This window comes from Podarcis bocagei (genome assembly GCF_964188305.1).
Source record: "Podarcis bocagei genome assembly, chromosome: 14".
Taxonomy (NCBI): Eukaryota; Metazoa; Chordata; class Lepidosauria; order Squamata; family Lacertidae; genus Podarcis; species Podarcis bocagei.
Genome location: NC_138139.1, coordinates 28628130 through 28900428, shown reverse-complemented (window position 1 = coordinate 28900428; position 272299 = coordinate 28628130). Strand labels below are relative to the sequence as shown.

Genomic DNA, 272299 nt, shown 5'->3' with positions numbered 1-272299 from the left:
ACCATGATTCTTCTTTGCAAATTGCAGATTGCTGCAATTTCAAGGGGGCTTCGCTGCTCTGCACAAACACACACACATACAGCTGGTTAACTCCAAGGCGTGCAGAGCCCAGCGCATGCCTGCCATTCCCTCCTTGCTCCGATGGGGTTTGCCCAGGCCAGCTTGGGACCAGGAGTTAATTGCATCTTCCAAACGAGGGGTGGGAGGAATGGAAAGGAGGTCCCGTAAGCAGCCTGGCCTCTAGTGACAATCCTGGCTGATTATGAAAGCAGCCCAAGTGGATGCTGGTGGAATAAGAGGGGGGAGTGGAGAGAGAAGGAAACTAATGAAGAAATTTCCATATAATTAGCTCAGACTGGAGTTTTAATCAGACAGCCGTTTGCTCAGTGAAACCTGTTTACATGTTTGCTGTCATTCAAGAAATGTGTTAATTAGGCAAACAGTATTAATGATGAGCTGCTTGTCAGAGAATTTAAATGCACTGGGGGGTGGTGAGTGAATGACAGCTCTTTTTTATGCTGCCTTTTCAGATCCAGGCCAATTTATTTATTTTATTTATTGCATCCATATCCCACCTTTTTCTCTAAGGAGCTGAAGGTGGCATGCACAGTGGTGGCCCCCCTCCTCATTGAATCCGCACAACAACCCTCTGAGGTAGGCTCAGCTGAGAGTCAGTGACTGGCCCAAGGGCACCCAGTGAGCTTCATAGCTGAGGAGGGGATTTGAACCCTGGTCTTCCGGGCCCTAGTTGGACCCTCTAACCACTATACCACATTAGTCTTCCAACAGACCTTCTTGCCCGTTTTTTGCAAAGTGGCCCCATATGGGCAGGTGAGGCGTGGGGAAGCATCTGTGTTTGGGGACCACTTAGTCCATCCCAGCAGGGGTCAAACACCCAATGATGACTATGGTAATATGACAGCCATCCTCAAACACCTTACTTGGAGGGCTGTCACATGGAGCAAGCTGGTTTTCTGCTGCTCCAGAGTGGAGGACCCAAACTGATGGATTCAAATATCAAGAAAGCAGATTCCAACTAAACAGTGGAACGGACTACCTCAGAAGGTAGTGGACTGTCCTTGGTTGGAGGTTTTTAAGCAGGTTGGGTGCACACTGTCAGAGAGTCTTCTCTTCTCCAGGCTAACCACCCTGAACTCCCTCAACTGGCATGGTTTCCAGACCCTTGATCATCTTGGCCTTCCTCCTCTGCACACATTCCAGCTTGTCAACATCCTCATTAAACTCTGGTGCCCAGAACTGGTCACAGGACTCCAGGTTGGGAGGGGCGGGCTGACCAAGGCAGAATAGAGTGGTACTATGACTTCCCTGGGACGTGGGTGGCGCTGTGGTCTAAACCACTGAGCCTAGGACTTGCCAATCAGAATCCCTCGAGGGTTCGAATCCCTCGACGGGGTGAGCTCCCATTGTTCGGTCCCTGCTCCTGCCAACCTAGCAGTTCAAAAGCACATCAAAGTGCACGTAGATAATGTTCAGTTTCGGTTTCAGTTTCTGTTAATTGGTTCTCGTGAGAAACTTGCAGATTCTAGCTTCACCAATTAACTCAAGCTGGTGTCAATTTACTCTTGGCAGAAAGCCCAGGTCTGCTTGACCTAGAAACTACTCACTCTGATTGGTTAACGAGCAGCACTCAACTCTGTTATCTAGGGATTGCTAGCACAGTTTGGTGTGAGGTGTGTTAGGAGTTAGAAGTGCTGTGTATGGTTATGAGAGAGAGAGAAAGAGAAAGAAAGATAGGGTTTATTTTGCTTTTATTTGTATGCAGAAACTCTGCTGGTTTTATTTTTTCCTTTTAATAAATCCTGTAAATAGTTCTTCTGAGTCTAGCTGACTAGTCATTACTGCCGCAACTAGCTTCCTCGCTGTGCAGGAAAACTCTGCTACGTTTGGGCTAAAGCCAGTTGGGCTATGCCTGACACTTCAAAGTTCCATGAGGTTATGGGCATTGTGCTGCCAGCCTGAGTTGTGGTGGTGTCAGCAGCAACGGCGTTGGTTCCAGTAGTTCCAGAAGTTGTTGTTCTCTGGCTGGTTCCTGACCGTGGTGAGCTGGTGACGCAGCGGACACAAGGACAACAGCTGCAGCGTGTGAGTGCTGGGTGCTGTGGTTCCTGTTCTCTCTCTCGGTGGTCGTGAGCAGCTGGTTCCGGGTTCCAGGGACATCGCTCTCAAGATGGCCTCACAACCAGTTCAGATGGCTTTTGAGCGTCTGAATGACTCCAATTACTTGCTGTGGTCGGAACGCATGCAGGCAGTGCTGCAGAGGGATCGTCTCTGGCAAGTGGTGAGTAAGTTTCCTACGAAGCCTGATGATGAAGACCTTGATAAAGACCAAAGAGCAAGGGCCACAATTGTCTTGGGGCTGGAAGATTCCCAGTTGCCGTATGTGAGGGGAATCAAGACAGCTAGAGGTGTGTGGCAAGCACTTAAAGAACTCCATGTGCGTGAGACAGCGGTTTCCAAGCTGTTCATTCGCAAGGCATTGTACAAGGCAATGTTACAGCCTGGGGTTACAATGCAAGAACACCTACACAGTTTACAGTTAAAGTTTTCTGCGCTACAGGAAAGAGACTGTGCATTAGACCAGCAGGAGAAGGTGGCTATTATTTTGAGTTCTCTCCCGGAAAGCTGGGATAATTTAGTTTTGTCTCTAGAAGGCATGCAGGAGCATGATTTATCAGTCAGTTACGTTACTGGGCGTTTGATTGAAGAATGGCAGAAGAGGCAAGAAAGGTTGTTGGCTGCAGAGGCTTCTACAGGTGGACGGTTTGGAAGGAGTTCTCATGCCGTGCCAGAGGTGAAGCAAAAGCAGCGTACTGGTGAGGAGTCAGCGTTTGCTGTTAGGCGTTGTTTCCGATGTGGGTCTTCAGCGCATCTAAAACGACAATGTCCGGAGTTGGTCAAGTCTCAGTTGCCGGTGCAGGAGCAGAGACGAGATCAGCAGCAGCAGCAGCAGCGTAAAAGGAAATTCTTCAAACGAAAACAGTCGGCTCAGCTGGTGACCGGCGAGGTCAAGATTGCTGATGTGAAACAAGCGGTCTGGGTGGTCGATTCGGGAGCGTCTCGCCACATCGTGAATTCAGATGAATTGTTTGTTTCCAAGAACTCAGCACAGCGCAGCCAGGTGGCTCTAGCAGACGGAAGTACTTCCGAAGTGATTTCGGGGGGTGCAGTTTTTGTTCCTTGTCTTCGTGAATGCCTGCAAAATGTACTTTGTGTGCCGTCATTAAGGAGCAATCTGATGTCTGTAGATTGTTTGCTAAAAGCTGAGTTTAAAGTGCATTTTGAAGAAGACAGTTGCATTATTAAGAAGGCTGGTGAGATTTTAGGCACTGCTAAGTCAGAGGGAGGCTTGTTTTGGCTTAAAGCAGGATCTCAAGTTGCAGCAGTAGTCAGTAAATCTCAGCCTGCAGTGAATAACAAAGCTATACATGACAACTGTGTGCACTTATTGCATAGGAAAATGGGGCATGCTTGCTGGAAAAGTGTACTAAAAATGTCTGAATTGGCTGATGGGGGTAATTTAAAGAGTTGTAACAAGTACCTTGATTGTAATGTTTGTAAAAAGGTTAAAACCCACAGAGTCTCTTACCCCAGAAGTGACAGAGTTAGTGAGTCACCGCTACAGCTGGTTCACATGGACGTAATTGGTCCATTTGCTGTAAGCAGGGGTGGATCGCGCTTTTCACTAACAATTGTGGATGACGCCACGCGTTACTCTTGGGTTTTTCCCATGAAGAATAAGGGTGACGTGTTCACTAAGTTTAAAGGCTGGGTGGCATCTGTGGAAAGATTTCTGTCCATTAAACTCAGAAGGATTCAGACGGACAGAGGTGGCGAATTTATGTCAAATGCCTTTAAAGATTGGTTACAAAAGCGGGGCATTGGGCATAGAAAAACGAACGTTTTTTCCCCAGAGGAGAATGGCGTTGCAGAGCGAAAAAACAGATCTTTACAAGATATGATGTTTGCCATGCTTGAGGATGCTGATTTACCCATGTCTTATTGGGGGGAGAGCATGCTCACCGCGTGTTATCTCCAAAATAGGCTCTTTCATCAAACAATAGGTACAACCCCGTACTTTAAATTGTTTCAGAAAAAACCTAAAATTGACCATTTGCATGTGTTTGGATCAAAAGCCTGGGTATTAATTCCGAAACAAATGAGAAAGAAGGGAGATCCTAAGACCAAACAGTTAGTGTTTGTGGGTTACCAGGAGCTGGGAAAAGGTTTCCGTTTTGCTGAAGGGTCAAATGGCATTGTGATCTCCAGGAATGCCAGTTTTTGTGAACATAGTGGCTGGGAGAGACTACATGCCAATACTGAGGTTTGGTTTGAACCTTCCCAGGAGCTTCATGACTCTGAAGGTAGACACAGAGAATCAGAGTCTGAGGGGGAGGAAAGTTCAGATAAGAGCTCTCAAGAAAGTGGAAGACCAGTTGCTAAGCAACAAAAGAGAGGTCGTAGTTCTGAGGAGGAAAGTGGGTCAGAAGAAAAATTTTCTCCCAGAAGATCTAAAAGACAAAACAAAGGAGTGCCTCCGGTGCGTTTTTCCCCAGATACTGCAAATGTGTTTAGTGTAAGTGCAGAACCCAAGAGTTTTCAGGAGGTGTTAAAGTTACCAAAAGAGGAGGCAGAGCGCTGGAAACAGGCAATGGAGGAAGAGATGTCCTCTCTGAATGAGCACAAGGTTTTTACACCAGTAGCAGCGCCTGAGGGGGCAAAGATTGTAGGCTGCAGGTGGGTGTACAAAAGACTCAGGCCCGGTTAGGACATATCTAGGGTTGGAAGTGTGCTGGGCCCAAGATGGCAGCTGCCTAATTAGTCAGCAGAACAAAGTTAAACAACTACTGACTACATACAGGATGCAGGATTGCAAAGGGGCAGCGGTGCCTATGGATCCAGGTTTCATAAAAACACTTCATACAGATGAGAGTCCTGAATTTGAACATCCTGATGTATATCACTCTGTAATTGGAAGTTTATTGTATATAGCACAGTGGTCCAGACCTGATATTAGCTATGCAGTAGGCATATTAAGTAGATTGGTCTCAAAACCCACACTAAATGCCTGGAAAGGGGTAAAACAAGTTCTGAGGTATCTCAAACAGACAATTGGCTATATGTTACAATTAAATTCTTCAGAGGATGAAATGTTGAGTTGCTACTGTGATAGTGACTGGGGAAATTTGCCAGATAGAAAATCTGTCACAGGACTAGTCATAATGGTCGGTGGAGCTTTAATCAGCTGGCGGTCACGCAAGCAAGACGTTGTAAGTGTGTCATCAACGGAATCAGAGTACGCCGCATTGAGTGAATTGTGCAACGAGGTGATTTATTTCAAGCATTTGTTGGCAGATTTAAATGTAAATTGTGGAGAACCAGTACAAGTTTACATTGATAATCAAGCTTGTATAACCTTAAGTAAAACAGAGGGTTTCAAATCGCGTTCAAAACATATCTCTGTAAAATACCAAAATGTACGTTGCTGTGTACAAGACAATGTAATCACCTGTGCTTATGTGTCAAGTGAAGAAAATGTAGCAGATGTGTTAACTAAACCATTGGCAAAGGTAAAGAACAAGCGAATGTGCAAGGGTTTAGGTTTGCTGGAAAAATAATCTCCTACATAGGTGTATTTGGTGTTAATTGTTCAGCAGAATCTGTGAGGGGGTGTTCAGTTTCGGTTTCAGTTTCTGTTAATTGGTTCTCGTGAGAAACTTGCAGATTCTAGCTTCACCAATTAACTCAAGCTGGTGTCAATTTACTCTTGGCAGAAAGCCCAGGTCTGCTTGACCTAGAAACTACTCACTCTGATTGGTTAACGAGCAGCACTCAACTCTGTTATCTAGGGATTGCTAGCACAGTTTGGTGTGAGGTGTGTTAGGAGTTAGAAGTGCTGTGTATGGTTATGAGAGAGAGAGAAAGAGAAAGAAAGATAGGGTTTATTTTGCTTTTATTTGTATGCAGAAACTCTGCTGGTTTTATTTTTTCCTTTTAATAAATCCTGTAAATAGTTCTTCTGAGTCTAGCTGACTAGTCATTACTGCCGCAACTAGCTTCCTCGCTGTGCAGGAAAACTCTGCTACGTTTGGGCTAAAGCCAGTTGGGCTATGCCTGACACTTCAAAGTTCCATGAGATAAATAGGTACTGCTCCGGTGGGAAGGTAAACGGCGTTTCCGTGCGCTGCTCTGGTTCGCCAGAAGCGGCTTAGTCATGCTGGCCACATGACCCGGAAGCTGTACGCCGGCTCCCTCGGTCAGTAAAGCAAGATGAGCACTGCAACCCCAGAGTTGTCCGCGACTGGACCTAACGGTCAGGAGTCCCTTTACTTTATGACTTCCCTTGATCTGGATGCTATACTTCTGCCAATGCAGCCTAGAACAGCATTAGCCTTTTTTGCTGTTGCATCAATATGTTGGATGTCTGAATCCAGTTCCTGGAGGATATGAGAACAGGGAAAGCACTTCTTCCAGTGCTTTGAAAGCCCCTCCTACTCCTCTCCCTCCCTTCCCCCTCACCCCCTCTGCCTGCTCTCTCCTCTCCAGGGGCAAAGGGGCCGTGCCCCTGGGTCAAAAGGCCTTCCCAGGGCTCGCACTGGATAGCAGCTCTCTCCCTGCTAACAAGGCTAATGGACGCCCTCTCTCTATTCTGTGGGCTGGCGTTCCATGACGATGGGCCTGGGCCTCTCCATCATTATCTGCAGATTCTAATTAGGTTTTATAGCGCTGAGCTCTGGATATGAGCCTTGCAAGGCTATTTGTTATTTCTTAACGATATTCTCTCGCTTCCACAATTACCGCTAGGAGGGACGGCTGTGTGCAGACATAAAAGGGCAGCTCATTTTGTTAAACGCAACCCTTGATCTTCCCCTCCTTTCGCAGAGAGCGGGGGGGGCAGGGGGGGAGCTCTCACACAGGAATCATTCTTCCCCGGCTGTGTTTGTCACCAACAAACTCCTCAACAAGGAATTTAATCGGTTTGTATATGACTTACGGAGAAATTGGCAGGCTCTTTCAATTAAAAAAAAATGAAAGTCACCTCACCCAGCCATCTTGTCAAATAGACAGCCTGGGTATCTGTGTGATCTCTGTGGTAGGAAAAAAGAATAAACACTTTTAAACTATTAAATATGCAGTGCGTATTCTTTGGCATCAAGCCGACACATGATGTATATTTAGGCATTTAAAAATTAAAGTGGATTCAACATGTGCACATCTATTTTAAAAACCTGCCAAAGACTTGCCTTTCTCTTTCTTCGCTTGACGCCATGTGCAGACATCTTGCCGGGTTTCAATATGGTGTTGGATGTATGTTTATGGAGAAGGCTTCTCATTTTTCTGCTCTGCAGCAGCCTTCATTTTGACCTACTGGGTTGAGTGGAGTTTGCAAACAGGGAATTTGCCTTCCAGATGAACTGTGGCTTCTCTCTGTTCTTTAGTTACCACAAGAGCTACGGGCAGAATGTTGGGTAGAGTCATAGAATTTTAGAGTTGGAAGGGAACCCAGGGGTCATCTAGTCCAACCCCTGCAATGCAGGAATCACAGCTGAAGAATTCCTGACAGATGGTCATCCAACCTCTTCTTAAAGACCTCCGATGAAGGAGAGTCCAGCACTTTCAAGGCCGCTCCACTGTTGAATGGCTGTTGTCCTAATTGCTTAGTCATAATCTACTTTCTTGTCATTTGAATCCAGTGGTTTGGATCCTGCCCTCCGGAGCAGCAGAAAACAAGCTTGCTCCATCTTCCATGTGACACCATTCAGATATCTGAAGATGGCTATCATGTCACTTCTCAGTCTTCTCTTCTCCAGGCTAACTAGTTTGGAGTTGTGTTCTCTCTCTCTCTCTCTCTCTCTCTCTCTCTCTCTCTCTCTCACACACACACACACACACACACACACACACACCACAAAAAGAATCCTCGGGGGAACCTTAGAAAATGGCCTTTGACATTTCCAGGGCCAAGCCTCCCCCATCCTAATGCGCTACAGATAGGGATGAAAGACGGCATCAAATCTACCACCTGCAGCACCGTTTCCATTCCACTGCAGTTCAGTTTCCACCAAAAACTGCATCATTCATCCTACTTTCCAGGGTGACAAAATTCCACACTGTAAGTTGCATTGCCGATATATTATTGCACCCCTTTCATTTCAATGCAAAAGAAACACCGTGCAAATGGTAGGGGAGGGAGATGTAACCAATTACATATCATTCTGCAGACTGAAAGAACACCGCTTGCATTTGCTGGATTAATTTTTATTCTGCGTCCAAACAGTGTTGCCTGGAAAACTCACTGTTTAGTGGTACAGTGGTACCTTGGGTTAAGAACTTAATTCGTTCCAGAGGTCCGTTCTTAACCTGAGGTACCACTTTAGCTAATGGGGCCTCCTGCTGCTGCCACACGATTTCTGTTCTCATCCTGAAGCAAAGTTCTTAACCCAAGGTACTATTTCTGGGTTAGCGGAGTCTGTGACCTGAAGCGTCTGTAACCCGAGGTACCACTGTACTCCATCTGCAAGGAAACCCCATTGCAATTTGGTCTGATTCATCACTTAAGGTTGGATTTCTCGGGGTGGGGGGAGAAGCAATGGGGCAAACAGGTGTGGATAAGCCCCAAGTAAGGTTAGAACAAACAGACATCACCTCTTCCTGCCCTTCAGAATCTACAAAGGTCATCTATGGTCCTGAAGGGATGCTGTCCATGGTATCTCTTCTGCAAGAGACGGGCTCTTAGGCTGCAGGACTTCACAGCGATAATGAGCATGAATTAAATTCCAGAGCAATATTTTAGGTGTTGGGGTTACTCTTCAGAGGCACGTTGCCTTCAGAGCTGTCTTTGGCTGTTCAGGGTTTGGACAAATTATATGCCAGCATTTGTTGAGTTTTATATTATATTCACTGGGGGGGGGGAGACATGCAGATTTTTAGAAAATTACAGAAGAAAAACTCCTTTGCTCCAGGCAGAACAAAGTCTTTCCAAAGCTCTGAACTGAAGCAAGCAGACTAGTATCCAAAGCACTGAAGCTGATCTCAGCTCAAAGTGGTTTTTCTTCTGAGGGGCTGTGGAGGTGGGGGTGGAGAGGTGATTCTCACCCCAAATACTGCTCTGTCATGCTAAAGTATTCTGCCTGAGGCAGCAACCATTTGAAAAGCAAAGGTTGACGTTGTTAGAAATTCACAATGCATGAACATTTCGCCTTTGTACGACATGCAGTTTCTATATAATGTTGATGTTCGTGGAGACCAGCTTGAAATGGGGTTGGCCTTTGTTTTGGATGTGTTTGTGTTTGTTTGCTTTTAAATGCATTTATATACAACCATCTGGTTAGGGACTACCACAGGATAATTCAAGCAATACAAACCAGAATAAAACAGACAATAAGCAATATAGACCAGTATACAGACCAGCGTGGTTGCTCCCACCTCTCTGGCATAGCTCTCTTCTGAATCACAGATGTGTGTAGATAGTCACTGGCATAACAATACTGGATTACACCAAATATCCTGCTTGTTTGGTCTTCTCTGACCCTTGGCCATGCCGGCTGGGACTGATGGAAGCTGGAATGAAAAATATCTGGGGGCAGACCCAGGTTGGAGAAGCCTGTGCTGGCATAACATAAAAGGGCATACTTGTTTATGCTGCATGTAGTTAACCTATGGGATTCCCTTCCACAGGAGGCAGTGATGGCCAGCTTGGAGGGCTTTAAAAGAGTATTAGACCGATTCATAGAGGAGAGGACTATCAATGGCTACTAGCCAGGATGGCTGTGCTCAGCCTCCACATTGGAGGCAGCAATGCTTCTGAATGCCAGTAGCTGGAAACCATGGGGGTTGGGGCTGGTGCTCTTGTGTTTGGGTCCTGTTTGCAGGCTTCCCACCTGGTTGCACACTGTGAGAGCAGGATGCTGGGCTACATGTGCCGCTGGCCGGATCCTGCAGGGCTCTTCTTGCATTCTTAACCCTCAGTTTCTGATAGCCAAGCACAGGGGTCAGCAAACCTTTTCAGCAGGGGGCCGGCCCACTGTCCCTCAGACCTTGTGGGGGGCCAGACTATATTTTGTGGGGGGGGGTGAACGAATTCCTATGCCCCACAAATAACCCAGAGATGCATTTTAAATAAAAGGACACATTCTACTCATGTAAAAACACATTGATTCCTGGACCGTCCACAGGCTGGATTTAGAAGGCGATTGGGCCGGATCCGGCCCCCGGGCCTTAGTTTGCCTACCCATGGCCAAGCAGATGTCCCCCAGCAGCCTCCGTAGGGTGGCTCTATCCCTCCCCCAGCCATCACTGGAAGCATACTACCTTCTAAGACCGAGGCTCCTTCCCTTCCTTTGATAGCACAAAGCTGCTGATAGACCCATATGAAGCAATCCTTCTTGAAAAGCCACTTAAGGCTGACAAGTAATCAAAACAGCCATCTGTGAAATGCTTTTGCATTTATAGCCATGAGAGTAAAGTGTGTTGGAGGCGGGGGGTGGTGGGGTGGGCCGGGGGGGGGGGGTGGACACATCCCAGGTAGGCAACTCTCTGCTTATCCAGAGCATCTGGGCAGCGAAGGTTGTTGGAAGCGAGAAAAAGCACCCAGAGCATCTTCCAGCCTCCCAAATTAACGAGGCATCCAGATGTTTTTCTCTTGCTCCGATTCATTTACAACTTCATCACCGTGCCTTGGCTGGCACCCTGGCTGGCTGGCTTTCTCTCGGAAACACTTCAAAGCCAATGGCCCCAGAGATGACGAGAAGCTGCCATCGCTCCCCCCCCCCGAAAAAAGGGACAGCAATTGCACAGACTCCCCATTCTGCTTTTCCGAGGCTGCCAGACGCCCTCCAGAAACGGCAGAGGGATGGCGGAATCTAATAACCCGACCAGCTTAAAAACGTACTAAAAACAGAAAATTTATGTAGCATGACCAAACTTGAATTATACATTACAGCACTATAATTGATTTTTTAGAAGAGAGATTAAATTTATTTTATGCCTCACTAACTAACAGCTAGATTTACCTAATTGCTTGGAGTGCACAGTTAGTATGATTCATTAAACCCCACACTTGCTCGGGTACATTACACAGTGACTAACGTCGCTCGCTTGGAGCAATTAAACTGAGGAAAGGAGGCGAGGCCTCCAAAGCAATTGTCTGCAGCCATGTGGCCAGATTTCAAGGGGGAAACGTCCAACCAAGGAGAGTCCACCACCTTCTAAGGTTGTCTATTCCACTGGCTGACAGTAGGAGCTGTTCAACAGTGGAATGGACTCCCTTGGAAGGTGGTGGATGATTGGAGGTTTCCAGGCAGTGGCTGGATGGCCACCTCTCAGGGATTCTTTAGCTGTGATTCCTGCATTGTGGTGCATTGAGCTAGATAACCCTCACAGTCCTTTCCATCTCTACAATTCCAAAAAGTGAGCTCTCCTGCTACCGTATGGATGTGAATCAATCCAGGAATATCTTCCCAGAGTTTTTTCTTGGTGTGTGTGTGTGTGTGTGTGTGTGTGTGTGTTTGGGGTTTCTTTTAGCAAGAAGCAGAACATACAAGCTGCTTGCTACCTTAATGTTGTTCACTCATAACTCTCTCTCTCTCTCTCTCTCCAGTCTGTGTGCGTGTGTGTTTAAAATACTGTTTGTATCAAAATGCTGACAGTAACTGAGTGGAAATCAATGCCGAGAAAAGCAGAGGTTTGCCAGGCACAGGGTTCTGGAAACAGTGAATAATTATATACACACTGCAAAAGTAAAGGTAGCAATTTAGGAAAGCAAGAGGTGGGAAGCAATAATCATATTGGTTGGCATTGAGGAACAAAAAAATTATCATCTTGAGTTTGTGTTCCCTACAAGTAAAGGAACTGTGGTCTCTAAGCCACATGATCTTGAAAGGAAGAGAGGGAGAAGTAACCATGGGAAAACCTGGTCGTTATTATTTGTTGTTTCTTCTTATTGAAATCTATATGCTGCTCTGCATCTGAAGATGACAGTTGATGTTTCTCATCCCTCCCTCCCTCCCTCCTGCATTTGCTGGAAATGTGGCTCTCCCAATAGTACTGAGAATGGGTTCTTCTCCTGGTTCTGGTTCTGGTTCTGGTTCTGGTTCTGGTTCTGGTTCTGGTTCTTCTTCACCACCTCCACCTCGCATTGCTTCCCAGAGGGACTAACAGCAATGATAGCCATCTTCCCATATCTGCAGGGCTGTCACATAGAAGATGGAGCAAGCTTGTTTTCTGATGCTCCCAAGGGGAGGAAACCAAGGGATTGAAGTGCCACGAATGGAGAATCCAGCTAAACATCAGGAAGAACTTTCCAAGGGTAAGAGCCATTCCACCATGGAACAGACTCCCTTGGAAAGTGGTAGGCTTTCCTTTGTCGGAGGTTTTGAAACAGGGGTTGGGTGATCATGTGTCAGGAATTGTTCAGCTGTGATTCTTGCATTGCAAGGGATTGGACTAGAATCTCAGGGGTCAGCAACCTTTTTAAGCCGTGGGCCGGTCCACCAGCCCTCAGACCTTGTGTGGGGGGGAGACTATATTTGGGGGGGGTAACAAATTCCTATGCCCCACAAATAACCCAGAGATGCATTTTAAATAAAAGGACACATTCTACTCATGTAAAAACACGCTGCTTCCCAGACCATCCACAGGCTGGATTTAGAAGGCGATTGTGCCGCATCCGGCCCCCGGCCTTAGGTTGCCTACTCCTGGATTAGATGGTCCTTTCCAGCTCTACAATTCTGTGATCCCATGATACATATAAAAGAACACATTAAAATACATTCATTAAATATATATATATATACTCAAAGTTCATGATCTACCCAAAGGCCCATCTCCTCTAATGTCCTGCTCTCACCATGGCTAAGCACATTCCTATGAGAAGTCTCCCAACTTACAAAAGCCTAGCTGCGATCCCAGCCAACTAGTGTTTGGAAGTCTACTGCCTCAGACAGTGGATGTAGAACATAGCCATTGTGGGTAGGAGCTTCTCCACAAATCTGCCTCATCCTTTGTTAAAGCCATCCAAATTGGTGGCATTCACTGCCTCTTGTGGGAGTGAGTTCCACAGTTTACCTATGTACTGCATTGTCAGTCCTGAATCTTCCATCTTCCAGCTTAGTTGGATGGCCTCACTGGGTTCTAGTGTTATTAGAGAGAGAGGAGGATTCCCATCTTCTTGGACCCTCCTACCCAAGAAGATGACTCAGCTGCTCCCAAAAAGCCAAAGGCAGCCTGATCTTGGTGGCTCCATATCAGTGACCAAGCGCTTGGAAGAAGGAACACGACTGAGTCTGATCCAGCAGGTCTCTTCTTGCATTCCCGCATTCAACTGCCTTACACCAGCGAGACCAAGGCAATTTCTGTGCTAGAACCAGGCGTGGAGCAAGATTGAAATTGATTCAGATGCTCAGTGTGTCTGGAGTTCCGCAGCCACCTTCCGCTACAGCTGCATTGCAGGGGGTTGTATGAAATGATCCTTTCAGTCCCTTCCAACTCTAGAATTCTGATTCTATAGAGCACTTTGCCACAAAGGGCAGAGTCACGAGACAGCATGCCTGCTTATTGCAGTGGCACTCTGTAGCATTTAAAGAGCTGCAGAGGTGGCTCGATAGCTGGGTTTCAGTTTTTTGGCTGTCAGTTACTGGGAATGCTCAATTTGGGAATCTCCGCCCATTTGTCCACTAAAAAAAGCAAAAGGCGTGATTTCGTTTTGCAGCATTAAGAACGTCAGAAGAGCCCGCTGGATCAGACCAATGGCCCATCTTGTCCAGCATCATGTTTTCACAGTGGAAGACCAGGTGCTTATTATGGGAAACCCACCAGCGGGATTTGAGCATTGTACAGACTGTATTTGTTGGATTCCCAGGAGTTTGGCAGGTGCTTTGTGATTGGCACACATCATCCTAGTGCAAGATCTGGTGGGGCAAAGACCCAGGACATCCTTGCCCAGGGAAATAGGCAGGACACCTGTGGAGCAGAACACATATCTAGGGCATCACCTGCAGAGGTAAAGAAGCATCACTTGGAACCCCAGCAACGCAGATTAGCTGACTGTACACACAAGTCTTATTCAACGTTTTGAACTCTCAGCACTCAGCCTGGTCGTAGGATGCTGAAGAGCAGCTGGGGTTTGTAGTTCAAGGCTTCAGGAGAGCACCAGGTTAGCAAAGGCTACTGTTCATGCCCTCGCAATGCTCTCCAGCAGAAATGTAAAAGCGAAACAATGCACATTTTCTTTCTTTAAAAATCTCAGGCCTGGTGCACTCTGCCCTCTCATTTGCCTTGCTTCTCCCAAAAATCTCTCTCTCTCTCTCTCTCTCTCTCTCTCTTTTTTGGCGCTCTGTTTCCCAGAACTTTATACAAAGTGACTCACGGCAGAAGCAAAGAGCTGCTGCTGAATCTACGCAGGAAATCAGGGCGGCTGTGTTGGCAGGCACAGTCAGAACACACACATTGAACACTTACTAATGAATGCATTTAGTATGGAAATGGAGTGGGGTGTCAATACAAGGTAATTATAATTTCATCTGTCTGGACAGAATCCCCTGCCTTGATAACTGCAAATAGATCAGTACATAGATTCCGAAAGCATTACTCACCAGGCTTAGTAATTCACTGCCTGCTCTGAAATACAACAGCAGATGAACTGCAATGGGGGTGGAGAGGGTGTCTTGGCAGCTGGAGGGAGGCCAGGGAGCATCACTAGCCCATGAGCACATCGACACTGGCAGAGGCGCTGAGCTGTGGCCTAGGCCAGCCTTTGCCTTCAGGGGTGGCAGGATGACTCATTTCACGCCAGGAGCCCCCTGGGAGTCAGGCACCAGCTTCTTCCTCTCCAGGACAGCTTGTTAGAGCAGAAATGATGCCATCATCCCATAGGGAGCCGTGGAACTCACTCCCACAAGAGGAACTGATGGTCACTGACTTGCATGGCTTTCAAAGAGTACTGGACAAATTCATAGAGGAGAAGGCTACTATGTATTGCTACTAGCCGCATGGGCTGTGTTCTACCTCCACTGTCAGATGCAATGTACCTGTTGCTGGAATTGCAAGCTGCGATTCCTGCGTTGCCCGGGGTTGGACTAGATGACCCGTGGGTGTCCCTCCAGCTTCTATGATCCTGCCTTTTCTGCTTGCAGGGTTCCCATGGACATCTGGTGGAGCCCTTTGAGGATAGAGCGCTGAGCTGCATGGGTCCTTGACTTCATCCAGTAGCATAGCCAGGCTCTTATGCACTTTTCTTTAATCCAACAGACAGGAATGTCTTGTGAGAGTGCCAGGAGGAACCAACCATTTCCAGCTACTTCTGCTTACTTTATAAACCACTGGGTGTGTTTGGGCTTTTTGGCTGGAGCAACAAATAAGGGAAGTTCCTTTCCTGTTCTTCAGGGCCTGCTGGATGCCCCTCCCTCGCTTGCTCGACTATTACCTGATCCACCCGACCAAACCGCCCCCCCCCGCCCCATTTTTGCTGCAATGCACTGGTTGCACTGCCCGTCTGTGCTGTGGTTAGAGCAATAAGGCCTGACATTGTAGGGGGTTGGAATGGATGTCCTTTGGGGGCCCTTCCAACTCTGCAATTCTTCTTTCCTCGCCTGCTGGCTGCTATTTACAAACACATTCGTCCCCTTTCAAAGTCACCTCTTTTTTGCATCTGCCGGTAAAGCGTTCAGCAAAGGCTTTCTCCAGTGGAACGAGTCAAGTATCCATTGTAAGGTTAGCTTCCAGAAACAAGACACCTGTCTTGTGTTTTCCTGCTAAAGGGACCCACTTGCCTCTAGTCTTGGCCACTTTGAAAGGAATTTGGCTGTTCAAGAGAAACGATTCGGTCACAATTTTCTAAAACGGAGCGAGTGGGGAAGAATTATTATTCTTCCTTACCAAAAAACAAAGCAAAACCCTGTTCTCAGCACGGATCACAGAGTGATGCCTGGTGTCTAGGCTGATTCATGAGATAAGTGTGACTTACAGCCCTTCAGCCAACTACAGATTTTACTAAGCATGACCTCGGTCTGCAAACCAGAAGAATTGCAATAAGGAATCTCTTGGCTGTCCAAGTCCTGAGCCATTTGTCACTCTTCGCGGGTCTCAAATGGGAGCTGCCCAGGACTGAGCCGGTCTCTGTCTGCACAACCTTATCCTGCATTATTTTTCCTGAGCATGCTGGAACAGCCATTCCCAACCTGATGCCCTCCACATATTTTGGACTACAACTTCCCTCATCCCCAGCCAGCTCAGCAATCACAGGACACTTTTTGTTTTATGCATACGTAGCTGCTTTATATCGAGTCAGATCACTGGTCCGCCTAGCTCAGTACTGTCAACACTGGCAGACAGCTGCTCTCCAGGGTTTCAGCCAGGATTGTCTCCGTGGAGATGCTGCCAGGTTGGCGGCCATCACTGGCCTTCTGTGGGAGCAAGTTACATAGTTTAACTCTGCACTGTGTGAAGATGTTAAGAACATCAGAAGAGCTGTGCTGGATCAGGCCATCTAATCCAGCATCCTGCTCTCACAGTGGCCAGCCAGGTGCCTGTGGGAAACCAGCAAGCAGGCCCTGAGCAAGAGAGCCTTCTCTCCCACTGCATTGCAGGGGGTTGGACTAGATGACCCTTAGGGAACCCTCCCAACTTGACAGTTGTTTAAACGAAATAGCAGGAAGACTTTTTTTTTCCTGACAGTGGAGCAGACTCCCTTGGAAGACGGTGGCCTCTCCTTCATTTGAGTTTTTTCAACAGAGGTTGGGTGGCCATCTGTCATGGATTCTTCACCTGTGATTCCCGCGTTGCAGGGGGTTGGGCTAGATGACCCTTAGGGGACTCCTTCCAACTGCACAAATCCAGGATTCCGTGGCTTCCAGCAACCGGCATTCAGAAGCACTGCTGCCTCCAATCGGGGAGGCAGAGCAAGTGGTTCCTCCTTTTCGCCAGTCCTTCTCACATGCGTCTTTTAAGGAGGGAGGGGATGACGAGGCTCCTTTAATGAGCAGCCCCCCCCCCCCCGCAGCTGATCCGCGGCTGAGTAATGTGGCGCGTCCTGAGAAGGTATTTCCCCACCAGCAACCATGACCTTTGTAGCTGCCTGCCAGCTGCTCCCAGTTTTGATGGAGGCAGCACATTTCTGAGAAGTGGCGATGCTCAGTCAGCTGCCACAGATCAACAGGCAGGGCCCGGGGCGTTCAGACCGGCTCAGGCAAATCCCATTTGCTGCCTTCCCAGGTTTACAGCCGCGAGGCGTTAATGTCTGTTGATACCAGCGATCTAAATCTGCCAGTCCGTGACTCGCGTCAGCATTAAAGCACGCTATATTTGTGCAAAACAGCAATTAACAGCATGCTCGGCGCGGCTCTGAGGTTCCCGGGTAAAATTGGGCGCCCTCCAAGCGGCGGAAGGCTGCAGCCTCTATTTTAATCCGTCGGAATGTAGCAGTCCGTGTTGCGCCTGGCCATTCCTTGGGATTAGCTGGATTTATTACTGCTGATGCTTCAAATAGCAGGCTTAGGTTGAGAATACCCGGCCGGGAAAACAGGATCGCAGGCTCACTCCGGAAACAATTGGGGGGGGGGGCGCCACAAACTCACCAGATTCCCTATTCAAAACACTCAGCAGAAAGAGAATCCACAACAGCTATCCTAGCATAATTTGCAGTGTAGCCTGCTGATCGTCACAACAACCCTGCGAGGTATATAATATATTATTATTATTATTATTATTATTATTATTATTATTATTATTATTATTATTATTATATTTATTTATTCCACACCCGCCACTCTGGGCGTCTTCCAACACATAAAAACGTACTAAAACATCGAACATGAATAGTAACAATCTGATCCAATGTAAAAGTCATAATAACTTCAAAATGAACAACTTACTGTATATCAAACAAAGCAGCATTCAACATTGCACCAGAATCTAATAGTAAACAGTAAAATTATACATCAAAAAATAATAATTAAACAGTTCACACTTATCAACCACAATAAAGAATTGCCAACCTACAATCAATAAAAATAACAGCAAATCACGATGCATAAAATACCATAAAACATGCAAAACCATGGGAAAGGATGAAATTGAGAAACAAAGACTCACAACTTATAAAACCAGTGATTTTTCCCCCTGGGGGGACATAGGGGTGTGCATACCCCTAAACATTTTGTCTATCTCAAGTTTGGCTTCATTGAGGGGCAGTACAGTGGTACCTCAGGTTAAGTACCATATTTTTCGCCCTATAGGACACACTTTCCCCCCTCCAAAAACGAAGGGGAAATGTGTGTGCATCCTATGGGGCGAATGCAGGCTTTTGCTGAAGCCTCGAGAGCGAGAGGGGTCGGTGCACACCGACCCCTCTCGCTCTCCAGGCTTCAGGAAGCTATCCGCAAGCCTTGCAAGCCTGGCGGGAGTTCCCGCGGGCTCGCAAGGCTTGCGGGCAGCAGCCTGCAGCCCGAAGCACGGGGTGCCCTCCGGAGGGCGCCCCGTGCTTCGCGCAGGTGTCGCAAGCCTTGCGAGCCCAGCGATAGCAGCCTGTTCTGAGGGCTGGGGAGGGGATTTTTTATTATTATTCATCCCCCCCCCCAAAAAAAACGAGGTGCGTCCTATGGGCCGGTGCGCCCTACAGGGCGAAAAATACTTAATTCGTTCTGGAGGTCTGTTCTTAATCTGTTCTTAAGCTGAAGCACCACTTTAGTTAATGGGGCCTCCGGCTGCTGCCGCTGCACTGGAGCATGATTTCTGTTCTCATCCTGAAGCAAAGTTCTTAACCCGAGGTGCTATTTCTGGATTAGCAGAGTCTGTAACCTGAAGCATTTGTAACCTGAAGGGTATGTAACCTGAGGTAACACTGTATTTCAATATGAGTAGGAAAATGAGAGTACCCCTAAAGATTTTTTAAAAACAAAAACAAAAAAAGCACTGTATAAAACTATTTTTTTCAAAAATCCCTGAACTCCTCTTCCCTGCTTCTTCTGCTGCTGTTCTCAAAGTCACAGCCTGGGAAAGACTGGGTGGGGCAAGGCAGATGGAAATGACATTGCCTGATGAGGAACACAAAGTAGACTTCCTTGGCTTGGCAGCAGGACCCCTCCAGCGCCAAACTTCCATTTTCCATGCTGGTCTGCTGCAACGGGAGAGGCAAAGGGGACAAATTTTGGCCCACCTTTGCCAACTCCTTTGGGCTGCCGCTGGACACATCAAGTGCTCTGGGCAAATTCTTAGGACAGGCGGGACTTTCTTAACTCTCCTTGACAGCTTGCCAGCCGACCAAACGCCATAATCATCTCAGATTCCCTTTGAGCAGTTTGGCACCCGACCAGCAGCCTCTTATCTCAAGCTCCTTGCTAATCACCTGGCGCTGAGCACTTAATGGATACCAGGTGAAACGTCTGGCCAGAGCCTCTTTATACTGGGGCCAAATCCTCCTATCAGGCAGGGATTCTTCTTTTTTCATGGTTGCACCCATTTTCCAGATAGGGAAAACTGAGCCTGAGAGACCCGACGGTCAACAAGGAGACCGCACAACAAATGCACCAACGTACAATGGCTATATAGAACAACCAGGTTTAAAGGCAATCTATGGTACCTCAATCATGAGGACTAATGGCAGAGCCTTGTGGACTTCCCAAAAGCAGGTGGCCAGACCAGAGGCCTGCTCCAGCAGCGCTCTGTCTGCTGCCTTCTCATTCCAGACAGCTTTGCAAAGGGCACCTTGTGTCACTTATCGCTGGCTCTTGGCAGACTCTCCCAGTCCAAGCTGTAACTTTAGAAGATCCAATTATCCGACCTGTGTCTTAGCAAGGAACTGTGAAAAGGAGCTTGAAACCTTTGGCTCAGCAAGAAGGAGGCGGCAGTTTCAGGGTAGGCGTGGGGAGTTAAAGAGGCACCAGGAGCAATGAAAGGCAAGAGACTGTCTTTGGTGGAAAATGCAACTTGCTCCTGGTCAGTTTGAAAGAGAATTTGGAGGTGTGCTTTGGGCACAGATGTGCAAGCATGGTGCTGGAATAAAGAAAGTTAGAAGCAGAAATACAATCCGGGAAAAGATGCTCAAGCAAAGGCCTCTAACTCCCAAATCTGCACAGCTCAGGATGCTACCAAATGACCCATTTCTTGAGCAATTTGTTTGCAAGGAGGTTAAATGAAGTGGCAGCAAAACAGGTTTTATTATCCCACACTTTCCCGTCAATTTTTCTGTGCCATATTTTCTTCCAAGAAGCTCAAGGTGACGTGGGTGATTCTCCCCCTCCTCATTAAATCCCCACAACAACCCTGTGAGGTATGCTAGGCTGAGAGCTAGTGACTAGTCCAGTGTCGCCCAGTGAGCTTTTTCATGGCAGGGGGGGGGGGGCTTCTAGCCTAGTGCTTCAACCACTGTGCCACACTGGCTCTCACTGTCCTCATCAGCAAAAGTTTAGGAGGCTTTTTGGCCGGAGCGACAAATAAGGGAAGTTCCTTTCCTGTTCCTCACCTTACCCCAGTGGGTGGCATTGCCGCAGGGCATCCAGGCCTCGCAGTGACCTGGCGGAAGGGAAGGGGATGCCTCCTGTGTCACCGGGACTCCCGGCAGCATCACACCCTTGGCTGTCCAATCGGAACAGCCAGGGGCATGGCCAGTGGCCATTTAAACTGTGCCACAGCCAGGGGTGCCCCCTCCTTTTCACCTCCTTGCCAGATCTCCCAGCCCACCCGCCCTCTTTTTAAAGCTCTGGTATGACTCAACATAAGGGACGCAGGTGGCGTGTGGGTTAAACCACAGAGCCTAGGACTTGCCGATCGGAAGGTTGGCGGTTCAAATCCCCGCGACGGGATGAGCTCCCGTTGCTCGGTCCCTGCTCCTGCCCACCTAGCAGTTTGAAAGCACATCAAAGTGCAAGTAGATAAATAGGTACCGCTCTGGCGGGAAGGTAAACGGCGTTTCCATGCGCTGCTCTGGTTCGCCAGAAGCGGCTTAGTCATGCTGGCCACATGACCCGGAAGCTGTACGCCGGCTCCCTCGGCCAATAAAGTGAGATGAGCACCGCAACCCCAGAGTCAGCCACAACTGGACCTAACGGTCAGGGGTCCCTTTACCTTTACTTTATGACTTGACATTGCTATGGACATATGTCGACTGCCATATTGATGGGGCCGGGTAGGAATTTTTCCCATTTGGCAAATTGGCACCAGCTGTTTGGTTTTTGCCTACCTTGTAACAATCAACACAACTTTGTGAGGCTAGGCATTGGGTAAGCCTTGTTTTTGGGAGGGGAGGTTGTAGCCTAAGCCTGCCCCTCCTCGTTAAGGGTGTCCCGTTAAAGGGATCCGGGGGCGTGGATTCTGTCCAAAGCCTGGGAGTGGGCTAGGGCCATGCCACAACCCCATCAGGGACCTTGGGGGTGCCCTGATTTGATGTAGATCATAGGGCTCCCCCTACCAGTGGTTTACCTTTAGGGCAGTGTTTCTCAACCTGTGGGTCCCCAGATGCTGTTGGACTACAACTCCCATCATTCCTAGCCATAGGCGCCGACTCCATGGGGCTTGAGGGGGCCCGAGCCCCCTCAAAAATTCGTTCGGGGGGGCTCCGCCCCCCCCAATAATCTCCGGCGCCCCTCCAGCAGAGCGCCATCGCCGCCCCTCCCCCAGCCCAAAATGCACAGGGTCGGGCTGCATGCCTCCTGCCCTCCCTCCCGAGCAAAAGCTCCACCCAATTTCCTTCGGAGCTGATTAATAGGCGCAGCACGCTCTCCCCTATTTGCTCACGAGGAGGCGGCGCCACTTTATTTGCATATTCATGAGCTTATTTATTATTCATGAGCTTTCCCGCCCCCCCCCTCAATATTTTTTATAAGTCCGCATCCCTGTTCCTAGCCAGCATGATCAGTGGTCAGGGATGATGGGAGTTGTAGTCCAAGAACATCTGGGGACCCACAGGTTGAGAACCGCTGCCTTAGGGTGTGGGACTAGGGAGATCAGGCTTCAAATCTGCCCTCAGCCATCATACTTGGGCCAGTCACTTCTTCTCTGCCTAACCTACCTTACAGAGTTGTTGTGGGTGGGTGGGAATCGCATATGCTACCTTAAGCTCCTTGGAGAAAGAGGAGGGACTATAAATGCAATAAATAAGGAAGGAGGGAGAGAATTATCCAACCACACAGCTCCCAGACTTATCCGCAAGAGGCCTGATATTCTTATTAGCCAATCTGGAACCCAGAGGCATTCCAGGTGGAAGATGAAGCCATAAATCCTGCGTCATCCATCTGCTCTGCACCCTGACCTCAATGTGCGCCTGTTCCCCTCTCACCACTGACAGGACTACTGGCAGACAGGAGCAGCTGCCTGGCGCTGACAAGCTGCAAATACAGGAGAGGGAGGAAGAGAGAGACATCTGCCTTTGCTCACTCCCTCTGCTCTGGGGCCAAGGGGATTTGCTGCTGCTGCTGCTGTTGTCTTGGCTTCAGCTGGTCAATAAAGCGCAGGGAGCTCTGGCAATTGTCAGGGTCTGCGGCAGACCCCCCTCCCCAGCCCTTGTCAGCTCCCAAGAGGTGCAAAGTGTGTGTGTCATGTCTTGTCTCCGTTTTAAGGCCAGAGGAGATGAAACAAGATAAGGACCTCATATTTGAGCTTCAAAAGTGACAGGCGAACACGGCAAAAATGTTGGTATGCAAAGGTTATAGGAGGGCGGAGAAATGTTGTTGGTCTGAAGAGAGCAAGGAGCTCATCTTGCCTGGGGAATGAAAATGCTCCCAGCGCTTTTCTCCCCGGCATAAAGGGTGGAGGCAAAAATTCATTTGGTTTGCATTAAAATGCCAATTCGCCCTCCCCGAAACAATGCACAAACTGAGACACAACTTTGCTGTCTATTATTCTTGATTTATATCTCACCTTTCCTCCTAGAAGCTCCATATTTATGAAAAACAATGGAACCTTGGTTCTCAAACAGCTTAGTTGACGAACAAATTGGCTCCCGAATGCTGAAAACCCAGAAGTAAGTGTTCCGGTTATTGAACATTTTTCAGAAGCCGAACGTCCGATGCGGCTGTTGGCTATTGTTTCCGGGGAGCCTGCGCCAATCAGAAGTCGCACCTTGGTTTTCGAATGGTTTCGGGAGTCAAATGGACTTCTGGAACAGATTAAGTTCAAGAACCAAGGTTTCACTGTATTTGAACAAAAGCATTTGTATACCACTTGATATTTCAAACATCTTGAAGCATTGAATATCCAGTGACTTGGAGTTTCATGAAGCCTGAGGAAGAGCAAACGGGAAGTTGGTGCGCCTATATTCAAGTTGGGCTGAGCCAAGGGCAGAGCTGTGATCTGGATGCTTCCCCATGCCAAAGAATGAGTGCAAGAGAAACCTTCGGGTTTTGATAGAAGTTTATAAAAGGATACATGGCATGGAGAAGGTGGATATCTTACTCCAGTTAAATTAGCAAAAATGTATAAAACTAAGGAAAGCAAGTGTTGGAAATGTAAAACAACAGAAGGGACATTTTTTCACATGTGGATGGATTGTAACATTATAAAGAAATATTGGGAAATGATTTATAATGAAATAGAAAAGATGTTTAAGATAACCTTTGTAAAGAACAACCAGAAGCTTTCCTATTAGGTAGTACAGGAAAATCACAAAAGAATTTATTTACAGTATGTACGCAACTATGGCTGCACAGACATTATTAGCACAACATTGGAAAGAAGAAGGTGTCCCAGCTATAGAAGATTGGCAAGCTAAATTAATGGAATATGCTGAAATGGCAAAACTGACAATGAAACTAAGAGGAAGAGACTGCAATGAATTTAAGGAAGAATGGAAGATGTTTATTGCATATATACAGAAGCATTGTACACAGGTCAATATATTAGCAGGGTTTTTAAATTACTTGTGAATTAGTTATGAACAGATAATAGGTAATTTAAATGGGTTTCAAAATTTAACAATGGACATGCGGTATGTTGATAAATAATGGAACCAAGGAAGGGACTAGAGGGAAGTCAATTTGTTTTGTTTTTGTATTGTTGTTGTTATTTTTGGAAAACTAATAAAATGTTATCAAAGAGAGAGAGAGAGGATAGAGAAAACTTTCTCTTCTCTCGTAACACTAGAACGCATAGACATCCAATGAAGATGAATGTTGGAGAATTCCAGACAGATAAGAGAAAGCCCCTTTTCATGCAGTGCCTAGTTAAACTATGGAACTCGCTCCTGAAGGAGGTAGAGATCTCCACCAACCTAGATGGCTTTAAAAGAGGATTAGGTGAATTCAAGGAGGAGAGGGCTATTGATGGCTACTAGCTGTGATGGGTTTGCTCTATCTCTGTACTCGGAGACAGCAATACATACTTCTGAATACCAGTTGCTGGAAACCACAGGAGGGGAGAGGGCTCTTGCGCTCTGATCCTGCTTGCAGGTTTCCCATAATGGCCATCTGGTTGGCGACTGTAAGGACAGGATGTTGGACTAGATGGGCCATTGGTCTGATCCGGCATCCTCTTTGCATGTTCTTATGTCTCTTCCTGACCTGATCCCCTGTAATGCCTCTGGAGGCCACTCCAGGAGTTACACAACGGCTACTCGACTATAAACAAGGGTACCCAAGCCTTGGCTGGGATATCTTGACTCCAGAGACAATCTCCAGGAGCATCTGAGTCCTTGCTCCCGGAAGATCTAGGCTTGTAACACTTTAATTAGCGGCATCCACTTTCAAGTTGCTATTAGTGCAAATCAATAAACACCTCCTCTTTCCAGTAAGTTTGCCTCCCTCCATGATGAGACGATGAGACGTTTTGTTTCCCTGATTGTCACTCTGTTCCTGCTTTCCCAATCTTGAAGGAAGCGGCATCAGCTAAGGAGCTGGTGAATCACTCAAATGAAATGGAAGCGATCAGCACAGATTGCACAGATTTAAAGGATGCCTGAATTGCACAGGAGGTCAGATTTCCCGCGCCCCCCCCCCAAAAAAAAACAACAACTGCAGCTCAGGAAAAACGTTTGACTGATGACAGGTTGGCTCAGGAGCTTCAACTGAATATCACCTTGGAGAGCAGCTATATCTTAGTTAAATGGGAATTTCAACACAACAACCTCTGTTCACATATCACCACCAGGTTCCTTTAACTGATAATTCTATAACTTGTTGAATGTAACCAGATCACCTTCCACTAGTATAGGGATAAGTGGTCTACAGGCTTGTTTCTAGGACACCAGGATTCACCAACAGGAGGCTGGTGCAAAACATGGGGAGTTAGGATTTTAAAATTCAGAGTTGCTTTGAATAGCACAACTGAATGGTCCAGGATATCTTAGGGACTGTCTGTACCCTTACATCGTAGTTCAGTCCCCTGAGATTCCCCTGCAGGAGCATCTTTGGTCGTTCCCCAAGTTGGTGAGGCTCATTTGCCAACCACAAGAAATTGAGCCTTTAATGTCATTGTCCCAGTCCTGTGGAACACTCTGCCACTAGAGATTCAGCAGGCACCTTCTGTGCCAACTTTTAAACACCTGCTAAAAACTATTCTGTTCTGCTAGGCCTGTGCAGGCAATTAAAAAAAGTATATCTTTCCACAATGGAGAATTGATGCCTGTTTTAACTTTGGTATGGCTTTTATTGTATGGTTTTATTGTTGTCAACTGCTTTGATATATATTGTAATGACACAGCAGTGTACAAGCATTTATAAATAAACAAATAAACAAATAAACAAATAAATAAATGGAACACTCCTTGTTCCCCTATGCTTTCTCAATTTCAGCAATATAATTTAGAGTGGGAGTGAGACTGATTTCATTTTGTGGCTGCTTATTGCTAAACAGTTGAGAGTCAGACAACATCCTTGCTGATCTGAAGATTACTCAGAGATCTGCCACTAGATCCCAAACCACCACCTGCCCACCCCTTCACAGGTGTGTGGTGCATAAACAAGAACTTACATTGCTGGAACTTCCTTAACAGTGTCAACATGTGAACCTCTCATTTTGGCAGTGAAATATGAGTTTTCTCTCTTTCTCTGGAGTTTCACCAACCACATTTGAGTCTCCTTTCTGTCACCAATCATCTTGATTCAATCAGGTTTTTGGACTTGGCGCTGTGGTCTAAACCACAGAGCCTAGAACTTGCCGATCAGAAGGTCGGCGGTTCAAATCCCCGCGACGGGGTGAGCTCCCGTTGCTCGGTCCCTGCTCCTGCCAACCTAGCAGTTCGAAAGCAAAGTGCAAGTAGATAAATAGATACCGCTCCAGCGGGAAGGTAAACGGCGTTTCCGTGCAGTGCTCTGCAGTGCTCTGGTTCGTCATTACTGGCCACATGACCCGGAAGCTGTACGCCGGCTCCCTCGGCCAATAAAGTGAGATGAGTACCGCAACCCCAGAGTCGGCCACGACTGGACCTAATGGACCACGACTGGACCCTTTACCTTTACTTAACCTACACCCACTCCTCGTTTGGTTTGGGGGCCCAGCCGACTTGCGACTCTGCCATCCCAGGCCTGTGCTGTGCAAACCTTAATGGGATGTTTACAGATTTGGTGCTGGGAGGAGGAAGAAGCGGGAAGTTACAAAAGAACCACAGAGATGCATCCATCAATCTTACACAAGGCTGCTTCTCAGGTATGAAGACCTGCAGGTCTTAACACACTACCTTGACTGCAGAAGAGTGTTCAGAGTTATCAGATGCATCTCACCTCGTGTAGTGCTGGGTCACTTGTAATTACAGGCTCCGGTTGTGCACAGCAAGAACACATTGCAAAAGATGAAGCTGATGAACAGATGCCTCGTGTTCTGTCTTCCCATCAATGATGCATAAAGTGCTTCCACGTAGCCGGAATGTCTCCATACTTGGCTGGAACACCATGTCCTACTGCAAACAAGTGAAGACGCTTTGTGGCACCTGAACATGACCAAATCCCTCCAGGGATTAATCTCTCCACTGGAGAGGAGCCAGGGACTCGTGCATTTCTCTGGGATCTCTGACACCCCTTGATCCCAGAAGCTTTGTGGTTGCCTAAGAGCAACACAGCAAGCTGCCTTATATGGAGTCAGAGCATTGGTCCATCTAGTTCAGTAGCTTTTGCATTGACTGGCAGCAGTTCTGGAGGGCTTCAGGCAGGCAATTTCCCCAGCCCTACCTATAGATCAGGGGTCAGCAACCTTTTTCAGCCATGGACCAGTCCACCGTCCCTCAGACCTTGTGGGGGGCCAGACTATACTTTGGGGGGGGGGAATGAATGAATTCCTGTGCCCCACAAATTGTTAGGATATTTCCATTCCACCTTAAAAGGGAGCAGTCTTTGAGAGTCACAGAGTCTGCGTATTTCCTGTTCACAGGATGTTTATGTTTCCTATTGCTTTCGTTTTCTCTCTGTCTGGAGACACTGACGCAGGCAGTCATGTCTTTCTTTGTTCTGATCAACGCTGAATAAAACTTGTAAATAATGCTCTCCTGAGTGCGACTTTTGCTGTGCATTATCTGCTGATAGAGTGTGCATGAGCTCTGGAATGTGGCAAGATATTTTCTAGAAACTCATGTCACTAATTGCTGATACTGCGTGCCTACGGGAGATCGATGGATCGTCCGGCAGACGGCTCGGGGCCATGATGGACTTTGTCTCCCTGGCAGTATCCCAACACAAATAACCCAGAGATGCATTTTAAATAAAAGGACACATTCTACTCATGTAAAAACACACTGATTCCCAGATCGTCCGTGGGCCAGATTAAGAAGGCAATTGGGCCAAATCTGGCCCACGGGCCTTAGGTCGCCTACCCCTTCTATAGATCGAAAGATCAGTAGGTAGGTAGGAAGTAAGGAAAGGCCATAGCTCAGCGGCACAGCAGCTCAAAGCAGTTTACAAAGCCAATAAAGCAACAGAATGACCACTAAGAAAAATTAGCGTAAGACTTTTGAAATGTTAACACAACAATAGACTAAAACAGATTAAAACTCGCACCAGCTTTCTAAACATCTGTGTAGGCATCTCTAAACAAATATGTTTTCAGCAAAGCAGCAAAGAGCTCAGCGAAAATGCTTGCCTGGCAGTGAGTTCCAAAGTGTAGGTGCTGCCACACTAAAAGATTGAGTTCTTACAAATGCAGAACAGGTATGGTAAAAAATTATTTTATTTGGAATTTCCAGACACTTACAGTGGTACCTTGGGTTACTTATGCTTCAGATTACATATGCTTCAGGTTACAGACTTCAGGATGAGAACAGAAATCGTGTGGCCACGGGAGGCCCCATTAGCTAAAGTGGTGCTTCAGGTTAAGAACAGTTTCAGGTTAAGAACGGACCTCCGGAACGAATTAAGTACGTAACCAGAGGTACCACTGTATTACATATTTAATTTCCAACAATATTTCTAGTACATGTGAACTTGCCCTCCGTCCCTCTGTTGTTTCCTTATTTCCCCTTACCCTGCTGCATATTGTAACTTAACATCCCACTTTCATCCTATTAATATCTGAATTATTTTCCACTGCTGTTTACAGTTCAAATCCTACAATGAGTACACAAGTAGTATGTGGCAGCTGTAATAGTGCCAGTTCCTCCAGTTGATGCGGTCGAGTGGGCATAGATGGGGCAAGGCGATCTCGCAGGTGAACTGGTCCCAAGTTGTTAAGGGCTTGAAACCTCAAGGCCTATCTGTGCCTACTCCTCTGGCAGGCATCCCATAATGCACATTCCAAAAGAGCCCTCCAGGTGATGACACCAGGGAATGGTGTTTTGCTGGGGGGGGGGGGACGACCCCAGAGGAGAATCTCCATCACTTAGGGCTGCTACATTAGCAACATGATTGTCAGACTCTACAATTTCCCAGTGACAGCTCAAAAAGAAAAAGGGAAAGGCAACAGTTGAGCGGGCGGCCGCCAGCTCCACACCCCATCAGTTCTAGCTGTCAGCTCCAAGGAGATCTTAATCATAATGGCATTTGGTGCTTCTCATTCTTTTCTAGCGCTGTAATGGGGAGTCGACGGCAGCCGCCACTTTGATTCCCCACTGATTCATAAAACCAGGGGAGGTGAAGATGCACACCCGGGCTGATCCCAAAGTCTCACCAGCCACCAGGCAGACAGATCCTTCAAAAATTGACCCGGGCTTAGTCATCATAGGTCAGCATCATTGGACAGCTGTGCACCAACACATGCAGTCATCTTCCTTGGAAGGAAAGGAGAGAAAGCGATCATCATCTGAAGTCTTTTTTCATGTGCCTCCTCCGACATGAGAACAGGCCTTTTCTGTGGTGGCTCCCCATTTGTGGAATGCTCTCCCCAGGGAGGCTCGCCTGCTGCCTTTGTTACATATATTTGAGCGCTAGGCAAAAACATGCCTCTTTTCCCAGATCTTTGGCTAACTGAACTACGGCTTTTAAACTGAGTTTGTGTTATTGTTTTTGTTTGTTACCAAGGTGTTTGTTTTTGTGTTTTTATATTGTAAGCCACCCTGTGGTCTTCAGATGAAGGACAGTACAGTGGTACCTCGGGTTAAGTACTTAATTTCTTCTGGAGGTCCGTTCTTAACCTGAAACTGTTCTTAACACCGTGCACACCCTGAACACAGTGACAGAAACCAGAGCACACGGTGGCGCTGTGGTCTAAACCACTAAGTCTCTTGGGCTTGCCAATCGGAAGGTCAGTGGTCTGAATCCCGTGACGGGGTGAGCTCCTCTGTCCCAGCTCCTGCCAACCTAGCAGTTCAAAAGCACGCCAGCGCAAGTAGATAAGTAGGTACAGCTGTGGCAGAAAGGTAAACTATGTCTTCATACAGCACATATTTAAACTATGGAACTCACTCCCACAGGAGGCAGTGATGGCCACCAACCTTTAAAAGAGGATTCAACAAATTCACAGAGGAGAGGGCTATCAACAGCTCCGTAGCCATAATGGCTGTGCTCTTGTCGCCACAATTGGAGGCAGCAATGCAGCTGAATCTCAGTTGCTGGAAACCACAGGAGGGGAGACTGTTCTTGTGCTCAAATCCTGCTTGTGAGTTCCCCACTCTAGGCATCTAGTTGGCCAGTGTGAGGACAGGATGCTGGGCTGTACGGGTCATTGGCCTGTTCCAGCCAGACTCTTCTTCTGTTCTTCTGGAGCTGATGGAAGTTATGGTCCAAAACATCTGTAGGGAATCAGGTTGGGGAAAGCTGCTCTGGACAAATCCTCACAAGACTCTAACTGCAGTGTTGAGGCCTTGTGTGGACTGAAGCACCAAAGATGATCGAGCACAAGTGTGTATCATAGTTAATGTTCTTTCCAAAGAGCCTGGCTTGTCATCAGAACATTTCTAAGAAAAAAATGGGGGGTAGCGAGAACACTTGACTCCACAGTGACATTTTCCAGCAGTGTCAGCAAGCAATTGAAATCCTTGTCTGCAGTCTCTGCAATATGATCCCTGGCATAGAGCCAGTGGACTGCCTCTTCTGAGCCAAGTTGTGTGAGGCTTCCTTCCCTCTACTCTCCTAAGGAGCTGGGCTCCCCATTCCTTGACATAAAATGGATCTTTTTAGCCAGATCCAGGCAGATCCAACAAGGCAGGCCATGTATCTCATTAGGCAACACAAAATAATCTGGGAAGGTGCATATCTCAGTGGTAGAGCATCACCTGTCTTCCATGGATAAGGTCCCTCAGCATCTCAAGCAGGTATGGGAATGGGCCTGGTCTGAAACTCTGGAAAGCTGCTGTCAGTCAGCCAGCCAGCCAGCAGAGACCAGGGTTGGGGAACTTTCAGTCCTCCAAACATCATTGGACTACAAATCCCCTCTTCCCTAACCACTGGGGCTGATGGGAAGTGGAGCCCAAGAACATCTGGAGAGCCAAAGGGAAATTTCAGGGTCATATCAGAAGCCAGGATCACTTTTATAATTCCTGGACTGTCCTTGAAAAATTGGTACACCTGGAGGGTATACTCTACCATTTGTGGTAAGTGGTGGGTGACTTTCCCCAGCAATGGGGGAAGAAGGCAGCCTGATTCTAAGCCAGTGAATCCTTAAGTGGGTGATACCACTCCCTGGAGGGGGGTTACCTAGGGGGCCCCCTGGAGACATAAATATGATCACTGCGGCAGGAAGGTAAATGGTGTTTCCATGCACTCTGGCACTCGTCACGGTGTCCCTTTGCACCAGAAGTGGTTTAGTCCTGCTGGCCACATGACCCAGAAAGCTGTCTGTGGACAAATGCCGGCTCCCTTGGCCTAAAGTGAGGTGAGTGCCACATCCCATAGTCACCTTTGACTGGACCTAACTGTCCAGAGGTCCTTTACTTTTACCTTTAGTTTACCAGACTTTGAAAAGCTGGTATCACTGGATCACGTTAATCCATTTCATTGAATTAATAGCCAAACTTGGATTTTGAATAAATGTGCAACTAATCATTCCTGGTTTGAATTTTATTGTGCTGTTATCCTCTTTAGTGGGTTGTGCCGGCCGCTATTCTGAATGATGCTTTTTATAGGGTAGGGTAGGGGGTACTGGGGATGGGTTTATGGAGGTGGGGAGGGGGGCGGCCTGAAAAGGTTTGGCCGAAGTCTACTGGGGTAGGCCAAAGTCTATCAAAGCAGCATGGAACAGCATCATCCCGCTGTCTCCCAAGACAGCCAGATAAATCTCCTTCACTTCCATTTAAACGGTGAATAACAAGGAGCAGACTCTTTGGGCCTCTTTGCCAGGGTTGGTCACAGCTGAGCGCAACAATTTAACAGTTGAAAGGAAAGTTTTTAAGACCTCTCCTGGGTCAGCTGCAGCTAGCCACATTCTTCCGATTTCTGCACGGGGTCTCCTGTTGCGTTCTGGCTTTGTTGTTCTGCGTTGCTGCGGTGGGTTTGCTGTGGGGGTGGAGAGCTCAGCCTCATCTGCCTGGAATGCTCCCAAATCGCAACGGAGGAGCAGGTTCAAAATATTTATAGGAGTGCATTTTTGCATGTTGAGCTCGCTGGAGAAAAAATGTGGGATGCACAAGTAATAAATAATTATAGAACTCCATCCCCCACCCCCGGTTCTGTTTTTTCACTGCTCTGGGCAGCATCCTAAGGCTACACTTCTCTGGGAAAACATTGTGCCATGGCTTAGTGGTGATGCAAGCCCAATTTAAGGTGCTGCTTTTATTTGTACCCCACACATCTGGCTGGGTTGCCTCAGCTACTCTGGGCGGCAGTACGCTAAAGGTGTCTGCCTAAGGTCAATGGGCAGGGAGTTCCCTAGTGCAGCTGTTTATTGCAGGAAATACATAGCCTGGAAAGAAAAGGTTTCTAGTTCTCATGTAAATAATTAGTCTAGAGAAGAGCAAGGCAGCCATGCTTGAATCCTTCATTCTCCCAGAGAATAGTTAAAGACTACCTCTCATCTTGGGGTGCAGGAGAGGTGTGAGGAGGAGATGGAGGAGGCTGTAAATGGGACACAACCTAAGATGTATCTGTCTAAATAGCAGATAGAGAAGTAAGCTGAGAGGTTAAAGGTACAAGGGCCGTCTGGGAATGCAGAGGTCCCGCCTTCTGTCTGTTGTAATCCCATAAAAACTCGTCTCACGCAAGCTGAGCTGTACCCAAACTTCCAGCCTCAATCACAATATAAACAGAAACCTTCAAGAAACAATCAAAACAATCACGTTCCCTCGGTAGGGATCCCAGGGTTGGATCCTGAGATCTGACACTGCGTGCAAAGCATGCATACTGCATGGAATGGAGGGGTTTCTTTTAAAGGTATTTGCCCCACTTCCTCTCCCTGCCCCCCACCCCGCCAAGGCCAGCAGGCCAGCAGAACGGCTGGTCCGGGATGGGGAGGCAGAAAAATAAACAGGCCCAACACGTTCCCTTTTCGTACAATGGAGGTATTCTGTATTCTGTGCTCATAGTGGCTGATTGTCGGGCTCTCTGACGTGTGTGTGGGTGCAAACGGAATGCAGACTTCGTGCACGCAAACGGCGAGAGGGCAGAGCGAGCAACAATGGCGGCATTGAAATGTTCTTCCCCTGCATATTTGTGATATTAAACGGGCCAGCCAATTTAAAGCTACCCAATGCCATTACGTTTTCTGCACGGTGGGATCGAGCAGGTTCCATTTGGAGTGTTTAATAAGTTCCTTGTTACCTTTGATCGCCATTTCCCATTGTTTCTGGCCCCTGGTCATTTTAAGGCTGTCTTGTAAGCCTGCTGTCCTGGGGTGGGAAGGGCGTGGGGGTCAGAAATATTGAAGAATGAAAGATGAACAAATAAGGTTTTCTAGGCTGCAGCACATTAATTTTTATTGCATTTATTGCACACCTTTTTCTCCAAGGAGCCCAAAGCAGTGTACATGGTTCTTCCCTTCCTTAGCTTTCGAAACTGTGTGTCACAACATGTTAGTGTATTGCCTGCAGTGTGTATGTGTGTTGCTTGAACTCTCCCTGAGCTCCTCCTTAGACAGGAAAGGAGTTAGTTTAACCCATGGGTAGGCAGCCTAAGGCCTGTGGGCTGGATCCGGCCCAAACGCCTTCTAAATCCAGCTCACAGATGGTCTGGGAATTAGTGTGTTTTTACATGAGTAAAATGTGTGCTTTTATTTAAAATGCATCTCTGGGTTATTTGTGGGGCATAGGAATTCGTTCATCCCCCCCCCCCAAAAAAAAATATAGTCGGGCCCCCCACAAGGTCTGAGGGACAGTAGACCGGCTCCCTGCTGAAAAAGCTTGCTGACCCCTGGTTTAACCTCTGGTGTGCTAGTAAAACTGAATTTCTATATTGCAAAATGATGCATGTCTAAAAAGTGTGTCACCAACATGAAAAGTTTGGAAAGCTCTCTCCTTGATCATCTTGCAGACGTTCCAGCTTGTCAACATCCTTCTTAAAGTGTGGTACCCAGAATTGGACACAGGATTCCAGGTGTGGTCTGACCGAGGCAGACTAGAGTAGTACTATTACTTCCTTTGATCTGGACACTAGACTTCTGTTGAAGCAGCCCAGGTCCTAATCCTCCTTTAATCCCCACAACAACCAGGTGAGGTAGGTTAGCTTGAGAGGCAGTGAGTGGCTCAAGGTCACTCCATTTCAGGGCTGAGTGCAGAATTTGAACCCTGGTCTACCAAGGTCCTAGTCTAACAATCTAACCACTATATCACACTGGCTATCTGTGGGAAATGATATATATTTAGACATTACTACACTCTCTTTGTCTGTAAAGCCAGCCCAGCGGCTGGTAGATGCCCAAACAGTCTTAATTTACCTCCTTGCTTTCCATAACCCTTTGATCCCTGGGATGAAAAAACACACACACCAGTCTTGGCTTTCCTCATTCACGGAACAAGCACAAGATTTCCTGTTCTTCCGCGAGCTCCAGAGTTCAAATAGCAGATCGAAAGCATGCCTGGAGACCATGTGTGAGCACTCAAGCGCCAATTAATATCCGAGGAGGGGGGCGGCCTATCGTCAAATTTAGCAGGAAGAGTTATGGCGACATTTCCGGTGCAAGAGCTGAGGTTTACTGCTATGTGTCATCGAGAAGCCTTTAAACAGGCCTGATCAAAGCTCCTTTTGTCAGCTTCTAATGAATTAATGGAGGACAGATTTTTTTGTTCATAATGGGAGCTCATGTTTTCGAGGGAGGCTACATGGGGGAAATTGGCTGCATGTACTGAAAGGGAGGGATGAACTGGGCTTGCATGTTTGCAAACTGATGGCAACGCATTCGGCGCCCCTGTAAATCTTAAGCGTATTTTTCCATTTACTGGAAACAAATAAAAGGTAATGATATTTTTGTGTTCTCTTGGGGGAAATTCAATGTGCTTAATTTGCAAAATTGAGATGTTGCAAATAGGTTTTTTTTAATAATTAAAAAAAACCTATATTGTATTAAATGGGTGGGACAGGGACCACTGCTGCCAGCAATGTCCTGTGCATGTTGTGTGCATGCAGGAGGTGCACCTATCCCATAATAAGCACCCATTGGGAAGCATTCTCAGTTAATCAGCGTCTTTCACCCAACAGACTAATTTCACGAGAAGGATTAGAAGCCTTCTTTTTTATTTTTAACTGAAACCTGTGTCTGCTTCTTCTTCTATTTTTGCTCTCACCATCACACAAAAAGAAGAAAATGGATGGAGTTTTCAAGTAGGATTGGAGGACGGTTTGGTCTGGTCTGCTTTTTGCAATGTACTAACCTGATCCAATGTTCCTGAGCCTGCCTGTGTGTCAGAACTCAACTCTCAGTTGCTTTGCACACTTCTCTGGCTGCTGGTCCACAAAAAGCACAAAAATACTACGTCACACTTTTACAAATGCATATTTCACAGGGAGAGGCATTGAAAAGTGCATGTTTTATGAGGAAGAAGAAGAAGAAGAGTTTGGATTTGATATCCTGCTTTATCACTACCCAAAGGAGTCTCAAAGCGGCTAACATTCTCCTTTCCCTTCCTCCCCCACAACAAACACTCTGTGAGGTGAGTGGGGCTGAGAGACTTCAGAGAAGTGTGACTGGCCCAAGGTCACCCAGCAGCTGCATGTGGAGGAGCGGGGACGCGAACCCGGTTCACCAGATTACGAGACTACCGCTCTTAACCACTACACCAACTGTGTACATGGTGCATTCAATTTAAATGTGGACTTTGGGGATTGTCTTTTAGAAAATCCTCCTTATGGAGGTTGGGGCAGATCTACAGAGATGCAAAAACTGGACGGAATTATCCTGCTCAGCCCATGCCTACTTTTAACCAAGCTGACAGCCACTTGCAATAGGATCTAGTAGGTGCTGTGCTTGTTGTTATTTATGAATCACTTCCCAAAGCAATTTACAAAATAATAATTACACATACAAAAACAGTTTAAAAACAACAACAGCATGTGCAGTCATACCTCAGGATAAATATGCTTCAGGATAAGTATTTTCGGGTTGTGCTCCATGGCGACCCGGAAGTAACGGAGTACGTTACTTCCAGGTTCCGTCACTCGCACATGCGCAGACGGTCAAAATGATGTCATGCGCATGCACAGAAGCTGCAAAACACGACCCGTGCATGCGTAGACACGCTGTCGTGTCTTACGTTCTATTCAGGATGCGAATGGGGCTCCGGAACAGATCCCGTCTGCATCCCAAGGTACCACTGTAATAGTAGAAGAACTCATGGGCATCCAATGAAGTTGAACATTGGAAGATTCAGGACAGATAGAAGAAAGTAATTCATGCAGCACATAGTTAAACTTTGGAACTCCCTCCCTTTGGGATGGCCACCAAGTTGGGTGGCATTTAAAGAGGGTTAGACAAATTCATGGAGGAGAGGACTACCGATGGCTACTAGCCAGAATAGCTATGTTCTAGCTCCACAGTTGGAGGAAGCAGTGCTTCTGAATTCCAGATGGTGGAGACCACAGGAGAGGAGAGGGCTTTTGTGGTCAAATCTTGCTCCCTGGTTTCTCACCATTCACATCTGTTTGGATACTGTGGGAACCAGATGCTGGACTAGATGGGCAATGGGCTGATCCAGCAGGGTCTTCTTCCATTCTTGTCCAATCACTTCAAATTCAAGGCAGGGTAAATATTTTAGAAGGTTTGTTGAAAGAGGAACATCTTTAGCAGGCAGCAGAGAAGACACGTGCCTATTATGCAGTGGGAGGGAGTTCCAAAGGCTGGGAGGTTGCTGCTGCACTAAAGGCCCACTTCCAAGATGGTGCAGAACAGACCTCAGAAGCGCTGCAGTGTGGAGGAGAGGGTTAAATTCCACCCCATTCACTGTGATCCTTGTCATTACAAGCCCCTCCCCCCTTCCCACAGTGCTATTTGCATTTGGTAGGTAATCTTGCCCCTTTTATTCAATGCAAACAGATGTGGAGGGCTGCCTTTTCATGACTCCATTCCACCATCTGGTTTGAAGGAAAAGAGAGAAAAGCTTTCCTCTACATCCCCTCCCCTCCACATTTGTCTGTCAAAAAACCCCAAAAACCTTTTTTTTAAAATAAAAAAACCCTGCTAAGGTTAGGATCTGGCAGCCTGGTTAGAAACCACCAAGTTTCCTTTGAGGTTAAGAACACAGGAAAATGTCTCCGCTTTCAGATAAACGTCAGAGGCCTCTCTGCTTCCCCATCTGGTAGCCAGCATGTTTTGGGGAAATTAAAGTTTATACATATGCAAATAGGCACTGCCTGCCTCCAAGATCTAAAGTTTTGTGTTGTTGTTTTTTAATGAGGCAGCCACAAAAAGGGTTTTTTTTTTGGGGGGGGGAGTCAGTGTTTATAAAAGACAGCAAATCCCAAAGGCGGCAGAATGCGCCGTACATGGGTAATGTAAAGTAGGAAAATGTGGTCACCCCGGAATAATGAAAAGCAGCTGGGATGGAAGGTTTGGCCTCAAAGGCTCGTTTCCCTTTGGAGCTCTTTGGCTTGTAATATCTTTAGGAAATTACATCAAATAAAATAAACCGTTAGCCCAATAACATAGGTTACCACTCTGATCTTACTGGTTTGCCGCACTGCCTGGCTAACCCATCATTTATTCCTGTATCAAAGGAAAGAAAGGAAAATCACCCTGCTCTTCAGTACGAAAGACTGCCAGAGTGGCTAAAGCATCATTTATTTTTAATTTTTATTTATTTAAAAAGTTAATCCTTGCTTTCATGCTTACAGAGCAGAGAAGGAAAAAGGGATGGGGAGGGAGGAGAAAAAGTTAAGTGCAGTTCTAACTATGTCTGTTCAGAAGTAAGTCCTCCTGAAAGCAGGATCGTTCATTAGGTCCTGGGCAGGATGCGAGCTGCTATTGGAACATAGGAAGCTGCCTTATGCCAAGTCTCATGCCTTATACCCTTGGCTCACGCTGCTTAGTATTGTCTACACTGAGTGGCAGAACCTCTCCAGGATTTTTTTTGGGGGGGGACCTGGGCGTTGCCAAGGGGGGTTGGAGGCAGCTGTCCCCCCAAATCAGTACAAATCAATACAAATCTGAGGTTCTGTCCCCCATAACAAAAGCCTGCCCCCTTAAAAAATCCTGGCTACGCCCATGGGAAAAGACCCTCTACCCTTTGCCAGGTTGATGTGTCCCTCCCCCTCCCCTGCACAGCTGCTTTGGACTACAACTCCCATCAGCCCCAGCCAGCACCCAGTTGTAGACCAAAGCAGCCGGGGGCAGAGGGCACTAGGTCGGCGATGATTGGTCTAGACCAGGGGTGGCCAGCTCCCAAGAGACTGTGATCTACTTACAGAGTTAAAAACTTGAGTTGTTGAGCTTTTTGGGGGGAGGAGGAAGGAGGAACGCCTCTTTTTTTGGGTTCAGGTCAAAGTTGTTGAGTTTTTCTTAGTAGGAGCCAAAGATGTTGAGCTTCTTGGTGGGGGGAGCCAGTGATCTACCACAAACGTCCAGTGATATACAGGTAGATCACGATCTACCTGTTGGACATGCCTGGTCTAGACCAGTGTATCTCAACCTTTTTCCGATCTTCCTTCCTTCCTGTGACCCCCCCCCCGTCCTACCGATAGTAAGGTAGCTATTTAAATTTTCTGTTTGCAAACAGAACATGTTTTATTTACAATTTTTATAATTTATAAAAAAAATACAATCACATTTTTAAAAAATGACATTGTAAGTATTTCTCGATCCATGTGACCCTTGTGCTTGATGACGCCAGCCTGGCTAGGACACCAACCACACTGGGGGGGGGGGGGTGTGTGGTAGAGCAGGGTGGCACTTCCTGTTTTGTCTCAAGTGGCAAAATGTGACCTACCACCCCTGACCTTCGGATTCCAGAACTTACAGCTGTCAGTTCCGAGGGAAGGCAGGCAAGGACCCCCAGCCCAGGTGGGGCTTGCTGGTTCGGGGAGGAGGTGTGATTCCTCAGCTGGAGTAGACTCGGGGCAGGTGAGGGTGACATGCCTCATCGAGCCCAGATGGTATAAAAGGAAAGCCGTCCTGGCCAGGCCGGCATCCTGGCCCCCCATTTATGCGATTTTTACCTGTGCTACCCTTGGAATATCCTTGGGGCCTCCAGGAGGCCATATGGCCCTCAGCTGGGAAATGCTGCTCTAGCCAAATGCCCCAGCCACTTGATGGCCCTGGTTGATAAATCTCAGCTGCCTGCCATCTCTTTGCAAGTCCTGTTTGTGCCTCCAAATGCCTCAAGTCACTATGTAAATCACCTGACAGGATGCATTTCTCTCTCTCTCTCTTTTTAAGAAGGGGGAAACATCCTTCCTGGAAAGTCTCTTCCTCTTTCATAAGCGCTTGCCCAGGTTTGAGGAGCACGAAGGCCTGGCGGGAGGCAGGGAGGGGGAGCTTGTACACTTTCATCAAGATCTCTCCAGCGGCTGCGTTGGAAAGATCCAGAGACCAAAAGGAGCTCCTCTGACAAGGACAGAGGTATGAAAAGAAGACTGGAGGCCTTTAACATCTTGACACATCAAAGGAAGACTTGAGATGAAAACAGATTCATTTGCCTCGGAGAGGATCTCTGCACTCTGTGATATTTCCCTTTCACTCTCTGAGTCTGCCTGCTGTGGACTGAAGTGGCCCGAGGCAAACAGAACCGTTTCATCTGACACAAATACACACACACACACACACACACACACACACACACACACACACGGCAGTGGGCATCTGAAGAAAGCTCTCTCTCTTTCTCTGTCAAAGAAGAACTTTACAACAGCCCATAATTGGTGGATTTTATCTCATTGTCAGGAGACAATGAACGTCTCGCACGCAACCATGGAAATCAGATTCTCCGTTCAGATAAATGCATTTATATCAATGCCAAAGAGATGAACAGGGCGGGGGGGGGGTACAAGTGGAAATATCAAAGGACTTCGAAACTGGAGGTTTTGCCAGTGTGACAGTGACATGATGCTCACGATCCCCTCAACACAATGGAACAGCGTTATGAGTGGAAATATCAGCTCAGACATCCCCAGGAATCTGCCTGAGTCAAATAGCAGGTTGGAGGCTATGTCTAGAACTGATGCAAGGAAAACCTTCTCATTGGCAGCCCTGGGCAAAATGGGCTGTTTGCAAGCAGTAGTTCAGAAGACGGTTTGGTAAAGACAGCTTCCTCTCCCACAGCACAGGAGCTTACTTCTCGTAGAACCATAGAATTGTAGAGTTGGAAAGGATCTTGAAGGGTCCTCTAGTCTAGCCCCATATCTCACTACAGGAACAAAAGTACAAAAGAAGATCCCTGTTGGATCACACCAAAGGTCCAACATCTTTTTCTCAAAGTGGCCAACCAGGTGCCTTAATGGGATGCTCGAAGGAAAGATCTGAGCACAACAGCTCTCTCCTGTAGTTTCCAGCAACAGGAATTCAGAGCATACTGCCTCCAATATCATAGCCATTGGTAGCCTTCTCCTCCACGAATTTGTCCAATCCTCTTTTCAAACCATCCAAGTTGGTGGCCATCACCTGTATGAGTGCCTGGAGGCGGTTGGAGGTTGGATGGCGGCTAACAGATTGAGGTTGAATCCTGACAAGACAGAAGTACTGTTTTGGGGGACAGGAGGCGGGCAGGTGTGGAGGATTCCCTGGTCCTGAATGGGGTAACTGTGCCCCTGAAGGACCAGGTGTGCAGCCTGGGAGTCATTCTGGACTCACAGCTGTCCATGGAGGTGCAGGTCAAATCTGTGTCCAGGGCAGCTGTTTACCAGCTCCATCTGGTACGCAGGCTGAGACCCTATCTGCCTGCGGACTGCCTCGCCAGAGTGGTGCATGCTCTGGTTATCTCCCGCTTGGATTACTGCAATGCGCTCTACGTGGGGCTACCTTTGAAGGTGACCCGGAAACTACAACTAATCCAGAACACGGCAGCTAGACTGGTGACTGGGAGCGGCCGCAGAGACCACATAACACCGGTCTTGAAAGACCTACATTGGCTCCCAGTATGTTTCCGAGCACAATTCAAAGTGTTGGTGCTGACCTTTAAAGCCCTAAACGGCCTTGGTCCAGTATATCTGAAGGAGCGTCTCCACCCCCATCGTTCTACCCGGACACTGAGGTCCAGCACCAAGGGCCTTCTGGCGGTTCCCTCACTGCGAGAAGCCAAGTTACAGGGAACCAGGCAGAGGGCCTTCTCGGTAGTGGTGCCTTCCTGTGGAACACCCTCCCACCAGATGTCAAAGAGAACAACAACTACCAGGCTTTCAGAATACATCTGAAGGCAGCCCTGTTTCAGGAAGCTTTTAATGTTTGATGTATTATAGTATTTTAATATTCTTTTGGAAGCCGCCCAGAGTGGCTGGGGAAGCCCAGCCAGATGGGCAGGGTATAAATAAATTATTATTATTATTATTATTATTATTATTATTATTATTGGGAAGTTTTATTATGTTTCTATATGTGTTGGAAGCTGCCCAGAGTGGCTGGGGCAACCCAGTCAGATGGGCGGGGTATAAATAATAAAACTATTATGAAAAATAATATATTGTTCACTACCTCCTGTGAGAGCAAAAGCCACCGTTTCATTTTGTGCTGCTGCATGAAGAAGTTCTTTCATGCGTCCCAAAAATTAAGATGTTCAGCTTCACTCATTTGATGTCTCGAAGTTCTAACATTGTGAGAAGGGGAAGAAAACCTCTTTTTGTCCACTCTCTGCATTAGTGGTCAAACAGGTCCTTCACATTTTTAAAACCTGGAAATATGGTGTAAGGATAAGTGCTCACTCCCCAACCAAGCCTGGAGTCTCCCGCATCACTACCAATGATTGTTTCTAGCCTGGAGCAGAATTATCAGCTCTGTGTTGTTATTTTTTGTAGGCCACCAACTCTCTGATCATTTGATTATCCACAGTAGACTCTATCCATTTGTAGACTCTAAATATTGACTTTCAAAAAATCGGAGCAGTTTTATCTTGAGATGTCCCATACGGGCACGTACAGCCTGTGAAATAAGTCTGCTTATTTATCGTTGCCCTTGGAGAAGAGTTTCTTTGCTCCATGTGAGGTTACAGCCAATGAGAAAAGGACAGTTCCCCAGGAGCCCATTGGGAACACCCTGATACATAAGCCTTAACCGAGAAGATGTGATGCCCGCAGAGCCCTCTTAGTTTGGGACAGGCAGTCTCTCTTTGGCCTCCCTCCCTCCTGCCATCAACCTGGACCCTTACGGGATGCTGAAAGCCTTCCGCATCTGGGAGCCATCTTGCGTCTTTTTATTCCCTTTTGAGTCGACAGAAGGTGTGATGGGAGCCAGATGTTGAGCTTAGGATACATGAGGCATCGTAAGTGGGATGGATTAGGGACAAATAAAGAAGGGAACCTGTGAAAACACACACACATCCTGGAGGCTTTTTCCTTTTCTTCTTAAAAATCCATTTCCTTGGATTCAGAAAGCGTTTTTATAGAGTAGAACAAGCAAAATGTGGAGTGCATGTTGCAAGCTCTGGTGCCACAAAGACTGGGCTCAGGGCAGAAGAAAGACCCTCCAAAGAGGAAATGTTTGCCAGCTTCTGGCTTCCTGGAGAGTAAATAAATAATGGTGCCCATCACAGGCATGCTGGGAGTGCCAAAGCAGTGGAAGAACCCGCTGACATTTCCCCCTCCACTCCCTTGGAACAAAATTATGCTTGTTCCTGATGAGATTTTGACTGGCTAGGAGAAGTCCTTGAACTCTGATGGTGCTTTTTGCTCATCTGGATGGAAGTCAGAAAGGGGTGCATTGAGTAAACCAACATTTCTTGCTCCACCTGCATCTTATGCTGATTGATTATTTACCGTATTTTTTGCTCTATAAGACTCACTTTTTCCCTCCTAAAAAGTAAGGGGAAATGTGTGTGCGTCTTATGGAGTGAATGCAGGCTGCACAGCTATCACAGAAGCCAGAACAGCAAGAGGGATTGCTGCTTTCACTGTGCAGCGATCCCTCTTGCTGTTCTGGCTTCTGAGATTCAGAATATATTTTTTCTTGTTTTCCTCCTCCAAAAACTAGGTGTGTCTTGTGGTCTGGTGCGTCTTATAGAGCGAAAATACGGTAATTTCTATATTTAAAATGTCTTTAAGTAGTGTATAGAAAAATGAAACAACAGACAATTTAAACGAAGTCTTACATACAGCTGCATACAGTGGTACCTCAGGTTACATATGCTTCAGGTTACATATGCTTCAGGTTAAAGACTCCGCCAACCCAGAAATAGTGCTTCAGGTTAAGAACTTTGCTTCAGGATGAGAACAGAAATCAGGCTCCGGTGGCGTAGCAGCAGCAGGAGGCCCCATTAGCTAAAGTGGTGCTTCAGGTTAAGAACAGTTTCAGGTTAAGTATGGACCTCCAGAATGAATTAAGTACTTAACCTGAGGTACCACTGTATAAAAAATGTCACAGTAATACAAAGTTACTAAAATATTAAAAAATTACAAATATATATAAATCAATATCCATTCATTTTCCTTATGACACACCCTCTGTTCCTTGTTGCTTCAGGCCAGAATCCCACCAACCAGGAGATACTCGGCGACCCACACTGGAAACAGGGCAGTGGTCTATGTTCATTCCTAGTGCTCTATAGAAATGAGCCAGCAATCTCTGCCTTGGTTCCTCCTATCCCTTTATTAAACGTATGTACAGACATCTATGTTCTCTCTTCGCTCTCTCTCTCTCCTCCTCTCTTCCGTTTGCTACCTTTTGAGATGGCGTGCAAGCACACTCCAGAGTGCAATTAGGCACCTGTGTGCAGCCGCCCAACTCGCTCCAAGTTTGGTTTGACTTCTTAATTATTCCGAAGGGTATTGCTCCAGCTGTAACCCCAATTAATTTGGTTTTCAGGGCCCCGCACTAGCTGCGCCGCACGGCTCGGATCATTAACGCGCCATTCCAGTCGTGTCCACCGTTGCCAAGCCTTGCCAAAATGAAACGGATACTGGGATCGTTACGTTTCCACCAGGATGACTGACATTTTCCACACAGCTTAAAAAGCCTCCTAGGCCTAGACATGAAATGATAGATAATTAGGCCTCGAGGAATGAGCAGGCTGTGATCTGGAATGCTTAGACAGGAACCGAATCACAAGTGGGCCGTGAACAGTGAAGATGGGTTGGGTTCAGCTCTGGGGAATTTAGGTCCGGAAGCATGAATGTGTGTCTCATGACCTTCTTGCTACCCAGTAATGGGGTGCAGCTTCTATGATCTCCCCCCTAGCACTTGTCCCTTTCCTCCAACCTGACAGGGACTCCAGGACTCGAATCAATCATAGAACCGTAAGGTTAGAAGAGACCACAAGGGTCACCTAGTACAACTCCCTGTAGTGAAATAATCATAGCTAAAGAATCTCTGGCAGATGGCCACCCAACCTCTGCTTAAAAATCTCTAAGGAAGGAGAGACTGCTACCTTCCAAGGGAGTCTGTTCCACGCTTGAACAGCTCTTACTGATGGGAATGTTAAGGATAGTAGGAAAGGATATATTGAATAAGTATTATCCTTCCTTCACTCACGCTAGTGAAGTGATATGGCAGAGCAAATTCCCCTCAATATAGCTGGAAGCAGTTTGCAGATTCATTTGAATCTCTTAGTTAAGATTATTTGCTGGTGTTCCCTTTGATCCCTCCTAAAAGAATAAAGACACAAGAGTCTTTCTGAGTAAAGTAACAAAGCATTTACTCACATTTCAGTTCGCAATATGATCCCTGAAAGGCAGACTTTACTTGGTAGTTACACAAAGAAACTGTGAGTTCATCTCATAGGGAGACTGAACTCATGTGCTGCTGGCTGAGAACCAGCAGACAGCAAAATTTCATTAAGATAACAAAATGCCGGCAGGGGAGCAGCATGGCAGCAAAAGAACAAGACAAGAGAGAGATCAAGACCAGGGGTCAGCAAACTTTTTCAGCAGGGGGCTGGTCCACTGTCCCTCAGACCTTGGGGGGGGGCAGACTATATTTTGAAGAAAAAAAATATGAACGAATTCCTATGCCCCACAAACAACCCAGAGATGCATTTTAAATAAAAGCACACATTCTACTCATGTAAAAACATGCTAATTCCTGGTCCGTCCACAGGCCAGATTTAGAAGGCGATTGGGCCGGATCCAGCCCCCGGGCCTTAGTTTGCCTACCCATGATCAAGACGTACTGAGAAAATGGCTGCATGACTCGACTCTTTTATGGAGTGAGCCAGGGCCACACCCATTTCCCAGGTCACATGCAGGGGGAGGAGCTCCAGACCAGTGGAACAGGAAGTTACACTGACTGGATGTCCCCCTCCCTGTGCCCACTCTCGGGAAATAAGGAATGTTGCATTTGACTGCACCCGTGGATGACATTTGTCTTATCATCCATAATGGCCAAAGCTAACACAATAACTAATTCATATACATAACATAACTATATACGGTACATAAGATAACATAACTATATACATAACATGGCTAATTCCAGTGGAAGAGAAATATCAAAAACAATGCAGAAAATAATGTGATTATTTACGTGATATTTGCAGGTTAAAAAACCAATGATAGTGAATACTGCTTGAATTCACTTGACTTCTGTTCCTGACCTTGGGCAAACATGGAAATTGTGGCAATGTCTGCTCCTGTTTGCATTCCTGATGGGATCCTTCAATGTCCCAAAAGACCTTAGGAGCCCAGATCTTACAGCCTCTTACCCCAGAAGGGCATGCAAATATTTGCCCTAAATTGTTCCTCAGTTATTGGTATGGGAACTCAAGAGTGGCTTGTAAGAGTCATGCCATCTGAGCTGCAGAACCAACTCAAACCTCATGTATTGAGCTTTTCTGGTAGGCAGGAGGGTGAACAATAGGCTTGATTGTCCATTTCCTCCCAAGGTAAGGGGAAGTGGCCACACCAAGCCTGGCAGAAAAGCTTACTCTATGGTATTAACCCCTTCATGTATTAATTAGACTTAAGCATGTTGGTTACATGAAGCTGCTTATCCCACAGTTTTCACCTTTATACTGTAGGCTACATACCAGACAGGAAAAAGTGAAAGGTTTCTCTCTACACACACACCTCCGTCTTAGCAAGCAAGAAGCAGCATCCCATTTCAAGGCCAAAGGCACTTGAGGAAACCAGCAGCAATGGTCTGGGGAGACTCGCAAGGGCTGGTTAGAGATGCACGAAGAACCACTTTTGGCCCTGGGTCTGTGTCTCTCCACCCCATCACAGACCTGGAGCTGGAGGCCCTTGCCCAGATTTGAGTTCAGCAACCCATGGACCTAGCCTCGACACACAGTCATTTCCCCATGAGCATCACACACACCCCGGCACCATTTTGAATCTCCTGCTCATGCTCTGGAATCAAAATGTCCACTATTCCTAATCAAATCAAACAAACCAGGCATTTCAGTTCAAAGGATATTTTGGGGGGAAACAGGAAACAAGTGGAATGTTTCTCCAGCCTCAGCTGCCAGGAGGAATTATGGACACCTTGACTTTGCAACACTCTTTCTGCCCTGGATAAATAACCATTCCATAATCCATCTTTTTCCAATTTAGCTGGTCTTAATTTGAGCTGGGGCTTGACTCGGGCTCGAAGAAGTTTGATCGTGCCTGGGAATAATTATGTTAGGAAAACACGCTCCAGTTCCTCCTAGGATATTTCAAATAACAGCTTTTCAGTTCAAGTTTATTTGTGTTTGTTTGTTTTTTTGGATCTCCATTTCCAGTTGATTAAAGAAAAAGGGCAACTCACTGTTGACGAAATCTCCTAAATCAGAATTTCCTTGCAATTTTACAGAGAAAGTTGACATTTATGAAGTTCAGTCAACGACTTGTAAAAATGGGAGTGTTAGATGGGGGAAATGCCGTAAAATCCAGTGCCAGACAAACATTGTTGACAGCAAGCAGATGGCTGGAAGCTCTTCCTTAATACACTAGGAAAGTGTATGATTTGGCAGTTGTTGGTTTTTTAAAAACCACCCATCATTATGAAACATCTTAAAAGTTTGCCTCATCATCTTCCACCTCAAACCTTGAAACACTTCAATCTCTTGAAAGACAGCTGCTAAGGAAAGCTTTAGGATGCCAAAAAGTCGTTGGCATGAAAAGCTTTCTAAGAAATACTAGCTAAGATTTATAGGAAACAAGCAGCTAGCATACCAAAGATGTCATATTTAAAAATCCAGCCTCTTAACCCACAAATAAATCTTTGCAACAGGCTTGTTTCTGGCCTGCTTCTTAAAGATGCAATAAAAAGTTGGTACAAAAACGCTCCATTGCTGAGTGTTTCCACCTCTGCAAGCTTTATGTGGTGGTAACCCTTAAGATAATATTTTGATCTTGGCTTAATTAGTATCAAATTGAACCTTGCATTAAAAAAACACTGAGATTTGGGTTTCTGTGGTCTGAGCTGAGGGATTCAGAGCCAGCCTAGTCATCCTTTCTGGTGCAGCCTTGAAAACCGCAACTTGGGAAGAGCTGAAGGCCTGGAATGTACTCACACAAGCCCACTTCCTCCCAGGCCTTCAGAAGATTTTTTTTCAAGACCTGCCGGATGAAATGCCGTTTTTGTGAGAGAGTCAAGGAATCAGCCTGCTGAATTTGGCTCAGGGCGAGATGCCAGCCAGCTCGTAGCGAATGTTCACAGCCTGAAGGGTCCCGGAGAGAGCTGGCTTTGGGGCAATAAGGAATTCAAGTTTAAAATGGGCCGGTGTCAGAACAGAGGGGATAGTGCCTTATGCCAGGTCCAACTAACTCAGTGTGGTCTACATGACTGGCAGCAGCCCTCTGGGGTCTTCAGCCCTAGCTGGAGCATAGCTGTCAACTTACAGATTTGAAAATAAGGGACCAGCAGCCAAAATAAAGGACCTGCAGCCTCACCTGTTCCAGGCACTCCAGTCTTCCTGTCCTCCTGCAGTCTGGTCAAACTCATGCTGGTAGCTTCGAGAACACTGTCCAACCAACTTTGTAACCAGAGGTTCAACTGAATAGAAGCTGAATCACATGCACCACAAGGCCTATGCAGCCTCAACTTAAGATGGCTCCCCGGCCTGGCTTTGCACTACAAAGTTTGCAGCAGCACGTGCAACAAAATGGCGTCCAGCATTCAAAAAACCCCTCAGCTTGCATTAACTAGCCACACACAAGGCATGCAAGCTCCACCCCCCAGTCGTTCTTAGACTTCTTATTGGGTGAGCAACACAGCCAAGCAACACAGTTGGAGCCTCCCTCCTCCCTGGCCGGCAGGGAGGGAGGGAGAGGAGCTGCTTCCATTGAAATTTAAGGGACATCATTTAAGGGACATTTAAGGGACATCCATCAATAAGGGACAGCAGCGGGACATGGCGCTGGAATAAGGGACTGTCCCTTCAAATAAGGGACACTTGACAGCTATGACCTGGAGATGCTGATGGGGGGGCGGGGGCGGATTGAACCAGGGACTTCTGCATGCCTAGCAGAAACTCTTACCTAGAGCATTGGCAATATTTCAGTCCACATGGTGCTGAATTAAGAGTTTGATAGGGAATTACAGAAAGAGGAGGAATACCAAGAAGACTGGATGAAATTTAAAGACTATTTAGCTAGATATTGTAATATAAGATAATTGAGAAGGTTCTTAAAAGTACTAAACAGGCCTAGGACAACAATAAGAATGTGGTATAGAAATATGGATTTAAGACAACAAGAAAAGAGTTGAATATAGTTAATTGAAGGAACTAATTATTTAGAAAGATGTTTGGGAGAACTGTTACAAGGTGACATAATGAAATTCAGTAAGGGGGGATTTGAGGAGGTCACTTAACAATGGAATTTAAAATGAATATAAGAAGGAATATGTGATTTTTGATTTTTTAGTATTGTAATGTGTTTTGTTTTGTGTGTTTGATATGTTATAATGGTTATAAATGTGGAAAACTAAAAAAAAAAAAAATTGGGGGGGGGGAGAGTTTGATAGGGAATTGCTTGATACCACATCAGATCACTGATCCATTTAGCTCAGTATTGTCGGCATTGACTGGCAGTGGCTCTCCAAGGTTTTCAGGTGTTTTTCCTAGCCCTACCTGGATATATCTGGGATTCAACCTGGGACCTTCTGCACACAAAGGAGATACACTATATCTGAGCTACAGCCCTAACCCCACAGCTCTTGGTGCAAACCTCAGGCTGGAAGACAGTACAGTTCCAGTGGCCAACAAGAAAGGGGTGGTTGCAAGAGTCGGACCTCGGTATCTCGTGCATCATTACCTGGGGTGGGGTAGGAATGCAGCGTGACTTTTTTATTTCTTTCACACCATTTCTGTACCACTTGGTTGTAATGAAACCTCAAAGTAGTTTACAAAAATTTCAAAGGGTGGCTTTGTTTCGGTTTGCGTATTTTTGGGGGGGAAAGTGTCAGGTAAGTGGGTTCGCCTTTCTGTGCAGACCGAATCAAATCCCCCCCCCCCAAGCCACCTTCCTTGGGGAATCATAGAATCTTAGAGTTGGAAGGGAACCCCAAGGGTCATCTAGTCCAACCCCCTGCAATGCAGGAATCTCAACTACCGCATCCATGACAGGCAGCCATCCAACTTCTGTTTAAAAAACCTCCAGTGAAAGAGAGTCCACCCGCCTTCCGAGGGAGCCTGTTCCACTCTTGAACAGCTCTTCTTGTCAGAAACTTCCTCTGAATGTTTAGTCATAAGATTCATCACACTGCTGTGTTTTATTATTTATGGATATTTAACCAAATGTTTTATTGATAGGGTTTCTCTGTTTTTACTGATGTTTTTTTTTTAATAAATTTTTATTGGTTTTACAACATTTTTAAGAAAAACAAACAAACACAAAAAATGACAAACATACACGAATAGTTTCAAAGATATTTTCATAAACCTCTTTTCTTGGACTTCCCCATACCCCCCCTCTCTGCATCCCAATGTCCATATTTGAACTAGCAACTCCCAATTGTTGCTTTCCAATCTCTGTCATCTTAGTCCTCTTTTATTGTCTAACCTTGTATCCCTGTACCCTATTGCTTCTGGCAACCACAACATTTTAACATTCATTCAGTTTATAGTAGTCCTTAAGATAGCTTTTAAATTTTTTCCATTCTTCTTCCACCGTCTCTTTTCGTTGGTCACGGATTCTGCCTGTCATCTCAGCCGATGTCATATAGTCCATCACTTTCATCTGCCATTCTTCCAGAGTAGGTAAATCTTGTGTCTTCCAATACTTTGCGATGAGTATTCTTGCTGCTGTTGTGGCATACATAAAGAAATTTCTATCTTTCTTTGTCACCAATTGGCCGACAATGCCCAAGAGAAAGGCCTCTGGTTTTTTAGGAAATGTACATTTAAGTACCTTTTTCATTTCATTATAGATCATTTCCCAGAAGGCCTTTATCTTCGGGCATGTCCACCAAAGGTGATAGAAAGTACCTTCAGTCTCTTTACACTTCCAACATTTATTATCGGGCAAATGGTAGATTTTTGCCAGTTTGACTGGGGTCATGTACCACCTGTAAACCATTTTCATAATGTTTTCCTTTAAGGCATTACATGCCGTAAATTTGATACCGGTGTTCCATAACCATTCCCAGTCATCTGACATAATGTTGTGTCCAACATCCTGCGCCCACTTAATCATAGCCGATTTAACTGTTTCATCCTGTGTGTTCCATTTCAACAGCAAGTTATACATTCTAGATAAATTCTTAGTATTGGGTTCTAACAATTCGGTCTCTAGTTTTGATTTCTCCACCTGAAAACCGATTTTCCTATCCTGTTTAAAAAATTCCATTATTTGGCGATATTGAAACCAATTTTCTACTTTGTGCTTCAATTTCTCCTGACTTTGTAGTTTAAACTTGTCTCCATCCTGTTCTAAGATTTCCCAATACTTCGGCCATCCGACCTCCATATTGAGTTTCTTCACTGCTTTAGCCTCCACTGGTGACACCCATCTAGGGTCTCTGTTTTTACTGATGAGTGGCTTTGGATACCATACAGATTTTTCTTTCCTTTTTTAAAAATGATCTTATTGTGTTTTATGTAAACCACTTAGGGATTTTGCATAATAATAATAATAATAATTTATTATTTATACCCCACCCATCTGGCTGGGTTTCCCCAGCCACTCTGGGCAGCTCCCAACAGAATATTAAAAACATGATAAAACATCAAACACTTCCCTAAACAGGGCTGCCTTCTAAAAGTAAGATACTTGTTTATTTCCCTGACCTCTGATGGGAGGGCGTTCCACAGGGTGGGCACCACTACCAAGAAGGCCCTCTGCCCGGTTCCCTGTAACCTCACTTCTTGCCCTGAGGGAACCACCAGAAGGCCCTTGGAGCTGGACCTCAGTGTTCGGGCTGAACAATGGGGGTGGAGACGCTCCTTCAGGTATATTAAGCAGTACATATTAAGCATATTAAGCAGTGCATAAATGAAATGAATGAAAGTTGCATTAAAGGTACCCTTCAGCCCAGCAGTGGCGTAGCTAGCTGGGTGCCCGGGATAGTGCGCAGAATCCCATCAGCAGGGCATGCTGCTGGAATCCCATCGTCTGAGCTGCCGCGTTCTTCTCGGATGCCCTGCAGGCCCGTGTTGCTTTTTTGAGAGCACAGAGGCTGCAGGGAGCCTGCCCCCACACACACACCCCTTAGCTGGAGGATGGCTGAGGGGGAGGTGACAGGCGGTGGCACCCCCAGGCTCCTTTTTCGGGTGGAGTGGTGCCTGCAGGCCCCAGAGCCCACCGCATCACTCCCAGAAGAGTCTTTCTCAGCTGCCCTCTTGGTGCCCTGAGAGCACGGCCCTGGGCCATGCTACTTTTAGGAGTGGCATGCCGTGCTCTGGGGCTCCTGGACTTGGGTGTCACCTTGGGCACAGCGTGTTGCCCCCAAGATGCCAGGGACTGGGCAGAGGAGGAATGGTGCAGACCACCTCTCTAGCCTGACCCTTCCAGAGAAGTTCAGAATTACAACAGGGGTTTGAGGGAGATCACAGCTCAGAGGAAGATGAGGGGAAAAGGTGGGAAATAATGGGAGAGGAGAAGGAGGCATAGCAGGAACAGCTGGCTGGCACGTTGTCACTAGAAAACATTCCAGACCCACCATCTCCCAGAACCCAGAGAGCCTTAGAAGCAGGTGGTAAGGACTTTTCCTTGTCTTATCCATTCCTGGCAACCTGCTGTGGGGGTTGGTTCCTCTGCCGCCTGACACAAGATACCCTGTGTGCCCCGTTAGGATATAGTTCCGTTCCACCTTTAGAACAGGCATGTGGAGTTGTTGTATGTCACATGTCTGTTTACTTCCGGCACAGTCTGCTGGGAACTTCCGTTGTATATAAATTTTGCCTATGCTGTTTTTGCTTGGACACGAACGGAAGCAGACATGTTTTTTCCTTTGTCCTGATGCTGAATAAATGCTTGTAAATATGCTTACATATGCCTCTGTCCGCCCTTCCGTTGCAAAGAGTTCTTATCTCTGCTGGCTTGCATGCTCAGTCTCTAAAGGTCTCTGAGGCTTGAGTCACAGTTTTTGATGCTGTTCCGAGAACCAGAGTTTGCCCAGCTGCCGGCCAGTGGGCTGGAGCCAGCTGGGGGCTGCCAATTGCCCCTGCCTCCCAGGACGCATCCCCACCCACCCCTAGCTATGCGACTGTAGCCCAGAATGCCTCATGTTCCCTCTTACCACTCATTGTCATCCTACCACCAATCCCCCAGCTCTGAGTCTTCTTCCCTTGGGGGTTCCCCAGATGGTGCCTCCCACCCCACACCCCTCTGCATCCAGCCAGTTCATGACATGGAGGCAGCATCACCACCAACTTGGATAGCTTTGAAAAAGAATTGGGCAAATTATTGGAAAAGGGCCCAACCATGGCCACTAGCCATGATAGGTATGCTCTGCGTTCATGGTCAGAGGCGGAAATACCAGGTGCTGGAAACGACAGGAAGGGAGAGTACACTGAAGGAGAGTCTCCACCCCCACCGTTCTGCCCAGACACTGAGGTCCAGCGCCGAGGGCCCTCTGGCAGTTCCCTCACTGTGAGAAGCCAAGTTACAGGGTACCAGGCAGAGGTCCTTCTTGGTAGTGGCACCCGCCCTATGAAACACCCTCCCACCAGATGTCAAAGAGAAGAACAACTACCAGACTTTTAGAAGACATCTGAAGGCAGCCCTGTTTAGGGAAGCTTTTAATGTTTAACAGACCACTGTATTTTAATACTTTGTTGGAAGCCGCCCAGGGTGGCTGGGGAGACCCAGCCAGATGGGCAGGGTATAAATAATAAATTATTATTATTATTAATTGATTTGCCACTGTGAGAACAGGATACAGGACTGGATGTGTCCCCCTTTGGCCTGTTCCAGCAGCCGGGCTCTTATATTCTAAAGAAGGAGTTGGGGCATGGGAGGGGAATACCCTGTTGGCAAAATGCCAATGCAACGAAAACAAAAACTGGTGTAAAATTCTCCGTGGAAAGGGGGTTGGTGGTGGTGGGGATATGAAAAAGGCACCAAGAGAATTGAAGGACTGAGAAAATGGGCTGAAATCCTAGAAGAAAGCATGTTGAAAAGGAAGTGTTTGTGAGGAAACACACTTTGGAAATCGGACGTGAACATTCTGTTTTGTGCCTCGCTCGCCTCTTCCTCCCTTTGAGAACCAGGCTGGAGAAGAAGCAAAGGGAATTATTAATAGGGAATTAGAGGCATCTCCTGGTAGTGCAAAGTACTCTGAAGTAGGGCACCGTCTAGCTTGGGGAAACCTTCCCCGCTCTTGATATTCTGTGCAGGGAGAGCAAACTTTCAGCAGGATTATATATCTATAACATATATAGCAAAATCTGCTAGGAGACATTAGCGTCAAACTAAACAGCAACCCTGGCATCCTGCCCATTAAACAATTTATCTTACATATAAATAGCATCATTAACCTAAGCAGCATACGTGGTGGACCAGCTTGGATGGCTTTTAGCTGGAAAGCAAATAAATCTTGGGGGCGGTGGGAGTTTGAAACCATTTATGGAATTGCTCCCCTGTAAATCACTGCAGAGCATCGAGGCCACCCTATTAAAGCCTTGGTAGCCTGTGCAGAAAGAGGGAAAAGGCAAGCAATGGGAAAGCTTTCTCTGGAATGAGAAAGACACCACAGTGTGCAAGAGCAGCCTTTGGAGCAGGTAATAATGACACAGACAACAGGCCCCTAATCAAAGAGCAAAGGCGGTTTCGTGCAGCTTGCCTCCCTGGGCATATTTTTAGCTGATTTTTCTTGCATGGTAGAGAGGAGACTTGAATGTCTGTAATGCACCCCCGAGCGGAAAAGTGGGCTTGCATGATTAGGTGCCAAGCAGGGACGATGTCACTTCAGGCTGGTAGTTTAAAAGAAAAAGAAAAGAAAACCAACTCACCACTTCCCTGCACATGGTAAGAGCATGCAAATCTGTAGGGGTGCCCTGCCACAAGTAAATGCACAGCCCAGGGCCGGATTTAGGTTTGATGAGGCCCTAAGCTATTGAAGGCAATGGGGCCCTTTATATGTGCAGCTGTCCGTTGTCAACAACAAATTGTCACTGTTTTTTGCGTTGAATATATACTATATGGTAATTTATGGACCTAATAGGTATCTAAAGCCATTTGCAGATAACAAAATATGTATTTTATCAATTAATGAGCAAACCAGTGATATTTTAGGGAGCAGGCTAGCAGGCGGGTGATATTTTAGGGAGCAGGCTAGCAAACACTGTTGCTGTATATAGGTTTTATTTTATTTGTTTTTATCTTATATTTTGGAAATGTACATCCAGGGTTTTTTCTTCAAATTTTTTTTGGGAGGGGCCCAAGAGAGTGGGGCCCTAAGCTATAGCTTGTTTAGCTTATTGTGTAAATCCAGCACAGGCACAGCCCACCTGAACTCCAGGAAGTGCCTATTCAAATTTCTGAAGGTGTTCCCTGAGCAACAGGTTCTACTCAGGGGGCAAGCAGCAGTGATGGCTAAATCTCTTTGCAACCAAAAGGGTTTGCCAGAACCACTCTTCTGTGTGCCCATCTGTTCCTCCCCACACCGCAGGCGTATGATGTGAAAGTGTGTGAACATCTGCAAACATCAAGGATATTTTTAAAATGAAGGTAATGGAAGCAATAATTGCAGCCCAGAAAGAAGACACTCAGTTGTTGTGCTTCTGAAGAAGGACCTGAAGGCAGCTTTGCTCGGGCACCTGTCAATCGCAACTTGCTCTTTGCCCCGCCCCCATTGCCACAAACCACAGCCTGGCCCTGCTGCCTCCTTATTTTTAGGTTCAGGGCTTGAGCATGTTGCTGAGCTGGCCATGAGCCGCAGTCTCAAAAAACAAAACAAAAAAACCTCTGCTGCTGACAGCTCAAGATCACCCTGTGCCACATTTTGACTTGCAAATAGCTTTCTGGGGAGAGCAAAGGGTGCATTTATCCAATGCAGCTAGAATGGCAGCTTTATTTAGCTGCTGACCCCACCCTGCCAAATCTGTCAAATTGCCTTAGACGCTGGGGAGGGAATTGGGCCACTGAGGAGCCAAGGAAGGAGCATCAAGGCTTGGGCTGTTTCTAAGGGAAATAAAGCACAGAGATAAAATCTGCACGCCTTCCTCCGAAAATAAAGGGGGGTGGCGGCTTATGCGTGCAGAAATGTTCCCCCCTTGATGGCTTGCAGAGCTGACCCCACCATTAAGGTCTGGCCATCGTTGAGTGGTACAGCCCTTGGCTTTCATGCAGAAGATCCCAGGATCCATCCCCAACAGCATTCCGGGCAGGGTTGGGAAGAGACTCTTGCCCCAAACCCCGGAGAGATGTTGCCAACCAGTGCAGACAATGCTGAGCTAGATGGACCCGTGATCTGACTCTGGGTAAGGCAGCTGCCTGAGTTCCATCAGGCAGGCCTGTTTTCAGTGCTCACCTAAAAATGCAACCAGACAAACTTATCAAACCAGAGCTCGCAAGCCAACGTCTTCCTCAACAGCCTCCCCCAACCTGGTGCTTTCCAGATGTTGCCTTTGGCTTTGTGGTCCAAAACATCTGGAAAGCACCAGGGTGGGGAAGGCTGTTCAATTGGGAGCAGCAGAGGGAACAAAGGTAGCTTGCCTTAGAAGAGAACATCTAGCTCAGAATTGTCTATGCTAGCAAGTCCCCAAAATGCATGGGGAAACCCCATGGGGGCAGTGGGATCACCTAGGGGGTGCTAAGAGGCAGCAGGAGGTGCTGGAGGAGCTTCGTTAACTGCAAGCCCCGAAATCTGGAATCCCCTCCAAACCTGTGGCAACCTTGCAGCATTTTGCAAGTTAAGGAAGCCGGCTGGAGGTGTATCGGACTTTGAAAAGCTGCTATCGCTGGATCAGGTTTGTCCATTGTGTTGAATTAAATTGGATTTTGAATAAATGTGCAATGCATTGTTGCTGTTTTGAATTTTATTGCGCTATTACCTTCCTTAATGGGTCATGGAAATTGCTATTCTGAATAATGCCTTTTATAGGGCAGGGGGCAGGGGGGATGAGTTTATGGAACCAAGGGGGCAGAGACCCAAAAAGGTTTGGGAACCACTGGTCTACATAGCAATGACTCCCTGGGGTGTCAGGAAAGGAACTGTTAGAAGAATTTAAGGTCTCAAATATATAAATTAAATGTCCATAAATTTACAAGGCAAACACATACGTAAGTATATAAACCATGTGTCTGAAACAGTACAGGAGAGCAATCCTGAAGCCATTTTGACTCTCCCAAATTGACCTCAAATATTTCTCTGCAAGGAGAAAGGAAATGGGAAAGCCTCCCCCCATTGTCTTTTGCTTACAAATCCTTCTTAAGGGCATATTTGTGTATGAATAGGGTGAGCCTGTGATCTGGTTTCAGGAACTAAACTATTAACCATCACAAAAGAATGGTCAGACTGCACAGGTAAAGCAATCAGTGACCATAGTCAGGTATCCTGGCAAAACAGGATTTCTGCTGTAGACCGCCTCCTCTGCTGTAGACGGCCTCCTTCTGTGATGTATGTATGATGTTTTGTGGGGTGGTCTTGGGCTACAGGGCGGGCAATTTCAAAAGTCTATTTAAGGGCTTGCGCAACATTGTTCTGTGTTCCTCCTTCCTCCTACATGTGATGAGTGAGGACCCTGTTGCAACAGTTTAATAAAAATCAGGCTTACTAGCTGCTTTGCTTCTCAATATTCTCTGGTTGGCTTCTGTTATTTTCTCCTCCCAATAGGGAACCCACTTAAGGATTCTATACGGGCTCTTGGGTACCCTGTAAGGGAAAAGGAGCAGTTTTTTTCTTATAACAGAACATTCCCCACCTTACCTTGAGATGCTGGGACCTCCTGCACACAAAGAAGATGTTCTCCCGCTGAGCTACAACCCTTCCCCCAAACTCCGTCAACAACACACAGCCAGGATGGGCTGCAGGCACTTGTGGCACGCACTCTTGCGGTCAACCCACCCTAGACTCTGTGTAACGTGCGAAACAGCCGTCTTATGCTGCTCTTGCAGGGATCATGGTGACACCCCACCATCCAAATTTGCTCGATGCTCTAGAAATGGACAAGAATGCCAGAGCCTGCCCTTCCCCATGGCTCTCTCCTCTGCTTCTTCAGCCTGCAATGTGCTGAGGGTGTCTCCTTCCACTCCGTTCCTCACGCTATTCCAGGCCTCCAGTCGCAGGTATTCGGGCCACCGATTCCTGGGCGTCCAAATAGGGCTGTCAAGAAGACTGCGTGACCTCAGTTTGCTTCCCGGATCTCTTTTGTTCCACTCAGCCACCATCAGCTGGCCCAGCCTCCTTCCTGCTCAGAGGTGCTAATCGCAAAAAAAGGACGCTGTCCTACATCTAGGGGAAGGAGAAAATAAAAATGCTTCCATGCTGAGGTCATTCAGCTCCCTGCTGCTGCCGCCGCCACTGTCCGCGCCATCTCACGCTATCCCTCAATGAGCAAAACAAATGCTTGTTTCAGCCTATTAATACATTAATTAATAAATCAGGGAAAGGAAAGCAGCCCTGCTTGACTCTGCTGGAGTCTAGGCTGATTTCCCATCCTCTAGAAAGTCATCTCCATCTTGCTACGTCTACTGTAGATGCTTGGCGTGTTGCAGGGTTGAGAGAGAAACCTGATTCATTCCGCATTTATAGGCACAGAGCCTAGGGCTTGCTGATCGGAAGGTCGGTGGTTCGAATCCCCACAATGGGGTGAGCTCCCATTGCTTGGTCCCTGCTCCTGCCAACCTAGCAGTTCAAAAGCATGTCAAAGTGCAAGTAGATAAATAGGTACCACTCCGGAGGGAAGGTAAATGGCGTTTCCGTGCGCTGCTCTGGTTCGCCAGAAGTGGCTTGGTCATGCTGGCCACATGACCCGGAAGCTGTACGCCGGCTCCCTCGGCCAGTAAAGCAAGATGAGCACCGCAACCCCAGAGTCGTCCACGACTGGACCTAACGGTCAGGGGTCCCTTTACCTTTACCTTACCTCATTCATAACTGTTGAAGGAATCCACAAACCAAAACACCGCCGTCCTTCAAAACCCACATAGATTTGGCAGTGCAGTTCTCGTGACCAGAAACTTTTCTTTCGCCAAGCAACATATTCACCCAAGCTTGGGGGGGGCATAAACAAGGTCTATGAAGGTAGCATCCTCATCCTTGAGGTGACTCCCAGAGTTATGCCTCCCAAAGGCTAAAAACACTTTGATGGCATCCCTTTGAGGTCAATCCACAGGAGTCGGCCCACTGTGCTAGCCGTTTCATTGCAGGGGGGCTCCAATGGAACCCAAGCCAACCTTCATCCTTTTCAGAAATCATGTTCAGTACTGTACATTGCATAAGAATTTGGGGGTCTGGCTCAAGCATAGAATGTCTTTGCCAAACCAGTTGTACTCAGCTGTGCTTTAGAATGTACTCTGCGGACAAACACTGGCTCCCTTGGCCTGAAGCGAGATGAATGCTGCATCCCATAGTCACCTTTGACTGAGCTTAACCGTCCAGGGTTCCTTTACCTTTACCTTACCCATCAAGGAATGCCCTTCCTCAACCTAGTGGCCTCCAAATGTTTTGCACTATAACTCCCATTAACCCCAGCATAGGTGTAGCCAGGATTTTTGTTGAGAGGGGCAGGCCTTTTGTTGGGGGGGCAGAACCTCAGTTTGCTATGTATTTTTATTGATTTTTACTGATTTAGGGGGCAGCTGCCCCTCCCTGCCCCCCAGGCTTTGCCTATGAACTCTAGCCAGCACAGCTGGAGGGCACTAAGTTGGGGGAAGGGTGACCTAAAAACAAATAATGCTAATGTTTCTTGTAATCCTTTCATAGGTAGCCATGGAGATACCCTTCAGAAAGGCCCCTTGCCAGCAGATCTGACCGGCAGTGCACAGCTGGGCTCGTCATAACAGAACAACTGGAATAGCAACATTCGAAATGATCAGAAAAGTTTAACATATCATTCCCAAGGAATCCCTGAAATTCTCGCTGCGGGCCTTTATCTGCCAGGAGAGGAAGGGTGCAGGAGAGGAAGGAAATTGCAGTCAAATTCCCCCCCCCCCACTAGCTTAGGGCTAGTTAATGCATGAAGGGGTTAGGACTACAGATCTGTATTCCTGGACTCAGGCAGTTCATGCCCCCTCACTTCCAGGGAAGAAGGAAGTGAAGCTTCTTACTTCATTCCCTTCCACCATGTGATGCTGACCAGGCAACATGTCTGGGCTTGACTCCTTCAAGCCCAGACCACGCGCTCAGAAATATTTTTCTGTATTTTGTAAACCCAAGATTTCTACCTGTGTTCTTCTTGCTGCTGCATGGAATAATGTACAAATCTGACCTTCGGAGTTTGTAAGTAAAGCATTTAAACTTGCTAACGGTGTGGTCTGTTCATTGTGAGAAAGGTGGAGAGGGGAAGCTCTGTAAGCAGACTAAATGGGGTGTTTAAAAGGTCTAACAGCCTGTATTCCTTTTTGCGTCACTGTGCTGCATGATTCTAGGATTTTAATACTCAGCTGGGGGCTCTGTCTTGCTGGAGAGTGTGGTTAGCCCTGTGCTTAGGATCTAGGGATCCAGCCAAGTCTTTTATTAATTCCCCCACACGGGTGAACTATGTTTATTTTTCCCGCCCCACAGGGGGAACATTGTCAGCCATGGGGCTATGCTCCCCCTGTCAGGAGCTGTGTGCGAGGGTTGACAGGGCCACATGCAAAAGTAGGTGGAGGAACAGACTTGACTTTTCCTTTTGTACAGGTTGAGCAAGACTTCTCTCTCTCTCTCTCTCTCTCTCTCTCTCTCTCTCTCTCTCTCCCACCCACAGAGTCTTAATCTGACAAGCCTGTTAGCTCTGTTAGGAAAACGATACCATATTATGAGGCTGGAAGACACAAAGCTACCCCATTGTCTTCAGACAACTTCTGTCTAGCCCTCTGTTATCACACCTACTTCATCCTTTTCAGGTATAACCAGTAATTTAACTCTGGGGGAGAAACAATCCCAAGGCAAGGAGAGGCGGGCAAGAGGGGAGCAAGACATCACCTCCGGCAAACAGAGCCGCTTTGAAAGATGTGCAAAATCAGGAGAGAGATGACACTTGAACGCTAGCATGGCATCATTAGCGAGATCTTTCCCCCACCTCCCCCCAGGGTTCATCTTCCTACCTGCCTGCCTGTTCCCCAGCTCCACAGCTCTCCCCTCAGAGCTCCTCTCCTGCAACGAACCATAAATTACAGGCTGACAGCTTTAATTTGAGCAAAGTATGCCTGCCTGCTTCTGGCACCAGCAGCCGGCTGCTATAATAAGGTCAATATATATTCATTGTCGCATTGCATGATGTGCCAGGGAACACAGCGAGGGGTGGGGGTGGCGCTGTGGAGAGAAGAGAGCAACAAATGTTGTTTCTTTGGGGTGGCAGACGATGGGAGGGGGCGGTAGGGATCCTTCCCAGCCAGCAGTTGGCCTCTAACACCTGTGGCAGGATTTGCCAAGACTGTTGTTGTTGTTTAGTCATTTAGTGGTGTCCGACTCTTCGTGACCCCATGGACCAGAGCACGCCAGGCACTCCTGTCTTCCACTGCCTCCCGCAGTTTGGTCAAACTCATGCTGGTAGCTTCGAGAACACTGTCCAACCATCTCGTCCTCTGTCGTCCCCTTCTCCTTGTGCCCTCCATCTTTCCCAGCATCAGGGTCTTTTCCAGGGAGTCTTCTCTTCTCATGAGGTGGCCAAAGTCTTGGAGTCTCAGCTTCAGGATCTGTCCTTCCAGTGAGCACTCAGGGCTGATTTCCTTAAGAATGGAGAGGTTTGATCTTCTTGCTGTCCATGGGACTCTCAAGAGTCTCCTCCAGCACCATAATTCAAAAGCATCAATTCTTCGGCGATCAGCCTTCTTTATGGTCCAGCTCTCACTTCCATACATCACTACTGGGAAAACCATAGCTTTAACTATACAGACCTTTGCTGGCAAGGTGATGTCTCTGCTTTTTAAGATGCTGTCTAGGTCTTGCCAAGACTATAAGAGCATCATCACCGGCTGCTGGATCAGGCCAGTCACCCATCTCATCCAGCACCCTGTTCCTCACACTGACTGAGCAGGTGCCTCTGGGAAAGCTGCAAGCAGGATTCAAGTGCTAGAGCCCCCTCCCCTCCTGGGTTTCCAACAGCTAGTATTCAGAAGCATTGCTGCCTCCAATTGTGGAGGTAGAGAGTAGTGTGATAAGAATTTTAAGGTCTTAGATATGTAATAAATGTTTATAAATGTACCCAGCAAACACGTACATAAATATATAAACCACATGTCTGAAAACCCCACAGGAAAAAAGTCCTGAACAAATTGACCTCAATTATTTCTCTGCAAGGTCAAAGTGGGAAACCTCCCCATTGTCTTTTTCCTTCCAAAATCCTGTCTTAAAGGTAAAGGTAAAGGGACCCCTGACCATTAGGTCCAGTTGTGACCGACTCTGGGCTTGCGGCGCTCATCTCGCTTTATTGGCCAAGGGAGCCAGCATATAGCTTCCGGGTCATGTGGCCAGCATGACTAAGCCCCTTCTGGCGAACCAGAGCAGTGCACGGAAACGCCGTTTACCTTCCCGCCGGAGCGGTACCTATGTATCTACTTGCACTTTGATGTGCTTTCGAACTGCTAGGTGGGCAGGAGCAGGGACCAAACAAGGGGAGCTCACCCCGTCGCAGGGATTCAAACTGCCGACCTTCTGATTGGCAAGTCCTAGGCTCTGTGGTTTAACCCACAGCGCCACCCGCGTCCCTAGCCATCATGGCTAGCAGCCGTCAAAAGTCCTTTTCTCCATAAATTGGTCAATCTCTTTGAAAGCCAACTTGGTGGTCATCACTGCCTCCTGTGGCAGGGAGTTCCATAGTTTAACTTTGCACATTTGCTATCCATCCCATCAAGGGGTGCTTGGGGCTGCTGTCATTTTGAGGAGCATTTTTCCAGAGTTGATTTCTTCCTCCACCCAAGCCAAAAAGAGAGAGAGAGAAACCAACCCCACAAAAGAACAACACCTTTTTGCTGTTGTTATTCTTTAAAAAGGAAAAGCCTAATGCATTTTCTTCCAAGCTCAATGCCTCTGATGGATGATGACTTTAGCTTGTAGGAGATCCTTGTTTACTGAATACAGGAAATAAACTGATGGGGAGAACTCTGCAGTGGAAGGAATTTCTCATGTTTCTTTTTGCAGCCCAGAGAAACACACTTTAGCACCAGCCGAAGGCACTTTGGGGTATCAGGTGAGAAATCCAAGTGCTCCTCTCTCCAGCCCATTTGTCCCCAGATTAATCTAAGCCCCCGCTTCCCCAAACTGGAGCCCACCAGAGTCCCAAACTCAGTGGGAGGGAGGGGCTCTGAAGATAAGGGAGACTTCCTGGTGTTCTGGAGTTCCATGGGGGTGTTAGGACATGGCAGGACAGCTGACAAATACATATTTTATCTCAACGTGTGTATTTCTAAATGTATTTTATCCTGAAACGCATACTTTGGGTTCATTTTTGAGTCAAAAAGTATATTGCAAAATTCAGCGAAGATTGAAATCTGATGGATGGTTGTGTTTTTCCCCAACAAGGTGGGAATTAGCTGAGTTTGACCTAAGAAAAGTTTCTAGATAGAAGTCTATTATATGCCCCCCCCCTTTGTACTTTGGAAGGCCCCAACCTCCTGAACTCCTAGATGTGCAGACCCTGGGACAGGAAGTGATGAGAGAAAAGAACTCTGCACATGTTCAATAGATTTTTTTCCCCCACGAGTCTTTTGCACCAGGGTAGGAAACTAGGCCTGGGAGACAAATGTCTCTCCAGACCTCAATCTGGCCCTCAGGACTCTCCCTGGGCCATGAACCCTTCCATGGCCACACCCCTCACCAGCGCTGCTCCACCCCATCATCAAGGCCTTTTGTCTTTGCTTGAATAAGTCCCTGGACTTGCTTCTTTGCATTGGGGGTGGAGAAATTCATATCTGGCTCCACCCACTTTAGGCTCTGGCTCCACCCACTGCTGGCACCTGGCTGGCTGAGATGGCTCATTTGGCAAAACATGAGACTCTTAATCTCAAGGTCATGGGTTCAAGCCCCTGTTGGGCAATAAATTCCTGCATTGCAGGGGTTGGACTAGATGACCCTCAGGGTCCCTTCCATCTCCATGATTCCATGGCTGCCAGAAGCTTGGCCACAAGGAAGTGTGGCCGCTGACCTGAAAAAAATACCATGAACATTTCAAGTGCTAGTTTTGGCACTCTAAGCACATCACACCTCCCTCCCAACAGAACAACAGAAAACTATTTCAGCGGCAAGAATGGAGTTTGGATTAAATTCTGACACCGGACGGTTTCAAGGTTTCAGTGGAATAAACTGTATAAAGCAAATATTTGCATTTAAACACGCATTGAAAACCTCTGCTGCTGCTACCCCACTCTCACTCTTGCAGACATTTTCATAAGATGCATATTAAAGAGGCAAGATTAGATAGAATTTCTCTGCAATCACCAGTGTTTAAAAAGCAATAACCATTTTTCTCCATAAAGCGCTTGGCGATGATAAATGATCTGTAATTTCATGGGCGGCATTTCAATCTCCAAAAGTATTAGCGCCGCTCCCACAGCGCCTCTTCTGAGATAGATTCCTCTTGGCAGCCCTCCGTAGCAGCTTTGCCTCACTCTCAGTCTCTGAATTTGTTTGGAGAAAATCAGGCATAAATTTATGGGCTTGGCATGAGCTCTGCAGGAGCAGAAGTGGCCAGCCTGGTGCCCTCCAAGTGTTTTTGGAGACAGGGGCTGATGGGAATTGTAGTCAAAAATGAAGGTTGCCATAGGCCCGGATTTTCCCAGACATACCCAGTATACTGCTGTTGGAAACCGTGTCCGGGTGGAAATCAGCCTCCCCAAAAATACGTCCAGGAAAACCCGGACACATGGCAACCCGTGTCGGCAATGCCGTTTTTGGTGATTTAATAATATTCATTCCCCACCCATCTGGCTGGGTTTGCCCAGCCACTCTGGGCGGCTACCAACAGAATATTAAAAACAGGATAAAACATCAAACATTAAGAACTTCCCTAAACAGAGATGCCTTCAGATGTCTTCTAAAAGTCAGATACTGTATTTTTCGCTCTATGAGACGCAGCAGACCATAAGACGCACCTAGTTTTTGGAGGAGGAAAACAAGAAAAAAAATATTCTGAATCCCAGAAGCCAGAACAGCAAGAGGGATCGTTGCGCAGCGAAAGCAACAAATCCCTCTTACTGTTCTGGCTTCTGGGATAGCTGCACAGCCTGCATTCGCTCCATAAGACACACACACATTTCCCCTTACTTTTTAGGAGGGAAAGAGTGTGTCTTATAGAGCGAAAAATACCGTAGTTGTTTATTGTCTTGACATCTGATGGGAGGGCGTTCCACAGGGCGGGTGCCAGTACCGAGAACGCCCTCTCCCTGGTTCCCTGTAACGTCACTTTTCGCAGTGAAGGAACCCTAGAAGGCCCTTGGAGCTGGACCTCAGTGTCTGGGCTGAACGATGGGGGTGGAGATGCTCCTTCAGGTATACTGGACCAAGGCCGTTTAGGGCTTTAAAGGTCAGCACCAACACTTTTAATTGAACTCATAAAGCCCCAAAACTTCCATTTCTTGCGATTTTGCCCAGAAAAGTTTGACAACTTTTGGCAAAACCCTACAAAGTCATCTCAAGGGTACCAAGCTGGCAAAGGGTGTCCAAAAGAGCTTGGAGTGTCTACTGTTATGTACTGAAGTTCTCACCCTGGGCCAGCAGGGGGATACTGTAGATAGTTCAGGTCCACATATGCAAATATGGGATCGAAAGTGACGTTCAGTGATTGGATAGTTACAGAAAGTTGTTACAGTTACGTTGTACTGGAGCTCTACATAAGCAGGCTGGCTGAACCCTTCAGTTCACTTCTGTTCTGACCTGTGAATAAACAAGAGCTGTTTGGAGAATCGCTGTGTCGTCTGATATGTTCACCCACAACTTAACATCTACACTCTACAGCAGCAGATCCCAGTCAGATAGGTCCAGTTTGAACTGGATTGCAGCAGTGACTTTGCATTTTGCCACTTTCAGGAGCAGGGGCTCCCTGGAACCTCCTTGACAGGTCCCATCAATTATGACAGCTTCCCAGGCCACGCTAGACCTTTTCAGAGAGAGACCCACAACACACAAATTATCTGTGCTTCATGTTCCAGTGGGCTGTGCCTGAAGCCTAAACATTAGGAAGAACTTTCTGGTGTAAGTGCTGCTCAGCTGTGGAAAGGGCGACTTAGGAAGGACTCTCCACTGAAGGTTGGATGGGCAAGGATTGTTTAGCTTTGATTTCTGCCATGCAGGGGGTTGGACTAGGTGTCCCCCCAAGGTCCCTTCCAACTCTACAGTTCCATAACATAGGCGCAGATACAGAAAAGGCTCTCTCTCATGTCAGCACCAACCATGCCTCTGATGGTGATGGGACCAAGAGAAGGTGCTCACCTGGGGCTCTTAACACCTGGCCAGGTTCTTATAGGGAGATACAAAATTTCAGGGAGCCTGGGTGCAAGCCATTTAGGACTTTATAGGTAATATAGGTCACAGTTGGTGCACGGGGTGGGGGCAGATAAAGAACTGGCTCCCATAGCCAAAAGGACCCCTACCCCTTTATTAAGGGGGCAAAACCACCACAAAGTCCTCTTGCACAAGTGTCTCTGAAATGAATCAGAGGAGCATTATTTTGGAGAACACTATTCGACTCTGTTCCAGGAGACTCAATTCCAGCCGCTCTCCTAGAAATTAAGCACTGTCTGTCTCTATAATGATGTATTATTGAAAATACATTAAGAGGCCATCCCGTCGGCAGCAGAGGAAGATAATACGCCAAGACGCTTCCACAATATATCAAAGTGCCTTTGTTCTGATGATGCTTTAATGCAATGCATCAAACTGCCATTGTCCCAATAATGCATCATCGCAATACATCAAAGCTTTGTTGAGTTTGCTTGCAGAGGTGCTATTACAGGACTTCAAACCTGTGGCGTCCTTATGATGCACTGCCAGTGTGCCATAACCCCCTCCAGGGAGTCAGACATCAACCCAGAGGAAGGGGCAAAATCATATCCCCCGCACAGAGAGAGATACCAATTGCACAGAATACCTTCTAGTGGATTCCCTTCCCCGATACATACCTGTGCAATCACCGAGATAATCCGAGGAGGCTCTGCCGACCTTGCTATGGCATGCAGGCTGCTCCCTACAGGCAATATGGAAGCAGGGCTTTCTCTGTGGTGGCCCCTATCTCTGGAATGTTCTCTGCTCTGGCATTTAGGAGGTTCTATCTACAGCATGTTTCAGAAACTTACTAAACACATCTCCTTCTTCGCCCAGGCATTTCCCAACTGATGATCATTGGACCAAACTGATGATTACTTTTTGAGTATTTGATAGTCTTAAATAATATCCAGTATGGTTACAGCTTATGTCAGACTTAATTTCTGTGATTTCAACCATACATGGTTGAAAGCAGGCTGGTTGAAATTGAGTAAGCTAAATCCAAGCAAGGTGGAGACAAAAGCTCTTCTTGTGCCAGGTCTGCTTGGGGTTACCCTGCATGTAAAGAGCTTTTATGCGACCCCCAAGCCAAGGAGATAAGGAACCACACAAACTTTAGAATATATATGAAGGCAGTCCTGTATAGGGAAGTTTTAAAATGTTTAATGTTTTGTTATGTTTTATATATGTTGGAAGCTGCATGTTATATATGTTGGCTGGGGCAACCTAGACAGATGGGTGGGGCATAAATAATAAAATTTAACATTATCATTATTATTAAGCAGGATGTCCCTATTTTCATCAGATAAATGTTGGAGGGTATGAGAAATTTTCAAAGTCTCTGAGAATGAGGAGAAAAAGCAGAAGCTTCTTTCTCAGGAGAGCAAAAATATCGAGAAATGAGAGGTCCTGTTTCAGCACAGCCCTGCTTGAAGGCATTTTTCCCCCAATCGACCTTTCACTTCACACACAGAAGCCGAACTGTTTGCCAACATTCAGAGCCCGGCTCCTTCCTCCATCAAACAATATTCCTTGGCATCAAAAGCGGTTTGGTCAACAGCAGGAGGTGGCTCATTGGAGGCAGGAGCTGGTTTTTAGGTGATTCCATTTGGAAACATTTGCAGAAAGCCTGCATGATTTGACATTTCACACGGCTGTGAAAGAGAGCAGATACCAGCCAGCTCTGGAGAAACTCATCTTGTTTACTTGACTGTATCTTTGGGGAAACAGCCATCGGGCAAACCCGTTTTTTTCTGAGAGATGCGCAATCAGTTTTGTGTTTACTCGTGGAGCTCCTGTGCAAACACCCAGCAATGGATGAATTAAACAAACACGCAGCCTCCAAAGTCGACATAATCAGCTTAAATTCAGAGGGTAATTACAGGAGTCAAAAAAAAGCTGCGCCGCAGCAGAAAGGCAGGTCGTCGAGGAGCAACTCTGGTGTCGACAGAAATATAAGTCAGCTCTGAAAGATGACCTCGGGAGCTGCAATTAATGCCCCCCAACGGTTAACAGTTACCGAAACCCATAGTGCAAAGCGCTCCCGAGGAAAACAAACAGAACAGTTGGCACCCGTCGAGGAATTTAAGCTTAAACCTACAAATTAAAAGCATCTCGAGAGCCAGGGCGGGACCCGAGAACATAATGTATTCCAGTCACTGGAAAGTCATTGACACAAAATTCAAAAGCGAAAAGCAAAAGCCATCTGTCAACAGCAGAGGTGATGCGAGAATCCTCAGGGGCACCTGGGGAAACCAAGCCCGTCTTGTGTCAGCTACAGGGTTGTTGTTCTTTCTCTTTTCTGTTTACTTTTTCCTCGGCTGCGACCTGACAGGAAAGAGCCTGAAGGGGAGAAAAAGGAAGATTTAGAGAGAAGTGAACAGACAAGTGAACTCCGACAAAGTTGCCAAGGGCAACCGAGGTCTATTACAACCAAACACACACACACACCCTATTAATTCTCACAAGGAAGAAAAAATAATCCTGGTTAAGATGGAGGAAAGATTAGGGTGTCAAGAGGCTTGGGTGGTCTGGTTAGAGTCATAATTTATTTACTTTTTTATTATATTTTATTGCATTTATTTCCCACCTACAGTATATTCCTCCTTTCTTCCAAGGAGCTCAAGGTGGCGGACACAGTCCTCTCCTGCCTCCTTTATCAGACTCTCCCAGTGTCCCTATTTTTCAGGAACGTCTCGGTTTCTGATTTGATTCCGGAATGTCCCGCTTTTCCTCAGGATGTCCCTATTTTCATTGGAGAAATGTTGGAGGGTATGGAGTTATCTGACCCCCGAGTCATCTGAGGGCAATCCTGTATAGGGAAGTTTCTAAATGTTTAATGTTTTATTTTGTTTTTCTATATGTTGGAAGCTGCCCAGAGTGGCTATGCTATACGTGTGGGGTATAAATAGTAAAATTATCATGATGGAAGGGGACGTCCCTCTTTTCAACGGAGAAATGTTGGAGGGTATGCTTTATTTTATCTCCACAACAGCCCTGCAAGGTAGGTTAGGCTGCAAAGGACAGTGACTTACCCAAAGTCATGCAGTGAGTTTCCTGGCCAAGTGGGGATTTGAACCCTGGTCTTTCCTAGGCCCTAGTTTGACACTTTAACTCCTACACTGCACCAGCTGTTTTATTGTTTATGTCACTTTTTTTTTTACTCTGAATTTTGTTCTAATCCCATCCCTTACTTTCCATGAGCATCTCTGGAAAACGCAGCATTGAAATTTTAAAACAAACATCTGAGAGACTCCTGGAGCCAGCCATGCCTGAGGCTCTCTTCTTCAACGTGTGAAGAGCTGCGGGAGGCCCCCAACCAGTCACGCCTGCTCGAGAGATGATCCATTTGAACTTTTCCCCAGCAAGCCCGTGATCTCAAACCCTCTCCAAACTCATATCAGTTTGAACTTTTCCCCAGCAAGCCTGTGATCTCAAACCCTCCCCAAACTCATATCAGTTCTGTTTGCAAGTGCATGGCTAAGAAGAGGAGAGAAATCTGGCTGCAGGATCTAAACAGAACCCCCTTTTAGTCAAGCATCCTAGTCTCACAGTGGCCCCATTCGCACCATACATTTAAAGGACTATTGTACCACTTTGAACAGTCATGGCTTTCCCCCAAAGGATTCTGGGAACTGTCAGGGCTAGTGTGGTGCATACTCCTCAACCATCCTGATTTCCCTGGCACACCCAGGAATTACAGAAGCCATTCTGGCTTCTGATTGGATCTCAGAATGTCCCATTCCGCCCCCCCCCCTCCAGCACCGCCTTCACCGCCAAACTTGGGGAAGAGGAGCAGCTGGCACTGGAGTTTGCTGTGGTGCCATGCTCTCACACGAGTCAATGGCCTCCTGTGAGAGTGTGGCACCGAAAGAAGTGCCTCCTGACTTTCAGACTAGGACCTGGGACAGTCAAGGGTTCAAACCCCACTCAAGCATGGAGCTCCCCTTGGGCCAGTCATTTACTCTCAGCCTAGCCTACCTCACAGGGTTGTTGAGGGGATTAAATGAGGGAAAGATTCATGTACATTACCTTCAGCTCCTTGGGGTGTGTGTGGGGAGAGAAGTGGGGTATAAATAATAAATAAAATAAAATAAAATAAAATAAAATAAAATAAAATAAAATAAAATAAAATAAAATAAAATAAAATAAAGAGTGCTGAGAGTTGTCAGGAAACCCAATTCCACAGAGTGGTTCAACATTTGATTCCTCTTCACTGGGAACTCTGGGAATTGTAGCACTGGGAGGAAGAATAGGGGGCCTCCTAATGCCTTAACGAACTGCAGTTCCCAGAATTCCTTGGTTGGAAGCCATGTCAGTTCAAAGTGATGCTTTAAGTGTGTAGTGTGAATGTAGCCACAGTGGCTGGTCAGATGCCCACAGGAAGTCTCCACATAATTTTAGACATCTTTATCATGTCCCCTCCTTACTTGTCTGGAAGCTGCCTAGACTGGCTGGGGCAACCCAATCAGATGGCCGTCATAGAAATTATTATTAATGTTGTTGTTGCTGCTGCTGCTGTTGACTTCCCCTGCCCAAGCTACAAAGGCCCAAAGGTTGTGCTCTTTCCTCATAGGGGAATTGCTTCAGCCCTTTGACCATTCTGGTGTGAAGAAGAAGGCTTCTTTCCCCACCTTATTTATGTATTTATATCCCACTTTTTCCTCCAAGGAGCTCACGGTAACCACCTGATTCTTCTCCTCCTCAGTTAATCTCCACAATGGCCCTGTGAAGTAAATTAGGTTGAGAGAAGGAGTGTCTGGTCCAAAGTCACCCTGGCTCTCCCACTTACAACACCAAGACTCTAACCACTACACCAGCCTTTCCATCCCACCCTCATATACCTTTGCAACCCTTTTACCCAAATGAGCCTCAGCTTCCTCACCACCACATCCAATTCTGGCAACCCCTGATTTCAGTCATATTTCCAGAAATCCAACATAGGCAGAAAGGAGTGATCTGCATCTTACTGCAATGCAAACATTAACATGATTGCAGTTTGTTCCGATGGCACTGATATGATAGTGATACACATCTGAAACCGGTTCGTATTTGCAGAGTAGACGTGCCCTGGATCACAGCTCTGATCCTGGGAGACAGTGTTCTGTTCCACCAAAGGCAACCACCACTGACAATATACAGCCCCCGGGGCAGCGATGGGTATGTTTGTGTGATCCCACACAGGTTACACAACAAAAGCTTCAGAGAGAAACACAATTCCCTGGGGAAGAAAACCCCAACAAATGTGAACACCCTTTCAAGCGTAAGCGGTGATGCCAGCAAACCTAGTATTTCCTCTCAGATATAAATCACGGCAGCCAAATTAAGTAATGGCTCTTTGCGATGAGAGTTCAAAGGGAAGGAAGCAACCTAATTATAAAGCAGCTGAGATTTACTGTTGGTTAATAAGAGCGTGTTCACGGATGCTCTGAGATCAATAGCTTTCACATGTTCTGCCTATCTTCCCCTCCCAAACTCCACATCTCAACAGCCAACTCTAGGCCACAATTATTGCATCTGAAGTCTTTTCCCACCATGGAATGTGAGTTGTTTGTCTTGCAAGCCAGGCTGTGACGTCAGAGAGGGCATTTCGTAAGCAAAAGCCAGCTTTCATAGAATCATAGATTTCGAAGGGACACCAATCTATCTAGTCCAACCCCCACAACAACACAGGAATCACATCTAAAGAATCCCTGACAGATGAACACCCTACCTCTGTTGAAAAACCTCCAAGGTGGCAAAGTCCACCACCTTCTGATGTAGTCTGTTCCACTGTCGAATGGCTCTTGCCACCAGAAAGTTCTTCCTGAGATTTTGCTGGAATCTCCTTACTTGTCATTTGAGAGAGACAACGGGATGCTTCCTGGCAGCCTCTGCCACTGCTGTCATCGTCACTTGGGACAAGTGTTGGCTCATCCTCCTCCCTGAGCTCAGCACTTATGGCGCTGGCAGAGGAAACAGGGACATCCCGGGATCAAATCAGAAGTTGGGATGGCTTTCGTAATTCCGGTATTGTCCCTGGAAAATTGGGACACTTGGAGGGTATGCTACCCCTGCTCCCAATACCAAGAATCATAATTCTTTCAGGAATTGTGACCAAAACAACCCAAATCTGCATTTTCTCTTCCTTCCTTCCTTCCTCCTTCCTTCCTTCCTTCCTTTCTTTTTTCATGTGTGCCATTGAAGCACATGCCCTTTCCAAAATAAATACATATTTATTTAAATTTAAATTCATATTCATACTTATATTTAAATTCATTCCCTGCCAATCTCAGAAGCCCCACCCTGCTTCCTGTGGCTGGGGCCCACATGCAGCCAGATTGCAGATGCAGATTGACAGCTGAGGTGCCTCGATGGCTGATGGCAACTTGGGCTGAGCCATAAGGAAGCTGCCAGCCTTTCGCACTCCTCCCTCCCCTTCTTTTTCTCTTTCTCTCTCCTCCCCACCCACCCACCCACCCCCCGCCTCCCGGCACCCTCACTCCTTGAATGATGCTTGTCTCTCATCATCTCCTTCTATAAATAGCTCCAGGAAAGATTGCACATTTGCCGACTTGGGGCTTCTTCACTTTCTCAGGCAGGGAGGCTAAACATACCCGAGAGACGCCACTCAGAAGGCCTCTCGCCCGCTGCCAAGTTTCTCTCTCAGCAGGCACTCGTGCTGCGCCTGCCCATCAAGTCCCAACTTGGCAGCTGTGGGGTTGGCATCATTGCTAAGCCAGTTCTGCGAGGCGAGATGATGCCAGGGTGAGCTGCGCTTGCAGCCACCATCCCTGGAGTTTAGGCAGTGGAAGATGCATAGAGATGCACAACTTCCTTCTTAAAATTCTTCTCTTCCTGGTTTCTGATTTTCCAAGTCAGTTTCGCCATTTCGGCATAGTCCATCATCTTCATCAGCCATTCCTCTCTGGGTGGAACTTTGTCTTCTTTTGCAAAAAGATTCTTACATTGCGTGAGACAGGACAAGATGACCCTAATGGACCCTAGTGATTTTATGATTCTACCCTATGAGTCTTCTCTGAGTAGAACTTAGTTGGTTGGCTACAAGCCCAAACCAGAGAACCTCCAAAATCATTCCTTAACCTCCTGAGATCACGCTGACATGAAAACAATGGCGAGGCCATCTTGTGAGCCTGGAGAATCAATATTTGTCTTTCCCTCTACCAGACCAGGCAGATTAAGAGTTTGTTGACATGTAAGCTGAGTGCAAACATCTTCACAAAAGGCTCTGACACTTCTTGATGGGGGAGAGAGAGCCCTTTGTCGATTTTTTACCCCATTTCCTTCTTCAGAAAGCAAACAGACACTGGGCAGATGGCACCTCCTAATTGGCCTAAGAGAAGGGAGGCCACAGAGGGATGTCTGGAAGTTGCAAAACCTTTGTTTGCAAGCAACAGAAGTTCCTTGCTGGTGTTTTTTTGTGTGTGTTTTTTTAAAAAAAGCATCTTCAGGAAAAGTGAAACCTCATATGCATGATTTGTTTATTAAATAACAATGATAACTTTAACCTCAAAGCAGTTTAAAAACCTCAAGGCTGATTTTATCTTGTTTTTAATTTCTGACTTTTATCTATAGGTTTCGGTTGTATTTTATGTCAACTGCTCAGAGGTTTTTACAATTAAGCAGCATGCACATTCTGTTAGATAAAATGAATGAATAAATGTGAAAGAAGCATTTCTTTTTATGACGATGAATGTGGTGAAGGAAATCCCCACCACCCCATGATGCTATTTCAGGCTTCTAGTACCCTCCCATGTTGTTGGACTCTAATTCCCATCAGCCTCAGCCAGCATGGCCAGTCTCCGTGCATGATGGGAGTTGTAGTCCAGCAACACCTGGATGGGGGAGAGATTCAATTCAGTTTGCTTGTGAAGAGGAAACGATCTAATTTGCATGTATGCAATATGAAAATGGAAACGCAGCTATCCTTTAACAGCCCCCGTGCTCTGTGTTTTGCAATGCATTTCTCTAGTCAAGTAATGTGTGCAAAAATGCATACTCTTACTTAAAGTGTGCATAAAAATACATATAATTGTGAATATACAAAAATGCATTATTTTAGGAGAAATTGGGTGATATTCAACTAAGCTTTACTTAGCATAGACTTAATTAAGGTCTTAAATAAGTTAGGTCCATTAATTTCAACGAGTCTGCTCTGAGTAAAACTGAGTTGAATTCCACCCAATATGCTTTGCAAAAATAATAATAATTAATTAATGTATCTATTAGGCAGAATAGCATGTACATTCAAATATTGCAGGGGTTGGTCTAGATTACCCCTGAGGTCCCTTCCAACTCTACAATTTTATGATTTTATGAAATTTGCACTAAAACACTGGTTTTTAATGGGGATCTCTTTTTTTTAATTGTTAACTATCTGGCAATGTGAAGACCTGAATTTAAAGTCAGAAAAATGAGAAATGGAGAAAACTCAAATTGGACAGATTCAGACATCCCTAATCCATAGGACATTTGAAGGCAGCCCTGTATTGGGAAGTTTTTGATGTTTGATGTTTTAGTATGTAACATCTGTATATTCTGTGAGCCGCCCAGAGTGGCTGGGGAAACCCAGCCAGATGGGCAGTGTATATAATAATAATAATAATAATAATAATAATAATAATAATAATAATGGAAGTGCGTCAATTGGATGCAGGGCAGTGCTTTAGCTGCCCATAGCCATCAGCCCCTCCTTCTGCTTAGGGAACCCAGAAATGGCCAGTCACTCACTGGAAGCACAGGGGGAATTCACTGGGCTTGTTGGAGCAGAGGAGGAGCAGTGTGCCAGGCCTGCCATTTGCCTTCTTCAACTGAATGAGAGGAATTAAACACTTACATGTTTTGATTAGACCACACCTGCCTGGAAAAAAGAAAAGAATCGTCATCTTCCTGGCTTGTTTTCAGGGCGTTGACGGGCGCCCTTTCTATCCGAAAAGGAAGCTACAGCCATCTTATGCATCTGAAGGTGGCAAAAGCGCCAACATTGACTCAGGCTGTTTGTTGAAAGGGTAAGAGGAGGAGAGAGCCCAAGGAGTCTTGTTTGTTTTATAGCTGCATCAAAGAAGGTTTTGGCACCCAAAGGAAGATTTTGACTTCCTTAGAAGCACAGCCACTTTTCACAGGAGCAGCTCCAGAGATAGAGAGCATCAGTCAAATGAGCACACGCTCCTTTGGAATGCTAACTGAAGAGGCGAGTGCGAATCCAGACGCAGCAACTGGCGCTGTCCTCCTCCAAGTCAAGTTGTATCGGGTCCTTGAATAGGCATGGGACTGGCTTTGGAAAATGGGAGTTTCAGTTCAGATCAATAGGGCGAGCAAACTTAATCTATGCTGCTCTGCAGAATGCCCTCTCTCCCCATGAGACTCCTCAAGGAGAAGTGCCGGAGAATTCAGTGAAAACAGAAATGGGAGCAGAAATTGTCAATATTTGCTTATTTATCCCCCATCCAGAACGGAAATCAGCCCAGTAAAGACTGGATGGTTGTTGCTTCCAACCCAGAAACAATATAAAATATATTATGTTCCCCCTGCCCACTCATTCTTTTGCATTCCGTTTCCCTTGCACTAAAAGGATTGGGGTGGGATAATGTAATTTATGCATAAATTATCATAAGATCATAGAATTGTAGAGTTAGAAGGGATCCCCAAGGGTCATCTAGTCCAACCCCCTGCAACACAGGAATCACAGTGAAAGAATCCCTGATAGAAAAACCTCCAATGAAGGAGAGTTCACCACCTTATGTTAGTGGCCTGATTTTGCTGCAGTGAACTATGAGATAAATGGCCAGTAACTCTCAGCCTAGCCTACCTTGCAGGGTGGCTGTGATGATAGAATGGGGTAAGGGAGAACCACGCAACCACCTTGAGCTACTTGAAGGAAAGGTGGGATATTAATATAGCAAATGAAATAAATGAAATGGGGAAAATGTCTGCAACCGCTCTCAATCTGGTACCTCATGGTTCTGGCCCATTGTAGACTATGCACCTAGGTATTCCTCTTTATCCCAATAGGTCACAGCAAACCAGGTGATACCCCTTGGCCCCTATCCAACAGTTCCCATGCAAGGCAATGAGCTACCACTGAACAAGTGGAAGGTGTGCACTTCCTAGCCGTAGACTCCGCCTCGCCCTGATCCTGCATCCTCCATCCCCGATGTTTGGATGGAAAGCGCAAGCCCACCGAAGCTCTGCATGGATCTCCTGACTGCCTGTCACCCCATCTGGCAGCATTATCATCATCCTTAAATTTATTACTCGCCCTTCACCAGCAGGTCCCAGGACAGGTTAAAATTTAAAATTCGGAATGAAAAGCAGTGGAAACATAGGTTACACAAACCATTTCCATCCCAGCTGCTCCTAAGAAGAACTGTAACTTTTAAGAACCAGTGCCTAAGCTTGCATTTCCCCCCTTCTCCCTCCCCATCCCTTTTCCCTTATGTGTCATGTCTGTTTGGGGCGCTGTGGGTTAAACCACGGAGCCTAGGACTTGCCAGTCAGAAGATCGGCGGTTCGAATCCCTGTGACGGGGTGAGCTACCATTGCTCGGTCCCTGCTCCTGCCAACCTAGCAGTTTGAAAGCACAAAGCGCAAGTATATAAATAGGTACCGCTCCAGCGGGAAGGTAAATGGCATTTCCGTGCGCTGCTCTGGTTCGCCAGAAGTGGCTTAGTCATGCTGGCCACATGACCCAGAAACTGTACGCCGGCTCCCTTGGCCAATAAAGCGAGATGAGCGCCACAACCCCAGAGTCAGCCACGACTGGACCTAATGGTCAGGGGTCCCTTTACCTTTAACTACACACAGCACACACAGCCGCCCTGTACCTGCCATCCTGCTGGGCTGGGGAGTGAGCCAAATTTCACAGCACATTTGCCTGTCCCTCTCCTGGAAACTGACCCCCCAATGCGCTCGCAGCCTCTCCTTCCTCTTCCCCACCCCACGACTCATTTCTGCCTCTCAAAATGGTGTTCAGAAATTCATACGGTAATTTACAATGAAGACATTGGCGCGGTGACATTTACAGCAGACCTTGCACTCATTAAGACAACCTCATTGCCTCATTAATTCCATTTTTCAGAAATTATGTTCCTATTTATGCACCGCGGCTGTGCCTCCTGCATTTCATATCGCGCTCTTCTCTGCCGGGGAAAGCAGCGCCTCCGAGATCCCTCCCGATAAGCAATCCCAGTGACCTAGAAGCAAAACAATTATTTTTCTGCCTCTGCCACTCGTTCCCACTCACCCACTCGAGATAAATAAAATTAATGCAACGGCGTCTGCCACGGGGGCTTCGTTATTCCAAACAGCCTTTGACTCCTGCCATAATTGCACTGTAAATGAGCTTCCTCAGTGACAAGGCCACCGCGCTGGAATTCTGAAGCTGAAATGTGCACATTTGTAGAGCTACTGATTCACACACATGTGTGTAAGACTGAATATCAGGAAGCCTGACAGCCCTTCTGCCACCCATATGGGGACCCAGGGAGCAATGTGTCAGACGGGCCTAGAATCATAGAACTGTGGAGTTAGAAGGGACCCCCCAAAGGACATCTAGTCTAACCCCCTGCAGTGCAGGAATCACAGCTCAAGAATCCCCATCTAAACTCTGTTTAAAAACTTCCAACGAAGAGGTGACTCCACTGTCAAACAGCTCTTCCTAATGCTTGTCATTTGTTTCTGTTGGTACTGGCCATGATGCCTAGGCTCTTCCTCTACAGCTGGAATCATGGAATCATAGATTTTTCAAGTTGGAAGGGACCACAAGGGTCATCTAGTCCAACCCCCTGAAATGCAGGAATCTTTTGCCCGATGTGGGGCTCGAACCCACAACCCTGAGATTCAGAGTCTCATGTTCTACCAGGCAAGCAATGCTCCTGATTAACAGTTGCTGGAAACCGCAGCAGGAGAGAGGGCTCTTGTGTTCGAATCCTGATTGCGGGTTTCCCACAGGCATCTGGTTGGCCACTGTCAGAACAGGACGCTGGGCAAGATGCCCATTGGCCTGATCCTGCAGGCTCTTATGAAAGCATGGGAACCAGTCTTGGTCTTAAATATACTTGCTTAACAACAACAACAAAACCCAGCCTGTTTTTAACCCTGACAGAGAGCATTTGCTGAGCAAGAGAATTCTGAGCTTTCCTTTTCACGAAATTTCCAAGTGGCCTGTTTGGTGACAAAAGCACACAGCTCCTCATAGCTACGCAAATAGCAACTCTTTGTTTGCGCTGTTTGCTCAGCTAATATTGACTCTCCAGCCCGACACGGCTGCCATTGAGTTGGGCTATTCACCATGATGTTTGACTAGCATTAGAACAGGGCTGCGATAACACAGAGCACAACAGGGAAACCAATCCATCAGGCCCATGTAGGATATGGTGCCATAATGGTACTTGGGATGGGGAGGGGGGGTGAGAGCGGTGCAGCATGGGGGTGGGACTTGCCCAAGTACAGCTGTTGGGTTTCATGCTGGCATCGACACTCCCCACTAGTTCAAACAACCACAGGTTGTGGTGGCACCCTGCGTACCCATGCAACACAAACAGCCAGAAATCGACGCACACTATTAGCCACAACCAATATCTATCCTCAGGGCCCGATGACGGGGAGGGTGTGGGTGGGGAGACAGACAGTACAGATTACTGGGAACAAGCAGTCCAGAAGGAGGCTTTGAGCCCCAAAAACTTCTACAGTGGTACCTCGGGTTACAGACACTTCAGGTTACAGACTCCGCTAACCCAGAAATAGTACCTCGGGTTAAGAACTTTGCTTCAGGATGAGAACAGAAATTGTGCAGCAGCAGCAGGAGGCCCCATTAGCTAAAGTGGTACCTCAGGCTAAGAACAGTTTCAGGTTAAGAATGAACCTCCAGAACGAATTAAGTTCTTAACCAGAGGTACCACTGTATATGTTTTCAGACCTTCCAAGTGTCCCTATTTTCCAGGGACAGTCCCAGATTTACAGAAGCCATCCCAGTTTCTGATTTGATCCCAGAATGTCCCACATTCCCTTAGTGCATCCTATTTTTATCTGAGAAATGTTAGAGGGTATGGAGTTATCTGACTCCTGATCCATCTGAAGGCAGCCCTATATAGGGAAGGTTTTTTTAACATTTAATGTTGTGTTTTTATACATGTTGGAAGCCACCCAGAGTGGCTGGGCCAATACAGTCACGTGGGGGTATAAATAGTATCATCACCATCATCTCTATTTTCATCAGAGAAATGTAATAATAAATAATAATAATAATAATAATAATAATAATAATAATAATAATAATAATACTTTATTTGTACCACGCCCATCTGCCTGGGTTTCCATCTAGAGAGTATGTTATGTAATTCTTAGCAAAATATATACAGTTCCAAAGGCTCGCTCCTCCGCTGTCTCCCTAGACAGATGGATGTCAACCAGCAATGTTGACACCAGCTGGGAGTGGCTTTCCAGGATTTCCAGTGGAAGCTTTTCCCAGCCACTTTTCCTGGAGATGCCAGGAACCAAATCTGGGACATTCTCCATGCAAAGCAGAGGCTCCATGAATGGAGAGAAGAGAATCTCCCTTCCCAAGCACTGTAGATTAGAGACCACATATTTGTAGGTTATTTAGCGGCAAAGTGGCAATCACTGCATTACTCTATTTGGATTCATTTGACGGCGCTGGGCCTGTCAATAATGTTTGTGCACTTCAATATTTCATCACTGAAAGCCCCGCTGATTTAAACAGGGTTCACTTCTGAATAAATAAGCAATACATTTGGACTGCCATAAAACCTAGTAAGATTTTGGGAGCCTCTGTGCTTCCTTATTTATTTGGATCGCCCAGCAGTGGCAACATTTCCTGGCTTCAGGGGGAATAAGGGGCATTGCTAATAAATAAGTCGAGTAAACAGATAGCCGGGATTCCTGCGTTGCAGGGGCTGGACTAAATGGCCCTTGGGGCGCCTCTCTACAATTCTAATAAATAAATGTGCTTGCCAGCATTTGGAAAGGGCAAGGCTGGAATAAATAATGGCCCACCACTCTAAGTTAGTGGATGGGGAGATGGTCACTGTACACATATTCTTCTTCCTACCACTGCAGATCCCCAACCCCCTCCACGTGAACCATTCTGATGGTATCAGAAGTACAACAATCTTTGCTTCCAATAAAGAAGGAACAGGAAGCTGGGGGTGGGGAGGGTAAAAAGCCATCATTTTTCATCTAGCGCCACCTTCTGTTTGAATTTAAGTATTGGCTTTTGGGGGACCAAGAGAATCTCCACAGTTTACCAGTGAGGTGTGAGCGCCTGCTGGTCCCCTCCTGGCCAATTTCTGGTCGCAGCGGCAACACTGAGTCCCATTCTAATAGAATATTGAACAACTATCATGTCTCGTCAACACAAGCATTTGCAAATATTCTTCCCGCCCTTCCTCCTAAATTTATTCTAGGGGTTCCCCCAAACCTCCAGAGCAAATCTGGGGAGGGCACAGGGGGAGGAGAGGGGGGAGTTCCATTGCACAAGCGGAAATCCTTGAAATGATGGGATACACTAGCTGGATACTGCCCATTGTGTTCTAAAATGGTTATAACCCCCACCCTGGGACCATTGAATGAGCTGTGAAGCTCATTGTGTGAGCTGGGGCCAGCTGCTGTCTCTTAGCCTAACCAACCTCACATGGCTGTTGTAAGGATAAAATGAGGAGGAGGGGAAGTTATGTTTGCCACCTTGGGCTCTTTGAGGAGAAGGTTGAATATAAATGTAATACAGTGGTACCCTGGGTTAAGAACTTAATTCGTTCTGGAGTTCCATTCTTAACCTGAAACTGTTCTTAACCTGAAGCACCACTTTAGCTAATAGGGCCTCCCGCTGCCGTCGTGCCGCTGCTGCGCAATTTCTGTTCTCATCCTGAAGCAAAGTTCTTAACCCGAGGTACTATTTCTGGGTTAGCGTCTGTAACCCGAGGTAAAAGGTAAAGGGACCCCTGACCATTAGGTCTAGTCATGGCCGACACTGGGGTTGCGGCGCTCATCTCGCTTTACTGGCCGAGGGAGCCAGCGTACAGCTTCTGGGTCATGTGGCCAGCATGACTAAACAGCTTCTGGCGAACCAGAGCAGCGCACGGAAACACCGTTTTCCTTCCCGCCAGCGCAGTACCTATTTATCTACTTGCACGTGCTTTCAAACTGCTAGGTTGGCAGGAGCAGGGACCGAGCAATGGGAGCTCACCCCGTCACGGGGATTCGAACCACCGACCTTCTGATCGGCAAGTCCTAGGCTCTGTGGTTTAGACCACAGCACCACTAGCTTCCCAATAAACAGGTACCACTGTATAATATAGCTATTTTGGGACTACAGTTCCCATCATCCCTGACCACTGGTCCTGTTAGCTAGGGATGATGGGAGTTGTAGTCCAAAAGTAGCTGGAGACCTAAGTTTAGGAAACACTGGACTAAATAACTTTATGATGGTAAGAGCTATTTGACAGTGCAGCGGACTCCCTCAGAAGGTGGCGGACTCTCCTTCATTGGAGGTTTTTAAGCTGGAGGTTGGATGGCTGTTCTGTCATGGATGCTTTAGTTAAAACCCCTGCATTGTGGGGCGTTAGACTAAACAACCCCTGGTGTCTCTGCAGTTCTATGATTCAACCTGTTTGCCTCCTGCTGATTTTACCTTCCCTACAAAATTTAAGAGGGTGATCACAGGGCAGTTCAAGTTCTGGCATTTAGACAAGAGGGGAAGAAAACAGCTGGCTGGGACTGATGGAAGCCACGGCCCAAAACATCTGGCGAGCACCAGCTTGGGGGAGACTGCTGTTCAGGTATCTCTTCTTTCCTCTCTCCATCCTTGTCAGACCCAATTAAGGGATCTTTTCCTTGTGAAAATGACTGTTTGATGCCCCTTTCAGCGAAAGGCTCCTTCCCTGTGAAGAAAAGCTTTTAAAATACTTCTGACATTTATCTCAAAAGGAGATTTATTTGATTACCAAAACGTGACATATTAAACACACACACACACACACCTCTTGGCAGATCATTATCTGGCCCAGTTCTTCCTGGGTTTTCCTTTTCTTGGCAAAACATCATGAATTAAACATGAACTGAGCTGCTAGAAGCACGCTCTCTCTCTCTCTCTCTCTCTCTCTCTCTCTCTCTCTCTGAACAAACCTCCAGCAAAAATAAAAAAATGATATAATAAAGAAATACCTTTACAAGACAAGCAGTATTGTCATCCTTAGGGGGGCTGTGAGATCTAATCGCTTTGACGCAAGCCGAGCTCCAGGAGGGATATTGAAAAGGCACGGAAGAAATGTTAAGAACTTAAAAGGGGGCAAGGAGGAAGAAAGCCGAAGACTGAAGCACAGCCTGTAAACAAGTCATGGAATCATAGAACTGTGGAGTTGAAAGGGACACCCAGGAGCCATCTAGTCCAACCCCCTGCAGTGCAGGAATCACAGCTCAAGAATTCCTGACAGGTGGCCACCGAACCTCAGCTTAAAACCTCCAGTGAATCGTCTTGTGATTGATTATGTAGGGAAAGGCTTACCTGGAACCCTCCCCCTGCCCCAATATTTTATTCAAGTTGGCACCCCTGGACTCCCAAGGCAGACCATGGAGCACTTTGTCCCTTGCAGGATGTGTGCATGGGTCTTGTAGTGTCGTGCTGTTCCCATTCCACAGTAATGACATCAGTGGGTTTATGGGTCTGTAGCCTGGATAAACATCACCTGAAACAAACACCAGTCAAAGGTGAGCCTGTGGGGCTGGGTGTGTACATGGCTGACTCAATGGAGTCCTTTTTCTTGCCCTTTTTCATTACTGCCTATGGTAACAGATAACAACCCCTGTATTTATGCAAATCGCCTCCCCCAGTCCTTTCATTTCCTCTTTAAAAGGTGGCAATAAAAATGCCGGTTGTTTTTTCCCCCCTTCTCCTCCCCCCCCCTTCCGTTAACTGAAATCATACATTCTGTTTGCCCAGAGTTAACCATTAAGAGAGGACAATTCTGTGTACAAAACGTCTGCTCAGATGCATCTTACGCTTTTAAAAAAAGCCAAACCCAATGACACACAAAGAGTTAGTAAAAGTTGGGCAAATATTGGCTTTGGCAGAGTTTGCTGTTTGTATCAGGAAACTGATTGGTGTTATTGATTGACAGATGGGACCCAATGTTTAGAAAGCCGGCCGCCCCGCCCCCCTCGGATTCTCTGAGGTGTTTGGGCAAACAGGGGCCTAATGCTGGGCAAACAGAGCGATTGCAAGGAGAGCTGCCTGGGGTGTTAGCAGAGCAAACTGGAGGGCTGTGCAAACAGCTCGGAAGGAATGTGGACAACCTTCACGTAACCTTTGATGTAGCCACTGATCCTTCGCAAGGTGGAGGGGGAAAAAGTTTGAACAGGGAGCGGAATTTGAGAGGGATCAGCAAGGCAGCAAACACCCAGAGCATGCAAATGTTATCCGGGTGAGCTGGCAGTGGAGGGCTTCGTGGAATTTATCTTCCTCCAAATCCTTAAATCCATGAAGCAATAAAAATTAACTGAGGCTTCCTGAGAGGCTCCCCACCGCCCTGAGTCATCTCGGTGTTAACATAGAGAAGAGCCTGCTGGATCAGGCCAGTGCCCCATCTAGTCCAGCATCATGTTCTCACGTTGGCCAACCAGGTGCCTGTTGTAAACAAAATCTGCCCTTATTCCCTTATAGGGGACACAAGAGCCCTTACAGAGTCCTTTGTAGGTTCTCCATCGGCAGGAGAAAATAACAGAGGCCAACCAGAGAGTATTGAGAAGCAAAGCAGATCGTAAGCCTGATCTTTATTGAATTGTTGCAACAGGGTGCTCCCCTCAAACGCAGGAAAGGAGGAGGACCCAGAACAAAGGTGTGCTTGCCCTTATATAGACATTTTAAATTGCCTTCTCTGGAGCTCAAGACCACCCCTCCATTCATCACAGAAGGGGTGTAAACCAAGACCACCCCCCACAAACATCATACCTACATCACAGAAAAGGTGGTCTACAACAGAAATTTGAATGTTGTTGTTTTTCCTATCTGCCAGGTTATCTGATAAGGCTTTATCTGATTGCCTTTCCTGGTAGTCTGGCCATTCCTTTGAGATGGTGATTACCCAATTCCTGAGACAACGGGAAGGTTCCCTCACCCCCTCCCTCCTTGCAGAGAAAACATTTGGTCATTTTGAGAGTCAAAATGGTTTCAGGACGGTCTTCCTGTGCTGCTCCAGACATGTGGTCCACATATCTATGTATGTCCTTGGTTGGTACATTTATGAACATTTATTATATATATAAAGTACCTTAATTCTTTATTACGTGCCTCTGGGAAACCCTCAAGCAGAACCTGACCACAAGGGCCCTCTCACTCCCTGTGCTTTCCAGCAACTGGTATTCAAAGGCATTACCGCCTCAAATTGTGGGGGAAGAGCATAGCCACTGGATGTCCATATTTTCATCGGAGAAATGTTGGCGGGTATCCCATCCCGGCTAGTTGCCATTGCTAGCCCTCTCCTCCATGAATTTGTCCAACGTTTGTTATCAAAATTTGTTATCAACGTCCATCATGTCACCTCTTACTTGCCTTTGGGACTCTTTCGAGGCCAAGCCAAGCTCTTCGCTAGGCCAAGAGAGGGCTGAATGAGGCTAAGTTGCAAGGGAATAAGGAATGCTCCTGGAAAGGGGGGCAGTGCTAGGACTTGGGACCTCTCCTTTTGAGAAGGCAGGGGTTCATCTCTAATATGGGAGTTTGGTGAAAGCAACACATGAAAGGCCTGCTGTCTCCTTGAACAATTTTGGGGGTTGCTTATAAATTCTGGGGAGGCGGGTGGTGCTGTTGTGTAAACCACTGAGCCGTGGGCTTGCCAACCAGAAGGTCGGCGGTTCGAATCCCCGCGACGGGGTGAGCTCCTGTTGTTCGGTCCCAGCTCCTGCCAACCTAGAAGTTCGAAAGCACGTCAAAGTGCAAGTAGATAAATAGGTACCGCTCCAGCGGGAAGCTAAACAGCGTTTCCGTGTGCTGCTCTGGTTTCGCCAGAAGCGGCTTAGTCCTGCTGGCCACATGATCTGGAAAAACTGTCTGCAGACAAACGTCGGCTCCCTCGGCCTGTAAAGCAAGATGAGCGTCACAACCCCAGAGTCGTTCGCAACTGGACTTAACTGTCAGGGGTCCTTTACCTTTACCCTTAATAAATTCTGGGGGTCTGGCTGAAAGGACACAGCACCCAAGCACCCCCACTCACCAAAGGAGCGACTCTTCCCCATCACTGCAAGGTGTCGTGAAATTGCTGCCATCCATGGTTGGAGGCAGGAATTCTTCTGAATACCAGTTGCTGGAAATGGCAGGAGGGGTGGTCTTGTGCCCAGGTCTGGCTTAAGGACTTCCCAGCCCAGTCTTCTGGCTGGCCACGGTGAGAACAGGAAGCTGGCCTGGCCTGACCCAGCAGGTGGTTCTTACATCCTTAAGAAAAGCAACTTTCCAAATGCCACCCACCCAAATTTGAGCAGACCCTGCAGACCTGCCCCAGTGGTCCCAACCCAAGGGAAGCGAGTCCAGCAGGGGATGCCGCACACCAGTGGTGACAGTGAGGAGGGGATGCACTACAGACATTAGGATTAGCTCAAGTGTTCAGGAAAATTGCCAGGGGCTATAAGCTTAAAGTCCCATTTTCTGGGAAGAGAATGGCTCAGGGGTAGAGCATCTATCTGCCCTGCATGCGGAAGGCTGCAGTTTCAATCGCTGGCATCTCCATTCTCAGAAGACCTCTTAAGGCATCGTACATTCTTGGTCTTCATCCTGAGCTTACAGATAGGCTGCATTTTAAATGGAAGGGTTGCGTTTTGCGCTCATTATAGCTTGCTCTTGCTAACAACCGTATTTGCAGTGCAGAGATTAGCCGGGCCTTGTTGTGTGGATAGCAAAGTTAATCATTGTGAGGGAGGAAGAGAGGAGAGCGGGCAAAGAGCAGCTTGAGGCCAGCGCCTGGATTACCTGAAATGTCAGGGTTGCGTTTAACTAGGAAAAGCTTGATGGTCCTCTTATCCTTTCAGAAATTGCAGGGGATAAACATTGCAATGCAGATAGCAAAAGAGGTCTCCAGTGAGAATGAGGCAGATTAGTCAAGAGGTTAACATTTAAATGAATAATCGTTGAAATAGTGGATAGGTGTCCTTTTTTTTCAGGGCTAGGAGCTAGTACAAAAAGAGCCTGCTGGATCAGGCCAATGGCCCATCTAGTGGGGGGGGGGGGCGTGACCAGATGCCTGTGGGAAGCCTGCAAGCAGGATCTGTGCACAAGAACCCTCTCCCCTCCTGTGATTCAGGAGCATTGCTGCCTCCTACTGTAGAGGCTGAGCATAGCCATTGTGGTGAGTAGGCATCAATAGCCCTCTCTCCCATGAATTTGTCTAATCCTCCTTTAAACCCATCTAAGTTGGTGACCATCACTGCTTCCTGTGGCAGTGAGTTCCATAGTATAACTATTTGCTTTTCACCTCTCAAAGAGTTTCTGAAATGAGGAGGGGAGGAAGGAAGGAAGGTGGTCCCTTATTGAAATCTACTAAACTAATTTCAGATTTCAGCCAAATCCCACCCTTCAAACAACAACAAGAACAACAACAGCATTACACAAACTCAACAACTTGCAGGAGCGTTGTTAGGAAAGTGGTGCAGGGTCCCTGGAGGTGGAAAATAGATCTGACCCACATGTGTGTAATTAACATAAGAAAATGTGGGTGCCTGCATTCAAAAGGCAGGGCTCTGCACACTCTCTTGAGTGAGAGAGCCTCCAGCAGAGTAAAAATCACTTTCAGAGTGGAAAATAGGTTTGCATATTCCACTTAGTCGGCTTTAAAGCTCTTGTCTCCCTCCCTTTACCCCTCTCGTAATGACCAGACCACACACTGTTAAGTAAGCTTTAAATGCTTAACTTACTAAATCCAAAGGTCTGGCTCATGAGAACACAGGTAGATTGCTCTTGTTTTGGTGCTAAAACATGGACAGATTACAACGGGTCAAGATAATGTTTGAAGAACCAAGAATGTGATGATGGCATTGGAGGATTTTAAACAAATGTTGGACAGTTATCTGCCAAGGATTCTTTAGCTGCAATTCATTGCATTGTAGAGGAGATTGGACTGGATGAGGCTTGGGGTTTCTTCCAACTCAACTACGGTTCTTGGATCTTAAAGACTGACAAATGTATTGTGCCTTGTGGTCTCATGTGCCAGCAGCCACTCCAGAGTGTTTTTTGGGGGTGGGGCAAGATCTTCCTTAACCAACCCCTCCTAAGCTGCCCCGAAGCTCCTCCTACTTAGGAGGCACAAGCCAGACAGGTTCAGGTGCCATCAAAGCCAGTCAAGATGGATGAAGGCATACAATATCATCACATGGCCCCATTGTCCAAATAGCATTCAAATCGAAATTATCTGATCGTAATTTGAGGGATCTATTTATGAAACATGCCGTGGGAGATGTGTGTGTAAGTGTAATCTGTGGAAACAGAGGCTCCATGGTAGCAGGATGCCCCCTAGACAATGAACATGGGAAAAGCACGGTCTGCATTGTCACAGTGGATTAATAAGTGACTTATATGTACGTTGAACCATTCATCAAACCCGCCGGCCAGCCATTGTGTTGACTCCAAAGCAAACAGACGGTTTACTCAACAGAACACCGTTACTCCTGTTAAGAGGGATAATGACATTTTAAGCACATTGTGTCCAGCCTTGGGCACTTTACCTCTTGACTACAGCTACTGTGCAAAGGAGCCTTTGGATTTTGCTGATATGGCTGGCAAAGACTCCCTCCCCCCTCCTGCAACGCTCTTTGGTTTGTTTGTTTGTTTATCTGCATAATATTCCTTTTTCTTTTTTTCCAATGGGAAAAAAATGGGAAACTGGTTGAAACTGAAATTCACAGATGCCAAGGACAGAAAAACAAACAAATTCAGGTACTGATTCTTAATAAGCTACATAATATATCCTATGAATCTTTTTAAGGCTGTGGTAACTGATGAAGACCCTCAGGGAACAACGGTGTAAATACTCATTCCCCAGCCCTTAAATGTCACCAGAATTCATTATAATTCCAGATTTGAGATCACTTTCACTCATTTTTAAGGAACATTTAAATCTTGGAATTCATCCCCCTGTGCCTGCAGTTTATCCCAAGATTTGGAGATTGGGTGTCTTTGAACCCTTTTTGTCCTCAGGGCTATTATGGGAGTGATGGATGGGGGAGAAACCCAAGCCCTCCTGGATCAAGAGGGCAGCCTGTGTGCTCTCTGTCAGCAGCATGTTAAAAGCCCCGGCTGCCCCGGAAGGCCCGTCTTGCTGATACGATGTTAAGCCAACATCCTGTCCACATATAGAATTACAGGGCACTTTATATCGGAGCAACAGAGTTCACCCTGTGTTCCCCGAGCTCAGTTTCCCAGCCGCCCATCTCCTTTTCAAAGGCACAGAGATAAATGCAGGATGCAACAGGGACTGGGAGTATTCACGCAAAAGAGGACGACACTTAAGAAATTTGTTATAGAAATACCTGCAAGATTACCTCGGAGTTTCATATTAATTTTCCAGGAGTTGCCAATTCATAAATATTTGCATTTGATCATTAACATATTGTCATGAATATTGTCTTTAGAAGCAGCACATTCTGAAAAATCCCTCTTGTTGGTTTTTTAAAAAAACTGTTCTCCATCAATTAATGGAAAATGAAACTGCCTTCCAAAATGATCAAAAGGGAAAGAACATTTCAATGAAATTCTCATCGGTGGGTTGCCTCATGCTTACCTTACTTTTGAGGTGGCCAAGGAAGGAGTTGTGAGGATGAGTGAGACAAAAGTTCAACGAAGTCTGCTTTTAAATGAGAGGTGATCTAATCTGCCTAATTATGCAAATCAAAACACCTTCCTTTGAAAGTAACAATTCTTTGAATTTTGCAATGCAGTTCTTCAGCCAAACAATGCGTAGGAAGATGCATCTAACAGAATAAAATGCGTATACATATTAGTGAAAATATCAATATGCACTATACCAGGAGAAATTGTTTTGCAACAATGCACGCAGTAAAGAAAATTGCATACAAATCAGGAGAAATTCGTGCTAAAATGATGAATAACTTCCATGAGAACTTATTTAAAAAATAAATAAATCACAAGCTGACGTGTAGAACCTAAGACTAGAAACAGGAGAAGTAGAAAACAGAGAGAAATCAAAATTGACATATCCCAACTTTTCTGCCAAGTTGTTTTTTCAAGGCAGGGAAGATGGGATGAAGGAGAGGCCGGTGGGGGGGGGGGTAGACTCGTTGACCTTCCAACTCTACAATTATATTATTCTAAACAGCACTTGGGACTCCTCCCCATACTGCCCTTCCTAGGGCACATCCTCCATGTTGTGGTGGAGCCCTGAATAGCCAGCGAGTCAGGCAGAATTGGCTCCTCCAGAGTCATGATCAAGGGGGTGGAATAACCCCCCTATGACTAAAGGTTTCAGCAATTGGGTGAGAAGGTGAGAAGAAGACAACATGATAGAAGTTTTAAAAATTATGCACGGCATGCGGAAAGCAGATGGAGAAAAATTTCATCTCTCATATCATCAAGATCTTTGGAAGATTCAATACAGATTTTTTTAAAAAAAAATTCTTCTTCACACAGTGCAAAATTGAACTATGCTGCCCCAGGAAGCAGTTCTGGCCACCAATCTGGATGGCTTCAAAAGAGGATGAGAGAAATTCATGGAGGAGAGGGCTATTGGCTATGCTATCCTCTGCTTCCACCATTGCTCATTTCCCACAGGCATCTCAGTGGGAACAGGATGCTGGACTAGGTGGGCCATTGGCCTGATCCAGCGGGCTATGATGTTATTATGATGGGGGAGCACCAGGCATAGGGCTTGATATGTACCACTTTCCAAATGTCCAATAATACAGAGGTAGTCTCCACCGTGATAGCAGGGCCAGGGTGGGAGAGTGTCAGTTAAAGCTTCATTCTCTGCTCAAATGCATAAACTCAAGGAATTCTGCTATAAATCTGCTTGAAGATAATGTATTCATGAGACGTGTGTTTGCGTGTGTGCATGAGAGAGAGAGGAGCTCTGAGTAGCTCTTGCCATCCCTAACCCATACAGAACAGTCCCTAACACCCAGCTGGCTGTCTGTGGACAGTGATTTCCTGATTACAGACCCTTGTCAGAGAGAGACCGGCCTTTGATCACTTTCCAAAATGGCCATCACAGCCTCAGAAGAAGGCCTGACTGTGGCCTTTCCTTGCTAATCCCCTCCATTAGGTCCTCCAATCTCCCTCGTCCTGGGTTACCCATTAGCTGCTTGTATTTCAGAGTGCTCAAGCAGGCCGGCCATTGCTCCCGGCACCTGCTGCCCAAAGAGTATTTGCAACCAATCCCTCAGGCCTCTCTTTGGTGCCATTAGCAGTGGCTTTCATGACAGCTGTGGGGAACAGGTGCTTGGCTATTATATTTAGCTGCCAAACCCAATTATGTCTGTGAAGACAGAGGCAGCACCCTGAACACCAAAGAGGTGGGGAACAAAGACTCCCACTGCCCTGCAGAGAATCCTGGAAACTGTAGTTTAAGGGTGCTGGGAATTGTAGCTCTGCGAGGGGTAAACTACACTGTTGCTCTGTTCATACATATGGCTGTTGATCAGCTGTGTTTTGAGCGCCAGGCAGCGTATTCTCACCTCTGCTTCTGAGATAATGTTGACATATGCTTTCCGAGTGGCAAGGGGCCTGAGCAAAGAAGGCCCCGCCTGTCCGCAGACGTGTACATGTTGTGACTCAATCCTCGTTGCTACTTAGCTGGAAGGGGCTCAAAGGGTCATCTACTTCGCCCCCTACAATACTTGGGGGGAGAGTGCCAGCGAGCAAGCCAACAGCGAGGGGGTGAAAAGATGATCTTCAATGAGGTCTAAGACAAGGGACTTCCTGCATTGCAGTGGGTCAGGCTAGATGACCCCTCAGAGCTCTCCCAACCCTACCTTTTTACAAGTCCATGATTTCCTTTTTCCCTTCCCATCCTGCCCTATGCCACAGTTTTCAGCAAGTGAATGCCCATCTTCTAGCATTTCCTAAGCAGCCATTCCAATACAGTGGTACCTCGGGTTACATACGCTTCAGGTTACATACGCTTCAGGTTACACACTCCGCTAACCCAGAAATAGTGCTTCAGGTTAAGAACTTTGCTTCAAGATAAGAACAGAAATCGTGCTCCAGCGGCGCAGCGGCAGCAGGAGGCCCCATTAGCTAAAGTGGTGCTTCAGGTTAAGAACAGTTTCAGGTTAAGAACGGACCTCCGGAACGAATTAAGTACTTAACCTGAGGTACCACTTTATCCATCTAGGGTTCTTCCTGCTGTTGGTATATTCACCCCACTCCCACTCTGTGCCTGACAGGCCAATTCTCTCACACATCATGCCCAAAGCATTCCGGTCGGTGCCAGCGCTTAATGGCGGTCCTAGCTCCGAGCTCCGGAGAAGGACTGCTTCGCAAGTTCGGGTCTTACCCGCTACGGCAAGCGGGGGACCCCTAAAATCCCAGGCGCTGAAGCCTGAGAACAAGGAGACTCGGTGGGCACCTTTGCGCCCCCCGGTACCGTGAAAGAGCCTTTTTAAAGGCTACGGATCGACATCGGGAGTGAGCGCGGTGCTGAGAGTCGCTACCCAGCCTGCGAAGTGAAGCCGCGTCGCCATAAGCGGAGAGCGCCGATTCCTTCCTGAAAAGAAATTCGGACTGATTCCCCGTGAGTAAGAACTGAAAAATAACTGGGACTCTTTTACTTTTAAAAATTGGGCTAAAAACGGGGGAGATTTAAACAAAGGAAGTCTGCCTCCCCCCGACTGCATGAAAGCGAAAGCAACGGAACTTTAAACCTGCATCCGTTTAAATCTGTCCTTTGATCAGCTAAACCGGACATTTAAACCTTTGATCTCCCCTCTAGCAAGCAGGGCAGAGGGGAGGCGAATCTGACCATTAACTGCATGACTTATTTGGAGGAAAAAAACATCTGCTGTCTCATTTGTTTGATTGTACGAAACGGTCTGCCTTCTTAGTACACTGAACTGACTTTTCCCTGTGAAGTGATACTTTGATACAAAGTTTTTACACTGCCTGACTATTGTATATCACAAGAAGAAACAGTATAAATTGGGCAACTGTGGCAATTTGATTTAGTAACATTGGCTTGGACTGTGTTAATTTCCCCTTTTTCTCACTTTTTGGACTGTCTCCTTTGTTTTGGTACTTGGAAATTTTGTTCTATGGCCATTTTGATTTGCTCCCTCTAGAGGATAAAGTAAAGTTCGGCACGGCTTAAGACAGTGGAATTTTCCAAGGGAGAACAAATCCCGTGGGAATTGACCTTGACATGAGTGGCCCACAAGAAGAGATAGTGACAAGAGCCAAGATCAAGCAACAACAGCAACAACAACAGCTGCAGCTGCAACAGGCAAAGAAAAGAGGTTCAATTTCAGGCGCAACAGCCGGATCAGCAGGAACAACAGGTCAAGACAAAGGAGCAGCCGTCTCTATGGAAGCTGTGACAGAGGCCTTGCTCAAGATAAACCAAACCCTGGAGTCTTTGACAAAACAGACTTCAGAGAACACACAAAAATTAACAGAAATATCAGCAAGACTGAATCAGAATACAGAATCTATAAATAGATTGGTAGAGGAGAACGCCACCACGCGCCAAATTGCCGAGGAGGCCAAAGCCACTGCCGGAGAGACACAGGAGAAGCTAGAGCCCCTTGCCAAGAAGGTCTATGAGCATGATGCAACATTGGCCTTGTGGGACTTACAGAGGAAAGAGAGAAATTTAAAATTAAGACTGATTCCGGAGAACGAAAGAGACAGCCTTGTGGAATACTTGACACGGGAGTTTGTGGATTGTTGGGACCTTGAGGAAGACGAATTTAAAATTACGACTGCCTTCAGATTGGGTAAAAAGCAAGATAGAAAGACACCGAGAGACTGTTTGATTACACTCAGATCTAAGGAGGAAAGAGACAAAATATTAGGATTACACTTCGAAAAGGCCCTGCAAATTGGAAACTCAGCTGTACAGATCTTTAAAGACATCCCAAAATACATTCTGGACTTAAGAAACTTTTACAAGGACCTGGTTCTCTTGCTAAAGAAGAACACTATTCGCTTTAGGTGGGAGTTCCCACAAGGACTGTCATTTGATTACAAGGCAAAGAAAGTGAAAATAAAGACAATTCAAGACAAAGACAAATTTTTGGCAAGATACCAGGAGGATTTACAGAAGGGGACTGTGGACGTACTTGCAGAACAGAGGAGAGCATTGGACATCTTGAATCTCTTGCCTGGACAAAAATCATTACCATCAGAAGAAGAGCAACAACTTGGAGCTGTTGGAGGAGTCTTAAGAAAATAACAAGATGGCTCTGCAATTCCTTAGTTGGAATTGTAATGGGCTCAATGGGCCTTTGAAGAGAAGACAAGTATTTCATATATTGAATAAAGAACAATTGGACTTGATATGCTTACAAGAAACTCACATAACCAGAGCCCATAGGAGATTACTTTCAAATAAAAGGCTAGGACAAGAATTTATTTCATCAGATAAAGTTAAGAAGAGAGGAGTTGTAATATATGTGAAGGAGAAATGGGCTCCAAAAATGATATTCAAAGATGAACAAGGGAGATATCTGGCTGTGGAGATACAAGTACATGGAGAAAAATTCTTAGTTGTTGGAATTTATGCACCAAATGAAGGCAAATCTGACTTCTTTAAGAGACTTCATGAAACCTTGACGGACTATTTGGATTACAATATGATAATCATGGGAGACATGAATGGCGTGGTCTCCACTAATATGGACAAGGCACAAAGATTAACAGTCACTAAAGAAGGGAGACTCCCTAAGACTTTTTTCGAAATGACAGAAAATATGGACTTGATAGACATTTGGAGAACAAGGAACCCTCTGGAGAGAGAGGGAACCTTTTTCTCCCAAGCAATGATGACCTGGACCAGAATTGACCAAATCTGGGTTACTAGTGGACTGGCTCCAAAGATTAAGAAAGTGGAAATCTGCCCAAAAACTTGCTCCGACCATAACGCCGTGAAGATGGAGATGAAACCCACAATAACTGGTCAATTTAGATGGAGAATGAATGACACCCTCTTTCGAGATAAGGAGATTCTCACGAAGGCCCAAAAGACCCTAAAAGACTATTTTGAAATAAATTTGAGGACCGACGTCGAGAAAAGAGTGATCTGGGATGCAAGTAAAGCGGTTATGAGAGGACTTTTGATTCAACAAAACTCAATAAAGAGGAAAAAACAAAATGAGAAAAAAGAGAAGATCTTGGAAATGATAAAAGAAGGAGAGAGGAAATTAAGAACAAAACCAAAGTCTCAGGACATTTTAAGAGAGATCAAGTTATATCAAACCCAATATATGGAATTGATGAACCAAGAGATTGAATGGAAGATAAAGCAAATGAAGCAAAAAACTTTTGAATCAGCAAATAAATGTGGTAAACTTTTGGCATGGCAATTGAAGAAAAGGCAGAAACTAAATACAGTTACAAGTCTAGAGGTGGATGGAAAGAACATATCTAAACCCAATGAAATTAGAAATTGCTTTTTAAGTTATTTCAAAAAACTCTATACTCAAGGCCCGCAAAATGAAGAAGATATAGACAAATTCCTTGGAAGATATGGATTACAAAACATCTCTCAGCAAAGTAAGTTGGACTTGAACCAGAGAATCTCAGAACAAGAGATAGAGGCTGCCATTCAGAATATGCAACTGGGCAAATCTCCGGGACCAGATGGATTGACTTCTAGATACTACAAATCGCTGAAGGAATGGTTGATTCAACCATTAAGAGAAGTTTGTAATGAGATCCTAGAAGGAAAAAGGGCACCTGAATCGTGGAAAGAGGCATACATTTCACTCATACCAAAGTCAGAGACTGAAAAGACCCAACTCAAGAACTACCGCCCAATATCATTGCTCAATGTGGATTACAAAATTTTTGCAGACATTTTGGCAAAAAGACTTAAAAGAGTTTTGATGGAGATGATTCATAAGGACCAAGCAGGCTTTCTCCCTAAAAGACACCTGGCGGACAATGTAAGGAATGTTATAGACATTCTGGAAAAGCTAGAGGTGAATATAAACACTAAAGCAGTATTGATATTTGTAGACGCGGAGAAAGCCTTTGACAATATTTCTTGGAGTTTTATGAAGAAGAATCTGCATAGGATGGGGGTAGGTCCGGGTTTTGAGAATGGTATGGCTGCAATATACTCTGAACAAAAGGCCAAACTGATTGTAAATAATGTGGTGACTGAGGAGCTTAAGATAGAAAAAGGAACACGACAGGGGTGCCCGATCTCCCCATTACTCTTTATTACAGTTCTGGAGGTCTTGCTGAATATGATAAGAAATGACCAGCAGGTTAAAGGTGTGCAGGTCGGAGCTAAACATTACAAATTAAGAGCGTTCGCAGATGACTTAGTATTGACTTTGCAAGAGCCAAACACTAGTACGAAAAAGGTATTAGAAATAATACAACAGTTTGGCCAGGTAGCTGGATTTAAGTTGAACAAGCTAAAAACCAAAGTTTTAGGGAAAAACCTAACAGATATGGAAAAGGAGAAATTTCAAGAGGAAACAGGTTTGACTGTGGTCAAAAAGGTCAAATATCTAGGGGTTTATCTAACATCCAAGAATCAGAATTTGTATAAGGACAACTATGAGAAATGTTGGTCAGAAATCAAAAAAGACTTAGAAATATGGTCAAATTTGAAACTGTCAATGTTAGGCCGAATTGCAGTAATTAAAATGAATGTATTGCCTAGAATGCTATTTTTGTTTCAGACCTTGCAGATTATTGACAAGATGGAATGTTTTAAGAGGTGGCATAAAGATATTTCGAAATTTGTCTGGCAGGGCAAAAAGCCCCGAATTAAATTTAAAATACTGACAGATGCTAAAGAAAGAGGGGGTTTTGCCCTGCCGGACCTAAAATTGTACTATGAGGCAGCAGCTTTTTGCTGGCTCAAAGAATGGATGCTCCTCGAGAATACAGACATCTTGGATCTGGAAGGTTTCAACAATGCTTTTGGTTGGCATGCATATCTTTGGTATGATAAAGTTAACAGTGCCTTCAAAAATCACATTGTTAGAAAAGCATTGTTTAATGTTTGGATAAGATATAAAGATCTATTGGAAAATAAAACCCCTAGATGGGTGTCACCAGTGGAGGCTAATGCTGTGAAAAAACTCAATATGGAGGTCGGATGGCCGAAGTATTGGGAAATCTTAGAACAGGATGGAGATAAGTTCAAACTACAAAGCCAGGAAAAATTGAAACATAAAGTGGAAAATTGGTTTCAATACCGTCAAATAATGGAATTTTTTAAACAGGACAGGAAAGTCGGCTTCCAGGTGGAAAAATCAAAATTAGAAACTGAATTGCTAGAACCTACCACTAAGAATCTATCTAGAATGTATAACTTGTTGCTGAAGTGGAATACAGAGGAGGAAACAGTCAAATCAGCCATGATTAAGTGGGCACAGGATGTTGGTCATAACATTATGTCAGATGACTGGGAATGGTTATGGAACACCGGTATCAAATTTACGGCATGTAATGCCTTAAAGGAAAACATTATGAAAATGGTATACAGGTGGTACATGACCCCAGTCAAGCTGGCAAAAATTTACCATTTGCCCGATAACAAATGTTGGAAATGCAAAGAGACTGAAGGTACCTTCTACCACCTTTGGTGGACATGCCCGAAGATTAAGGCTTTCTGGGAAATGATTTATAATGAAATGAAAAAGGTACTTAAATGTACTTTTCCTAAAAAACCAGAGGCCTTTCTCTTGGGCATTGTCGGCCAATTGGTGCCAAAGAAGGACAGAGCTTTTTTCATGTACGCTACAACAGCAGCAAGAATACTCATCGCAAAGTATTGGAAGACACAAGATCTACCCACTCTGGAAGAATGGCAGATGAAAGTGATGGACTATATGACATTGGCAGAGATGACAGGCAGAATCCGTGATCAAGGAAAGGAGACAGCGGAAGAAGAATGGAGAAAATTCAAAAGATATCTTAAGGACTATTATAAACTTAATGAATGTTAGAGTGTTTTGGTTCTTAGGAACAAAGGGATACAGTGACATAAGGTTAGAATATAGAGATGACTAAGATGATTAAGGTTGGAAAGTAACAATTGGGAGTTGCTATAAAATTATGGACATTGGGATGCAGAAAGGGGGGGTATGGGGAAGTCTTAGAAAAGAGGTTTATGAAAATATGTTATGAAATTATACGTGTATGTTTGTTTTCTTAAGTGTTTGTTTGTTTTTTAAAAAATTTCGTAAAACCAATAAAAATTTTATAAAAAAAAAAAAAACAAAGCATCAGGGGAAAGCTAGGTTATTTTTTTCTTTTCTTGGTGGTGCTACTCACAACAGAAGCCGTCAATTGCTCATGCCCAGATCTTCTCCCGGCTTAATCTTTTAAGTGTTTGGGTTCTGCAAAGGAGTCAGAGAATTCAGCACTTAACACCTTAAGAGGGAAAAGAACTGCAGGATGGCTTTCCGCCCCCTCATTTGGAAAGTCTATTTAAGCACTTCTGGTTCAGCATCTGTGTCGGTGTTGACACCCACAGCTGAAAGATGAGATTGAGGCTGGGAAATACATGGAAACAAGCTGGGGGGGGGGTTATTATGGGCTACCAAGCCAGACATCTTAAAAGCTACTCTCTAAGAAAACATTTGCCCGCCTGGCATCTTACAGATGTTTTGGACTTCATTTCCCATCAGCCCCCTTCTACTGACATCACCGTCATAATCATTTTTAGCATTTATATCCCACCTTCTCCAAGGAGCTCATGGTGGCCTCCTCAGTTCAACTCTCCTCATTTAATCCCCACAACAACCCTGTGAAGTAGGTCAGGCTGAGAGGCCCAAGCTCACCCAGAGAGCTTCAAGGCCCAGTGGGAAGATTTGAACCCTGGTCTCCAACACTCTAGACACACTGCCTCTCTTTTTTCAAGACCTTCCTGATGCAGCACAGCTTCGTGAGGGAGTTGAGGAAACAGTCGGCCCAATTCGGCTCAGGGTGAGACACCAGCCAGCCCACAGAACTCTATAGAAGGCACAAGGTTTTATTTATTATTATATTTATATCCCACCTTTTCTCCAAGGAGCTCAAGGCAGCATGTACACACTTCACCCATTTATCTGTACAACAACCTTGTGAGGTAAGTTAGGCACGGAATAGAATCATAGAACCGTAGAGTTATAAGGGGCCTTGAGGGTCCATCTAGTCCAACCCTCTACTATGCAGGAATGTTTCACCCAATGTGTGGCTCAAACTCACGACACCCAGGATTAAAAGTCTCATACTCTACTGACTGGGCTAGAGATAGCATGAAGCCCAGGGTGGGCTTTGTGGCTGTGTGGGGAATTTGAACCCAGGTCTCCCAGGCCCACCACATAGGTTCTCCTGCAGAGGCTGGAGGGTGCTGTATGAAGTCTAAAATAGGCATACAGTGGTACCTCAGGTTAAGTGTTTAATTCGTTCCAGAGGTCCGTACTTAACCTGAAACTGTTCTTAACCTGAAGCACCACTTTAGCTAATGGGGCCTCCTGCTGCTGCCGCGCCGCCGGAGCACAATTTCTGTTCTCATCCTGAAGCAAAGTTCTTAACCTGAGGTAATATTTCTGGGTTAGCGGAAGCTGTAACCTGAAGCGTATGTAACCTGAAGCCCATGTAACCCAAGGTGCCACTGTATATAGGAAGCTGCTGAGTCCTTCGGAGTCAGGCCTTTCTAGCTCAGTATTGCCTGCACAGACTGGCAGAGGCTCTCCAGGGTTTCAGGCGAGGGATCTCTGCCAACCCCACCTAGAAATGGCATCAGGGATTGAACCTTCTGCATACCAAGCAGATGCTCTCCCACCAAGCTGCAGCACTTCCCCCTGCTTGGTTCTCAAGGACAGGATTGTGTTGCCGATGATTTTTGTCATATTGGGGGGGGGGAGGCTTAGGAAAGGAAGAAGAATTCCTTTTGCTTTGGTTTTGTCACTGTCTGAAATGGTTCAAATATTTCTGGGACACATATTCCTGCCTTCGGGAAGAGTATTTATATAAGAATGCATATTTATGAGACTGCCATAGATCAAGAATACTTTTTTTTTTTTTAAGGGAGATGCAATTATCTTCTAAAAGTTTAGCTTTATTTTCATGCTAATGAACACGTCGGGTTTTCTTCTTTTTCTTTTTTCCCCCAAGACAGCTAATTGGCTTTGTGCTTTATCCGCCAGCCTTGGCTGCCTCATTAAGGGCGCCTCAATTTGCACGTAAGCAAATTCAAAAGGAAGCTTCTTTGCTTCAGGTGGATGTGTGTGTGCTCACTTCCAAGGGATGGACACACACACACACACCAGTAAAAATATAATGCTTCCCAAGCACTTCCCACCCCTCTGAAAAGCAAATTACGGTATTTTTGAAGGAGCTCACAGGAACCTCTCACTGCCAACCAGAAGATGTAAGTGAAGCAGACTCATTAACACACACTAGAAACCCAACCAGAGGCCATAGGAGCGCCAGTGGTGGTGTAGTGGTTAGATTGGTTAGTATGAAATGGGGGAGAGGAGGACCATTAGAGGTGGTGTCACAACACCTGGGTCCTCTGCAGTTTCAGAACCATCTTCAAAAGCAGCCCTACATATAACGCCTAGAGCCCAGGCCCACCAGTTAATCTGCCAAGACTGAATTCTGCCTAGACTGTGTGAGTCAGCTCTCTGAAATCTGCCCATCATTCACGCTGCAGCCTCCTGGCAGAATTGAGGAGAGCCAGTGTGGCGTAGTGGTTAGAGAGTCGAACGGGGACCTCAGAGACCAGGGTTCAAATTCCCACTTGGCCCTGAAGCTCATTGGGTGACCCTTGGGCCAATCACTGCCTCTCAGCCTAACCTACCTTGCTGGGTTGCTGTGGGGATTGAATGAGGAGGGGAAGAACCAAAGGTGGGATAGAAATGTGAAGAAAAAGAAGAGGAAGAGGAAGAGGAAGAGGAAGAGGAAGAAGAAGAAGAAGAAGAAGAAGAAGAAGAAGAAGAAGAAGAAGAAAGTGTCTTCATTGCCTTAGAGGATCAAGGTCACATGGAGATATTCCACTTAGCTTTCATCTCCCAGGGTCTCTACCTGTGTAGAATTTTTCAAAAAGAGACAGGCTTACTTTGCCATGAACTAGGTTTGCCATATTTCAAAAAGTAAAATTCCTGGACTTTTTTTAAAGAAGCCCCAAAAATTGTTGCGCTTCCTTGGGGAAACCTAACCCAAAAATAGTGATTTAAAGTTTTTTTATCTGTTTCCGCTGCTTTTTCCATCACGTTGCCATACATTCAGGTTTTCCCTGACATTTTGCCGATTCAGCAAAATTCCTGACGCCATTTTTTACACCCGAAACCCAGGTCACGTCAGGAAAAGCCTACATGAACATAGTTTCCTACAGACAAGAAAAACAAGTGGGTTCTCACTGGCTCTTCTGGAACAAGCTGCCGTATACCATGCCAGACCATTGGTCAGTACTGTTCCACACTGACTGGGCAGTAGCTCTCCAGTGTGTCCTCCCCAGTCCTACCTGGTGATGCCATCGGAGATTCATCCTGGGACCTTCTTATACTGGTACATGCCATCCCAATCTCTGAGTGGCGAGAGAACTCAGGGGTTCCAGGCACTTACCCAGGTTCAGTTTCCTTGGAACGAGGAGACTGTTATGTACTGAAGTTCCCACCCTGGGCCAGCAGGGGGATACTGTAGATAGTTTTCACTCAGGTTCACATATGCAAATAAGGGATTGAAAGTGACTTTCAGTGATTGGATAGTTACAGAAAGTGGTTACTGTTGCATTGTAGTGGAGCTCTATATAAGCAGGCTGGCTGAACCCCAGGGACGCGGACTTATAAAAAATATTGGGGGGGCCCGGAAAAGCTCATGAATAATAAATAAGCTCATGAATATGCAAATAAAGTGGCACCGGCCCTAAATAGGGAAAGCCACGCACCCCAGCCAGCCGATTGGCTGGCTGGGAGGTGTGGCCAGTCGGGATTCCCCTGTTCTCGCGGGGGCTGAAACCGCCAGGAGGAAGGAAATTCCCCCCGGCAGTGCCTTGGCAGTGGCGGTGGTGCTGCGAAGCAGCGAGGCAGGAGCCCCCGCCCCCGGGGATTCCCTAATCTCGCGGGGGACGGCCGGGGCTCTCCGACTAGGGCGCGCGGCTGGCTGGCTGGCTGGCGAGGGAGCAGGTGGGGAGGAGGCGGGGGACGGCGGCGGCGCTCTGCTGGAAGGGCGCCCGAGATTATTGGGGGGGCTGAGCCCCCCAAAAAATTTTTTTGAGGGGGCTCGAGCCCCCTCAGGCCCCATGGAGTCGGCGCCTATGCTGAACCCTTCAGTTCAGTTCTGTTCTGGCCTGTGAATAAACAAGAGCTTTTTGAAGAATCGCTGTGTCATCTGATATGTTCACCCAGAACTTAACAGAGACTGTGGTGTCTTTAGGATATATGGTTTTACTTACTCATATATACAACTTGAGAATAAGCTGGAAGGGCTCATAGCACTAACCCCCCCAGCAGAAGTTGCTTCTCCATTAGTTTCGGCGTAGGAGTGCAGAGCAAGCAGGTCTCTACGGCTCCAGCTTCCAAGCCGTCTTCCAGCTCATACACATCTACTCTGGCTCTTGCTCTTCTACCTAGAAGCTAGGTGAGAGGGGTAGAGGAAAGCCCACCCTTTTGCCTGAAGGGCATCATCACTCAGTTACAGCTCTCACAGCCTAGCTAATTCTTTTGGGATGTTGATGAGGACACTTATGTAGCCAGATCAGGTCACTGTCTTACAAAGAAACTGACTAGTTCAAACAATAGAATCTCCAGTTAAATTCTAACTGAAGTACAGGACCCCAAGTATAGAGTACTGGGTACAGGACCCCAAGAATTGGAAGGGGGCTTGGGGCATCATCCAGACTGAGCCCCCAAACCCACAACAGTATAAAATGAGATTTTCATCTGCTGAGCTACCTGGGCTTCCCCCCACCTCTTTGCCTCTCATTCCAAGAGCAGTGCAATTTGAAATCTGTCCTGATACTCACAGAGGCTCGGCCAGTATTCTGTAGGCAGCCCAGCTAGAATCCCTTGTTAAAAAACAAATACAAATCCCAGCAACTTCAATTACATATCAATTTGATTTTCCAGTGGGCCCGTCCGTAGGAAATGTTCTCAATCAAGGAACAAATTCAGATTGTAAGAAAATATTATACAAATATTTACCTCAGCTCTGCCTTGACTTTAAAAAGAGGTTTGATTATTATTATCCGTGGCTCTGGCTGCCAAAGTAGTTAGCTGGCAACGCTTGTGAAAACGAGAGAAAGAGAGAGAATCACATTTTCCTCTTGCCTCTATTCCTCGCTGAACAACTTGGTTGTTTATTTTTCCCAGGCCGAGCCCAGATTCCGTCATTTCCTCCTGTCTAAAAAATCCCATATGTGCCCTGATTGTTCAGACATAAAGGTGAAGGAGGCAGAGAGAGAGAGAGAGAGAGAGAGAGATCAAAATTAAATAAGATCGAGAAAGTAGGTTGGAAGCAGGGGGGTGGGGGGGAGGGAAAGAAGATTGGTTCGAAGCCACAAGGCCTCGCAAAGAATTTATTAGATGTGTTGGGTGGTAGGGCTTTGCGCCAGCTAAATTTCATATGGCTTTGCATCCAACGAAACCGTCTAGTTATACAGAATGAATATTTAATCGTGCGTGGATCAAGATGCTTTCTCCAAGGTAATTAAAGGCAGGCTTAGCTTATGCCTTGGAATTCCAGCCATACCCATGACCTGCTGGGTAAAGTTACCTCCCAGACTTCTTGCAAGCATTACCTGGTCACACCATGTTATCAGTGAGGATGGAAGCAGATGCACAAACCCTCGGCCTCATATTTTATTTTAAACTGCAAGGAGGACTGCCAGACTCTTACCATGCCTCAAACAGCATTGCCCTTTTAAGCCAGTGTGGTGTTATGGTTAGAGCACTGGACTAGATCGGTGGTTTGCAAACTTTTTTGAGCCCTGCCTTCTGCCTGGATTCCATAAGCTCATCTCCAGTGCTACTTATCCTATAAAAAGAAGAGAGGCTTTCATGAGGACATTTTGATGGTCATGTAAGATAGCAAAAGCTTTCTGGGAAATGATTTATAATGAGTTGGGGGGGGGGAATTGAAGATAACTTTTGTTTAAAAAAAACCCCCAGAAACTTTTCTTTTAGGTATAATCGGTGGAGAGGTACCCAAAGAAAAGAAAATAATAATTTGTGTACGCTACTACAGCTGCTCGTATGATTTATGCCGAGAGATGGAAAGAAGAAACAGTTCCAACGAAGGAGGAGTGGCAATTAAAACTGATGGAGTATGCAGAAATGGCGAAACTTACTGGAAGAATAAGAAACCAAGGACTCAGATACACTAGTAAGAAAAAAGCAGTGTTTTAAATGTGTTATATGCAATTTTACATAGCATTTTTTTCTTTTGTTATAACGATTTTATTTCTGACTTATTTATAGTGTTTTTCCTCTGTTTGTAGATCCACTCCAAGAAGAGATACTTTTAAAAACAGAATGGGGAAAATTTATTGACTATTTGAAGATGTACTGTAAACAACTTAAAACATTAGCAGGGTTGACATAAACATGCACAGAAAGAAATAATTAGAAGGGACTACAGAGGGGAAATTAGTAAATAGGCTTGAACTGGATATGCAGTAACAAAAAGATATAAACTAAGTAACCCCAGAAAGGAGGGGAGGGAAGTCGAGGGAAATGCAGATTGGTTATGTCAAGACTTTGCTTTTCCGTTAAAATATTTGCAAAATGAGGGGGAGGGGGAATAAAAAAAAATCATGAGGACATTTTGAAAAAAGCAAACTAATGGGCAAATGTGGCAACCGGAATGTACTATTGGAAAATGGTGTTGTGGTTGTGGCACCACTTGCCCTTCTTCTGATAGGAAATGCTCTGCGGGTGGGAGGGACCCAAAATGGGGAGTCAGTTGTGGGGAGTGAGAAATGTCCCTATTTTTGTCTGTGAAATGTTGGAGGGTATGTCCACCTCCTTTTTGCCTCTGGCCTCGCCTACCACTGGAATGCAGTCCTTGGGCTGGAAAAAGGTTCCCTGCCCCTACTCTCTACCACCAGTGGTTCCCAAAAGGGGTGGTGGGATTGCCTAGTGGGCGGGCATCAGCTATAATTAAACTTTTCATTGGGTCAGCCTTGCTACTGCATAAGCTAGCCTTCCTTGACCTGGTGATCTCCAGATGTTTTGGTCTACATCTCCTTTCTGTGTTCCAACACTGACTGGCAGCAGCTCTAGTTCTCCCGGGTTCCAGGCAAGGGGCATTCCTAGCCCCCACTTGGAAATGCCAGGGATGGAGTCAGGGACCTTCCGCACGCAAAGTGCAACTTTAATGAAGTTGCCCTGGCTCTCCTCTCGCCCATTATTCAAAAAACGAGGCTGAGAAAAACATTGCTGTTGTCAGCACCGAGGTCAAACAGATTACAGGGTGCTCAGCGGAAAGCTATGATCTGAAGGCAAAGTCTGTACAGTACCATGGACCCTGTTATCTCCTGGAAGGGTTCGTGTTAACTCCGGTCACATAGTATAATTAAGATATGAATTCTGATTTCTGAGCCATGCAGCCTTTTCAAGGTCAAAAAACAAGTCCAGACGCAAGCATTATCTCGCCTCTATACAGCTGATTGCTTCATCTACATATGAAATGAAACATAATTAATATTTGACATGCACAGTCAGTTGCTAAACATCCCCCCCACGCACTCCCCAACTCCTCTCTATTAATCTGTTAGTTGCATCAAGCATGTTTCACCTGATAATAAACTGCCAAAGTCTCAAGTCTCCGGTGAGATAAAACTCTCATCAGCAAGACCAGAAGGCAAAAAAGTTTAACTGGGTGTTGGTGCCCCACCTTGCAGCAAGTTTGGGGAAACAATAATTTTCACTTAAATTGAGTGCCGAACGAGCAGTGCTAGGATATGCCAAGGAAGAATGCTTGCCAAGTGGACTAGGGATCCAATGTGAGCTCACAGGTGCCCCAAACTGAGAAGAAAGGCTCAATATTGTTTTTAAAATGGCCAATCTTGGTGCTGGTTGGCCTGGCCTCGGAAATCCTAGCTCTGCAAAGGACTCAGGACCCGTAAAACCTCAGGCTCCAGGCCTCTGCCCTTTAGTTGGTCCCTACAATCACAGAGGGATGTGGGTAGCGCTGTGGTCTAAACCACTGAGCCTCTTGGGCTTGCCGATCAGAAGGTTGGCAGTTCGAATCCCCATGACGGGGTGAGCTCCCGTTGCTCAGTCCCAGCTCCTGCCAACCTAGCAGTTCGAAAGCACATCAAAAAGTGCAAGTAGATAAATAGGTACCGCTCCGGCGGGAAGGTAAACGGCATTTCCATGCGCTGCTCTGGTTTCAGCATTCCGTTGCGCCAGAAGCGGCTTAGTCATGCTGACCACATGACCCAGAAAAACTGTCTGCGGACAAACGCCGGCTCCCTCGGCCTGTAAAGCGAGATGAGCGCCACAACCCCAGAGTTGTCTGCCACTGGACTTAACTGTCAGGGGACCTTTACCTTTACCTTTTTTTTACAATCACAGAATGATACAATTGTAGACATGGTAGGGACCCACAGGGTCATCCAGTTCAACCCTCTGCAATGCAGGAATCACAGCTAAACAAGTCCAACATGCAGGACTGTAACTAACGGAAAAGTCACCATAAGGAGATCTTCATTACAGATTTTGGCTGGCAAGTATGCCTGAGAGAAAGCAAGGAAGAGAAGTATGTCCAAGCTCCAGAACACATTTGGTTTTCTTAAAACATTTTCCTGGCTGTGTAACACTCGCACCATGTTGGAGCTGAAAATACAAAACTTCCTTGTGTCAGATATTGTGCAGGAATGTACGGTATAAAAATTAGTTAATTGATGGATGATAAAAGAAATGACATTTCCACATCAGGAGGTGATCATGCAAATAAAGCTGGAGAAGATCTCAGTGAGATGAGAACGAGGGACAAGGAAGGAAAAGGGGAAACTGAGTAATTATTACTGTTGTCTATTACAATCAATTCTCGCCTGCCTTCCAAGATATGAAACCTTCCAATGTGGCTGGCAATTAACCTAAAGTACTATAAAAACAAACAAACCCACAACAAACTGAAACAGTGTGCGCTAGCTCCTGAGAGACCAGGGTTCAAATCCCCACTCAGTCATGAAGCTCACTGGCTGACCTTGGGCCAGTCACTGCCGCTCACAGGGCTGTTGTGAGGATTAAATGAGGAGAGGTGAACCACGTATACTAGCTTGGGCTCCTTGGAGGAAAAGGTGGAATAGACACACAATGAAATAAATAAACAATAAATATCAGCACATTGCCAGGATCCTTGCAAAGACATGCCGACTTTTGTGCTTGGCCAAATAACAGACGCTCCCTTGGTGAACTGGAGGCATCAATGCCCTCATTTACTCCTCACCTTCAAGGAAGCAGGGCCAAAAGAAACCACTGTGAGAAGTATTCGCAAATACACATTTGAAAAACCACACTGACATCTTCTGGTGCAGAAGTGTATGAACTGCATGAAGGGAGCTAAAGAGGCAAGATGTGTAAAGCCCTAGATGGCCTTGGCCCAGTTTACCTGAAGGAACATCTCCACCCCCATCATTCAGCCTGGACACTAAGGTCCAGCGCCAAGGGCCTTCTGGCAGTTCCTGCTGTTTTTAATATTCTGTTGGGAGCCACCCAGAGTGGCTGGGGAAGCCCAGCCAGATGGGTGGTGTATAAATTATAGATTATTATTAATTATTATTGTATATCATCACAGAGGGGACACCAGGTATGGATGGAACTGTTAATTCTGTTCCCTGTTTTCCAATTTTAATTTCAGGTTGGCACATTCAGTTCGCTTTCCTCCTCCCCAGAATGTCCTCATGGAAGCCTCTCTTCTCCTCACCTGCTGGCACAGACAACATTCAGGGTCCTCCGGGGCAAAGGGGAAGAGTGTGGAATTGGGGTGAGATCCAGCTGCTGGCTATGGGGTTGCTGGGTGGGTGGAGAGGCAAGCAAGGGGGGGGGTCTCTTCAACAGGGTCTGGGGTAGCTCTGCAGAATCCATCTACCTCCCCTTCAGATGATGTCCCACCAGAGCCATGGTTGAGGTTGACTGATTAATCTGGGGCTAGTGTGCACTGGAAGATGTTCTCCAAGGCTTCAGGGTTTGCTTGTCCTTTCAATGGACTGACCCCCTCCTGAAGGAGATCTGATGCCAACCAGCTTGGATGACTTAGGAAAATTGTACAAATTCACCAAGGACAAGGTTGTCAGTGGCTACTAAGCCATGGTGGTGGTGGAGGCAGCTGAAATTGCAAGTGGGGAGAGTGCTACCGCTGGTACATGTAAGAACATAAGGAGAGCCTGCTGGATCAAGCCCAAGGCCCATCTAGTCCAGCAATCTGTTCTCACAGTGGCCAACTAGAGGCCTGCAGGAAACCTGCAAGCAGGATTCAAGCACAAAAACAATCTTCCTCTCTCTGGTTTCCAACAACTGTATTCGGAAGTATTGCTACCTCTGACTGTGGAGGCAGCCTTTGATAGTCCTCTCCTCCATGGATTCGTCTAATCCTCTTGTAAAGCCATCCACGTTGGTGGTGGTCATCACTGCCTCATGTGGAAGTGAGTTCCATAGTTAATAATGTTAATAATAATAATTTTCTTGTACCCCACCAATCAGACTGGATTGCTCTGCCACTCTGGGGGGCTTCCCACAGAATATAAAGGAACTCAACAAAACATCAAACATTGAAAGCTTCCCCAAACTAAGCATTGCTTGCGATGGAAGTGCAGTTGTTTGGAATTGCAAATAATAATAAAAATAAATTTTATTTATACCTCGCCCTTCCCAGTTCAAAAACCGGGCTCAGGGTGGCTAACAACACTTTAAAACACTTAATTGTAAAAGCAGCATAAAATACAGTATAAAAACATGAATAACAATAAAATTAAAAAATCAATTAGATAATCCCCAGGGCTAGCTGGCTGAATTGGTCCTACTTGGGCCTTCGAGGAGGCCAGGGGAAAATTAGCTGTGGGGTCTCAGAGCGGATGATCTTCATAAAAGGGGAGGCGGAGGGAAGAGAAGAGAAGGGAAATAAAAGACCAGGCTGAATTCAAATTAAAGGCCAGGTGGAATAGCTCTGTCTTACAGGCCAGACAGAAGGAGGTTAAATCCTGAAGGGCCCTAGTCTCATGTGACAGAGCATTCCACCAGGTCAGAGCCATCACTGAAAAGGCCCTGGACCTGGTGGAGGATAGTCTGACTTCCTTAGGGCCCGGGACCTCTAAACTATGGTTATTCATGGACCTTGAGGTCCTCTGCGGGGCATACCAGGAGAGGCAGTCCCATAGATAGGGAGGGTGATGCCACCATAATGTCCTGCTGGTTGGCCATGGTGAAAATAAAGTACTGGACTGATCCAGAAGCCAGTGTCTTCTGATGCCCTTGTCCTCTCTGATCCAGTTGAGTTGCTGTAAACTGGACATATCCTGCCCGGCAAGGGGCTTTAGGCAAAAAGTACTTCTGGATGTGGGTTTAGGAGTCCCCTATGTTGCGGCCCCGATTCCTTCTTCTTCTCTCTGACCCTTCATGCCAGGAGACGAAGCCAACACTCTTGCCTACACTCAGGCTATTTGACAGGCCGTATAAGTAGATTATTTAATCAAACCAACGAGGCATCGTTTATTTTCACATCACAATGAGCAAAATGACTTTTTTATTCCCATTTTCCGTATCAACACAGCAGACTCGGGCAATAAAAGCTAAGCTCTAATTAACAGCTGGTGTGTCGGTTGCTGGCAGGCGTTGCAAGCAACTCGGCAACAAAGCAAACACATTTGCTATAAACGGCTCGGATTGTGGGGAGACCGAGGTGGCGGAGGAAACCCCAAGCATAGCCAAGCGGCCACCCTGCGTCCTTTTGGCACTGCTGCAGGAAAGGGAAGGTGGGGGTGGATGAGCCATTTTGACCATGGGAAGATGGGAAGAGCAGTAAGGTAAAGGTAAAGGGACCCCTGACCATTAGGTCCAGTCGTGGCCGACTCTGGGGTTGTGGCGCTCATCTCACTTTACTGGCCGAGGGAGCCAGCGTACAGCTTCCGGGTCATGTGGCTAGCATGACTAAGCCACTTCTGGCGAACCAGAGCAGCGCACGGAAACGCCGTTTACCTTCCCGCCAGAGTGGTACCTATTTATCTACTTGCACTCTGACGTGCTTTTGAACTAGGTTGGCAGGAGCAGGGACCTAGCAATGGGAGCTCACCCCATTGCGGGGATTCAAACCGACGACCTTCTGATCGGCAAGTCTGTGGTTTAACCCACAGTGCCACCCTCATAGCCTCCATCAAATAAGAGCAATGGTTCAGAACAGTCTCTATGTCTGCACTGAGCCAGAAGAACATTGGTGGATGGCAGGCTAGGGGTGAAATGTGAGCTACCAAAATTGTGTTGTGGTGTACAGGGATGGCCACCACAGAGGAGAGCCAATGGCCTGTGCAAGGGGGGGTTAGTAGTGGGCAACGGCCATAGCTCAGTGGAAAAGCATCTACCTTGCAAGCAGAAGATCCCGGGTTCAGTTCCCGGTATTTCCAGGTAGGGTTGGGAGGGAACCCAATCTGAAATGCTGGAGAGCTGCTGCCAGTCAGTGTAGACAATACTGAGCTAGATGGACCAGTGTTCCCAGATAATTTCTGGTCCCCCAGTAGGCAGGAAGGCAAGGCAAAGGACAGCTTTGGGGAAGAAGGTTGAGGTTCAAGACCATGATTAGCACTCCTGCAGCTGTAGACCAAACGTCTGAGTTGCTTGGAGAAACGGGCTGAGATTTATATGTTGCTTTAAATTATTTTTAATATTATTTTTAATGCTGTGACCTGCCCTAGGACCTTAGCGTGAAGGGTGGGAAATCAATCAACCAACCAACCAACCAATAAATGTAAGGCTAGGTGGGTGGCATGGAGACCCCATCCCTGAGTGCTGCCTCCTGACCAGTGAAAGGGCCAATGCCGCCTTCTGAAGTCAGCTGCTGGAAATTGTGAGAGGGGAGAAGGGTTTTCTGGCTCTGACTTTGCTTGAGGGTTTCTCATGAGCACCTGGCTTTATAGCCCTCCAGTACAACTCAATCAATTGATTTCTCAAGACTCTGCTGAGACAACTTGGATGTTTGGCTTCTGCTGCAGGAGTGCTATCCATGGTCTAGATGGGCCATTAGCTTGATCCAGCAGGCTGTTCTTGCGTTCTGTGTAGTAGGGTTGTCAGGTGTGTGGACTCCTCCTCGGGGCTCTTTTGAAGAGTCCGTGGACCATCCATCAGAGTCTGGTGGCAGAGGTGTCTCCTTGGGGCTCAGGGGGCATAAGGCAGATTCGTAGTGCTCACAGACCCACACAGAATGGTACGGGGTCTGGAAACCAAGCCTTATGAGGAACAGTTGAGGGAGTTGGGCATGTTGAGCCTGCAGAAGAGAAGAGTTGAGAGGATATATGGAAGCCATCTTCAAATATTTGAAGGGCTATCATCTGGAGATGGAGCAAGCTTGTGTTTTGCTGCTCCCGTGGGGAGAACTTGATCAAGTGACAAAGAAGGAGATTCCAATTAAACAAGAGGAATGTCCAGGCACAGGACCTTATCAGTAGTGGCACCCACCCTGTGGAAATAAAACATTTAGGAAACATCTGAAGGCAGCCATGTATAGGGAAGCTCTTTAAGGTTTAATGTTTTACAATGTTTTTATATATGCTGGAAGTTGCCCAGAGTGGCTGGGGCAACCCAGTCAGATGGGCAGGGTACTAATTAATAAAGAAATTATTATTATTATTATTATTATTATTATTATTATTATTATTATTATTATTATAACATAATGAATTGGAGGTTCCCATATTACCTAGACCAATGTGAGTATGTTTTCACTTCTGTAAGAAAGGTGTTAATGGATTTTAAATGCCATCTTAAACAACAAAAAATAATATTTATAATTTATTGAACTTTGTATAGAAAGGGACTATCTATGATAACATGTTATTGGATACTTCTTTGCAACATATGTTTATGCAATGTCCATCGCTTATGAAGCTTTGGGGGAAAGTACTAGATTGTATAAATATTACTTTGGGGGAAATCTAATATTGTCAGAGGATAATATTATTTTAAATTATCTACCTACAACATGGCATTTGACAACTGGTAAGCATAAATGTATTATTTGCGTCCTCACTACAGCTAAAAGACTGATATTGATCCACTGGAAAGATAAATATATGCCCCCCTTTAATCAATGGATAGAGGACATGGCAACTCTTGCAGTTTATGAATGGATAGCTTATAGACTGCGTATGGACAAATATATTTGGAAAACGTTTATAAAAGGCACTGTAAACTATAAATAATTGCATATGTATTAGAACAATAATTTCATTTACATACCATTGTATTAGATACTTATAGAATTACACTTGTTTGTTTGTTTCCAATGCACTATTTGTTCCTTTTGATTTGTTTCCCACTTTATTTTGTTTAACTGAAATCCTTTCAATAAAACATTAACAATAAAAAAGGAATAACTTTCTGACAGTAAGAGCAGTAGAACAGACTTTCTCCACTGGAGGTCTTGAAACAGTGGTTGGATAGCCATCTGTCTGGGATTCTTTAGCACTGCCAGGGGGTTGGACCAGTTGACCCTTTGGTTTAAAATTCTATAATTCCATAATTCTATGAGCTGCAGGTTCCAGAGGACCCCACTTCCAAGGAGTCCTGGTCCGGAGCCATGACAATTTACCTGCAATAATTTAACCAGGAGTGAATTTGCCCCCCCAAAAAACACCGGTGCAGAAAGAGCCTTGGAAGACAGGCGAGGAAGGCAAAGAAGGCTTTTAACAGGAAATATGGTGTTCCAATCTCCGTGACTTCCTACCACTTCCTCACTTGCGAGAACCTAATAAATCCCAAGGCAGCCAACGAACACACCCCTGGCAGGGCAAACATGAAGGACAAAGTGGAGGAGAGTTACTCTGTTATTGGAAAGTGTTTGATTTCAGGCCTTGTCCAATTCTCCCTACCGCCTCCCCGAAACATGCAATCTTTGTTTTCAAAGCACTTAGCTGCTGTCTGCATGAACAAGAGAACAAAACGGAGGTGTTAGCAGAGTCAATATTTTCACAGGCAGGGACAAAGGTCCAGGAGCTCTGGTGAATGTAAAGCCTCTTCAAGCATCAGTTTACAGAGCTCAGGCCAAGTTTAGAGTTGTTGTTTTCTGGGAAATGACACCCAGCTTTTTGGGTGCACCCAGGCATAAAAGCAAGGGTGGGTGGGGGGTGGCCCTGGCCCTCCATTAATTTATATCCTGCCCTTCCTCCCAAAGGAGCAAAGGCAGCATGTTGCTTGACTCCCAGCTGCTATCAGCTGCTCCAGCCAGCATGACCAATGGTCCATGGTAATGGGAGCTGCCCATTGAAAGAGGACCATGATGATGACTTCCAGCAATGGCCTTAGTGAAGACACCCCCATCACTTAAGGAGATGACACTTGGTTTGAGCCCTTCACCCACCAATAAAAGCAAAATTGATTGGAAAGCTCCACTCTCACCACGATGTTCTTGGGAAGCCTTTCCTGGCTGAGCAAGTTATAAGGCGGGAGGGGTGAATACCAGGTTGTGTGTAATGTATAAATTGAGGGAGGGGGGGAATAGATACAGTCCATGATTTCCAGAAGGGTTTGTCCATTGTAGCAACAACAACAACAAAGTCTTGTGCCATCTTGAGGACTACAGGCCTCAGTATACAAGAGAAAGTTCTGGGGATTTGAGGGATCCACTTTGGAATAGATGCTCATCATACTGTAAATACGGCTTTTAAAAAATTGAAGGACACAGGCCTCAAACACAGAAAGCAAAAAGAAAAGATAGTCTTGGTACATAAGCAGAGTGTCCTTCCTATTCCACTATAAAAAATAAATAAATAAATAAATAAATAAATAATAATAATAATAATAATAATAATAATAATAATAATAATAATTGTACTCCACCCACCCGGTTGCTCCAGCCACTCTGGGCAGCTTCCAACATATATAAAAGCATAATAAAACATCAAACATTAAAAACTTCCCTATACAGGGCTGCCTTTATGTGTCTTTTAAAGGTTGTAGTTACTTATCTCCTTGACATCTGACAGGAGGGTGTTCCACAGGGTGGGCACCGCTACCGAGAAGGCCCTCTGTCTGGTTCCCTGTAGCTTCATTTATCGCAGTGAGGGAGCCACCAGAAGGCCCTTAATGCTAGATCTCAGTGTCTGGGCTGAATGATGGGGGTGGAGAAGCTATGTCAGGTATACAGGGCCGAGGCCATTTAGGGCTTTAACAGCCAGCACCAACACTTTGAATTGTGCTCAGAAATGTACCGCATGCAGAAACTTCCAGTTTCAGTCCCCTGAAGAATCATTGCTGGTGGCTGCCAAACTTCCTCCTCAGGGACCACACAAATATTAATTATGTCCTCTCTCCCCCCCTCAGGCAGGCAGGGGAATCCCCTACTGAGGCAGTTAGACAGAAAAAGCATCCCAACATGCAAAAATACATGAGATCCATCAGATCAGCAGCATCAAAAAAACATAACATCCTGAAGGAATCTGCCCACCAAGAGAACTCAGTGACTCTGCAAGGCACCAGGTAAGTCGCACTGTCTGCCTGATCCATAAACCAGACCGCCGTCTCCTTCTGCCCCAGCCCCGCCTGGCTCTTGTCTCCAGCCCTCCGTTTATGTAAATAGCAACTCCGCCATGTTGGCAGAGCCAGTGTTGACATTGTGTTATAAACAGCCATGTCAACAAGATAAAGTTAATTACTTATATTATTTGGGATCCCGTTTGCTTTGGAGGTTGAAATGATTAATAAGCAGAGATTGCCTCGCCTTCAATGGCGTGCTGGGGTTTTAAAAGCAGAAGCTTTTTAACTGCCTGGGGTGTGGGTGTGTACAGAATATTATGCAAAAAAATATTCAATGCAGCAAAGTGGGGGGGGGGAGCAGTCCATGCACTTGTAGCTTTAAGGGGTTTAAGGCAGGGTGGTCCTCTCTGCAGCCCCCATATGGAAGACACCCAGAGCAATGACTTCCGTGGAGGAAAAGCATCATGTCTGAATCCGTAGTCTGGGTATCTCTTGAAGAAAGATCACACCACCACCTTGAAACAGCTTGTTGGCTTTGACCACATGGACAAAACAATGAATAGTACCTCCTACACAGCTGCTTTCGGCCATTTATGCTCTCAACTATTAATAAAAAGATCCCCCCTGCTTTTCCATTGGTTACAAGAACACCCAAGGAGTTCCCAAACTCTGCAGCCTGCCCAGGTGCCCACTTTCCAATGGGGGCAGGGAGGGAAACATCGTGCAGTAGCTCAGATCAGGATGAGGAAGTGCCAGCAGGCAGGGAGGCTGCAGCATGTTAGAGCAATGTAATCAAAGGGAATGTGATGAGCCCATGGGGGTTTGACAAAGGATTTTTGCTGCTGCTTCTAGTATCATTTGGTCAGGCATTGAACCCAAACCCTGATCTGGCCCTTCTGTCACTAGATGCCTTCCTTTACACATAAGAACCCACCTGACAGACTGCTTATGACTTAGAAACTGTCTCCCATTGAAAAGGCCCATCTGGCTCTTCTGGGCATCTAATGCAACACAGAAGGATGGTTAGAGATCAGGCTGAATCACCATCATTTCGACAAAGTCTGGTTCCCATATATCAGCTACTGCAAATAAAGGTGGTATCAACAAAATTATTAAAAAGACATTAAGGTCCCTGAGAATCAGACAGAAAAACTGGAAGCCTCTTTTGCAAAGGAAGCAAATTATGGAAAAGTGCAGATATCCACCCAGCTCCCCTCTAGCCAAGGGAGGTCAAGACATGCAGCCGCTTAGCATCACCCCTGCAACACACTACATGCAGAAAACACACACACACATGTGTTGGCTTTCATTTTCCCCACCCTCCAGTGTCAGCAGAGACAATAACAAACATCTGTTCCCATAACCGATGCGCAGCATTCTTAGCAGAGTAAATTGTGTGTCTTAAGAGGAATCTTTGTTGGGTAAACACTTTTGCTGCTGCTGTTTGCAAGGATGAACAAGACAGGCAAAGGAACAGGCACCCAGGAGGCTGCTGTGTGATGCAACCAATAGGGGCAGAGGCTGCACTCTGGCCTTTTCAGGTAGGAAGCTGAGATAACGGCTCTTACTTTATTTGCTGTTTTCTAATTGAGTGGAAGGCACCTTGGCCGGCATTCCTCAAAAAGAAAGAAGAGGAAGACAGGACATGTTGAGAGTGGGGGCAGGAGAGTTGCTAAGTACAGTGGTACCTCGGGTTATATACACTTCAGGTTACAGCCTCCGCTAACCCAGAAATAGTACCTCACGTTAAGAACTTTGCTTCAGGATGAGAACAAAAATCGTGCTCCTGCGGCGCGGCAGCAGCAGGAGGCCCCATTAGCTAAAGTGGTGCTTCATGTTAAGTACAGTTTCAGGTTAAGAATGGACCTCCAGAACGAATTAAGTACTTAACCCGAGGTACCACTGTACTGACAAGGGCACAGGGAGGTCCAAGACAAATGAGAAGAGCCTGCTGGATCAGGCCAATGACCCATCCAGTCGAGCATCCTCTTCTCAGAGACCACCCAGATGCCTGTGGGAAACCTTCAAGGAGGACCCGAGCCCAAGAGCCCTCTCCCTTCCTGTGGTTCCTTAGCAGCTGATATTCAGAAGCATTGCTGCCTCCAGCTCTGGAGGCAGAGCATAGCCAACGCTGCTAGTAGCCATCAATAGCACTCCTCTATAAATTTACCTGATCCTCTTTTAAAGCCATCCAAGCTGGTGGTCATCTATGCCTCCTGTGGGAGTGAGTTCCGTGGTTTTATGTCTTACATGAAGCACTTTCTTTTATTTGGCCTGAATCTTCCAGCATTCAAGCTTCACTGGATGTCTGCAAGCAGTGCTTTTTCACTGGGGGGGGGGGGGACGCAGGAGTACTCATACCCCTAAACATTTTGTGAATCTAAGGTTGGCCTCAATGAGTAGGAAAATGAGAGTACCTCAACATTTTTAAAGAAAAAAAGCAGCCTGTAAGTTCTAGTGTTAGGAGAGGTAGAAACGCCTTTCTCAATCCATTTTCTCCATGCCATGCTTTATTTTGTAAACTTCTATCATGTTGCCTCTTATTCGCCTTTTCGCTAAACTAACAAGCCCAAAACACTGCACTCTTTCTTCAAAGGGGACTTGATCCCTCCCCTTAATCATCTTGGTTGCCCTTTTCTGAAACTCCGCAATATCCTTTTTCAGGTGAAGAAACAGACACCAACCTGCATATGCCAATTCAGCCTTCGCCAGCTGGCACCCTCCAGATGTTTTGTCTTAAATTCTTTTATTTTCCAAAAACCAAAAAATTGCAGATGTTTTGGTGTACACTTTCCATCAGCCCAAGCCAGCTTATTTGGGCTAATGGGAGGTTTAGTCCAAAACATCTGGAGGGCACCAGGTTGGTGTAGTCTGTGTTAAGAGTAACACAGTTAAGAGAAGCCTTCAGATGCCGCGACCTGAACAGCACCTTGCCTAAACATACATGCAACATACACTACCCAAAGCATGAAACCAACCCAGCTTTGTTCAATTCATTTTTAGGTGGATGCTGTCCTCTAGTGGACTCTACTAGGCAAGCTCATACAGCCTCTTCTGCTCAATTCATTAGGTATCATCTCCAACCTACTTTAGGATATTTTTACTGTATTCAGAAGGCGGCAGAGGAACTTAAACTAGGCATGAAGTGAAATATGTTTTTTGCAATTTTTAAAAAAATGCAAATAGCACCAGCAAGGGTTGAGAGGTTAGAGGAAGCAGGAAAGGAAAATCACATCATTTCTTCCCCTGCTTTGGTCATGGGGTAAATCCCAAGAGCAGCTCTTGATGGATCAAACAAAAGCCCAGCATCCTGATGCCCCTGGGAAGCCCAAAAGTTGGACCTGAGCACAACAGCACATATTACTCTTGCATATATTACTGCCTCCAACACCATAGGAATAACCGCAAACAACACTGATAGTTTTATGCTCCATGAATTTAATGCCATCAGGGTTAGTGACTAGCACCGTATTTTATGGTAGCAAATTCGTTTTATGTAAGGGGCAGGAATGCCTGGTTAGTGCTGACTTATGACAGGGCCTTTTCAGTGGTGGCTTCCCAGTTGTGGAATGCTCTCCCCAGTGAGGTGCACCTGTCTCCATCATTATGCACTTTCAGGAGGAGTTTGGAAGCATTCCTGTTCACCCAGGATTTGGGTGGCTGAAGAAGACTGCTCCTGGCAAACCCAAGATCACTGAGTGGAAGAATGTTCTTAACTGTAACTGCTTTTAGAATGTCATAACTGTTTTTATTTTCCTTTTCAAACTGTGTATCTGTTTGCTACCATAGGCTCCTTTCCAGAGGGTGGGATATGAATTCAATGAGTAAATACAGCACAGTTGCTTCTTATGCAAAATTGAAAACCAAATGGCTAAAATTGTGTAAATTAAATGCATGCAAGGCAGAGAGCTTAAAAGCTCTTTTTGTGCTGGGTTTTCCCTATGTGGAAAGCACTTTTAAGCTGTCTGCCTTGCTTACCAGGCAAGTCCTGCTCAGCACACGGGCTCTAGGGTGCTCTCACAAGATCTTGCAGGAACTTGGGTGGCCTCAAGAGCATCCCAGAGGCCATGCACTGAGCAGGACTTACCCAGGAAGCAAGGTAGTGTTTAACAGCCCTCTGCCTTACTTGGGGAGGCATGTACCACTCAGTACACTAGCCCCAGGAGCATGCTGGTACAGTGGCAGTTACACACCATACCTGGAACAGAACTCCAGCACAAGATGAAATTGTAATGCAATACATGATGTGTGTCTGTCCCCAATCTCCCAACATTCAGCTTCGCTGGATGAGCCCATTGGGAGTCCAAGCATTATGAAAAAGGGAGAACAAAATCTCTATCTGCTCCACACCACCAGTAATTTTTATACACCTCTAGCCTTTTTAAACTAAAACACCCCAAGTATTTTAATTATTCCTCATCAGGGAATGTTAATCCCCTTGATGGTATCGGTTGTCCTTTTCTGAACCTTTTCCATTCCAGCTCTACGAGTTCCTCCAGCAGCTGGGGCCAATCCTGGATATGTTAGAGGGAGAACAAAGTCATGCCACATCAAATGCCCCTTTGTTTTATCAACAAAAACTTCACCCCAGATGACGGGCTGTGGCCAATTCCGACTCGATGACGTCAATGGGAGGGGAGAAAGCTTTTTTAAAAGTACTGCCAGATATGTTAGAAGTAGACAAGGAAGACCACAGAATGCAAGATGCTGTGAAAATTTATTGGCAAATTCAGCCCTTTAAAATATACATATATATCACACGTGAATATAGTCACCTTCCTACACAGATGTCTACTCATCGTGCCCCGTTACAATCATGCATAGCAAACAAAACAAAGAGAGAAGGTAGCCAGCGCCGAGAGCCTCATCCTTCCCACTGCTCAGAATACATTGGCAGGAGAAGGCCTTCTCCACCGGTTTGCAGGGGCACAGATGCTCCCAGTCTAAGGACAAAGCCATTCCCAGCTGAAAGCTTGGGCAGGACTGCCATTCTAAACAGGCGTCAGGATCATTCTAAAGTGCATCAGGACAGCTAAATAAATAGCAGCACATTTTTAATACAGTCTCATAAAAATACCCATAAGAAGACAAAAAAGGTAGCAAGGAACACAGCTGAGCCCTATGCAAGGGAGTCTTGTATCCAGTCAAGAGGTAACAGAACAAAACAAGGTTGTCTTCTTCAATGCCACAACAGAAGAGAGCCAAAGGGAAAAAAATGTACTTTTATTATATATTTGGCTCTTTCCTTGCCTAGCATATGTAGGCCTGCAAATAATCCCTTTGCCAAAGAAGTCCTAGAAGGAATCTCCAATAGTTCATGGTTTTCTGCGCCTGCAAAGGAAAGAAAGGTTTGTGGTCATCCCTCACACATACCAAAGTTGGAAGGTCATGATCGATGTAAAATTCTCAGCGCACAAGCAGAGCCCCTTGCGATGAGGCAGCTCCCAAAACCTCCTGATGCCCCCGCAGAGACTCCTGCAAGAGGCTATTTCCAGCCCTTTGGCTCCAGGAGCTGCCGTCACATCCCAACATCTCCCCCATCCCTACCCAGCAGACAAAACCTTCAAGAAAAGCTTTCTGCAGTTGAGCCAATTGGTCAGGAGGGGCCGACGTAGGGAGCAGCAACTGCCCAAGGCAGGGCAGGATTTGGCAACCCACAGAGGACAAAAAAGGATTCTAGCCTGTGCGGCTGTAAAATATATGTGAGCAACACCCAGCAAGGAAATCCAGAAGCCACTGAGGGGAGGGGGTGCAGAGTATGAGCAGGCTTCCTTGTCCTATGGAACATCCTGCCTTCTCTGTAACTCAAACACAGCACTACCTTAGAGGTTTCTCCAGGTCCTGATGATAGCTTTTCCCCACTCAGAACTTTCAGTAACTTTTTCTTTTCTTTTTTTACCTCTGATGCCCTCTTTCCTGCCTGTTAACATGTCTTGTAAAACTGCCATGTTTTCGTCCCCTGAGCTGAAGAGATCACTTTCACAGCTTGGTCGGCACCTATCTGCAAGAGGCCAAACCTCAATAATAAACTCTGCCCCCTCTGCCCCCCCCCACCCCAAAGCCAGCATCTCCCAGGCACAGCTCCTGTTCCGTCTTCAGGCCCTAAGCAGAAAGCCTGGTTCTGGTTCCAAACCCAGCTTTCTCAAGAACACAAAGCTACAAGCTTAGGGAAGCAGAAAGCCTTGTTCAGTATTTAGGAGTGAGGGGTGAGAAGGAGAGAGAAACATACTTGGGCTGAGCGTGGTGCTGGTATCCTGGCCCCAGGTGAGAGCCTGCCTTCATCTCCACTGCGACAGAACACTGGACAGAGAAACACAGAGAGACCACATGGGATCAAGAGGCAACTCAGAAGCAGTCTTTGCTGCTCACCCCCCCCCCACCCTGGGTTACACCAGGACTAATACAGTGGTACCTCGGGTTAAGTACTTAATTCGTTCCGGAGGTCCGTTCTTAACCTGAAACTGTTCTTAATCTGAAGCACCACTTTAGCTAATGGGGCCTCCCGCTGCTGCTGTGCAATTTCTGTTCTCATCCTGAAGCAAAGTTCTTAACCCGAGGTAATATTTCTGGGTTAGCGGAGTTTGTAACCTGAAGTGTATGTAACCCAATGTACCATTGTAATAATAATAATAACACCAACAACAATAACAAAAAATATATAATTGTATATTGCTCTATACCTGTCAGGGCAATTTACAACATAAAATCACAAAATACATAATAAAAACGACAACCCAATAATCCCCCCTTCCACAGCACATTTTAAAAGGGCACTAGATGGCAATCAGCCAAAGACCTGGTTAAAGAGGAAATTTTTTGCCTGGCACCTAAAGGTGTATAATGAAGGTGCCAGCCGAACCTCCCCGGGGAGAGCATTCCACAAACAGGGAGCCACTGCAGAAAAGGCCCGTTCTCGTATGGCCACACTCTGGATCTCTCGTGGAGGAGGCACACGAAGAAGGGCCTCCCTGGAACTTACTCTTGTTTCTACATCTGTCCACTCGGACTCTGTACCCTCCTCTGCAGGTGAACGGCTGGAGGGAGACGATCTTCGCTTGCGGCTGGAAGAAGCAAAGGAACATCAGTTGAGGGGAAGCTGTGTCCAGCTGATAGAAGCAAGCCACAATAGGGCGCCTGGCTGGTTCACAAGCCAAGGCCTTCAAGGTCCAACACCCTGTCCAGAGGTTAGGTAAACTAGTCACAGATTAAGGGGGGGAACAATACCTGCCCCCCACATCAAGACTGCCATCATTTTCTGACAACCATTTTTTTTGTCTGTTTACTGCGTATTTTTATACCTTGATCTTAAATGGAACTTGTTTTAAGGATAGTTCTATGTTTGTATTAAATTTTATGGCTACTCATCTGGAAAAAGTAATGGTTAGTTTAAAGGATTGCTCATCAAACCTGATCCTGCCCTGAAAACTTCAAGTCTGATCAAATCCACTGGGAGATGCACTTCTTGGCCTTGCAGCAGGAACCTGCCTCATATTATTTACTAGCCTTGGGTACACAGAGTTCTCCAAGTTTCTTACAACGTATTAAAAAACTTAAACATAAATACTTTATGTCATGATACTAAGTTACAGCAGTCTCACTGGGCCCTCCCCATACTCCCAGGAGCAGGAGAAGCCCCATGAATGGACATCTTGGTTCTGTGCGTTTTAAGAGGGCAAGAAATCTGGGCTAGAAAACTCACCCTGTTGGAGACTCTTGCTTCAGGGTCTCTATCTCTGTGAACTGGACTGCCTGGCCACCTCCTCTGGTCTTGTAAACATCACCCTATAAGACAGGAACAGTGAAGAAGCTCTTTGCATCGTGAGGGGGGCAGCTGAGGTTCCCACTCTTGTATTGTTTTAACTGTGCTCCATTTTTACAGATACAGTGGTACCTCGCAAGACGAATGCCTCGCAAGACGTAAAACGCGCAAGACGAAAGAGTTTTCCGTTTTTTGAGTCGTTCCGCAAGACGAATTTCCCTATGGGCTTGCTTCACAAGACGAAACGTCTTGCGAGTTTGTTTCCTTTTTCTTAAAGCCGCTAAGCCGTTAATAGCCGCTAAGCCGTTAATAGCCGCTAAGCCACTAATAGCTGTGCTTCGCAAGACGAAAAAACCGCAAGACGAAGAGACTCGTGGAACGGATTAATTTCGTCTTGCGAGGCACCACTGTATATAGATCAGACCAGCCTAGCCTGGGTTTGAAGCCTAGCCTGGGTTTGAAGGCAGTGAAAATGTAAATTGATGCAGTAGAATCACGTCTTGGGGGGGGGGGGCTGCATTCCAGGAAGGGCACGTATATGCTAAAAACATACCCCTAAACTGCCCCCAGGCAACCATCCCTGCCTTTCTTGCCAAGCTCTGGGATGCTTTCACAAGATCTCGCAGGGCCATCTGAGTTCCCGTGAGATCTCACAAAGGCATCTCCGAGCCCAGTAAGCAAGTCTGAGAGATTAAAAAGCACTTTCCATGCCAGGAAAACTCAGTGCAAAAGGAGCTTTGGAGCTCTCTGCCCTGCATGCAATTAATTTCTGGGATTTCAGCCGGCCAGCTTTCAACTGCCCAAGGTTGAAATCATGCCAGTTAATGGTGTGCAATATGCGACTGTCATTTGTATGCATCTCTCCACACGCCCCTCTGCTCTAAATGTGTAAAATTCTAATGGCACCACAAGAGTTCAGCTGCTTTGCAGCCCAACAAGCCTCAAAGTTTGCTTGGAGGACTTTGTTAGAAAACAGGCACACATTTGGGAAAGCTCCCTTGCCTGCCTGCTTGATTTCTGGCCCCCTTTACCTTGATGAGCTTTGTCTCAATCTCCCCATCGGAAGCCAGCTCCTGGTGGGTCAGCATGTACTTGTCGCACTTGGCTAGGGCCTTCTCGTTGGCAGACGCCACTGTGATGGAGTGGGGGACGTGGGGCTGCATGACTGTCTCAGTCTGGACATTGGAGGCAGGCTTGTGGTCCACCCATCTCTCCCCAGCTGAACGAGAGCGCCTGTGCCGGATGCGAACTGGCGGAGCATTCTAAGTGGGTCCCAAAAGGAAAAGAGAGATGCAGAGGGGATGAGCAGCAAATTTCACCCAAGCTTATCTTTGGAGAGCCAAGTCAACAAAGCAATTCAAAATCTTTAGTCACTTTATTCTCATCCCCAACTCTTAAGATATCCCTTCAGTGTCATGCATAAATCTTATAGGTGCAATCGCAGTATTTTGGGGAGGGTGGAAGAGCTGGAAAAGGAAGAGCAAAGGATAACAAGTAGTCTTGATTTTAGAGCAACAGTGTTGAACGCAGGCACATTACCAGGCTGGGGGCAAGGAGGGTGGGGTCAGTCCATGGGCAAAACTCTTCAATTCCAATAGGCCAAATCAAGTATGCACACAAAAGACAAGACAAATGCAACACCCCCACCTGCAAAGATTTCCTAAGTTGGCTGAGCATCAAACGTTCCTGCCTCTTTGCCTTTTGCCCTGCTGATGGACACTCAGATTAAATGCTCCAGAGGTAAAATGCTGTTTCACAGCCACACAGGGAGTGGGGAGGAGAAATGTCGGGACAAGGTAACCTTTGCTCTCAAGTAGACCTGATCACCATTATAAGGTCCAACAAGCTGCCCTGGCCACCAGGTTTTCCCAGGACAGTCCTCACCCGCTTGTGAATCTTCCAGTGCTTTGGACCACAGCTCCCATTAGCATGACTGCTGGACATGTGCTCAATGGGAGCCACCATAAGCAGCTGTGTAATGTGGCTATAGAGCAACAGGAACCCAGGAGACCAGCTTGGGGAGGGACCATGTAGCTCAAGAGCTTTGGATGCAGAAGGCCCAGGACTACATCTATGGTATTGGTTGTTGGGTGGATCAAACTAGAAGTGACAGGAAAGGCCCCTCTCATACCAGAGCACATTCTGGGCTAGAGGGGAAAATAGCCTGGGCAGCTCCATGCACTTATAATTCCTTTCTCATGAAGCCCTTGATGCAGGGGCAGAGAGGAAGGCAAGGGGGGGGGGACCTCTGGCCTTCCACATGGTTGGACTACAAGTCCCATCAACTCCAACCTACATAGCCAATGGTGAGGACTGATGGGGGCAGGTGGCTCAACCATGGGGCAACCCCACATTCCTCACATCCCGGGAAAAAAGTAATAAGATTTCATAGGGGTGTATCCAATGCTTGTCCTACTCAGAGTAGACTCATTAAAGTTATTGGGCATGACTCACTGAAGCTCGTTAATGCCAATGGGCCTACTCTGAGTTGAAGTAGCATCAGCTACAGCCCATGAACTTTGCCTCCATGGTCACCTATGCTTAGTCTACAACAATGCATTGTAGCAGCCTTGTTGCCCACAGTGACCATTGCCCCATTCCATGGAACTGGCCTGTTAGTTATACTGGTCCACACAGCACCCCAGGGCTCTAGAAGAACCTTTCCCAACCTGGTGCCCCCTATCCTTCTGGACTACAACTCTTATCAGCACGGCTAATGGGAAAGACGAGTGCAGATTCACACAGTGTGACACAAACACCACTGCAGCCTGTCAGATGCACTTTCCAAAGTTTTGATTGCCCTTGATTGACGCAGAGAAAGAAAATCAAGAACTCTTGATTGGAGGCAAGTACAGTATAAGTTTTCTGATTTACAGCTGATTTGCATCGACAGGCTGATCTCACTATTTGAAGACGTTTAAGCAAGCTGACATGTGTTTGGGACTGGCTGGCAACAGATTTAAGTGTGTGCTTTAAACAATCCCAACTGAAAGAGATTTCAACTATTTGGAAAGCTACCTCATAGCAATTTAAAGCAAGAAAGATGCAGGTTTTACATGTTGAGAAGTCTAGCATACAACATATTTCAGATCTTTAAAATGGAGAGTCAATTAAAAGTAGCTACCCAGCCCCAGATGCAGGAAAGCTTACAGCCATGGGACAAGCAGAGTCTGGCTAGAATCCATCTCCTAGAAAGGTTTTGTTTGGGCTCCAAAATTAAGTCCCAAACTGGTCCGCGAGCTTAATTCAGTGGTCCACAGTGGATCTGTGGTGCAGCTGAAGGTGGGAGATAGCAAATTAACTATGCATGTTAATTTTTAATTTTTTATTTTTACTGCTTCTTTTAATTCTTATATATTGTATTCACGCAATTTTGCTTTTGCTGCGCTCTCCATGGCTTTCAGGGGATGGGGAAAGGCAACCCTTGAGCCACTATGCCAGGCTCACCCCAGCGTCAAGCCCCAGCTAGGAGGAGCAGCACTAACCCTGCAGCACAGGTCCTCTTCTACCTCTAGAGCCTCTCTAGCGCTGGGGACCTCGAGGGCGCCGGTCCAGCACATGCCTCGCCTTCTGTCTGACATGGCACAGTGCCTAGCTTGCTGGAGCTCCTGAGGTCTACTCCTGCCTTTGGGCACGCCACTGCCACCACCGCCGGGGTGCTTGCTGCTCTGAGTAGGCGTCCTCTGCTCCCATTCCGAGATGCAGGAGGCCACCGAAATGCTGCTGCAGGAGTTAGAACGCCTGTGCAGCTGTGGCTGGCTTGCGGCAGGCAAGTTGGTGGTGTTAGGGAGCTGAGTGACACAGGGACTAGAAAACTGAAGAGAGGTGCAGTTAGCAAACAAGGAGAGGGAAGAGAGAGTCAGTCAGCCCCCAGATTCCGGCACAGGCAGACACCCACCGTGGCCCCCAGATCTACCGGTCTGAATTAAGCAGATTTACAGAGGGTTTGGGGGAAAGAACGAAAGCAGGGAACAGAGGCAGGGACTCGGCGCACTCGCAGCCAAATTCCCTTACTGGACTACAAAATCCCCTAGCCCCAGAAAGCCACCCAGGCTGAACAGTTCAGCTTCTCTAATGCTTCTGCCCGACGCACAGACAAACACACATAAGAGACACTTAAAGACAACCTACAGGGACTGGGGGAGGCGACAGGGACCTCTGCAGGGGCTTCTCCCGATCCTTCTCCCGAGAAGGCCGCTCCGGTTTGCTGCCCTTGGGTTCCGTGACGATGGCTTTCAGCTGCTTCAGTTTTTCATCTTTCACCCAAAGCTTGTTCTGCATCTCCAGCTGCTTGGCTGCCACCCGCCGCTCCTGAGAGAGAGAGAGAGAGAGAGAGAGAGAGAGAGAGAGAGAGAGAGAGAGAGAGTGTCAAGTGGTGCTAGGAAGGGCTCCGGGCAGAACCACAGGAGGAGAAGATGCTATGGGCCCGTAGAAGAGGACATGTTCCCCCCGCCCAAAGAGCCTTGCAGGTATTGAGCAGCAGCACAAAGACTGTCTTTCCTGCGGGATGGACACCACAATCACACAGATGAATGATTCCCTGGGCCCTTGGTGGGGGTAGATAGGATCCCCTTTTGCTTGGACCAGAGAGTTCAAGTCAGCAAAGCTTTTGGGACATGCAGACATGCAGACTTCCTCAAATCCCTTTCATATTGTCCCAGTAGAGAAGAGACTGTGAGCTGCTGGGCATGGTACAGGCACCCAAGGATGCCTTTGCAGCCATGGTAGGGAGGAAGAGAATGAACGAACAAAAGTCCTCAACGTGCCATGGGCACCCAAAGAAGTACCTTTCTCTTGTTCAGGCTTGAGGGGGAAACACACACAAACACAAAAACCAGGAACGAAAATCAATATATCTCATGCACACAAATAAGCAGCGGACCACATAGATCAGCAGGAACTTCCCAAATTAGCCAGGAGTCCAACAGCTCAATTCCTTCTGCATAGGAGGCAGAGCAGAGAACTAGGCGGACTGCATTAACCCTTTCCTGCCAGCTCTCATACGATATATGTTATCTTTATTGTCATTGTCCCATGCAGGACAACGAAATTGAAAAACTACATAAAACTACATAAAACATTCAAAACCCCCTAATGCGTAGCAGGGAATGGCTCAAATGATCTCCAGCACTGCCTCATGGTAAAACGACAGGGAGCAGGGAGTAGCATAACATCTGCATTGCATACAAAAGGTCATGGCTTCCACCCCTGGCATGTCCAGGTAGGGCTGGGAAAGACTGAAACCCTGGAGAGCTGCTGGCAGTCAGTGTAGACAGTACTTAGTTAGATGAACCGATGGTCTGACTCAATATGAAGGGTCCTAGGAACTTCTGCCTGGAAGCATTCGGATTGTGCCTCAAGCAGCTTGCCTCCAAAACAGTATTTACCCCAGTGTGTGGGCACACACAACACTTACGCATTCCTTCTCCCACTTCATGGTTGTCTCCGTCACCATGCCTTGCAACCGTGCTTCAAGGCGGCGCTTGTCAGAAACTTGTCTCTGCAGCTTCTGGCTCTTGCTTTCCAGCTCCTGCTGCAAGTTGCGCTTCTCCTCTTCGTAAATTGTTGTCGTTTTCTCCAATATCTCGATCTGGTAAGACAAAGTCCACTTTCTGTTACCAAAACTTCATTTTCACACCCCCATGCTTCCATATCCACACCCACCCTTACATCCAAAATAGAGGGGAGGTTTGGGGGCAAAGAAAGAACCTGCACTGCAATTGAATGTCAAAACGTGCATAATTTGAAGCTGTCAGGCATGTGCTAAGAGGACACCCCTGTTTCAAGACAACAGCCTCAAAAATGATCACCGCTGGGCAAAAAAGCTATCATACTTGCAACTTCTAGGTTAGCATAGTGCTCAGCAAGTTACAAGAGTCCCACTTGCACTGGGGTGGGGAGAGGAGAACAGGGATCCTTTTGCACTCCATCCTGTGGGCAGCAGGGCAGCAGTCAGTGGTGGGCAGAACCATAGAGACTCTTATGCACAGGCCACACTCCAGCCATACAAAAACCAGAGAGTTCTCTCTCTCTCCATGCACACACACATGGCATTCTCACGTTTTAAGGACACATTCCAGCCAGGCAAACACCCTCAAGGAGCAGAGTTAACAGGGGTGTGTCCTGGGTAGCATCCTAGGGGCCAGATGGAGAATGCTGGAGGGCTGCATTTGGCCTCTGGGCCTGAGACGCTGCACTCCTAGACTTATGTGAAATAGGCCGCATGCTTAAAGAACATAAAGGCACAGAACCCAAACCTTGTATTCCAGAGTTTTTGCTTTCTTTTCTAGGCGTTCGATCTCAGTTTTCTGGGCTGCTATAAATTTCTCTCTCTCGGCCATTTTAACTTGTGCATAGTTCTCCTTGGAGACGATACTGGAGTCAAGCTCCTGAAGCATCCCCTTGACAGAATGCACTGCAACAAAAGAAAAAGCAATCTGCGTTACTGACTGGATTAGGCCAACTCGCCAGGGAAGCCTGGGTCATCCCATGAGAGCAACGTCATGGGAGGTGTGTTTCTAAGACCAGATTAAAAGTGTAAGGCTCCCTTCCCATTTTTGCCCTTAGAAGATAGATGTTGTTTATATAATCTTGTTACATTTTATATATATATATATATATATATATATATGCAGGTTTTGGTGTCTTCGGGTGTCTTCCCGTGTAAGAGTTGGGGTGTCTAGGCGACGTTTCGACGAGGTCTCACTCGTCATCTTCAGGCTGGTGCTTTCGGCTTCTTGTTACTAGAACAGAGCAGGATCTCAGTGTTTGAGTTCCTATAAATACTGTTGAGGGGGTGTGGTGTATAGCCTCCAACGTTCTGGGCAGAGAGGGAGTTCCCAGGTTAGTGTGCCTTTTCTTCTTTTGTTCCTTAATTACTTGAGGGATATCTTGAGTGATTTCTTGAGTGATATTCTGAGTACCACTTAGGAGGGTCATTAGGTGTGGATTAGTTGCTAAAGCTTTCGTGTCTTGACCTCTTGAGCTTGTGAAAAGTTTTTCTGAGAAGATGGCTGTACTGCACTTAGTTGTGCTCTGGCTTGGCTTCGTGTATAGGGGCGAGCTGTGGTTTTGTGCCCTGTGCCAGCCAGATCTGTGTAGGGATTGCAGGGGGGTGCAGCATCCGGAGGTGCCACTATGGTTTGGCTACTGGATGGTGTCTGTACTTTATCTGTGGAGAGGGTCTGGGTTTGGGTCTGGTGTGGTTGATTGGAGATGGCGTTCTGTGTGTCTCTGGTTCTGGTGTCGGTTTTTGTGGGGAGGGCTAATTTCCAGATGTCTGGCAGGCGGGACGTGTCGTCACGCTTGTTCATGTTGTGAGGGTGTTTCTCTATCTCGATGGCTTCCATGATTATTCTCTTGTGGTGATGTTCCATGTTAAAGAGCAATTTGGAATCTGCAAAATTAATTTCGTGTCCTGTTTCTTTCATGTGTTGGTAAAGAGAGGAAGTTTTTTCTTCTTTTTTGACGGCATTCTTGTGTTCTGCGATACGTGCATTTATTCGTCTGTTTGTTTGTCCAATGTACGTGGCTGGGCAGACTTTGCAGGGTATTTCATAGACCCCTTGGTTTTCTAACTGGATTTTATCTTTTGGGTTTCTGAGGATATTGGCTATTTTTTGGTTGGTGCAAAAGGCTGTTTTGATATTGTGTTTATGGAGGATTTTGCTAATTTTATCTGTAGTGCCCTTGATATAAGGAAGGAGGGCCATGCCATTGTTTTCTTCTGTGTCTTGGTTTTTGGGGGGTGTTTCTTTTTGGATTAGCTTCGTAACCCTGTTTTGTTGGTATCCGTTGGCGATTAACACATTTGAGAGATTCTGTAACTCAGTTGTCAAGTGGTCCTTGTCAGCCAGGCGTTTGGTTCTGGAGATGAGAGTCTTGGCTACGGAGTTTATTTGTGCAGGGTGGTGGTGTGATTGTGCATGTAAGTAGCGGTTGGTGTGTGTTTTTTTCCGGTAGATAGTGTGTCCTAGGGAGCCATCAGGTTTTTTGTAGATTAGGACGTCAAGGAAGGGAAGTTGGTTGTTGGCTTCTATTTCCATAGTGAATTGTATTTTGGGGTGTAGGCTGTTGAGATGTGTGAGGAAGCTATCTAGTTTTTCCTTCCCGTGTGGCCAAATTACAAAGGTGTCGTCAACATATCTGAGCCAAAGTTTGGGTTTGTGTTCTGACTTGTCTAAAGCATTGGTTTCAAAGTGTTCCATGTACAGATTTGCGATGACCGGTGAGAGGGGTGATCCCATAGGTGCTCCTTCTATCTGTTTATATCTTTGTCCATTGTGGATGAAGTACGTGTTGGTTAGGCAGTGGTTGGTCAGGTCCAGGATGTATTCGGGGGGATTGTATTTGTTTTGAATGGCTGTCAAGGCTTCATTAATGGGCACTTGTGTGAAGAGAGATACAACATCGAAGCTCACAAGTAGGTCGTCGGGATGTAGGTTTTGCTTCTTTATTGTTTCTATGAACTGGAAGGAGTTTGTAACGTGTGAAGCGATAGATTCTGCATAGGGCTGAAGTTGCTTAGCGAGAAATTTAGCGAGATTTTGTAGAGGTGAGCCTATGGAGCTGACTATTGGTCTGAGTGGTGTTCCTTCTTTGTGTATCTTGGGGAGACCGTAGAGTTTGGGGCATCTGGATGATTTTTCTCTGGGGATGATTCTTAGCTGGATTTCTTCACTGATAGGAGAGGCTTTTATTTTGGATTTGGTGGTTTTTTCCAGATAGGTGGTGGGATCTGTTTTTATAGGTTGGTAGGTAGGGTCTTGGAGTAGATTTGATAGTTTTGCTTGGTAGTCCGATGTGTTCATCACAACAGTGGCATTACCTTTGTCTGCTGGGAGAATGATTATGTTGTTGTCTTTCCTCAGGTTGGTGAGTGCTTTCTGTTCTTCTTTGTGTAAATTGCTTCTGGGTGGTTTGCTGGAGCAGAGGATGTTGGTGACTTCAAGTCTGATTTTATTGGCTTCATCTGGGTTGATTTTGGTTAGGCTAGCTTCGACTCCGCATATGATGTTTTCCGTGGGGATGCGTCTCGGGGCGACTGCAAAGTTGAAACCTTTGGAGAGTACTTTGGTTTCAGTTGAGGTGAGGATCCTGTCTGATATGTTATGTACTGTTTGTTTCATGGGTTGTTGTGGAGGGTGGCTGGGCTTCTGGCGTTTCTCTAGTTTGTGGAGTTTGTTGGTGTGTGTGTCTGTCTTATGTGAGGACTCTGTTTCAGCTCTCCAAACGGCTAGTTGTTTGCATTTGTCCCAGAGTGCAGGGTGGATTTTGTTACAGAGTTTGAGGTGAAGAGTGAGCAGATCTTTGTTGGTTTGGTTTAGTAGGTATCTTTTCTTATGAAGTTCGTTTCTGATTAGGGATAGTTCAGTTCGTTTCAGGATCCTTTCGGTAGCTGGGGTTTTAGAGTGGAATTTAAGTTGGAAGCATGTGGGAATTAAGTTGTTGTCTCGGCAGTTGCGTAGGAACAAGAGATCACATAAGATGGTGGCTCTTCGGATTTCTAGTTTCTCGTAGGTTCTTGTCAGCTGGAAGGTTTCCTCCCCGTAGAGGTGAGATATTTGCTTTCGTAGATTTTCACGGGTACAGGAATGCAGGTTTTGGTGTCTTCGGGTGTCTTCCCGTGTAAGAGTTGGGGTGTCTAGGCGACGTTTCGACGAGGTCTCACTCGTCATCTTCAGGCTGGTGCTTTCGGCTTCTTGTTACTAGAACAGAGCAGGATCTCAGTGTTTGAGTTCCTATAAATACTGTTGAGGGGGTGTGGTGTATAGCCTCCAACGTTCTGGGCAGAGAGGGAGTTCCCAGGTTAGTGTGCCTTTTCTTCTTTTGTTCCTTAATTACTTGAGGGATATCTTGAGTGATTTCTTGAGTGATATTCTGAGTACCACTTAGGAGGGTCATTAGGTGTGGATTAGTTGCTAAAGCTTTCGTGTCTTGACCTCTTGAGCTTGTGAAAAGTTTTTCTGAGAAGATGGCTGTACTGCACTTAGTTGTGCTCTGGCTTGGCTTCGTGTATAGGGGCGAGCTGTGGTTTTGTGCCCTGTGCCAGCCAGATCTGTGTAGGGATTGCAGGGGGGTGCAGCATCCGGAGGTGCCACTATGGTTTGGCTACTGGATGGTGTCTGTACTTTATCTGTGGAGAGGGTCTGGGTTTGGGTCTGGTGTGGTTGATTGGAGATGGCGTTCTGTGTGTCTCTGGTTCTGGTGTCGGTTTTTGTGGGGAGGGCTAATTTCCAGATGTCTGGCAGGCGGGACGTGTCGTCACGCTTGTTCATGTTGTGAGGGTGTTTCTCTATCTCGATGGCTTCCATGATTATTCTCTTGTGGTGATGTTCCATGTTAAAGAGCAATTTGGAATCTGCAAAATTAATTTCGTGTCCTGTTTCTTTCATGTGTTGGTAAAGAGAGGAAGTTTTTTCTTCTTTTTTGACGGCATTCTTGTGTTCTGCGATACGTGCATTTATTCGTCTGTTTGTTTGTCCAATGTACGTGGCTGGGCAGACTTTGCAGGGTATTTCATAGACCCCTTGGTTTTCTAACTGGATTTTATCTTTTGGGTTTCTGAGGATATTGGCTATTTTTTGGTTGGTGCAAAAGGCTGTTTTGATATTGTGTTTATGGAGGATTTTGCTAATTTTATCTGTAGTGCCCTTGATATAAGGAAGGAGGGCCATGCCATTGTTTTCTTCTGTGTCTTGGTTTTTGGGGGGTGTTTCTTTTTGGATTAGCTTCGTAACCCTGTTTTGTTGGTATCCGTTGGCGATTAACACATTTGAGAGATTCTGTAACTCAGTTGTCACAGATAAATTACAGACACCATCCAGTAGCCAAACCATAGTGGCACCTCCGGATGCTGCACCCCCCTGCAATCCCTACACAGATCTGGCTGGCACAGGGCACAAAACCACAGCTCGCCCCTATACACGAAGCCAAGCCAGAGCACAACTAAGTGCAGTACAGCCATCTTCTCAGAAAAAAAAAAAAACTCTTCACAAGCTCAAGAGGTCAAGACACGAAAGCTTTAGCAACTAATCCACACCTAATGACCCTCCTAAGTGGTACTCAGAATATCACTCAAGAAATCACTCAAGATATCCCTCAAGTAATTAATGAACAAAAGAAGAAAAGACACACTAACCTGGGAACTTCCTCTCTGCCCAGAACGTTGGAGGCTATACACCACACCCCCTCAACAGTATTTATAGGAACTCAAACACTGAGATCCTGCTCTGTTCCAGTAACAAGAAGCCGAAAGCACCAGCCTGAAGATGACGAGTGAGACCTCGTCGAAACGTCGCCTAGACACCCCAACTCTTACACGGGAAGACACCCGAAGATACCAAAACCTGCATATATATATATATATATATATATATATATATATATATATATATATAGTATGTTATATATGCCATTGTCATATTTTGCCATGTTATTATGAAATGCAGTGTTTGCTTCAAAATGCCCTCCTGTTTTCTTTATTGTAAACTGCTTTGAGAATGATTTCTTTGTGGAAAAGCGGCATGCTAATAAAATGAAGGAATCTCTCCAAGGATGTGGAAGCACATTTGTAAAATGGGAATTATGTGGAAACCCTCATGTGACAGAAAATATCAAAGTGCTTCAGGTGGTAGATACTAGGATAATTCACTACCAGTTGCATCTTCTGATCAGAAAATAAGGCATTCCTGCTTAGAATTTGATGCATTAAAACTACAGTCATACCTTGGTAGTCAAATGTCTTAGTTGTCAAATAAATCGGTTCCTGAATGCCGCAAACCTGGAAGTGAGTGTTCTGGTTTGCGAACTTTTTTTGGAAGCCAAACGTCCAATGTGGCTTCCAATTGGCTGTAGGAAGCTGCTGTAGCCAATTGGAAGCCACACCTTGGTTTTCGAACCGTTTTGGGAGTCGAACGGAGTCCCAGAACTGATTAAATTCAAGAACCAAGGTAAGACTGTATAAGCAAGAAGACTACAATGCCTAGATATCCAATGAAGCTGAGTGTTGGATGATTCAGGAAAGATAAAATAAAGTGTTTCAACACACAGTTAAACTACGGAACTCACTGAGACAGGAGGCAGTGATGGCCACCAACCTATATGACTTTAAAAGAAGATTAGACAAATTCATGGAGGAGGTTATGAATGGGAATAAGCCATGATGGCCATGCTCTGCTGCCACAATTGGAAGCTTAATGCTAGTTGTTGGAAACCAGAGAAGGGGAGAGTGCTGTTGGGCTCAGATCTTCCTGTGTGTTTCCCACACTCATCTGGTTGGGCCACTGTGAGAAAAGGATACTGGACTTGGTGAGCAATTGGCCTGATCCAGCAGGCCCTTTCTTGTGTTCATAAGATGATTTTTTTTTTTAATGAAATAGCTGAGGCGTGGTGCCCCCCAGCTATTATTGGACTCCAACTCCCTTCAACCCCAGCCAGCGGCCAGGGAGAATAAGAAGTGGACTTCAGCAGCAACAGGAGGACACCAGGTCAGTTACCTCCAAGGCAGAAGCAGCCCAAGCTGCCTGCATAACTACTTTTGGCCAGGAGAGTCATACAGCTCACCATTTTTGGTGAACTCTTCCGACAGCATCTGTCGGATGCGATGCCGTTTCTCAAGCACTTCGATCAGTCGAGGAAGGGTCTGGTCATCATGGATGTCCAGAAGCTCGCAGGAAGACATTGGGGGGAAATTCTGCAGCAGCACCTCTGTGATAGACCGCTCCCGATCTGCAAGAGACAATGAAGCAGCTGTTTCAAGAACATGTCTTGAACAGGGCACTCTGTTAATTCAAATGCACGCCTATCAAGATAACCACAAAAAGGACCTTAAGGGTTAATACACACACACACATATATTCTAGGCCAAACCTCATATGATACAGTGGCTGAAGTGCAACAATACCCTGATGCCTTCTGTGAGAAGGGACTGGCTCTGCAGCAGAGGAGGGGGAGAAAACGGTGGTAGTTTAACCCTTTTCCTTCCAACACACCTCCTGCTGCTCTTACCCAGCTAACACTGAACGTGAGAACACAGGTCCAGAACACCATGTTCAGGCAGTTCTGTGTATGTGTGTACAAAGCAGGAAGGATTAAGACAGTTGAATAAACTAGAATGAGAGGTCTATGTTGCTGGTTGTTTGATAAATGCCGCTTTGGGCACTCTAAGTAGCCTCTTGTGATTTACCTCCATCAATCGGTCCACCTCGGATTTCCAGCTGCCGCGAGAGCTCCTCCCGAAAGGCCTGGTTCTTAAACCGTCGACCAGGGATTAAGCCGCAGACTGGCTTCTCAGCAGGCCTCGCAACCTCTACTTCTTGGGTGAGCTCTGCGAATCGCAGGACTTGCTACAAAATAATGATATATGGGGGTATGTAGGATCTGGTACTTTACAACACAATTAAACAAGAAATGGAGACATTAGTCAAGCCTAATTACACACCAACAGATTTGCGTATGCAAGATCTAAGGATTTCACATTATTTTCTCTCCCTCCCACCTACCCTATAACAGACAGCACAAGTTAATTCTGCTCTAAAAGGTAGTTCCACTACAGAGCAGGTTTGTGCTTCATTATTTGGGTTGACCAGCCTCCTCAGATGTAAAGTTCTTATAAATAAAGGTAGCCCTCCCCTCCATCCCAGTTTCAGCAAGATGAGAGCAAGGAAGCTCAAAGAAGATTTAGATTACCAAACTCTCATCGTAGTCTTCAGCCTTTGGGTTCACACAGACTATCATCCGCACTTTGCCTTCTCCATCAAAGTAGTTCTTGAAGAGATGGGTTAGTTTAGAGTCTCGGTAAGGGACCATCTAAAGAAGAAAAAAGTCCTTAAGTTCTAAAGAAGAAAAAAGTTATCAGGAAGAAAGACTGCCAGGGGAGAGGGAGACCCACAGAAATGGGGAGCAACCACACACCTTGTTGGTCCCATAAGTTTGGTTCTCCCGCAGGGCTTCAATACAGGTCCTCAGCGTCATTAGGGACTGGTTAATATTACCTGGAGGGGAGAGGGAAAGGTGTAGCCCATTATTCACCCCAAACCATGCCTTGGTCACAATACATGGTTTGAAAAAACAGGGACATTTCATACTGTAAATTTCCTGCTCTCGGGAGAGTAAAGGGCACTTTCTATATATTTTGCCCACCAGGAGGCCCTCTCAGACTGGACTGTAGTGGAGGCTAGCCAGTTTGGGCAAACGTGGCACTGCCCCACAATCTCAGTCTGCCCTCAACCAGCCCACACTGTCTTCTTAAATACATCCAGTCCAGGGGATTGAACTGTCAGCTTCCTCTTCCTGAAACTCAGAAGAGAACCTTTTGGACAGCATTAATCAGCCAATATATCAAAGCCCAGTTTCATTTATTTCAGTCCATTGTTATTGTCCAAGGGTTTCCCCTCGGAGGCTGGGGGATCTCAAGTTCACTGGAAAACCTTTTATCAGCTCCTTCTCCAAGACAGAAAATCTATCACAGGCTGCTATTGTGACAAGCCATTATTCTGGTTAAACTCCATTTAGGAAAGGCATAAGAAAAAACGTCCCTGATGGCCTTAATCTGCCCATCATTGCCACCTGCCAATCATCCAAGAGGACAAAGCAGAATCAGAGGTTAGCAGGGTGAGTCAAATGCTCTGCTCACTCTCCTAAGCACAGTAAGAAAAGCCTGTTTTCTCTGGCAGAGTAAGGAGGAGATTTATTGGGGATTTAGAAGCGCTGTCAGTGGGGTTGGCACACACAAGCTGCACTCTAGTTGTTGCTTGGGTCATCTGAAGAGAGCCAGCCCACTGGCACTAGAGACAGGCTGGCAGTGCTCATAGCTTAAATCCATTGCAGCAGAGGTTGCTGTTTCTCTTCTTGATAAGCTAGAGGATGGGAAACAATCCCCACCCTCTGATTGTGAAAATGACCCAAGTCCCTGCTAAGGGAGGGGATCTAGAAAGAAAAGGTGGGGGGAACAGAGACCCTCCTTTGTAGTCACAAGGCAGGGCACAGTCTGGGCCAAGTTGGCCCCGCCTACTCCTGATGGGGGGCAACCCCAAAGGAACTGAAATGCCCTCCTTGCTCTATCAGAGAATACAGTTTCCCACCAGGCTTCAATGGAAAGCTTTCATGAATGGAGCTAGATTTCGTTTTCATGCCCGAAAAGGGTGGCAAAGCTTGGACAAGGAAGTCACAACCCCTACCTGCTTCCCGTAGTCTGTTCCCTTCTGCTTTGGTTCTGTTTGTTCTCTCACTCCCTGCTAAGTCAACCAAAGATAACTGGCTGAAGGTTATCAGCTCTCTGTCCTGCAAGAGAAGGGAAGGAGTCATAGTTTTAATAAAGAAACAACCACAATGAGAGAAAAGAATCTTCCTCCACAAGTTGGAAAGAGCAGCAGCTCTTTCAAGGCCTTGGTTGGGAGACCTGTAGCCAGCTCTACATCCCATACCTTGGCTATCAGATGGGAGTCATTTTATGGATCTACCTTTTGGGAATGGGTTGAGGGAGAGAAAAGAGCAGCTGTGCTCTCCTTAGCCCCTCTTGATTTTACCTGCAGAACATTATCCCCACTGGCATCAAGTGGCGCCTGGGCCAGTTTGATCAGGAACACACTATGGGAACGGCTGGATTCACGATTGAGCTGAGTGTTTGCAATGCGCCTCTTCTTTTGGCCTGTTTGATAGAAAGCAGGAAAAAGTCCTTTAATCTAGCAGAGACTGAACACATATCAATAGCATTCCAGGTGTTGGTGCATCGTGGTGCGCTCACAGTTCTAGGAGCCATAGCTGAAGGTGGTCCAAGATAGAAAAACATACAGGAAAAGGAAGCCAAAAGGGGCAAGGCTTGGAGCACCATTTTTCCCCAGAAGTCAATATATTTGGGGAGGGATGTTTTGTTTGTGTGAGTGACAGCTTAAGGAGGATGTGGGGGATTTATCAAGTTGCAAATGGCACGGAAACGATTTTCTCCCTCTCCTGTATCTGGAAGTTGGGGTTAATCAATGAATTTCAATGGCAGTCAATACAGAACAGAAAAAAGGAAGTGCTAGACACAATGTGTGACTTATGGAATATGCATGAGCACAAAACAAGGCAATTAGCTCAAGTGGTTTTTAAAAGGTGTGAGACAAATTCATGGGATAATGCAATCAATGGCAATTAGTTATGCCAACTGTGCTTTCACGAGGACTGGGTATTACCCCCACCCTCAGCAACTGATTTTCAGGGTGGGGCTTGTCCTGTTGCATTTGTGACCTGCTGCTTGGGCTTCCTATAGGCCTGGCTGCTGTTAGAAGACAAAGAACTGAACATTATGAACCCTCTATCCTATCAGGGCTCAAACGAACAGGAACAGGAAGCTCTGTGCCAGATGTTTTCCTCTGTGGCAGTCCTCTGCCACAAGGGCAGAACTTTGGAGGAGCCCAGGGAGTTTCCTACCTCTCCAGAAGACTTCAAAAGCTTCCTCTGTGGATTTGACTTCCACCTCCGTGCATCCTGCAACATACATGTTGTGGTTCTGATCCTCGCGGAGAATTTTGGACTGGGGAAGTCTGTAAGAGTGAGGGTGTCAATGAGAGTTGGCCAGCACCAACATACTTATTGCTAGCAAGGGGAAGCCAAAAACTAACCACGCCAAGGTCAGCTACAGCACAAGCTGCCATGCAGGATTAGCTTATTCAGGCAAGAAGGGAAAGAGAGGGAAGGTCAAGCTATTCAGACTTCATATAGGGAGGGAAACACTCAGGTACATGTTAGCTATCAACAACAAGCTGCAGGGAAGAAAAGCCAATGGGAGACATCACACCAGTTTCACTAAGTGCAAAACAGCCAACTGCACATTAACAAGAGGAAAATATAACCTGTGCACATACATAAAGTCAGCACTTCGCACTGGAGTGCCACAGCTGCTCCACCTAGCAAAGAAATTACAAGTGTTACAGGCCCACACTGCCTTTTCTCCACTACACAACCCTTTTCAGAGCATTTTCCCAAGACATTTTCTGCTTTTGGAATGTATGCCTGTGGCTTTTAGGTGAAGTTGTGGCAGAATTTGTATGTCTTTGGAACATTCCTAAAAGTCTGTTTTGGGGTTGCTTCCTATGTAGGCAGCCAGCAAACACCAGAGTTTGGAAGACTTTTGTTTGTGGGCAATGCCAGCCTCAGAAAAAAGGAGTGTGCTCAGTGATGCTTCTGCATAACCCTTGACCAAAGATGTCGAAGAAATGTTGATGAAGAGAATAGTGCCTACACCAAGGCTAGGTAAGACCCATATTGGTACCAAAGCTGACTTCTGCAATGCATCTGTAAGCATGACACTGCTTCACAGTAATGTTCACTATTACAGAAACATTTCCTCAATACTACCTCAGCCCAATGTTCTGGAAACAGACACAATCCATTTGTTCCCCAAGGCATAAACCACCAGATCTGTAATCTATTTCCAACTTTACTTTTTGGAATCCGAAACACCAGACCACAATTCTGTCACTTACATTCCATGTAGCTATAATCTGGTTAGCTGTCAGATTCAGAGAGCCAGGCTGAAGGAAGTTTACTCACTTTGGTTTGATAGGATCAAAGGGGCCTTCTTCCAAAAGGTCATAGATGTAGTTGTTATAGATCTCGATGTAAGAGACAAACACACTGTAAACATTGTCTTCATCAACTTCTTCCGCTTTGCAGTTATTTTGGACATTGATCATATCAGCTATTTCAGGATCAATTTGCCGCCTGCTTTTAAAATAAAAAATAGCACAGCAAGTTAAAATTTTGATATATTTGACAACGGATCTATGGCAGTCCTTGATGAGATGAGGGTGTCCCAGCCGCCCATTGCTACTTACTTGCTAGATGGAGCTTTCGGGGTCTGAAACGCTTCTCGTTTCTGACGTTCAAGTAAAGCATCAACATCACACTGCACCTCAACTCCATTCTTATCATCCAGCTTGAACACCTGAGGTAAAAGGTTTTCAGAAATAAGGTAAGTCTTTCCAAGAGGAAAGTAGCAATTTTATTTTATTTTACTATAATTTTATTTTACTAATAGTGTCACAGTTAGGCTATTGGCCAGTGGTCTCTGCTATCTCAGACCAGACCTTCTCAACCTGAGAAGCAGGAAGGACAGCCAACACCAGCTGAAGATTTCTACTCAGACTCACATCCTTCAAAATTCACGTGCCTGGACATTAAGGTCAGCTAGGGTGGGGAGGGGCAGTGCTGATTCAGTCTTTGAAGGAAGCCAGGGGCTATGACCCACCACAGGGCCTTCTTAGTGATAGCCCTGCCCCACACCTTTGGAACACCTCCCTCTTCTGTCATACTTTGTCATTCTGTTGGGTCTGCACAGAGACAGGTATGTGAGATATTGGTAGTTTTATATTTTAATTATGGGTTAAAAATGGGAAGAGTTGGGAATGGGAAGAGTTGATCTCACTGTATTTTATTTAAATTGTTGCTACAAACCCCAAGCTCATTGATTTGATGTTTATCTGTTACATTTAGGTCCGACTTTTCCTTCAAAGAGCTCAAGGCAGCATACATTGACTCCTCCCTATCCTATGTTACCCTCACAAAAACCTTGTGAGGAAAGTTAGGCTGAGAGATAGCAACTGCCCAGGGTTCCCCAGTGAGCTTCAAATAGCTGGGGGATTTGAACCCTGGCTTACCCTGTGCTGGCTCTCCTCTTCACATTTATGATGAAGGGCAGGAAAGAAATTTAATAATCAAGCCTGTCCAACCAACAACGAAGGTTTCTAACATTCATAATGGGGAGCACTGATTCAGAACTCATCAGAAAATACGTTGAGATTTACACATTGAACTTTTGCTGTTGATTGTTTCCCCTTCATCTCAGTTTGCCTTTTACAAAAAGAAGCACAAACTCTCTTAGCTACAGAGTAAGCAGTAAGTGCAAAAGAGACCCTCTGAACTCCACCCAAGTGGTTTGCAGGGGGCTACCCTGCCTTTCAGGACTTCTTCTCTACCTGCATTGTGTGTCTTTAAATGCAATGCATCCCAACCTGTTCATTCAATGATTTATAAGTTAAGCATTTGGCAATGGCAATGAAACCGTTTACACACCAAGACTTGGTAGGAAGAGACTTACGTATCGTTTGGCCTGCAGAGATCCTATGCTGTTGAAGATCATGTCTAAGCAGCGAGGAAGCAGGCCACCGTCACCAGGAGAACCAGTCATGGTGTAAGTTTTCCCACTCCCAGTGACACCGTATGTAAAAAGGAGGCCTAGGAGTCAAAGAGAACATTTTATAGGCAAATGTCTACTTCATCCTTCTGTTTCACAAAAAAACACTTGGGCTTACAACGAATCAAACTGTACCATAAATGCATGCTATACAAACCATACAACAGAGGCAGGCAGAACAAAGAAACACAAACTTTAAAAAGCTTTCTCTGCCCAGCAGGGTCAAAACAGATGTCCGTTTCAAATAAGGATTTCCTCAGTCTAGGTGCAGCTATGAGGAAAGCGTTTTAAGCTTCACCGACCTCCACAAAATGAAGTATTTTATTCAATTAAGATTGGATGATTATAGGTGTATTTGGGCTGAAGATACTCCAAACCATATATGCTTTTAATCAGTACAAAATAAAGTAGATCCTAATCAATATTTGGGCAGTTATAGCAGAATGTGCAGGAGGAAATGAAGCAAGTTTAGAAAAAGAAAGATTAGTGGTTAGATATCAGCTAGAGCATGAAATGTAGTATCCTCTCGTACCATTTTTCCCATGAATCAGATCATCCACTAGAGGTTTGGCAACAACGTCAAACACATGTTTCTGAGTCCCACCGACATTAAAAACCTCTTTGAATGAATATTGAACCTGAAGAGGAAGACAACAAGCTGTTATGAAGCAACAAGCAAGCACTTTGCTGCTGTTTCTAGACCTCAAATTATGTCTTGCTTCTTTTAGAAAAAAAATATTGATTGCTTACTCAGAAAACTTTAAGCACAGTATGTAATAAAAATATCATTAAAATGCAGATAAAATCAGCAAAACTCTTTGAAAAACAAGCAAATCTAAAATAACCATCAATAACAGAGATAAAAGCAGTAAAATGTTTAAAAATAAATACACATAATTTATATCTAGATAGGCTTGCTGAACTAAAAAAAAAAGGTTTTCAATAGACATCTAAAAATAGATACTGGGGCTCCTGCCTAATGGCTGATAGAGGATGTCTAGCATTGCTGCAGCATATTAATTCCTAATAAACACATTTTACTCTAATTTCCCCCAAGATCCTATTAGTTCCCCATCTCAAGCACTAGTTGAGCATAGTCAAGGGAAGCAGCAAGCCTCTGGCTACCAGCTGCTGGGGAGAAGCGGTAGACTACTATTGTTCTCATGCATGGCTTGCGGGCTTCCCAGGGGCATCTGGTTGTACACTGGACTAGGCTATCCTTTGGTCTGATCCAGAGGAGCTCTTTGTTATGTCCCATGAGAGGGGCACTCGTCATCTCATTACAAGTTTTGCCTTTTACAAAGCTTTAATTTGTCCTCCAGGGAAGAAAGTTCCCTGCAAATGTTAAAGGATAAAGCAGATCCAAACCTAAACTCAACAGAACCTCAGTTTTCAGCTTTTGGTTGCTGGCCACTTTCCAGCAGGCTTTACCTCCTTATACTCCCCATTGCGGAAAATTCGGTATCCATCTGGTGGGTGAACCTGGACTGTTGTGGTATTGATCACTTTTACGCAGCATTCTTGGTCTGGCACACTGAGTGGGCGCAGCCGGCAGTACACCTGAGGAAAAATTGCTTAGAAATGTCACAACTTGCAGATTCCAAGTCTTAATAAGCCTAGCAGGTGAGATAAATGAAACTTCCACCACTAGCCCCCATTTTAGGATGAAGAGAGCCCACCACTAGGTAGCCAAAACAAATGCACCAACACAGAAGGCTGAAGGTATCAGCAGGCTGGGGGGGGGGGACGACCCAAGGTTTGCAGAAATATAAAAGGTGTTTCTGAAAAAACCCTAAAGAGGACCACTGGAAAGAAATGCTGGAAAGAGAAGAGGCAACAGCAAAATTGATTTCCTTGGATCTTTCATTAAAATAATTTCTTTCTGTGAACCAAGAAATTTGCCCTCAGGACTGGAAGTGAGGACCTCCCACAGAGACAGAAATCCAAGATTTTTAATGTAGCTGGGAATCAGTGTCTACCACAGACAAAAAACCTAAAACATATTTCCACTTATTGCTCTCACAAAGGACTGTGTGACAAAACTAACGAGCATCTTGTAGCATCAGAAAGATCAGCCAAATTAAAGGTCAGCTGTCATCACAGGCCATTATTCTTTTAACACATGTTTATACAGTATACCTAAACCAGTCTAACCATTGATGTATTTATGTGAAAGGATCCAAGGGGGATCTCCCTGACCTAGGAGAACAAAGTTCAAATTCCCACCTGATCGGGAAATGCAATGGGTGACCTTAGGCCAGCCACTGCCTCTCAGCCTACCCTGCCCCATATGGTAGACGTGTGGGCAATATGGAGAGTGAGAGAGCCATGAATGCCACCTTGAGTATCTTAAAGAAAATGTGGGATAGAAATAAAAGTAAATAAAAGTAGCAAAGCTGTGAAGGGAACCTGACTGAGACCCCAATTAATTGTCATAGCAGATAATGGGTGGAAGAGAGAATATTCATGGGAAACATGAAGTTATGCCCTTATTTGCTTACAGACTCTGCCTAGGTTGATCTGCTGTCAGAGCATCTCACCTATTCATCTAGAAAAACACACATCACATGAGGTTTGCATTTACATCCCATGTCCATCCCCTGTATCAGCCACTTACCCCAACAGGGTCCTTCAAATTGTTGCTAGATCCATTTTTCTGCCCAGGCTTCCTTGGAGTTTTGGTTTTCCTGGAAACAAAAGAAAGAAAAATCATCAGGCAAGTCAATCAAGAACCAAGGCACACAGGAGACAAATAACCTGACTGCTCTGGGATCAGTGTGACAACAATGCAAGTCACCTTGTCAACCACAAGCCATGTGAAATAGTTTTCATTGATAAGATAAAAAAATTCCTTCCAGTAGCACCTTAAAGACCAACTAAGTTAGTTCTTGGTATGAGCTTTCGTGTGCATGCACACTTCTTCAGATACACACACGAAAGCTCATACCAAGAACTAACTTAGTTGGTCTTTAAGGTGCTACTGGAAGGAATTTTTTTATTTTGACTATGGCAGACCAACACGGCTACCTATCTACTACTGGATTCATTGATAAGAACAGCTAAGGCAGAAAGGCACTGCACTACTAATGCTACTTAAACAAAATATCACATGCAGAGCATTTTAGTTTAGAAGATATGCAATCCCACACACCCCTCCTTCTCCAATATTGTGGCTTTCAGCTAAAAGCAATCTAGAATGGACTCCAGGCCAGTCTTAAATGCTCTGCTAGAGTTGAAGTCCATGTAAAAAAAGAATCTGAAACACAGAGGAGACTAGAGACAGGAGGAACAGCAGAGCACACATATTTCTTTTGTTTATATCCCTCCACTCTGTTAAAAGAAAAGGTAGTCAAGGTGGCTGGCTATCAGACACATTCATCCCTTCTGGCCTCTGCCAGCATCATCTCCTATGCTCTTAAAAATTAGATAGTGAGCTGGTTCACAAGGTAACATTAACCTGTGTAAAGGATGGCTTCACAAACATAACTGCTTTGTTCCTCCCCAGCTCCCAGTTTTGTTGCACAGAGGAAAGAAATCAGACTCTGGAATGTTTCTGCCTTCATATGACACAGCTGATGCCTGGAGAGGAGCATCGTTTGTTTTAAACTAGCATTTCATGGCAGGAACCTGTTGCTTTTAACTATTGTATGATCGTAGTATCACAGTGCTTATAAATGATAGAAGTGCATAAAGTTGAAGGTCATTACTGTATTAGAATCTAACCTTTTTTCCTTTGCCATTTGTCACTCTGGAAAAAGCTAGTAACACTTTTTTGTAACACAGTTTAGAGATATGTCCCTGATTTAGTTAAAGTAGCGTGCATAGATTATGTAGTTGCTTGTTTAGAGCATTTGTACCCTGCTCTTCAGCCAAAAAGGCTCCTACAGCAGCTTACTAAAAACACAGTTTCTGCCTACAAGCTTACAGTATTAAATACATGTCACAAAAGGAATTGAGGAACAAAGACAGGAGAGGAAATAAAACAAACTCAGGCACCAATTCTTATAAGTCTATTAGCAGCTCTTACTATGGCTAGCTAGAACAGAAACAGTTCAGGGCCAGATACAGCCCCGCTTCCAATCTCTCCTGTTAAGACAGCCTGCTACCAAGCAATACAAATACAAGAGAGAGAATCTCTCATATATAATCTATGCTAGTTATATAAATTGATATACAGGTTATAAAGCGAGTGAGAGAGATGATATGCATACGCATCTGAGAATTTTTTCAATCTTATTTCATTTATGAATCACTTCTCACAAGGCACCCCAAAACAATTTTCAATGTAATTACTTAAGCAGAACAGTTACATAGGTAATAGTGCTAAAACCATTGCACATTTAAATCAATTCAAATCTAAAACAGATACCAACTGGGTATCTCTCTCTCTACCACACACACACACAAGATTTTATATACACACAAGTAATCTTTTAATCTTTTAAATGTGTTCATTATTTTGTGTTTCAAATTGCTGAAGCCATATCTGTAAATCTCACTGAGACAGTGCTTTAGAAGGCAATTAATTAATTACTGTACAATAATAATCGGCAACTATCTATATAAACATATGCGTGTATATGTTAAAACATCTTAATTTAGACAAGTCTACCCAGATACATAAAACAGTGGTCTGTATTCTAATCTGTTTGTCGCTGCTTTTTATTTTTTTCAACGTTTTAAATAGTTGTTGAACTGTTTATACCCATTTTTTTGTTTTATACTTTTTGTAGATTGTTTAACAAAGTTTGCAATCAAGCAGCATATATATTTTATGACATATAGATACAGAGAGAGCTAGAGAGATAATGAATGCAGATAAGTACAGTATCTCAGACATGAATCTGCACGATAGAAGGGCGCTTTTGTTCGAGGAAAGTAGTAAGGGAAAGAGGAAGGGAGGGAGAACTTTAAAGGGAGGGCTGGGGGGCCTCTAACTAGGCGCCACTCCACCCCGCCCCGGGTCACTCACGCGGCCGCCTTCATCTCGCCGAGGCCGCCCCGCTCGTCCTTCTTTTTCTCCCTCTCGCAGCCCTGTTGGCGAAGGTTCGGTTTGAACGTTCCCTCCCGCTTCCCAACATCCATTGCGCGGCCCGCTGTTATTCAAATCCAACCAATCAGGATGGAGCTAGGGAGGGAAGGGGCGGGGACAGGACAGCGGCCCTTCGCCGCCTTCAGACTTCACACCTTCTCTGCTGTCACCGCCTCCTTGCTTATTGGCCCTTGTTTCTTTGTGTGGCGTCGTGGCGCGAGTTTTTTACCTCATAAAGCAGCGCGCGGGAAAGGGAGGGAGACAAACCGCCCCGTCTCCATGGAAACGGGAAAGCCAAGCGAGCTCAGGCCTTAACGAAGCGGGCTAGGCCCCAGATGTGCAAATCTGGTTATGAACGTAAAAAAAGACTCAAGAGGGACTGCTGCGACGTTAAAGAAGTAAACTCCCTCCCTCTCATATACACAACATTTCTCCCGATGAAAATAGGGACGTCACATTTCACAATGATAATTTTACTTTTTAAAACCCACATATTCCTACTGGGTTGTTTCAGCCACTCTGGGCAGCTTCCAGCATATATAAAAACATAAAACAAACTTCCCTATACAGGATTGCCTTCAGACGGCTTGGGAGTCAGATAAGGCCATGCCCTCCAACATTTCTCGAATGAAAATAGGGGCACCCTAAGCAAAAGCGGGACATTCCAGGATCAAATCAGAAACCGGGACAGCTGTCAATCAGGGATGTCCCTGGAAAAGAGGGACACTTGGAGGGTCTGCTTTCTCTCTCTCTCTCTCTCTCACACACACACACATATATACTGTGATAAATGCTTCACAAGAATCTTTGCTGTTTTTGGTGTAAAGTAACAGCAACACACGGGACACAGGTGGCGCTGTGGGTTAAACCACAGAGCCTAGGACTTGCCGATCTAGAAGGTCAGCGGTTCGAATCCCTGCGACGGAGTGAGCTCCTGTTGCTCGGTCCCTGCTCCTGCCAACCTAGCAGTTCGAAAGCACGTCAAAGTGCAAGTAGATAAATAGGTACTGCTTCAGTGGAAAGGTAAACAGTGTTTCCGTGCGCTGCTCTGGTTCACCAGAAGCGGCTTAGTCATGCTGGCCACATGACCCGGAAGCTGTACGCCGGCTCCCTCGGCCAATAAGGCGAGATGAGCGCCACAACCCCAGAGTCGGTTACGACTGGACCTAATGGTCAGGGGTCCTTTTACCTTTACCTTTTAACATGAACACACATTTCTCTATCCCACCATGTCAGAGCTTTTACAAGGTTAGGTTGCCTGGAGGTGACCATAGGTGCCAGCTTGAAACAAACTCAGATCAAACTGTGGTTTCGGGTCCTTGATAACTAAGCACAGTTAGAAGAAGAAGAAGAAGAAGAAGAAGAAGAAGAAGAAGAAGAAGAAGAAGAAGAAGAAGAATTTATACCCTGCCCATCTGACTGGGCTTCCTCAGAGTTTCCTATGTTTGGAAGGAATGGGAAACTGCAGTTTATTAGAAACTGGAAACGGCAGCTTTCGAGCTTCCCCTGCACATGAACAAGAGAGGAAAAAGAGCACAAGCCTGATACTTGCAGTGGTTTGTTCTCATAATGCTAAAATCAGGATTAGCCAACATCATGGCTGCCAAATGCTGTTGGACCGCAACTCCCATCAGCCTTAGCCAATGGTCAGGGATAATAGGAGCTGGAGGCCAATGGTCGGGGATGATGGAAGCTGGAGGGCACCACAATGGGTACGGTAAGTCAGTGCTAAACCACTGTTGAGCACTAAACCATGGTTGAGGTCTGAACCAAGCAAGATGTGACTGTGGTTTGGGAGAAGATTGGTTTGGGCAGTGTTTTCCTCTCCTTGGTCAATCAACCCACACAAACTGTCAAGGTGAAGAGCAAGTGGCAAGTCATGAATAAATGGGTTGGAGGACTCTGTTCCAAACACCTCAGAGGCTGAAGGATCAGCAAGTGTGGGGAATCTATGGCCCACTGCCTAATTAGGCCTGGCATGAGTCCCAATTCTGCCTGTGAGGTCATTGCCACAAATCCACCAGTCTCATACCTGACATCATATGTAACATCAGATGTGACACAGGTACAGAAACAGCTGCACAGGGACAATCGGGAGCTTAAAGTGAGCTCTCAACTTTGCTGATCTGGAACCCTCTAAACGTTTCGTCTGTACTAGCTTGGTAAATGATGCTTTAAAATAAAGAGCAAAATCTTTGGGTGCAAGTTGAATGTACCTTTCAAAAGGGCATTTATTCCACAATAGCTTCATTTACTGTTACCAAAAAGTGCTTGTGTGATACCCCAGCAGAGGCTATTTACAAAAATATAAACTTCTTAATATATGTAATTTCAAAGAAACCTCATATTATTTCATTGCAAGTTTCTGAATTAGAAAGATATGTACATTAGTATTTTGTGATAGAAATGTTACATGTGCTTGTCATTTCAAATAAAGCATAAAAACGCATGGAATTATGTTAAAAGGCCACTGTGGCTGCTTTGGCATGAAAGGTGGCCAACATTTCTATGTTATCAGTGCAAACTGGCACATCAAGTTAAATTGCAATCACTATTTTAAAAATAATAATCTGACACAAACTTAAGTGGCTGAAGTTATTTAGAGTTCTCACAGAGTCCTCAGAATTGCAGCTTGGTATTCTAAATGGTCAATCAGGATCAACAAATGAAAAGCTACGTCCCAAATTGGTTAAGTCTTCCAGCTCAAGTTGTAGAAAAACCACAATACAAAACCATATTCATAATAAAAAAAGAATCATTTAAGTCACTTCTCAAATAATATTCACCAAGCCTCATTTGAAGTAGTTTCTAATTTGTGTTGTACTTCTACTTTTAACTGCAACATAATTTCATTTCATTTCATTTTGATTTCAACATGCGTTAGTCCTTGTGCTTGCTTCCTTTCCTGCAGAATTTTGGCATGGAATAGAGCGTCGTTGAGAAAGCAGCAATGATGATAAGATTGACAACGATGGCAGCTGCAAGGGACCCAAAGGTTTGAGAGAAGGATGGAGCCAGCAGCCACTCACGGCGGTTGGCCATGTCAACCAGAAGGGCTTCCATTTGGAAGTGGGTCCCAATGATCCCACAGATGTGGAAGAGCTGGTGACTGTGCCCTGTGAGAGATCAAAAGAATACAACACTCAGTATTTCCATAGGGGGGCCACAATCCCTCCCTTGCAGTAAAATCAACGACGAGTCTTATGGTCCCTCAAAGTTTACTACGGAATAAGCTTTTTTGGGCTACTACAGGCTACTTCATCAGATGCATACAGTGTTATTGTGAATTGCAGCAGATCCTCCAAGTAGCCCTATTTTCCAGGGATATCCCCAATTTACAGATGTCGTCCTGGTTTCTGATTTGATCCCGTAATGTCCCACTTTTCCTTAGGATGTCCCTATTTTTAGTGGAGAAATGTTGGAGGGTATGGAGTTGTCCAATCCCCAAACCATCTGAAGGCAGCCTTGTATAGGGGAGTTGTTTACATGTTTAATGTTTTATTATGTTGTTATATATGTTGGAAGCCACCCAGAGCGTCTGGGGCAACCCAAAAAGATGTGTGGAGTATAAATGGTAAAATTATCATTATGGAATGTGACGTCCCTGTTTTCATCAGAGAAATGTTGGAGGGTATGACTCATTCCTGTGACTGCAATTTGTTTTAACAGTTGTTATTACTGAATTTTAAATTGTTGTAACATGCCCTACTGCCGAAGGGCAGGTAATAGATTTAACAATGCATTGTGCTGCTGCTGGTGGTTGTTCTGTAATAATTAGGATTATTATACAAAGTGTCTTGCTGCCCAACTCTGGGGTTTTGCACTTGCCCGTGGATGGGAGATATAAGCCAAGCATCCTAATGACTCTGAACTGGTTCCTTTGTTTCTCTGAATCCAGAACAAGTCACTCTCCTCCAACAGGGCTACTCTCAATTCCTTGCAGCTGTTATTCCCTTTCTCAGGTGTGGCCACAACAGCTGATTAAAACAGCCATCTTTATGTTATCAGTTGCCAATATCTGCTGGAATCCACCCACCCCGTTCATTTCAGTGGGGCCTGCAAGGGGGAGAGCAGCCCCTTGTTGTCCTCACCTATGTAGTCAAAGATTCCAGGGGCCAGCCGCTCCGGCAGGTGTGTCGCAAAAAGGAAACAGGTGAGGCAGGCAAAGACAGTGTGCTTGAGGTGGATTGGAATTACGCTCTCCGTGCAACTTCTTGCAGCACATAAGTACAGCTGTGGCATAGAAAGGAAAGCATAAGATAATCTTCCTTAACCTGATTTCCTCCAGGCTCTTTGGACTACAGCTCTCTTCAGTCCCTGCCATTAGAGCCATAAGGTGCAGGGGCTGATGGGAATTCTAGTGCAAAATATCCGGTTAACACAAAGTTGTGGAAGGTCAATATAAGCTCCTTGTTTAGCCCAATTATGTTTAGCCAGCATGGTGCCCTCCCTCCAGAAACTGTAGGAAAGTCTAGAAGTTCCAGCATAATCACAAATCTATATTTGTCTACTCACAATGTAAACCCCACTGAATTTAATAGGGATTGGGGCACAGCAGCTTATTGTGGATTTAGTGCTGACTGTTCATGCATGGAAGTCGTTCTCAGCACCCACATAATATCGTCCTCTCTGAAAGGTCACCCCATATTTTTATTCTTTTAATCTGGATTTACTGTTTCTGTATGTGTGCTTCTTAAGTCGTTTTCTGATCAGATTCTCCATGGAAAGAACAAATTCAGATTAAATGGGAAATAATGAGGAAGCCCCCTTATTCGCAGGAAAGGGTGGCAGCCTAGAACCACCCTTCAGCAGCCATGCATTATGTTATGTATAAAAACACAGCAGACTGAGGGAAACTATTCTTAAAGCCATACATACCCTGTAGAAGAGAGGGATGCTGTCGAACACGTAAGGATGAGCAAAGGCGAATGTGCGAATTGTTTTGCTGAACTTTGGCTGCTCCATTTCATTGAACCTGAATACATTTTGAAAACATATATGTGAACGAGCACAGTGCATAGGTCTGGTTTGCAGAACACAGAGTGTGTAAGGCATGGGTCTTGGCTTTGTCTCCCATTCTTATCAAAGCTTTCCACGTCCTCACATGACACAGAGGGAATTTCTGCAATTTACTTATACTTAAATGTGTATCCCATCAAGACCTGCATGCTTTGGGGCCAGAATGGCATTGCCTTGGCACCAAAATGCTAAAGCTATGCCCGTATTGCCTAGGCACAGACCAATCCATACTGTGCACAGCCCCAATGACTTTTTCTGCTCAGGTGGTTAGGAAACCTTTGTTCAACTCAACTGATTCAAGCTTATAAAGAAGGGAAGACTCAAAGCACAAGAGGCCAAAGAAAATAGTTGGAACTCAAATAAATAATTTTAATTATTGGTGGGCGCGGTTGGTTGTTTTCATTTTACACTGAGCTCTTACAGATGACCCATTTGTTGAGCCGTCACCCAGATTTCTATACAATTTGTGTGGAGGTTATACAACAACACTGTTAATCTAACGTTAATTCTGATCTGATTGCACGGAAGTTATATGATGTTGCCGTTATACCACACTTTCTAGTGTGGTCTCCTGTCACTTTTCTTAGCCAAAAAAATTATGGTTGTTTTTTTAAAAAAGAAAAAGTGGGTTTATTGTGCAAGAACCCTACATCCACTTCAGTTGTACAATTTTGGCATATCACGGAACCTGTGAGCAGTTTCCCAACTGATGAATTGCCCAAACATGTTACATTACAGGATGTATCCAAACCGCCCTGCACTGAGGGTGGGCCAAAAGTCATGTAGCCTAAGAAAAAATCCTCACTTCACTGTTCTCTATAATGGAAGCTTGGAACTTGCTTTATGAAGCCTGAATTTTGAACCATCAATCCAAGGCCTCTTCATCCTGATTTAGGTCATCTGTTTGGCAGAATGCATGGAAAACACGGGACAGAGCGTCACCAGCAGGATGTGGGCAAAGAAAGTGAAAATTGAAATGAAAAGTACATGCCAAAGGATGTAGCAAAGCCAGCTGACCTTTGGACTAAAAGGAAGCCTTCAGAAATGTATCATTATCAATGTCTTGTTTTCCCTTTGCACCTTTAAGCAGCTGCTGATATTGGCTATCACCACCACCACTGTGATCACTGATTAGGCATCTGGGTTAGTATTGGAAGAAGACTGATTTGTTCCCAATTAAGAGTCCGTATTGACATGGGTGACATATTGACTATTAGCCACCAAGTGTCGTCAATTAGGTGGAATCACTGTTTTGGTTGTTAGTGTCCCCTGCCTGCTTTCCAATCTACACCTCAGTTGAGAGGGGCCCATGTTACCTTTCTATGCCGCCACTCTTATAATGGAAATAGGGAAGGCCGAGCCTGTTGGTTACACACAGTAAGTTCACATGAGAATGCTTGGATGCAGAAATAAATACTTGGACATGTTTGTATAAATGGCATGTATCTTATTGCCAGTCTAGCCTAACTCAGTGCTTTGAATAAGAATATAAGGAGAGTCTGCCGGATCCGGCCAGTGACCCACCTTGTCCAGCATCCTGTTCTCACAGTGGCCAACCAGATGCTGCAGTGGGAAGCCCAGTGGCAGGATCTGAGGACAAGAGCTCTCTCCCCTCCTGCGGTTTCCAGCAACTGGTATTCAGAAGCATTGCTGCCTCCAACTGTGGTGGCATTGTTTTTGTAGCTAATAGCCATCAACAGCTTTCTTCTCCATGAACATAGGAGCCAACTTCTATAGGCTCAGGTCCCTTCGCGCCCCCCCCTAAAATATTTGAGAGGACCAGGCCCTCAAAAAGTTGATTAACATTGCCATTCAAACGGGGTGTGTGACCATGTCATGTGATCAATTATGCAGGGTGGGACTTACCTCCCCCCCCCCCAGTATTTTATCCAAGTTTGCACCCCATGCATGAATGGGTCTAATCCCCTTTTAAAGCCATCTAGTTGGCTTTAATGTTCTGATTATGCAGGCAATGTCCACAAGTATTGACTTTTGTTCTTTTTAAAAAAGGTACATTCCCCCTAATTAAAACAATAGAATTGGAGAGTTGCAAGGGACCCAAAGCATCATCTATTCCAGTGGTTCTCAACCTTGACTCCCCAGATGTTTGGGCCTACAACTCCCATGATCCCTAGCTCACAGGACCAGTGGTCAGGGATGATGGGAGTTGTAGGCCAAAAACATCTGGGGACCCAAGGTTGAGAAAGACTGATCTATTCCAACCACCTGCAAATCAGCCTCATCACTTTGAAAATGAGTATATGTCAGTGCTTCTCCCTGATCCAATCTTAACAAAGCATCACCCGACTCAGTATGCTCACCACCTCTGACAGGCTGAGATCTCCCTCCCTCCCTGTGTTTGAATGCTACCTCATCACCCTCAACGGGGCGCATCAGAGATGTGGTGGGCACACTAGACGATGTGGGAAGAGGCTTATTGTCATTCCCCTGAGGTGGATCAGGGAGAGGCAGTATCAAGTCCAGCCCCGAGTGTTGAATTTATTCAGGTACCATCCTCCCTCACTACTCACATATCATAAAATCCCTTAAGGTGGGGACCCTATATTTATTTCCTTGTGTTACTCAGGAAATCACCATCTATGCAAGGGTTAGCTAACATGACACCTCCAGATGTTGTTGGTCTCCAACTCCCTTCAGCTCCAGCCCTTCAGGGATGATGGGAGTCCAATGCCATCTGGAGGGCACCAGGTTGGCAAAGGTTGCTGGCTGGGGCTGATCGGAATTGTGGTCTGATATTTATAGTGCTATTGAAATAGAAAATGAATATTTGCTTTCGTAGATTTTCACGGGTACAGGAATGCAGGTTTTGGTGTCTTCGGGTGTCTTCCCGTGTAAGAGTTGGGGTGTCTAGGCGACGTTTCGACGAGGTCTCACTCGTCATCTTCAGGCTGGTGCTTTCGGCTTCTTGTTACTAGAACAGAGCAGGATCTCAGTGTTTGAGTTCCTATAAATACTGTTGGGGGGGTGTGGTGTATAGCCTCCAACGTTCTGGGCAGAGAGGAAGTTCCCAGGTTAGTGTGCCTTTTCTTCTTTTGTTCATTAATTACTTGAGGGATATCTTGAGTGATTTCTTGAGTGATATTCTGAGTACCACTTAGGAGGGTCATTAGGTGTGGATTAGTTGCTAAAGCTTTCGTGTCTTGACCTCTTGAGCTTGTGAAGAGTTTTTCTGAGAAGATGGCTGTACTGCACTTAGTTGTGCTCTGGCTTGGCTTCGTGTATAGGGGCGAGCTGTGGTTTTGTGCCCTGTGCCAGCCAGATCTGTGTAGGGATTGCAGGGGGGTGCAGCATCCGGAGGTGCCACTATGGTTTGGCTACTGGATGGTGTCTGTAATTTATCTGTGGAGAGGGTCTGGGTTTGGGTCTGGTGTGGTTGATTGGAGATGGCGTTCTGTGTGCCTCTGGTTCTGGTGTCGGTTTTTGTGGGGAGGGCTAATTTCCAGATGTCTGGCAGGCGGGACGTGTCGTCACGCTTGTTCATGTTGTGAGGGTGTTTCTCTATCTCGATGGCTTCCATGATTATTCTCTTGTGGTGATGTTCCATGTTAAAGAGCAATTTGGAATCTGCAAAATTAATTTCGTGTCCTGTTTCTTTCATGTGTTGGTAAAGGGAGGAAGTTTTTTCTTCTTTTTTGACGGCATTCTTGTGTTCTGCGATACGTGCATTTATTCGTCTGTTTGTTTGTCCAATGTACGTGGCTGGGCAGACTTTGCAGGGTATTTCATAGACCCCTTGGTTTTCTAACTGGATTTTATCTTTTGGGTTTCTGAGGATATTGGCTATTTTTTGGTTGGTGCAAAACAGCCTTTTGCACCAACCAAAAAATAGCCAATATCCTCAGAAACCCAAAAGATAAAATCCAGTTAGAAAACCAAGGGGTCTATGAAATACCCTGCAAAGTCTGCCCAGCCACGTACATTGGACAAACAAACAGACGAATAAATGCACGTATCGCAGAACACAAGAATGCCGTCAAAAAAGAAGAAAAAACTTCCTCCCTTTACCAACACATGAAAGAAACAGGACACGAAATTAATTTTGCAGATTCCAAATTGCTCTTTAACATGGAACATCACCACAAGAGAATAATCATGGAAGCCATCGAGATAGAGAAACACCCTCACAACATGAACAAGCGTGACGACACGTCCCGCCTGCCAGACATCTGGAAATTAGCCCTCCCCACAAAAACCGACACCAGAACCAGAGGCACACAGAACGCCATCTCCAATCAACCACACCAGACCCAAACCCAGACCCTCTCCACAGATAAATTACAGACACCATCCAGTAGCCAAACCATAGTGGCACCTCCGGATGCTGCACCCCCCTGCAATCCCTACACAGATCTGGCTGGCACAGGGCACAAAACCACAGCTCGCCCCTATACACGAAGCCAAGCCAGAGCACAACTAAGTGCAGTACAGCCATCTTCTCAGAAAAACTCTTCACAAGCTCAAGAGGTCAAGACACGAAAGCTTTAGCAACTAATCCACACCTAATGACCCTCCTAAGTGGTACTCAGAATATCACTCAAGAAATCACTCAAGATATCCCTCAAGTAATTAATGAACAAAAGAAGAAAAGGCACACTAACCTGGGAACTTCCTCTCTGCCCAGAACGTTGGAGGCTATACACCACACCCCCCCAACAGTATTTATAGGAACTCAAACACTGAGATCCTGCTCTGTTCTAGTAACAAGAAGCCGAAAGCACCAGCCTGAAGATGACGAGTGAGACCTCGTCGAAACGTTGCCTAGACACCCCAACTCTTACACGGGAAGACACCCGAAGACACCAAAACCAGAAAATGAATACCGTATATATTTCGGGGGGGGGGGCTGCTTTCTAGTGTACAGTGGTACCTCGGGTTACATACGCTTCAGGTTACATACGCTTCAGATTACAGACTCCGCTAACCCAGAAATAGTACCTCGGGTTAAGAACTTTGCTTCAGGATGAGAACAGAAATTGTGTTCTGGTGGCGCAGCGGCAGCAGGAGGCCCCATTAGCTAAAGTGGTCTTCAGGTTAAGAACAGTTTCAGGTTAAGAACGGACCTCCGGAATGAATTAAGTACTTAACCCAAGGTACCACTGTAATTGACTCAGTTCCAGAATAAATATTCTCCCCAACCAAGGATGGCACACTCCCAGCTGCATTCCCATTGCAGAGAGGAAGCCGTCAATACCTGGAATAGCAGGAGAGGCTTGTGCCCACGACTGTGTTGAGCACAGCAGTGGAGACGTAGTAATGGTGGAATGTGCTGCCAATCCATTCTTCGGGGAAAACGTAGGCGGAATAAGCAATGGCAGAGCCTAAAGGGATAAAGCAGACCCCACAACTCTATCAGACAACCTGCATTTCCACGGACACCTCACCGCTTCCCCCAGTGCTAAACTTGTGTGGCGCATGACAATCATTTTCTAACCAAAATGGGACCACTCACAAACTAAAAAGTCCCAGGTTCAATTCCTGGCACCATTTCCAGGAGAGACCCCAGCCTGAAACATTAAAGAGCTGCTGCCAGTCAGTGTAGACAGTCCTGAGCTATATGGACTAATGGCTTGCCCTCACTTCTTCTTGTCCCGCTGCTTTACTCCAGGAAAAACCACTCTTTAGAGCTCAATTGAAGCAAACAGCAATTTGGGTTTTGTCCAGATTGATGTTTGCTCTGACTTAGCACCGAAGAATGGCTTTTCCCTGGGGAAGGAGCGGGGCAAAAAGGAAACCACTCGACCCTGTGCTTTCTAAGTGTGGACAAGCCCAAATTGCTTTGCTTACTTACAAGGTCGCTTCCTCTGTTCCTATGATGCACAGGCAACCACATTCTCCGCAGCACTCGGAGCCACAGCTGCGGTGCCCTCTGTGGGGAATGACACATTTTCTTGGCAGCAAAACGCTGTGGTTTGTGCATTAGGAAAAATGCAATAATCTCCCTGCTGCAAAAGGAACACACCTCAAGTCAAGGCTCCGATACATTGGCTCGCATCCTCACCTAAGCTGTACAGGGCGAGGGCACCGTAATCAAAGAAGTAGCAGATATGCCTGGCCCTGCTGGACATGGTGCTGAACGTGTGAGCGATGCTGGACGTCAGCGGGTAGATGCAGCAGGTGACCATGTAAGCCAGAAAGGGCCAGGTGTACGAGTCCCTCCAGACATCCAAGGCGTAGACTAAGGCCAAAAGCTTCCATAGGAAGTACCTAGAAAGCAGAAAAGCCAATCAGCTAGCAGCAACAGTCTTGTAGCTTACCTTAAGAAGATAAGAAGAGTCTGCTGGGTCAGGCCAAGGGCCCATCTAGTCCAGCATTCTGTTCTCCCAATGGTCACCCAAATGCCCGTGGGAAACCAGAAAGCAGGATCTTGCTTTCCAGGCAACGTCAAGGTTAAGATATGGAGCTGCTAAGTAACTCCCACACATTTGATAAATGCCACCTGTGATATTCCTGGAGGCAGGCTGGAACCTCCGGTAATGTATTCATTCCCCTTCCTTTCTCTTTAAGTGACAGCTGTCATTGCAGGGTGCGTGTGCCCATCCCAAGCAAGCCCATTCGTTGAGGTTACCTGAGGCCACGATGCTAATCCCCCCCCCCCCCAGCTGCTGTTGCTCCTTGAGTCATTCTTGGTGCTTTGGCAGCTGCTGCAGAGAGAACGTGGTGGCCTTATTGTTTGCAAGTGACTAGATGTGCACAGAGGTGTTTAGAGCATGGGGTGAACTTAACCAGAATGTAGGAACAGCCCTGCTGGGTCAGGCCAGCAGCCCATCTAGTCCAGCATCCTGTTCTCATACTGGCCAACCAGATGCCCCAATGGGAAGCCCACAAGCAGGATTTGAGCACAAGAGCCCTCTCCCCTCCTGCAATTGCCAGCAACTGGCATTCAGAAGCATCACAAATGTGGCGGCAAAGCATAGCCATCATGGCTAGCAGCTTCAGTGGCCCTCTCCTCTGTGACTTTGCCCAATCCTCTTTTAAAGGCATCTAGGTTTGTGGCCATCATCGCCTCCAGTGGGAGAGAGTTCCATAGTTTAATTCTGTGCTGCGTGGGAACAACCTTTCTTTTTTCCTCTGCCTGAATCTTCCTACATTCAGCTTCCACAAGTTCCAGTGCTATGAAAGAGAGAAAGCAACTTTTCTCTATGCACTTTATCCATAATTAGGAGGTTTCGTCAACCAGAGTGGCCCATTGAGATGCCACTGCAGGTACCTTTCTAAGAGCTCATCCACATGTGTGTATGTTGTGGGGGGCAGGCTTCATGTTGTGGGGGGGGGAACCTCAGTTAGTTAAATATTTGTATTGATTTACTTGATGGGGGGGGGGAAGGAGGGAGGCTGCTACATTCTGTCCTGCGTTTCCAGACACAGGTCCGGGATTTCCAAATCTGTGTCCGAGCAGGTTTCTTTCTTCCACTGCCTTCCCCAGAAAAACCCATGTTTTGCCACTGAATGGAGCAAAGTTCACTGAGTCTCTGATTCAGCAGTAAAACCTGGGGTCTCTGGGGGAAAGTGGTGGAGGGGTGGACACTGACCTGGAAATCCCAGACCTGTGCCTAGCATGGCACAAAAGGAAGTGTGGATGAAACCTGAGAAATGATAGCTATCTCCAAATATCTGCAGGGCTGTTCCATGGAAGATGGAGCAAGCTTGTTTTCTGCTGCTCCAGAGGGCAGGACCCAAACCAATGGATTAAAATTACAAGAGAATCAAACTACACATTAAGAACCTTCTGACGATAAGAGCTGTTTGACAGTGAAACGGAGCCCCTTGGAAGGTGGTGGTTTGTTTTTAAACAAAGGTTAGAGGCCCATCTGTCAGGGATTCTTTAAGCTGTGATTCCTGCACTGCAGGGGATTGGACTAGATCATGGGAAGGCAAACTAAGGCCCGGATCCGGCCCAATTGCCTTCTCAATCCAGCCCGCGAACAGTCCAGGAATCAGCATGTTTTTACATTAGTAGAATGTGTCCTTTTATTTAAAATGCATCTCTGGGTTATTTGTGGGGCCTGCCTGGTGTTTTTACATGAGTAGAATGTGTGCTTTTATTTCAAATGCATCTCTGGGTTATTTGTGGGGCATAGGAATTCGTTCATATTATTTTTCAAAATATAGTCCAGCCCCCCACAAGTCCGAGGGGCAGTGGACCAGCCCCCTGCTGAAAAAGTTTGCTGACCACTGGACTAGATGAACCTCAGGGTCCCTTCCAACTCTACAATCCTATGATTCTATGAGTTTGTGAAATGGTAATGGTAAAGGTAAAGGTAAAGGTAAAGGTGCCCCTGATCATTAGGTCCAGTTGCGGACAACTCTGAGGTTGTGTGTTCATCTTGCTCTATAGGCCGAGGGAGCTGGCGTTTGTCCGCAGACAGCTTCCAGATCATGTGGCCAGCATGACTATGCCGCTTCTGGTGAACCAGAGCAGCACATGGAAACGCTGTTCACCTTCCTGCCAGAAGTATTTATCTACTTGCACTTTGATGTGCTTTCAAACTGCTAGGTTGGCAGGAGCAGGGACCAAACAACGGGAGCTCACCCCGTTGCGGGGATTCAAACCACCAACCTTCTGATCGGCAAGCCCTAGGCTCTGTGGTTTAGACCACAGCGCCAGCGGCGTCCCACCCCTTAAATCAAAAGCCCACAGCTCCTTTGAGGCCATTGTCAAGGAACACAGCTCCTTCTTTTATATATTTCAAGTGCACAGACAGATCATCACATACCAGGCAGGCAGAAAATGCGTCCAGATATTCACAGTTTCATTTGTCATTTGGAAAAGGCTGACGATGCAATCTGTTGCGGAACTTCTCGGGTGACGGTACCCAAAAAGAATGCCCTTCTCTCGGAAAACCTGCAGGAGGACAGCCAGCAAACTGGAGATGAACCAAATTTGCTACAACTTGCATAGTTCACAGCCAACCTCAATAGTCCTAAGCAGGAGAAGAGGGCTAGGGAGCTGCAGCAACAACCACAAAGGCACTGTGATGCCTGCTTTGCAAACAGGACCTCAGGAGATTAATTTTGAAACTTTCATGGGTTCTTGAAGGCTGGTTAAAAGCTCTCAAAGAACACAAACTAGGACTGTGCACCCATTCCCAACTTAAGTTGCAGCCAGGGCATCCTTTGTTTCAATTTGGATCACAGCTGGTTTGGGTAGAAACACATGAAAATGCAGCATTTTGTAAGAAACAACAGAATAGATCCAGATTGCTGCTTACATTGTGTAACCAGTGCCCTGGATGCAGAGTGAACAGGGCAGTGTAGATCTGTGGTTCCCAAACTTTTTGAGGGCCGCCACCCCCCACCCCACCCCCTGTTCCATAAACTGTACTCCTACCCTTCTCCACAAAAACCACTCTTCAGAATAGTGGTTTGCATAACCCTTCAAGGAAGATAATAACACAATAAAAGTCAAAACAGTAACAATTCATTACACATTTTTTCAAAACTCAGTTAAAACTAATTTCAACAAAATAAACTTGATCCAGTCATGCCAGCTTTTTGAAATCTGATTGTCATTTTCACCTCCAGTGCCTCCCTGTCGCCCCCCTTGCCTCTTAGTACAACTCCCACCCCAGGGGAATCCCAGCATCTGCTAGGGGGCGGTACCACCCTCTTTGGGAACCACTGCTGTAAAGAGCCAAGAAAATGCAGGCAAGATGTTTCAAGCTTGCTGCTGTGTTTTTTTGCTTTGGAAATGTCCACCAGATGTCTCCACCACCACAATTATGAACACAACTTATAATAAAAGTTCTTTCTTTTTTGCTGGACTCAGTGATGGCTCATTAAGACTGTAGTTGTATTCACAGGTAAGTGTTGTAGATTTCGGGGGGGGGGGTGGCACTTAATCCCTGAGAGGGAGTCATTTAGTTCTGTTGAAGAAAACACAGCGAAGAGTCTCCTGGCACATGAAAAGGCTGGCACGTTGTTCGCAGTATAACATTTTGTTGCCACATGCAGTTGGGTGGCATTTGCTGGGCTCACATTTTTAATAGCAATCTACTCATCTGTACTTCCTGAACCAAAATGTAGCTTTCCTCCGAAGTCTCAAGCTATCCAAATGTAGCAATGCAGTCCACAAGCCATTAAAATATTTTAAACAGCAAGTATTAGAGGAAAACTGCTTACAAAAAAATGTGTACATTAGTGAAAATGACTTTGAAAAAAATGCATTGGATCAGGGGAAATACATGCAAAAATCTGCACCATTTTCTACATGGGCTTTAAAAAGACAAGTTTGTCAACTTGTGAGGGGAGCGAGGCTTCCTGTTCCTCATCAGGCAATGGCGCTCCCCCTACCTTTCCCCACCCAGTCTTTCCCAGGCTATGACTTTAAGAGCAGCAGCAGCAGCAGCAGCAGCAGCTGGGAAGAGAGTTCAGGGATATTAAAAAAAAAATAGTTTTATAAGTTGTGCCTTTTTGTTTCTCAGTTTGATCCTTTTACATGGTTTTGTATGTTTTGTGGTATTTTATGCATCGTGATTTGCTGTTACTTTTATTGATTATTGATGGGTAATTCTTTACTGTGGCTGAACTGTTTAATTATTACTTGCTGATGTTTAATTTTACTGTTTAGTATTAGATTCTGATGGATTGTTGCTTTGTTTGATATAAGTTGTTTATTTTAAAGCTATAGTGACTTTTATGTTGGATCAGATTGTTACTAGTAATACTTGATGTTTTACCATGTTTTTATGTTTTGGAAACCACCCAGAGTGGCTTGGCCAACTCAGTCAGATGGGCGGGGTATAAATGAATTATAGTATCATCATCATCATCATCATTCAAAAATGGGATAATATAAACTTAAAATTGAAAAGGACAGGTGTGTCCATTCCTCTCCAGACCCTACTTTCAGTTACGAAGGAGCCACCCAGCTCTGTAGGCATGCCGTATGCCCTCATGAGACCCTCAGAAAAAGAAAGGCGTTGTTCAGAAAGCCACACCAAATGCAAATATGAGTGGCAGCTAGTACTCTGCAGAACAGAAATGGAGAATACAGAATTCAGTCTGTATGGGTGTGACCCTCTCCTGCCTCGCAGCCACCGATGAATAAGCAAAGCAAGTTCAATAAGCTAGCTAGACCAACACCTCAAGAGGTCTTTTCTGTCACAAGCAAGCCACTCCCGGGATTAGCTGGGACCTAAGGCCTACAGTGCCAGCTTTGCTTCATGCTGAAACTTGCTTTGGTAGACTAAGATGACTTTCATGTTTGCCTCCAAATGTCCTGGGAGGATGAAAGAGCTGTATCTCAGTCATGGAGCATCTGCCTCACGTGCAGAAGGGCCCCAATCCTCAGCAGCTCCAGGTAGGGCTGGGGGAGACTCCTGCCTGGAACGCTGGAGAGCTGCTGTCAGTCAGTGCAGACAATGTTGAGCCAAATAGACCCAATGGTCTGATTCAATGCAAGGCAGCTTCCTATGTCCAAACCAGGGTTTCCTTCTGGCCTGGAACAGTCTGCTCTGGCATATGTGCCAACATTTCTCTGATGAAACAAGGGACATCCTAAATAAATAAATAAATACATACATATAATTATTCTATTATTTATACCCCACCCATCTGACTGGGTTGCCCCAGCCACTCTGGGTGACTTCCAAAACTATTTGTTGTTGTTTAGTCGTTTAGTCGTGTCCGTCTCTTCGTGACCCCATGGACCAGAGCACGCCAGGCACTCCTGTCTTCCACTGCCTCCCGCAGTTTGGTCAGACTCATGACCAAAGGGAGAAAGGTTGTTTTCTGCTGCTCCAGAGAAGCGGACACAGAGCAATGGATCCAAACTACAAGAAAGAAGATTCCACCTAAACATTAGGAAGAACTTCCTGACAGTAAGAGCTGTTTGACAGTGGAATTTGCTGCCAAGGAGTGTGGTGGAGTCTCCTTCTTTGGAGGTCTTTAAGCAGAGGCTTGACAACCATATGTCAGGAGTGCTCTGATGGTGTTTCCTGCTTGGCAGGGGGTTGGACTCAATGGCCCTTGTGGTCTCTTCCAACTCTATGATTCTATGATTCTATGTTTGTAGCTTCGAGAACACTGTCCAACCATCTTGTCCTCTGTCGTCCCCTTCTCCTTGTGCCCTCAATCTTTCCCAACATCAGGGTCTTTTCTCCAAAACTATACAAAAACACAATAAAACATTAAACATTTAAAAAAATCTTCCCTATACAGGGCTGCCTTCGGATGTCTTCTAAAGTTTGTACAGTGGTACCTTGGTTCCCGAATGGCTTAGTTGTTGAACAGATCGGCTCCCGAACACTACAAACCCAGAAGTAAGTGTTCTGGTTTGCGAACGCTTTTAGGAAGTTGAACGTCCAACATGGCTTCCGCAGCTTCCGCCTGAGCACAGGAAGCACCTGCAGCCAATCAGAAGCCGCACCTTGGCTTTTGAGTCAAACAGATTCGTGGAATGGATTGAGTTTGAGAACCAAGGTACCACTGTATAGTTACTTATCTCCTTGGCTCGGGGGTCACATAACACCATACCCTCCAATGTTTTTCCGATGAAAATAGGAGCAGCCTAAGGAAAAAGCAGGACATTCAGGGATCAAATCAGAAACCGGGACGGCTTCTGTAAATCTGGGGCTGCCCCTGGAAAAAGGGACACTTGGAGGGTCTCCTCTGGCAGTATTTGGGGCAGGTTCTTGGGCAGAGGTCCAGCCCAGTCTTCCTGCCGCCCACCTTCCTTCAAGTGAGGGCTGTGACCTTCAGTGGGCACAGCATGTGTTCAAACATGGTCAGAGGGTGCCCTTCCTCTCACGACTGGCCCAAGACCTTGTCCCATAGGAGCCCACTCAGCCACTTCGGTTGGCAGAATTGGCATTTCACAGGTGCTACGTCAAACCTGTTCCACATTTGTAAGAACGAGTTATTTCAGTGCGGCAGCACCCACACTTTGAAACTCCCTTGACTATTGACACCATTGTATTCTTTTCACCACCTGCTAAAAACATTATTGTTTCGACATGTCTGTCCGGGTTTTAAGGAAGTTGATGCACTTTTAAAATCTGTTTTTAGCCTATTGATATTTTAACTGTGTGAAAGTTTTAAATTCTTGTTGTTAATTCTTCCTGGTGACAATTGTATTGCTTTATCTTTTTTTTGTAAACTGCTTTGAGGTTGTTGGTTGTTGTTGTTTTTTTAAGAATCAAGCGGTGTATAAATTTGATGAAATAAATGGATAAATAGCCTGGTTTGAAGGACAAAATAGTGCAAACCTGCCCACCCCCCACCCCCCGCCATTCCACACACAGAAGCCGAGCAGACTGTCAGATGAAGCTCACTCAAATATTAGCGATGCTAAGAGCATCCTCCAGCACACCTGGAGGCAGCAGACCGGTTGGGGAGGTGGAGGGAGGCAGGGAGCAAACATACACCTGCTCTCAGAGGGTCTTATGTACTGAGTTGAATAGGATTCAGAATGCAGCAGTCTGATTGGTCCTAGAACAATAGGGTCCAGAATACAGCAGTCTGATTGGTCCACAATCCAGCTCCAGGTGGAAGTGAATCTGCAACCTGATTGGCTTACAAGTGAATCGCAAAATTAGCCAATCACGTGGGGCCCATTGTGTAAATAATGTATATAAGGCAGACATTCTGGGGGAACTTCCATTCCTCCTCATCACTATGAGCTGAATAAAGAGCATGAAATCCACTCTCGACTCCGAGTATATTTCAGAGGGGGGTGGCCAGGGGGCTTAGAAAGGGCAGTCTGGGGATGGGGCCTGCCACCACTCCTCTCCAGCACCTGTAGCAGTTGCCTTACTTTGCCCCGTGGTTGGGGCACCTCTGCCTCTGCTAGTGTTGTGCTGGTTGCTTCCTCCAAGCCCCACCTGGGAGCTTTGCCCTCTTTAAAGAAGAAGATACAGCAGGGAAGAGAATTGAGACCATCCTGGTTTCATACCATGTGGCCAGTCAAGATGGAAATTAAAGCTGCACACCCCCTCTACATTTAGAGCCCATCCACACCCCCAAGAATCCTGGGAACTGTAGTTCACCCCTCACAAAGCTGCAATCCCCAGCACTCCTAGCAAACTACGGTTCCCAGAATTCCTGGAAGGGTGGGAAGAATATGCTCTAACTAAAACCAATAAAATAGACTTTTAGAAGACATCTGAAGGCAGCCCTCTATAGGAAAGTTTTTAATGTTTGAGGTTTTACTGTTGTTTTATACTTTGCTGGAAGCCACCCAGAGTGGCTGGGGCAACCCAGTCAGATGGATGGCATATGAATAAAATTGTTGTTGTTGTTGTTGTTCTATTTGCATCCCGCCTTTCCTCCAAGCAGCTTGAAGCAGCACACATTGTTCTTCCCCTCATCATTTAATCTCCACAACAACCCTGTGATGTAGCAAACTCAATATGGAGGCCAAATGGCTGAAATATTGGGAAATTCTGGAACAAGAGGGAGACAGAATAAAACTGCAGAGCTTTGAAAAATTAAAAAACAAAGTGTGAGATTGGCTCCATTATTACCAAATAATGGAGGCATATAATTTGGATAAAAAACTTGGCTTCCAGGTAGAAAAATCAAAATTGGACAACACGGTCAGATGGGCAGTGTACAAATAATAACATTATAATTATTACTTACCACAGGCAATGCTAATAAAAAACTATCATAATAATAATTAGACTGGCAGTGATTGGCCTGAGGTCACACCCAGCAAACCTCAGGGCCGAGCGAGGGGTTTCGAACCCTGGTCTCCCAGGTCCTAAAGGTAAAGGGACCCCTGACCATTAGGTCCAGTCATGGCCGACTCTAGGGTTACGGCGCTCATCTCGCTTTATTGGCCGAGGGAGCCGGCGTACAGCTTCCGGGTCAGCATGACTAAGCTGCTTCTGGCAAACCAGAGCAGCGCACGGAAACGCCGTTTACCTTCCCGCCGGAGTGGTACCTATTTATCTACTTCCACTTTGACGTGCTTTTGAACTTCTAGGTTGGCAGGAGCAGGGACTGAGCAATGGCAGCTCACCCCGTCGTGGGGATTCGAACCACCGACGTTCTGATCGGCAAGTCCTAGGAGCTGTGGTTTAACCCACAGCACCACCTGCGTTCCTTAGTCACACTATTATGCCACACTGCCTTACCCAGGGTGGCATTCACCTTGCACGAGACCCATGTTGCAAAGGCCCCCTTTACTCACCTTGGGAACCTGGTCAGTGTGGAGCAGCCGGGGAAGCTTCAAACTCAGGATGGTGTTCATGGTCACGAGCTGATCTGGGCGGAGAGTTTTCCTCTGGGAAGAATTTTCCCGCCTGAGAGACAGGCAGGTTGGATTAAGTCTTCATCGGCGCCTCCGTTCAGACTTGCCACGGATACCTGGGGGCGTTTTTTAAGGAAAGAGACAGCGCACGAGGGTTGATATAGGAATGAAAATGATCGAGAGATGGGCCTCAGCAAGTGTACAGGAACCCACGAGGTTAGGATTGGTGCCCCCCAAAAAGTCATTGCCCCAGTCAGAAAACTCAAGTGGCAGCAGCCCCACTACTTAAGGAGGGGGTTCAAGCTACTGGGTAGCTCTCCCCAACCAGTACATTGCAATGTGTACCAAACACGATCTGCATGCAGCCCCAGAGGCTCCCAGAGAATTTCTGGACTCCGTATTTTGACCCTCTGCAAACATGGCAGCTTCTCCTCAGGCTTAGATTCAGGGAGTGGAGCTCCATGAACACTCACAGTCCGAAGGCATGGCTTTACACAGAAGGAAAGATACAAGCACATGCTCTCATGTCACAGAATTCCATTTGTATATACAGTGCTACCTCGGGTTAAATACTTAATTCGTTCTGGAGCTTCGTACTTAACCTGAAACTGTTCTTAACCTGAAGCACCACTCTAGCTAATGGGGCCTCCTGCTGCCGCTGCGCCACTGAAGCACAATTTCTGTTCTCATCCTGAAGCAAAGTTCTTAACCTGAAGCACTATTTCTGGGTTAGCGGAGTCTGTAACCTGAAGCGTATGTAACCCGAGGTGCCACTGTACAATATTTTTTTATGAACTTCAAGTCAACCTACGTAACAGAATTCAGTTACAGACACAGGCTTTAGCGTACCAAGTGCAGAGTCAGGTCATATCGCAGCAAATTTTTGTATTATCTCAGAAGAGTCATTGCCAGTTCTGTGTGGTTCTTAGAGAACTGCACTGGTTGCCGATTCAATCTGCGGTACTGGCACTTTTATGGGTGCCACCTAATACCCATTTCCACAGCTGAAAGAACTTAAATTTATAGTGTGGCGTCACCTACTCGTTGGAACTCCCTGCCTATTGATGTGAGGCCTTCACTGTATAGCCCCTCCAAAATGAGGCGTTTGGGATTGTGAGAGCCTGAGAATCCTGAGTCCTTATTTACAAAGGAAAACAATAAAACACCCTTTCTCAAAGCAATTTTTTCCACTTCTCACCACTCGCCTATATTGTGGGAGGCGTTCAGATGGGGCTATGTATCCTGACATTACTGAGCCAGGCCTCTTTAGAGATTCAAATACGTGCCCTCAGTCACAGCGCAGATGTCGGAGAATTCCGACAAAAACAGAAAAGGGAGCTGAAGTTACATAATTTTGCCGCAGCAGACAGACTAATGTAGTCTTTTTGGTAGAAGATGAACTACAGCGGAATGGAAGCAGCGCCGGGTGCACAAGATGCAGAAACAATCAAATCAAAACAGCCGGTGCAAAATGTGTTTCCCACCCACCTCTCCTTAGATTGATTTTTAGAGAAGAGCCAGAAAAACTGGGTAAAAAAGGCTGCTCAGAATAAGGGCAGGAAAAACTGCCCTTGCTCTGTGCTAGCTTTGTGGCATTCCATTCCCAACAGGATTCCTGATTGGCTGGGATCAACTCAAGAGGAAGCCCATTTTTAAAGAAGAAAATGACCTCAAAGCTGTATCTTGAGGGCTGGATGGTGACTCCCAAGAACTAGCTGTAAAAAGCATGTGGAAAATACCCTCCCCCCCCCCCGTCTCTTCTTCTTGCCTGCCCAAAATTTCCATAAGTGGAAACCTAGCTCAACCTTCTTACCTACCCTGAATTTCTGTAGCACATGAGCTGCGATTTGCTGTAGAAATTGATTCCTCTGGTTCTAGCTCACTGCCTGGCAAGCTACTACCCCAGGATACTAAGAGGCAATACGAGTCGCTCTTCTCTCTCACATGCAGTGACCAAAACGCAGCCAGGACGAGCCCTTGAAGTCTGCATTGAACTCTCCCTAGGCAATGAGAAATTCCTTGCAGAAGCGGACTGTTTAAAAAGGGAGGTGTTGATTCACTGCAGGAAGAATCCACAAAATGCATAACTTGGCCACACCTTTTCTCAGCCTGCTATTATCCTTCACCTCTTTTATTTCTTTTAACCCACTTCCTCCCGCCCCCATTTTCTATAATGGCCGTCTGCACCCATTTACCCCACCTCTCTTCTTGTAAGTGTGGCCAGTCAAGAATTTCCTGAGTAGCCTGAGCCTGAGCAGATGCCAGTATTTTGGCAGGCAAGTTCAAGGTGCATCTCAATCCCACCTCAAGCCAGGAAAGTAGGTCAGCATTAATATTTATTTCATTTAACAATCGCTTCCAGAAAAGGAAAAAAAAAAAAAATATCAGAGCAATTGCATAATAAGAGCATGTTCTCTTCATTTTATTACAGTCGTACCTTGGTTTTCATACAGCTTAGTTCTCGAACGTTTTGGCTCCCGAATGACGCAAACCTGGAAGTGTCTGTTCTGGTTTGCTAACTATTTTTGAAAGCTGAACATCTGCTGAAAGCTTTGTCAGCTTCCGATTGGCTGCAGGAACTTCCTGCAGCCAATCAGAAGCCGTGCTTCGGCTTCCGAATATTTTGGAAGTCGAACGGACTTCTGGAACAGATTCCATTCAACTTCCAAGGTATGATTGTATTTCGTACAAGTTATACACAGCTTGATTGTAAAATAAAGAAAAGAGAAATACAGTGGTGCCTCGCGAGACGAAATTAATCCGTTCCGCGAGTCTCTTCGTCTTGCCGTTTTTTCGTCTTGCGAAGCACGGCTATTAGCGGCTTAGCGGCTATTAACGGCTTAGCAGCTTAGCGGCTATTAACGGCTTAGCGGCTTTAAGAAAAAGGAAACAAACTCGCAAAAACTTGCAAGACGTTTCATCTTGCGAAGCAAGCCCATAGGGAAATTCATCTTGCGGAACGACTCAAAAAACGGAAAACTCTTTCGTCTTGCGCATTTTTCGTCTTGCGAGGCATTCGTCTTGCGAGGTACCACTGTAAATCCTAAAAGCAGTTTGTGAAAAAGACACAATAAAATTATCTCTAAGAAACTGAAGAGTTTCAAAAGGTTAGACTAAAAACAAATTTAAACTCACATCGACTTTCTAAGCATCTGGGTCGGCTTGTCTGAACAAAAGCGTTTTTAGCAGGACAGTGATGACTAACCTGATATCAACAGGCAGGGAGCTCCAAAGTGTAGGTGCTGCAGCAAATATTAAGTTCTTACAAATGTGGAACAGGTATTATATAGCACGTGTAACAGAGCTAGTTCCACTAGTGGTCAAGTGGGTGTAAGGTGATCTCATAGGTAAACTGGTCCAAAGTTGCTCAGGGCTGATATACTAATAGCAACACCGTGAACTTGGACTGTTGAAATGATTTTATATATTTTTAGACCAATACAGATACAGAGAGAGGGTTTTCTTTATTTAAAAAATCCACTTAAATGGTTCATTGAAAGAGGAACATCTTTACCAGGTGCAAAAAGGACATTAAAAATGGACCCTGTTGGATATACACCAGGAGGGAGCCCCAAAACAACAACAACAACAACAACAACAACTGTTCAGTTTCGGTTTCAGTTTCTGTTAATTGGTTCTCGTGGGAAACTTGCAGATTCTAGCTTCACCAATTAACTCCAGCTGGTGTCAATTTACTCTTGGCAGAAAGCCCAGGTCTGCTTGACCTAGAAACTACTCACTCTGATTGGTTAACGAGCAGCACTCAACTCTGTTATCTAGGGATTGCTAGCACAGTTTGATGTGAGGTGTGTTAGGAGTTAGAAGTGCTGTGTATGGTTATGAGAGAGAGAGAAAGAGAAAGAAAGGGAAGGATTTATTTTGCTTTTATTTGTATGCAGAAACTCTGCTGGTTTTATTTTTCCTTTTAATAAATCCTGTAAATAGTTATTCTGAGTCTAGCTGACTAGTCATTACTGCCGCAACTAGCTTCTTCGCTGTGCAGGAAAACTCTGCTACGTTTGGGCTAAAGCCAGTAGGGCTATGCCTGACACTTCAAAGTTCCATGAGGTTATGGGCATTGTGCTGCCAGCCTGAGTTGCGGTGGTGTCAGCATCAACGGCGTTGGTTCCAGTAGTTCCAGAAGTTGTTGTTCCTGGCTGGTTCCTGACCGTGGTGAGCTGGTGACGCAGCGGACACAAGGACAACAGCTGCAGCGTGTGAGTGCTGGGTGCTGTGGTTCCTGTTTTCTCTCTCGGTGGTCGTGAGTAGCTGGTTCCGGGTTCCAGGGACATCGCTCTCAAGATGGCCTCACAACCAGTTCAGATGGCTTTTGAGCGTCTGAATGACTCCAATTACTTGCTGTGGTCGGAACGCATGCAGGCAGTGCTGCAGAGGGATCGTCTCTGGCAAGTGGTGAGTAAGTTTCCTACGAAGCCTGATGATGAAGACCTCGATAAAGACCAAAGAGCAAGGGCCACAATTGTCTTGGGGCTGGAAGATTCCCAGTTGCCGTATGTGAGGGGAATCAAGACAGCTAGAGGTGTGTGGCAAGCACTTAAAGAACTCCATGTGCGTGAGACAGCGGTTTCCAAGCTGTTCATTCGCAAGGCATTGTACAAGGCAATGTTACAGCCTGGGGTTACAATGCAAGAACACCTACACAGTTTACAGTTAAAGTTTGCTGCGCTACAGGAAAGAGACTGTGCCTTAGACCAGCAGGAGAAGGTGGCTATTATTTTGAGTTCTCTCCCGGAAAGCTGGGATAATTTAGTTTTGTCTCTAGAAGGCATGCAGGAGCGTGATTTATCAGTCAGTTACGTTACTGGGCGTTTGATTGAAGAATGGCAGAAGAGGCAAGAAAGGTCGGTGGCTGCAGAGGCTTCTACAGGTGGGCGGTTTGGAGGGAGTTCTCATGCCGTGCCAGAGGTGGAGCAAAAGCAGCGTACCGGTGAGGAGTCAGCGTTTGCTGTTAGGCGTTGTTTCCGATGTGGGTCTTCAGCGCATCTAAAACGACAATGTCCGGAGTTGGTCAAGTCTCAGTTGCCGGTGCAGGAGCAGAGACGAGATCAGCAGCAGCAGCAGCGTAAAAGGAAATTCTTCAAACGAAAACAGTCGGCTCAGCTGGTGACCGGCGAGGTCAAGATTGCTGATGAGAAACAAGCGGTCTGGGTGGTCGATTCGGGAGCATCTCGCCACATCATGAATTCAGATGAATTGTTTGTTTCCAAGAACTCAGCACAGCGCAGCCAGGTGGCTCTAGCAGACGGAAGTACTTCCGAAGTGATTTCGGGGGGTGCAGTTTATGTTCCTTGTCTTCGTGAATGCCTGCAAAATGTACTTTGTGTGCCTTCATTAAGGAGCAATCTGATGTCTGTAGATTGTTTGCTAAAAGCTGGGTTTAAAGTGTATTTTGAAGGAGACAGTTGCATTATTAAGAAGGCTGGTGAGATTTTAGGCACTGCTAAGTCAGAGGGAGGCTTGTTTTGGCTTAAAGCAGGATCTCAAGTTGCAGCAGTAGTCAGTAAATCTCAGCCTGCAGTGAATAACAAAGCTATACATGACAACTGTGTGCACTTATTGCATAGGAAAATGGGGCATGCTTGCTGGAAAAGTGTACTAAAAATGTCTGAATTGGCTGATGGGGGTAATTTAAAGAGTTGTAACAAGTACCTTGATTGTAATGTTTGTAAAAAGGTTAAAACCCACAGAGTCTCTTACCCCAGAAGTGACAGAGTTAGTGAGTCACCGCTACAGCTGGTTCACATGGACGTAATTGGTCCATTTGCTGTAAGCAGGGGTGGATCGCGTTTTTCACTAACAATTGTGGATGACGCCACGCGTTATTCTTGGGTTTTTCCCATGAAAAATAAGGGTGACGTGTTCACTAAGTTTAAAGGCTGGGTGGCATCTGTGGAAAGATTTCTGTCCATTAAACTCAAAAGGATTCAGACGGACAGAGGTGGCGAATTTATGTCAAATGCCTTTAAAGATTGGTTACAAAAGCGTGGCATTGGGCATAGAAAAACGAACGTTTTTTCCCCAGAGGAGAATGGCGTTGCAGAGCGAAAAAACAGATCTTTACAGGATATGATGTTTGCCATGCTTGATGATGCTGATTTACCCATGTCTTATTGGGGGGAGAGCATGCTCACCGCGTGTTATCTCCAAAATAGGCTCTTTCACCAAACAATAGGTACAACCCCGTACTTTAAATTGTTTCAGAAAAAACCTAAAATTGACCATTTGCATGTGTTTGGATCAAAAGCCTGGGTATTAATTCCGAAACAAATGAGAAAGAAGGGAGATCCTAAGACCAAACAGCTAGTGTTTGTGGGTTACCAGGAGCTGGGAAAAGGTTTCCGCTTTGCTGAAGGGACAAATGGCATTGTGATCTCCAGGAATGCCAGTTTTTGTGAACATAGTGGCTGGGAGAGACTACATGCCAATACTGAGGTTTGGTTTGAACCTTCCCAGGAGCTTCATGACTCTGAAGGTAAACATAGAGAATCAGAGTCTGAGGGGGAGGAAAGTTCAGATAAGAGCTCTCAAGAAAGTGGAGTTAGCCAAAGACCAGTTGCTAAGCAACAAAAGAGAGGTCGTAGTTCTGAGGAGGAAAGTGGGTCAGAAGAAAAATTTTCTCCCAGAAGATCTAAAAGACAAAACAAAGGAGTGCCTCCGGTGCGTTTTTCCCCAGATACTGCAAATGTGTTTAGTGTAATTGCAGAACCCAAGAGTTTTCAGGAGGTGTTAAAGTTACCAAAAGAGGAGGCAGAGCGCTGGAAACAGGCAATGGAGGAAGAGATGTCCTCTCTGAATGAGCACAAGGTTTTTACACCAGTGGCAGCGCCTGAGGGGGCAAAGATTGTAGGCTGCAGGTGGGTGTACAAACTTAAACCTCTGGTGACAGGAGAGTACAAATACAAAGCTCGTTTAGTTGCTCAAGGATATTCTCAGAGGCCTGGAAAAGATTATGACGAAACTTTTTCCCCTACTGCTAAGGGGGACAGTGTAAGACTGATTTTAACGCTTGGAGCAAAGAGAAAACTCCTGTTAAACCATTTTGATATCCAGACTGCATATTTACATGCACCAATATCAGAAGACCTGTATCTAGCCGAACCGCCTGGTTATGAGACAGGTTCCAATAGAGTGTTAAAATTAAACAAAGCTCTATATGGTCTCAAACAGGCTGCAAGATCTTGGAACAAATGTTTCCATGAGGCCTTAGTGTCATTTGGCTTCAAGCAGAGTACAGCTGACAATTGTGTTTATGTACGTGGTACAGGCAGTGATCAAGAGTTTTGTCTGATTTATGTAGATGATGTATTGTATGCCTGTAAAACAGATAAACAAACTAAAAGGTTTGCCAAGCAATTGTCCAGTAAGTTCAAAGTGAAGGACTTAGGCCCGGTTAGGACATATCTAGGGTTGGAAGTGTGCTGGGCCCAAGATGGCAGCTGCCTAATTAGTCAGCAGAACAAAGTTAAACAACTACTGACTACATACAGGATGCAGGATTGCAAAGGGGCAGCGGTGCCTATGGATCCAGGTTTCATAAAAACACTTCATACAGATGAGAGTCCTGAATTTGAACATCCTGATGTATATCACTCTGTAATTGGAAGTTTATTGTATATAGCACAGTGGTCCAGACCTGATATTAGCTATGCTGTAGGCATATTAAGTAGATTGGTCTCAAAACCCACACTAAATGCCTGGAAAGGGGTAAAACAAGTTCTGAGGTACCTCAAACAGACAATTGGCTATATGTTACAATTAAATTCTTCAGAGGATGAAATGTTGAGTTGCTACTGTGATAGTGACTGGGGAAATTTGCCGGATAGAAAATCTGTCACAGGACTAGTCATAATGGTCGGTGGAGCTTTAATCAGCTGGCGGTCACGCAAGCAAGACGTTGTAAGTGTGTCATCAACGGAATCAGAGTATGCTGCATTGAGTGAATTGTGCAACGAGGTGATTTATTTCAAGCATTTGATGGCAGATTTAAATGTGAATTGTGGAGAACCAGTACAAGTTTACATTGATAATCAAGCTTGTATAACCTTAAGTAAAACAGAGGGTTTCAAATCGCGTTCAAAACATATCTCTGTAAAATACCAAAATGTACGTTGCTGTGTACAAGACAATGTAATCACCTGTACTTATGTGTCAAGTGAAGAAAATGTAGCAGATGTGTTAACTAAACCATTGGCAAAGGTAAAGAACAAGCGAATGTGCAAGGGTTTAGGTTTGCTGGAAAAATAATCTCCTACATAGGTGTATTTGGTGTTAATTGTTCAGCAGAATCTGTGAGGGGGTGTTCAGTTTCGGTTTCAGTTTCTGTTAATTGGTTCTCGTGGGAAACTTGCAGATTCTAGCTTCACCAATTAACTCCAGCTGGTGTCAATTTACTCTTGGCAGAAAGCCCAGGTCTGCTTGACCTAGAAACTACTCACTCTGATTGGTTAACGAGCAGCACTCAACTCTGTTATCTAGGGATTGCTAGCACAGTTTGATGTGAGGTGTGTTAGGAGTTAGAAGTGCTGTGTATGGTTATGAGAGAGAGAGAAAGAGAAAGAAAGGGAAGGATTTATTTTGCTTTTATTTGTATGCAGAAACTCTGCTGGTTTTATTTTTCCTTTTAATAAATCCTGTAAATAGTTATTCTGAGTCTAGCTGACTAGTCATTACTGCCGCAACTAGCTTCTTCGCTGTGCAGGAAAACTCTGCTACGTTTGGGCTAAAGCCAGTAGGGCTATGCCTGACACTTCAAAGTTCCATGAACAACAACAACAACAACAACAACAACATATTTATATATCGCCCTCCCCAGCCAAAGCCGGGCTCAGAGCGGCTAACAACAGTAAAATAATACAGCATTCTAAAATCAGTTCATTATAAAATCAGTTCAAATCAAATGAATGCCAACCATTGGGCTAGAGTTCTGTGAGGAGCCACCACAGACACGGTTTCCCGGTGAGATAGTCCCTGTTAAGAGACTTTCTTCCGCAGAGCGATCGGATGGATATACAAGCATCCCCCCACTTATGTGGTGATTGCGTTCTGGACCCCCACGCACATAAGCAGAAATCGTGTAAGTGGAGAGCGTCCTCTCTGCCGATCTCTCTCCAATCCGTAACCAAAAATACTGTATCCCAAAATATCCATAACTAGAATTAGAGCTCTGCTGCCGGCAGGAGGCTGGAGGATGCATGGGAAAGCAGCTATTAGGCGGGGAGGCTGAGCAGCCTAAACAAAGCTCCGCTGCACCTCAGGTCTCTTCAGGGCTTCATCCGCCCTCACTGATGTCCTCTTCAGGCTCTGGGAAGGGTCTCCTTGCAAGCCATGAGGACTCTCCAGCTCTCTCCTGCCATTCCCAGTTTGAATTAAATTATCTATTTCCCGGCACCCTGCATATACACGATCGCACATGAATTGATCGCACGTAAGGGGGTGGGACGCCTGTATAAGGAGTGAGACAACCCCCTTATCACACCGACAGGAGACTGCAACTGAAATGTGGCAGTACCTAGACTGTGGAACTCCCTGCCTATTGATATCAGGTAGTTGCCTTCACTGTCCTCTCTTCAATACCTGCTAAATACCTTCTTGTTTAGCTCATACGTTTTCAGCCTATTGTTATTTTAACTTTCTGAAAGTTTTAAATCCTTAATGTTAATTTTTCTTGTGGATACTGTCTTGCTTTATCTTTCTCACTCTCTTTTAGTTCCCCTTTTTTTTTCTTTTTTTTACAATCCAGCGATGAATACATTTCATGAAATAAATTACCAGTAACTCCTTTCTTGGCTTAACTTCTTTCCTGGCCAGGCAACCGAGGTCTGGAGCAAAGCCACCACCGCTCCTTAAATTTACTGCCCCACCCCAACTCTGGCAAAAGTCTGGCTCTTTGCGATGGGCTCCTGTCCCCTTCCCCTCTAAATTGCAGGAGCTGCTGTCTGGCACAGCTACATACCTTCCCTGCTGCGTCTGGCAAGAGACATCCCTGCAGGCCACTGTGTTCATGTTTGGCTTGGTGACCGTGCAGGTCCCCCCTCCCGGCTTATCTCAACATGCCAGTGTACGCCCTGTATCCAAGAGTGTGTGTGAATCTTGCAAAACACACAGTGACACAAAGCTCCACCCGACTGCTGAAGCACACCGCCTTCCCCACCCTTTCTGGATGCTAAATATTTCCGCCAGGTCGTTCAGGACACAGGATCGCTTGCCCGCCTGCCTGCCTGCCTGCCTTCCCTACAAGGATAAAGCAAGGATTCAAGCATCCATCCTCCCCCCCCCCCCACCCAAAGGAGAATGTTATGCACCTGCAAGGAGGTTCAACATTCTGGGTAAATAATGGAGATGTTAATGAGTAACTTTTTACGACTTCCCCCTTGTGGCACCAAAGATGAGATTGTTCAAGTGGAGAACCAGCCTCGGACCAAACCCTGCTGTGCACACCCTCAAAGACAACCTTCCCCAACCTGGCGCCCTTCCAGATGTTCTGGACTCCCATCAGCTCCAGCAAGGGCAGCTGCACTCCCACCAACTCCAAACAACATCAAACAGCTGTGCCAAGGTGGGGAAGGCTGCTCAAAATGGTTTGCAAAGCAGGGAAAAAACAGCCGCAATCTCACACAACTCCCTGTGATTCCAAAGAGGCTGGTGCAGATGAATATCATCTAAGTTGACTGCTGGTAGGGATTTGATTCAGTTTGCACTTAAAGGCAAAGTTCCCTGATTTGCAAAATGATATCAGAATAGAAACCCCGCACTCCTTCAAAATTCACGGCTCTCCAAATTTTGTAGCACAGTTCTCCCTATATATGCAACCATATACTTGCTTGGGTAAAGCGTGCATAAAGATGCATATAATGGGGGGGGGGCAGAGGAATGCATTATATTGAGGAAGAATTTCTTTGCAAAATTGCAAAGGGGGTCTGAACTATATGGCCCTCGGGGTCCCAGTATACCTGAAGAAGTGTCTTCACCCCCATCATTCAGTCTGGAGACTGAGGTCCATATCCAAGGGCCTTTTGGTGGTTCCCTCACTGTGAGAAGTGAGATTGCAGGGAACCAGGCAGAGGGCCTTCTCGGTAGTGGCGCCCGCCCTGTGGAGCACCATCCCATCAGATGTCAAGGAAATAAACAACTGCCTGACTTTTAGAAGACATCTGAAGGCAGTTTTTAATGTTTGATGTTTTATCACTTTCTTCTTATTATTAATATTATTCTGCTGGGAGCCGCCCGGAGTAGCTGGGGAAACCCAGCCAGATGGGTGGGGTAAATAATAAATTATTATCATTATTATTCCAACTCTACATTTCTACAGTCAGTGATTTTACGGGGTATATAAATAAGGCTGACAATGATAGGTAACATCCTTACCACCCTCGCAGGGGCGGGTTTGGACTAGATGCACCTTTGAGTCCCTTCCAGTTACACAATTTTATGAGGAAAAAGAACAATCGTGTGGCATTTTAAGCTGGCAATGCGTACACAGCCTTACTCTACCCCCCTCAATTAAGCACAATCGGAAACAAGAATGTTTCCGAGATCTGCCTGAAAGGTAGCAAGGAGCAGCCGATCTCGGCCACTGACAGGCACCTGCCCAAATCCACCAGGTCAATGTCTTACTTGACGATGCTGTGCGACGTTGTGCAAATCCAGCTCTGCAAATCCAGCAGCCCCTTAGATCTTCTCTTGAGTTATGCTGCAAGCCACCAGATGGGCTCCCAAATGCCGCTGAAAACACTGTACTCCTAGGCGACCTGAGTCGCTCCTGGCAAGACTCCCTGAGATGGTCCCCTCCAGCAGCAGTTTGCAGAGAGTCTGGTTAAGGAGTTTAAACATTGATGGTTGCAAATACCTCACTTGAGTGGCAGGAGAGAGGAAGGGCAGGGAGGAAAGAAAGAAACCAGGAAGAGCTCTGGGGCAACCTCCCAGGGTGCGGCTGCTTCGAGGTGGCTCAAGGACAGAACTATGTATACCTCACGGCCTGCCGCTGGCACAGCTAGGGTTAAGCCCCTCCAGGTAAAGCTGTCCACTCCAGTTTCTCAGTTTTTGCAATCTCAAGCTGAGTTCTCCTCTTTCCACACCAGTCTGTGAATTTTTCTTAAGCCCTCTTGTAAATGCACCAGAATTTCCCTATGACTGTCTCCTAATCTCCACATTTTGGCAAAGCAATTTCCCTACATATACAGTGGTGCCTCGCAAGACGAAATTAATTCGTTCCGCAAGTCTCTTCGTCTTGCGGTTTTTTCGTCTTGCGATGCACGGTTTCCCATAGGAATGCATTGAAAATCAATTAATGCGTTCCTAGGGAAACCGCCTTCAGACCAGGTCCGGGGACAGTCTGTCCCCGGACCTCTTCTGAAGGCTGGGGGGGGGGGGACAAGGGCTTTTCTTCCCACCCCCAGCATTTTAAAAAACCCCGGGACAGCGGAGGACTTCTCCGCTGTCCGGGGCGATCTTAAAATGCTGCCGGGCGGCATTTTAAAATCGCCCCGGACAGCGGAGGACTTCTCCGCTGTCCGGGGCGATTTAAAAGCCCCTGGGAAGGCAGGCAGGGGGGACAAAGACTTTCGCCCCCTGCCCGCCTTCAGAAGGTGTTCCCGCCCCCCGCCCCACTTCGGAACAGCTTTCCGAAGTGGGGCGGCTGGGGCAGGTGTCCCCGCCCCCCCCGCCCCACTTCGGAACAGCTTTCCGAAGTGGGGCGGCTGGGCCAGGTGTCCCCGCCCCCCTCCCCACTTCGGAACAGCTTTCCGAAGTGGGGCGGATGGGGCAGCTGTTCCCGCCCCCCCTCCCCTCTTCGGAACAGCGTTCCGAAGTGGGGCGGATGGGGCAGCTGTTCCCGCCCCCCCTCCCCACTTCGGAACAGCGTTCCGAAGTGGGGCGGATGGGGCAGCTGTTCCCGCCCCCCTCCCCCCTTCGGAACACCGTTCCGAAGTGGGGCGGATGGGGCAGCTGTTCCCGCCCCCCTCCCCCCTTCGGAACAGCGTTCCGAAGTGGGGCGGATGGGGCAGCTGTTCCCGCCCCCCCTCCCCCCTTCGGAACAGCGTTCCGAAGTGGGGCGGATGGGGCAGCTGTTCCCGCCCCCCGCCCCCCTTCGGAACACCGTTCCGAAGGGGGGCGGATGGGGCAGCTGTTCCCGCCCCCCCTCCCCCCTTCGGAACAGCGTTCCGAAGGGGGGCGGATGGGGCAGCTGTTCCCGCCCCCCTCCCCCCTTCGGAACAGCGCTCCGAAGTGGGGCGGATGGGGCAGCTGTTCCCGCCCCCCCTCCCCCCTTCGGAACAGCGTTCCGAAGTGGGGCGGATGGGGCAGCTGTTCCCGCCCCCCCTCCCCACTTCGGAACAGCGTTCCGAAGTGGGGCGGCTGGGGCAGATGTTCCCGCCCCCCGCTTCGGAACAGCGTTTTAAAATGCTGGGGGTCGGCAGCGAACGCTCCCGACCCCCAGCATTTTAAAATCTCCCCGGGACAGGGGGAGATTTTAAAATGCTGGGGGTCGGCAGCGCTTCGCTCCCGACCCCCAGCATTTTAAGATCTCCCCGGGACACGGGGAGATTTTAAAATGCTGGGGGTCGGCAGCGAACGCTTCGCTCCCGCCCGCCAGCATTTTAAGATCGCCGGGGCAGGCGGGGGGGAAGGCCGGGGGGGGAGCAAAGACTTTTGCCCCCCGCCGGCCTTCAGAAGAGGTCCTCTTCTGAAGGCCGGCTGTGGGCGAAAGTCTTTGCTCCCGACCGCCAGCATTTCCCTATGGGCTTTCGTCTTGCGATGCAAGCCCATAGGGAAATTCGTCTTGCGAAGCGCCTCCAAAACAGAAAACCCTTTCGTCTTGCGGGTTTTCCGTCTTGCGAGGCATTCGTCTTGCGGGGTACCACTGTATTGCATTCAGGTATGCTATCTTTATGATATACCGTGGTACCTCAGGTTACATACGCTTCAAGTTACATGCACTTCAGGTCACAGACTCCACTAACTCAGAAATACTGCTTCAGGTTAAGAACTTTGTTTCAGGATGAGAACAGAAATCGTGCTCCGGCGGCGTGGCAGCAGCAGGAGGCCCCATTAGCTAAAGTGGTACTTCAGGTTAAGAACAGTTTCAGGTTAAGTACGCACCTCCGGAACGAATTAAGTACTTAACCCGAGGTACCACTGTATATGCATTCCCCCCCCTCAAATATTTTATTGTTTTCACTTATTTATACGAGAAGCAAAGATCAATATTCAACAATCCTGCCCGCCCCCCAGCAGAAGCACCAAATGTCTGTTTAATGACATTTCACTTTTATGCCATTTCGGTTTTTGTACGAAGATATCATCCCATAATCTGCTATGTGTTCTTGGAGGCCTATCACCATTTCCCAATGATGCTGCCTACATAGAATACATGCATTTTTATGCACACGTTATCCTTGGAGATGCACTGTTCTGCTCACATGGCTTGGCTGGAAAACCACATTGCAAAATTCGGAGAAGTGTGACTTTCCAAGGATGGCTGTGTTTTGGTCCATGCATTGTTTCAGGAAGGTTTGCTGTACAAGGAAAACTGTTGTGGATTTCTTCCTCCATCCATGCTCAGATGCAACAAACAAACCTGGTGCCTTCCAGATGTTTTGAACTGCAGCTCCATCAGAAGACTGGGACCGATAGCGTTGTAAATCCAAAACATCTGGAGGGCACCTGTTTGGGGAAGGCTGCTTTATGGAGACATACTTTCCTAGCCAGCTTGCGTTGCTCGAAACTGCTGTCTCTTCTGCCAAGTTATACAGTCAAACCCCATTTTCATAATGCAGGTTATTTAGCAACATCCTCTCTCTCGGGTATATTATTCAACAGGCAGAAGGAGCCAGGAAAACAACAGGGCAGAGATGAGTTGCTCTCAGCTGCCCCATAAACAGTTTGTTCCTTCCTGGATTAACCAAGTTTTAGTAGACTCAGAGGATTCTGGTTGCATCAAAACTTTCTGCCAGTCAACTGCAAGAGTTTGCAAAACATTAAAAAGGGTCCTTGCCTAGGTTTGACCTTAAGTGATTTCCCCAAGAAACTGTCAATCATAGTATCATAGAACTTTAGAGCTGAGAGGGACCCAAAGGGTCATCATCCAGACCCCCAGGAATTGCAAGGATTACAGAACAACAGATCAGTTCTATCAAGAATGGCATCTTAATTCCCGCAGACTGGATCTGGTGCGGACTGGCCAGCCAGCAGCAGCCTTACCAGATAATGTTTGGGGTGTAATAAAAACATGGGTGTCTCTTTTGGGGAAAAAGGAATGTACTTTTTGTATATTGCATCTTACCTCCAAGGTGATATACATAGGTCTCTTCTTCCCCATTTAATCCTCACAACAGCCCTGTGAGGTGGGCGAGGCTGAGATGCAGTGACCAGCTGCAAAGGTCACCCAGGGAACTTCATGGCCAAGTGGGGGATTTGAACCCAGGTCTCCAAGATCCTAGTTTTCATTTAATCCCCACACAACCCTCTGAGGTAGGTTTGCCTGATAGTAGGTGACTGCCCCAAGATCACCTAGTGAGAATCATGGCTGGGTGGGGATTTGAACCTGAGTCTCCCAGGTCCTAGTCTGGTGCTCTAACCACTAAACCACCAGCAGCTCTCTTTGGAGAGGCACCTATTTTACCCTAGTCTTCCAGCTGGAACCCAAGAGCAAATGCCTTTGTATTGTGCCAGAAGGATGGCTTTGCCCCTGACCCCTTTTACATGATTTGGGGGGAAGGGGCATGGCTCAACAGAACAGAACTCCCTGACCAGCCTTCAGATACTACAGCAGCTGGCCAGGCTAGTCTAAGCAAGTGGAAATTTACAGATGCTGCGAAAAGGCAGCTCAATATTTATTTTTTAACCATTCCACAAGTTGCAAAACAAGAACAGCACGAAATTAACATGCAGTGAAAACAAGACGGACAGCCCAATTAAAGCACAGCGGACTGAAACTTTTTCCAAAAATAAAATAAAAAGCTACTTTTGTTCCTGTCCTCTTTGCCCAGGCAACACCAATGATTATCATGCCAAAGAAATGAGGAACTGCATTTCCACTAGCCAGAGAGAGAGAGCCTCAGGCTGGAACCCTCAGCCTCTGTTCTGGCCCCCCAAGGGACTCAGGGCTGGTTCACACCTTCACGCTTGTCCCCTGAGGACTGTCCGCTTAGGGCGACTTACGTGATTTAAGAATCCACCACCACCAAGAACATTCTCAGGCTCAATAGAGCCATTGAGTGGATGTCTGAACCTGCCCTTATCACCACTGCAGGGAGTTGGACTAGATCAGGGGTCTGCAACCTTTAAGACAAAAAGAGCCACTTGGACCCGTTTCCGAAGAAAAAAAAACTGGGAGCCGCAAAACTCGTCATTATAAAAATAACTTTTTTGTCACTTTTTTATTATTTCTTTGTTTGACCCCTCAAAATTACTCCTCCTCATAGAAATAAACGTTAAATTAACAAGTTACCTTTTTGTGTGTGTGTGTGTGTTCTTCACTCCCCTTCAAAACAGTGACCAGCGTACATGCCCCTTACAATGTAGCGGGCGGGAAGGTGCCGTCAGGACGGTGCGTGACTAACGAACGCACCGCCCCCATGCGACGTCACAGCCAGTACAGCGTCCGCCACAGTGGGGAGTGTCGGGGCGCACAATGCGCCTCCTCCCCTCGCTAGTATCCGCCCCGGAGCCGCGGCAAAGGTGTAAAAGAGCCACGTGTGGCTCCGGAGCCGCGGGTTGCTGACCCCTGGACTAGATGACCCTTGGGCCCCTTCCACCTCCACAATTCTATGATTCTAAGGTGACTTGCAGCAGGGTTTTGAGAGAGTCTGGAGCAGCCTTCACCAACCTGGATGTTTAGGACTACAATTCCCATCAGCCCCCCCCCCCATGGTGAGGGACAGCGGTGCTGATGCTGAGGTGCCCCTCCTTTTCATTCTCCTCTGCTCTTTTTCTTGTCTGCTGTTGCTGACCCTCTTTCTCCGCTCCCACCAAACAGTCTGTCACACGCTCTTTCCTGTTTCGCCTCTCTTGTCCTTGATTATTTATAGAGAACCAACAACATGCCTGCCACTTTAAACGATACCAGAGCACAGGTCTCTGCTCCCAAGGAGCTTACAATCTCAAATCTGGATTGGTGGTGGACGCAGAGCACAGGCATCATGGCTAGAAGCCATCAATAGCCCTTTGGCTCTATGAATTTGTCCAGTCCTCTTGTAAAGCCATCTAGGCTGATCGCCATCACTACCTCAAGTGGGAGAGAGTTCCATAGTTTAACTATCTGCTGAGTGAAGAGGTCCGTCCTTTTATCTGCGCTGAATCTTCCAGCACTCAGCTTCCTGAGATGTCTGTGAGTCCTAGTTCTAGTTACAGGTAGGTGGCTGTGTTGGTCTGCCATAGTCGAAACAAAATAAAAAAATTCCTTCCAGTAGCACCTTAGAGACCAACTAAGCTTGTTATTGGTATGAGGTTTCGTGTGGAATTTTTTTATTGTGAGTCCTAGTGTTAGGGGAGAGGGAGGGAAACTTTTCTGCCTCCACTTTCTCAATACTGCACCATGCATTATGTTAAAAACGTCTATCATGTCGCCTCTTACTTGCCTTTTCTCTAAATTTAAAAACCCCAAACGCTGCAACCTTTTTTCATTGGGAAGTCGCTCCCTCGCCTCGATCATTTTGGTTGCCCTTTTCTGAACCTTTCCCAACTCTGCAATATCCTTTTCAGCTGAGGTGACTGGTATGCCAATTGTGGTTGTGCCATAGATTTGTATAACTGCAGTATGATACGGGCTAGTCCCAGTTTACAGAAGGGTTCTTCCTGTAGCAATAATAATAATATTTATATACCACCCTCCATCGTAAGTTCTCAGGGTGGTTCACAGAATAAAATACAGGATGAAACAAGTAAATAATTAGAACAAAACAGCAAAACTATAACTCCCCCCCTCCCCACAGACACATTCAAAAGGCTGTAGAATATTAATCGGCCAAAGGCCTGGTTGAAGAGGAACATTTTTGCCTGGCACCTAAAGTATGGTGTCATAGATTGGGGGGGAGGGTCCCCCTAAACCCTAGGAATGAATAAATGCTAAGATTTTGATTAAATGGGATACAGATTGAAACACAAACTGCAGAGATGCGCCGGACAGGGGATTCCTGGGCTGGCTTATGCAAACCAGCTTGGCCTAGCTAGGGCCCTTAAGGGAACGACAGAGGCCCATTGAGGCAATGCAAGAGAACTTCCCTCATGCCCTGAGGTGTGAAGAGAGACAGGGGTTTAAAGGGTTGCCAAGGTGATGGGAGGGATGCGGGTGGTGCTGTGGGTTAAACCACAGAGCCTAGGACTTGCCGATCAGAAGGTCGGCGGTTCGAATCCCCGCGACGGGGTGAGCTCCTGTTGCTCGGTCCCTGCTCCTGCCCACCTAGCAGTTCGAAAGCACATCAAAGTGCAAGTAGATAAATAGGTACCACTTTGGCGGGAAGGTAAACGGCATTTCTGTGCGCTGCTCTGGTTCGCCAGAAGTGGCTTAGTCATGCTGGCCACATGACCCGGAAGCTGCATGCCGGCTCCCTTGGCCAATAAAGTGAGATGATCGCCGCAACCCCAGAGTCAGTCACGACTGGACCTAATGGTCAGGGGTCCCTTGTGTGTTTTGAGCAGGGGTTTTCTGGGAGGAGGGAGGAGAGGGGGAGATCTATCTTGGAGAGAGGCAGCCTGAAGGTTGCCTGCGCTGCTGCCTCTGGACTTCCTCCATGCAGACTGAAGTTGTAAGAAGGTGAACAAACCCTATTTCTTAAAGCACAACAGTCTCCAAAGGGACACAGACCCTGTGTGTGTGCCTAAGACCCCATGGGCTCTTGCCACCGCTTGGCAGAGAGAGGGGCAGGCACCCAACTTTTGTGACAATATAATGAAGGCACCAGGCGGATCGTCAGTATAGCAGAAGAGGGGAACAGGTGCCTCCGACATGTGTGTAGACTGAAGCAGGAATTTCAGCAGGTGTGGTATATATGGGTGTTGTTAGAGAGCAGCACAGCAGGGGCAAGACCTGGGTCTTACACCCTGGCCCCCATGTCTCCTACCCCTTTTTGTAAACTGGGCAGACTGCAAAACATTGGTGACCCCAGCCACTGACTCACTATCATTTTCCCGGAAGCATCTATACAGTGGTACCTCGGGTTAAGAACTTAATTCGTTCTGGAGGTCCGTTCTTAACCTGAAACTGTTCTTAACCTGAAGCACCACTTTAGCTAATGAGGCATCCCGCTGCCACTGCACGATTTTTGTTCTCATTCTGAAGCAAAGTTCTTAACCTGAGGTACTATTTCTGGGTTAGTGGAGCCTGTAACCTGAAGCGTCTGTAACCTGAAGCGTCTGTAACCCGAGGTACCACTGTACATATAGATTCACACTCCTGAATCTGTGCTCTGACTTCTTTAAGCACTGCCTCAGGGGTGCCAACTTGAATAAAATATTGTGGGGTGGGGGGCAGCCCTGCATAAATGATCACAAGACACAGTGCATGCACACCATTTGAATGGCAATGCCCATCAACTTTGGAGGAGGCTGCCCCCCTCAAATATTTTGTTGGGGTGTGTGAAGGAACCTCAACCCCTAGGAGCTGGCTCCTGTGCAATGCTTCCAGTGTAGTATCTGCGGGAAGCAAATGGAGGCGGGGGAGGCAACTGCAGACTACCCCTTCCTCCTCACCGCTGCATCTGGTGAACCTAAGGAGACCCCTACCGAACCCCCACAAATCTAGGGTTAGAAGGAACAAGACTGGGAGGTCATAATCCCAGTTTAGAAATTTAAGAGTCCAGTACTTACCTCTGCCAGCCAAGCTCTGTCAAAGGCATGGGGAGAGAGAGGCAATGCTGCTTCTGTTGCTGCTGCTACTGCTGCACCTTCTCTGGTTTCCAGCTTCAGAGGGATGCTCTCGTGGGATGGAAAGGAAAGTCAGTCCCCAGCTCTTAGCCTAGACAGAGGAGGGAGGCTTGACAGCGGCTAGGCCATCTCCACAGGTTGAAGAATGTGACCAGCTCTTTCCAGAAGCCACTCCTTTCTTCTGGTTGTATTTGCAATTAAAGGAAAGAGACAGCCTTTTGGGTGGTTGTTTTTTTAAAAGCGTGCTGGGGTTTCCCCACCCCAAATGCTCCTTCAGTTAAAGAGTCCCCAGGCCAGCAAATTAGCCAAAGCTTGCAGCAGTAGGACTTGCATTCAGGGCGTAAACAAGCGAAAGCAAGTCTTTCCAGTTCAGAGCTGAAAACCAGCTGGTTTGGCCTCACAAGAAGTGGGGAGATGGCATGTCTCATGCTAAGCTGCAAAAGCAGAGGGCTTGCTCCTGGTTATGGTTGCTTTTTTAAAAAAGTCAGAGCTACCTGAAAGTATTTCAAGCATCCTCCCACCTCACTCGCCACAAACAGAAACTGGGGCATTAATCCAACCATGTCTTCTCAGAAGCAAGTCCTATTGAACTGAATGTGGCTTACTCCCAAGTAAGCAGGCTCAGGATAGCAACAGAACCCTTTACATCTGAGGTGGGAAAGCTCAGGAATGGGAGCTGACTGTGGCCCTCCAAACCTCTTTACCTGGCTCTTTCCAGGGCACACCCTGGCCTTTTTGCACTCATGCCTGTGCCCTGCCTGAACTGAAGATGGAGAGTTGTGTGTGCACTGGAAGCCTCTGGCTTTTTAGCTGAACAAAGTTCTGAATCGCACCTCTTGCTTCTGGCTCCAGACATCACTGGAGTGTGGCCTTCAGTAGGCTGCTTGGCCTGGAAAATATCTCCCCCCAACCCCGCCTTGCATATGATGCCAGAAATCACTGCTCACCTCACAACAGTATCCAGCTGCAAAGGGATTCCTTTGCTGTTGCTGCACCTCAAAGAGTGGTGCAGAAAAGAGAATGTGGACAGACCCCCCCCCCCAGCCCTGCCCCACCAGAGGCAGATTTAGGGGAGCGCAACCAGTGGATTTCAGCATCAACGTCAGCCCTTGTGGAAAGATAGCTGCCCAGGTAGAAGTGATCAACATTTTCCAACGATACACCGTTAAGCTGGATTTGTGGCACTGCAGAGGGGTTGTTTATGTGCTTGTTGGTGCAGCACTTTTTAAGCAGATGTTGGATGGCCATCTGTCAGGGATTCTTGAGCTGAGATTCCTACTTTGCCAAGGGGGTTGTGCTAGATGACCTTTGATGTCCCTTCCAACTCTACAATTCTATGATTCTATTAGGGAATGCACTTGAGAGTGGTAATTGCTTCTGTGGAAACATGGCTAGGAGGCATCAGCTGCAGTGGGTGGGTGAAAGTCTCTATGTATTTGAGATCCCAGCCATCTACTTTGGAGAAATCCAGGGGTAGATATTTCTCTCCCCTCTGCATCTCCCTTCAGATCCCTCCTCCTTCGCCAAAGCGCCAAAGCAAGAGATCAGGTGCTGCCAATTACAGGCCGTCTTCCTGGTCTCGTCTCCTGGCAAGCCAGCCACTTTGTTCGTCTAAGCCCATGTGGGGTGCAAAGGGTGGCTCGTAGACCTCTGCAACCTGTGCAGGATTTCAGGATGGTTCAATTAAAGCAAAACACCTGAGGCTGTTTGGATCAGCAGGACTCAAGGCAAATCCACAGGAAGCAATTAGAGGCAGCGACAGCGGTGGCATCATACGTCACGAAACAAAGCCGGGTGGTGATGGTGGTGGTGGTGGTGGTTGTGTCTTATTAGGCCCAGCTCAGGTGGGGGCCACTTCTCCCTCCCTACATGCCCTGCAACAATCAGAGCAATGGACCCCTGCATTGATGGAGACATTGCTCAGGATTATTTGAACCTTGGTTCTGGACTGCTCTGTGCAACTAGTCATGATGGGAAATGAAAACATTGCAGGGTAGGCTGCTGTTGTTATATGCTGAGTATGCTCACCCTTCAAGAGGGAGATGCTCTCAGGCCTATAGCACACCTGCAAGGAATTGTTCTTTTAGTGTAGCAGCACCTAGACTTTGGAACTCCCTGCCTCTTGACACCAGGTAGGTGCTTTTACTGTACTCTTTTCAGTGCCTGCTAAAAGCATTTTCATTTAGCAAACCCTGTCCATGCATGGAGAATGCAGGCATGTATTTCGATCTTTCTGTTTGCCGTTGATTTTAATTATCTTTTGCAACTTTATAAATGCTTGTTTTGAACTGTCTTTCCTTGACACTTTTAATGTTTGGGGTGTTTTTTTGTTTTGTAAAGCGCTTAGAGGTTTTATTACAATCCCATGATAGGCAAATGTTTTGAAATCAATAAACAAGATGCTTTTGCAAACGTGAGACTGTAACTCCAGCACCCAGTTCTGTTGTGAGTTGGTTTTCTCATAGCCCCAAAATAAAAAAAATCTATCTTTTTAGGAGGGATTAATCACTTGACACCTTTGCAGGTTCAATCTCAGCTGCTGAGAGTTTGAGGTCACCCTACAGGACTCAACTTCACTCTTGGGTGGGACACTATCACTGCCAATTGGCAGCTTGTGATCTCCATTACATTACATACCAAGATTATGTCAGTAAAAATTCAAATTCTGCAATCCGAATAAGAAATATAGGCTAGCAAACAGGCTTTTGCACATAACCTTCTCCTCTGTGGGGAAGAATAAGGAATACTGCAAGGTACTGAAGCCCCTACTCTGTATGTGTCCAGGGTAAGGGCCTGAGGAGCTTCCAATCCATATTCAGTGATCTTGGGTTTTTTTGTGTCTGTCCCTAGAGTGACCCCCTCCAAGTGCACCCAGAAACAGCCTCTACCCGTCCTGTGCCTGGGAGAAAAGTCATAAGCAGGAGGCCAGATCAATCATTTACCCCGAGGCAAAGCATCACAGTCACCAGCTGAGTGCATTGCACGTCAGCTAGACTCGGCTGTGCCAGACCAGGCTGGCCTGGACCGATCCTGCTCCACAACAGCCATGGGGGGGCCTCTCTGAAGCTGCTTGAAACTGGTTTCCCAAGGAGATCCATGCAGGATTTTCAATTTAGATATAACAAAGTTTAAATCAGAAACCAGCTAACGCTTATGGAGAGATGTATACTCCATTGCCTGCTTGCCTAAGCCTGATGGAATAGAAAACATTTCAGCAGGTGCCTAAAAGTAGAAGCAGAAGGTGCACCTGCTGCATCTCTAGTGGCAGAGAGTTCCACAGGGCCAGGCCGATGACACCGAAGGCCTCGGTTTCTTCTTGTTGTCAAATGTGCACCACCAACATTTCACCAGTGTAGTGTAATGGTTAGAGAGTTGAACTAGAACCTGGGCAACCATGATTTGAATGCCCACTTGGCCAGGAAGCTCCCTGGGTGACCCTTGGGCCGGTCACTCACTCTCAGCCTAACCTACCTCACAGAGTTGTTATGGGGATAAAATGGGGAGTTGGAGAACCAAATGCATCACCTTGAGCTCCTTGGAAGAACAGGTGGAATATAAATGTAATCAGGGCCAGCCCAAGACATTTTGGCACCTGAGGCAGATCCCAAAATGGCACACACACCCCTCCCTGGCAGGGAAGAAGGGGTGAGGGAAGATCTGCATGTGGAACAAGGAGGGAAGAAGGATTGACATCAGAATCTGCTACCCTGGTGAATCCTGCTGCCTGAGGCACCTTGCCTCATGGGTGGGCCGGCCCTGAATGTAATAAATAACAAACAAACTTGGCAAGGACAAATAGGTGGACCAACAGGAATAAGGCGGCTTCCTGTGTTCTTAGTTTGGTCCTCGAGGCAGTGGCGTAACGTGGGGGGTGCAGGGGGGGCCGGCTGCACCGGGCGCAACATCTGGGGGTTAGGGTTAGGAGGCGCAAATCCACGGGTTAGGGGGCGCAAATCCACGGGTTAGGGGGCGCAAATCCACGGGTTAGGGGGCACAAATTACTTGCCTTGCCCCGGGTGCTGACAACCCACGCTACGCCACTGCCTCAAGGTGATGGAGAGAGAGCCTGGGGCTGACCCACGGGCAGTAATGGCAAGGGGGTGCCCACTTCAAAGCCTAACAAATCTCCCCTGTGCCCTTGCCATTCATTATTCTTTCTTAAATTATTATGCTACCTTTCTGTTAAAAATGCCCCGCGACATTGCAAAGGGACGGCGATCTGCTCACGCGACACCCGCATCACCTGCCCACCCACCACGCATTGCCACAGACTCTGACTCTTTTCCCCGTTTGCAATCCTAGCTCCGGGACCGTGTCGCCACCCAGGCGCCCTCCAGGTGGCGCCGTTGCGCAGCACATTCCCTTCCCACCCCAAAGAGAGTGGAGTTTGGGGGGGCTTTGCAGGACTGCATTAGCTTCCAACACTGGTCTGGCTCTTTCAAGCGGGAAGTGCAGCTGCCCAATGCTTCATCCCCCCCCCATGGTGCAGCCACTTTTGCAGGTGGGTGGGTGCAGGGGTTGGACCAGATGACCCTTGCAACTCGACGATTCTGTGGTTCTAAAGCAACCACTTGCACAATTCAGGTGTTGTGTACAGCAGTTCTGAGCTGGTGTCAAGCTCCATTTGCGCCCCGTCCCCTCTCCCGTTTGTGCCATTGTGCCAACAGCGGTGCATGGCTGAGGAGGGGTTCAGCAGACCCAAGCACCCTCAACAGATGTCTCTGCCCCCCCCCCCATCACTTGCTCCTTTCTCCCCTGAATTTTAAATCTTCTTTTTTTTTTTTTGAGGGGGAAAAATGCTGTCAAGGAAGCTGTATATGCTATAAAGTGCAGGGCTGCTAAGACCCCCAGCGACCCACCCAACATCTTAATTGGTGGATGTCCAATCCGCATACAGGGTGTTGGCCCCAGAGAACCTGCCTGACACCTCATGGCTCAAAAATATGCTTCTCTGAATCATCCCCAGCTCTGAGAGCCACAGTTTGGGGTCTCCCCACCTCTTCTGGAAGTTGGCTGAAATTTGCATCTGTACATAGAAATCAGCATAGGCGTATGTTATGTAAATAGGCCTTGTGGGCATATTCCCCCCCCCCCCCGCCAGGCCGAGTTTTGCAAATCCCTAGCAACAGCCCTAAATGACAGCGCAAGGCCCTGGTTTCAAACCAGCTGGCAGGTTGAGGATCCATATCTCACCCCCCAGATATGCGAGGGTGGGGTGAACCTTTTTGCACACCTCCCTTCCAGAATTTCTGCCTTCTTCGTGTGGTCTCTTGATGACGGGTCGCATATAAATTTAATAAATAACTCTAAGGAGGTTTGCTGCTTATGCAGAGGGAAGCCTCAAGGAAGCAGGGAAACGTCATGCTGAGGGAGGGTCTCAGCTCTCTTTGCAGGAGGAGTGGGGAGGCTTTTTCCTAGTTATAATAATATAATAATAGTGATTTATTATTTATACCCCGCCCATCTGGCTGGGTTTCCCCAGCCACTCTGGGCGGCTTCCAACAAAACACTAAAATACAATAACCTATTAAACATTAAAAGCTTCCCTAAACAAGGCTGCCTTTAGATGTCTTCTAAAAGTTGGGACTTCCGGGTTGGCGCCATCGCCGAATGGCGGACTCCCTCCAAGCTCCGGAGGGAGTCTGCTCGGCAGGGGCTGGGTCTTACCGCGCCGGCGACGCGGGGACCCTTAAAAACCACGGGCACAGAGCCCGTGGGCATGGGGACTCGGCTGGCACCACTAGCGCCCTCCCGACTCGTGAAGGAGCCTTTTTAAAGGCTTCGGATCGGGTGCCGGGGAGTGGCGTGGTGCTGTGAGTCTATCGCTTCCCCTGCCGAGCGCAGCCGCATGCCATTCGACGGAGAGCGCTGGCTTCTTCCATTGGAAATTCGGACTATTAACAACAACCCGTGAGTAATTGGGAAACCGGGTACAAAAGGAGAAAAAAAGAAATTTTTTACGGATTCGGCACGAGCGGGGGTGATCTAAAAAGGAAGTCAGTCCCCCCCTGATTGTAAACATTCTAAAACAAGGATTGGGTAACCAAGATCGATTCAGAAGTTTACTGCTGATAAAAATTATTAATTCCACGATGGGAAATTACAAGAATTGTGCTGGAGGAGAAGAGTGGAGGGTGAGAGGGAAAAGGCAACCCCCCCCCCTGGGAACCGGGGCGATTTGCAGAGCCTGGCGAAGAGAGACGGAGACTTTGACAGCTGTCAAAGTAGCTGTCAAAGCTTGAGAATATAAAGAGGACTTTGTTACAAGTATTTTGCTGGCTAATTCTGTTACAAATTGACATTATATGGATATAAAACATCGGGGAAAAAAGAAACAACAACTTGACTTTTGGATTAGAGGATACAAAGTTACTGTAATCCCCCTAGAGGGGTTTCGGGACATTACAAGTGATCGTACGTGGAAAATTACTCTGGGCTGAGCACAGGGCTTATTCTCTGGGAAAGCTGCAAAACTGAAATAGTATTTTGTCTACAGAGGTGTTTACATTAAAAGGAGACAATAGAATTCTCTATTGAAGAAAGGAAGGGACTGGACGTAAGTTTTTGTTCCTGAATAACAAACCTCTGTAGAGATACCAGATCTCGGAATAAGAACGTTTTAGCAGCTGAACAAGACAAGAAACCTGAGAAAGTAAGGAATAAAAAGAACAAAGGACCAACTACGACACGGAAAGAACAATGGGAGGAGTAACAAAGACCAAGGAAACTAAAGGCCTCTATTTGACTGGATATTTGAAGTTAAACATCATTAAAATAAACAAATTAAAAGAAAACCGGCAAGGTGGAATGGGAAAAATTTGGCTATGGACTTGAGACCTCCAGGCTGATAACATATAGACTGATGGACATGGGGAACTCAAACCGGGGAAGGGAGGGGGAGTTTTGGAATCCAAAGGCTATGTAACCAACTTTTTGAATCTTCTTATATTTTTTATCTTCTATTTCTTTATATAACTTTTGTATACCAGGGTATTTTGATCTAACATGTTTTAAAAAAAGAGGGAATTCGTGGAAGGAAATTGGGGTAGATCTTGGGGGGAAAATCTTTTTTCTTTTTCTGTTAAAGGTGGATGGTAAGATTGTATAAATTTAAATTGGTTAATGGGTTAAATATATTAAGTTTTAAATTGGGAATGAGAACTTGTGGAACTAAATTAATGAAAGGGGAATATAGTTGGGAGGGGGAGGAGGGAGTCCTAGAAAGAAGGTTATGAAAGTAAGGATTTAAATTCTTTTTTCTATCTTTTCTATTTTTTCTTTTCTGTTATATCTCTTTTCTGTTTTTATTGGAAACTCTAATAAATATGATTTTTAAAAAAATAGATGTCTTCTAAAAGTTTGGTAGTTATTTTTCTCTTTGATATCTGGTGGGAGGGCGTTCCACAGGGCGGGCGCCACTACCGAGAAGGCCCTCTGCCTGGTTCCCTGAAACTTGGCTTCTCACAGTGAGGGAACCGCCAGAAGGCCCTCGGCGCTGGACCTCAGTGTCCAGGCAGAACGATGGAGGTGGAGACGCTCCTTCAGGTATACTGAGCCAAGGCTGTCTAGGGCTTTAAAGGTCAGCACCAACACTTTGAATTGTGCTCGGAAACGTATTGGCAGCCAGTGTAGGTCTTTCAAGACCGGTGTTATATGGTCTTGGTGGCCGCTCCCAGTCACCAGTCTAGCTGCCGCATTCTGGATTAGTTGTAGTTTCCGGGTCACCTTCAAAGGTAGCCCCACATAGAGCGCATTGCAGTAGTCCAAGCGGGAGATAACCAGAGCATGCACCACTCTGGCGAGACAGTCTGCAGGCAGGTAGGGTCTCAGCCTGCGTACCAGATGGAGCTGATAAACAGCTGCCCTGGACAGCTAGTTATTTGTTTTTTCCTTGCATTTATATCTCTCCTTATTCTCCAAGGAGCTCAAGGGGATATACATGTTTCTTTCTCCCTCATTATTTCATCCCCACAACAACAGCCCTGCCAGGTAGGTTAGGCTGAGCGAGGCCGTGGCTGGCCTGCCCAAGAGCTTCATGGCTGAGTGGGGATTCAAACCTTGGTCTCTCCCAGGTTCTATCCTGACACTCTAACCACTGCACCACACTGTCTCTCATGGTGACACCGGCTCTGGCTGGGGTTCCCCCATCCCTCCATCTGAGTCCTGGGAGAGGCCTGTGGTGGTGCTTCAACCCCCAGGCCCCCTGTGCCCCCTTACCTCCCATCCTCCGGAGCAGCCCCTTCCTGTCGTGTCCCAGATGCCCAGATGCTTTGCAGACCGGCCTGCTGGCCCTCTTCTCCTCTCTGAGAGCTGCTGCTGCATGGCTGCCCGGTTGCTGAGGCGAGGGCTGCCGGCTCCTGCCCAGTCAGCAGTTTGATTCAGCTTCCAAAAAAGGCACAGGCCAGCAGTTTGGATGCAGAGCGACCCTGAAATAGCCTCTCCCCCTCCCCACTTCTCCCTCTTGTCATTCCACCATGGGTGGGGGGATCGGCAGAGGCGGTTTGTTTTGTCCTGGCCTGATATTCAGCAGGCACCCGAGTCGCTCGCTGGAGGGGAATCTGTTGGTCCATCTAGCACAGTATTGTCTACACTGACTGGCAGCAGCAGCTCTCCAGGATTCCAGGCAGGAGTCTCTCCCAACCCATACTGACTGGCAACAGCTCTCCGGGGTTTTAAATTCAGGGAATCTTTCCCAACCCGACCTGGAGACAGCAGAGGACTGTGGCAATATGGCGCCCTGTGCAAGTCCAAAATCAGATGCTGTCCCCAGCCCAAGCTCCTTAATGCCAAAACCTCTGGAAAGGTCCTAGAGTTCCCCCTCTTCCTTTCCAAAGCTGGGCAAGCACTATCTAGGCTTTGTTTGGGAAGAAGTAGGAAGGCATTCCCCCTCGGCTTCTGCATCCTGTGCAGGGGAACCAGCAGAGATGCCCTAAATCCATCTCTGTTGGAGACGCCGTTGGGATTGAACCAGCAACCTTCTGCTTGCAAGGCAGATGCTCCTGTCACTGGGCTATGGCCCTTTGCCAGCCCATGGACCACCACCAAAGCAAGGAACCTTGAAGCCCCTCAGGGCAGCTGCTGAGACCCTTTCTGCTCAACCAAAGCTCTTTATTGTGGAGCTTCAGATTCCCCTGTTTTTACGCTCAATTCGCTTTCCTTTGTTGGTGGTTAAAGTACAGAACTGATTTTGGTTGTTTGGAGGGCTTTTCTCCTCTGCAGGCCCAGACGGGGGGGGGGGGCATATGGGCCACTTGGCCAGGGCCTCCGATTCCAAAGGGGGCCTCAGTCAGCATATTCACAATCGTATATCTAGATTTTCCATTTTGTCTTTATATGCATATACGGTTCAAGCCTTGAAATAAAATTATTTGTCAGCATAACTTTTGTGAAAATTATTTATATACTTACTTATAAGACTTCACTTATCCCTAGGGTAAAAAAGGGGGGGGCATATTATCTACCTGGCCTGAGCCTCTGCTTGGCTCTGCAAGGCCCTGCTCCTCTGTAGTGTGAACTGCAAGCCACTTTGAATTCGTGTCCATGAGTAAAAGCAGAAACATTCTAGTGAACAAAATGGAACATGAAGCCTACGGACATAGAGAAGTAGCCATTCATAACTTGATCCTCCATGAACTTGTCTAATCCTCCTTGAAGGCCGAGTTGGTGGTATGCTACAACAGCGGCAAGAGTCTTGATAGCACAAGGATGGAAGAACGAGGAAATCCCAGCCGAAGAACAGTGGCAAGAAAAATTGATGAGCTACGCAGAGTTGGCTAAATTGACATACAAACTGCGGGACAAGGGCAACTGTGACTTTAAGGAAGAATGGGAGCTTTTTACAAATTATCTAAAAAGACAACAGAATGAACTGAAATCCTTGGCAGGTTTTGAATAAACATACACAGATTTATTGGTTGATAACATGGTAGATAGATAATGTAGGGATATGTATAATTTTGTAACATGCAGGGAGTAATATGTGCTGAGAAATCAGAGAGAGGAGCTGAGGGAAGTCTCTGGGGGAGGGAAGGTGGGTTTGATTGGGGGGGAAGGGGGGAAATAAGGAATATGATCTGTTTTTATACTTTGTTATGTTGAAATTGCTAATAAAAACTTTTATTAAAAAAAAGAAAGCCAAATTGGTGGACATCCTGTGGGAGTGAGTTCCACAGTTTAACTGTGCTGGGAGTAGTTGTTCTTGCTTTGTCTTGAATCCCTCAACATTCAGCTTCATTCAACACCCTCAAGTTCTAGCACTATGAGAAAGAAAGAAAGAAAAGCTTTCCACTGTCTATTTTCTCCATACCGTTTAATTATTTTATTCACTTCTATCGTGTCACCTCTGTCGGTTTCAGTTTCTCTCGTTTCCTCATTTTCCTAATCTTCTGCTTGCCATGTTTTTGCATCCGTTTCAGACCCACACACACACTCACAAAAATCCCCCAGCATTTTAGCTAGTGCTTTTGATACATATTTTTTTCACAAGCATTTCCCCCTATTATAATACACATTTGCATTTATGCACATTTCCCCCTAATATATGCAGTTGGCGCACACTTTTTTGTTTGGAGAGCCGTGTTGCAAAATTCAGAGAAGTATGAATTTCAAAGGATACCTACATTTTTGGCTTGCCGTGCCTGTTTTCCCGGATGTGCAAATGAGTTAGACTTGCATTAAAATGTGAAATGAATGAACTTTCTCCTTCCCCTCTAGAGCAACAGGAGCTCTTAGTGTCCTTGGAGCTTGTGGGGAAGAACTTCTTGGTAGATTTCCCCTTCCCCGGACCCTTTGGGGTGTGCTCAACTTTGACCATGATCCCCTTTGTCCCCTGGAAAAGCCACCTTCCCACCCCCCCCAGCCCCTCTCCCAACCCTCTGTGGCTAATGCAGAGCATTCCCCAGGAGGGGGTGGAACGCATCTACTTGGCACTTTGCACGACATCAATGGGGTTTGGTGCACAAGGGAGTCAGAGACACAGCATTAATGTTTAATTTGCTCTAAGCAGCTCATCTCTTGCTTAAGCGCCCGGTGGGCGATGCAGAAGGTCCCTCAGCAACAGCGGTGCAGAGGCAAAGGCGGAAGATTAGCACGCCTGCCTGGCGCTTTGATTGGGATAGAGACAAACAGGGAGCCCAAAGGTGGCCTTCGCTCACCGACAGCAGGCCAGTCGCCCAGGAAGAGTGACAAGCCGATCCCAACCACAGCTGGAGGTTTATGCAGGTCCAGGCCAGCTCACCTCTTGAAAAAGCAGAAACATTTCACATTTTTTTAAAAAAATCTCCTGCATCCTTAGGACAACGTAAGAAGACTCCTGCTGCATATTCCTAGATTTCCATCAACCATTCTTCCTTCCATTTCTGTGCACAGAGAATCCTGGCTGCTGTAGTCCCCTACATAAATACTGTTGAAGCTTCCTTTGGGATTTCGCTGTCTAGTATCCCCGGCAAGGAGGATCTCGGAATATGCAGCGATGGCAAAAATTGACGGCACTGATAAAAGACACAAACTCCGAATCTTTTAAAGAAGACTGGAAACCCTTTCTAGGCGGTGAAAGAAAGTTATTTCCCTTATGTGAAGATCGCAGAGGGGTTTGAAGTATAAGAAAATAGCAGAATGTATTAAGAGGCACGCTAGAGAGGGTGAAATGAGATAAGATGGAACCTTAAAAAGCAATTGTATGTGATCTGAGTTATAAACATTGACATCGGGTGAGCGGGAAGCCGTTAGTTTTGTTGAATTGGAATATAATTGTTGAGTAGCAAATTTAACTTCCTATATGGAAAAAAAAGAATAAAATATTATTATTAAAGAAGAAGAGGAGCCCCGCTGCTGGATCAGGCCAGTGGCCCATTGAGCCCAGCATCCTGTTCTCACAGTGGCCATCCAGATGCCCCCATGGGAAGCTCGCAAGCAGGATTCTAGCCCAAGAGCCCTCTCCCCTCCTGTGGTTTCCAGCAACTGGGATTTGGAACATTGCTGCCTCCCACTGTGGAGGTCACAAGGGACATGGGTGGCGCTGTAGGTTAAACCACAGAGCCTAGGACGTGCTGATCAAAAGGTCAGCGGTTCGAATCCCCGTCACGGGGTGAGCTCCCTTTGCTCGGTCCCTGCTCCTGCCAACCTAGCTCCTGCCAACCTAGTTCGAAAGCACCTTAAAGTGCAAGTAGATAAATAGGTACCGCTCCGGCGGGAAGGTAAACGGCGTTTCCGTGCACTGCTCTGGCTTGCCAGAAGCAGCTTAGTCATGCTGGCCACATGACCCGGAAGCTGTACGCCTGGCTCTCTTGGCCAATAAAGCGAGATGAGCGCCGCAACCCCAGAGTCATCCGCGACTGTGGAGACCGAGCGCAGCCGTCATGGGCTAGCCTTCTCCTCCAGGAATTTGTCAGCTTCTCTTCTAAAGCCACCCAGGTTGGTGGTCATCACTGCCTTCTGTGGGAGGGAGTTCCACAGTTCAACTATCTGCTGTGTAAAAGAAGCAGTTTCCTTTCTCTGCATCTGGAATCTTCCAGCAAGAAGGTTCCCCTGAATTTGGTGAAAATGAGACAGCCATCTTCCTCCTCGTGTTGGAAAAATGCAACCTGTGCTGCTGAGAGAAGTAGTGTGACTCATGCAACACGTTGGCGATTAATATACACAGAACAATAATTATACATACTTTATCAACCTTCCGAGAAAAAGACAAAACATTAAACAAAGCCACAAAGACTTGCGAACTACCCAGCCTAAAATAATCTCATAATGTCTGGTTCGCAAGACTTTGTGGCTTTGTTTAATGTTTGTATTTTTCTCGGAAGGTTGATAAAGTATGTATAATTATTGTTCTGTGTATATTAATCGCCAACGTGTTGCATGAATCCTCCTCCTTGTGGGCAGCGAAGCCCCCAGATTGGTTTGGCTCTTAACATTCCTTAAAAAGGGGGGGGGAGTGAGACAAGCAACCAACAAGGGCCTATAAATACCCCCAATTGCTGTTTGCCAACAAACTCTTTGTCACGCTCGGAGTTTGCCAGAGATAGAAAGCTGAGGACAGGTTTGGTGGGAGGGGAGGTGTCAAAGATGGAGGATAGAACTATGGGAGGGTGGAGATTTGTCAAATGCACTGTGCCCCCACCCAGTCAGGAGCTTGGATTTTATTTTTTGGCTGGGGTTTGTGGGGGCCAGAGGCAGGAAGCACTGAGCCAAAAAGACTGGGCATGCCAAGTATAGGAGTCAAAAACCTCTGAGGCTCCCCCCCCCCAAAAAAAAAATCAGGGGCCTTTTAAAAACAGATCCTTTCCTTTGCCTCAAATACTGAAACAGGAGCTGGTTTCTACATCAGGGCCAGAGGGGTTGAGAACAACTCTCCCTCTTGGTTTTTGCCAAAGTTGACTGGCCTGCGGGGGCCATTTTTGCTGCTGACTGCGTACCCAGATTGGCTGGGGGCTCTGGCATGGGCTAGTTCAAGATGTCCTGACCACAATTTGGGACATTGCCTTGTCTGAACATTTCTCCCAGGGTTCTAAGAGGGGTTACCAAATGAGACCATTTTGGTGTGGTATGGCCTCCATTTACATGAATTATATATACAGTGGTACCTCGGGTTAAGAACTTAATTCGTTCTGGAGGTCCGTTCTTAACCTGAAACTGTTCTTAACCTGAGGTACTTTAGCGAATGGGGCCTCCCGCTGCCGCGGCACGATTTCTGTTCTCATCCTGAGGCAAAGTTCTTAACCCGAGGTATTATTTCCAGGTTAGCGGAGTGTGTAACCTGAAGTGTCTGTAACCTGAGGTACCACTGTATATAAATTGGGGGCTGGATGGCCCCTGAAACACGCCTCTGCATGGCGAGGCAACCTTAGCGATGCCCCTGCCCTGAATCTATTCTATTATGATGCCTGCAAGAGTGTGCTGCAGCTTCTGCTTGTTTTATCCCAACTGCAGTAATATGCTGCATCTGGTCATAACATCATTGGAATGGGACCCAAAGCCTCATCCAGTCCAACCCCCGGCAATGAAGGAATCCCAGCTAAGTTGTCTTGTTACTCTTTGTCTTGTTTGCATGTTGTTTTTTGAAAACTCAATAACCACAACTTTCTTTTTTTAAGTGTGCTGACCACACCCATTCCTGACTTGAAGGTTTGAGCAGCAATGATATCCCTGTGCTCCAGTTTTCCTTGGGTGGCTTCCAGGTCTGCTAGCTCCCTGGAAAAGACCCTGATGTTGGGAAAGATGGAGAGCACAAGGAGAAGGGGATGACAGAGGACGAGATGGTTGGACAGTGTTCTCGAAGCTACCAGCACGAGTTTGACCAAACTGTGGGAGGCAGTGGAAGACAGGAGTGCCTGGCGTGCTCTGGTCCATGGGGTCACGAAGAGTCGGACACAACTAAATGACAACAAAGAGTGCTTATTCAATGCCAGTCCTATTCAGAACAGACCCACTGAAGTTGCTAAACACGACCAATTTCGGATCATAAATTTCAACAGGCCTTAGATGGCCATCTGTCAGGGATTGTTTAGTTGTGATTCCTGTATGACGGGGGGTTGGACTAGATGGCCCCTGGGGTCCCTTCCAACTCTACAATTCCATAAATGCAACCCAAACCCATCTCTTTTGCTTGCACACATTGATGGTGACGCATTAAAAATATTATTGAAAGATGCATTTAATACATTTGGCTTCAGTCTGCCTGCACAGCTGTTTTAATCCAAGGCAGATGAGAGAGTTGGGGTGGGTGAGGGGAGAGAAGGAGTTGCTTCCCAAACTGGTTTTGTAAACTTCAAACGGCCTGGAAAGTCGCCAGTTATGTCAATCCCTTCTCTCCCCCCCCCCAAAAAAAAGAAACCCACTGGTGTCCTCCATTCAAGATGTGGCAAACCTAAAAGATGCTAAATAAATAAATAAACCAGCTCAGCTCCCTGAGCTGGAAGTAAACAGAACACTGGTGGTTCTTTAATCCTATTCACGGTCCAGGCAAGATATACATTTTGAGCAACCAATAAAGAAAAAAACCCTGTGCTGCATTTCATCCAACTGGGGAGCTGCAGGATCCCAGCTGGCAAAGTCGTGTCTGGTGCCAACGAGTCTTGAAGAGGTGCCATTCTTGAGGGGTGGGGTGGAGAACGACTCTACGCTGGCATGTCACCGGCACAACTCTGCCAGGGATAGGAGACCAAAGCAGGAAGCATCAAAGGTGAAGAAAGCTTGGCAAGGATGCTAAACGCTTGCAGCCCCTGGGTCCTGCCACTGATGGCAGCATAATATAATGCTGGCAAAAAGAAAAAGGGGCAATGCATTGCAAGGGTAGCCAGTGTGGCAGACTTCAGTAGGCCATGCCATGCTCCCACCAGCCATGGCACCACGCAGAGCTGATGGGAGCTGTAGTCCAACAAGACCTGGTAGACACCAGTTTGGGGAAGACTGGCCAAAAGGATGATCTGACCAGGAGCAACCAACGTACATCATCCGGCTGTTCCTTGGAGGGGCTTGCTGTCCTCCCTGGTAAGAACTGGAGAGCCTGGCTGCTGGATGAGTTCCAAAGGGACGCATCTAGCCCACCACCCTTCCCCCACAGTAGCCAACCAGATGCCCACAGTGCAACATCTCTCCCCTCTTGTGGTTCCCAGCAGCTTGCATTCCAAAGCATACTGCCTCCGACAGTGACATCAAGGTAGACCCATTAGGGAAGGGCCACAGCTCACTGCCTTGAATGCAAAGGCCCAGGTTCAATCCCCATCTCCAGGTAGGGCTGGGAGAGGCTCCTGTGCAAATCCCTGGAGAGCTGCTGCCAGCCAGTGTAGAAACTACTGAACTATATGGAATGAATTTCTGATTCAGTATAAGGGAAGCTTCCAATACAGTGGTACCTTGGGTTACATACGCTTCAGGTTACAGACTCTGCTAACCCAGAAATATTACCTCAGGTTAAGAACTTTGCTTCAGAATGAGAAAAGCAGCAGGAGGCCCCATTAGCTAAAGCGGTGCTTCAGGTTAAGAACAGTTTCAGGTTAAGAATGGACCTCTGGAACGAATTAAGTTCTTAACCCGAGGTACCACTGTATTCCTTTTGCTGGCCTCTGCCACCAACATTGCAAGCCAGGTGTGCAAAAGTGAAGGGTGATTTAACACTCAGGTCTACCCCCCCCCCCAAAAAAAATCCCTGGGAACTATAGAATCATAGAATTGTTGAGTTGGAAGAGACCCTAAGGCTCATGTATCCCAACCCTCCGGTAGTTTCTCAAGAGTGATGGGAATTCCTAGAATGGCAGAGTTGGAAGGGACCATGAGGGTCATCTAGTCCAATGCCCCACGATGCATGAATCTTTTTGCCCAATGTAGGGCTCAAACCCACAAGTCTGAAATTAAGTGTTTCATGATCTCCAGGCTGAGCTGTTAGGTGATCCCCTCCTATCAACCTCAAATCTCCACTTCCTCAGGGTCCCTTTCCAGCTCTACAATTCTGACTCCATGATTCGCCAGCACTTCACTCTACATTGCAAATTTCCCACCCTAGTGGGAGACCTGGGTGGTTACAACATTTTTAGGGTACATCTGAATGAAATATGGAAAAGCTTGGGCAGATGTGTTGAAAACATGTGCATAAAACTAGCCGTGCCCAAATCCTAAGAATGAGGACTATTTCTTCTTCTTCTTCTTCTTCTTCTTCTTCTTCTTCTTCTTCTTCTCTCTCTCTCTCTCTCTCTCTCTCTCTGTTAAAAGAAGTCCTCCCATTTTTCCAGTTGGGGCAGCAATTCATTAAAGAGGCAAGCTGCTTAACATGCTGACAGCACCAAAGCTAGTCATGGAAGCCATCAATCATTCCCAGCAGATGGCAAATGTATCTCCTTTCACCACAAATTGAGCAGCAAACATTCAGATTCATCACCAAGACAACATATTTAAATTCCCTTCAATTTTCCATGCAGACCTTCTTAACAAATTGCCAAGAGTGATGAAAATCAATATTGTCACCCAGAGAGGCAGAGACATTTGTGTTCTCGCCGTGGAGGCGGGTTTCAGACAAAGCGGAATGGCGGCCCCTCAAAAGTACAATGCTCACTTTGACAGCTCCCTTGTGCAGAGAGCAAAGAACTCCTAAATATTTAGGGTTTACATTTTTGTCTGCACCCTTCCTCCAAAGAGTTCAGGGCAACCAGCACGCAATGGCTCTCTGCCATTTTATCTTCGAAACCACCCTGTGGTGCAGAGGTAGCCAACATTATTGGATCTGCCAGATGTTGCAAGCTACAAGTCCCATGATCCCTGACCATTGGCCGTGCTGGCTGAGGCTGATGGGAATTGTAGTCCCAAGTAGCCTGACACCACTCTGGCTGCTCCTAGCTAAGCTAGGCTAAGCTAGATAAGGATAGTGACTGGCCTAAGGTCACTAAGTGAGTTTCAGGGCCAAATGCATGTTTCTGGTCATAGTCCAGCATCCAAGCAAATCCACAGTGTGGTGTAGTGGTTAAGAGCGGTAGTCTCGTAATCTGGGGAACCGGGTTCGCGTCTCCGCTCCTCCACATGCAACTGCTGGGTGACCTTGGGCTAGTCACACTTCTCTGAAGTCTCTCAGCCCCACTCACCTCACAGAGTGTTTGTTGTGGGGGAGGAAGGGAAAGGAGAATGTTAGCCGCTTTGAGACTCCTTTGGGTAGTGATAAAGCGGGATATTAAATCCAAACTCCTCTTCTTCTTCACAGTGCTACCTCAAGTACGATCCCGTGGCCAGTAGCCTAGTGGCGAGTTCCGAAATTCAGGGTTCCTTCACAATAGTCAGCCGCACACCCTCACTGCCATGCCCCCTTTATGAGATTATATGACCTTTTAAGATTACTGTATAATCTTTTAATTATACAACAATAATTAGGGTTGCACTGCATTGATCAACGCAGATCTGCCTGTGTTGCCTTTCAGTTAGATCAATGATTTCCTCTGCACATACATGGGTAACTGATGGGGCGTGCTCAAATATCTTGCTTTGGAATGACTTGATGTGTTTTCCCTGAAGTTCCTCTGAACATAATAGAGCTTGCACGCCATTCTCTTGATTCGGAAGCACCTTGTTTTCAGTGTTCCTAAAGGCTTAGCTTTGGACCATGCACAACAACTGCTCAGTGATCTTCCCATGTGCTTTCTCCAGGGTGACCCTAGGAGTTGATCCTCAGACTTACCTCCTTTGACTGTGATTGGCAACCAAGGACGAGAAGACTTCTCAGGGGCTAAAAAGCTCCCCTTTCATGAGACACTGGAGACAAGAGACCCTGCTGCAGACATAACAACACATATTAGAATCCCTGCAACCTCAGACTGCTACAAAGAACCAAGACCCAGTGCGTTAGAATCAGTTTCTGTGTCTACACAAGACATTCTCTTGAGTCCAGCAAAAGCCATTTTATGCTGCAAAATATGACGGGATTTTAAATGCATCCTCTGATCCACCTTTTAAAAAGGTTGGAGCATCTGGTTCCGAAGTCCGCTTTCCCATTAAGACTCTATTCAGTCTGGGGCTTTTACCTCTCTTGACACAACGAATGCACACCAAGTGACAGCGTAAGATTAAAAACTCTTTATTTTACAATTTTATAAAGCAGCTTTACATGAAGCACAAAGTTGATCGGTTTACTTTTTAATATATATATATATATATGTATATGTATATATAAACATAATAGGACCATTCCCACTGCAAAAAATCATGTCTTGCCCCATATAAAACTAACCTGTGCACATTGTGCTTAACCCACAAAGTCTGTACAGCTTTACAAAGGACTTGTTGCCCTCCAAAGGGCATCCTGTAAACAATTTATTGCATATTTAAACCCATGGTTCAAACCCCGCATGTAAAAAGGGAAGGAAAGAAATGAAAAAGAAAAAGGGGGGGGGGGGGTCAGAAATACAATTGCAAGGTGGACGAAAAGCAGCAATTTTCAGTGGAAGCCTCAAAAGGATGTAAAGCAAAACTCGACACCAGTTGTGCTTGTGTGTCGCACAATAGTGCAAAACGGGGGGAAAGGGTCGTGTCTACTCAGGAACAAAAGGCATTGGCTTCGCTCTGTGAACTTCAACACATTAGCCTCCATATTCATGACATCTCTTGTCCCCTACCTTTTTAAAATAAAAAAATAGAGAACTTGCAATACTAAACTTCGGTTTTGCCTCCTTGGAATTCCCTCATTGCTCATAGTTGGCCTCCAGACACAGCAACTTGGGCATCCACCCCTCACACCCCATGTATACAAAGGAGGAAAAAAATTGCCCAGGGGCCCAATGTAGATGTGGCACCTGCAAAGGAAGGAAACTGGGAGTCTGCTGGGGCTCTTGTAATCCCCCTTCCCTGCTCTCTTGTGAACTTCCCACCCCGATGCGCACACACTTTTCCCTTTTGGGAGCTAACCATGGCGCAATGTGTTGGATCGGCACCAAAACAAGCACATAATCTTGAATGAGTTTGCTGATCAGCTCCAAACTCTGGTTTGAAATAAATCTTTGTATGTTCAGAAGCCGAGCGGCTTGTGGCTCTGAAAAAGGAAATGAGGACCACTCTGCACTTTGAGGGGTTGGGGAGAGGTACACCTGGCCATCCTTAAATGCTCAGGAGGATTGGGTTGTATCCAACTGAGCGACAAGAGGAGACCCACTGAAAGCAGCAGGCATGATTCACTTAAGTTCACGGATTTTACCGGGTTTACTCTTGAGTATGACATAGTTGGATACAACCTGCTTTGTCCATACTGAGCCAAAGACAATGTACTAAAATAATCAAGATCCCTATTTCTCAGAAGCCAATTCCCACTAAACCCAGCCTACCTGAGATTCTGCTTCCCTGACCTCTATCACACCCACCATGAGCAGCTAGTGAAAGGGTCACGTGGAGAGCAGCTGGTTGCCAATTTGAGTGCCAACTAGAACAGCACTCATTTCCCAAATACCAGCTTCCTCCGGTTGCCAATCTCGGGCCAACGAATATGACAAGCCTACACAAATCTGGAAGCCCTGGGAGTGCCACAGTGAGTCATAAGCACAGAACCATCAACCAGCCACAAATATACTCATTTCCTATTGCAAGAGGAAGTTATGGCCGCATGGTCAAGGCACTAACGCTCCACCTAAACAGTACCCCGAAAGTGTCTGTGCTGGCTGCTCCAAATCTGGTTGGCCACGGTCTCACTCTCACATCCAGAAGCAATTGCTAGAGAGGAAAGAGGCCCTGGAATCGACCACTTTGGTATCATCGCAACACAGACCAGCCCTTCCACAACTTGGTGCTCTCCAGAGGTTAGGGACTACAACTCCCATCAGCACAATATGCCAGCACAGTCATATGATGCTGAGGCTGTCTGTAGTCCAAAACATCTGGAGGCGACTGGCTTGGGGAGTGCAGTTCAATATACTGGCTATCAGCACAGAAACCAACGTTCTCAAAGAGAACTGGAATTCTAAGGCTTCTCTCTTCTGGAACTTGAATTTACTCCCTCCCCACTTAACTCCTGATTCCTCAGATGCCCCTATTTTTCTCTTGGTAGTTTGCATACACTCCAGTCCCCCCCCCTTCAGAAACACATGCAGTCAGCAATAGCTGTACCCAAACTTTTGCTCTGGAAGAACCTGGGGACCCCTCTAGAACAGCTTCTTACCAAGATCAGTGGAAGTGGAGGCCGACCTATGTAGGAGCCCTGGCTCGTACAACTGTGTTGCCAGCACCTAGGAATTCAAATGTTCTTCTAATGTACCAACAGACCAGCGTGCCTCAGAGCAAGCTTCACCAACCTGATGCCATGCAGATTTTTTTTTTTGGGGGGGGGGAGAGTTATAGCCCAGAACATCTGAGAGTACCACGGCCCACATCTTTCCCCAGTAAAGCGATAGTGCAGGCTTCCGTGCTTCTGTATACACTGCAAGGCGAGCAAAGAAAAATGGCCAAGCTGAAACGCCTGGTTTCCTTGAAATGCACAAGTGTGGGATTTGAATATCTAAGCGCGGCATTAGGAACAGAGGGGCAAGCTGCCAATGACACGGGATTCTGGGCAAGTTCAGGCAGCCTGCCAAAGCATCTACCAGCAGCAAATGTGCCTACTGAAATGAAAAGCCGCAGCAGGGTCATGGCCCCTCTGGATTCAGGGTAGCCAACATGGTGCCCTCTGAGTGTTGTTGAGACTCTGACTCCCATCATCACTGGCCATTGGGCCATGCTGGCTGGGGCTGATGGGAACTGGAGTCCAATAATGGCTACCTCTGGTCTGGATTAGACCTCCCTAATCTGCAGGGTCCCCTGCTTGGATTTCTCCAGCTACCAACTTCTCAGCAACTGGAAACGGGGAGTGCGGTTTGCCAAAGGCAGGGTATACCACACAGCACAAGACATTTGCGAGAGACGTAGTTTCTAAGCCTGGGAAGGGGATTTCCAAGCCAGAATCGAGCCACCACCTCATTAGCGCTCTTCCTGAGCCTTAATGGAAGCTCCACTGAACAAGCCTGGAAGATACAGTAGTATTGGAAAGAGAGGGCTGGTCCATGGAGAAAAAAAGGCATCTATTCCCATCTCTCTCAAGTGCAGCTTCCCAGAAGACTGTGCCCCTGGCCAGTTTTCACAATGGCGAAAAAAATGCCAAATGAATATCTGTGATCCCAATGAAAAAAAATAAATTTTTCGAAACAAGTGCTGTTGACCATGGTGCCGGCAGAAGTGGAATGACTTACAGAAAGACAAATATAAATACATACTCATTTCACTTCCCCAAAACAAAATAAACCATTTTAAAAAAACAAACCTCCCCTCCAACCACCAGTAGCAGTTTCAAGAGCGAGTTGCTGCAGAAAAGCTTCCACAGTGTTCAAACATAATGCCACTTAAAAAAGATTATTTCCGGCCCCCTCACCCACATGAATTGTACCTGGTTTCAACAGTACCCTAGACTAGTTTTCTTCAGCTTGGTGCCCTCCAGATGTTTGGGGGGACAACTTCCAGCCAGCACAACCAGTGCTTGGAGATGGTAGGGGGTGGCACCCCAAACACCAAAAGGACAGGGCCTGAACCCCCCCCCCCGGGACAGAATGGCTTACATGGAAAGGAAACCCTGTAAAAACCAGATGTGGGGAACCTTCGGCCATCCAGATGTTGCTGAACGACAGCTTCCGTTGTCCCTGAGCCGCTGGCCATGCTTGCTGCGGCTGATGGGAGTTGTAGTTCGGCAGCACCCGGAGGGTCAAAGGTTCCCCACACCTGCTGTAAATGATCAGGAGGGAAAGAGCCTCCCGCTCTCACCGGAAGAGGTCTCAGCTCATCTGGAAGCAAGGAAAGGGCTTGGCCCAGCTTGAAAAGGTGGCGGCAGAACCAGTTTGAGAGAAGGTGACCACGTTTTTGTGCTGACAGCTGGTCCTGCTTGTGATGGTCGGTTGCTTACGGAACAGAGTAAGAAAAACACACATTCGAACTTGCCCACTGGGAGGTCCCTGTGCAAGGAAATGGGAGTGGTACTTAGGCACAGACATCCCCTGCCCCAGCTCTCCCGAGTAGCCACGCAGTTTTCACAGAAATTCCCAGTGAATCCTCACCACTAATAGTGTGGTGTTGTTGTTTTTTTAATCCCATTTGTACATCTTTAAAGAAACTGGACATTTGAAGTATTTCGCAATGTACAGAATTTCAACACAAACTGCTCTGAAATTTCCCACCAAAGGGAAATATATGTAGAATGAAATAAAGACGTCACCCACTTTCTGGGATAAGAGTTAAGAGAGATTTCTGGCATGGCACACTATTTTCCGCTCCACCCCCAAGTGAAAATCCCATTTCTGCACCCATCAATTTTAAAAAAGAAAAAGAAAGAAAGAGAGAGGCCATATTCTACTTTTTCTGACCAATCCTGGGCTATAAAAACCATTATAGCTTTTGTGATTTCCCGCCACCCACCAGAAAACATTTTCTATTATGCACAAGTACCATAATGGACCGCTGTGGAAAAGTAAACAAGTTCGCTAAACTTTGTCCTTTGATCAGATGGCTGCTTTGTAATTTTACCTCCCCACTCTATAAAGGATTCATCCGCTGGAATGCAATCATTTAAAAAAGATGAGTTTTAAGGATCACTTCTTTGAAAATAGAGTCTGTTCAAAAAAACAAAACACAAGTACGCACACACACGCACACGCACACACACACAGAGGGTTTAGGCACCACCTTCACTCTGCTTCAAAGATGGCGGCTGCCAAGCACCGCAGACGGGCGGAAACTCCATTTTGGTTGTGAGCTGGGCTCAATTGTGCTTCGCCCTGCCTCCTCGCAGGTAGCTTTTCCACCTCTTGACGAACTCTTTGAACAGGGGCGTCTCGTCGATGGTGCTGAGGAGCTGGAGCTGGTTGATGTGGGTGGTGTGATAGTCCCACCGGGCCAAGTTCGGGGCTGTCCCAAGCATGAAATGGCGGAGGTCATAGATGGTCCCTGAGCCCGTGTCGTAGAGAGGGAGCATGGCCTTGAGGGACTCCATGCCCCGCTCGTACAGGAGCTTGGCCTCCTTCCCCAGCTTCTCTCCCGCCGTCTCCTTCAAGTCATACAGCCCAATGAGGGAATACATGAACCCGTTCAGGACAAAGGAGCTAGGCGACGTGGGGTACTCCTCGTACCAGTCGTGCTTATTCATGAAGACGGCCTTCACGCCACGCTGCTCTGAGGAGAGCTTGTAAGGCGCCGTGGCCCGCAGAGCCGCACCGAGGAATGTGTGGTCTTTCGTCAAGAGGTAGGCCCGAACCAAGGTGGAAATGGCCTGGCCCTGCGCCATGGCAGAGTACCACCCGGGGTCCAGGGACTTGAAGCCTTCCCCCAGCTTCCGGGTCACCATGATCGGCCAACCACCCTTCTCATCCTGGTTCTTCACCAGCCAGTCGCTAGCGGCGAAAAAGGCCGCCATGTGGGCCGTGGCAGAGATGGTGATGTTGTCGATGAAGCCGTGCCCTTTCACCACCAAGCGGACCACCCTCTTGGGCATGATCTTAGTCTGCTTGACGGCCTTTGTGTTGGAGAGGCCGACCCCCTTCCTCAGGTCGGTCACAAGGTCTCGGGTGACCATGCTCCAGCTAGTCCTGGGCCCGATGCCATAGTAAATGTCTCTATCCTTGAAAGCTATCAGCTGGGTGTTGGAGACGTAGTGCACGTGGAACAGCTGGTTCTTCTCTGTGGTCTCCAGGACCACCGAGATGCTCCCGTTGGTGATGAGCTTGAGGTCGAAGGAAATAATGAAGTCCCTCGTGTTCCCCAGCTGCAGAGAGGCACCCTCGGAGTTTTCTGACGGGGAATAAAAAGGGTAAGGGGTTGGTTATGGAGCAAAACTACAACATGGGACGGATCTTTCTTTTCCCCCTGAGTATTGACAGATAGGCATCAAGAAAGCAGCTTGCCAGCCACAAAGCCTGTTCTCATGCACTGCCAAGGACATTCAAATCAATAGCATGAAATTAGCATTTCAACTTTGATTCTGTTCATTATTAATTAGTTACAAATGCAAGTATGGGCACTCTGGATCAAGCCAGAGCTGTCCAGTTCAAGGTCCTGTTCCCCACAACGGCCAGTTAGATGTTTCTGGTGAATAAGAACATAAGAAGAGCCTGCTGGATCAGGCCAGCGGCCCATCAAGTCCAGCTTGGTTGCTGGGCTGGATCAAAGCTCCACCCACCCCCAATCCTGCTCCCACACTGGCCTCTGAGAAGCCCAAGGATTACTCCGCGGCTGATGAAGTGGGAGAGGAGCACACCTTAGAGATCCAGCCTTCCTGGATGCTCCACTGACTACAAAGGGAAGGGAGACTTTTACTGCTTTCGCCTTAGAGACCCCAGCCTAAGGCGCTGACTAAAATTACTTCGTTGCCTTTTAAAGTAATGGACTCATTAATTCTAATGGCTATTGATTAGTTGGGGGAAATACATTATGCCCCTATTAATGAGGCTGTCTTCATACAAAGCAAATTGGGGGGTGGGTGGGAGAAAGAGAAGAAATGTTGCATATAATCATTAATTTTATGGGTGTGGGGGAAAGAGAAGAAATGTTGCATATAATCATTAATTTTCTGGGTGGGTGGGGGGAATGTTTCCCCCCGCACACACCTTTCAGCATGAAAAGAAATGGAATCATGGAGAAGTGAATGTGTGTGTTTATATAAAGCCACACCCTATGTCATGGGAATGTAAGAAAAGCCTTGCAGGATCCGGCCAGACCTACCGTCTCCCTTTGAACTGACCCACCTGGGACAACAAATTGCTTGACGTTTGTGAACCTGGACTTGTCCAGCACCGTCGTGACAGAGCTGCCTTTGGGTACCGTCCAGTCTGCAGTGTGGCTGTTTTGGTCCTTCTCCTCGGCCGTCTCATACACCTCCACGTGAGGAGGCTTCTCGGTCAGGTTCTTGCTGTAGTGGCTGAGCCCATATTGGGCAATCTGGATGGGGTAGAAGTAGCCCTGCGGCCCCCACTGCGTCGAGAGTGGTACGCCTGTGACAAGGGGCAGAAGACACAGCATAGGAATGTGAGCACAACAGAAGAGCCCTGTGGGGTCAGACTAACCCCATAGCTCACAATGTTTTTCGGGCCACCGCCCCCTTGGCTCCATAAGCTCATCCCCAGCAGGGCCAGCGATATCTGGTTTTCAACATTGTGATATATCAGCAGCTAAATACTACGGTATGCTGGTCTATCACAATGTTCTGGAATGTATCTCGGCTGCTTCTTCCTCCGTCTGCCTGCCTGTGCCTTTGGCTGTCTGCAGGCAATCTGAGCTGGGAATATATCACGATCTGAACGCTATACCGGTTGCAGACAATTTACCAATATATCGCCCAGCTCTAATCCCCAGTGCCCCTCACCCTACTAAAAGCTTAATTCAGAGCCGTGGTTTCCACGATCCACTAATGAATATAGAACTGCACCTAAGAATTGGGCAGTTTCGTACGAACTTTCCTGGGAATAGGCCCCACTGAAGACTACCAAATAACAACATATGGGATTCTGTTGATCCTGCAATTTAGTCCTGCCTCCATTTATTTCCCCTCTATCAAAGTGGTTCCCAATTTTCTCAGGCCACCTGGTTCCATAAACTCATTCCTTGTGCCCCCCTACCCTACTCCATAAAAAGCACTACTCAGAATAGAGGTCTGCACAACTCACAATTAATTGCACATTTATTCAAAATCCAATTAAAACCATTTACAGTGGTGCCTCGCAAGACGAAATTAATTCGTTCCACGAGTTTTGTCGTCTTGCGATTTTTTTTGTCTTGCGAAGCACGGTGTCGGGAAAGTTTTGGAAAAGCTTCAAAAATCACCAAAGTCTTTAAAAACCTCAAAAAAGGCTACCACACCGCGTTCTATGAGTTGCTCCTCGAAGTCAAGTCGCAACCGTATTAACGGTGTTAAGAAAAAGGAAACAAACTTGCAAGACGTTTCCGTCTTGCAAAGCAAGCCCATAGGGAAAATCGTCTTGCGAAGCAGCTCAAAAAACAAAAAACCCTTTCGTCTAGCGAGTTTTTTGTCTTGTGAGGCATTCGTCTTGCGAGGCACCACTGTAGTTTAATTAATTCAACAAAACTGATGAACTGGATCTGGTGATACCAGATTTTCATATTTTGTTGACAATTACACCTCCAGCACGCACACACACACACCATCACCCCCTTGCCTCTGAGCGGCCCCCTAGAGAATCCCACCACCACCACCACCACCACCACCGCTCCTGGAGGGTACCACCCACTTTGGAAACCACTAGATTAACCCTTTACACTCCAGGGGCCGCCAACATTTTTAGGGCCATGACACATTTGCCAACGGAACCAGCTACTTACTGTTGGCATCGCATGCCTTTCAGATGCCCTGGACAGCATCTCCCATCAGCCCCAGCAAACAGAGTTGTATGATGCTGAGGCTGATGGGACTGCATCCATGCTGGGGCTGATGAGAGTTGTAGTTCCAGAGGGTATAAGGTTGGGGAAGGCTGCACTAAGTCAGGAGAGTCATGAACACACCCTTTTTCATACCTGGCTACCTAGATGCTTAGTTTAATATCAAGAGTCTCTTCGGAGGCATAGGCTTGAATCCAACCACAACCAATGTCTACTTGAAAGCCAGTGTGTACTGGGGTAGAGTCCTGGGATAAGACCTGGGAGACCAGGGATCAGATCCCCACACAGCCATAAAGCTCACTGGGTGACCTTGGCCAGGCACTCAATCTCAGCCGAACCCACCTCACAGGGTTGCTGTGAGGGTAAAATGGGGAGGAAGAGAATTATGTACAGCACCGTGAGCTCCTTGGAGGAAAGGTGGGATATAAATACAAGAAATAATAAAATAAAGATAAAGTCTGGTGGGAAGAGTCTGCCCAGCTTGCTTGATAACATAGCAAGTGAGTGCCAATTAATCTGGAACCTGAAACAGGCCAACTCAGGAGTCTTTCCCACTCCACTCAGTGGGGCTTGCACTTTTAGCCTGACTCTGACAACCGATCTAAAAGTAATTTACCTTTCTGTCGCCACTAGTTCATCCAGCTTAGTATTGTCTACACTGACCAGCAGCAGCACTCCAGGATTTCAGGCGAGAGGCTCTCCCCAGCCCCACCTGGAGATGCTGCCAGGGACTGAACCTGCGACCTTCTGCATGCAGAGCAGGTGGGTCTACCGCAGGGGTACGAAGGCCTTTCCCCTCGAGGCAGATCTAGTGTCACCCACTGTCAGCTCCACCAGCTGGACCCTCTTGCAGGCTTAGGCCTAACAACGGCTTCTCCCCTTAACACAGCAGTGTCTAGCTCGGAGAGTGGTTATGCCTCAAACCGAGCGTGACAGAAAGATTACCGAAACAAAATTAAAGAAAATGCATTTCCACGTATCATCCGCACTTCATAATGCCGATAAGTGTCTGTGATAGTCACTTGATGGATGTGTTTGCCTGAAGGGCAAAAGCGCCAGGGGAACTATTTAAAGAGCGCTATGTAATATCTCAAATGCTAAAAGATGCTTTGCTTATTAATGAAGAGGGGTCTCTGCGAGAGGCGCAGGCCTCGGGATCCGGGAGAGAGGCACCAGCCCTACGCCTGCTATAAAAGCTTCGCTTGCAGCTGTTAATTTAGAAAGATGACATGATTAAATTCTCCAGGTCACAGGACACCAGACAACACAATGACATTGTGGGAATGAGACAGGAGGAAACCTAAAATGAACTCCTTCACTGCCTTGCAATCTACTTGACAGGAGAGGCTCTCCGCTGAAGAAGTGATCCCACCAGACTAGGCTTGCAAGTAGTCGCCTGGGGTGAATAAGAAATCTCCTGCAGGCAACCAGGCCAGGAATATATTTTTTTTAGAAACGGTTGCTCTTTAGTTATTTATGGCTATATACATTAAGAGTGATAATAAAAAAACTATATACTACTTAATTGCCAAGCTGGCTTCTAAGAGGTTTCCAGTGTAAAATCCTATCTATTTGCTATACAGTGGTACCTCGGGTTACATACGCTTCAGGTTACAGACTCCGCTAACCCAGAAATAGTACCTCGGGTTAAGAACTTTGCTTCAGGATGAGAACAGAAATGGTGCTCCGGCGGCGCAGCAGCAGCAGGAGGCCCCATTAGCTAAAGTGGTGCTTCAGGTTAAGAACAGTTTCAGGTTAAGAATGGACCTCCGGAACGAATTAAGTACTTAACCTGAGGTACCACTGTACACTTAATGAGATATAACAGGCACACCCTATCTCTAATTTCCAGGGGGGGGGGGCGGGAATCGAAAACCTTTTGATTCAACAAGCTTTTTAAGATCAGGTGTTCATTCTGTGTAGTTTTTAAACCTGTTTCCAATATCATTTTATGATACTGGTACGAACCCTAGCTTAGCGATAGGAGCATCTGCTTTGCCTGAAGAAAACCCCATGTTCAGTTCTTGATGGCATTTCCAAGTGGGGCGGAAATAGAACCCTTAAACTCTGGAGAGCTGCTGCCAGTCAGTGTAGGCCGTACTGAGCTAAATGCACCAATGGTCTGGGCTCAGTATAAGGCAGCTTCCCAGGTCCCCAAGATATGTCTGCAAATTGCCTTGAGACATGTAAGCAAAAGGAGATTCATAATAATAAGCAGGACAGATAACAGGCTACATTGAAAAGGACATTCCCCCCAAAGGCAACAGATTTGGAAAATGATTTAAAATAGTTTACTAAAATGCAAGATAGGCTTTATCGTCTAGGAATGCTTGTAGGTAATAGAAAAGATAGATATTATCTGTTTTGTTTGCTGGTTTTCAGAAAAGCAACCCGAAAGCACACAAACGGAATCATGTGAATTCCGTGGCCAAGTTGAATCATGTCCTGAAAAGTCAGATTCTACTACAGTGGTGCCTCGCAAGACGAAATTAATTCGTTCCGCAAGTTTTTTCTTCTTGCGAGTTTTTCGTCTTGCGAAGCACGGTTTCCCATAGGAATGCATTGAAAATCAATCAATGCGTTCCTATGGAGACCGTCCGGGGACAGGGGAATGGCCGCGCGCCTTCCCCTCTGTCCCCTCTTTTGAAGCAAGGGGCGGAGGGGAGAAGATCGCTTCTCCCCGTTGCCGCCCCTTGGTTCAAAAGGGGTCGGGGAGAGAGAGGAAGGCGCGCGCGCGCCTTCCCCTCTGTCCCCGGAGCTTGCGGGGCAAGCTTCGTTTTGCAAAGCAAGCCCATAGGGAAATTCGTCTTGCGAAGCAACTCGCAAACGAAAAAACCTTTCGTCCTGCGAGTTTTTCGTCTCGCGAGGCGTTCGTCTCGCGGGGCACCACTGTACTCACAGATATGTAGTAACTGTGGAGTATCTCCCAAAAGCCCCAGCCAGCCGAGTCAATCATCAAGAATGATGGAAATTGCAGTCTAACAACAGTATCTATAGGGCTACAAGCTCCCCTTCCTCCCCTGCAAAGAAGAGCAAGGAAAGACCCACCTTCGACGCCACTGATGCACTTCACTCTGTCCCGGACCTCCACATTGTAGCCCTCAAAAGACATGAAGACGCCATCCGGGTGGTAAGGCGCCCTCTGCGCGTACACTTTGGAGTAGCTGTGGGAGAACTCGAACCTGTCATACCCATCGTACTGGGCGACCTTCCCGTAGACCTCAAAGTACTTCTCCACCCAGGAGAAGGGCAGGAAGACCTCGTTCCCTTCCCTCCTGCCTTTGATGGTGTGCTCATCGTTGATCAGGCAGTCGATCTCCTCGTATTTCAGCCCCAGCGCCTTGTTCCCGTGGAAGCCCCCGACCACAGGGGGCGCCTTCTGCTGCTCTTGCGGGGAGGCCTCTTCGCTCTGCTGCTGCTGCTGCTTGGCCGGGCCGTTCACATCCTTGTTGCTCTCCGAAGCGGCCACTCGCTTCTCCAGTCCGTCCGCTCGGAAGGCACTGCTAGGGCTACGCAGGAAGGGTGGGGCTGCCCTGTTGCTGGAGCATCTATTCCACAGCAGGACCGTGACCAGGGTGAACAGAACGCAGAGGACGATCAAAGTCTTATAGTTGACCCGGGTCGCCAAGCAGCGCATATTCACACCATACCTGAAACAAACAAAGAAGGGCCAGAGGTTTCATTCCGATAGGCTTGCCTGTGTTCAGTGTTCCTGACGCATAACTCCTGACATGTCCTGGTTTTGGGGTTTAAAAATGGCGTTGGGGGGAATTTTGTCGAACCAGCAAAATGTCAGGGGAAACCCGGGTGTATGGCAACATGATGGAAAAAGCAGCGGAAACAGCTTAAAACCTACTATTTTGGGGTTAGATTTCCCACAAAAGTTCAACAATTTTGGTGTTTTCAACAACTTTGTGAGTGTCAGGAATTTTACTTTTTGAAATATGGCAACCCTACATTCGGAGGACTTGCCAGTGGGGAACTGGACACCTGGAAGAAAAATGCACAGATGTTCCATGGCTAACAAAGATGGCAGGTGCATCAAGGCAGAAAAGGTACCTCAAGCACAGGGAATTTGAAAAGCACCGATACACACCGTAACCGGCTGAACCAAACGCTAGCATGCCCAGAAAAGCTCCCTCTCTTTGGCAAACGAGAAGGCTGCTTAGACAGAAACGCCATTGTCCTTAATGCCATTCCCGCAATGAAAATAGTTTCTCCAGCCTTGAGTTTTCACAGTCATCTGGGGGGGAGGGGTGGAACTTAGCTGGCTTGCGCTTTTGCCAATTCACACCAAGGGTGCTGGGCAGGTCAAGAGGGACTCTTGTGCTGGTGGCCTTGAATTGGGAAAGGAACCAAAGCCCCTTGGACGGAGCCCCGTTTGAGCTCTGCCGTGCCGACAACTACATCTCCCCACTTGACCCTTTATTTGGCCTGTCTCAGTGACTTAAATAGGTACTTAAGGTTCAATTGGACATCTTCAACTCAACACAAGCTATAAAATATGTACTTGGGACGCAACTTGGCAAGCTATTTTGGAAAGGGTGACGAAGGAGGTGTTGCAAGAAAATGCACTGCTTCAGGCAAGCTAACCATTGCATAATTTGCTGTGTGTGTGTGTGTGTGTGTGTGTGTGTGTGTGTGTGTGTGTGTGTCTGCCTCACAGCTGTCCTGGAAAGACCCAGAGTTGCTTCCATTCCCACACAGAGCAAGATGATATCCAGAGCACATAGAAGGGGCAAGATAAACTCTCATCAGAGGCTCTTGACCTCTTGCGGAAATCTTCCAAGCTAGGGCTGGTCCACACATTGCTAAAGCACAGCAAGAAATACCCGACCCATTTCAAACACACAGTGGGTCTTAGACTAGCGGCCCTCTATGCTGGGATCTTGCTCACCACACTAACAGTGTGCCCTACACGTGCTTGCTTGCTAATCTGAGCTTTATCTATTACATTTATATCCCACCTCACACCCCTGCCCCCCCAAAACAGTTGATAGATTATTCTCCCTATTTTATGCTCACAACAACCCTGCGAGATAGGTTTTAGGCTGAGATGGTTTGCTTGGCCCAAGGTCATAGCTTCATGGCTATGCAGAGATTTGAACCCTGGTCTTCCAGTTCCTAGTCCAACAAGGGCAGAGGTTCGCAAACGTTTTCAGGCCACTGCCTTCTTGGTTCCATAGTGCCCCCTCCCTTCCCCCGTAAAAGGCATTATTTATAAGAGCAGTTTGCACAGCTCCCTTGGAAGACAGTAACAATCAGATTCAAAATAGTAAGAGTTAATTGCACATTTATTCAAAACCCAATTAAAATTGCTTAGTATAATCAATTCAACAAAACTGATGAACTGGTTCCAGTGATACCGGCTTTACAAAGCCTGATAGTCATATACACCTCCAGAGCCCCACTGCCATCCCCTTGCGTCTTACTGCCCCCTAAACCCATTGCCTGCCAGGGCCAGGGGGCAGTACCACCCACTTTGGGTTCTAACCACTAGTCTACACTGTCCCAGCTAGGACACTGAGGCGGATTTGATACCACCTGCTACCCAAGACAGAAAGTGATGAAAGCAACCATCTACATGCTATCCTTTCACCTCAAAGGAAGAGAAGTTCGGGCTATGACATCAGTGGATATATACCTGCCCCCATCAGAGAGGTAACATCTCGCCAGTCTCAAGTTGATGGGACCTTGGTTTACCCTTCATTCATTTCACAATTCCACACTGTGTTGGCTCCCACCCGGCCGTTTCACACTTAACAAGGAAAACGTCCCATATTGTTGAAGAATACAGGGTATATCTAATTCTTTAAACAAAAAAAAACACCAATTTCACTCTTACGGAAATACCAACAAGAATAAAAACATTTTCTGCAAAATTAAAAACACTCAAAAATTTGCTGCTGTCTCTCATCCCACCTCCAGAGAAGGAAAAGAAAATATAAAACACATTTTGAATTTAGTTACATGAGCTACATTATGGGAGATAACACTGCCAGATTTCTATGTATCGTTATGTGCCTACACATCTTGCCTTGAGTGCAATTCTCTATAACCTTGTTGCTCACACGAGAAGATAAAAAAAAGCAAGATGGGAAGCAGAAAAAACTTTGACAAAGCTTCCCTAAGTTGATTCCCTCATGATTTCTCCTTTAGAGCTGGCCTGTTCTCCCTCTCACTCTGTCTCCCACCCTGCTCTTTCTTTCCTAGGGCTTGCTTTTAAAATATTGAAGACTGCTTGGGTTGTTGTTTTTGTTACTTATCCCACTTAGAGGCCCGGGCTTCAGGGATTTTGTTTGTTTTCCAGCATCCAGCTGTGATGGCTGCCGTTGAGAGATGAGAAATCTTCTTGTTTGGAGGTGTGTGGTGTGGCGCTCAAGGGAGGAGAAGGAAGAACAGATCCTCTTTAACTATTCTGTTTGCAGGAAACAGCTACACGCAGGCAACAAACAGCCCACTGTTTCTCCACTGGCTTCGCTCCACCCCTAAATAAGTTAAGACCCTTGCAGTGTAAACACAGATGAAAAACTGAAGGAACAGGAAAAGCACTCAGAGAGACAGGCATCAGAATAGCACTTTCAGAGTCATCTCTTTTAATTTATAATATATAAGGGCAATGGATGTGCTTCCACATTCATGTGACTGTATGCTCACCTATAAAAAAAAAATTCAGACACTCAAGGAGTAAGAAATATGACTTCTAGGTTTCCTGGAGGAGCCTGGAAGGATTCTGAGCAGGCTTCCCCAAACTGGCACCCTCCATATGTTTTGGACTATAATTCCCATCAGCCAGGCAAGGCTATCCTAATACGTTCCAGGCATCAGCAGCCTTTAATCAAGAAGGAAAAAAAACTCAGAATGCATTGACAGCATGGTTAGCTCAGTCGATAAAGCATAAGACTCTTAATCTCAGGGCTGTGGGTTTGAGCCCCACGTTGGGGGAAAAGATTTATGCATTGCAGGGGGTTGGGCTAGATGACCCTCATGGTCCCTTCCATCTCTACGGTTCTGTGGCCAGTGCATTTCCCTGGAACTCAAGATCAACTGTTTTAGACATAGAACTCGGTGGACCCATCCACTGAAGCTGAATGTTGGAAGGTTTGAGACCAGGGGTAGGCAACCTAAGGCCCAGGGGCTGGATGCGGCCCAACCGCCTTCTCAATCCGGCTCACGGACGGTCCGGGAATCAGCATGTTTTTACATGAGTAGAATGTGTCCTTTTATTTAAAATGCATCTCTGGGTTATTTGTGGGGCCTGCCTGGTGTTTTTACATGAGTAGAATGTGTCCTTTTATTTAAAATGCATCTCTGGGTTATTTGTGGGGCCTGCCTGGTGTTTTTACATGAGTAGAATGTGTCCTTTTATTTAAAATGCATCTCTGGGTTATTTGTGGGGCCTGCCTGGTGTTTTTACATGAGTAGAATGTGTCCTTTTATTTAAAATGCACCTCTGGGTTATTTGTGGGGCATAGGACTTCATTCATTTTTATCTAAAAAAAAAAATTAAAAATAGTCTGGCCCACCACATGGTCTGAGGGACAGTGGACCGGCCCATGGCTGAAAAAGGTTGCTGACCCCTGTTCGAGACAGATAAACAAGAAAGCCCAGCTTCACACAGCACGTAGCTAACCTATGGAACTCACTCCCACAGGAGGCAGTGATGGCCACCAAGCTAGATGGCTTTAAAAGAGGGTTATACAAATGGAAGAGGGGGCTATTGATGGCTACATTCTGCCTCCACAGTTGGAGCCATAAATGCTTTTGAACGCCAGTCGCTGGAAACCGCAGGAGGGGAGAGGGCTTGCAGACTTCCCATTGAGGCCCCTGCGAGAACAGGATGCTGGCCTAGATGGGCCATTGGCCTGATCCAGCAGGCTCATCTTAGGTTCTTATGCAGACTGCATGCCCTTTAGGATAGAATGCCTTATTCTAATTGTGTACAGAGTAATGTGCATGGAGGGTGCTATATAAATGAACAACAAGGAGGAGGAGAACTAGGACTCCTTTGGCAGGAAGGGTCATCACTGGGTAGCTGCATACACAAGGTCCCCAGGTTCAGTTCCATCATCTCAAGGTGCAGCTGGGAAAGACTTCCTGTCTGAAATGCAGGACAGGTGCTGCCCTTCAGAGTAGGAGACACTAGTCAATGGACCAACATTCTGCAGGTACAAGGCTGCTACAACGCAGGGGGCACAGGACACAGGGAGGGAGAGGAGCCCCTACCACACCTCTGTGTTTCACTGTTGCAGCTGGCTTTCTGCTCTCATCTAGTTCCAGATCCAACATCGCCAGGCTTATTGCCACCATCCCACGCTGGTGACAATTCACCCTGCTTTTTCCCTTTCTTTTTAAAGGCTCATTCACCTGCATCCTTAATGGCAAATGAGATGGTGAACAGCTTGTACAATGTGTGGCCACTGTCAGAATTACATTAGCACTTCAAAGAAGGAGGCAATTGCCCTCCTTAGCATATATCAGAGACAGAGAGCGAGGGAGCTGAATTTATGAGTTCATCACCGGGTTGTGTGTGCGTCACAGCCATGCCAGAATCGTAGGCAAAGGTGTTTGGTCAGCAAAAGCGGTGCAAGGGTTCTGGGGATTTTTATGCTGAATTTACCAGAAATTAACTTAGAAATAGAGATACTCGCCTTTGGGCGATGTGCCTGGTTATAGCCGAACCAGAGCCTCCATTTGCAAAATCAACTTGCAGACTTGTTTTTCCTGAAAGAGTGCAATGAAGACACTTGATGTCAACAAGCAGGGAGTTCCAAGGTCTTTGAGCTGTCACAATAACAAAATTGGTTTCTTACAAATGCGGAACCAATATTATGAGGTACCCGGAACAGTGACAGTTCCCCATATCAGAGTGGTCAAGTGAGCCTATCTGGGGTAAGGAGATCTTGGCTCCAAGTTAAGGACTTTGTATACTAATAGTAACACCCTGAACATGGCTGGGTAGCTGTCAGGGGTTTAGGAGCAGAGGCACGGGCAAGGGAGGAAACAGAGAGCGAAGGGGAGGAGGCAGAAGAAAAGATGAGTGATGACGACGACCCGAGATCTCCTAGTCTTTCCAGTGAATCAGAGGATTCACAGAAAGGAGCACCAGTGGCCAGGGCAAGGGGGGAGTCAAGGGGGGCACCCCAGGAAGATAGAGCCAGAAGGGACTCAGGGGGGAGCAGCTGGAAATCGGGACCAGCGTCACCGCCAGGAAGCAGGGAAGAGGAAGGGAGCCAGGGGGGAAGCGCTGGCAGCTCACCACAGGAGGGAGGGCATGAGTCAGGAGTGGCCACACCTCCATCGGGGAGCGAAGAAACGGTTAAGAGGAAGGTGGAAGGTTGGGCGCGCGCGCCAAGTTCAAATGCAGAGGAAGGCGGCGCAGTAAGCAGCCCCGAAAGGGAACCAGGTCCTAAAGCCAGGCGCAAGGAGGCAGGAGGGTCCGGGTCAGCGTCAGAAGAATCCCGGAAGGAAGAAGCCCCGGGGGGTAGAGGGACCCAGAGGAGGACAGTCAGGCGGAAAAGGTGGAGCAAGGCGAGGATATTAAGTTGGTGCACACGGGGCGGAGACTCAGACGGAGCTTCGCCGATCTAGCTACTAGACGTAGAGTTTGCGCGCAGCAGCGTGAGAATGGAAACTGTAATTCAATAAAGACTTTTACTTAATGATCGCTGGCTAGCGTGATCCTCTGTGAGCTAGGATCTTCAAGCAGCTCTGACAGTAAGCTCCGTCTCACCATTGTGGGCATCTACAGCCTCGAGGAGGGGAGAGAAACAGGTGCCTACTAGCGAGCTCACGAACGGCAGACGACATGACGGCTGAGCAGCAGATAGAGGACCTCAGGAAAGCAGTGGCACAACTGAACGCCGAGGTTCTCGCATCCAGGAAGAGAGAGGAGGAGGCAGCTGCCGCCTGCAGGGATCTCCAGGTCAGGTTAGACGTGCTGACAAAGCAGACACCCCGGCAGGAGGGAATTGGGTTGGCGAGACGGACAGGCGGGCTGGTCTCTCACTTCGATGGGAACCTGCAACAGTATCCCAACTTTAGAGCCGACGTACTGTGCGCACTGCAACTGCTGCATAAAGACTTTAGAGATGAACAAGAGAGAGTGGGGTTCATCATGTCCCATCTGCATGGGGATGCGAAAGCATGGCTACGCAATTTATGGAGAGATAAGGATCCGGCGCTCCAGAATGCGGATGCCTTTATTAAAGCGATGGATGGGTGCTTTTTATCAAGTATTGACGTGGATCTTGCACGGAAGGAGGTGCATGGGCTGAGACAAGGGAGGGCCAGCGTCAGGCAGTATCATGCCCGCTTTTTCGCCTTGGTCAGTGCCCTGGAATGGGACAGAGATTCGGCTCCTGTAAGAGACCTCTTTTGGGAGGGGCTGCACAACTCGATTAAAGATGAGATCGCGAGGGGGGAGAGACCCCGAACCACCCAGGAGGTCGTTCAGAGGGCACTGGCAGTGGGGGTGAGGCTGGAAGGACGTCCGTGGAGCAAGGACGAAGGGCGTGGAGGGCGCGAACCAGCCGGGGGCCCCTCCTTCCTTCCCAGAGAAGCAGCGCGGGCGCAATCCACGCCTCCGCCAGGAGGAGGAGCCGAACCTATGGAGGTTGGAGGTGCAAGGGCTCAGTCAGCAACCAGAGCCCTAGCACCGGCAGCAGTGAAAGCGAAGCCTCCTAGAGGGAACAGGAAGTGTTACGTCTGTGAGGAACCAGGGCATATGGCAAAAGAGTGTCCCCAGAGGCCCCACAAGCTCACTGCAGCCTCAGCAATGGTGACTGCAGCAACGCAGCAAGGAGGACCACAGCAGGGAAACGACGCAGTCTGGCTGGAGGAAGAGGCACTGGGGCCCAGCCAGACGTGTTAGTGAAGCAGTCCCCAGAGATTTTACAGCCCGTGAACCCCCTCCCGCCCAAACCAGTAGTGAGGCTCACAGCATCTCTCCAGCTGCCCAATGGAATCACCATAGACGTGCCAATCACCATTGACTCAGGCAGCAATGCGGACTTTATAGGGCAGGACTTTGTCGACAGGCACGCTGTGCAGCTGCTGCCGGCCACACTGCCCCTGCAGGTTGTCACGGTGGATGGCAGGGAGCTGCTCGGGGGGCAAGTGGTGAAGCAGACGCCACCAATGGTGATGCGACTTGGGAATCACAGAGAAATCATCAGCTTCAACGTCACTCAACTATCTGACACGCCCGTTGTATTGGGCATGAGTTGGCTGGACAAGCACAGCCCAACGATGGCTTGGTACCAGAGGCAGCTGACCTTCGGCTCTTCCTTTTGTGCTGAACACTGCATCGTGCCCAGGCAGGAAGGAGAGGAAGAGGAGTCACAGCTGCTGCTAGGCACGCTGCAAGCGATTCCCCACAAGTACGCTGAATTTTTGGAAGTTTTCTGCGAGAAGGAGGCAGACAGGCTACCCCCTCACAGACCATATGACTGCAAAATTGACCTGCTGCCGGGGGCGGCGCTGCCTAAAGGGAGACTGTATTCCATGTCAGAGGACGAACTGCAAGAACTCAAGGAGTTCATTGATCATAATTTGCAGCGCGGCTTCATCCGGGAGTCCAAGGCAGTGGGGGGCAGTCCCGTATTCTTTGTTAAGAAGCGGGACACGCCCCAAAAGAGACTCGTAGTGGATTACAGGATTTTGAACAGTGTGACTAGGCCATCGGACTTCCCCATGCCCCGAATTGACGACCTCCTCGCAAAGGTACGGAAGGGCAGAGTGTTCACCAAGTTGGACCTGCGGGGGGCGTACAACCTCATTCGCATGCGGGAGGGTGATGAGTGGAAGACAGCCATGTTCACGCCACTGGGGACCTACGAATATAGAGTTATGCCTTTTGGATTGCAAAATGGCTCCCACGTTTTTCAAGCATTTATGCATCACGTGTTGGCGGGACTTCTCTACAAGACGTGCGTCTGTTTCTTAGATGACATCCTGATCTTTTCGGAGTCGCAGCAGGAGCATGACAAACACGTCAAGGAAGTGCTGAGCAGGCTAAAGCAACATAGGCTCTACGCCAAGCTGGAGAAGTGCCAATTTGACGTGACGGAGGTGGATTTTCTGGGCTACAAGCTGTCTGACAAGGGGCTCGCCATGGACAGCGCCAAGGTGCGAGCGGTGTTGGATTGGAAGAGCCCGCGCAACCGGAAGGAGGTCCAACGGTTTGTCGGCTTTGCGAACTTCTATCGCAAGTTTATCAAGGGCTTCGCGATGCAGACGGCGGCCATCACTGACACGCTTAGCTCCAAGAAAAAGAAGTTCATTTGGACAGAGCAGGCGGAGCAGTCCTTTCAGGCACTCAAGCGTCTCTTCGCGTCGGAAGAGCAGCTGCTTCATGTCAACCCCAGCAAGCCGATGAGGGTGGAGACAGACGCTTCGGACAGAGCCGTGGGGGCGGTCCTGCTGCAGAAAGACCCGCAGGGGGTGTGGCGACCGGGAGCGTTTTACTCCAGGAAGCTCAGCAAGTCCGAGCAGAACTACACCATATGGGACAGGGAGTTGCTGGCCATTCACGCAGCGTTCAAGGCGTGGAGGCACTTTCTGATCGGCGCCAAGCACACGGTGCAGGTTTGCACGGACCACAAGAATCTAGAGCACTGGCGCACGGCACAGTTCCTGAACCAGAGGCAGATACGTTGGGCTGAGTTCTTTGCGAACTTCGACTTCCGAATAGAGTATGTCCCGGGGGACACCAACATCATGGCAGACGCTCTCTCCCGTAAGCCACAGTATCTGGAGGACGCAACACCAGCGGCCGCCATGCACATCTTCGCACCGACAGTGTGGGCGTGCGCCGCGGCGACCGTGGACCTAGAGGCGGTGCGACGAGCGTTGCAGGATGACTCCTTCGCGCAAGCAAAGATGGCAGAGGTGCAAAGGGGCAAGGCAGCGGCCGACGGTTTCCAGCTAAGAGATGGATTGCTCATCCGTAAAGGGGCCATCTACGTGCCGGGAGACGAACTTCGAGCCAAGGTGCTGCAGCAGCTGCACGACGCGCCCACGGCCGGGCACTTTGGCAAGGAGAAGACGGTGGAATTAGTAGCCAGGGATTTCTGGTGGCCTGGAATGAGAGGGGAGGTCGCAGACTACGTGGCGAGGTGTGACACCTGCCAGAGGGCCAAACCAGTGCACAAACCGCCGGCCGGACTGTTGGAACCCCTGCAAACTCCGGTCGAACCTTGGGAAAGGGTGGCCCTGGACTTTGTCACGGATCTGCCCAGCTCAAGGGGCAAGACGGCAGTGCTGGTGGTGGTGGACCTGTTTTCCAAGATGGCCCATTTCATTCCGTGTGCTAAGGTGGCCACGGCGGAGCAAACCGCCAAACTGTTCATAGACCACGTGTTCAAGGTTCACGGTCTGCCACGGTCTATTCTGTCCGACCGGGGGCGGCAGTTCATCTCGAATTTCTGGCAGAAGCTGATGGGCTTCCTGAACGTCAAGATCAACCTGGCGTCGGCGAGACACCCGCAGACCAACGGGCAAGCGGAGCGGGTCAATGCCATCATGCAGCAGTACCTGAGATGTTATGCAAATCAACAGCCTGCGACGTGGGTGGATTACCTGCCGCTTGCCGAGTTCGCCTACAACAACACGAAGCACGTGTCCACGGGGGTCACGCCGTTCTTCGCCAACAACGGAAGGCACCCCAGAACCTTCCCGGGACTGGAAAGAATGGGGGAGGGGGAGCCGCAGACAGCAGATGCGTTCGCGTCGGAGCTGCAGGAAGTCCACGATCAGCTGAGGCGCCACCTGGAGCTGGCCAAGCACGCATACAAGGTACAAGCAGACAAGCACAGAAGGGTTGGAGAAGAGCTCCACGTGGGAGACTGGGTTTGGTTAGCAGCCAACGCAGTGCCGGCCAGGTCGTTGGCCAAGAAGAAACTAGGGCATAAGCAACTGGGGCCCTACCAAGTCGAAGAGCAAGTCAACCCGGTAGCTTTCAGACTGGCACTTCCGGAGGGTTCCAGAATGCATCCGGTATTCCACAGATCGGTGCTCACTCCCTACAAGGCACCGCACAGGTTCCAGGAACCCGGAACGGCGCCGAGTCCGGCCAGAGACAGAACAGGGCACGCGGGAGTGGCACAGAAGGAGCGCATCAACGAAGTCACGGAGATTTTGGACTCCAGATGGGGGGAAGAGGGGGTAGAATACTTTCTCGCCAAGGAGGGCACCCCGGCCAGTGCGAACAGCTGGGTGCCGGGCTACGCCTTAGACGAACCTCTGCTCAAAGACGAGTTTCATGCCCTCTTCCCACATAGACCTATGCCAGCAGACTTTTTCGACGACTGGCTTTTCACGCCCACGCTTTCGGCCAGCACGTTCCGGGGGTTCGACTCGGACGAGGAACCGACACGAGACGTCCGTTCCCCGGAGGGGTCACCCTCGGGATCCGCCTCAGAACCCTCGTATTGGTGGGACGATAGGCCAGAGGAGCAGTTCCGCAGAAAGTGGCTGGAATGCTCAGGACGAGCAACGCCGCCAGGAGGAAGTGAGGGAGAGACGGACATGGACATTTTCGGGGACGACCCTGGTTTCGAGCACGGCGGCACAGAGATGGAAGCGGAGGTGACCGTCGTCGACGAGAGCAGGGAGGAAGAACCGGAAGACTTCAGATGGAGGCCCGCCACGGGAAGCGACCGATATCCGACGTTCGTCCCTTTGCAACAGCAGCCCCCAGCTCTAGCACCGGAAGGAGGGGAGGGGGGAATGGGGGGCTTCGAGGGGGGGATGGATGTCAGGGGTTTAGGAGCAGAGGCACGGGCAAGGGAGGAAACAGAGAGCGAAGGGGAGGAGGCAGAAGAAAAGATGAGTGATGACGACGACCCGAGATCTCCTAGTCTTTCCAGTGAATCAGAGGATTCACAGAAAGGAGCACCAGTGGCCAGGGCAAGGGGGGAGTCAAGGGGGGCACCCCAGGAAGATAGAGCCAGAAGGGACTCAGGGGGGAGCAGCTGGAAATCGGGACCAGCGTCACCGCCAGGAAGCAGGGAAGAGGAAGGGAGCCAGGGGGGAAGCGCTGGCAGCTCACCACAGGAGGGAGGGCATGAGTCAGGAGTGGCCACACCTCCATCGGGGAGCGAAGAAACGGTTAAGAGGAAGGTGGAAGGTTGGGCGCGCGCGCCAAGTTCAAATGCAGAGGAAGGCGGCGCAGTAAGCAGCCCCGAAAGGGAACCAGGTCCTAAAGCCAGGCGCAAGGAGGCAGGAGGGTCCGGGTCAGCGTCAGAAGAATCCCGGAAGGAAGAAGCCCCGGGGGGTAGAGGGACCCAGAGGAGGACAGTCAGGCGGAAAAGGTGGAGCAAGGCGAGGATATTAAGTTGGTGCACACGGGGCGGAGACTCAGACGGAGCTTCGCCGATCTAGCTACTAGACGTAGAGTTTGCGCGCAGCAGCGTGAGAATGGAAACTGTAATTCAATAAAGACTTTTACTTAATGATCGCTGGCTAGCGTGATCCTCTGTGAGCTAGGATCTTCAAGCAGCTCTGACAGTAGCAAACAGGTAACCAGTGCAGATCTCTGAGCAGAGGTGTTACATGCTGACGGGGTCTCGCTCCTAACTTAGGTCTGTTAACCTCAATAGGCCTACTGTGAGTAGAATGAATGTTAGATGCTCCCTGCCTTATAAAGCTCTTCTGCTCCCCTACAGATCACAGTGGGCTATATGGACCGGGCAAAAAGATTCCATTCCCCTTATTTACCTATCAGTGATCCACTGGAGGCAATTCAGGTGGTGCAAAACACCAGAGCAGCTTCTTAAGGCTTAAAATAAAGGGCGATATTAAAACATGTTTCCAAAATGAACAGCCAAATGAGTCCATGTTTCTGCAGGCGCCTCACCACAATATTCTTTTGGATGCAAGGAGGGGGGGGGGAACAGCCTTTAAATGCAAAGATCAGGGATTTCTGCTACACCTAGATAAGGCCCTTGTTTACTCTCAAGAATCTGGGCCAGTCTAATCTGGCTCTGAAATGAACACAGAGGCCACCAAGCCCGGGGCTTGGCAAAGGAGAGATACATGCAGAAGCAGTGTTTTTATAAGCCCCAGGAACGGGAGATTGGCACTTGGAGGGTCCGTCCAAAGCAGCATTTCCTTCCTCATCCTCCCACTATCTGCACTGCTCTCAGCAAGCCTGAGTATTAAGGGATTCGCCAAGCAACTAGCACATGCATTGATGCTTTTTTTAAAAAAAAACCCACAACCGAGTACAGAAAGGGACTCATTTTACCCCAGCACACAGAAATGCTCCCAAGTTATTGTGGAAGCACCACAATGCAGGGCTCCTTCCATCAGTTCTGCCGAAAGCCCAGCTCCATCAGGCACCTCCTACCCATGAACTGTGCCAGCTGGTCATTGTAAGAATAGCTGTTTAAGAATTGGTGTCTGAGTTTGCATTTTTCCTCTTCCCTCCCTGTCCTTTTCCCGTGTGTGCGTGTTTTCACACGTAGAGAGCCAATGCAACATCATGATTAGAGTGTTGCACCAGGACTTGGGAGATCAGGGTTCAAATCCCCACCTAGCCACGAAGCTCTCAGGTTGGTCACTGCTATCTCAACCTACCTCACAGGGTTGTTGTGGGGATTAAATGAGAAGTGGGGGAACCTTGTACACCACCCTTGAGCTCCTTGGAGGAAATGCTGGGATATAAATGCAATAAAGAAATGCTAGCTCAGTAGAACTGTCTACACCAGGGGTGGGAAATCTTTGGCTTCCCGGGGGTTGCTGTACAGTGGTGCCTCGCAAGACGAAATTAATTCGTTCCGCAAGTCTCTTCGTCTTGCGAGTTTTTCGTCTTGCGATGCACAGTTTCCCATAGGACTACATTGAAAATCAATTAATGCGTTCCTAGGGAAACCGCCTTCAGACCAGGTCCGGGGACAGTCTGTCCCCGGACCTCTTCTGAAGGCTGGGGGGGGGACAAGGGCTTTTCTTCCCACCCCCAGCATTTTAAAAAACCCCGGGACAGCGGAGGACTTCTCCGCTGTCCGGGCGATCTTAAAATGCTGGCGGGCGGCATTTTAAAATCGCCCCGGGACAGCGGAGGACTTCTCCGCTGTCCGGGGCGATTTAAAAGCCCCTGGGAAGGCAGGCAGGGGGGACAAAGACTTTTGCCCCCCGCCAGCCTTCAGAAGAGGTCCTGGACCTCTTCTGAAGGCGGGCGGGGGGCGAAAGTCTTTGCTCCCCCCCCCGCCTGCCTTCAAAAGCCCTCCGGGACAGGCAGGCAGGGGGGAGCAAAGACTTTCGCCCCCCGCCCGCCTTCAGAAGGTGTTCCCTCCCCGCCGCCCGGCTTCGGAACGATGCTCCGAAGCCAGGCGGCGGGGGCAGGCGTTCCGAAGCCCGGCGGCGGCGGGAGGAGGCGTTCCCGCCCCGCCGCCCGGCTTCAGAGCATCGTTCCGAAGCCCGGCGGCGGCGGGAGGAGGCATTCCCGCCCCGCCGCCCGGCTTCGGAGGAGGTCCGAGGACAGTGGGGAAGACGCGCTGCGCTTCCCCGCTGTCCCGGATATTTCCCTATGGGCTGTCGTCTTGGGAAGCAAGCCCATAGGGAAATTCGTCTTGCGAAGCACCTCCAAAACGGAAAACCCTTTCGTCTAGCGGGTTTTCCGTCTTGCGAGGCGTTCGTCTTGCGAGGTACCACTGTATTACAAAACACATCATCTCTGGCCACAATTGTAATTCAGCAGCATCAGGTAGGCCAAGCATTCCCCACGCCTGGTTCACACTAACTGGAAGCAGTGCCCTAGGGCAGGGACCAGCCCACCCATGAGGCAAGGTGAGACCAACGCCCCCAGCAGCAGATTTTTCTGTCCCCTTGTTCCTGATGTAGCTCTTCCCTGCCTCCTTCTTCCCTGGTAGGGAGGGGGGCACTATTTTGGGGTCCTCCTCAGGTACCAAAGTATCTTGGGGCAGCTTTGCCCAGAGCTTGAGACAGGAGGCAAGATTATGCAATGATTTCGCATGAACTCCTGGGGCATTAAAATATCCAAATAGTGTTCAGCTGTTTCCCTCTGGAAAGGAAAAAATGCTGATTTGAATGCAAATGCCTAATTAATGGCTTATTTACAATTAATCTGCCTTTTAATCTTTCTGCAGCTAGCATTTTAAATGCATCTTGACTTGATAAAGACCCAGAGCAGAATTTTAAACAATGCACTGATTTTCTTTGTGCAGTGGAGGAAGAAAAAAAGTTATAATACCATACAAATACAAATGAACAGTGTTATGATAATTGAATCTACGTAGGGGCTTTCTGTGCTGGCTGACTCTTTAGAAGAGATTTACTATTTAATTACGGCTGTTAGCCATATTCCATCTGTGTAGCATTTGAAAGAAACACCCATAAGTTGTTTAGCAGAATGACAGAGTGCCCAGGAATGGTTCTGCAATTTTGTGATGGCAATCCAACGCAGTCGTTAGCAAGAGGTCCCTTCGAGCACCTAATTTAAAAGTGAAACATCAGCAGATCTCTACCAAATATTGAATTTTTTCCCTTAATAGAAATCATTGTGAATTTCAATACTGAGTCCCTACATCACAAGTTATCAACAAGCAGCAGGCGAGACATTTATTCAGGCTTCTTCCTTTGGTGTGCGTGTGGGGTTGTGTTGTTGTTTTTTTGCTATGTACCCAGACTTAGTTGTTGGTGACCTAGCCATACACACAGCTTCCTAAAGTCATATGCTGATTTGTCAGAAAAATCTTTGCTTTCTCTAAACCTCATGGCTGCCTCTGCTAAAGGCTAGGAAACCCAAGAAGAGCAACTCATCTGGTCTCTTTTTGCAAGCTGTGGGGATGGACTGATGGGCACAGAAGGGGCTGCAGGAAGAGAAATGTGACCAGGGCTGCTGTACCTGGCACTCAGTGTGGAAGGACTAACCTCAGAAAACTGAACTGGAACATGCCACTTTCCCAACCTGGTGCCCTCCAGATGTTTTGGGCTGCAACTCTTATCAGCTCCCCCGCCCCAGCCAACACACTTCGTTGGTGCTGGCGCTGCTAGGAGTTGTAGTCCTAAACATCTGGAGGGCAGAAGATTGGCAAACGGAACCATAGATCTAAGACTGAACTGAGACTGCTTTGCCAGAAACAGAGTACAGTACGATCGCCTCTAACATGCATTTAACTTGCGCACTTTCAACCACATGTGGTGGAAGGCTGGCTGAAATTCTGCAAGTTAAATGCAAGCGAGGCAGAAAGCTAAAAAGCTATTTTTGTGCCAGGGCTACCCAGTGCAAAAAAAGAAAGAAAAAGGGAGCTTTTAAACTCTCTGCCTTGCTTGGGGGGGGGGGCAAGGCCCACTCAGTGGCTGGCTCCAGAAGGCGAGGGATGCTTCCCAGGAGCGGTTTGATTATACAAATTTTTACATATATGCAGAACCCTGGGAACGGAGCGCCTGCGTAAGACGCAAAACTGCCCAACCCTGTTCCACAGCGAAAAATTCCCTCCTCCCAGGTAGACCCATTTTGCTCCTCTGGCAAACCTCCACCTGCTCTGTCAAAGCACTCTGCCGAATGCCCATTTCAAGCCCATTCATTCATTCACACACACAGAGCCAGCATGGGACACATTAACACTGCACTAAGATCGCACTCCAACAGACATTAGGCCCGAGGTGTATAAATTCAGGGCCAGTGAAATGTTGCCAACTCCGGTCTGAGGCATCTTTAAAAAAATCAAAAAAATCTGCAATGCTATTGAAATGCTCTTTTCCCAGCGTCTAGATCTCAAGGGGTGGTTTGAGCTATTGCTAAAACTGAACGTGAACAATTCCAAACCACCACAGCTAGAATCCACTCACCTTGAGAAACACAAAGTGCAAAACGGAGGTGCCCAACTCAAAACACTGGACCTCTGTGCAGACAGAGCCACAAAGTATTCAGACAAATGGGAGACTCCTTTCTTTGAACTCAGTCGCTGCCTATCTAACATGCTGTGAGATTTATTTATGTTTGTAAGTTTTTCTTATTTCGTTTTATAACGTATAAAAAACAGAAGAGGACAGGGATAACAACAGGTGAAAATTAAAAGATGAAAAACAAAACTATAAGCACACAGAATGAGTACAGTTGCACATGGGTTAAAAGAACAAAGTTCAAGTAAAGAATACTGTATCAGAGTTATCTGGTTAGCAAATATGGTTCCAGATTTGCCAGGGCTGTCTTGAAAATGATGGCTCTGTTGTATGTGTCATTAAAAAAAAATGCCAAATCATATAAAAAGTGGCTGGAGGTTCTAATCCTTGTCAAAATTGCAAATTATGTGCAATTTTCTCCTTGCTGTGAGATTCTGAACCATGTTGGTTTGTGTACTGGGGGGTGGGGGGTGGGAAATGGGAGTGAGCGGAAATGGCTGTCGTAATTATGAGCCCATTTAGTGTGGAGCCTAATAAATCTACGTGCTTTCCAGATGGATTAGACTATTAAGCCCCCCACCCCCTTTTGCTAATGGCACAAACAAGAACGCCAAACTCTGCCAGCTGCTTGCAAATGCATTACGAGGCCCCCTTGAAGCCAGCAAAGCACCACATTGTTGCTTCGGAGATTGATGAAGGAAGTCTCCGCAACAGATGAAAGACTTTAGCGCTGTTTCGTCAGCTTCGCTGCACCCCTATTTATAGACCAGGCGCAAGTCCCCAAACAGCCGCCTTGGTAAACCTCATTAACTGCCCTCCAAGGGGTGCAAAACTGCACCTATTATTGCTATTTATAAAGCTTTTTCTGTGCTTTCTTCCATGTATACCATGCCACCTGCCTTTCAAGGTGGAACCCAAGGGGGCGTCACCATGACATCATGTGACTGAGTAGGGTGTTCCATTCGCCTGCCAAAATGGCCCATTGAGGGAGCTCAGATGCAAGCCCCCAACCCATGGGGCAGCTTGGGTGACAGGAATGGTAAATCAAAACATCTCGAGGGCATTACACATTGATGTAGGTTCCTCTTCAGCAAGAAGCAAGGCTGGCTTCATTCCAGGTTTATCTAAACAGCTGATGGGTGAAATTCCTTTCGCCACACCTCAAAAAGGATATTGTAGAGTTGGAAAAGGTTCAGGAAAGGGCAGCCAACATGATCAAGGCGGTGGAGCAACTTCCCTGTGAAGAAAGGTTGCAGCGTTGGGACCTTTTGCATGAGAAAAGGGCAAGAGGTAACATGCAAGAAATGTATTAAAAATATGCACTGCACAGAGAATGTGGATAGAGAAAAGATTTTCTCCTCTCATAACACTGGAACTTGTGGATATCCCAATGAAGCTGAATGTTTGAAGATTCAGGACAGATCAAAAAAGAGAAAGCCCTTCACGTAGTACAGTGGTACCTCAGGTTAAGAACTTAATTCGTTCTGGAGGTCCGTTCTTAACCTGAAACTGTTCTTAACCTGAAGCACCACTTTAGCTAATGGGGCCTCCCGCTGCCACCGCTGCGCAATTTCTGTTCTCATCCTGAAGCAAAGTTCTTAACCCGAGGTACTATTTCTGGGTTAGCGGAGTCTGTAACCTGAAGCATATGTAACTTAAACATATGTAACCCGAGGTACCACTGTATAGAGCTAAACAATGAAACTCACTCACACAGTGGCCACCAACCTAGATGGCTCTAAAAGAGGATTGGGTAAATTCAGGGGGGAGAAGGCAATCAATAGCTACTAGCCAGGATGGCTATGCTCTGCCTCCTCAGGTGGGAGGCAGCAACGCCCCTAAATACCAGTTGCTGGAAACCAAAAGGAGGGGAGAGGGCTCTTGTGTTCGAATCCTGCTTGTGGGCTTCCCATTGGGGCATCTGGTTGGCCAGTATGATGCTGGACTAGATGGGCTACTGGCCTGACCCAGCAGGGCTGTTCCTACATTCTGGTTAAGTTCACCCCATGCTCTAAACACCTCTGTGCACATCTAGTCACTTGCAAACAATAAGGCCACCACGTTCTCTCTGCAGCAGCTGCCAAAGCACCAAGAATGACTCAAGGAGCAACAGCCAGCAGCTGGGGGGGGGATTAGCATCGTGGCCTCAGGTAACCTCAACGAATGGGCTTGCTTGGGATGGGCACACGCACCCTGCAATGACAGCTGTCACTTAAACAGAAAGGAAGGGGAATGAATACATTACCGGAGGTTCCAGCCTGCCTCCAGGAATATCACAGGTGGCATTTATTGAATGTGTGGGAGTTACTTAGCAGCTCCATATCTTAACCTTGAAGTTGCCTGGAAATCTCTGGAAACAAAAGGCTTGTTTACAGGCTGCTCAAAAGATGCTCAGCTGTGATACTGCAGCACGTCGTGCTGCATTTGAGTTGGGGGGGAGAGATACAGGCATCAAAAGCAATCAATAACCAGCCCCCTGTGCCTGAGGTTACAGAAGCCTCCTAAGAATGAGTAAACTACAGGGTGGAGTCACCTCCATTGTGGGAATCTCCTTTGCCATTGGAGAGAGATGGGGAGACAAAACTCCTTGAAGAGCAGCTGGTCCTGCAAACCTCCAGCGTTTAAGGGCTGCTCTGAAATCCGCTGAAAAATGACATTCAGATGAAGCTGCCTTCTACTGAACCTCTGTTCACCTAGCTCAGTACTGTCTACACCAGGGGTCAGCAAACGTTTTCAGCAGGGGGCCGGTTCACTGTCCCTCAGACATTGTGGGAGGCAGATTATATTTTGGAGAAAAAAATGAATTCCTACGCTCCACAAATAACCCAGAGATGCATTTTAAATAAAAGCACACATTCTACTCATGTAAAAACATGCTGATTCTCAGACCGTCCGCGGCCCAGATTTAGAAGGCAATTGGGCCGAATCTGGCCCCCAGGCCTTAGTTTGCCTAGTGATGGTCTACACTGAGTGGTGGCTGCTCCTCAGGGTTTCAGAAAAGGGGCTTTGGCAGGTCTACCTGGAGATGCTGTGGAGAAGGCTACAGACCTTTCGTATGCAAATCCCTCCTGAGTCAGAACAGGATCGGCTCTCTCCCAGGGTCTTGAGCAAAGTCTTCCCCTGCTAGCAATGTAGACAATTTTGCCTGGAACATTCTCTGTACAAATCCTGTACTCTGCCACCAAGGCACAGTACCTCCCCACCCACAGCTGTGCAAGCGTGAGAGCCACTGTGTTGTAGCGATTAGAGGGCTGGACCAAGACCAGGGAGAGACAAAGGTTCAAATCCCCCCTTGGCCACAAAGCTCACCTGGTGACCCTGAGTCATTCACTGCCTCTCAGTCGACCTATCTCACAGGGTTGTCGTGGGGATTAAATGAGGAGGGGGAGAACCATGTATGCCACCTTGAGCTCCCTGGAGACCGTGGTGGGATATCAATGCATTAAGTAATAAAATAATTAAGTGGAGATTAAGAAGGGCAGGATCCCACAGAAGTAGTTCTGTTAGCACAAAGGAATGCCCCCTTCTCTCTCTTGCTGCACAACCTCAAAATCTGTGCTAGGTTGTCCCACCAACAAATCTGAGGAAGGGCACACAGGGAGAGGAGAGGCAGTTCCACTACATAAACAGAAATGTTTGTGCTAAGAGAGGTACAGTAGGACCTTGGTTCTCAAATGCCGAAAACCCAGAGGCAAGTGTTCTGGTTTTTGAACTTTTTTCAGAAGCTGAACGTCCGACACGGATTCTGTTTGAGAGCAGGAAGCTCCTGCAGCCAATCAGAAGCCGCACCTTGGTTTTCGAACGTTTCAGAAGTCGAATTGACTTCCGGAACGGATTACATTTGAGAACCAAGGTACGGTTGTACTTTGCTGGATACTTCCTGAAATCACCTGTGTGCTATACCAATAAAATCACAATCAGATCCCTTTGCCAGCACCAGCCTGTGAGTGGCCCAGGAGGCAAAGCACAGAAGCATAGGATTGTTGAGTAGAAGGGACCAGAAAGGTCAATCTAATCCAACCTCTTGCAATGCAGGAATCACAACTAAAGAAGCCCTGATAGATGACCAGCCAATCTCTGTTTAGAAACCGCCAATGGAGAGGAATCCACCACCTTCCAAGGGAACAGGTCTTACTGTCAGAAAGGCTTGCCTTCCAGACCCAAGACCCTTTTGGTCAGCCTTCTCTGCACACATTCCAGCTTGTCAATAAACTGCGGAACGCAAAACTGGACATGGCATTCCAGATGTAGTCCGACCAAGGTGGAATAGAGTGAAACCATTACTTCCCTTGATCTGGACACTAGACTGCCATTGATGCAGCCAAGGACTGCTTGCATGTAGTCTTTGGGGGGGGGGGGAGAGAAGGAAGCAAGGCAGCACCTTTCAGGCCCACTCACAACACCTGCAGATTTGGTACAATTTCAGAAAGCGGGGAGGCACTACACACAAGCAGCTATACACTTTCTGACATTGCACTGATGGGGGCAATCTTGTGTCCCACCCAATACGGGTTAGAGGGAAGGAGTGGTCATTTGAACAGGGATTGCCTCCCAAGTGCATCCTCCTGCCACCCAGAAGGATGGGGATAATGTTGGGCTACATTACAGGGCTGTAAGCATCCCTGAGAATATACTGTAGGAGAAGCATTTGTAATATCCTCTCCAAAATACTTTTAGCGGGTGAGCTAAAACCACCTGGTCAATTTGTTATTACGGTCTGGTTAATTTTCAAATCTGATGTTTTAAAACCTTATTTTAGGCACCGTTACCCGCCGTGAGGATTTTGGAGAAGGAAGAGTTACGAAGCCTAAGCAAGCCAATCTTTTAAAAGAAAAATAATCCACGGTTTCATGCCAATGCATTTAATTATCTCTTTCTGCAGACTTCTTTACACTGTTTGCACACTGGGAGGTTTTTTTTTAAAAAAAGTATTTTTTGGCGGGGGGGGGGAGAGAAGAGGCATGAGAAAGATAACTGCTGCAAGAATTGATACATTTCAGGTCCCCCTTTCCTCCAAAGCCCATGGATTTCACTTAATTCAGAGCCCCGTGGCTGCTAGATCGTGTGTAAGTGCTCTGCGCATCAAGAATTCTTAAAGCACTCCGCTCAGATACAAATTGCATTATTTTTATTGATTTTTACATTACAGTGAGATTTGCTTCTGCAGTAATCGCAGAGGTTTCGGGAACAATTAAAAGCGTTCCCAATTTTCCACCAGCAATGGAATGATTATTTTTCATGACTGAAGTGTCATTTTAATAAAAAGAGCTGCTATAATTCATACCGCTGGAACTTGCAAATAATTACCACTATCCGTTATAGGCCAATACATCCAGAAATTAGTAATAAGGCAGAGCATCCAAGAGCTGTCTCTCTTTGCCAGGCAGCATAGCCCACAGATCTTTTTAAATACTGTAGCTGTTTAAGAATTCTAAATACATATTTACAGCCAATATAAAGAACATTGTAAATCGTGGCTTGCTTTATTCCGCTGGGCAGGGATGGAGCGGGATAAGATTTGGTCCAGGAGTCTCTGCTAAAATGGGAGGGATGGTGTGGTCCCAGGTACCTTGAAGCAGGGGGCGCTGGGAGGCCATGCCTTGAAAGATCCATCTCTAGACCCAGAAGATTTTGAGAGGATCCCAATATCCTCTTTTTAGGGCAAAGTGCTGAAACAGATGGTAGGCATTCAGTTACTCCTGGATGACCACTGAGTATCCAGACACCTCAAGGGTGGAGAAAGGTAAGGGCATCTACCATAATTTTTTGGTATGAGTGCCTTCCCAACCTTCTAACCATTTTAAATCATTGCAATAAAATCATGATCATTTGTTTCTGGGGCATTTTACAAAAATTCACACACTGATGAAGGGTGAGTACAGTGGTACCTCGGGTTAAGTACTTAATTCGTTCCGGAGGTCCTTTCTTAACCTGAAACAGTTCCTAACCTGAAGCACCACTTTAGCTAATGGGGCCTCCTGCTGCCACCGTGCCGCCGGAGCACGATTTCTGTTCTCATCCTGAAGCAAAGTTCTTAACCTGAAGCACTATTTCTGGGTTAGCGGAGTCTGTAACCTGAAGCGTATGTAACCCGAGGTACCACTGTACAGAAATTCCATAAATGATACAGTAGGCAAGAGTTCACGTAGGTTAAGGTCCCGAGGTTAATGTAGAACGCAGGAAGCTGTTTTTTACTGAGTCAGGCCACTAGTCCATCTAGCTCAGTCAGTACTGTCTACACTGACCGGCAGCAGCTCTCCAGAGTCTTAGGCAAGGGCTCTCCCAGCCCTACCTGGAGACACTGGGGACATTCTGCATGCAAAGCAGGTGCTCTGTGCTACTGTATGGCCCTTCTCCAGCATCTCTGACACCTGCAGGAACTCCAATTGAAAGAGATTGAGTGCAATTTGTTACTGAATGCTTCTGTTACATAGTAGGGATGGGAGGGAAAAAACCCAGATTCAGTGTGCATTCACATTTTCTGAAATACTATGCAAACCTAAACACAGTCATCTTTCAGAATTCACACTTTCAATTTTTATTCAATATAGTTCAAAGATGCAAATAAACTGGGGGGGAATGCAAATATTAGTGAAAATAACATGCAAAAATGTTTGGGTGGAAATTGCTTTGCAACAATGTGAATATTAGGCAAAACTGCATGTAAAACAATTATTAGGATAACCTGTACTGAAATGTTGATAGGGAAATTCTACTCAGGAAAATTGGCACTGATGAATTTTTGTGAGTGTTTTTTTAATGCAAACTGATGGGGCAGTATAGAGAACTGAACTTAGGACCGGCAAAATGGTGGAGAAAAAGCAAAATCCAGACGTGCCCCTCCCTATTACACAGCACATCCCACCCACCTGCATCCGCCAAGATCAGTGCCAAGCTAAGGTAGATTTCCTGTCAACGAAAGAAGGTAGTTTTATTCGTCTTGTGGATTATCTATATTAAATGATGCAGAGGGGAGGAAGAACTTGAGAGCTTGTGCCAACACACTTGCTCACAGTACAATGCCTCTTCCCAGAACAACTGGCACCCTGCTCCTGACTACCACTGCTTACTGGCAAAAAAGGAAAAGAGCTAACCTGATCACTTCTAAGCCTGCTGCCCTTTTCCCCTGGAGGAGGCAAAGTGTTGCACTGTATTTAGTGCTCATCGATTTGCAAGCTTGGAGGGGATTGCAAGTGCGTCAGAAACCAATGCCTAACGACCCCTCTATAGACAAGCCTATAGTCCCCTGTAAGAGCATCATTAGCCTAACAAAAATACATGCAAAAATATGTGCTGGAACAGACAACGCGACGTCTCCATCCGTAATCTTGATCACATAAATATGAAAGAAAGAAAGAAAGGGAAATTATAAATGCGCCTGTTGGCAGGAGAGCCCGAAAACTTCTCAGAAATTATACAAGACTTTATCCATCGTGCATGCACCATATCCATCACTGTGTGCAGCTTTTTAATTAAAACTCCTCCAGCTAAGAAAGTTAGTAAAGAGACTTGCCTTGCCATTTAGCAAATATGCCCATGAGCGACACACATGGAGTTATGCAAACGCCGAAGGACTACTTCCAGGAATAACTTTGAAATGAAGCAAGGGTTGGGACACAGGCACACACATACACACACACAGAGAGAGAGAGGAGTCTTGATCAACTGCCAACTGGTTAAAAGGAGGATTTAGTCATGAACTCCACATTAGCACAACCATGACTAGGTGTACCGAACTTGGAGTAAGATGAGCTCCAGCCCGCTGACACACCCAGACTTTGCAGGAACAGCTCCTCTGTGCAGCTGAAAAGAATCTGGGAGCATTAAAATTTAGCAGTTTAAAGTTTAACCACTTGCTGAGAACAAGCCCTTTGGAGCTCAGATTGTTGTGGGCGAGGCTCAAACCACAGAGCCGCAGGCAGATCTCTGTGGCAGGAGGCATGAAGGAGGAGAAGGAAGTTCAGAAAAGGGCGACCTAAATGATCCAAGGGATGAAGGTTACAGCAAATGGGACCTGTTAGTTTGAGAAGAGGAGACACGGCAGAAGTTTGTAAAATTATGCACGGCATGGAGAAAGTGGATAAAGGCAAGGTTCCCCCGCCCCCAAATAACACCAGAACTCAGAGACATCCAGTGAAGCTGAAGATTCAGAAAGGATAAAAGAAAGGACTTCATCATGCAACCCACAGTTAAACTATGGAACTCACTCCTGCAGGAGGCAGCAATGGCCACCAATTTTGACGGCTTTAAAAGAGGATTGGGCAAATTCCCAGAGGAGACAGTTATCAAAGGCTGCTGCTAGCCACAATGGCTATGCTCTGCCTCCACAGTTGGAGGCAGCAATGCTTCTGAATGCTAATTGCTGGAAAGCACAGGAGAGGAGACGGCCCTTGCACTCAGGTCCTGCTTGTGGGTTTCCCATTGGGGCATCTGGTTGGCCTCTGAGAACAGGATGCTGGACTAGATGGGCCATTGGTCTGTTCTAGCAGCCAACCTCACCTTCTGTTCCTAAGAGAGAGAGAAGCCAGCTCCTGTCTACCAAACAGAACGTCGGCAGTTCCAGTATAGTTTCTTCTGTTGTTGTTGCTGCTGCTGCTATGAGATTGTTCAATGGCATCTGTATGTTTTTAACTATGGTTATTTGTGCAGCTGCTTTATTTTAATTTTTAAAAGTATTTTTAGGCCATCTGTGATTCTATCCCAGAAAGGGTGTGGTACAAATAAATATGCTATGTATGTATAAATAAATGAAATGCTGAACACCACTACCTGCTTGCACTTGGGAGTCAATGGCAACTCCTATGGAAGATGCAGGATTTGGCTTGAGCTTTACTTGGTCCAGCAAAACAAACTAGGTTTTCCAAAACGGGGCAGGTAAGTTTCAAGTCCTCAGGGAAGTGTGAATAAATATGCTGGCCTGGATGACCTTTCCAAAAGAGAAAAATGCTGATTGTAAAAAGAAAAAGAAAAAGAAAAGAACAGAACTGCATGGAGAGAGTTGCTGACAACTCAGAAAGCATAAATACATAAATATTTTCATTTCATAATGTACCAGGGGGGAAAAACTACTTTGAAGAGCCAGCCTTGAAATGATATTGGGGTTGGGGAGTTAATATTAGCAGAGTTGCTTTCAAAATGTGTCCTGCCTTCCGACAAGTGACAACGAACCTGGAAAAGGCTGCTATGCAGAAAGTTAATAATAGCCTCCAGCCAAGGGAGCTTTTCATCAGTTGGTTCTCCCTCCCTCCTCTCCCCTTGGTTTTAGGAACCATCACCGCCATAGCTATGTGTGGGCGAACCTTTGGTCTTTCCATATAGGACCACCATCATAGCAAATGTTTGGTCTTTCCTAATAGGATCAGCTATATTTGGTTTCCTTTGAAATTATACAGCATTACAACAGGGCCTCCATTCTTATAAGCGCCTGAACTATCAAAGGTAAAGGGACCCCTGACCATTAGGTCTAGTCGTGACCGACTCTGGGGTTGTGGCGCTCATCTTGCTTTATTAGCCGAGGGAGCCGGCGTACAGCTTCCGGGTCATGTGGCCAGCATGACTAAGCCACTTCTGGCGAACCAGAGCAGCACACGGAAACACTGTTTACCTTCCCGCCGGAGCGGTACCTATCTATCTACTTGCACTTTGACGTGCTTTCGAACTGTTAGGTTGGCAGGAGCAGGGACCGAGCAATGGGAGCTCACCCCATCACAGGGATTCGACCTTCTGATTGGCAGCCTGAACTATTAGGTGCCCCCATTATCTGGGCTGATAATGCACAGGACTTCGAGTCTCTGACTAACGGCAAGAGCTTCCATTCATCCCAGAGAAGCAGCGCTGCCTTACATTACCAAGACAGGATTCTCCACCCCAATTCAAATACTGCTCTTTTCAGGGTCTTTGTGTTAAGAATCTCTCTCATTCCTATAGCAGGGCCCAGAAATATAGCGGCGTGGCAGTTTCCAGAAGAACTGCAGGAGGAGCGTCAGCCTGGACGCTGCCCCTGCAAATCCAGACAGGCTCCCACCTTCCCAGGGAAACTGCTGAGCCAAAGCCATGAGGCAAGAAAACGAGTTAGTCTCTGTGGAAATTTCCAGGCACACATGTTGGAACGGTCTTGCTTAGACTTGTTTTTTATGCCGAAGGAAAGAAAATGAGCGATGTGTTCTAAGCCGTTTGCAAAGAGTCGATCTGCAAGCCTGGAAAAGAAACAACAGTTTTTTAAGAGTGTGGCAGGGAGAGAAGCAGGAATTCCACAATGTAGGAAGAGGAAAGTGAGAAGAAGAGTGAGGGGTTGCTGGAAACAGAAGCTGAGCTCACGGATATGAGCCTCATCTTTGCAATTCTCTGGACCATCTTATGCTGAGAGTTGTTAGCAGGGCACTATTCCCCCTTCCCACAGCTACAGTTCTCAAGAGTTTTCTGGGGGAAAGGACTGATTGTTAAACCACTCTGGGAATTGTCACTCTTGTGAGGGGAACAGGGGCTTCACAACAACTCTCATCATCTTTACCAAACTACAGTTCCCAGGATCCTATATAGGGGGAAGCCATGGCTGTTTAGAGTGGTATGATACTGGTTTAAATTTATAGGGCTGGTGAGGTTGACAACTGCCAATTGCTTTTGCCCCATACAGCACACTTTCTCTTGGCACACAGCTAACTCCTTGGGCTGTGCTTGTTCAGACTGCTTCCTGCCCAAAATCTTGAAAAGCCGCTGTCCTTTAGTGTAGACCAGTGGTTCCCAAACTGTTAATGGCAACCCCTTCACCCTTGGTTCCATAAACAGCTCCTGCCCTTCGCTATAAAAACATCATTCATAATAGTGTTTGGCACAACCCATTAAGAAGATAATAACACAATACCATTCAGAACAGTAACAATTAATTGCACATTTATTTAAAATCCAGTTGAAAGTATTTGGTTTACTTAATTCAACAAAACTGATGAACTTGATCAAGAGATACCAGCATTTCCAAGTCTGACAGTTATTTAGCAAGAATATTAGATACCACATTTAGTAACTAATTCAGTAAATTCTTAATGTCCAGGATTGGCTTGTTGAAGTGATAAAGGTTTCCCTACGTCTGGTTTAAAGTAACTTAGCAGGAGTCTTAAATCACCATGTTTAGTAATTGGCAGCTGATTTCTTTGCTTGAAGAGAAGTCAGATGACCACATGAAAACCACATTTCATCAAATACGATGTTGGAAATGCAACAACAACAACAACAACAACAACAACAACAACAACAACAACAATAATAATAATAATAATAATAATTTATTATTTATACCCCGCCCATCTGGCTGGGCCTCCCCAGCCACTCTGGGCGGCTTCCATAAAAACCAAAAATACAGTAAAATGTATTTTAACAAGGAGCTTCTTAACCGCCGACCATAGTGCGGGATAGCATTCAGAAATTTCCCTTCTGCAACCAAAACTCTTAAACCTTGGCTTCAGCTCAATGTCATTTTGTAGCTCAATTAGTTCTTCCTCCACTACCCTATCTTGTGACCTCGCTGTGAATTGCAACAAACTCAGAATTGTGAATGGAAACAAATGTGACCAGAGGAGATACGGTAGCTTGGAAATTGCCAACAGCACTGAAACTTAAAATATGAAGCAAGGGAGGTGTTTCGCTCTAGGCGCTAGCTTGGTCAATTGTAAAAAAGTGAACAATGCACTAAGAGGGTCACACCTCCAGAGCCCCCCTGCTACCCACTTGCTTTTTCATGCCTCTCTGGGTGATCCCTGTGGGTCAGTACTGCTCACATGGGAACCACGGGTATAAGACAGATCTGATGAATCACTGGCATGATTTGGAATAAGGAAGCTTCCTATATTCCTATCTTTGTGAAATCCTTCCCTTTTAAGGAGGATTGTGCCGGACTCCTAGTCCAGAGTGCCAGTGTGGTGTAGTGGTTAAGAGGGGTGGACTCGTAATCAGGTGAACCGGGTTCGCGTCTCTGCTCCTCCACATGCAGCTGCTGGGTGACCTTGGGCTAGTCACACTTCTCTGAAGTCTCTCAGCCCCACAGTCTCACCTCACAGAGTGTTTGTTGTGGGGGAGGAAGGGAAAGGAGAATGTTAGCCGCTTTGAGACAACTTTGGGTAGTGATAAAGTGGGATATCAAATCCAAACTCCTCCTCCTCCTCTTCTTCTTCCACCCCTTGGCCACCCGACTCAAAGCACAGCTTTCCCTGGTGAAACAGCCTCCCTACCCAGGCCAACTCCCCAGTTACCAGTCTGCTCGGCTCTCGTGACAGGTGGGCGAGCTTATTTAGAAACTGATGCCACCAATGCTAATAGATTCTTCCAATAAATCTATTTTTAATTGGGACACCAAGATTGGAATCTCGGAACTCCAAAATGGGATCAAACAGGTCAAGCGCCAACCCAGCCAACCCACCCACAGGACGTTCCGGGCTTTGGAGCCAATCGGAAGGGATTTATACATCCCTTGCACACAAGCCTAAGCAAAGCATGGATTTCACAGTGCACGGGAAAGTGTGGATTAACCACTGAAATGCAACTAGAACTAAAAACATCCAGTGAAGATTCTTCACCACCCATCTGGGGGCAGAAGAAACGTCATTTGATAACCTTCCCTCCAGTGGCAATTCTAATGACAAGCTGCAAGCTGGCACATCAACTGCTGCTTGTTTCCTAAGCCCCATTTGACACAGAAGTCTGTGAATGGCACCCCACGCCATGAGAAGCCTCTGGCTGACTGTAGCAGCTGCAACATGAAGGCACCCAAGAGGCAAAGAGACCCATTTCTGAGCACTTGGATACAACATCAAGGATGGAGGGCGTGGTACTCTGAAAACACAGGATCATATAGGGTCATCTAGCCCAACCCCTTGCAATGCAGGAATCTCAACTCAAGCACCCAGGACAGGTGGCCATCCAGCCTCTGCTTAAAAACATGCAGTGAAGGAAAGTCCACAACCTCCCAAAGGAGCCTGTTCCACTGTCAAACAGCTCTTACTGTCAGAAAGTTCTTCCTGATGTTTCGTTGAAATCTTGGAAGCCATTGGTTTGAGTCCTACCCTCCAGAGTAGGAGAAAACAAGCTTGTTCCCTCTTCCATGTGAAAGCCCTTGATATACAGTGGTACCTCAGGTTACATACGCTTCAGGTTACAGACTCCGCTAACCCAGAAATAGTATCTTGGGTTAAGAACTTTGCTTCAGGATGAGAACAGAACTCGTGCTCCGCGGCGTGGCAGCAGCAGGAGGCCCCATTAGCTAAAGTGGTGCTTCAGGTTAAGAACAGTTTCAGGTTAAGAACGGACCTCCGGAAAGAATTAAGTACTTAACCCGAGGTACCACTGTATTTGAAAATGGGTATCCTATCTCCTCTCAATCTCCTCTTCTCCAGGCTAAACATACCCAGCTCCTTCCACAGTTCCTCATAAGGCTTGGTTTCCAGACCTGTGATCTTCTTACCCTCATTTGAACACGGTTCCAGCTTGTCAATATCCTTCTTAAACCATGGCATCCAGAACTGGACACAGTATTCCAGGTGTGGTCTGACCACATTGATAGGGACAGTGCTGACCCCTCCCCCAAATCCATCAAGCACTTGTACCATCACATAAGACCAGGGACAGCCTGGGGTGCCTTCACAGTGCAGGCAAAATGCCCCGCCAGCCCCCTCATCCTGTAGATCCGGGCTCCCTCCCTGCTGCCAGCCCTGCAACTACAATTGCACCCTTGCCCACAGCTGTGCTCACACTGCTGCCATGCCAGTGGCAGGGGCTCAGCAGCAGCAGTGAGGGCAAGGGATCTGTGGCACAGGTAAAGTCCTGGCAGAGCTGGCAAAAGCACAACAGCAGGGATGGAATCTGCCCCCTGAGGCAAATTCATTCACCTCGCCTCACTGAAGCACTGGTCTTACCTAAGACGAGGCCCGTCTAGTCCAGCATTCTGTTCTCACAGTGGCCACCCAGATGCCTTTGGAAAGCCATGAGTCAAACAGCACTTTGCCCATCTGCAGTTCTCAGCAGGTGGTATTCAGAAGCACAACCCTTCTGATCATAGATGCAGAGCATTGTGGCTAGTAATCATGGGTAGCCTTGTCTTCCCATGAATCTCTCCAATTCTCTTTTAAAGCCATCCAAGTTGTCTGCTCAAAGCTTTCAAGAACAACACCCAATCTATCCTTTTGCTTGTGGCAAAAATATTAGGCATGCAGATATATCACACACACATATATAGTACATATTTATACCCTTTTCAGTTCAAGTCAACAGCCCCTTCTTCCCTGCTGCTGCATGCTGGGCACAGATATTTTTAACTAGCCCGTGTTCTCGTCCTTCACCATATTAACAAATTCAGTGTCACTTAAGATGTATTAAATTCTGCAATATAGCAAGCAGTCTGATGCTTTGGGGTGGGGGTTAAATGAATAATTCATGAAGGCAAGAACAGTTTACACAAAGCATTGCGATTTTGCAATCATCCCTCCCCTCCCCTCTCTCTTTCCCCCACCCTCAAAGAAGCCCCGCAAGACTACACTTAAGGCAATCAAGTCTCTGATATGGTCCTTTTGACAGCAAAATGATTTTCAGCAAGCAACACGTTCATCATAATGTTGAGCATATCCATCAGGCTTTTTTATTTAAAAAAGGCATGCCCAGGACAGGGGTCTATGAATAAGACTGCTTTCCCTCAGTGGGATTCAATCCAATCCGCTTCTAAATATGTATAATGCCATAACATTAAAGCTCTGTAGACTGCCATCAGTCCTCCTGCAGTTTAATTTCATCAACCTTCGAAATTCAGATCAGCAAGCACTTTCATCCACAAAAGACACCTCAGAATTGAGGCTCCATAAGCAGGCTGCAAAATGCACTTATAGGATGCATTTTAAACCTACAGCAGAAGAGAGGGGGGAGCTTGTCTGCAGATTAAATACACATACTGGAACTTCATTTGTTGCAGGTTAATATGAAGCCCATGATCATTTGATGTTTTGGAACTATGCTAAGTCTGAATCCAAACAGATTCTTCTGCAAAGAACATAGCAAGTACCTGATGAAAAATTCCAAAATACTGGCTGAATTGTTCAGGTATGGAATGCAGGTGAACACCACAATTCTAATTCTAACAACGATTTACTGTTTTTCCAGGAATAAACTTCATTACTTTTTTAGCCAAGCAGTTAAGATGTATCACACTTTTCTCCTTTTGAAAATAAGGAATTTGGAACATTTAAAAACATAAGTTATTTGGCAATGCTATACAGCTTCACAGGGCACAGAAAGTGTGTTGATTCTGCCCACACAAGGTCACTATTTAAAATGCCCTGTTAAAAAATAATAATATCCAATTTTGAAAAGAAAAATAAACACATTGGAGATTTTAAACAGAAAATGACAAGGCTATCATATGGGACATTAGATTAAAGAGTTCCTTTGTCAGTCTTAATTCCTGCTTCCAACCCCATCCTCCTGTTAAGCTATAAACATGGAAGGGAATTGAACTGACATCTGAAACCACACTGCCTAGGTTCAGTGTTTTAATTTCGCCTCCTAGACTCTTGTGGGGAAGGGTTCCTCCACACCATTATAAGCAGTTCTCTCAAGTTAAGCTCTGTGGTTAAAAAACTGCCAAAGACGACTAATTCTCTAGAAATGGTAATCATAGCTCATACGCTTTCAAGAATCTTCATGCTTTGTTATGTTTCATTTTGTTTAAATTTGGTGGTCTTGTAATACGGATGGCCCTACGAAATTTTCAACTTTTAAAAGGGAACATTACCTTGCAATCCCATTGCTAGCCTTGCAGCAATTAAACTGAGATTTTGGACAGTTAACACTTATGAACCTGAACAAGTAGATTCACGTTTGGTTCAAGAAGGCTCTCAGGTCGCAAGAGGGAAATCAGTAATTGCATGTTGCAGCAGACCTGTAATTGCTGCTTACCTGCCTAGACCGTCAATTTCACCAGTTAGCACGTGTTAAAAAGGGGGGGGGGGCGTTTTGCAAACCGTGCTTCTCTCCCACCCTCCCTGCTGCAAATCTGCTTACGGAACAAACAAGGCGATTCTGAATTATATACACAACAGACCCCCAACTCAACAGTATCATCACACTACTATAACTCCATGTGGATTATCAGCCTGCCCTTCCTTCCACCACAAGCTCCTTCTCCACATGACCTAAGCAGCTGGAAAGTTTTATTAACACGGAATGAACATTAACTATTTAAATGCCAAGCAGCAGGAGGGGCCATCCTATGTGATTTCAGAGCATCTCCAGTCCAGTCTGGCGGGGGCAGGGGGAGTTCAGACAAAAACCGAGACGGCCAAAGGATGATTTGATTAAGACCATCTTACCTTAAGTCAAAAAGAGGCCTCTAAACACTAATGCATCTCTGAATCCAAGCTTTTAAGAAGGTTTCCAGTAACCATCTGGGGGAATAAAAATAAATAAAGATAGTTAAGATCCCCCAAATATGTGTTTTGCTGTCTGCAACTCCTCCTCCTCGGCAGCAGCGGCGGCTCCCTTCTGCTCTCAAAGGCAGCCCCGCTGATATGTTTCAAGGCTTGACACGGGGAACTCAAAAAGGGATCAAGCGCATAAATGTCATTTCCTCAAGGCAGCTGCTTCAGCTGCAAAGGAGTTTAATCTGCTTGGCCTGCCGCAATCCTACCTAATTGAAGATTTAATCCCAGCAGCTGCCCGGTGGTGTCATAAAAGGCAGGGCTTTCATTAAACGTTTTGGGAGACACTGGATTCAAATCCCCCAACCATATTTAAAGGATTCTTGCTTTAAATAAACAGTTACAGATTTCCACTCAAAAGTCTACATTTTTTATTTTTTTTTAAGGGTGGGTGGTGGGGAAGAGAGATTTAAAAACCAAAGAAAAAACTAGCACAAGCCTGTCGGGCCAAGCTCTCTGCTCTTGGAACAAGTTATCCTCATCTCTTCTACTTCTGAGCACACGAACAGATGGAGCCTGAAAAAGTTTGGTTTGCAGATCACAAGTAAAGGAGAGGTCCTTCCTCTGCCCCTGCAATGGCCAAGATTTTCCATCATCTGCATATTTCTCAAGGCACAAGGGCAAAAAACTGAAGCGGGGTGTGCAAAGCAGAGAGGAAAAATTATTTGTCACAAAGTGGACTGCAAAAAGAGAATTCCATGCTCCAGTGTTGAAACTACAGAAAAATGAAGGCAGCCCAATGATCTAAGGTAGCACAGAACTGGAAAACAAACTTTCAGTAATGTCATTTTGTACTTATTAACCTCATTCCAAAAACCTGGATGGGTGTGTGCACATTTTTCACAAAACCTCTTTTTTAAAGTCTTTTTTCACCATCTTGCCCCACTCGAGGCGGCAAAATTGCTGCCATTTTCCAATATGCAAAATGCATTCTTCTCATCTTGTTGAAACATCCCTAAGGTAGTAATAGACACACACACACAAAAGTGTAACACCCATTAAAAATTATGCCCAATATAGTCAAAGTCTATGTGCCATTTCTCCGCTTTAACCCTTTTGCTAGAAGCTCAATTTAATAAACAAAGGCAGCTTTAATAATTCAGATCTCACTTTGCAAAAAGATGCAAGGGGGCTGTCAGGATCTTCCTGCAACACAGTACATTTCTCCAGCCTCTCTGAGGCTTTGCATATATTTAAGTCTGTGTGTCTTGCTTTTGGAATGCTGATAACTTCAGTGTTCTTTTCTGCTCTTTAAAGGATTAAACGTAACCACGCAGGCATCTTTATTAGTGCATCAGGCGCCATTAAATTGTTAAGGTTCTCTTCCAGGGCTGGAGAAAATAAAAAGCTACAGCTATTAAAATAAAAATAAAAAAGTCCTCACAACCAAGTGTTTGGTGGTTTGTTTTTTGTATATTTTTTTACAGCATTTCTTATATAATTTGGAGCAAAGAAACAGAACCAAGGAAAAAGAGGCTTCAGCTGCTGTAAACACTGATATGTGGGTTTTTAATGATTACAGCCCAGCAGTATAACATCTTCCCCAAAGACACACAATTGTGATTGATGTTACTTTTTTAAAAAAAGAGTCCTCTTTCCATTGCCTAAGAAAGCATTCCCCCAACATGCTCCCATTCTTTCAACCATCTTTAGCTTTCAGTGAAAAATTCATCACTAGAGAAGCACATCATCAATTGCTACCATCCCCAAAAAAGACACCTTAAGCCAAGATTACCTGAATTCCATAGCTAATCTGTGGCCCTCCAGATAGTGATGGACTCCAACTTCCAGCATTGCTGACCACTCACTAGTCTGGTTGGCCGGGAATGATAGGAGACTAAAAACCTCTGGCGGGCCACAGATATTCCCCACCTGAAGGCTCCCCCCCTTTTGGGGGGGGGGAGCTCAGTCCTAGAGTGCCTACATTGCATGCAAAATGTTCCCTGGCATCTCCAGGTAGGGAAATGCAAGAGAACCTTGTCTGAAACCCTAGAGAGTTGCTGCCAGCCAGAGTTGACAATACTAAGCTAGATGTCTCCAATCAACTAGAATCAAAACCTTTAGGCTCCCTCTGCCTTCAAGCAGATAATTCTTCAGGTGCCCTTGGACAGTTTCCATTAACGGCTCGGTGGCAGACTGGGAAAGGAAAGAGGACAATTTCCCCATGTTCAGCTTGATTCTGCCCATTCTATTTCTCCCTGAAAATGAGGGGAAAGGCAACATTTCGGGTCTAATCCAATTTAGGATTTGCTTTGTAGGAACATACGCGCACAGAGACCAGAAGAAACACAATTGGCTTTATGAAGCTCAAGCCATCAGAAGAAAAGAGTGACTCAGTCTGCTGGTCCAGTCCCCAGCGTTTTTCTGTTAGAAGGAAGAAACTTTGCGAGAGAGAGAGGGAAAGCCTTTTATCTACAAGGCAAGGGACAGGACATGGAAAAACTCTGCCCCTAATCCGCCAGGAACATCTCCTGCACACGTCCCGTCCATTTAAAAGGCCCTGCAAAGGACCCAAGTTCCCAATAAATTGTGCAGCTAAAGATTAAGATCTACTTATCAGATCACAGCATCGTAGATAAAGCCAGGAGGTTACTGGTTTTAGCTTACTTTGAAATACATTGGTTTTATTTTATTTTATTACACGGGCAACGATATGTTTCTTTTTAACTAGAGAGTTCAGTTTCAAGCAGTCTGTATGGACAGAATCCAATTAAATCTTCTAAGTAGAAGGTAGCTTTCACACCCATGAAAAATATATCAAAGGGAGAAGCAGAGTTCATAATTGCTTGGATATTCATCCAGCAAAGATGGCTTCTCTACCAAGAAGAACATTCATTTTCCTTGATCTTGTAAGCCCTGGTTTCATTTATGCCTCGGCTAGGCTCTTTATATTCTCATGTTAACAATGGGAGACTCGGGGCAAAATCTGAAGATAAATTCCATCTGGATCCCCAGTGCCCAAAGTAGGTAGCTCCTACGCATTGTTGGGAGAGTTAATATGATATGTTTCCACTGTTACAATACTCAGCTCTGGTTGACCAGCTGTAAGGCAGGGGTCAGAAACTCATAAGAGTAGACAAGACTTGTGGAAAGACAAGTTAAGCAGGCCTGGGTGGATTTGGACATAGGATAATAGAATGGTAGAGTTGGAAGGGTCACAAAGGGTCATCTAGACCAACCCCCTAAAATGCAGGAATTACAGACATGTGATAGGAAAAACTACTCCCCAATTTGTTTGCCTAAATTGGTACTAGTCACTGCTTAACCTTGGGCCAGATCGAACCCAGCAAACTTTTATTTATTTTAATATTTTAAAGCCATGCTTTCATATAAAACATCACAAGGCGGCATATAACCTGAAAACACAGTGCTATGATAAGAACGTTAAACATATCAGTGGGAGCTGGTTTTCAAAGAATGTCTTATTTCCATACATTAATAGCTCACCTTTCATCCATCATGGAACCCAATTTGGTACAGAGCAGGGGTGGAGAACCCCTGGACCCCCAGATGCTGCCAGCCAGACTACAACTCCCATCAGGCTTAGCAAGCACAGAAAATGGTCAGGGATCATGGGAGTTGTAGTCCAGCAACATCGGGAGGTCCAAAATGTCCCCAGCACCAGGGTAGAAAGCACAATAATTAAAAGACATTTTGTCTGAGTGCCTGAAATCAGCTGGAGTTGAAATGGAGGTCGTGCCTGTTACTGGTGTGAATGCCACGGTTGCACAAGGCTTTTAAGAGAAGAGTTCACCGCATATATCACACTTAAGCGAGGCATTCCAAGATGTGTTAGGAATGGCTTTAAAAGCTGCACATACATCATTCTCAGAAACAGCTGACACTTTCCAGAAATCCAGCTCCTTTACTTTACTTTCTCGGAGGAGACATTCTCCAGCAACCTTCTTTCCCCAAAATCCAGAAACGTAGTTTTAAAAACAAATCACGGGTCGGTATTTATTTTAAGTCAGAAACTGAAGCGCCCCAAAGCCTCAACTAGTTTTTCCCACTTGCAACTTCATGCTGCAATTGACTCTCAACTTCGTACAGTCTATGAGATTTCAGAAACTATAAACACGCTGACTTTTCAAACACTTTAGCTGTTAGTGAAATCATGAATTAATTAGCACCCTTCCAACCGTAAGAACCCAAAAAGCACTTTAAATTTTAATACAGTACAGCAAAATGCAACTGGAGTTGTTTTCCCCCCGCCTGCATTTCCCATCTAACCTAAAACCACTCCATTTGGAAGAGAAATGTCAAAGATCTTTAAAAGGGGGCCCAATCGGGAGGAGGAAGGGATCTTTTGAGAGTCAAAGGAGACATGATAGGAGTGCCAAAAAACAAAAACAAAAATTCATCTCTCTTTCATAATGCTAAAACTCAGGGCAATCCGATGAAGCTGAACGCTCTGCACAGTTAAACTCAGGAACTCTCTCCAAGAGTAAGCAGTCACAGACACCAACCTGGATGACTTTAGAAGAAGAAGAGACAAATTCAGGGTCCATATGGCTATTAGTGACTACTAGCCACAATGGCTATGTCCAGCCTCCAAGTTGGAGCCATTATGCCTCTACATGCCAGTTGCCACTGCCCTCTGATCCTTCCTGTAGGTTTCCCATAGTTGGCATTTGGTGGGTAGTGTCAGAAACTCAGACACGGTGCCAAATAGCAGCTTAAATCTAGGTTATGGTTGCCAATGGAATGTCTATTCACCAGGGGGCTTGGGCCAGATGATTCCAACGCTACGTTTCTATGGTCTCAACTACATTGCTTGACTGTAGCTTGCTCTTACAACAATTCACTTGTCCAAGAATGCAAGGAGAAGAAACATATACAGTGGAAATGGAATTAACTATGGAATAAGGAAGAGGTTTTTGAACTGTGGTTGCCAACCTGGTGCCCAGAAATTTGCAACTGGACCAGCACCAGAAACAAAATGCGCCTGGCTAATTTCTATCACTGTGGTGGGCTACTGTAAGAACAGGACTGGATGGACCGCTGGTCTGATCTAGCACACTCATCTTATGTTCTTAGCGGAGAGACTCCTTGTCATCCCTTAATGGTTGAATCATATCCACCCCAAGGAGTTGTAATTATTGTTCCTCTTGAGCAGGGATCAGCAAACTTTTTCAGCAGGCGGCCAGTCCACTGTCCCTCAGACCTTGGGGGGGGGGCAGGACTATATGGGGGGGGATGAACGAATTCCTACGCCCCACAAATAACCCAGAAATGCATTTTCAATAAAAGCACACATCCTACTCATGTAAAAACACGCTGATTCCCGGACCGTCCGCAGGTCGGATTAGAAGGCGATTGGGCCGGATCTGGCCCCTGGGTCTTAGTTTGCCTACCCATGCTCTTGAGGAATTCATGAATGGCCAATGAGTTTTCAGGGAGCATTAATTCTGCTTGGATTCCAGGCTAAGGCACGAGGAGAAACCTGCAGAAATGTTTAAATAACATACCCCTCCCCTTTTAGCGCTTATAAGAGCACAGAAGATGGCTTACAGGAAAGTTTAAATGGATGCAACTAATACCAAGGGCTCTCGAAAAAGGGCAACCAAAAGACCCATTCCTGTGCCCTGGAGCGGTGTTTCCCATTTTACCACTTCAACAAAAAGTGCTGCCACCCTCCTACTCCTGCCATTTCTGTGAGCCCTTGCTGCACCCAACACTGGAGAAGCAGCACTGCCATCAGAACACATTTTGGGTAAATTGCATAGATTTGGGGTGATACCTTGCCCCAAATGGACATGAACATGCCCAAAATGGGCGGCACTTCTTCACGATTGGTGGAGGCGGCAGAGCACCTATGGCTGGTCAGGCTCTGCCTGTGCCCCCCCCCACCCCACTGATCTTCAAAGTAAAACATTACATGAATAAGGGCCACACACAACAATGTGGGAGGAAGCAGGTGCTCCAAATTTCCTTGTCCTAATGCTTTTAATAGAACCCAGAAACGAACAGGAAGCCATTGCAAATGATACAGATCTGGAATGCAATGGTCTATGAAGCAACTAGATTTTGCACCAGCTATAGTTTCTAGTGCGGGTCCAAAATTTGCTTCCCCATTTCTCAGGGCCATTGCGCCCCCCCCCCACTGCCAACCGAAGAGTCATTTAAAAAACAAGCTATCAAAGGGTCCAGCAGAAACCAGCACACTCCACCTGTCCAAGGCTGTCTCAGTCTCAAAATTGGGCCTGAACCCAGATTGGAAAGGCTCCAGAATTGTAACAGGGCAGAGCTATCTGGTTGTTCAAGCAAACAACTGAAATACAACCTGCTTTAAATTAGTACGCGTGAGCTAACACTCAGTAATGACGTTAGCCATGAAAATGCATCTAGGCTATTTCTAGGAAGTAAAATGTAGAATCTACCAAGCTCCGTGCCAGCATGCAAGGGCACACAATGGATTATTTAGAATATTTATATCCTGCCATTCCAACAGAAAATTCATCAAAAAACAAATATAGTAAGAATGCACCATAAAAAGCACTAACAAAAAACCCCCACAACTTCCTTCCTAGGACTGGAGACTTACTTTTTGAAATGGAAACTCGGGGTCTCAGTTAAGACTTAAAGAATGCACTTTTTTTTGCAATTCAAAGTGTAAGACAATTAAGAAGAACTGGAGGAGCTAATACCTTCCAAACTTCTTAAAAGCTAGCAGAGGCTAAAGGCCAGCCCATTAATGTCTTCTAGAACAGAGGAGGTGGGGGCAGGGGGAGAGTTTACATCTGCAGCCCAGGATTATGCATTCAAATAAGCCATAAAGCCCATCTCCAGAATTTCCTGCGAAAACCCTGTACAAATATTCGTGGCTCAGATCTAATACAACCCAATGCCACCTTTCCAGATGAAAATTCCTTTGAGGCAGCTTACGTATTAAAATAAAGAGGCCGCCAACAGAGTTAAAGAGGGTGTGCGTTTATGTGTACGCTCCCAAAGAACACCAACAAATTCTGTACAACATAGTCGATAAAAGTCCGTGGAGAAAGAACCTCACAGCTGACAAACACTGCCTACTTAAAACCCACCCAAAACAGCTTTCCCCAAAGTTGGAAGACTCGGCACAGTTAAAAGGAAGTTCTTCTTCATGCAACGCATAGCTAAACTATGGAACTCCCTCCCACAGGACGCAGTGATGGCTACCAACCTAAATGGGCTTTTAAAGAGGATTGGACAAATTCATAGAGGAGATGGATATTGATGGCTACTAGCTATGATAGCTATGCTCTGCCTCCACAGCTGGGAAGCAGCAATGCGTCTAAATACCAGCTGCAGGAAACCACAGGAGAGTTGTTCTTGCACTTGGGTCCTGCTTTCTCATAATAGGCACCTAGTGGGCAACTGTGAGAATGGAATAATAATAATAATAATTATTATTATTATTATTATTATTATTATTATTATTATTATTATTATTTATTTATTTATATCCCACCCTCCCCAGCCGAAGCCGGGCTCAGAGTGGCTAACAACAATAAAAGTAACACAACATTCTAAAATCAATTCATTTTAAAATCAATTCAAAATCAAATTCATGGCAACCATTGAGCTAGAGTTCTGTGAGGATTACCAAAGGAGGGGGTCAGACTGTGCCTTGGAAAAAGGCCTGGTGGAACAGCTCTGTCTTGCAGGCCCTGCGGAAAGATGTCAAGTCCTGCAGGGCCCTAGTCTCTTGTGACAGAGCGCTCCACCAGATCGGGGCCACAGCTGAGAAAGCCCTGGCTCTGGTTGAGGCCAGCCTAACCTCCCTGTGGCCCGGGACCTCCAAGATGTTTTTGTTTGAAGACCGTAAGGTCCTCTGTGGGACATACCAGGAGAGGCGGTCCCGTAGGTACAAGGGTCCTAGGCTGTATAGGGCTTTAAAGGTTAAAACCAGCACCTTAAACCTGATCCTGTACTCCACCAGGAGCCAGTGCAGCTGGTACAGCACCGGGTGAATGTGATCCCGCTGCGAGGACCCCGTAAGGAATCTCGCCACGGCATTATGCACCCGCTGGAGTTTCTGGGTCAGTCTCAAGGGCAGGATGCTGGACTAAGTGGCTCATTTTGAATTTGAGCAGAAGAGCACCCTTCTCTCCTGCGGTTTCTAGCAACTGGTATTCAGAAGCATTGCTGCCTCCAACTGTGGAGGCAGAGGATAGCGATTGTCGCTAGTAGCCATTGATAGCCCTCTTCCTCCATGAAGCAGATGCCTCACCCCCCTGGTACAGCCACAAGAACCAAAAGCTCTCAAATAAAATGTAGAACTCTGCACTGAGCCCTGAATATAAGGTTTTGAGCAGACAACCGAAAAGTCTGTTTCTGCCAGAGTCTGGGGGGAAAAAACGAATGGAAACATACCCAATCACTTCCGAGAATTAATCACTTAAGCAGTGCATCCATTAAACAGGAAATGTGTCCAGGTTCACACATGACAGACAGAGGCAGGAGGTGTGGAAGCCAGTCAGATGCCAGGCTGCTGTCTAGTTTAAATACCAAGCCTGACAAGGCATCAGCTGATCTCCAAGCTGAGCAAATCTCATTGCCATCTGAAAAAGCGGAGGGGGGGGGAGAGAGTCCTGAGCACTCCCAAAATATGAGAGCATCCAACGTTCCTTGTTCTGCTGAGCTGGAACAGATAAAAGGATTTGCTTTGAGAAGCCTAATTCCAGAGTAAAACAGCGAGCTTCGTGGCCTAGAAAACGCTGCATTTTTAATGAGTCCTCTGCCTCAAATGGGGGGGGGGGGAACCACTCCTCTAAACATAGCCCTGAAGGAGGAGGTTTCAGGGCAGGGTGAGAGAATGAAATTGCCTGCTGAAAATTCAGCGAGAAAGCCTCCCGAATTCGGAGGCAGAAGGTTGTGGTGGAAGGAGCTGGTAGCTGCCATCCCAGCAGGCTGCCTTCGATGGGAAGGATGGGAAGCAGGGCTGACCTCCATCTGTGCCACTGAAAGGCCCGCTCAATCATGCTGGGCTTCTTGCCACTGAACTGTTTCCAATCCTGCTGATTAGAAGAACCATTTAGCTTTTAAGGACTGATACCAGAGTTTGCTTTTCTTCCCCTCTTCCCTCCCTGTCCCTCTCACCTTGTATGCCGTGTCTTTTTTTTAAAAAAAAATATTTATTGGATTTTCACAAATTATAAAAACACACACGATACACAATACAAACATACACACACAAAAAACAAACATGTATAATTTCAAATCCTTTTTTTCTTAAAACTTACTTCACCGAATTCCCCATACCTCCCCTTTCTGCATTCCAATTCCCAAATTCATTTCAGCAAATCCTCCCCCTTAATTTTATCTAATTTTTCCTTTTCTTTTCTTTTACTTAATCTTTTACAGTAGTAATCCCTTACTTTCTATTACCACAACATTTTATCACTCATTAATTTTACAATATTTCTTAAGATAAATTTTAAATTTCTTCCAATCTTCTTCCGCCGTCTCTTTCCCCTGGTCTCGGATTCTGCCAGTCATCTCAGCCAGTCCCATGTAGTCTATCACCTTCATCTGCCATTCTTCCAGAGTGGGTAGATCTTGTGTCTTCCAATACTTTGCGATGAGTATTCTTGCTGCTGTTGTAGCATACATAAAAAATGTTCCGTGTCTTTTAGACTGTTAAGCCGGTGCGTAGAGACTGTATTGTTTTCACAAACTATGCATGTAAATCATACCAGGAGCCACTTTTCCGGCTGAAGAATGGGATACAGAGGCTCTAAATAATAATAATAAATACTGAATTGTTCAAAGGCTTTTGGAGGTTAAGGCTGCAATCCTACGCACCAGGACATATGGTCCTCCAGGTGTTGTTGGACTACCAGCTCCCATCATCCCTAGCCACCGGCCGTGTTTGCTGTGGCTGATGCTGTGCACAGTGGGGACCTGGTTCTGAGTAAACAGGCGTAAGATGGCTCATGATGGATAGCTCAGTCAGAGCATGAGACTCTTAATCTCCAAGTCGTGGGTTTGAGCCCCACGTTGGGCAAAAGATTCCTGCATTCCTGGGGGTGAGGCTAGATGACCCTCGTGGTCCCTTCCAACTCTACAAGAATGATTCTGTGATTCTAAGACTTCAGTGCCAAGCTCCTCAGTGTTGCCACGTGCTTGCAATCACAACAGGACAATGCTGGAAAGCCAGTGTGGCATACAGTGGTACCTCGGGTTAAGTACTTAATTCATTCTGGAGGTGTGTTCTTAACCTGAAGCTGTTCTTAACCTGAAGCACCACTTTAGCTAATGGGACCTCCTGCTGCCATCATGCCACTGCCTTGCGATTTCTGTTCTCATCCTGAAGCAAAGTTCTTAACCTGAGGTACTATTTCTGGGTTAGCGGAGTCTGTAACCTGAAGCGTATGTAACCCGAGGTACCACTGTACAGGTTAGAGTGCTGGACTAGGACCTGGGAGACCAGGGTTCAAACCCCTACTCAGCCATGAAGTTCACTTTGTGACCTTGGGCCAGTCACCGCCTCTGTGTTGTTATGGGGTGCATGGGTGTGGAAAACAGGTATGCCACTTTGCACCCCTAAGAGGAATAGGTGGGCTTTAAATGCCGCAAATAAAATATATGCTTGGATAGCACATGTGGAAACTGAGAGACAGGAAAGCACCCATTTCCCATTTAAGCAGCGCTGCTGTTGTGCTGATCGCTAATGAAGTTGCCATTTTCAAACAAACACACACACACACACACACACACACACACACACACACACATTATCCCCCCCTTACAAAGGAACATTGATAAAATAATCATGACTTAAAAAATAGCTGACCTACTTTACACAGCCACCTAGGACTCAAGATGTGCTGGCATCCACCATCGTGCATTAATCATTGCACCAACAGGACATGCCCCCCGTGGCAGGCTGGGAGTTCGCTCCTCCTCACTTGCTAAGGCAGCTTCACAAACCCAACTAAAGCCCGGAGCCAGCTGTCCGAGCCCGTCGCAGACATGTTACTATTTAATTCATAAAAAGCTGCGGCAGCATCTGTGTTGGAATGGAGCTTAACGCTTCTTTTGAGTAGCAGCCAGGGAGCTTCTCGGGTTTGCCGTAGCTAGAGGGGCAAGAACACAGTGAAGAATTCCCAGGATACTAAAGAAGAGGTTGCTGCAGATTAGGAGTTTGACTCTTACCTGTTAGAAATACTAATAATTAATATTAATAATAATGAGGTGGCAACTCCAGGCATGCAGAAGTCAGAAACACACGCTTGTAAGAATATAATTGGGGCCTGCTGCAGACTGCCCATCTGGTTCGGCATCCAGTTTTCACCAGCATGATGCCTGTGGCAAAATTTGAGCACGAGAACACTCTCCCCTATAGTGGTGTCCAACAATTGCTATTCAGAAACATGGCTGTGGGCAGAGCATTGCCATCATAGCTAGTCACCAGTGATAGCCTTTCTCCTCCTGTGAATTTGTCTAATCCTCTTTCAAAGCCATTCAAGTTGGTGGCCATCACTGTCTCCTGTGGAAGTGAGTTCCATAGTTTAACTATGTGCTGCATGAATTTTGTCTGCCCTGGATCTTCCGGCATTCAGTTTCGTAAGATATCAAATAGTTTAAGCGTTATGAATTTTGTCCAAGCATAAAGGTGTCCCAAGCATCTACAATTAAAAATCAGGGCTTGGGCAAGTGTGACAGCAGGACATGCCACCATAAAGGCTGGCCCAAACAAATTTCCACAAGTCACCCAACCTCAATGAAAGGCTCTAGCAAAGCTCCACTAACAAGGCAGCTCTTTCTAACAGTCACCACTTGGTTGCACGGAGATGAAGAGAAATTGCAAGAGCTGACTAATGCATGATCTTTGCTTGCTTCAAATCCACAGCCCAAGGCCACAACTGTGGATTCTGCAGGTGCAACGGCACCTTTGAAGTCTCCTTTTGATGTCCAAGAAGCCTCTAAGCTCCCCGTACTTGCTCTCTCCCCCTAACCCTCTTGGTCTTGAGGTGGGGAGGCAGTTACTTTATTATCCCTTGAACTGTATGTGGGACTGAAGGAGATTGCTGGAAGAGTGATGCTCTTTCCCACTTCTTTCAACTCTCTGGGCTTTCCAAGGCTCTGAGAATACTTCTATGGAAGAAAGCAGATTCGTAAAGTGTTCAGTATGGCCAACAAATCTACACAGAATCACCTTTCCTTAACCAGGCGAGTTGGTGTCCCTTAATATCTGTGGCAGGGAAAGAGGGCAGGTTCCGCTCTTGATTACAATTCAGAGACAGTTCACCTGAAGAACAGTCAGAGCTGTTCAACAGTGGAGCCAACTCCCTCGGGAGGCTGTGGACTCTCCTTCACTGGAGGTGTTCAAGCAGAGGTTAGATGGCCATCTGTCTTGGATGCTTTAATCGAGATTCCTGCATTGAAGGGGGTTGAACTAGATGGCCCTTGGGGTCCCTTCCAACTCTACGATTCCATGAAGCCTAGCTGTTCCTTGTAAAATAAAGTGATTTCGCTTCTCTGTTGGCAAGAGAGCGGGAAACGCAGAGGTAAGAAAATGGTTCTCGTATTTTATTCTCCTTGCATGTTGTTTGGAAAAGCATCCTCATCTGAGAAGGTAACATAAAGAGGAGATTTATGCCTTAAAAAGGAGAAAAGCTTCTTACAATTCAAAGACAATGCTGGGGAGAGAGTAGGAGATTAGTCCCATAGATTGAGATGTGGAGGATGGATAACACAGACTTCCGGATAGGACTAAACAGAAAGGAGAAAGGGGAAGTGGGAAAGGGAAGCATTAAGGCATTATAACCAAGAAGCTATTTGCTAAAGCTTTTTTTTGGGGGGGGGGGGTTGGTTAGGTGCCAAAAACTGTCTTTGTTTAGAAGGATTGGAACTTCCAGAAAGCTGAGGAAGAGGGCTTATCAACATTGTCTACTGCACCAGCACTGTCCCCTTCTGTTGCTGGTTCGTCTCCTCTAGAGGAGAGAAAAGGAAGCCACTGGAAGCCATCTAACCTGTAGAGAGGGCCCTGCCCCTTGGAACCTCCAGAGAGGTTAAAAGCTCTTTCTGCACCCAACAAAAAACAGCTCTCTGACTTGTGTGCACTTAAATTGCACAATTTCAGCCAGCTGGCCTTCTACCGTGCAAGGCTGCAATCGCACAAGTTAAATGTGCATAAGTTGTGATCTCACTGTATTAATAAACCAATTTATTTGGTTTCCCTGTATCCCCCCCCCCAGCTCCTCACGTACATAATCCTTGCAATCATTAATATATGTATTATCTCCATCCAAAAGGATTGTGGAAGGCTATCTTTAGCACAGATTCTTAGGCATGCTTACTGCACTAAAGGAAAATCCACCAGAAAAGTAATCACTTATTATTTCTGCTACTTGGCTTAGTTTGTAATTCCATTCTCTGCACAGATTTTCATTTGACCTTATTATTCCTGCAGAAATAATAATGACTACAAAAAGAAGAGTTGCTGCAGGACAGGTTGACACAACTTGAGACCGTCAACCGAGCACAGCCCTCTAGCAGCAAAACACACCTGGTACCTTGAAAAACAACATCTGGTTGGTCACAGGTTCTCTTGACTGGCTACTGGACAAAACTGAAGCTAGCAAACCGATTCCTCTGTGAGTTTATCAATCTAAAGCAGGGTTGTGATTTTTTCTTGATTTATTGTTTTATCTTTTGTAAACCGCTTTGAGGGTTTTTTTTTACAACCAAGCCAATGGCCCATCTTGGCCAGCATCATGTTCTCACAGTGGCAGACCAGCTGCCTGTAGGAAACCAATAGGCAGGATTCAAGCACAAGAGCAGTCTAGTAATTAGCCACTACAGCAAGGCAGAACTCCCAGATACAAGGTAGTACACTCCTGCACAATGGATGCTAGGGACTAAGGCTGGGTATCGCCCCAAAACGTGGTATCGGTTTCATTGTTTTTGACCTGGCAATATATTGTGAATCATGGGGGGGGGGGGTGCACGCATGCGCGGCACAAAAATCACAATGTGGGGAAAACTGTGAAGCCAGCCAATGCCTTTACATCGTTCCATCCTTATTTCAGACATGGTGATATATCAGTATATTGTGGTATTTAGCTGGTGATATATCATGCTGTTGAAAACCAGGGATTGCCCAGCCTTATTAGGGACTCACAGTAAGTGCCTATCTCCATCATGCTCTCCTTGAAAGTTCTCCAGGAGTATCCTTAGCTAGACACTATTGGAAAGCAGAGTGCTGAACCTGATGGGCACTTGATCCAGTCCAGTATAGCCAACCCTTCTGCTTGTTTTGCATCATGCAAGGCTTTGTTTGCACCAGCGCCTAGAGGACTCCAAATTGATTAGAGGGGGCAGCATACTGTTTGCAGCAGAGTGGATGACCTAGAGAACGTCTGCCTGCAAGTGGATGTGGAACATAGCAAACTGACACAGCTCCACACTCCGTTCAGCTCAGACGGGTTGCAGGGGGTGGGGACTGTTGAGAAAGGGGAGTCTAATAAGAGAAAGGTAAGTGGCCAGGTTTGAAAACAAGATGTGCAGCTACGAGAGCAACCAGGTCACACCCGGCCACACTACGGAAAGCACCCTGATAGAATCAGCATTGTAAACAGAAGTGCTATTGTCAAAGAATCGATCCGATAATAAAAAGAGCTAAGGGACAATTGTCTTGCAGAAAATTACTGCCAAGGGCTGCCAGATCCAGGCTCTGTGCGTCTTTCTGGGCTATCGGCCAGCTGCTAATCATTATAGGGCCTCGGCTAATTTTGAGCTCTGCAAATAAACTGCACAACACCATGGCCTGCGCAAAGTTCTCTCCTACCACGTCTTATTAAACCCTGCTGTGTGCTTTAGCTAACCTACAGCTTGTCCACAGAGGCTGCAATATTAATGCAAACATCAGGGAGCCACTGAAGCTTCACCAGACACACCTGTTAACACGACTGGTGTGTATTTTCCTCCTGAAAAACGGAAGCCGGTACATTAATTTTGTCTCGCATCTCACGCCAAGGGCAGAAAACGGAGTGCAGATTAAAAGACTAAGAAGCCCATTTGCTAACCTTCTAGTGCTGCCGCAGTTTAACATTTATACAGCACCGTGTGCTAGACACTGTACATAAGACACACACAAGCCTTGCAGTGGAGGGTGGAGGAGAGCTCACAGGCTATGTTAGCCAGACAAAGAGATGAATGGCGAGAGCGGTCCACAATGGTAATAGAGAATCAGGTGTCAAAGGAGGCCAAGAAACAGAAGTGTGAGTGTGCATCATCATAATGGGGACACAGGTGGCGCTGTGGGTTAAACCACAGAGCCTAGGACTTGCCGATCAGAAGGTTGGCAGTTCAAATCCCCGCGACGGGGTGAGCTCCCATTGCTCGGTCCCTGCTCCTGCCAACCTAGCAGTTTGAAAGCACGTCAAAGTGCAAATAGATAAATAGATAAATAATAATAATGGTAACAACAACAACAACAACAACAACAACAATAATAATAATAATAATAATAATAATAAATAATGTCAAAAGGCAGTCATGGAGTCTGTGTGCAGTAGAGGGAACAAGGAGGGTTGCTAAGGAGTGACTCTGCACCACATACACTGGGGCAACAGAAATGAAGCTGGATCCTACAACAAAATGCTGCAGCATGCCATGATTTTGTTCAGAGGCTCAGTTGCCTCATTGCATCCCTGCTCCTCCCCACACTCAGTCAGTATTCTATACCCATGGAACAGAGCTGGTTCTTATTGGTCGGTGGGAGGCTCTGTGTTGTGAGGTTGACCCCTATGCCCAGCCCAAGCTATATTAAAATATTTAGATTTGTCCACTCATGTCTATAGGTAGCTCCTACTTCCACCTCTGGAATTCCCCTACCTAGACAATAAAGGAGGTCTATTTTATCCTTTTAATATCCAGGTAACTTCTTTCCTCCTTTTTCCAGCCTACTCCACTGCATCCCCCTCCCACCCAGTTCCCATCTTTTCCCCTCTTAGTCAGCCAACGTTCCATGTCATGGAGTCCTTACGCCAAAAGTGGTCCTGCCCTCCAGAGATTTTGGACTACATCTCCCATCATCCTTGCCCATTGGCTGTGCTGGTTGAGCTTGATGAGCGCTGTTGTCCAAACAACCTGGAGGGCTTCACATTGTCTACCCTGCCTTATGCTGCTGTTTTGGAGTTCCCCCTTATAGACTTTCCTTATTAAGGAAACCTTGAGGTTAACCAGAGTCTTCAGTGCTGCCTCCCTTGTGTTATGGTGATGTAGTTTTGGCTGCGTTACAATGTGAATACAGGAAGACTTGAATCAGAAATATAGAGGACGATGGGCTGCAACATCAGGGGTGAGAACCTTGGAGTTAATGTTGGGTGCCACAAGGCAGTGCAATTCTATCACAACACATTTATCATAATGCAGGTATTGTGGCGCTGTTTCTTCATCCTATAAAAAGCATGATTTGCTGCCAATCAATGGCTAAATCAGTCATCAAACCACTGTTCACATCATGCCTAGTTAAAGGAGATTGTCATTTTCGGCCAGGATCTAGACTAGCATCACGGCAAACGACATCACACCTAGCGCAAAATTTTATATATTTCTTAAAGTGTTTTGTTCAGTTCTCAAGCCAGCATCAACCATCAACAAGAGAATAGACTGCTTGCTGTCAGTTCTCTCCAGGACAAAGCCCTGCATTTATCAATCAGCTGTGCAAGAAAAGCACAGCAGCAAGTATTTCCAGAAATACCAAAGCGACACTGACCCATTTTGGCTGGAGGAAGAGGAGACCTGAATTCCTCAGGCTGTGCTTCCCACCATCCAGGATAAGTATTCGGGTGCCGCTCAATATGTGAGCAAACTGCTTAAGTAAATTTATTGATTGCATTTATATCCTCTTCTCCAAGGAGCTCAAGGTGGCATACATGCTTCTTTCTCCAAGTCCTCGTTTGATCCGCACAACCCCCCTGTGAGGTAGGTGAGGCGGAGAGGCAGTGACTGGCCCAGGGTCACCCAGTGAGCTTTGTGGCTGAGCAGGGATTTGAACTCTCGTCTGCCAGGTCATAGTCTAACACTGCAACCACTACACCACACTGGCTCTCAAATTGCAAAGGCAATTTCATGTAAGAAATATTAATGAAACTGCCTCTGATTAGTCTTGCTGTGTGCACATGTGTTGAGAAGCCACAAATGCCCAAATTCAGAGATTCTTTGGTGCAGAATGATAATGCGCTGCCATCAACACATAGGTGCCACATTATTAATAGTACTTAGCATTTATACAGCAGTTGAACATGTTCAAAGTGTTCTGTGTATATTATCAAATGTGACCTCAAAAGCACTGTAGGTATTACTATTCTCAAACCTAGTAAGCACATGCAAGAGGCAAGATTTCAACTAGGGATTCTTAAGGTTCCCCTGTCAGCATCTTGGTTATTACCAATGTTAGAAATTAGCTAGGTGCCAGACACATTTTGCAATGGGCATGGGTGCAACTGGATCTCTGGATGCTGGGCTGGCGACTGACATCTCCATCTGGCTGGCCCTTTCAGCTAAGGCTGCCTTACATCCAGATATGGCCAGAGTACAGCAGTCAGAAATTTGAATTTGAGATTTTGAAAAAGGAAAGAAAAAAGCAAATTTGGCAAAAAATAAAATAAAAACAAAAACTTTTGTGTCCAGATTTTCACTTTTTGAAATATGGCAACCCTAGGTAAGCAGAGCTTATTTACTGCATTTATATCCCATCTTTTTCTCCAAGGTGTACATGGTTCCCCCCCCCCCCCAGTTAATCCCTACAACGATCCTGAGGTGGGTTACGAGGCTGTGACTGGCCTAAGGTCACCCAGTGAGCTTCCTGACTGAGTTGAGATTTAAACCTGATCTCCAATATCCTAGTGCAACACTCTAACCACTACACCACACTGGCTTCCTAGAGTACTTCCGCTATGGGCTAGCTATATAAATTAAGTAGGTAAATAAATAAGGGGAAAGCAAAATGTCACTTTAAAAAGGGTCTGAAATATTTTCCTTGAAGCTTGAATTTGTTTTATTTGCTTTGAGATTTTCTTCTTTAAAATACGAAGTGGTATAAAAATAATAACAAAAGGTGCCTAGACATTTCATTGTAGTGACCATAACTTAGGTTTAAGGTGCCATTTGGCAATTAGCTTATTTATCTGAGTTTCTAACACTGCCAGTCAGCATAGCTGTATGATGCTACATCTGAAGGGAATATGGATGTGCTGAGCTGCATCTGATGGGAGTTGTCATCCAAAACATCTGGAAGGCTCCAGGTTGCTGAAGACTGTGCCACACTATACCAGTTCTAGGAATTCTTATTCCTACATGGAAATACTTTCCCCATACAAGTCTGGAAAGATGCAAGACCTAAGCACACCTTGCCGTCACCTACAATACAGACCATTCACAGCATTTCCAACACTGGACAGCAGCGCCACTTTATAAAACCACATTCCCCCCCACACACATTGTGACACCCACGGCTCCCCAAAGAACACTTGGCATCGTTTTTGGTAATAGGTGCTAAATTAAGACCAGGAGAGCTGCCTTTGTTTTTCAAACAGCTCCTCTCCAGCTAACTCATACAACACCATTTTTTCACAAGGTTTGCTTTGCTGCCTCGGCCCTGAGAGTGCAGGTGCTGGCACCACACAAAGAGCTATTCACAAACTTGATCCCAAGCCCAGACTACACCTGCACAGCAGTGAAACAAACACAAAGGCGCAGCTCTTTTGGCCAGGTGGGCAACCTTGGAGATTGCAAGTTAACAACCCCCAGAAGTGCGCATCACTTCATACCTAGTTAAGTCAGGCTTGCAAATTATCTGCACTCCAGTTTACTAATGCACCATAAATTCTTCCATATGCTTTGCTAATTACCTTTCTCAGGGTTGCTAAATTTTCATCCTTTAGGCCACACAATGCACCAGCAACAAACCCAGCTGTTTAACAATGATGCGAGCATCAACATCCCAAGTGGACAACATCTTTTTTCTGTGAAATTCCAAAAGCTCTGCTCTCCATTTCGAATCTAAATTCTCAGAGACTGCAGCCAAAGAAATGTGAACTTCACATGGAAAAGGAAAGGAACAGATAGAGTATCCATTCAAAGACTCAAAGACAGTGCAACGGGTGCAACTGAGACTACCAAAAAAACAAAGTCCCAGGCAACCCCAAAATTCAAAGTGTTCCTTCCAGCTAGAATCATACAAGGCCAGGACACAGTGGATGGAAATCTTGCTAGCCACTGGATTTGCCCATTCAGACATATTGAACCCTGACATATCTCCTTCTCCTACACACCACAAAAAACCTGCAAGTTTTTGGCTGTTACCAGACCAAAACTGTTATCTCTGCAGTCACCTTAAGAATGTACGAGGCCGATGCCCCTTCTAGTCCAGCATCCTGTGGCCAACCAGGCGGCCCAAAGGGAAACTGGCAAGCAAGACCTGAGCAAATGAGCACTGTCCCCTTCTATGGTTTCCAGCAACTGTATTCAGAAGCATTCCTGCCTCCAACCTTGGAGGCACAGCATAGCCATCATGGCTAGTAGCCACTGATAACCACTTCACATCAATCACAACTAGAGGAGTCTTCCCCAACCTGGTGCTGTCCAGCCATTGTAGACCACAACTCCCATCAGTGTCAGCCAGCACAGCCATAAGGTCTACTCCAGCACAGCCAGCGTCTGATGGGAGTTGTAGTCCAAGACTGCTAACGGGCAACAGGTTGAGGAAAGCTTGGGTGCCCTAGAGTCAGGCAGAGCACTGAAAGAAACATATTTTGAGGCTTGTTTTGTTTTTTTACATTGTAAGGCTCTTGGGGCAGACTCCTGCCTCCCTTTGCCAAAGTCACTTTGCAAAGGGCTACCTGCACATTGACACAGCCAACACTAACACAGCTGTTACCCACCATGTTTCCTGAGGGGAAGAAAAAGAGTTATCTAGAAGCACCCAAAAAAAAGCCCCTGACTCCTGGGGCAAGGAAAGGGAAGAGCTCAACAAAGGCCAGCTGTGCTTGTTGTACATTGGGGGGCAGCCATGGGTCCAGCCCAGTCCCAGAAGGAAGGCCAAACCCTAGCCATGTCTGTTATGAAGGGGGTGGGCAGAGCACCCCTCCAAGAAAACAAAAGCCCTTTTTCTCAGAAAAAGGTACCTCCTCTCTCTCTTTCTCATTTGTATATATAATTTTAGGGGAGGGAATGGAAAGAGAACCCCCCTCAACTTCCACCTATAGTAAAAAAGGGGGGGACTGTCCCTCAAACACATAAGGTAGGAAAGTTACTGGGAGAGAACAAGCCCCCCACAGACACCCCCCAATCCTTTCCTGGACTTGCTGGCCTCCTCTAACCCCCTCCCCAAATACTGAGAAGACCTCCCTCCCCAAACACCCCCAAAAGTGGAGACACCACTCCCCAGGAGGCAAAAGGGAGACCCACCCCTTTCCTTCTTCCAACCCACCCACCCCATTTGGCTCTTCCAGGGGAGAAAAGGGCGCCGCACCCACAAACACAGCACCCCACTTTTGACTGGCTGCCCTACCGCCTCACCCTCTTACCTGCGCGGACGGGTCCTTGAAACACAGGGTTTTTTCCGCTCCCCTCCGTTCTCCTCTGGGTCAGCCCGGCCCAGGCAGCCACTCAGCAGGAGAGAAAGAGAGTGAAAGAGCGCGCGCGGAGAGCAGCAGCAGCAGCCTCGGCGAGGAGACGCCGCCCCCTTCCGACTTCCCGCGAGAGCCACACAGGCAAGGAGAGGGCGGGGCCGCAAGCGAGAGCCCTCGCTCCGTCAATCAAGCCAAGGCACCCGTCTATTTGACGTGTGCAAGGATGGGAGGGACGGAGGCCCAGCAGTTGCTCTCTACTCCTCCCCTCCAGCTCTTCGGCACGGAAGCCCAATCACAACACGCTAACCGCTTGGCCAATCACGAGATGCTCCGCCTCCGCCAGGGCAAAAGAGGGGAGGAAAGAGAGGGTGAGGGAGAGGCGGGCCTAGGGTAGAAGAGCCGGCCAATCGTGAGAGCGGTTAGCGGCGCTTTAGCCAATCGGATGACGCGGAGGTCTGCGCGTTCTCTCTCTCTCTCTCTCTCTCGCGCTCTCTCTCTCTCGCTCTCTCTCTCGCCTTGATTTGGAGCCCGCAAAGTGATGTTTTGCTTCATTTTCACCTGTGCAAAGGGAGGAAGGATTGGATGGAGAACCATCTTGGGGCGAAAGGGGTTTAAAGGGTCGGGGACCAGCTGAAATGTGGGGTGCAGGCAGCAAGCATGCTGTCCTTCTCAGCACTGATTTGCATATGCAAATTAATGCAAAAAGTGTCATTTTACTTGGTTCTGAAGATGTGGAACTAGAAACAGCAAATGCATAGGGCGGTAGTCAGAGTTGAGCCAAGTCAGCCACATCCATTAATGTCAGTGGGGTAGTCTGAATGCGGCTGACTTTGGCTGCAGCCCATAGGTTGGAGAAAAGGGCGTTACCACGGTGGCTGGGCCCTTCCACGCCCTTTGCAGCCTCATCCAAATATACGCTTACTAGCTGCATACCCTCCAACATTTCTTCGATGAAAATAGGGACATCCTATGAAGACTCCCTGGAAAAGACCCTGATGTTGGGAAAGATGGAGGGCACAAGGAGAAGGGGACGAGAGAGGACGAGATGGTTGGACAGTGTTCTCGAAGCTGCAAACATGAGTGTGACCAAGCTGCGGGAGGCAGTGGAAGACAGGAGTGCCTGGCATGTTCTGGTCCATGGGGTCACGAAGAGTCGGAAACAACTAAACAACAACAACAATTTCATGATGATGATAATTATATTTATACCCCCACCCATCTGACTGGGTTGCCGCACTACTCTGGGCAGCTTCCAACATATATAAAAACATAATAAAATATTAAATATTAATAAACTTTCCAATACAGGGCTGCCTTCAGATGGCTTGGGAGTCAGATAATTCCATAATACCCATATTTCTCTGATGCAAATTTGGACATCAAAAGGGAAAGCGGGACATTCTGGGATAAAATCAGAAACTGGGACAGCTTCTGTAAATCCGAGACTGTCCCTGGAAAATGAGACACTTGGAACGTTTGCCATACAGCCATGCTTGCTGAGGCTGATGGGAGCTGTAGTTCAAAAAAAGAGAGGAGGGCACTGCATTGGAGAAGGTTGCTTGCACAAATTTGGTGTGCCTGGCATCCAAAATTCCCCAGTAATTTTTGCTGCAGGGTAATATTTCTCCCTTGTTATCTTACCAAGAGTACAGTCGTCCACATATTTACTCCAGACTAAGCTCATTTAAGTTCAGTAGGTCTTAATCCTAGGTCACTGGTTGCAGGATTGCAGTCTTAACCAATGGCACACTGACCTTATAGGACAGGAAATTAACATGAATGTGAGCCAAAATTAAACCATCATTTTAATTGGCCATCATTAAAATGTCGCAGTGAAGGTGTTTTAATTATAGGCTGTTTCTCTTCATTGTTCATTAACCAAAAGCGGTCTCCAAGATCAAATGCAACTACGTCCACATCACTTTAAAAAAACCCAACCCCCCCCCCAAATATCCCCCCAAAATTGTCCCACAGGTGGTTTCTATGGCGACATGTGCGATTGCAGTGTCATGTCAAGAACTTGCCTCAAACACACACACACACACGCATAGAGCGAGAATAAAATGCTTGTGGAAAATCTACAAAGAGATTTAGGGATATGAAAGGCAATCAGTTTTTAAGAGCATAAAAGGTACTTATAACCTCGGCTGTCACAGCAAGTCACTTCCATGAATTACAATTGCAAATGGATTCAAAGCTATAATGATGCTTCTACATTCCTTGCCAGATGTAAGAGTTCATACACAATGCAGTCTTTGTACTCAGTGCGTTTCATAAAAAAATTCTCATGAAGTGTTACTACATGGCAAAGCTCAGGTGCCACAAAATATTAAAGAGCCTTTATTTTATTTTATTTTATTTTCACCTCCCTTTTAGGATTTAGGTGGGGTGCTGGCTCTGTGGTACAGCATCAGCTCTGCATGCTAAAGTTCCCTAATTCAATCCCCATCAATTCAAGTTTTAAAAAGAAGGCCTGAGAAAACCTCTCGGACTCTTTACCTGGCACAAACCCAGAAACCCAGAAAATGCAAGAATGCAAGTCCCACTGCAAGAGTAATATATGAGCAAAGGAAACTGCTTTCTACTGAGTCAGGCTATGGAGTTTTGTGGCCCTGAAGCTGGAACTGTTTTGAGGGCCCCTTCACATCCAGCAACAAGATTTGGGTTGCCCCTGTGACCTTCTTCAATGGGGTTGTTCAATGACAGATATATATATATATTTCCATATTGTTCCATGACAGACATACATTTTTTTTTAACTAATACATCTCAAATTTTGATTAAAATGGCTGTCCTGTATTTTCTCACCCATCCAAGTCACTGGGGTGAAAAAAATATGCTATACCTTATAGTTTTTAAGTCCTGCATTGGGCAAAAGATTCCTGCAGTGCAGGGGGTTG

At 46.6% G+C, this 272299-nt stretch overlaps 3 protein-coding genes and 3 long non-coding RNA genes across 25 annotated transcripts; 2 read left to right on the top strand and 4 right to left on the bottom strand.

Annotated features, from left to right (window-relative positions):
- Nucleotides 1-66925: 66925 nt before the first annotated feature.
- On the bottom strand, nt 66926-100640 carry LOC308573922. Of its 3 annotated transcripts, XR_014002235.1 has the most exons (4): nt 100419-100640; nt 97241-97305; nt 74512-74641; nt 66926-68109 (listed from the first exon to the last, which is right to left on the bottom strand). It is a non-coding gene; the product is annotated as an uncharacterized lncRNA (long non-coding RNA). The 3 variants fall into 3 exon arrangements; XR_014002236.1 differs by lacking the exons at nt 97241-97305; nt 100419-100640 and adding an exon at nt 88554-88737; XR_014002237.1 differs by lacking the exons at nt 97241-97305; nt 100419-100640 and adding an exon at nt 81961-82344.
- A 1828-nt stretch (nt 100641-102468) lies between these two features.
- Nucleotides 102469-111720, top strand: LOC308573930. Its single transcript, XR_014002252.1, has 3 exons — nt 102469-103276; nt 106760-106885; nt 111641-111720. It is a non-coding gene; the product is annotated as an uncharacterized lncRNA (long non-coding RNA).
- Nucleotides 111721-118277: 6557 nt separating this feature from the next.
- On the bottom strand, nt 118278-146873 carry KIF23 (kinesin family member 23). 9 transcript variants are annotated; one of them, XR_014002168.1, is made up of 25 exons: nt 145486-145710; nt 143131-143200; nt 141945-142073; nt 141046-141151; nt 140418-140554; nt 139156-139265; nt 138872-139045; nt 138184-138225; nt 137750-137862; nt 136864-136985; nt 136516-136618; nt 135251-135330; nt 135026-135145; nt 134523-134682; nt 133901-134065; nt 127594-127751; nt 126753-126926; nt 125468-125647; nt 124822-125151; nt 122368-122598; nt 121277-121359; nt 120557-120638; nt 119807-119877; nt 119477-119578; nt 118278-118908 (listed from the first exon to the last, which is right to left on the bottom strand). XR_014002168.1 is itself a non-coding variant. In XM_081171082.1 (24 exons), the coding sequence occupies exons 1-24, from the start codon at nt 146815-146817 to the stop codon at nt 118893-118895; spliced, it is 3033 nt and encodes a 1010-aa protein (XP_081027208.1). In that variant the 5' UTR covers nt 146818-146873; the 3' UTR covers nt 118278-118892. The 9 variants fall into 9 exon arrangements, 8 of the variants coding, with proteins under 8 accessions (XP_081027208.1, XP_081027207.1, XP_081027206.1 ...); XM_081171082.1 differs by lacking the exons at nt 119477-119578; nt 145486-145710 and adding an exon at nt 146741-146873; XM_081171081.1 differs by lacking the exon at nt 119477-119578 and having other exon boundaries at nt 138872-139042; nt 145486-145711.
- On the top strand, nt 126855-127886 carry LOC308573917. The gene is made up of 2 exons (XR_014002229.1): nt 126855-126929; nt 127627-127886. It is a non-coding gene; the product is annotated as an uncharacterized lncRNA (long non-coding RNA).
- Nucleotides 146874-147745: 872 nt separating the features above from the next.
- Nucleotides 147746-185975, bottom strand: PAQR5 (progestin and adipoQ receptor family member 5). 7 transcript variants are annotated; one of them, XM_081171267.1, is made up of 9 exons: nt 185600-185975; nt 165719-165894; nt 159300-159427; nt 156584-156789; nt 155777-155903; nt 151881-151925; nt 150424-150520; nt 149637-149778; nt 147746-148661 (listed from the first exon to the last, which is right to left on the bottom strand). In XM_081171267.1, the coding sequence occupies exons 2-9, from the start codon at nt 165776-165778 to the stop codon at nt 148426-148428; spliced, it is 1041 nt and encodes a 346-aa protein (XP_081027393.1). In that variant the 5' UTR covers nt 165779-165894; nt 185600-185975; the 3' UTR covers nt 147746-148425. The 7 variants fall into 7 exon arrangements, with proteins under 7 accessions (XP_081027393.1, XP_081027394.1, XP_081027395.1 ...); XM_081171268.1 differs by lacking the exon at nt 185600-185975 and adding an exon at nt 177413-177659; XM_081171269.1 differs by lacking the exon at nt 185600-185975 and adding an exon at nt 175752-175884.
- An 18212-nt stretch (nt 185976-204187) lies between these two features.
- Nucleotides 204188-269490, bottom strand: GLCE (glucuronic acid epimerase). Of its 4 annotated transcripts, XM_081171158.1 has the most exons (6): nt 269355-269490; nt 248728-248802; nt 233452-233621; nt 215564-216165; nt 210868-211113; nt 204188-209914 (listed from the first exon to the last, which is right to left on the bottom strand). In XM_081171158.1, exons 4-6 carry the CDS (start codon nt 216150-216152, stop codon nt 208890-208892), a joined length of 1860 nt encoding a protein of 619 aa, XP_081027284.1. In that variant the 5' UTR covers nt 216153-216165; nt 233452-233621; nt 248728-248802; nt 269355-269490; the 3' UTR covers nt 204188-208889. The 4 variants fall into 4 exon arrangements, with proteins under 4 accessions (XP_081027284.1, XP_081027283.1, XP_081027285.1 ...); XM_081171157.1 differs by lacking the exon at nt 233452-233621; XM_081171159.1 differs by lacking the exons at nt 248728-248802; nt 269355-269490 and adding an exon at nt 234630-234727.
- Nucleotides 269491-272299: the final 2809 nt, after the last annotated feature.

What these genes read in the sequence shown, in the direction of transcription:
- GLCE (XM_081171158.1), bottom strand. Translation starts at nt 216,152, where the DNA reads ATGCGCTGCTTGGCGACCCGGGTCAACTATAAGACTTTGATCGTCCTC. An exon ending in GTGCATCAGTGGCGTCGAAG is followed by an intron (nt 211,114 to 215,563) that starts GTGGGTCTTTCC and finishes CCCTTGTCACAG; the next exon opens with GCGTACCACTCTCGACGCAG. An exon ending in CAAGCAATTTGTTGTCCCAG is followed by an intron (nt 209,915 to 210,867) that starts GTGGGTCAGTTC and finishes ATTCCCCGTCAG; the next exon opens with AAAACTCCGAGGGTGCCTCT.
- KIF23 (XM_081171080.1), bottom strand. Translation starts at nt 145,598, where the DNA reads ATGGATGTTGGGAAGCGGGAGGGAACGTTCAAACCGAACCTTCGCCAA. An exon ending in GTGCGAAGTGCTGACTTTAT is followed by an intron (nt 137,863 to 138,183) that starts GTATGTGCACAG and finishes TCACTCTTACAG; the next exon opens with ACTTCCCCAGTCCAAAATTC. An exon ending in AGGTGGACCGATTGATGGAG is followed by an intron (nt 134,066 to 134,522) that starts GTAAATCACAAG and finishes TGTCTCTTGCAG; the next exon opens with ATCGGGAGCGGTCTATCACA.
- PAQR5 (XM_081171267.1), bottom strand. Translation starts at nt 165,778, where the DNA reads ATGAACACCATCCTGAGTTTGAAGCTTCCCCGGCTGCTCCACACTGAC. An exon ending in GCATCCCTCTCTTCTACAGG is followed by an intron (nt 149,779 to 150,423) that starts GTATGTATGGCT and finishes TCTATGCCACAG; the next exon opens with CTGTACTTATGTGCTGCAAG. An exon ending in TGGAATCTTTGACTACATAG is followed by an intron (nt 148,662 to 149,636) that starts GTGAGGACAACA and finishes GATCTCTCACAG; the next exon opens with GGCACAGTCACCAGCTCTTC.